Source organism: Anabrus simplex, chromosome 1, assembly GCF_040414725.1.
Source record: "Anabrus simplex isolate iqAnaSimp1 chromosome 1, ASM4041472v1, whole genome shotgun sequence".
Classification (NCBI taxonomy): domain Eukaryota; kingdom Metazoa; phylum Arthropoda; class Insecta; order Orthoptera; family Tettigoniidae; genus Anabrus; species Anabrus simplex.
The window spans coordinates 1,571,947,604-1,572,180,496 of NC_090265.1; the positions used below are offsets into that span (position 1 = coordinate 1,571,947,604).

Sequence of the window (232,893 nt, forward strand, 5' to 3'; positions counted from 1 at the left end):
GATTCATTAATAATGCTTCAGGTCATAATGACGATATTAAGTTTCAGTATAATCCTTAATGAGGACTAATTGAAATGGTAAAGCATGGAATTAAATCAATAATAATCGATAAGTTAACCTTGCAACGGTAAGAAGGTTACAATTTGCTTCACAAATGGTTACAATAACCAAACAATTTTAGCAGACAAATGAATGTGGACCATATATTATAAATTATTAGATGAAGCCCATGAAATCTATCGTATATAGCTAGAAAGATGTGCGGGACAAATTTAACTAGAATCACGTTTCATGATAGCATTGGCAATCAAGGAAATGCTTTCACATCGTCGTTAAGATCCACAGAGATATATAGTTACGAAACTTTTGAAAGATAAATGCGTTAGTTTCATAATGAAATCCACATCGCAGCCATATTTCTAGTAATTGAAGATGAAACTTACTTAGTAGAGGTACACCAACCGGAACATGTGTGAGCTACCTTATAGGATCGTCATACGACGTTATTAGTTAAAAACCAGAAGACTTCCTCAAATAAAATGTAAAAGAATGTTAATAATTGAAAGGCAGATCCCTTTTACCTAACCAGTTTCACAGTTTCTTTGGAAACCAATTCTTACATCTTCATTTCCCAAAAGGGAACAAGATCGAAAAAAAAGCGTCTGATGCATCCTAATTAAATTGAATGTCGAATGATTTTCGTTGTGTTCTAATACACAACACATGACCTAATTGATAGTAGTTCCACGAAGGACTTAGAATGTGCCACGGATCAGACTAGTATATGGCTCGCTACATAAGCACATGCGGCGAGGAACTTATGAGCCAGATCACAAGAGAATTGATTTAAACCCATACGACTGGCGGTAAATTAAGTTACTATATAAATATGTGATAGAAGTCACAAGATAACAACGTAAAGAAATACATTTTTCAGATACAAAATTTCCATGAATATTTCAAACTCGAAATATCACTACAGCAATATAGGCCTAGGGTACGCTAACCTGAACGCCACCCCTGGTGATAAAATTGCAAAATTTATCATTCAGGTTATCATAAAATTAGAGCAAGTGGATGTAGGAATCATTGGTTTCGCGTCAGATGGTGTCCTGTCGAATAAAACATTAAGGGAGTGCTCAGGATTGTTCGGATTGGTTAGATGATATTAAAGTGAAGTCGTCGCAGTTGGGATGCTGTGAATATCATGTGTTGTTATTGCTACCTAAACTTGTCTTTTTTCTACCGCCCAAGGGAGATACGAAGGGAGCTGGCCACTTCCAAGGCAGCTAAATCGCCTAGAAATACTCCAGTGTCCAGCTGCGAAAATCATCTTTAAACGTGAAATGAAAAATGAATTGATGCGCCATGATGAGGGTGTAATGATAAAGACGATAGCGGAACTAACCAATTGTGGTTAAAATTCCCGACTCTGCCTGGAATCGAACCCGGGACTCCTGTGACCAAAGGCCAGCACGCTAACCATTTAGCAATGAAGTCGGACAACTTTAAATGTGAATTGTATGGATCAGTTGATTACATAGGTAGAAGCATAAGTACTAACTGTAACTAAGTTCCGTGTCCTTGTTTATTGCAACGCTAAATTCATATAATCCGATAATTTTGTGCTGATTCCAGATTTCACTCTTCCGCTAAATTCGAATTTTTTCCTGCAAAAATATTAAGGGGTGTTATGAGTGTATCTGTCCGCCTCTGTGATTAGCTGCAAACCACGGAGGCCAGGGTTAGATTACCGGCTCTGCCACGAAATTTGAAAAGTCGTACGAGGGCTTGAACGGGGTCCACTCAGCCTCGGGATGTGGATTCGATTCCCACCTCAGCCATTCTGGAAGTGGTTTTCCGTGGTTTCCCACTTCTCCTTCAGGCAAATGCCAGGATGGTACCTAACTTAAGGCAACGGCCTTCCAATGTTCCCATACCCCCGCAAGGCCCCTACTCAGCATAACAGGTGAGGCCGCCTGGGCGAGGTTCTGGTCATCCTCCCGCGTTGTATCCCCGACCCAGAGTCTGAAGCTCCAGGACAGTGCCCTTGAGGCGGTAGAGGTGGGATCTCTCGCTGAGTCCGAGGGAAAACCGACCCTGGAGGGTAAACAGGTAAAGAAGAAGAAGATGACTGCATCTTGAAACTTCTTCAGTATTGAAGGTGTTCAGATACTTCAGTCCCGTATCGGTACATTTACTAGCACGTACAAGAAATGCCTGCACCTCATTGTTTCCGATAACCATACACGTAGTTAGTGGGACGTTGACCCAATAAAATTATTATTATTATTATTATTATTATTATTATTATTATTATTATTATTATTATTATTATTATTATTATTATTATTATTAAAACTATTTGAAGTACCTCAAATTTGACACCTCGGACATAAAAGAATAACCTTTCTATAAAATTACAATTTCGTACTCTACCAGTAAAATAAAGCCCGACTTTACCATTTACTTTAAGATTGCATGAGTTATGTCTCAGGCCTGTTTCAGGTAAATTATAGTTAGGCTTGGTACAGGAGGAAGGGTCCTATCTACAAGAAACGTGAAATGTGTTTCAAGAATAAAGTTTATTCAAACAAATGCATGTTGAATTGCATATCACCTTAATGCAGATATTTGTCGTCTTCAACATCACCTATCAGGTAACCGGAACTTCCAGGTCACTATGCTGAACTGGACTGGTACTCGTTCAGCAGGCCCCTCTCGTTGCGATGAAATGGAGCTGGAACACTCAGGTCGGTCTGACATGGGATCGAACTTGGAGGGATGAATAATTTAGCTTCCGATGCTAACCTTCTTTAATCCCTTAGGGGTGGAATGTTTAAAAATACTTCGTATTTTAGATCTAAGATTTTAAAATATATACCGCCATTTGGAATTTCATCTTCGTACTTAAGCGGTTTCGGTATTTTTGTTCTTGGGTGTTAACCCTCAATTTGACACGCTTAGGGATTAATAATAATAATAATAATAATAATAATAATAATAATATTGGCTTTACGTCGCATTGATTACTTTTACGGTTTTCGGAGACGCCGTTGTGCCGGAATTTAGTAATCTACCGACGCGAGGCTGATGTACATGAGCACCTTTAAATACCACCGGACTGAGCCAGGATCGAACCTGCCAAATGGGTGTCAGAAGGCCAGCACCTCAACCGTCTGAACCACTCAGCTCGGCTAATCCTTTTTTCACACCAGTCAATACCCTGACTGTACTTTACTTAAGGCCACGGTTGTTTCCTTCCCGATTCTAGCCCCTTTTTTAAATAGTTTTCATTCCCCACCCTCAAGGGGTGCCACCTAGAGGGTTACGTCCTCTCTCTGACCAAGAGATGCAGGTGGGTCAAGAAGTTGTGATGGAGAAGTAAGGTGGGTAAACGAAGTGAGAAATGTTAGGAGATGTGTGCAAAGCGGGAATGTTAGTTGAGGGTTCCGGGGCAGAGATGTAAGGTTAGGAATTAGAGGGTGGCGGTGATATTACAAAGGGAAGTGGTGAAGAGTCGAAAGAGAGCTGGCGTCGGTAAGATTTGTGGGGAAAATTAGTTGGGGGGAGGGGTGGACAGATGGGTTGACGAGGTTGAAAGGCAGGAGGAGCTGGCCGGGGGCGACAGTAGGCAGTGTTGGAAGGATATCGAACAGGTCGGGGTGGGGAACGAGAAGGCTCCACTCGGTAATGATGGCGGTAAATATGAGCGCCGTTGTCGATCAGGTATTGGACGTCTGCTGCCGCTGGAAGGTGAAAGCGAACCATGGAGGTAGGGCCGGAGCTGTTCTGTATCCGGGACACACGTCGGGCGGGGATTCCCATTCGAAGTTCACGAAGTATGTCCTGGTCAGTAATGCTGGGGTCTACTCCAGGGAGAACGCACCTAGGCACACCGTGGAGAGATGTAGATTTCGGCGGTGATATTGACGATGTGGCGGCGGCTGCTTCGGTGTTGTCTGGTGGCGATTGTAGAGTCGATGGCGGTGGTGCTGTGGTCGACTCCAGTGGGGCGGCGGGGAGTTGTTAGAGACAAGGTTGTGCGGGAGTCGAGGAAAGAGGGAGGGACGGTGACATTATAGGTGGCAAGGCGTGATCGTAGTGACGGGAATATAGGAAGGGATATGGGCGGACGTCGTAGTGGTAGTGGTGGTGGTGGTGTCGGTTGTAGTGGTAAGGGAAATGGAAACGGAAGGCGATGAAGGTTGTGACGGTGTATGAAGTTGAGTAGAGGTTACGACGGGCAGAGCAGTCAGTGGCGAATCCTGAAATCTCTACCGAGGCATGCAACTAGTAACCATGCAGTAACACAATGCATTAAGTAAATTTCAATTCTATTCGCCCTAATTACATGTAAGTGAACTCGACCCTGCGATTATTTTTGCCGAATTCCTTGATGACGTATCTGCAGAAGTCCTCGCGTGTTTTCATCTCAACAAGAAGATCCTTCTCTATAGATATCATTCCTTATGCAGAGAGACGACTTTGACTTTAAGAACTGCGGACGATATATTTCATTCCCTTTAGGGCCGAGAAAGATCGTTCTACAGATGATTATGCAGCGGGAACAATTGTAATCATTATGCACAACATGAAGCTCGAGAAGAATGCTGTAGAGAGCACTGGCCAATAGGAATTTCTGGATTTGAGCCACAGTCTTATCTTTGAAGTGTTCAGAAGTGAACATTGCCCTCAATTCGGATTGAATTCGTACTGTATCAAAATACTTTCCATAAACTTCAATCAATTTGCTTTACGTCGTACCGACACAGGTAGGTCTCATGGCAACGATGGGGCAGGAAATGCCTAGGAGTGGGGAGGAAGCGGCCGTGACCTTAATTTAGGTACAGCCCAAGCATTTGCCTGGTGTGAAAATGGGAAACCACGGAAAACGTTCTTCAGGGCTGCCGACAGTGGGGTTCGAACCCACTATCTTCCGGATGCAAGCTCACAGCTGCACGACCCTAACCGCAAGGCCAATTCGCCTGGTAATTTACTGAATTGCTCTTGAGGAACACCGCCAGAAAAAATGAAAATTTCTTACAATCAGGCATTTCATTGAAAGACAGATCCCCTAATGAACAGAAGAGATATTTTAACTGTGCTAGAATACTATCATGTGTTTCCAGGTAAACACTCCTATACTCATCTTTACCGAAAATGAAGTTTCTTCCATACTTCTTTTCCTTGGTGGATCAAATTTCTCTTCTGTTCTATCCCAGATGTTATCAAATCCACTGTTTCGCATTATAGATACTTTAGTTTCTATAGAATTCACTTATCTGATGCAATATGCATTGTCTAGTGTATTAGATCGAAGGAACATCAGTCAATGAAAATACTTCATTAAAACGTTCAGAAGAAAATTGAACTGAAATTCTATTAACTTCGCGAGAAAGCCTCTTGCCTCATCAATTGTATTGTTATCCTAGTTCCCAGGTTCCTCCAAAATACTTTCGTAAAGCTCTTGGAGAAGAGCACGATATTCCGTGGTGGTCTGTACTAAACGGCTAGAATAGTTCCACGTTTTTGGAGCAAGTTTAGGAAACCTTGTGTTGAGGATACTGTCCAGCAGGTTAGTTCTCTTAGAAGAATTGCAAAAAAATGTCGCGCCGGGCTGAGTGCCTCAGACGGTTAAGGCGCAGGCCTTCTGACCCCAACTTGGCAGGTTCGATCCTGGCTCAGTCCGGTGGTATTTGGAGGTGCTCAAATACGTCAGCCTCGTGTCGGTAGATTTACTGGCACGTAAAAGAACTCCTGCGGGACTAAATTCCGGCACCTTGGCGTCTCCGAAAACCGTAAAAGAGTAGTTAGTAGGACGTAAAACAAATAACATTATTATTATTAAAAATGTCGCAAAGCCACTCATCGTTGCGAAGAATATACGACATTCTTTTGTGCATGACATGGCTTGAGAGAGGACTAAATTAAGCTTGTGGGCGTAGCAATGGGTGAATACAGCCTTAGGGACAACTACTTTAAATTTAACTTGCATACCATTCAGCTGACCTGCAAACACCGCCACTCCATCGAAAGTCTGCGCAACCAATTTTTCGCGGCAGTCAAAGTTATCCAGACACGCAATCGCAAGTCTCACCAATACATTCGCTGTCCTATCCGAACTCACATTATAAAAACCAACACATCTTTCAACATAACCATTATGAACGTATCTGGGGACAATAGACAACTGTAGAAAGTTCGAAACATCAGAAGTCTCATCGATCATAATTTCTACGAATTTAGCTTCTCCAACCTGAATATTTCAGCGGTCATTACGGTGCAGATGCTTTGAATTAAATCGTTCTGAATGAGTGAAAAGAGTCCTGTAAATACACTCGCTGTTGTGAAGTGTCTGTCTAATTTTTCATCAAACTTGGGTAAGAATTTCATTAGTTCTATGCAATTCCCTCTGTTGTTGTATCGACTAGCTTCATTGTGCCCACGGAATAGTAACTCTTGCTTCCCCAAAAAGCATGTCACCACAACCAGCCGTTTCCGAATTTCCCTGTTTTTCTTAACGGCTTCGTTGTGCCTTAGAACATTTTCCTGCTTCTGCTTAACCAACTGCGAATCTATCCTAGTTTTACCAAAGGGACATAAGGGTATCCATGCGTGGATATGACAATCGTTTCTTGCTGTTTGAAGGGGAATTTACAACAACAAACAATAAGCAAGGCCAACAGAATAATTTGTTTAGTAACTAGATCCGCAGAGCCAAACAGTTTTACAATACAACCAATACTGATCTGCATTTAGGGCAGTCGCCCAGGTGGCAGATTCCCTATCTGTTGCATTCCTAGCCTTTTCCGAAATGATTTCAAAGAAATTGGAAATTTATTGAACATCTCCCTTGGTAAGTTATTCCAATCCCTAACTCCCCTTCCTATAAATGAATATTTGCCCCAGTTTGTCCTCTTGAATTCCAACTTTATCTTCATATTGTGATCTTTCCTACTTTTATAGACGCCATTCAAACCTATTTGTCTACTAATGTCATTCCACGCCATCTCTCCGCTGACAGCTCGGAACATACCACTTAGTCGAGCAGCTCGTCTTCTTTCTCTCAATTCTTCCCAACCCAAACATTGCAACATTTTTGTAACGCTACTCTTTTGTCGGAAATCACCCAGAACAAATCGAGCTGCTTTTCTTTGGATTTTTTCCAGTTCTTGAATCAGGTAATCCTGGTGAGGGTCCCATACACTGGAACCATACTCTAGTTGGGGTCTTACCAGAGACGTATATGCACTCTCCTTTACATCCTTACTACAACCCCTAAACACCCTCATAACCATGTGCAGAGATCGGTACCCTTTATTTACAATCCCATTTATGTGATTACCCCAGTGAAGATCTTTCCTTATATTAACACCTAGATACTTACAATGATCCCCAAAAGGAACTTTCACCCCATCAACGCAGTAATTAAAACTGAGAGGACTTTTCCTATTTGTGAAACTCACAACCTGGCTTTTAGCCCCGTTTATCAACATACCATTGCCTGGTGTCCATCTCACAATATTTTCGAGGTCGCGTTTCAGTTGCTCACAATCTTGTAACTTATTTATCACTCTATAGAGAATAACATCATCCGCAAAAAGCCTTACCTCCGATTCCACTCCTTTACTCATATCATTTATATATATAAGAAAACATAAAGGTCCGATAACACTGCCCTGAGGAACTCCCCTCTCAACTATTACAGGGTCAGACAATGCTTCACTTACTCTAAAGCTCTCTGGGATCTATTTTCTAGAAATATAGCAACCCATTCAGTCACTCTTTTGTCTAGTCCAATTGCACTCATTTTTGCCAGTAGTCTCCCATGATCCACCCTATCAAATGCTTTAGACATGTCAATCGCGATACAGTCCATTTGACCTCCAGAATCCAAGATATCTGCTATATCTTGCTGGAATCCTACAAGTTGAGCTTCAGTGGAATAACCTTTCCTAAAACCGAATTGCCTTCTATCGAACCAGTTATTAATTTCACAAAGATGTCTAATATAATCAGAAAGAATGCCTTCCCAAAGCTTACATACAATGTATGTCAAACTTACTGGCCTGTAATTTTCAGCTTTATGTCTATCACCCTTTCCTTTATACACAGGGCTACTATAGCAACTCTCCATTCATCTGGTATAGCTCCTTCGGCCAAACAATAATCAAATAAGTACTTCAGATATGGTACTATATCCCAACCCATTGTCTTTAGTATATCCCCAGAAATCTGATCAATTCCAGCCGCTTTTCTAGTTTTCAACTTTTGTATCCTATTGTAAATGTCATTGTTATCATATGTAAATTTTATTACTTCTTTGGCCTTAGTCTCTTCCTCTATCTCAACATTATCCTTGTAACCAACAATCTTTACATACTGCTGACTGAATACTTCTGCCTTTTGAAGATCCTGACATACACACTCCCCTTGTTCATTAATTATTCCTGGAATGTCCTTCTTGGAACCTGTTTCTGCCTTAAAATACCTATACATACCCTTCCATTTTTCACTAAAATTTGTATGACTGCCAATTATGCTTGCCATCATGTTATCCTTAGCTGCCTTCTTTGCTAGATTCAATTTTCTAGTAAGTTCCTTCAATTTCTCCTTACTTCCACAGCCATTTCTAACTCTATTTCTTTCCAGTCTGCACCTCCTTCTTAGTCTCTTTATTTCTCTATTATGATAAGGTGGGTCATTACCATTCCTTACCACCCTTAAAGGTACAAACCTGTTTTCGCATTCCTCAACAATTTCTTTAAACCCATCCCAGAGTCTGTTTACATTTTTATTTACCGTTTTCCACCGATCATAGTTACTTTTTAGAAACTGCCTCATACCTGCTTTATCAGCCATATGGTACTGCCTAACAGTCCTACTTTTAAGACCTTCCTGTCTATCACATTTATTTTTAACTACCACAAAAACAGCTTCATGATCACTAATACCATCTATTACTTCAGTTTCCCTATAGAGCTCATCTGGTTTTATCAGCACCACATCCAAAATATTTTTCCCTCTGGTTGGTTCCATCACTTTCTGAATCAGCTGTCCTTCCCATATTAACTTATTTGCCATTTTTTGGTCATGCTTCCTGTCGTTCGCATTTCCTTCCCAATTGACATCTGGCAAATTCAGATCTCCTGCTACAATCACATTTCTTTCCATGTCGTTTCCCACATAGCTGACTATCCTATCAAAAAATTCCGAATCCGCATCAGTGCTACCCTTTCCCGATCTGTACACTCCAAATATATCAAGTTGCCTATTATCTTTAGAAATGAGCCTTACACCTAGAATTTCATGTGTCTCATCTTTAACTTTTTCGTAGCTTACAAATTCTTCTTTCATCAGAATGAAAACTCCCCCTCCCACCTTTCCTATCCTATCTCTACGATGCACACTCCAGTGCCGTGAGAAAATTTCTGCATCCATTATATCATTTCTCAGCCATGATTCAACTCCTATTACAATATCTGGTAAATATATATCTATTAAATTACTTAATTCTATTCCTTTCTTTACAATACTTCTACAGTTCAACACTAACAATTTTATGTCATCCCTACTTGATTTCCAGTTCCCTGTTCCCTTATCACCGCTCCCTAGGCCATCCCGTTTCCCTGAATGTACCTCCCTATTACCCTTCCAAACAAATTTCCTAACTTATACGTACCACTGCGGTTTAAATGAAGGCCATCCGAGCGCAGATCCCTATCTCCTACCCACCCATTAGGATCTAGAAATTTCACTCCCAGTTTCCCACATACCCACTCCATAGTCTCATTTAAATCCCCAATCGCCCTCCAGTCAGTATCCCTCCTACACAGTATTCCACTAATAACAATCTCCGCTTTCTTAAACTTCACCCGTGCTGCATTTTCCAGATCCCACACATCTCCAACTATGTTGGTACTTATATCAGCTTGCCTTACGTTGTTGGTACCAACGTGAAACACTACCACCTTCTCCTTCCCCTCCTCCCTCTCTTCTACTTTCCTCAACATCTGCCTCAACCTAATTCCTGGATAACATTCTATCCTGGTTCCCTTTCCTCCACACACTTTCCCCACGTGTCTAACGATGGAATCCCCCATGACCAGAGCCTCAACCCTACCCACCTCATTTGATCCCCTCCCCTCCTGGTCAGCCCTATCTTTCCTGATAGCTGCAGAAGCTACTTCCTCCTCCCTTTTCTCCTTCCCATGACCCTGTTCCACCTGTCTTTTCCTATCCTCTACTCTACCTTTCCCTTTCCTACCTTTTCCCTTCCTCCTACTTCCATGCATCTCAGCAACAGTTCCCTGTCCCTCATCTTCCCTCTGTTGTTCTACCTGGAGTGACTCGTACCGATTTTGCACAGACACCTGTCCTGAATTCTGATCCTGAATAGAGCCCTTGGCCTGCAATCTCCTTCCCCTCCCTCTTGTACACCTACTGTAACCTGTACATTGTTTGAGGGAGTCCTGTAAGTTTCTGGACTGAACGTGCGAACACAATCCCTGTTTTCTGTTTTTAAATTTGCGAGGGAAGGGGGAGGTTTCCCGCTTTAACTATTTGAATCTTTTCATCAAACGAACGGCCAGTGTGTGGCTTTTCAAACAGATGTACAATTATATCCGTTTTAAACTCATCCATCGTTAATACCACATTTGCACAAAATATAATAAAACACCGAAAACGACGAATAGCACATGAACAATCATTCTCAGAAGAACCGGGTTCATACTAGAAATAGACACAGTCTGCACATAGAACCACACAAAACTAAGCTCTATGAATCAAGTTTGATTTATGCAGGAGTACATTTATTTAATAAAATGCCAGACTTCATTAAGCATATAAAACCAGTTTCAAAATTATCAAAGAATTATTCAGATTTGTTTCTAACCATTGTTTTTATTCTATTGAATAATACCTAACTCTTGAAATTTAAATTATATATCGCCTTTTTTTATCTGTGCTTCTTTACTACATTGTATATTTCTTTTTATTTCTCATGGCATGTATATTACTGTTTTATCCTTTGTTACTGTAGATATGATTCTTGACGTGTCGCATATCACTGTATGATCAGCTGGATGAAATACAATACAATACAATACAATACAATACAATATAATACAGAATGAACTCACTAATCAGCAAAACATACAGTGAATGATCTCACTAGTCAGCCAAAACTCAAGCACTGGAAGTAAGTCACCCCAGTGGCATTGGTCAGTTTCGTTACGTTGGGTTTTCGGTGCTGCTGCTGGTGGTGGTTTTTTGTGGGGGGGGGGGATCCGGGGGTCCCGTTCGCAGTAAACTTTAACATGCCGAATTTCTCCAAGTTTCTAACAGAGGGTAGCACGTGTATGGGGTAACAAAGTCTGACCAAGTTTTAATTGCAGCGACATCATTCGGAGCGTTTTAGAATTATATCTGCCACCGAATGCAATTTTAAGATTGAATGCCTTACATCCTTAACTCCTCCAATACCTGTGCCTTTCTTTCTAGAGTGGAATAGATGGCGAGACTACACCGGCACCACACGTAGCCAAGCAACGGAATTAGTACAGTTGCGCGGTTCTTTTGAACTTCTGAGAGATGAAATCGTTAATATTTTACTTGAAACACCCAAAATCGTACTTCAGACAGTTCTTTGCTTTATCATAACGCATGCAATGTGTTGGTAGTGTGGTTCTCATAAAAATAAAATGTCATGTGTATATAGTTTTAAGGAATACAACATTGAGGTTATGTGTCGGTAACTTAAATAATTGAGTGGAGTGGTTTATCTTCGGTTGTTTTATTCTTTGAACATTTGAATTGCTTGATGTGTGTGAAAGTCTGTTGTAGCGTTGCCTACGTGATTAGTAATAAGGCCTCCGCATGGCAGCTTACACAGCGCGAAATACGTCCTAGTTCCACACTCGCCGCTAGACTTCGTGTTAGCCCTCCACTTTTTAACACTGACGTATATGCGAAGCAAAAAGTTAAGTTAGTGAGTTTTTAGGTGAGCTAGATCTTAAAAATAATTATACACGGCGTTGATTCAGCTTGTAAGTTAGTGAGTATAAAATAGTTTCTATTCAAACGTAAGTTTAAGATCATTTTTGGTGCATAGTTATAAATATACGAGGTTCTGTATTTAGCGCCGAGAGAGTATTTATTTTTAACATTCTATTCACGTGATGTTTATTGCGCGGGAAAACAATTGCTTTTTGCTGTCTACCATTCTGCAAAAATAAACTTCAGAAAGGTAGCGGAATTTCTTTCCACGAGTTCCCAGCAGAATTACGAGAAAAATGGGTCAAAATTATATCACGTCGGTGTGTCGAGAAAAATAGTATGTGGCAATCTTCCTCAAAATCTGTAGTATGTAGCGAACATTTTGAAAACACGTGCTTTAGCATTTCTGCTAATACCAGACGCGCCGAGCTGAGTGGATTAGATGGTTGAGGCGCTGACCTTCTGACCCCAACTTGGCAGGTTCGATCCTGGCTCAGTCCGATGGTATTTGAAGGTGCTCAAATACGTCAGCCTCATGTCGGTAGATTTACTGGCATGTACAAGAACTCCTGCAGGACTAAATTCCGGCGCCTCGTCGTCTCCGGAAACTGTAAAGAGTAATTAATGGGATGTAAAGACATTAACATTATTATTAAAACCAGACGCTTTCTTCCAAATTCAGTTTCAACGCTTTTTTCAGGGTATCCATCGTATTTGCGTGACAGGAGCAGGCTTAATAAATTGCGTACGCTACCCAAGAAACGAAAGTATGAAAATGTATTCTCGCAGGCAAATACAAATGTTTCAGACGACCTACAAGTAGAGCGAAGGCGGCGGCGGCGGTGGTGGTGGTAGTGGTGGTGGTGGTGGTGATTGTTTTAAGGGGAAGTACAACTAGGCAAGCATCCTCTAAACTATATAACACTAATCAGGGAGAAAAATGGAACGGATGCGCCACTTCGAAAAATGAAGGTATCAGTCAAAGAAAATCAAGGACCACGAGGGGCTTGAAAATGAAAGACGCCCTAGCCCTCGAATACTGTAATATTGGCGAGGTCAGAAAAGAACAAGTGTTGACTAAGGGAGGTCAGTTAGGATAGATGAAAGTGAGGAGCCTGGAACAAGTAAGTGGAAGCAATGCCATTACTCAGCTGAGGTCCTCGTGGTCGCCAACCCACTCTCAATTTCAGAGCCCATGGGACTCTTTTAGTCTTCTCTTAGGCCAAGCAGGGGCTGCCGAGGCTGTTATCCTACCGCCCTCACCCACAGGGGATACTACAGGAGGCAGAGAGGTTGACTAGACAATAAGAGGAATGACATTTAAGAAGGTGAGAATAGAAAAGTATATACAGACATGAAGAAAAAGAGCAGTCATCTGTCAGGGTCACCTTGTTAGTCTGGCCCTACTTTCCGGTCGTAATCATACGATCTGACTCGTATTGAGCTCTTCTTGCATTACAGTGTGATAACATTTATTTTTGTCTTTATTAAACATCGTAGAAATATCGCTTTTCTGGTCAAAACACAATGATTTATATTTGTAATGTGCTTTTGTATGCAAGTTATTCTCGTAATCCCATTTGGAATTGTGCTAAGGAATGGAGGGATAGCATGACATCTAGCGGCGCTGTTTGAACTGCTGCTGCTCTGCCAATTTAGTACTTGAAAAGACCGCGCATGCAGAGGCCTTTATATACTTATCTCGTATGCAACGATTGTAGTCAACAGCTCGTAATAAATTGATGTGTATCATTAAGCTGGTGTTTCTATGGTATAATTTGCTTACCTAAACCGGTGTAACGAGTAGGAATGAAGATATATCAACACAATGAATGCCTTGCATTGGAGGAGAATACGCCCCTTGGAGTAGTTGGATCTGCAGCGAGTTTGGCCAAGATGGGCGGAGGAGTAGGCTCCACGAAGTTAGCTGAACGGAGTGCACGACAAACGTCGTCTTCTGAGGTGGTAGGTTCAATATCGGGAATGATGCAGGTGAGTATGGTTGGTGTCTGGCCGATATGCTTTGTTGTGGCCGGCTGTGTGCGTACCATAGGTGAGGCGTCACCCGGCCAGGCATAAAAATAAGATTGAAGTGTTGACGGTGTTGTTGTCCTCGCTGGGATCGAGAAGCGATGTGTGGATCGTGTGTGTGTTCTAGCCCTTTCCTATCCCATCGTCCCCAGTAAGTGTTATCTGTGTTGATGCGACGTAAAGCAAATTGTAAAAAAATGAAAATCTTCTTTTATTTAATACGTATAATATCCTTTTAAATAGTGTGCTCTTTTGTGGTATTGTTTGATTAACTTTTGGGTATGAAATTCACGGCATTAAATCCAACATAAATGAAAATATCCCTCGATGATTTACGTTATAGCAATTCGCAGCGCTAGACTGTGCGGTAGCTCAGGGAAGTCCGCTAGAGCGCTCTGATCCTTATTCATTAGGATGTGTGGGAATTTTATACTTGTGGAAAAATCCGATAGGCGAAGGAAATTGTATCAATTTGATGGGAATTTCATTTAGAAGCATCTGGCAACATTGCTAAGTGCGCAGCCTACTGTTTTCAGCCTGAACTGAAACGCGCGCGTAATCTGCAATAAAGTTATGAATTCGAGCCAAGGGACGTGTTCGGGTGATGTTGGAATTGGATGTCAGTTGGAACTTGAATTAATTTGTATCGGCTTTTAACGTGGTTGCATTGGTAGACATTGAAGTGGTTGTTAAATTGCTTTTAGCTGTTTTTATTATACTAGTTGCCAAAATGGCAGTAAACGTGCCCGTGCTGAGTGAAGAACTGTCACGTTTGTTATCTAGTTTAGGCAGTGGTGATGAATTTACTTTAAATCATATTATGAACCAATCAGAAGATGTCAGAGGACCATTTATGAACTACATACATTCCATTGTGTCTCCTGATAAGTTCAGCTCAGAACCAACAATCACCACCACCACCACATCAGAAGGTTTGGTTGCTATGTTATTGATTAACGCAGAGCACACACTTACTTTAAGATATAGGCATAGTATGTATGTAATACACAAAAATGTGACTATTTATGAGGGATCTTCAAGTTTTGATATCTTTTCCTTCTTTTTTAGCTGCATCAAACTCCATGCCAAGGCTAGGGTGCTGCCGCATTCAGGGATTAAAGTTTCGAATTTTGCCGCTGTCGAGTATGTTGTTTCTCTCTTCTTCTACTATCTTGTTTACTTTGACACTATGTCTATATAATCAAAATGCTTGCGAGCAGTACCTGAGTAGTCTTACGTGAGGACATACGGTTATTATTATTATTATTATTATTATTATTATTATTATTATTATTATTATTGAGTGCTATCCAGGAATTAGGTGAAGGCATATCTTGAGGAAAGAAGAAGGGAAGGAGGGTAAGGAGAAAATGGTAATTTACCTCGTTGGTACAAACAAGGTACTCTAAGTAAAGCAGGAATAAGTACCCACTTTGTTGGGGATGTGTGGGATCTAGTTATGACAGCATGGAAGAAGTTAAAGAGGGCAGGGATGTTTGTCAGTGGGATACTGACTGGAGAGAGATCGGGGTTTTAAATATGGAGTATATGTGGGAATTTGGGAGTGAGATATGTAGATCCTAAAGGGTGGGAAGGAGATAAGGATCTATGCTCAGATGGCCTTCAATTGAACTTCAGTGGTACATATGAGCTATGAGAATTTGTTTTTTTTGAAGGGTAATAGAGAGGTACATTCAGGGAACAGGCTGGACTGGGAAATGGTGATGAGAGTAAGGCAAGTAAGGATGACATAAAATTGTTACTGTTAAATTGTAGTTGTCAAAGAAAAAGAAATAGCATTACTTTCTTAATCCATTTACCGACCAGGGTTGGTTTTTCTCTCCGACTTGGTGAGGGATCCCACCTCTACCGCCTCAAGGGCAGTGTCCTGGAGCGCAAGACTTTGGGTCGGGGAATACAACTGGGATGGAGGACCAGTTCCTTGTCCAGGTTGACTCGTATGGGGATGGGAAGATTGGAAGGGATAGCCAAGGAAGAGGAAGGAAGGAGCCGTGGCCTTAAGTTAGGTACCGTCCCGGCATTTGCCTGGAGAACTGGGAAATTGTGGAAAATCACTTTGAAGAGAGCTGAGGTGAGAGTCGAACTCCCTGTACTCAGTTGACCTCCTGAGGTTGAGTGGACCCGTTCCATCCTCGTACCACTTTTAAAATTTCGTGGCAGTGCCGGGAATTGAACCCAGGTCTCCGGGGGGGGGGGGGTGGCAGCTAATCACACTAACCACTACACCACAGAGGCAGACTAGGAATAGAATTTAAGTAATTTAACCCTAGAATACTAACATTTTATTTGCTAGTTGCCCAATACTAACATATGAAAAAATTTACATCCTTGTGCATATCTATACTAAAACAATACGTGAAGTCCACGTTGTAGCCAGAAGTAATATATTATTTAGGAATTAAGGATGTTTATATGTCATATAACAATTGATGTGTCTACGGTTTCTTACTTTTCTACCATAATAAAAAAAATGATTGATATCATAGTCAAACGTTCTTTGCACAACATTAAATTTATAACTCAAACCCACTACTGTACAAACATTTCCTGGGATGGAGCATATGATTTAACACTTCACTAAATTCATCAGAGAATGATGTCTTCAGAAACGTTACAGTTAACACTGTGGATGCATTTTTTTTCTGGTGTTCCCCCAGACTGGCTTACCACATTTGTATCAGTAGGTCATAGTCGTGCATGTCTTCTTGTAACTGCAGAGGGAGTAGTATTTCCTCTTCCCTGTCTGTTGTTCAACTGTTGCATTGTCTTGTTCCTAACCAAGGGCAATGTTTATAATATTCCTAAGATGCTGAAACAATCCTACACCAGATCCGGAAGTTCTATGTTCTCATGGTGTCACAAGCATCCTTGTGTAGATCGATCAGAAACTGAAGTGTGCTCATGAGATTTACCTTCCCCCCACCCAGGATTGTGTTTGTAAAACCTGCGTGATTCGCTGTCATTTGTTTCTTGCCAACTTCTCATTATGGTCGTGATTGTGTGGTACATAGGGCTGACAACTCCTCACCTTCAGAACTAGTCTTATATTTTTAGCTGCGGCAAAAGGGATCTAGGGTGTAAGCCCCCAGGTTAGGGCCGCGAAGCAGCTGTTAGGCCTCTAGCATTCCGTATGCGCAGTCAGCGCATTCAAAAAGCTGAAGTGATTCATCATGCTGGCTAGTGACAAATCTATTGTTCTGGATTGGTTAGGTCCAGCTAGGGACAAACAGTCGCCTGGATTGGTTATGTCCAGCTAGTGATAAAACCATTGGTCTGGATAGGTTAGGTCTGGTTAGTGACAAGATCATTGGTCAGGATTGGTTATGTTAGGTTAGGTTATTGACTAAACCATTGAACTGGGATCAAGCAAGTAGGGTCTGGGGGTATAAGCCCCCAGGTTAGGGCCACGAGGTAACTGTTAGGCCTCTAGTATTCTGTACGGTGAGAGCAGTGCATTCAAAAAGCTGAAGTAATTTATCATGCCTGCTAGTGGCAAAGCTATTGGTCTGTATTGTACATTGTTTCGTTACAGATTGAATTGTGTTTTTATTGTGCACGGGTTGGTAACGGAATTCATTTCACTTGATTACTGTGATTACATATCCGATTTTATCTCAGCCAATGGAAAAGCTACAGTACGCTTGAGCAATAAATAATGGTGTGTGGTAAATTATATAGGCTCTACATACATTATCATTATAGACCGTTTGCCTTTCAGCATTCAGTCTGCAAGCCTTTGTGAAATTACTAAATGTAGCCAACATCCTTTAATTGCAACTAGTGCTTTGGTCTCATTTAGTTCTATACCTCATATCTTTAAATCATTAGAAACTGAGTCTAACCATCGTCGCCTTGGTCTCCCTCTGCTCCTCTTACCCTCCATAACAGTGTCCATTATTCTCCTAGTTAACCTATCCTCCTCCATTCGCCTCACATGACCCCACCACCGAAGCCAGTTTATGTGCATAGCTTCATCCATCGAGTTCATTCCTAACAGCCTTTATTTCCTCATTCTGAGTACCCTCCTGCCATTGTTTGCACCTGTTTGTACCAGCTATCATTCTCGCTACTTTCATGTCTGTTACTTCTAACCTACGAATAAGATATCCTGATTCCACCCAGCTTTCGCTCCTGTAAAGCGAAGTTGGTCTGAAAATAGGCCGCTGTAAAGATAGTTTCGTCCGAGAGCTGACTTCCTTCTTACAGAACGCTGTTGATAACAACTGCAAGCTCACCGCATTGGCTTTACTACACATTGATTCAATCTCACTTACTATATTACCATCCTGGGTGAATACACAACCTAAATACTTAAAATTATCTACCTGTTTCAGCTTTGTATCACCAATCTGACATTAAATTCTGTTGGATTTCGTACCTACTGACATCAATTTAGTCTTCGAGAGGCTTTTTCATACCATATTCATTGCTAATAGTACTAGTAATAGCTAATAGTATTAGTACTGAATAGGTGGAAACCTTACTGTGTTACTATTCATATGTTATTCTCAGTTCAGTACGGACCAACAACATGAAATTCATAACCCTTGATATTCATTGCATCGGTTTTCAAGTTCCAAGATATCAGACTGCAGGCTTTCGGCACAATCTGCCATTAAGACCAAGTCGTCAACATAGGCCAGACTGCTTACTACATTTCCATCTAACTGAATACCTCCTTTCGTCTTTATACCTTTCAGCAGATGATCCATGTAAACTATGAACAGCAAAGGTGAAATATTACAGCATTGTCTAACCCCTGTAAGTACCCAGAACCAAGAACTCATTCTACCATCAATTCTCACTGCAGCCCAATTGTTGACATAAATGCCTTTGATTGATTTTAATAATCTACCCTTAATTCCATTGTCCCCCAGTATGGCGAACATCTTTTCCAACACCAGTATAAATGGTCCGTTATTGGACATTATAAATTTTCCAGCTAACCCACTCCTGGTTGCCAGCGTTTCGCCCCCGTGTGCTAGGCTGGGCTCATCAGTTGGTACCTAGCACACCCACCAAGACGCATGGCTAGTGCATACCGTGGAGGCCACTGCATCGACTGTTTGGAGCTACCGGCAGTGCCAATGCACTATGAGAGACTTTGTCTCATTACCAAAAATTGATGCCTCCCTTGCTTATAGATAGATGCATTCCTGTTCCCTTGCTTATAGATAGGTGCAGTTATTGCTTTCGTCCAATCTGAAGGTACCTAACCAACAATCCATGCTAATCTTACTACCCTATGAAGCCACTTCATTCCTGCCTTCCCACTATACTTCATAATTTCAGGTGTAATTTCATCTATTCCTGCTCCTTTATGTAAATGGAGTTTATTTTCCCACCCTTTCCACTTCCTCAAGCGTAATTTCATCAACATCATTTTCTTCCTCTCCGTGAGCTGGGTAGTTCGTGACACCACCAGGAAGATTTCCTTTTATGTTGAGATTTTCAAAATATTCCCTCCACCTGTCCAGTGATTCCCTAGCATCTGTTATGAGTTCACCTGGATTACCCTAAACACTGTTCATTTCCTTTAACCCTCCCTTCCTAAGATTCTTTATTACAGCCCAGAAAGGTTTCCCTGCTGCTTGACCTAGCCTTTCCAGGAGATTTCCAAAATCTTCCCACGACTTCTTTCTGGATTCAACAACTGTTTGTTTTACTCTGTTTCTTTCAACTATGTAAAATTCCCTGTGTGCATCAACCCTTGTTTGGAGCCATTTCTGACAAGCCCTCTTTTTATGTTTACAAGCTGTTCTCACTTCATCATTCCAGCAAGATGATCACTTTTTCCCATCTTTACACACAGTTGTTCCTAGGCATTCCCTTGCTGTTTCTACTACAGCATCCCTGTATGCCACCCATTCTCTTTCTATATCCTGAACCTGCTTATTGTCCACTGTTCAAAACTTCTCACTAATCATATCCATGTACTTCTGTCTAATTTCCTCGTCCTGGAGATTTTCAACCCTTATTCGTTTGCAGACAGATTTCACTTTCTTTATCCTAGGCCTAGAGATACTTAGTTCACTACAGTTCAGATAGTGATCTGTATCATCAAAAAATCCCTGAAAAACCTGTACATTCCCAATGGACTTCCTGAATTCAGAGTCGTTTAAGATATAGTCTATTATGGACCTGGTACCCTTAGCCTCCCATGTGTAGTGAATATCCTTATGCTTGAAGAATGTAGTCGTAACTGCTAAACCCATACTAGCACAGAAGTCCAGCAAACGCTTCCCATTCCCATTAGCTTCTGTGTGTTTAATCAATCACTCACTACTGATCTGCATTTAGGGCAGTTGCCCAGGTGGCAGATTCCCTATCTGTTGTTTTTCTAGCCTTTGCTTAAATGATCGCAAAGAAATTGGAAATTTATTGAACATCTCCCTTGGTAAGTTATTCCAATCCCTAATTCCCCTTCCTATAAACGAATGTTTGCCCCAATTTGTCCTCTTGAATTCTGACTTTATCTTCATATTGTGATCTTTCCTACTTTTAAAGACACCACTAAAATTTATTCGTCTACTGATGTCCTCCCACGCCATCTCTCCACTGACAGCTCGGAACATACCACTTAGTTGAGCAGCTCGTCTCCTTTCTCCCAAGTCTTCCCAGACCAAACTTTGTATCATTTTTGTATCGCTTCTCTTTTGTTGGAAATAACCCAGAAAAAAATCGAGCTGCTTTTTTTTTTTTTTTTTTTTTTACTTCTTGAATCAAGTATCGGTAATCGTGGTGAGGGTCCCATACGCTGGAACCATACTGTAATTGGGATCCCAAAAGGATCTTTGACCCGATCAATGCAGTAATTAAAACTGAGAGGACTTTTCCAAATTGTGAAACTCTCAACCTGACTTTTAACCCCGTTTATCATCATACCATTGCCTGCTGTCCATCTTACAACATTATCGAGGTCATTTTGCAGTTGCTCACAATCTTGTAACTTATTTATTACTCTGTATAGAATAGCATCATCTGCGAACAGCCTTATCTCTGATTCCACTTCTTTACACCTATCATTGATATATATAAGAAAACATAAAGGTCCAACAATACTGCCTTGAGGAATTCCCCTCAATTATTACAGGGACAGATAAAGCTTTGCCTACTCTAATTCTCTGAGTTCTGTTTTCTAGAAACATAGCTGCCCATTCAGTCATTCTTTTATCTAGTCCAATTGCACTCATTTTTGCCAGTAGTCTCCCATGATCTACCCTAGGAAGTGCCTTGGATAGGTCAGTCGTGATACAGTCCATTTGACCTCCTGAATCCAGGATATCTGCTATATATCTTGCAGGAATCCTACTAGTTGAGCTTCAATGGAATAACCTTTCCTAAACCCAAACTGCCTTCTATCAAACCAGTTATTAATTTCTCAAACATGTCTAATATAATCAGAAAGAATTCTTTCCCAAAGCTTATGTGCAATGCATGTCAAACTGGCTGGCCTGTAATTTTCAGCTTTATGTCTATCACCCTTTCCTATATACACAGAGGCTACAATAGCAACTCTCCATTCATTTTGTATAGCTCCTTCATGCAAACAATCATGTAAATCTTCCCCATATTTGCCAATCACCCTTTCATATCCTTCAGTTCTATTTCCAACTCTCTCATTGAAATCGCCCATAAGCACTATCCTATCTTTGCTGTTGACCCTGACTATGATGTCACTCAATGCTTCATAAAACTTGTCAACTTCGTCCTCTTCTGCACCCTCATGGGGTGAACACTGAGACAGTTCTTGTCGTAACTCCTCCAAATGCCAATTCTACCCACATCATTCGCTCATTTACATGCCTAACAGAAACTGTGTTGCATGCAGTAGTATTCCTGATAAACAGACCTATGTCATTCTCTGCCCACTGGGCGAGTTGGCCGTGCGGTCGGGGGCACGCGGCTGTGAGCTTGCGTCCGGGAAATAGTGGGTTTGAATCCCACTGTTGGCAGCCCTGAAGATGGTTTTCCGTGGTTTCCCATTTTCACACCAGGCAAATGCTGGGGCTGTACCTTAATTAAGGCCATGGCCGCTTCCTTCCAACTCCTCGGCCTTTCCTATGCCATCATTGTCATAAGACCTATCTGTGTCGGTGAGACGTAAAGCAACTAGCATACTCTGCCCTTCCCTTCTTAACATCCGTCAAGTACACTTTATAATCTCTTATCTCTTTGTCGTTATCTCCCCTTACCCGAATATCGCTTGCTCCTAGTACATCCATATGCATCCTCTTTGCTGACTCAGCCAGTTCTACGTTCTTTTTTCCATAAACCTCATTAATATTGATAGCTCCGTATCAAATTCCATTTCGTTCAACAAGTTGTTTCCAACGAGTCCCTCACTTGTCAAATGAGAGCGGGATTCTATTACTCCTGTAGGTCTGAGGCTCACTTAAAATGTGAGCTTGATAAATTCATGAAGCAGGGTGCTAACGTACTTACACATGGTTCAAGTGAGGATCTCTCCTCTAATGATTTAGGGACCACCGGTGGATTGTATAGTCATAGACGCCTGAGCACAAAGAGGGCCATGACTTAGAATATGACCTAGATGCCCACTCCCATTCCATAGCAACTGGTATCCCGACTCTCAGGACCACTTTCTTGGCCACTCAGCCGTTGTCCATGGTTCGCGAACTAGGATCTGACTACAGTAAGGCCATACACTAAAAGGTAAATATCACCACCCGATTCTCTCTTTTTTTTTTTTTTTTAAAGGCTCATCACTGCTACCAACATGACTATTTACATATTAAAATCACCAGATATAACCATAACAAACTAACCTCAATGTAAGCATTGATAATGAATGTTCTCCTACCCCAGTAAATTACAAAAGTTACGATGATATAAATCAAGATATTCATAATTTATCGTTCTGCGTTGCGATTTTATTTGACTTAAATAAATATCACACGAGAACACGTTCACTTCCTTATATAAATTACTTTATTTACACTGTACGTCACAACACACACAACACACAGTTTTACACAGTACCAATGACACTATATACAACACTCAGTAGCGGAGTACCCTGAAGTCGATTCTGACAAGTACAGATATCAACAACACTGACGCGCGCACTATAACATACTCTCTCTTGAATCTGCCACCTGACTCATTGAGTCCAGTACTCAGACTCCACCTCGGAGCCCAACAGTCACTCCCAGTCCATCAATTGCCCGAGTCTCAAGAACCAAGATCTGCGAACATAGAATCGAGAACTCCTCCACTGACTGACAGCTTGATATTTATACCATGTAGAATGATAGACTTCTGGAAGGGTTCTTACAACACTGTAATGAAACACACTCGAAACATCGATCGACCAGCTAGTCGAACGGGTACTCGAACGTTCTTTCCCTATTTAATAACACACATGGAAATATCCACAACATTCGTAATGTCTCTACATGTATCTGGATACTAAAACCTTACTGTAAGTTTCCAGAACCCTTCAGATATACCAAATATAGTACAATAAGTCTAACATACAAACATTATGGAATTTTCTACAGCTTTCGACCATATAGGTTTTTAGGTTATACAATAAGTACCGTATTTGAGGTAATACAAAGTTATACTACATATTTACAGAGGAACCATATACTAGTCATGTTTAACACTTAATAAAAGATAATTTAGCATTAAATAAACTTTAATTAAAATATATTAACCATACTAATTGAAGGTTTCACCCAATTACGATGTCGCACCTACGACAAATTAAGCTGGTTTCCACGCTCAATGAGGAATTATGGAAATAAACACTATTTCTCACTTAAAATTAATGTTATATATTTCTGCCTTTATTATTATATATGCATTACTATAAACATATTCTTGAAAAGAGGGGTGTCTTAAATGATGCAGTTTATTTAATCTGTCTTTGTAGTGTGATTTTCAAAAGTTTCAGAAATTACGTAGTGCCTTTCCTTTCTTTTGCACGAACATTTCTTTCTCTCTTCAGTAACCAGTAAAGGAGAGAGATTATTGGGCATATTTTCAGTTTGCAGGCTGGTTATTTCTTCATGCTTATCCAGGAAACATATAGGAGAGCTAATGTGCTAAGCTATGTGAACGGAAATTAGGTCAGCTTTCAAGCTCACAGCGGAATTGAAAATAATAATGTTATTAGTTCTACTAACTACTTCTATAGTTTTCATAAATGCCGAGGTGCCAAAATTTTGTCTTTCAAGAGTTCCTTTACTCACCAGTAAGTCTACAGACTTGAGAATGGCGTATTTAAGCACCTTCAAGTACCGCCAGATTCAAACCCACCAGCCTGAGCTCTACCATCTGAGCTGGTCATACATTCTCTCCTTCACTTGCGTAAATTAAATTTAAACATTTCCTGCCTTTGTTTTGATGTACGCATTAGTATAATCATACTCTTAAAGGGAAGGGGACCGAGCTCGATAGCTGCAGTCGCTTAAGTGTGGCCAGTATACAGTAATCGGGAGATAGTGGATGCGAGCCCCACTGTCGGCAGCCCTGAAGATGGTTTCCCGTGGTTTCCCCATTTTCACACCAGGCAAATGCCGGGGTTGTACCTTAATTAAGGCCACGGACACTTCCTTCCCCTTCCTAGGCCTTTCCTATCCTATCGTCGCCATAAGACATATCTGTTTAAAGATAAAAATTTCATTGTTCCGTATTGAAAGTATTAACGTTAAAAATTAAATAATTGAAAAAGAGGTTCAACCTATTCAATACATAAAAGAAAGAAATGTAGCGATTACATTCTTATTTAATAGTAACTATAAACGGGACCGGTTTCGACCCTAGTCCAGGTCATCGTCAGCCGTAAAAACATGTAAAACAATGCATATGAAAAAGAAAAAGATTAAGTGAACTCTGGATCGGTATAAGATGAAACATAAATTGTAATCGGGAGATAGTGGGTTCGAGCCCCACTGTCGGCAGCCCTGAAGATGGTTTTCCGTGGTTTCCCCATTTTCACACCAGGCAAATGCCGGGGTTGTACCTTAATTAAGGCCACGGACACTTCCTTCCCCTAAATTGTTTGTTTCATCTTATACCGATCCAGAGTTCACTTAATCTTTTTCATATGCATTGTTTTACATGTTTTTACGGCTGACGATGACCTGGACTAGGGTCGAAACCGGTCCCGTTTATAGTTACTATTAAATAAGAATGTAATCACTACATTTCTTTCTTTTATGTATTGAATAGGTTGAACCTCTTTTTCAATTATTTAATTTTTAACGTTAGACATATCTGTGTCGGTGCGACGTAAAACAAATGGGGAAAAAAAAGGGAAGGGGATGGGAGAGAGAGAGAGATCTAGATTGTATATTTTATTGCAATTTCCATGAGTTCAAGGACTTACCAGGTAGGACCTATCTGTCCTTTGTTTTGCTTGGATGCTGTTTTATTCTTCTTTCTTCAGTAAGCAGTAGGGGATGGGAGGCCATTTGAAACATATTTTTAGCTTGCAATTTGGTATATCTCAAGCTTACCACGTTAGTGAAACCCAGGAAATGTACAGGGGCATTAATAAGTCAAACAACATTACCAGATTTTTATATATATTGGTTTAAATCACAATGATTGAAGACAGGTTATAAGGTAAGAATGGGACAGGAAAGAGGGCTAGGACTGAAATGAAAGGAAGCGATCATTGCCTTAATAAAGGTACAACCACAGCATTAGCCTGAAGTGAAAATGAGGGAACCACAAAAAGAAAAAGATCTGCCGACTGTGGGGTTCGAATCCACTATCTCCTGAAAGCAAGCTCTCAGCAGTGTGATTGAACTGCACAGCCAATTCACTCAGTTTCTTGTGATGCGCAATACCACATGGGCTTACTCTCTCCCAAATTACACAGTTTGGATTTCTACCATAGGGTGACCCACTTACCTGTATATGGTTCTTCATTTCTTCAATTATATATGTATGTAAGAACATTATGTACCTTAATACTTCCTAAGTCTGTAGGCTGATTGGTGCAGGTATAACAAATCTGATGATGATGATGATGTTTGTTGTGTAAAGGGGCCTAACATCTAGGTCATCAGCCTCTAATGGTACGAAATGAGACGAAATGTAATGACAATTGAAAAGTTCAAAGTCATCCACTGACAAGAATAAAAAACGTGATGAAGAATGAATGGATGGATATGAATTTAAAACAATCAGTGGATCCAACCCAGAATGTATCATAAACAATAGTATTACTGACCAAGGGAATGCTTTTAAAGCACAATCCTGTATTGAGGAGCTTGTTGTCTAAAGGGGTCCAAATTCCAGGTCAACGGTCCCTCATAATGGTACTTATCACTAGTAAAGTGGAACCATGGTATTTGTAATGTTGCGGTACTAATCAAAAGTAGTGTAGACTCACGGTTTTCCACACGTTATGGTACTACTCACAAGTATTGTACTTTGTTCCACGAGCAATTCTTATGAGTTTCTCAGCTAAGTTTGCTTCTCGTCGTACTTGAAACATTCCAGTAGAACAGATACCCACTCGACTCCCTTGATGAAATGAGCTGTCACGAACAAGTAGGAATTGTTGTTCAAAGAAGTCCAATCATCAGTAGTTAATGTCACATAGACTGCAGACACAGTTTACCAAATAGTCAATAGATAGTATTGCAAAATGGTTCTTCTCAAAGAATATCTTTCTTGGAAACATGACAAATTGTGAGAAACATATAGGCCTACACAGGAAGAGACAGGGTATCAATATCTATTAACCAGATGTGCCAGTCTTAGTATACCTGCCTCTGCCATAAAGACATTATAAACAAATGAACCCATAAACCATTCATTAATAAATAAATTCTCATAACTCCAGTGTACATTGAGAAAATGTGTCCTTTCTCTTACGCAGAATGTGATCACTCCATAACGTGCCAAATTCTGTGTGCTTCTTTAACCCAACGAGTGCTACGCCCGCCTATAGACGGGCTGACGCGGCCAGTCCAGCAGTGCTATGCCCGCCTATATGAGAACTTTAATTTCTTTGAGTTTCCCAGTTCATACTTGAGCGCCGATTCAATCTCCGGCATGTTCTGCCGTCTGTTGGGCATTATGTAGAACTAATTGATCATGACTTATAGCTTCGGGAAGTAAGTTGCAGAGCTTTTTGTAGACGTCTGCAGAATTCATCTATTACAACTTTCATTATAATTTGGATCCACCTTATTCAATATGTATGTATTATGTATTGAATTAGGTGGATCCAAATTATAATAAAAGTTGTAATCTTGGTTGAATACGGACAAACAATGAAATTTATTAATTTAACTGAATTCATCTATGACGTAAACAAACATGGCGGAACAACAAGCTAGTTGCTCTTGCAGCGATGTTATATCGGATCAAAGAATCTTTCAGTTATTAACCACAGCAGAAAGTGATGATGAAGATGATTTTAATGTATTGTTAAGCGATTTTTAAAGTGAGAGTGATGCAGAGAATGCTGAAAATATTTAAAGTGAGAAAGAAATAGAGCCTCCTTCTAAACAAAAGAAGAAAAACATGGTAAGTTCTAAAGCTATTTCATCACTATTTTCGTGTCGGATGGATGATTATTCTCCACCAGTCTTTCAAGTAACTGTGACAGACTCCGGGAGCCAAGTAGTGTTTTACGACAACCACGAAATCATTGATTTTTCTAAAACTTCTGTGCCAGTGGAGTTGGTGCAGCTGGTTGAACAAATCGGTATCACAAACAATTGGTGGGAAACATGATTCTTACCACATTCTAGGTATAGGAAGTATTTTAAAATAGCCGGGCTGAGTGGCTCAGACGGTTAAGGCGCTGGCCTTCTAACCCCAACTTGGCAGGTTCGATCCTGGCTCAGTCCGGTGGTATTTTAAGGTGCTCAAATACGACAGCCCCGTGTCGGTAGATTTACTGGCACGTAAAAGAACTCCTGCGGGACTAAATTCCGGCACCTCGGCGTCTCCGAAGACCTTAAAAAGTAGTTAGTGGGACGTAAAACAAATAACATTATTATTATTATTTTAAAATATCAACTTATGTATTTGTACGGCGTTACATGTATTAGTTGCCTACGGATTTAAGGAAATCATTTTATTTTGGGCTCTTTACTGTATAAATCTGATGTACTCATGGGCACAAAAAGTGTAATTTTGTTTTCTCTCAAAATGATATTGAATGTAAGGGTAGGATTTTCCATTTGTATTTAGATTTATAAAGAACCAACATTTATAAACATTTTAAGCTAATCACCCCACTGATAAGTTAAAAATTGAGGCTTCTACAAAATATTTTACATAGGAAGGAAAAAACTCAGCAATGAGGTACCAAACAGTCAACAGGTAACTCAGCACTTAAAAGGTTAATTATTTTGTACTAAAACAAATGCGTCAGATTTCGAGTAGACATCATCGTCTACTTTTATCTTTGTTTTTGTTCATTGGCACCAACGATCCATTGTAAATTGGAGTTTGTCGAATATCAATCTGTGGTCAGATTTGTCTCTAGTAATAATAATAATGACGTGTGGCCTCTGGAGAAGCCTGGTGTGGGTCTTTTGATTTGACGCCCGTAGGCGTCGTGATGAGGATGAAATTATGGTATGGACAGCACATACACCCAGTCCCCGTGCCAGGGGAATTAACCAGTTATGGTTAAAATTCCCGACCCTGTCAGGAATTGCACCCAGGACCCCTGTGACCAAAGGCCAGTACGCTAACCATTTAGCCATGGAGCCGGACTTGTCTCTAGTGCTCAGTGGGAATATCTTATAATGGCTTTAATGCAAACAACGTTTGTACTAAGGGGTGTAGGTGGTGTAGGGCACAAGTTGGTGAGGTAGGTTACAGCTTACCAACAGAGATTGTTTCTTGTTATTTTTAAAATATTTAACAGGAAAAAATATGATTCTTATCAGAATTGTATTATTCTAATATTCTATTCAAAGGCATACATCAGAATGAATTTATTAATAGTATAGATTTTCAACCATTTCCTTCTTGGATGGATGTATATTCTCACAGTGTTGTTGGCAGCAATGGCACAGGCACGCACATCTGTAAATGAGAGATGGATGAGCGATACACTGCTTGGAACGCGTGAATGTGGTGGGGTGGGAGTGGGAGCCGTGCGATGCTTGGACCTATGAACGACTCCCAGGAACTGACTCCATCTGGAGAATGGAACGAAAGAGCACGCTCCTTTCTTTGAATGATTCTGACCCAACTCTACATAGTAATAATTCTGTGAGTTCCTTTTATTGTTTGTACCAACTGCTCGACGTCGTAGGAAGCCACGGCTTCTCCCGTTGGAGTACTACCTTTCCCTAGCTGGGGTATGGCATCTATCGTGTAATGAGTCCCACTTTCACACATCAGTATGATTTTTATTCCATATTTATTAGGTTTATTAGGAATGTAAGCCTTGAATGGGCACTTTCCATGGAAGCCTACAGGCTGTTCGTCTATTGTGCAGTACGAACCTGGTTTTCCATACGTGCTTATCCTTACCATAAAGTTTATCCACTTCACAGTCAATAAAAGGCTGTTCGAGAGTCTGCAGCTAAGTTGTTAGAAGTAGTCACTTCTCTTATTCTCTTCCTAGTTCCTTTTGAGATGTTTCTTTTGGTAGCCGCTCAGTTTGCTGAATTCCATCAGAAGCTCGTAAATCTGGATCATGGTTGAGATTATCTTCGGAACCGTCGACATTGGGTGAATAGTTCGGATGATCATATGAGTCTTCGTGCTTAGATTCAGTTTTAAACGGTTGTCTTCCCCACTCTCATCTTCAACTTGCCAAGAATATGGCAAATGAACTCCTTGTTTCTCTCTTCATTTATCCATTGTGTCCTGTAAAGCCACATGTATAACAACATTAAAGCAACCATCAGGAATGAGCAACCTACCTGCACATGACAATATCAAATCACCTTTTACATGCTAATAATATGTAACATTTATGTACCAACAATAATGCATTAATACTATCAAACGTTTAAAAAAAAAAAAAACCACAGTGACTTACTGAAAATGAACTCTCCCGGCATTTGCTTCTCACTCATGCATCTAAATGCTGTACAGTAGTGATATTACCCACGCTGATCAGTGGAAGAACTGCAGGAAGGTGGTCTGGTGGGGGTAACATACAAAGGAGCAGTGCAGGAAACAATGCTTTTGGTGTGTACAGACCTAGAAAGAGTGATGCAGAATTATTTGATAACATAATCAGCTGTAAGATAGGTAACTTAAAGGGTCCACCTTTTCAATACAAACAACACAAAAAGGAGAGTGATTGTAGCGGGTGATCTCAATGTATCAAATATCAGTTGGGAAGGCAATGAGAATGACAGGAAACATGACCAATATGTGGCGGATAAGTTAATCTGGGAAGGACAGTTGAATCAGAAAGTGATGGAACCAACTAGACTGAAGAATATTCTGGATGTGGTGCTGGTAAACCCAGGTAAGCTGTATAGAGAAGCTGAAGTGATAGATGGTATAAGTGCAATATGGTTGATCACTGAGGTATGGGGTTGTTTTTATGATCAGTGGAAAATGGTAAGTGAAAATATATAAAGGTGGTAACGAATGAAATAGATCCACTATAACAGAGAAATGGAGATTAAGGAGGAGGTGCAGGTTGGAAAGAAATAGAGATCAGAATGGTTGTGTAACTAAGGAGAGGTGGCAGGAACTTCTAGGAAACTGAATTTAGCAAAAAAAAAAAAGTCAGCTAATGATGGCAGTCAGATAAATTTTAGGGGGAAAATATGGAAGGATATATATATTACTTTAAGGCGGAAACAGTTTGCATGAAGAACATTCCAGGGGACCATCAATGAACAAGGGGGGTGTAAGTGAGGATTTACAGAATGTAGAAGTATTCAGTCAATGGTATCTAAAGATAGCTGGATATAATGATAATGTACTGGTAGAAGGGGTGACATACTGACAAAGTATTGAAGTTTGCCTATGATAAAGATATTCAAGGGTTTCTATGAAGAACAAAAGCAGAACAGTGGTTGGATGACGGAAAGATGGCAGGCTGTCAAGGAAAGAATCCAGCAATTCTACGCTGAAAAAAAAAGACTTCCAAAAAATGTATAACAGTTATTTAACATGGTCTTCAATGGTCCTAAGCAAAAATAAAAAAGGATATTGACAAAACAATACAAAACTTGAAGGGTAGAAAAGCAGCTGGGATTGATAACATTTCTAGGAATGTACTAAAGGCAATGAGTTGGGATATACAGTAGTGCCGTATCTGAAATATTTGATTACTGTTTTAATGAAGGAGCTGTACCAAATGAATAGGGAGTTGCTATAGTAGCTCCATTGCACAAAGAAAAGGATTATAAACATAAAGCGGATAATTCTGGCCAGTCAGCTTGATTTGTTGCTTGTAAGCTGTGGGAAAGCATTCTTTCTGATTACATTTGGTGTGTTCGCAAAATTACTAACTGGTTTGACAGAGGGCAGTTAGGGTTTCAGAAAGGTTATTTCAGTGAGCCTCAACTTGTAGGATACCAGCTAGGTATATCATATATTTTGGATTCAGGGGCTCAAATTGACTGTATCACTATTGACCTATATAAGGCTTTTGATTGAATAGATTGAATAGATATATGGCTTTATAGGCCATTTAGGTCTATTTGAAAAATAATCAGTACCAAATTGGAGTAAAGGAGTAATAGTACATTTTCTTTTTTGTAAGCTGCTTTATGTCGCACCCACACAGATAGGTTTTATGTCGACAATGGGATAAGAAAGGGCTAGGAGTGGGAAGGAAGCATCCATGGCCTTAATTAAGGTACAGCCCCACCATTTGCTTGGTGTGAAAATGGACAACCACGGAAAACCACCTTCAGGGCTGCCGACAGTGGGGCTCGAACCCCTTATCTTCCGAACACTGGATACTGGCCGCACTTAAGCGGCTGCAGCTATCGAGCTCGGTAATAGTACATTTAAGAAAGGGGACAAGAAGATAGGTAATGATTACAATTAGGAAGTTTATGACCTAAAGAAGTACAAAATATGCTCTGCAAAAAACTAGCTAAATATGACCTAAAAAATTGATAAAGTATGACGTGAATTTTTGGGATAGGTAGCAAGTATTAGAGTATTACTAACATTAAATGTCCTAAGTACTAAAATGTGATTAGCGATAATACACCAAACACATTTAATCATACAAACTGACAGAGAGCTACATTTCATTAAAGCTTTCAACATTCATTCAGTATCATAGCCTTGAGGTGCAGCTCTCACACAGTTTTCCTAAAAGAAAACCAAAAAACAAGGTATTAATTATGCTTTATGGTATCTATTGACATAGGTTAGAAGACACTGCCTAACAGGAAGTTTATCGAGTTCATTATCGTACACATCTCTCAATTTTCTCTGCCAGCATTGCACATCATGACCATGTACATTCTCAGGCTGTCAAGGAGAAATCTCCTTCGAAGGTCGCTCGGTATTTTTTTTATTTGGTACTTGGAGAAGCTCCTTTCTATGCCACATGACATCATAGGGGCATATATTTAAACATAGTTTACTGCTGCTTAGCTGCGGGTTGTCTGCGCCACTAAAATGGCCCTAATTCAGCACATTGTTGCATTTCCCTCATTTGCACCCAATACATTACTAAGTTTGTTCTTCACTGCAACTGACACTCTCTCTTGCTTGTGCTATTTTTGATACCATATCCTTTACTATTCCCAAACTCTCACATAATTCTAAATCAGCAGTTTCTAGGCAATAGATAGTTTTCGAAGATCTGTATAATTTGAAGTGATATATATATTCATTTTCCTGACAAATCACTGGAAAACAGTTCCTGTGCAATTTTTATTGACAATGCCTCATACTATCAAAAGCAGAAACAATTTCTTGCACAGTTTCATAGTGTTCACAGTAGTACTTTACTGCGTTAAGCCACATTCTCCATCGGGTGAGCACTGGCCGAGGAGGAAGAGTGGAGCCTTCACAAATATTTTCTTAAAGTTTGATTCTAATTAGTCAACATAAAGGAAATTCTGCTGTATTTCTTCATGAACTCTGTGCAACCCGTGAGCAAGATACTTTAAATGGACCATTTTTTGGTAAAGTACCTGAAGTTCCCTTGTTGCTTTCACCATGTATGGTGTGTGCAGCCTTACTAACATTATTCGTTCTCACTTAACTGTACCATCCCTCAAAAGCTTAATGGAATTGTCAAAAAGTACTGCAATTGTGGAATGGATAACTGCATCTAGAACCTCTGAATGAAGTAAATATACATCGTCCGGATGATCCACGAGAAGCATTCTAATTGACATTCGCAACATACCTCATACAAACATCCGTAGTTTTACCAACGGATACCCAAATGCTATTGTTGCATACACTAATTCTAATTTTTCAAAGTGCGTCTTCATAACAGGAGGGCAAATAACTTTTTTGCAAAGTTGCCTCGTCCTGGATCGACTGTGTTGTGTATTTAGTTAAGAATTTTCGGAAGTGCTCGTTGTTCACTTTGTTAAGCGGAATATTGGGATCAACTGCATTGTGTATTTAGTTAAGAATTTTTGGCAGTGCTCATTTTTTCAGTACTTTGTTAAGCGGAATATTGGTAAATACCAACATTGCGTATGATATAAATCATTATTACATGTTATATAAATCATTAATAATTATAAATAATTTAACCACTTTCTAGTTAAATATTATTATGTATCAACTTCCTTAAATCATAAGTTCACAATCAACTGTTGTACTATTCATCTCATTCATAGTTACAAGCCTTGTAAAGCTTCAGTTTAAATAAAAAAAATTATTGCCGTATGTTAATTTTTATACAGAACCTTTTAAGATTCTTTTTAATACAGTCTTATTGTAACATTAGTTCATAAGTCAATCAGGTGCCTGATTTTATTTTAAGGTCAAATCATGGCTGATGATGCCTACATAATTAAGGTGAAACATGAACCATATTTTTAAATAATATGTCAACGAACAATTTAGTAAGGACAAGGTCCTAATTGTATGTGTTTAATATATTGATTAGGTGGATAAAATAATAAAATAACTTATTGTTATTATATAAAGTCAGATACTGTACCAACATTTCGCACAGGTCTTTTTTTGCTAGTAGTTTTACAACATGTATTTGCACTTGGGACTAGTTTCGACGCTGTGTTGGCGTCATCATCAGCCAAAAAATGGGAAAATAGGCCAGTGTGTAGGCATTCATATTACACAAGGTGTTACATTAAACAATACAAATCTTGCAAGGAGATAAAAACATGGATGAATATAGAAACAAATGAATCGTTGGAAAGCAAAAGTTATACATGTTAAAAAATAACCTTAATCACACATCTTGCAATGCGAAAATATTCTTCTTGAATGATTCCTGAGTGTAAAACACACGCGCACACATTTCTGAAGAGCCAGCAGGCAGGACAAAGTAAAGTGAAACCTTAAGGGATCTTCTGAGAAGAGTTCATCATTTTTCTATGTTCCGATTAAATAATGAAGTCTCCCTTGAGTTCCTGATAAACATACACAACAGGAAATTCTCCTTCACTCTCAACAATAGCTATAAAGACCAACGGTAAATTTCATTTTTCAAAGACGTGAAAGCATGATCTTGAACGTGATGTAACTCCTTTCATTTAACCCATTTTTACACAAGGTGTTACATTAAATAATATATTTCACGAGGAGATGAAAACAGGGACGAATGTAGAAACACATGCACCGTTGAGAGAGCAAAAGTTGTACATATTAAAATAAGCTTAAGCACATAACTTGCAGTGCGAAAATATTTGCATTTGAAAGATTCTTGAATAAAAGACGCACGCGCACACACTTCTAAAGAGCCAGCAGGCAGGAAAAAGTAAGGTGAAACCTTAAGAGTTCTTCTGAGAAGAGTTCATCATACTTTCAATGTTCCGACTAACTAATGAGTCTCGTTTTGAGTTCCTGATAAACATACACAACAGGAAATTAAACAATATACATCTTACAAGGGGATAAAAACAGGGAAAGTTATACATATTAAAAATAGTCTTAACCACAAATCTTGCAGTGTGAAAATATTCGTCTTGAATGATTCCTGAATACAAAACACACGCGCATACAATTCCGAAGAGCCAGCAGGCAGGAAAAAGTAAAGTGAAACCTTAAGAGTTCTTCTGAGAAGAGTTCATCATACTTTCAATGTTCCGACTAGCTAATGAAGTCTCCCTTGAGTTCCTGATAAACATATACAACAGGAAATTCTCCTTCACTTTCAACAATAGCTATAAAGACCAACGGTAAATTTCATTTTAAATATTGTGCAGAGACGTGAAAGCATGATTATGAACATGATATAACTCCTTCATTTAACCCAATTTTTACACAAGGTGTTACATTAAACAATACACATCTTACGAGGAGATGAAAACAGGGCCGAATGTAGAAACAAATGCATCGTTATGCATATTAAAAATGAGCTTAACCACACAACTTGCAGTGCGAAAATATTTGCCTTGAATGATACATGAATACAAAAACGCACGCGCACACATTTCTGAAGAGCCAGCAGGCAGGAAAGAATAAGGTGAAACCTTAAGAATTCTTCTGAGAAGAGTTGTATTTTAAATACTGTGTAGAGATGTGAAAGGATGATCTTGAACATGATATAACTTCTTTAACCACCTATGAAAGTCTCTCTCTATATTACATAGCTTCAATAACAACCATTCTGTAGATGCACAAAATAATCTTGTAATCTTCACAGGTCCGGTATTCAGCTCAACAAGAATATAAAATTGGTATTCAGGAATACGTTTTTGAGAGTTTGGAGGTTGACTGTGCCAGTATTTGTGGTGTATTGTTGCAGCATTACGTGTAGGGGGGGGGGGGGCAGGTTTCTGTGATGTTTATTGCGGGACATGAGGCGGAAAAGCTATGTCACGAGATGAAGAAGAAACAGAGCGTGTTGTATAGTTTAGGTCTGGGGAGCGGCCATTGTTGGATTAGGAGGGGGGAGGGGAGGAGTGGTAGGGGAGGAGGAGTGGAAGGAAGGGAAGTATGGAGGGTGATGTGGTGAAAGTGTGTGGCGTGACAAAGTATTATGCATAATCTGAAAGACCGATCTGTTTTTCGGGATATTCATGTTTTTGAAAAATTCAATGAGAAAGTCGAATAGGATCTTTGGTTTCTCTGAGATATCATTTAAGTTTAGGTTGGGATTGAAATATTGGTCTAAATGAATATAGAGGTTTTCAGTGACGTCTAGGAGAGAACCTTTGTTTAGAATATCTAGTACCTCAAGATCTTGATTTATTTCAGTAAAATTGTGCTTAAATTCTTTTATATGTAGGCCGACCGCGGAAAAACGGTTGTGTTTTATGGCATTGACATGTTCTGCATATCTGATTTTAAAGCTGCGTCCTGTTTGCCCTAGGTAAGAACTTTTGCAGTCTTGGCAAGAAAACCTATATACACCTGATTTAGAAAAAGGACTACTTTTATTTATTGATGAAGAGTTGTGTAGAATCTCTGTGCTTCTATTGTTAGTACGAAAGGCTATTTTAACGTTGTGTTTTTTAAGGACGTTAGTGATGTTGTAAATTTCTTTATTGAAGGTAAATGTGGAAAACGTGGCAGTGCTAGTATTGTCTTTTATTAGGGTGGTTTTTGGGCGGTGTCTGAATTTATTGATTATTCTTTCAATAAAGGATTCATTATATCCATTGAATTTTGCTATAGAGCGGATGGTGTTCAATTCTTTATTTAAGTTTTTTCTTGACATCGGAATTTTGAATGCTCGGTCTACTAAGCTATTATATGTAGCCGCTTTGTGTGTTTGGGGGTGTAGTGAGTCATTTCTTATAGTAGTGGCCGTTTGAGTGGGCTTTCTATAGATACTATATGTGAACGAAGAGGGGTGCCTATTGATTGTTAGGTCTAGGAAGTTGATGGAGTTGTTTGTCTCTGATTCTAAGGTAAATTTAATGTCATGATCAATGTTATTGAGGTTTTTGAGGGTGGATGGTGCGTCTACGGAGCGTTCATCTAGGATTATAAATGTGTCATCTACGTACCTCGCCCAGAATTGGATATTAGCAAATTTGATGTTATTGTCGATGGCGGTGTGCTCTAGGAAATCAAGGTAGATCTCTGCTAAAATTCCTGAGGCTGGTGAACCCATAGCCAAACCATCTTGTTTGTAAATGATCTTATCGAATGTGAAGTAGTTATTGTTAATTAGTAATCTTAGTATGGTCATAAAGTCTTGAACTTCTAGTTTACTTAGTTGATTGTTGGCAAGTAAGTTCTTTTCGATGATCGGGAATAATGAGTTGGTTTTTATACTGGGATACATGTTGACTATATCAAAGGAGTGCATTGAATGATATGGTTGAAGCTTGAAACTGTTTAGTTTGTTCACTAATTCTATAGTGTTCCTGATAGATTTATTTGATGAGAATTTATAATGTTTATTAAGAAATTGTTGGATGAACTGAGATAATTTATATAAGGGGCTTGGTCTGTAGTTTATTATGGGTCGAATAGGGACACCGGTTTTGTGGATTTTGGGTAGTGCTTTAGCTGTTGGTAGGCCTGGGTTCATGGTAATTAACTTTTGTTTTTCTTGCTCAGTGAGGAGAAAAGATGTGCTTTTTAGAATTTGTTTCAGTTGCCTTTGAATTGATTGTGTTGGGTCCTTCTTAACTATCGAAAAGGAGTCATTATCTAAGAAAGTTTTGGTTTTTTGAATGTAATCTGTTTTATCCATAATGACTGTTGTGTTGCCTTTGTCGGCCTTTGTAATGATGAGGTGGTTGTCTTTGACTTTCTTTTTAAGATTGAGAATTTGTTTTCTTTCCCTTACTGAAAGAAAACAAATTCTCAATCTTAAAAAGAAAGTCAAAGACAACCACCTCATCATTACAAAGGCCGACAAAGGCAACACAACAGTCATTATGGATAAAACAGATTACATTCAAAAAACCAAAACTTTCTTAGATAATGACTCCTTTTCGATAGTTAAGAAGGACCCAACACAATCAATTCAAAGGCAACTGAAACAAATTCTAAAAAGCACATCTTTTCTCCTCACTGAGCAAGAAAAACAAAAGTTAATTACCATGAACCCAGGCCTACCAACAGCTAAAGCACTACCCAAAATCCACAAAACCGGTGTCCCTATTCGACCCATAATAAACTACAGACCAAGCCCCTTATATAAATTATCTCAGTTCATCCAACAATTTCTTAATAAACATTATAAATTCTCATCAAATAAATCTATCAGGAACACTATAGAATTAGTGAACAAACTAAACAGTTTCAAGCTTCAACCATATCATTCAATGCACTCCTTTGATATAGTCAACATGTATCCCAGTATAAAAACCAACTCATTATTCCCGATCATCGAAAAGAACTTACTTGCCAACAATCAACTAAGTAAACTAGAAGTTCAAGACTTTATGACCATACTAAGATTACTAATTAACAATAACTACTTCACATTCGATAAGATCATTTACAAACAAGATGGTTTGGCTATGGGTTCACCAGCCTCAGGAATTTTAGCAGAGATCTACCTTGATTTCCTAGAGCACACCGCCATCGACAATAACATCAAATTTGCTAATATCCAATTCTGGGCGAGGTACGTAGATGACACATTTATAATCCTAGATGAACGCTCCGTAGACGCACCATCCACCCTCAAAAACCTCAATAACATTGATCATGACATTAAATTTACCTTAGAATCAGAGACAAACAACTCCATCAACTTCCTAGACCTAACAATCAATAGGCACCCCTCTTCGTTCACATATAGTATCTATAGAAAGCCCACTCAAACGGCCACTACTATAAGAAATGACTCACTACACCCCCAAACACACAAAGCGGCTACATATAATAGCTTAGTAGACCGAGCATTCAAAATTCCGATGTCAAGAAAAAACTTAAATAAAGAATTGAACACCATCCGCTCTATAGCAAAATTCAATGGATATAATGAATCCTTTATTGAAAGAATAATCAATAAATTCAGACACCGCCCAAAAACCACCCTAATAAAAGACAATACTAGCACTGCCACGTTTTCCACATTTACCTTCAATAAAGAAATTTACAACATCACTAACGTCCTTAAAAAACACAACGTTAAAATAGCCTTTCGTACTAACAATAGAAGCACAGAGATTCTACACAACTCTTCATCAATAAATAAAAGTAGTCCTTTTTCTAAATCAGGTGTATATAGGTTTTCTTGCCAAGACTGCAAAAGTTCTTACCTAGGGCAAACAGGACGCAGCTTTAAAATCAGATATGCAGAACATGTCAATGCCATAAAACACAACCGTTTTTCCGCGGTCGGCCTACATATAAAAGAATTTAAGCACAATTTTACTGAAATAAATCAAGATCTTGAGGTACTAGATATTCTAAACAAAGGTTCTCTCCTAGACGTCACTGAAAACCTCTATATTCATTTAGACCAATATTTCAATCCCAACCTAAACTTAAATGATATCTCAGAGAAACCAAAGATCCTATTCGACTTTCTCATTGAATTTTTCAAAAACATGAATATCCCGAAAAACAGATCGGTCTTTCAGATTATGCATAATACTTTGTCACGCCACACACTTTCACCACATCACCCTCCATACTTCCCTTCCTTCCACTCCTCCTCCCCTACCACTCCTCCCCTCCCCCCTCCTAATCCAACAATGGCCGCTCCCCAGACCTAAACTATACAACACGCTCTGTTTCTTCTTCATCTCGTGACATAGCTTTTCCGCCTCATGTCCCGCAATAAACATCACAGAAACCTGCCCCCCCCCCCCCTACACGTAATGCTGCAACAATACACCACAAATACTGGCACAGTCAACCTCCAAACTCTCAAAAACGTATTCCTGAATACCAATTTTATATTCTTGTTGAGCTGAATACCGGACCTGTGAAGATTACAAGATTATTTTGTGCATCTACAGAATGGTTGTTATTGAAGCTATGTAATATAGAGAGAGACTTTCATAGGTGGTTAAAGAAGTTATATCATGTTCAAGATCATCCTTTCACATCTCTACACAGTATTTAAAATACAACTCTTCTCAGAAGAATTCTTAAGGTTTCACCTTATTCTTTCCTGCCTGCTGGCTCTTCAGAAATGTGTGCGCGTGCGTTTTTGTATTCATGTATCATTCAAGGCAAATATTTTCGCACTGCAAGTTGTGTGGTTAAGCTCATTTTTAATATGCATAACGATGCATTTGTTTCTACATTCGGCCCTGTTTTCATCTCCTCGTAAGATGTGTATTGTTTAATGTAACACCTTGTGTAAAAATTGGGTTAAATGAAGGAGTTATATCATGTTCATAATCATGCTTTCACGTCTCTGCACAATATTTAAAATGAAATTTACCGTTGGTCTTTATAGCTATTGTTGAAAGTGAAGGAGAATTTCCTGTTGTATATGTTTATCAGGAACTCAAGGGAGACTTCATTAGCTAGTCGGAACATTGAAAGTATGATGAACTCTTCTCAGAAGAACTCTTAAGGTTTCACTTTACTTTTTCCTGCCTGCTGGCTCTTCGGAATTGTATGCGCGTGTGTTTTGTATTCAGGAATCATTCAAGACGAATATTTTCACACTGCAAGATTTGTGGTTAAGACTATTTTTAATATGTATAACTTTCCCTGTTTTTATCCCCTTGTAAGATGTATATTGTTTAATTTCCTGTTGTGTATGTTTATCAGGAACTCAAAACGAGACTCATTAGTTAGTCGGAACATTGAAAGTATGATGAACTCTTCTCAGAAGAACTCTTAAGGTTTCACCTTACTTTTTCCTGCCTGCTGGCTCTTTAGAAGTGTGTGCGCGTGCGTCTTTTATTCAAGAATCTTTCAAATGCAAATATTTTCGCACTGCAAGTTATGTGCTTAAGCTTATTTTAATATGTACAACTTTTGCTCTCTCAACGGTGCATGTGTTTCTACATTCGTCCCTGTTTTCATCTCCTCGTGAAATATATTATTTAATGTAACACCTTGTGTAAAAATGGGTTAAATGAAAGGAGTTACATCACGTTCAAGATCATGCTTTCACGTCTTTGAAAAATGAAATTTACCGTTGGTCTTTATAGCTATTGTTGAGAGTGAAGGAGAATTTCCTGTTGTGTATGTTTATCAGGAACTCAAGGGAGACTTCATTATTTAATCGGAACATAGAAAAATGATGAACTCTTCTCAGAAGATCCCTTAAGGTTTCACTTTACTTTGTCCTGCCTGCTGGCTCTTCAGAAATGTGTGCGCGTGTGTTTTACACTCAGGAATCATTCAAGAAGAATATTTTCGCATTGCAAGATGTGTGATTAAGGTTATTTTTTAACATGTATAACTTTTGCTTTCCAACGATTCATTTGTTTCTATATTCATCCATGTTTTTATCTCCTTGCAAGATTTGTATTGTTTAATGTAACACCTTGTGTAATATGAATGCCTACACACTGGCCTATTTTCCCATTTTTTGGCTGATGATGACGCCAACACAGCGTCGAAACTAGTCCCAAGTGCAAATACATGTTATAAATAAACCTATAACATTTTTGTATTGAAAAGGTGGAACCTTTCTAGTTTTTCCTATCTTCCATTCTCAGTTCAATACGGACCAAAAATGAAACTCTTATGTTTAAATGAGTAGTTTTACGTCGCACCAACACAGATAGTTCTTATAGCGACGATAGGATAGGAAAGGCCTAGGAGTTGGAAGGAAGCAGCCGTGGCCTTAATTAAGGTACAGCCTGGTGTGAAAATGGGAAACCACGGAAAACAATCTTCAGGGCTGCCGACAGTGGGATTCGAACCCACTGTCTCCCGGATGCAAACTAACAGCCGCGCGCCTCTAACCGCACGGCCAACTTGCCCGGTGCACAGGTCTTTTAAGAAATCTGAAAGCTTGTTAGACATAGATTTTGCTGTATCAAACAAAATGGCCTGCCTGCTCTGTTCAGAAGACTTTCGATTCATGCAATTTTTATGCTTAGCCGTAGCGCAGTGCTGTTGCACATTAAATTACTTTACCGCTGCTACCTTAACTTTCAGTCATAAGCAATAAATTTTATAGTGATCCGTATTGAAATACAAGTACAAATAAAAAGCTAAAAGTGTTTTCACCTATTCAATACTTTATTAGTAATGTAATAGATAAATCATTTTGGGTCTAGTTTCGACCTCATGTGTTCATCTTTATAAAAATTGACAAGTCATTACATGAAAACATACAATGGATGAGTGTTAAAAATGAAGTTCTGTTATACAACAAAAATATTAAATTCACAGTCTTGCTTGCTAAACATTGTCAAATTAAAATTATATCACAGTTCTGCTGAAATGTTGTATAAAATTTTACCATGTTAGGCTTGTGGTTTACAATATTTGGTACAAAATCACACGAATGAAAATTTGCATCGTATTACATAGCTTGTGGCATTTGACTGGCAGAGGCTTCATTACACGATACACAGAATGTGTCAGTGCTATCAAAGACAACAGATTCTCTGCCATAGGATAACATATGGAGGAATTTAATCACAAGTTTATATCCATCAGGTAGGATATGAGGATTCTCAAAGTGGCTTACAAAGGCTCTGTGCTTAATATAATGGAAAATTGCTGCATCCATTTAGAGCAATATTCTAATCCCAACTTCAATCTCAACGAGATATCTGAAAAACCTAATATCTTTTTTGTTATCATAATTCTGATCATTGATAAAAGTTAAGAAACCTAAACCCCCCCTCTCTCGTAATACCTTCAGATCACCCCTCCATCAACTTTCTATCATTCTGCACCCCACAGCTCCGCCTTAAATTAACCATGCCTCACTTTCTGCTTTTCCCCTCCCCTCCTTCCCTTCACTCTCGTCTGCACAACATATCATTGTGGTTTCTGTCACGGCATCAGTAATATACATTTGGCTTCACAATAAAGAGGTAAGTCTCATATCAACATGGCCATTTTTCCCATCTTTTTTCAACCACATGGCTAATTTTATTATTTGATTGTCTTTTTCAGACAATTTTTTAATTTGATCTGAATTGGAAAATAGTTCTTAGCCTACTCTTTTTTTGTACTTCCATCAAAGATACCAAGACATCCCTAATGCAATTTTACATGGTTTCACTTTGCTCTAAATGAATAACAGTGAAATACCACAAGCTATGTAATTCGATGCAAACTTTCATTCATGTGATTCTGTACCAACCGAGTGAACTGGTCATGCGGTTAGGGGTACACAGATGTGAGCTTGCATTTGGGAGATGGTGGGTTCGAATCCCTCTGTCGGGAGCCCTGAAGATGGTTTTCACACCAGGCAAATGCTGGGGATGTAGCCTACCTTAATTAAGACCACAGCCGCTTCCTTCCTACTCCTAGCTCTTTCCTATCCCGTCGTCGCCATAAGACCTATATATGTCGGTGTGATGTAAGGCAAGTTGTAAAGCAAATGTTGTAAACAACAAGCCTAAGATGGTGAAATTTTATCCAACGTTTTAACAGAAATGTGATGTAATTTTAATTTGATGATATTTAGCAAGCAAGACTGTGAATTTTATCTTTTTGTTGTATTATTATTCGTGTCAGAAGTACTTACAATGATTGAAGTTAATGTGGTAATAATAATGCATAGCAACATCAATTGCATTTGGTGTAGCACTAATCAGGTCCTCCAGAGCACACATTGTCGGACACTGACTACACTGGAGCAGGTGGGAGGATGTCTGTACCTCACCACACTCACATAGCGGCAACTCTGTACGGAAACCCCACTTCACCAAGTCATTCACCTTCATTTAGTAACATCTGAACGTAATCCATTGAGCGATCTCCATGTGGCTGATTTCTCTGTTTATCCAGCGGGAAGTTTTTCACAGGGTGTGAGCCATCCCTCAGGGCTGTTAAACCTTGCATGCCAAAGATCAGTTTGGGAATGCTGTGGTGTCCCAATAAGAGCCTCTTGATCTGAGGAAGCTGTTTCTTGATTTTAGTCCTGGGGTTTCTGGTTGATATCCATGTAAAGGATGTGCTTGAGAAGTTTGCACCTTGTACATCTCACGTTTTGCCGCTACCTCTCTACGGATGTCATTAGGTGCAATACCAGCAAGGCAATAAAGCTTGTCAAGCGGAGTGGGCTTTAAGCACCCGGTGATGATCCGACAAGTATCGTTAAGAGCAACGTACTAATTTGGCATGACTAGTTCGAGACCACACTGGACTTGGGTATTCCCCGGCAGAGTAACAGAGTGCAAGGGAAGATGTTCTTACAGTGGTAGGGTTAGCTCTCCATGTTGTGGTTGTTAATTTTATTCTGGCTGCCACTTCTTGTTTTTTGATGTATAACAGAACTTCATTTTATCACTCGTACATTGTATGTTTTCATGTCATGACTTGTCAATTTTTATAAAATTTTTGTCTTAGACGACCACATACTATTATATCACTAATAAAGTATTGACTAAGTGGAACCATTTTTAGCGTTTTAGCTTTCCATTTCTACCTTAACTTCACATGCTCTACAAAATAGAATTGTTCTATCAGTACTTAAGATTTCTTCAGCAAACTCGTTCACATAATATCTTAATTTTACACCTTCACTGCACTTCACTTTTGGCATGATGGGATTCACTGCAGTACTACAAGTGTGACCATATGTTGACATTTGTTGTTAGTGAAAGGGGAAGGGAGCTGTAACTGGACCTGTCAAGGAAGAAATGGGCAGGAGATAACATGAAATGTCCTTGTTTGCTAATTGTTTCTGAGCTAAATATATCTACTGGAGCGACAGCCTATTGAAAGGCAGAAACACACTGTCGTCACATTCTGTGAGCTTGTGCATATAGTGTTGCAATCTAACTTGTCAAGAAAGATGTGCAAAAAGACATCTGTACAGCAGCTCCTTCTTGGAATCAGGTCTTCTAAACCCGCTACCTGCCTGTTCTGGGAAAAGAAAAAAAAAAATCTACTACATATTTGGAAATCCTGTGTTTGAAATTCAATGCATATAACGTGTGCCTTGTTAACGACACCTTCGTTCAAACAAAGATGCTGAAATTATAACCAAATATGACCTTATATCACTAAAATGAGCAAAATATGATCAAAACAATAACAATGGCTGAAATATGCATTTATATGCAACATCAAATTGCTTTAAACACGGTCAGGGACCTGTCATTCAAACTTATTTGTCAGATTTTGGGTAAAATGAGCTCAGGAGAAAAATATGAGTTTCCCTGAACTTCCCAAACTTCGCAGCATTTTTGTAACACTACTCTTTTGTCGGAAATCACCCAGAACAAATCAAGCTGCTTTTCTTTGGATTTTTTCCAGTTCTTGAATCCAGTAATCCTGGTGAGGGTTCCATACACTTGAACCATACTCTGTTTAGGGTCTTACCAGAGACTTATATGCCCTCTCCTTTAAATCATTACTACAATTACTACAACCCCTCAACATCCTCATAACCATGTGCAGAGATCTCTACCCTTTATTTACAATCCCATTTATGTAATTACCTTAATGAAGATCTTTCCTTATATTGACACCTAGGTACTTACAATGATTCCCATAAGGAACTTTCACCCCATCAACACAGTTGTTAGTTATGTGTCTTTAATCAGAATCCTTGGAAAACTCTCTGTGAATAAAGAATATTTATTTACTATCACAAAATTATTGTTAGAGAAAATATATCTGGGCCACCACCAACACTTAACATGAACTTTAGCAAAATGAAATAGCTCTCGCGAACCAAATGCACAACCCCTGTGGGTGGGTGGGGAATGCAGACGAAGAATACACCCAAGGTATCCCCTGCCTGTCGTAAGAGGCGACTGAAAGGAGCGACGAAGGGATGATTGAATTAAAACCATGAGACTACTTGTAAATAGTACCATCACGCGGAGAGCACCATGGGTCACCTTTACTTGCGAGTAGTACCACTATGTTACGTACACAATAGGTTTGTGATTAGTAACAACAGAGGATGAATCAGTATGGGTTTTACAGTACACGTGATTAGTGCCACTACATGGGCTTATATTGCCTGTGGTTAGGAAGTATCATTGTGAGAAACACCACAGGTCTGGGCATTGCCTGTGATTAATACCCCTATGTGAGCGACACGTTGAGTCTGCATGGCCTGTGATCAGTACCCAATATGTGAGGAACACCACGGGATAGTACGAGTCTCTGTGATTAGTACACCTATGTGAGGAACACCATGGGTTTGCGTTGCCTATGAGTGGCGCCGTAATGTGAGAGTCGCCATAGGTCTGAGTTACCTGTAAGTAGTACCACAATGTGTGGAACACTGTAAGCCTACATTACTTATGATTAGTACTACTACATGAGAAGTGCCATGGTTCTTACTTTCCTAGCGATAAGTACCATTATGAGGGGGTGTTGACCTATCCCTTTAGATTACAAGTGATAAGCTTTAACAGCTTCATTTCAAGTAATACTAATCCCGTATTGACTATAATCAATCAATGAATATTCAAGATAAACTTAAATATTATAATTAAGCTGTCCGCTTATTCAATACAATATATAATTTATTAATATCTAGGACATGTTTCGTCCCCTAAGTGACATCATCAGCTAATAATAAATTAATATTAATATATCAGAAATAAATATTAAAATTGGAAAGACACATTAAAATTTTTGACAATTTAAAATAAGATCTTCAAATTTTGTTAAAATTGTAAGTCATAAGACAGGTAAAACTGTTAAATTGTCCATATTTCTCTTGTTGATGTTCTTGGAAAATACCAGTTTTGCTTATAAAATCTTAAAATATCATTTGTTGTAAATAGCACACTTGATTTGTATTCCTTGGTGAAAGATTTGTTGAAACTTAATAAGCATTCCTTAGATGGTACACTAAAATTTAAATGCTTCAGAATTTAAAGTCAGATCGGGGCCGTGATGGTAAAGTTCTGTGTGGTAATGGATATAATTTTATCTGAAATAAAATGAAAAAAATAAAAAATAATATAAGTAACGTGAAATGGAAGATGAAATAAATATAATGTAATGTAATAAAATCGTATTACTTACTCCTTATTATTGGCCCCGATGTGCGGAGGAGGACTCACTTCTACTGAGGTAAGTGTGCATTTGCTTTAAAACAAGTACTGGTAGTTGCTACGCTGAGCGGGGAGTGTGGAGGGGAAGTAGGAGAGTGTGTCCTAAGTTGAACAACCTGAGTGTCACCGAGCGTGTGACGTGTTAGAGTCTGTCGTTTCTTCCTAACTTTCGCTTTTAATAGTTCTTCATATAAAATGTTATACTTCTCAGAAAGCTCATTGATATTATTTGTTGGATTGTTTCTCTGGTCCAGATAAATGTAGATTTCCTCATATATGTTTAATAAATGGCCTTTCTTTACAGTTTTCAGTATTTTGAGGTCATTATCTATGTTTGTAAACATGTGATTGGAGTCGGTCATGTGTTCGCTCATGGCCGAGTATCTGTTGTATTTCTTGGCTCTGGTGTGTTCCTGATATCTTATAATGAAGTTCCTACCTGTTTGTCCTATGTAACTTTTTAAACAACTAGCATATTTCAGTTTATAAACACCTGAATTTTGGAATTTATTATTATTATTATTATTATTATTATTATTATTATTAACGATATGAGTGTTATAAAACAATTTCGAGTTTGTGTTGTTAGCCCCAAAAGCGATTCTTAAATTACGTTTCTTGAATAGATTCGTAATACTATATATTTTACTGCTATTATATGTAAATACGGCAAATTTCTTATTATCTTTTTCTTTTTGTTCTTGTATTAACGTTGTCTTAGGCTTACTTTATTTATAATCCTGTTTACAAACTCTTTTTTTATAGCCATTCTTGTGTGCTAAATGGTATAGTATTAATTTCTTTTTTTAAATCCTGGGTTGAAAGCGGAATATTAAAAGCTCTGTAAATCATGCTAAAGAAGCTGACACTCTGCGTTGGTTTTCTGAAGATGTTAAAGGAAAGGTTTTGACTATTTCTAGTAATTTTCAAGTCTAAATAATTTAAAGTGTTATTTACTTCAGAGTCAAGTGTGAATTTGATATATGGATCAAGGGAGTTAAGTTGGTTTAAAAAAGTCTGGCCATTAGTAATTCTTTCATCTAGTATTACAAAGGTGTCATCTACAAATCTAGACCCATCTAGACCCCTCTAGAAACAAGCATCATCGATTCAGGATTGTGCTTTGTAAGCAGTCCTTTGGTCACTATACACTATTGTTTTAAGATAGTTTCTGGGAAGCTTGGGCATTGCAGGTCAAATCCACTGATTGTTTAAAGTTCATAATCATTGTTCGTCTCTTTTTCTTTGGATTCTAGTCAGTGGATTAATATAGAATTATTTTTAACTTTCAGTATTGTGAGCTAGATCCACTGATTATTTTAAATTCATATTCATCTATTCATTCTTCATCACCTTTTGAATTCTGGTCAGTGGATGAGTTTTGGACTTTTAAATTGTCATTACATTTCGTCTCATTTTGTACCATATAGGGCCGATGACCGAGATGTTAGGCCCCTTTAAACAACAGGCATGACCATCAGTCACTGATATTTTGGTTCCCTGTCTTCATAAACAAGTCCTTGAGACCTGTAGTAACTGCACATATTTCACCATTGGTTTTTACGGGTCACTGAATAAAGTTTCTCAGTTAGGCCAAATGGATCTCTTAGATTGCCGTTACAAAGGAGGTAACTTATGCACTTCTTATTTATATTCTTTGTTTCTTGGTCACTCTACCTCCTCAGATTTGTTAAATGGTTTTTTTGCGAGCACTGAAAGGACTCAATCTAAAAAAAACCTCTTAACAATAATTTCAGTGGATGATCTAGATGTTAATCAAAAGTTCCTTCAGGATATGAATAATTTATTAAGTGATGATCCAGATGCTCCTATTTTGGCAAATATTGGATCTTGTGGCTTGCTTACTGTGCACAATTCATGTAAAGTGGCAATAAAATAAACCCAGTGGGATACTGCACTGTTTCTTCGTGCTTTACACTTCTTGTTTTGCTATGTTCCTGCAAAACGACTGATTATGTACATTACTCAGGTTCAAAACTATTTGCTTTGAAATATTGTACTAAAAGATGGCTTGAAAATTCAAAAGTCATTGGGAACGTGCTGTAGATGTTCTTCCTAATGTTGACAAAAATATATAGGAGAGAAAAACTACAAACAAACAAGAAAATGTCCATCTTTAACAGTTTCAAAATAATATCAACTTCAATTAAAGATAAGCTTCTTAAGGCCAAGTTGTCATTTTTATTATCTCTTGTTGGAGATTTGGAACCATTCCCAAAACAGTTTGACATATCTTCCATTTGCAGCACTCCTGTATGAATCTCTCACAGGAAATGAAAATCCACAGCCTGTTTCCAGTCATTTGGGGCCAAGAATGGACTAAATGAAGTCCCCATCTAGTGGCGAGGTTAAGAATTGTGCCGGCTGCCGAAGCCTGTGGCACTCCTCTGGGGCAATGATTAATGACTGACAGATGAAATGAAATGATATTGGAGATTGTCGCTGGAATGAAAGATGACATGGAAAACCGGAGCACCCGAAGAAAAACCTATCCTGCCTCCGCTCACATGGAATGACCGAGATTTGAACCACGGAACCCAGCAGTGAGAGGCAGTGTGCTGTCACCTGAGACACGGACGCTTCACGAATCTCTCATAGCAACAGTGAAAAATGTAATGATAAGATTTAAGCCTGAGTCATTGCAGTCTTCAGGAAACGTCCTTAAAAATTAATCTAGATAGCAAAGAAAATATTAAGAGGAATGGTAGTTTTGTGCAAGAAGTTATTGTAGCAGTCACCTCTGACATACAGTACAAGCTGACTCAAGGAATTTCTTATTCGATCCAAGTGTAGCCAAGTATCCACTACCCCTAAGCAGCAAATGGCTAATCAAAGCTTTAAATGCCTTTGTTGAAAACAAATGTAGGCATCTCAGTTAATGAAGCCGATCATAAAAAGGGAGTTCACTTCTATCTGTGAGAGTGATACCTTCAAAGAAGTAGTGAATTCTTTGTCTTCAAAGGATGAGAGGTTAGATCACTTTTGGCTCTGCACTGTTTTGCCAATAGTAAATTTGAAAACAGAAAAGTTGGCGTTATTTCTGAAAATGATACAGATATTGTTCCACGAAATGCTTCACTTCAATGCGATTTTTTTTCTGTAAATAAAGAAAGTATTGTAGAGAACATGTTACAAGAATCCCTTGTAGACCAAAGAAGAATATATGATGCTGTTTCAAATCTTGGTGAAGTTGGAAAGGTCTTGATTAATAAGAACATGCTCCATGCTGAAAGGAATGCTTACCTGTATGCATTGGATGTTCAAAATCTAAAGAAGAATCTTGAAGCATCGGAAGATGAAGGTGCATTGCAAAAAAAGAGAAAGGCTGCTTTGTTGCTGAAAGAATTAGAAGAAAAGAAGAGTGATGTCAGAAGCTCAACAGTCTTTGGTGGCTACAAATGAAGAAATCTCACTGAAGTAGTAATGATATTCAATTTTTTTAAATCTTAAAATGAATTTATTATGCACATTTATGTTTTCAAAATATATATAAAATTATTGTCATAGCTGAAAAATTTTCTTATTTTTTTAGTCATTATGCATCAGGGGGAAAAGGGATTTTGTGTCTGGAAAACAAGGAAATTTCAGGAAATGTGAAAATCTGAATTTGGTGGACACCCAGGAATAGTACAGTAAGATTGGGAATGGGAAAAGGAGGACCCATCTCCCTTCATAGGTACAACACTGTGAGGTATCATTACGCTGCCAATAGCAATGAGCTCCATACCTATTATGGAAAATAGTCAGCTATGAGAAACAGGAACTACTGTTACCTCTGCACTCCTGCCTGAGCTAACATTTATCTTTATTAATGAAATATTCAAAATGTAATGAATTGAACATGAAAACTTCAAATCATAGGCTGACAATTCTTTCACCTGTATACCTGTGAATCCCTTCAAAATCATAGCAAGGTTTTAAACATAACTTCTTATGGTACATACAATATATAACTCACATTAATAAATTATTTAATATCTGAAAACAATCGATCCGCTCATATTCTACTACACATGCCTTGTATTTTTTCTTTGTCTTCTGAAAAATATTTACAAGTTCTTCTTTTGTAAGAAGAAATAGTTAACACGTTTTTATTTAACCTTGAAGGTCCACTGACTGATTATTCTCACGTACTGTTAATATCTCTGACTTTGAATACCCGCAGACGATCCGCTACACACTCAATGATACAATTGCCTTGTAGTTTTATTTAATCTTGAAGAACCACTGGCTGATTATTCTCATGTGCCGTTATGTAAATGTCTTCAACCTTGAACTCCCGCAGATGGTCCACTGCACCCTGAATGATACAACTGCCTTTAATATCCAGACAACATTGGTAAAACATTTATTTACTTCTTTAATGTTATCCTCTGCCATAACAAGTCCTGCTTGCACTCTTCGTTACTAAAAATTATTTTTCTTGAGAATATTCTTTCATCACAAACACTTTCTTTCAGATAAGCTACACTCCCCAGTTGACTCTATTTGTAATATGTACTATCCTCTTCCATTACAAATAAATACATCAGAACAATCTTAAATAAGTATTCTAATGCCTCTTACTTTTTCTTCGTAACAAATAATACATGCAGAACATCAATATTTTACATAACTTTTCATTCTTCAAATTGAATGCAAGGCACATCACCATATATCCTTTTTTTTAAGACAACATACAATTCTTTTAACAATCCCTTCACACAATTACAATCTTTTACAGTTGTAAAACATTAGAGATTATGATTCAGTTAATAGTCTTGCCTTTTAACTCCTTCCTTTCTACAACATCTGCCCACCTTCTCAAAACGACAGTGACACTTCTTTCTGTATTATTGTCGCTGAAAAACTGAACTGTGTCAAAAGTATGAGGACAGATTATATCGTCCATGGTTATACAAATACCATATAGTCACAGTAGAACATGAGCATATTTACATAACATAGAAACAAAAAAGAAAAGCATATACAATTGAAAACTTCTTTAAAAAAATAATTAGGGGCTCAGCTTCTGTACTGTTCCACTACAATATACAGGAGCTGTAGGTAGACGGAAAGGAAAACCTGGTAGAACAATGGACCTTTATGTTTTCTTGTATATATCAATTATATGTGTAAAGAAGTGGCATCAGAGATAAGGCTTTTTGCAGATGATGTTATTCTGTACAGAGTAATAAATAATGTACAAGATTGTGAGCAACTGCAAAATGACTTTGATAATGTTGTAAGATGGACAGTAGGCAATGCTATGATGATAAATGGGGTTAAAGTCAGGTTGTGAGTTTCGCAAATAGGAAAAGTCCTCTCAGTTTTAATTACTGCGTTGATGGGGTGAAAGTTCCCTTGAGGGATCATTGTAAGTACCTATGTCTTAATATAAGGAAAGATCTTCATTGGGGTAATCACATAAATATAATTGTAAATAAAGGTTACATATCTCTGCACATGGTTATGAGGGTATTTAGGGGTTGTAGTAAGGGTGTAAAGGAGAGGGCATATAAGTCTCTGGTAAGACCCCAACTAGAGTATGGTTCCAGTGTATGGGACCCTCACCAGGATTACTTGATTCAAGAATTGTAAAAAATCCAAAGAAAAGCAGCTCAGTTTGTTCTGGGCGATTTCCGACAAAAGAGTAGCATTACATAGGCTGAGAAGACTTGGGAGAAAGGAGACGAGCTGCTCGAGTAAGTGGCATGTTGCAAGTGATAAATATCATTATGGATCTGTATTGAAGATCCTACATAAGTCGTATGTTCTGAACTGTCAGTGGAGAGATGGTGTGGAATGACATCAGTAGACGAATTTGAGTGGTGTCTTTAAAAGTAGGAAAGATCACAGTATGAAGGTAAAGTTGGAATTCAAGAGGACAAATTGGGGAAAATATTCGTTTATAGGAAGGAGAGTCAGGGATTGGAGTAACTTATTAAGGGAGATGTTCAATAAATTTCCAATTTCTTTGCAATCATTTAAGAAAAGGCTAGGAAAACAACAGATAGGGAATCTGCCACCTGGGCAATTGCCCTAAATGCAGATCAGTAGTGATTGATTGATTGATTGATTGATTGATTGATTGATTGATTTGAAGTATGTGACCAAACTGAGCCCGAAAAGGTGGAAAGTACTAAGAATAATTGAAGAGAAGAAGAGGAGATAAGAAGATGTGTATGACGAAGAAAAGTTACTTCAATGAACTGTATGAAGCTGTTTGGCAAAAGCACGTCTGGTCGTACTACTGTAAATGAGGCAGCTGCACTCAGAAGCTCGTCTGTGCTTTTCTAGGTATAGAAGGTAGATGTGGAAAAGAATATAAGCTATAAGTAACAGGATCTACAGTATACAGAAAGAGGGACTATGCTATACAGGACCTCTAGGAAAGTCTGGTAAAAGAACTATTGCGTTGTGACCGAGCAATAAAAATATAAAACATAAAAAGTAGCATTGTGACTGAAATGACTTGAAAAGGTTGAAAATATTAAGAATAAAAGATATAAGATTGATATAAAAGAAAAGATGTGTATGACGAATGAAAGTTAGTTCAATGAATAGTATAAGGCTCTCTGATAGAATGCAGAAGTACGTCTGAATGTATAGCTGTAAATGAAACAGAAGCATGTCTGATCGAACTACTGTATATGAGACAACTGACAGTGAGCACTGTAAAATTCTCTCACAGAATAAATTCTCCTTTCTGAACGTCTTATGTAATCTGTTCAAGTGGAAGCTGTAATGCTTCGAGTCACCTCATTCATTAGTCTGTCAACATCTGCTCTCTAACACTTTGACCTAGAGCGGTGACAGTGTGTTGTCAACATCTCTGAAATAGTTGGTGGCAGTATAGTGCCAATATTTCAAGAACTGTTGGTTTTGGGGCCTTAAAACATGGCTTATGGTGTCCCAAAGGGACCTATGGAGATTTGTTCCTCATGTAGTAAGACTTAAAATGAACTTTGTCTTGTTGTTGTACAACAAATTTGATTCTTGCCCATTTTCGCATATGCTATTGTGGTAAAGGGAAGTTGAATTTTGAAAAATCTTTTCTTAATGCACCTCTAGGGCCAAAGATGAACCTATGTTCCTATTTCAGCTTTCTAGGTCTTTTGGATCTGGATCTGTGATCAGTGAGTGGTAGTTGTGTTTTATATACCTATAATAGATTTTTGATTGCTTCATCTTTGTTACCTTTTGCTGTTTGGCCTTTGAGCTCCTGAGCAAAGAAGCTAAAAATCTCATTTCCAAGATCGGGAAGCTATAGCAGGTTGTAACGGTGACAGCAAAACTGTGACAGAGGGTTAGAATTGCCTTTCAGCACTGTAATATAGGTAATATTTTGGGGACATTGCCAGATTCCATGTCTCTGGATAATGTATTTTTTCATTAATTGGAACAATTTCCGATGTTTCCTTGAACTTAAAAAAAATTAACGTTATATGCATTAATGACTTAATTTTATTAGTAAAAGTATGTATAGATGAGTGTGCTCACATACATGCTATGCATTTGCATTACATTGGAAACTTCCTTTATGAGTTAGTGAACTGTCAGTTTATTGCCATATACAAAATACAAATTATTTGAATTACAATATTAAGGCATATGTACCGAGCTCGATAGCTGCAGTCGTTTAAGTGCGGCCGGTATCCAGTATTTGAAAGATAGTAGGTTCTAACCCCACTGTCGGCAGCCCTGAAGATGTTTTTCCGTGGTTTCTCATTTTCACACCAGGAAAATGCTGGGGCTGTACCGTAATTAAGGCCACGGCTGCTTCCTTCCCCCTCCTAGCCCTCTCCTATCCCATCGTTGCCATAAGACCTAACTTTGTCGGAGCGACATAAAGCAAATTGTAAAAAAAGAAATAAGCTCTTCTCCATTATTGAAAATAACTTAAACATAGTTCTCTCAGCAAACTTGAAATACAAGATTTAATTTCTCTTCTGAAACTAGTCATTTATAATACCGTAATTTCTTTATGAAATATGAAATTGCTATACAGAGTAGTGAAAAACAAGCGAAGGGATCAAGAGACCATAAAAGCAATAGAACGTGATGATGGAACTCTGGCACAAGAAGAGGGAGAAATTAAACAAGAGCTCAAGATCTATTTCGAAAAGCTGCTGAATGGAGATACAGAAAACATAACAACGGATAGAGGAGAGCCAAGTCGAGGAACCACAACTGAACCACCAATTACATGGCTTGATGTTGAAAATGCGCTCAAGAGCATGAAGAAAGGAAAGGCAGTGAGCATAGATGAACTAAGTGCAGATATGCTGAAAGCAGCGGGAATTCCAGGAATCCAATGGCTCTACAGACTGCTCAACAAGATATGGGAGATATTCCTGAGGACTGGAAGATGGGCATCATTGTACCTCTGTTCAAGAAAGGAAGCCGACGAAAATGTACTAATTACCGTGGTATCACACTACTGTCTCATGTCCTGAAAATATTGGAAAAAATAATAGAGACCAGAATCAGAGATATTGTTGAACCAATTTTGGAAGAAGAGCAGTATGGTTTCAGACCAGGAAGGTCAACTACAGACCTTATATTTGCAATTAGGATGCTAATGGAAAAATACTGGGAGAAGAACAAGCCTTTATTTCTAATATTTTTGGACATTGAGAAAGCATACAATAGTGTACCAAGGGAAAGAATTTGGCAATGCATGAAAGAACTTCAAGTGCGAGACAGCCTCATAGACAAAGTGAAAATGTTGTACAGTGGGAACAGAAGCTGTATTCAAGTAGGATGTGGTTTGTCAGACTGGTTTGAAACAAAGAGAGGAGTGCAGCAGGGCAGCTCATTGTCACCACTTCTATTTATTATTGTAATGGATGTAGTAATGAAATCTATTAAAAGGAAAGAACATGGAGATATCAAAGCCTTCACATTTGCAGATGATGTTGCGATCTGGAGTGACCCAGAAGAGGAATTGGGAGAGAGAATACAAAGCTGGAATGAGGAGTTTAAGAAATATGGTTTAAACATCAGCAAGACCAAGACGGTGGTGATGAAAGTGTATGGAGCAGAACCAATAGTCATGTTAAATGAAGCCCAACTGGACAGCGTTCCAGTTTTCAAATACTTGGGTAACGTTATATCAAATGACAACCTAGCAAAACATGAGGTGAACAATCGAATCAATAAGGCAACACAATTTTACCACCAGGTAAGACACCTGCTGTGGGATGAGCAAATACCCATGAAAACAAAAATGACATTGTACAAGTCCTATTATACACCAATTCTTACATACAGTCTCGAAACCACAACACTGACCAATAGAGATAATTCCAAACTTCAGGCAGCTGAAATGAAATTCCTACGCACTATGATCCAGAAAACCAGGAAAGACAAGATCAGGAATGAGAAAATTAGAGAAGAAGTACGAATAGATGATTCTCTCCTCAGTAAGATTCAGATATCAAGACTGAAGTGGTTTGGTCACATGGAGAGGATGCCAGTATACAGAACTGCAAGGAAGGAATTGGACAGAAAGGTAGAAGGAAGACGACCTGTGGGAAGGCCACGAAGGAAATGGATAGATTTAGTTAAGAGCGATGTACTGCTGAGAGGTCATGATTGGGACAAGTTGGTGGAGGAAGAATGGTACAAGGACAGGATGAGATGGAGGAGGCTCATATACCACACCCGGGAAACTGGAGATGGTTTAGGATGATGATGATGATGATGATGATGATGAATTTCTTTAAGTTTGATAAAACCATCTATCAACAAAATGGACTGGCTATGGGACCACTCACTTCAGGAATTTTAGCAGACATTTACTTAGATGTTTTGGAATATACAAAAATAAATAACATCTTTCCAAGTATTCTTATATGGGCTAGATATGTCGATGATACATTTGTCATTATGAATGAAAAAATCAAGAATGCAACTAAACAACATCGACCCGCACATTAAATTTACGCTTGAGTCCAAAAATAATACTACATTTAGATTTAACTATTCTTAGAAACCCTTTTGCTCTGTCGTATAAAATTTTCAGGAAACATACACAAACTGCCAATACCATTCGTCAAGACTCCATACATCCAGTGTTGCCAACTTACATTTTCAAGATCCACTAAATACTATTAAAAATCCGCCAATAAATCCGATCTCAAATAATGGGCAATAATAATAATAATAATAATAATAATAATAATAATAATAATAATAGTAGTAGTAGTAAATGTCTGTACTCACCTGATCTGCGAGTTCCAATGGGATTAACCCTGGAACCGGCAGTCGTCATGATCGCGACTCATTTCCCTGTTACTCAACCGGCAGGGTCGCTATCGAGATGCATTACATCAGCGCTGACTAATTTTGAGATAGCGCCTTGACATTCAATATATTTATGACATATCTTGCATCATGTTGAAGAGGAAACTCTACTCTATAATACAGCACAATTCTGAAGTAGTCGAGGGTGACAGACTGTGTGGTATACACGTAGAAAAACGAGAACGCTTTGCAGACGGTCATTCTGTTGTGCTTGCTGTGGTTGTCTGATGTGCATTAACTTTCGTGGCGCAAAATGAGTGAATTGTCAGGAAGTAGTGATATTCGTAATTGTTTGTTTGATCTGGACGGCGAAGGTGAAGGACGTATTTTTAGAAGGAATTGACGATGAAATTGACAATAATTCGTCAGGTAGTGGCGAGTTACATGAGCCTAGGCTAAGTGATATCGACACTGATATTGACGATGATCTGGAACACAATGAACCAGCCACTGATGATAATAATGATAATGACGGTAATGCAGTTGACCAAACAGAACCGAAGTGGATAAGAGTTTATCCTCCAGAGCCAGAAATAAAAGTGGAAGAGAAGTTCAAGGTTCGAAACGTAGGTGTATGAAAATGCCCTCCGAGAAACAGTCCTCCTCTAACATATTCCTGTTTGTTTTTCCCCAATCCTATCTGGAATCTTTTAGTGACTGAAACTAATAAATACGCACAGGAAATTATTCGAAATAAAACGAATTCCGGAAATATGGGTCCATATTCTCGTCTGCAAAGATGGGTTGATGTTAGAGTATCAGAATTGAAAAAAATTGCATTTCTCTAGTTGTAAGTATGGGTCTGAACCCTAATAACATTAAAAAATAGTGGTGCACTTCAAAATCGCAAATATTTCCATATTTTTTCTAAAGTCATGTCACTAAAACGTTTCGACTGGAAAGAAATATTATATAATCCGTAAGAAACTGCGATTGTGCTCTGTCTGTTCTACTGCAGAAAAAAAGGCACGCACCCACTTCTGGTGCCCATGATGTAATTGTGGTGTCCACAAGCAGTACTACCATAAATTAGATAATTTTTGGAGGAATATGAAAGCAGGAAGAAAGAGGAGCCACCCCGAAGGGAGCGAGGATGAATCTGACTAAGTAGACTCACGTGTTGGTGCGGTGTACGTCTATTATTTTAGTTCTATTTTACTTTACAATACTTCAGTAGTGAAACCTTTTTACATATTTTGAATCAGCATAAAATTGTGTAAATTTTGTATGTAGCAAAATCGTGATACAATATTAATTTTTACGTACACGTTGCCCAGAACTTTCGGATTATTTTGGAATACTTAGCGTGTGTTGGATACTTTGCCCATACTGCTTCAGGATACTAAATGTGTAAGTTTAATTTCCTACTATAGTATTCTTTGTCCTTTTATGAATAAAATGACATGTTATACATAAAAATAAATTGAATTTGCTTACAAAACTCACCTAAATGTTTGCCGCTTGAAGGTAAACCGCTTGCCGGTTCCAGGGTTAACCCCCTGCCTGCAAGCCGGCGAGCTAAAACTTTTTACTGCCGGGTGCAAACTAGGTGAATCCCCTACCTCAAGGGCCACACACAGAACAGGCCAGTTCATTAAACGATCTTCCTTCATATCATAAATATAAATGCTTCTATCTCACAGTTTCATTATCTGTAGTCATTCGTCAACTAAGAGATAAGTACCCTTTCCCCACTCATTACAAATTTATGATACCATGATCTCATAATATCAATCCAAATAACATGTTTTCCTCGTGTGACTGCTAGCTCCTGACAAGAAATACGGAATAGCTCAGAGACAGACTGGAGTACAAATTTTTTTAAAAAGTAAAATGGATAAAACTCTAAATTCCGCTATAATAAATTTAGAATTCCGCCAAAAAATCCGCTGTCCGCTAAATGGTATATTTCTCCGCCGACAGCGGAAAATCCGCTAAGTTGGTAAAAGTGCATACATCCTCAAACACATAAATGTGCAGTGTATAATAGCATGGTTTACTGTGCCTTCACAATACCTATGACAAAGAAGGATCTCAACAATGAACTCAACATTATAAGGGCAATCACCAAATTTAATGGTTATAATAGATCATTTATTGAACAGATAATCAGTAAATTCAGGCACTGGCTTAAGACCACTCTCACAAAAGAAAAACCTAAAGCTACCATTTCATCTACTTTTACTTTCAGTAGCAATGTCCATAAAATTACCAATCTCTTTCGAAAACATAACATACAAATTTTCTTTAGAACTAATAACAGGATTTTAGAAATTTTACACAATTCATCATCTGTCAGTACCTCCAACAGATTTTCTAAATTCAGAATCTATAGATTCAAGTGTAATGACTGCGGCTCTTCATACATGGGTCAAACAGGACGCATCTTCACGACCAGATATTCGGAGCACATCAACGCAGTAAGGTATAACAAGTTTTCTGCTATAGGCTAACATATTCACGACTCTAATCATAATTTCACTGACACTGAACATGATATAGAGATCCTTCAAATAACAAACAAAGGACCATTCATGAACATTATTGAAAATTGTTTTATTAATTTCAATCAGTATTTCAATCCTAATTATAATTTGAATTAAATTTCCGAGAGACCCAATATTCTTTTTGATCTCTTAATTAATTGGCTAAAAAATATTAGACTCCCAAAAAACAACTCGATCTTTCAAACCATACACAATATACGTCCCCGTCAGTTACCTCCACTATCTCATCCTTCCGCTCCACCCTAGCTTCCCGACAGTTGCTCCTCCTCTCCTCCCCTCCCCTCTCCGCCCCTTCACGTTCCTTAACCTTGTGATCGCATCCATCAGTCTAGCTCCGTCTGCCAGTCAAACAGGCTGCTCAAGGTGAGTTTGTTTCTAGTCATTTCTAGTCATTTCTTTTCATTCTTTCCTTCCTACCTTTTGCCTAATTCGACTTTTAATTTCTTCTTCAGGTTCCAAACCACATATTGAAGTGGGAATCAATTTTTGAGTTAAACTAAGACCATCGCATGACAGATTAAACAAGTGTCAACCTCACATGACATTATAAAATTCTGCAGCTTATATTCAACAAGACTAAAGACATATACAAGCTGGACTATACACTATATGTATAAAACAACGGAGTCATCATCATTTTTAAAAGGATTTTATATTAGAGTGCAACATCATCTTGTACCATAATTTTATTTAATATTCATCTATGCAGGTGTTATAATGTTTTAAGACTGTTTGTGGTTGCCTAATCTGACTCTATAGCTGATGATGGCATGATATAAGTGCCAAAACTAGTAGCTTATGTAAACAACATGTGATTCATTAACACCAATAAATGTCATTGTATTGAATAACTGGACTCTTAATAATTTCAATTTATTGTAATCCCATATCAGAGTTGCTGTATTATGGATGTCGAACCACTGTCAGACGTTCTGCATCCAGGATAATTTTCTCCGCCCATGCCCACATTTCCCTTCTATCATGTTGTCTCTGATCAGTTGTATCAGGCTGTATTTGTAATTTCTGAAGATGTGACCATGACAGACTGCTTTCCTGTATTTTACGAGGTTTAATTCTTCAGTTTCCTGGCTCGACGGAGTGCCTCATCTTAGGTGATGTGGTGTACCATACCCTTCTGATCTTGGAACATTCTGCAATACATTCACATTTCATAGGCCTTGTAGTACATTGACAAACTCTTTTGTGTCCATCCTTTGACATGATAAAGCAGCATCGGGGATGTATAACACTGCATGACACACTACAAGTTTTGAATTACAGGTCACTGTTGCACTCAAGATGTTTTAATATCAGAAACATGTTTCTTGCAGTGCAGATTCTGGTTTTGATTTCTACATCTGGATCCCATTCCTATGTTAGCCAGCATCTTAGGTACTTGCAATGTGACACCCTTTCAGTGTTGTTTCTGTCCACGAGATGACTGTGTTGGTGATTTTCTATTTGCTGAATGCCATGAAATTTGTTTTCTGAATGTTTATTTCTTACTTGCTTACTTGATTAATGCTGTTTGAATAGAATTAATGGTCTTTGAAATTGTCAGCAAGGATCACAGTGTCATCTGCCTAGCAGATAATGTTTATTTGCTTCCCTTTGAACTTTATTCCTTTCCATTCTAGCACAGAATGCCTTTTTAAAATTCTTTATCCACTTTTGTGACTTATTAGATTATACATTTTAAACGCTTTTTATGCTTTTTAGTAATGAGCTTTGAGTTTTAAAATTTGATTGGTTTGAGTTTTCTATTTTGATTATTTTTAGTTGGTTATTGGTTGCTAATGAATGTGGAGTCCCAAAACACTTAACGTCTTTATTGAAAGGTCTTTATAATAGTCATAATGCAACCATAAGGGTGGATGGTGAATGCTCAGAATTTTTCAGTGTGACAAATGGAGTCAGACAAGGTTGCATACTGTCACTCCAACTCTACAATATCTATGCAGAGTATGTAATGAGAAGAGCACTGGATGGCTGGGATAGTGGAATTTCAATCGATGGTAGGAAAATCAACAATTAACGCTTCACTGATGATACTACACTCATTGCAGGAAGTGGACAAGAACTTGATGAATTGCTCTCTAGAGTGACAGTCATTAGTTCGGATTTTGGTCTAGAAATTAACATGAAAAAGACCAAACTAATGATTATCAACCGACAAAGTCAAATCCCAATCCAAATAACAGGATGCCTGAAAGATCTGGAGTTGGTGAATGATTGTGTATATCTGGGCTCCATAATCAGTAACACAGGAAACTGTGATAAAGAAATGAAACCACGGATTGTCCTACCACAATTGAATTAGAATCTAGCAGGTTCCACATTTTCAATACAAAATACAATGTTGTTGGATGGTATTTACAACATTATTTTATTACAGGACATGTTTCGGTGTTTCATTTTGACACCATCATCAGCTGTATAGTAAGTGAAAAAAAACTTGGCGATGTAAACAATGAACAACAACATATTGCTGAACTTGACTCCTTAAAAACTAACTGATGCTAGGTTTGAAAACTCGAATTTACAGTAAGAAAAATCTTGTGATGTCGTAAATATAAAAAAATCTCATCTGGGTGATGAGTTGTCTTCAAATTCCGTAATGGCTATAATTCTGTACACTCGTACTGTCGGATTCAAATACAATCCTAAAATGAGGAGTTAAAGTTGAATACATTCCTTTAATGTTAAAATGTTCCTTTGCACCCGGGAGATAGTAGGTTCAAATCCCACTATCGGCAGCCCTGAAGATGGTTTTCCGTGGTTTCCCATTTTCACACCAGGCAAATGCTGGGGCTTTACCTTAATTAAAGCCACGGCCGCTTCCTTCCAACTCCTAGGCCTTTCCTATCCCATCGTCGCCATAAGACCTATCTGTGTCGGTGCGACGTAAAGCCCCTAGCAAAAAAAAAAAAATGTTCCTTTCCTATATACATTGTTAGTCATTTGTAGATAAAAACTTGTTGTGTACAATAAAATTGTTAAACTGCGCCATCTTCTTAGCTTTGTTAATGTGTAGAAACATAGTTTTTGTGCTGTATATATAATGGTTGGAACTGTGATTTAATTTGCCTTAAAGTTGTTAGGCGGGCATAGCCTCTCAGTTCAATGCAACCCTCTACGGCTGTGTACTTCGCGTGATGACTGTAGCACTACGAGTGTACACAACTAATTTTTTATCATTTAGCCTACTGCTTGTTTTTTGATTGCTTCATTTTTAACATAGTTATGCAAATGATCAGTGTCCAAAGTCCATTACACACCAGATGCCGGAAATTACTTAGGTTTAAGTGAAGGCATAATATTTCTTTGCCACGAACCTGCTACGCAGGCGTAGCAGGGGGAGAGGTGATACTCCCACGTGGCGCGTCCCAGGTGGCGGATAGGGGGGTCCTAACCGGCTTGCCGGCGGACTTGAGGGAAATAAAATACCTCTCGCGGACCAAACACACTACCCCCTGCGGGTGGGGGACGCACATGTAGAATACACCCGCGGTATCCCCTGCCTGTCGTAAGAGGCGACTAAAAGGGGCGACCTAGGGCTGACTGAATTAGAACCATGAAACTAATTTTGAATTGTACCATCACGCGGGGGAACACCATGGGTTGCCTGTACTTGCGAGTAGTACCACTATATTAGGTATGAAATAAGTTTGTGATTAGTAGCAGCTGGAGGGGGTTCTCCTGTGGGTTTCCAGTACCCGTGCGTCGTACTCATGTGAGCAACACCGCGGGTCTGGGCGTTGCCTGTGAGTTGTACCACTATATGAGCGACACCGTGGGTCTGCGTTGCCTGTGATTGGTACCCACTCTGTGAGGAACACCACGGGATGTGTGGTTAGTACACCTAGGTGAGGAACCTTATCGGTCTGCGTTGGCTATGAGTGGCGCCATTGTGTGAGAAACACCATAGGTCTGCGTTCCCTGTACGAAGTGCAAACCTTGTGAGTAGTACCTTCTTGTGTGGAACACCGTGAGTCTTCGCTACTTTTGATTAGTACCCCGACATGACGAATACCATGGTTCTACTTTACTCGCGACATGTACCATTCTGTGGGGCCGTAGACGTGGATTTTGCACCCCTTTAGACATCAAGCATCCTTGTGCTTTATAAGTGGTCCCTTGGTCAGTCATACTATTATTTTCCATCTTTCTTTAGTCTGATCCACTGTTTTCTGTTTGTTTGTTTGTTTGTTTGTTTGGTTGCTTTTTGTTGGGTTCATGTCCATCAAATCATTCTTCATGACAATTTTTATTTTACTTTGGTCAGTGGATGTATTTCACCTTGTTATTTCATTTCGTACCATTAGGGGCCGATGACCTCGATGTTAGGCCCCTTTAAACAACAAACATCATCATCAACATCATCAATATTTCTTTGTTTATTTTTGGTTTTTTATATTTGCAATATCTCATTTTGTTTTTTATCCACAATCTCAATTGCATATTTTGTGGATATAGAACAAAATAAGATTGGCATTCTGTGCTAGAGTGGAGAGAGTTGGTTTATAAATTTTATTCAAAATTAGTTTTGTCAGTCTGAAGAACCTAATAGTTATAAATTAACTGAGTTGAAACTGAAAAGAATTGACTTCATTTATCACAAGAACATATTCCTTTATTCATCTTCGTGGGCAGTTCAAAAAAATGCTTCAGAGTGTAAGATGAAAATGATTAGAGAGAGAATACAACGTTCTCACATGTTTCTCTCATTAATTGATTAAAATTAGATTTATTCATAATGCTGTTTCTACTGTATTTCCCAAGGTTAAATTTAAATATTTTGTCTAGCATTTACTTGTATTCTGTAACTCATATTATTATCATTCTAGCTGTTATGGCGTTTTTGGCTAAACTTGGATTCTGTGACCTCAGTACTGGACTGGAAGTTTTAAAGGTCAGTTAATTTTACTGTTGCTTACTGCTGAGATTGTTTATATACCAGTACCTAAACAAAATAATCATATGATGATATATTTCTTAATTTGTTTGTTCATGGTGTTCTGAGTTTTCTATTTTGTTCTTTTCACACAGAAGTCTGAAGTGGATTATGACCTGCTTACTTTTTGGATTGGTTTGTTGAATAACTTGAAGAGTGTACAGTTAAGCATGAGGCTGTCTCCATCCGAAGCAACTGGTGATGCTGATGGTATTGATCATCTAAAAGTATGATTATTTTAATCTATTTTGTCTTATAGGCCTACAAGGGAAGATTGAAAATTAACTCACATATTGTTATTTGTTTTTAATTTGAAGAAGTTTTAGTAGCTAGGAAGAATAAGGGACACAATTATAAACAAAGCAGCACATATTTTAGTCTGTCACATTTGAACAAATTCTCTGGAGACATTTCTCCCATCTTGGAACCAGTTTTAGTATTCTTTGTTCATAAAAGTTTGTTCCCTGAATAAGCCATCTAATTGTTCATTCATCTTCTTGTAGGTTTATGGGGACTCTGTGTTCAGTTATTTTATTCAAACACAAGGTGTTTTTTTATGTGAAATTTTAAATTACTCATCCAATTCTCGGAGATCATTATGCTGGTCATTCTGAATTGCCTCTTCAGTGTCTTGGATAGTATTTAGCAATCAGCTGGAAAGTGGCTGTTCAGCAAGGATTACATGACTTTCTTCAAGCATTTGTTGCAGTTCTATCTGTTTTACGTACAGAAGATGGACTGATCATTATTTGCAAACACACCAACTTTGCTTTGTTGTTAACCCTTTAAGAGTCAAGTTTTCAAAGCACTGACATACCCCAAAATTCAGGATTTTCCACACACATAAATAAATCCCATGATACAGTAAATTACTGTACAGGCACATGGTTCATTATATTGTAAAAAATGGCCAAGCTATACATGAACAAAAATCACAAAATGTTTTTTTGTGTGTATGGCTGATTCCAGAACTGAAGTCAATTTTCCCCTATCACATCAGGTTTTTGTGCAAATTCAAAATGAAAATTTGATAAATATGCAGCATGCGCACATGCAAGATTACTATTATCACATGTAAAGAACGCTTCTTTCTTATTTATTATTTTCACCCATCTGAACACTCCTATCTTACACTGATATACTTATGAACATAACATAAAGATATGTACTGTATTGTGTTAACAGATCTGTAGAAAAACACAACCAAATGTACCAAAATTTACCATGCATTAAGCCTCATAACGTACTGAGAATGGTAAGTCTATGGTTTCAATTTTGTAATGTCCTGCCTTGGTATAAGAAACGCCTTCACCTTGCTTTTCGTGTGTGAAGAGTAGTTGGACCTTTTCTCTTTAGTAACCAGCAGTAATCTGCTAGTATGTTTTTGTTCCATTTCCCTTGATATCTGCATTCCATTTCCTGTAGATCCTGATGGAATCTTTCTCCACCAGGCGAGTTGGCCGTGCGCGTAGAGGCGCGCGACTGTGAGCTTGCATCTGGGAGATAGTAGGTTCGAATCCCACTATCGGCAGCCTTGAAAATGGTTTTCCGTGGTTTCCCATTTTCACACCAGGCAAATGCTTGGGCTGTACCTTAATTAAGGCTACGGCCGCTTCCTTCCAACTCCTAGGCTTTTCCTATCCCATCGTCGCCATAAGACCTATCTGTGTCAGCGCGACGTAAAGCCCCTAGCAAAAAAAAAAAGAATCTTTCTCCTTGCTCTTCGCTCAGCATTCCTAGGTTCTCAGGGAAATAGTCCAGATGTGAATGTAACGTGCACTTTCAAGCTCATTTTGCAGCCTAAATCTTGAAAAGAAACAATCAATCTATCCACCATTTGTTTGCAGTCTGAATCCTGTGCGTTTCCAAGAAAGTTTTTGACCACATTCCGGAATGCTGTCCATGCTGATCACTCTGCAGCGCACATAATGTCTTCAAAATTAGCATCAGAAAGAAGTGAAAATACCCTCCTTGATTTTGGAATTACTGTTGCCTGAGAATCTATGACACAAGTATTGAAAGCATTCACCTCATTGTTTAGGGCCTTAACGAATTGCTTCATAAGCCCTAGTTTGATATAAAGTGAAGGTAACAGTATTTTGCTCTTGTGAACAAGATTATTATTATTTAGCGTATGGCTTATACAGACATAATTAGTAATATATACACATATTTACAGCTGAGAAACAAAGTAATTTGTGCTTCACAATTGAATATCAAGTTTTTCAATCCAACGTACAGCATCTGGAGATACCAGCAGGAAGTCATCTTCATCACCGTGATAGGCTCGAATCTTACATTCCCTGACGATATGATGAATAGTCTAGTGTGGAGCTCCGCAGTCACAGTCTGGATTAGGTAGCTTTTTCCACTTATGGAGAGCGGCTCTGCACCGGCCATGTCCTGTTCTAATTCTATTCAGGGCAGTCCAGGTCGTGCGTGGTAGGTGGGATCCACTTGGAAGTCTGGGACCTGAGAAGAAGGCATGAAGCCGCACATCTGTTGCTGCTTCCCATCTACTTTTCCACTCGTCAAGAGATTTAAAATCCTTAGCATCCATGTTAGCAGCATCACGCAGAGTTGGATGGCGTGATTTTAGTCTATTAAGATTCAGAAGTGGCAAGTCACTATTCATGGGTAGACTAGGATTTCTTGAGATCTTGTGGAATTCCTTCATAAAGGCATTAGATCGGCGACCAGTTAGCAGCGGAAGCCAATGAACTGGAGTAGATGTGATTGCGCCAGATATGATGTGCATTGTGGTATTAAGCTGGGTGTCAACAAGCCTTGTATAATGACTGTTCATCCAAACAGGTGCACAATACTCAGCACTTGAATACACCAAACCCAGGGCTGAAGATCGCAAAGTGGTTGCTGAAGATCCCCAGGTAGTTCCACACAGTTTATGAAGGATGTTATTTCGAGACTTCAACTTTTGTGCTAAGTTCAGGAGGTGTTGTTTGAAGGATAGCGTACGGTCCGAGATGACACCAAGGTATTTTGGGTTCCAGTTATGACGAAGAATTCTCCCTCTGAAACTAACATTCAGTTTCATGTTTGCCAAACGATTATTTAATTGAAAGCAAGACACTTCTGTTTTACTCACACTGGGTTGAAGTCTCCAGATTTTGAAGTAATCTTCCGGTAAAGACAGGTCTTTGGTCAGAATCTCTTCAGTCGTCTCCATTACCTGATCTTGTGCAGCTAGAGCCAAGTCGTCGGCATAGCAGAATTTTCTGGATGAAGTGTCAGGAAGGTCAGAGAGATATAAGTTGAACAATAATGGTGGAGAACTGATCCTTGGGGCAATCCGTTGTTTAGCTTCCTCTCCTTGCTATCTTGCTTCCAGTGATTACTTGGAACTTCCGATCACTTAACATGTTGTTAATCAGTTGAGCCATCTTTCTGCATGGTATGATACGATGTGAACAAGAGTTTCTTGTTTTATGTTTTTCGACCCTACAATCCTTTGTCTACGTGGCCATTCTTTTTGAGTCCAGTAATGTAACCTTGCTCGAGTGTCCCACTCACACAGAAAGCAGGGGTGCTTTGTGTAACCTCCTGGTAAACCTAACAGAATACCTATCACTTTGAAATCACCACACACTTGCCACTTGTGTTCCTGGTACTTCAGTTTACACAACAGCATTTTGAGATTTCCATATGTTTCTCGCATAATAACTGAATGAGCAACAAGAATGGATGCAAGTTTGTTTTCATAGTGAAGAAGGACTCACTTCAAACAACGCTTGGAGGTGTCGATGAAAAGTCTCCAGTCAATAGGGTCATACTCTGGTGCTCCTAGTTTTAAGATAACCTCCGGAATGTTGTTGCAGTAAACCAAGGCTCCCTCTTCAGAAAAGAAGGGTGTAAATTCTTGTTCGCAATGTCTGTACCAATAGTACGTCGTCCCTAGTGCCAGCATTTTCCTTTCATGAAGTCTAGACCCGAGTAACTCGGCAAATTCCTTTGTAAGACCAAGATCTTGAACAAAGTCATTTAATGCACTTTGCTCGAACAGTCTCTGTTGTTTTTCAACACATTCAGGGAAGAAATCACACCCAGAGTTAGTGCCTGCCATTTCTGCATCAGATTCAGAAGAGGGACAATCCTGTAAATGTTCTGGATGCTGTGGTACTGGGGTATCAGGGCCATGAGGAACGGGTAAAATTGCAGATCGAATATTACTTGGATACATAATGTTACCTTTGTTGCTGCTGTTAAATCCCTTCACATTCACAGAACAGAAGTAGCAGTGAGTACTGTGGTCAGGGGATTCTCGCCACACCATTGGAATACCGAATGGCAATGTAGTTCGCTTACCGATCACCTATTGCCGTAACTGCTCTATACAGGTCCTACAGGCCTTACGTGGTGCCCACGGCTTGTCTTGGTCTCCATGTTTCAAGCCAAAGTAGGCATACTAGACCTTTTTCATGAACTCGGTTATATTGCACCGCTGTCTCATCGGCACGAAACTTCCACTTACATAGCAGAATGTACCTGGATTGTTCTTGCAGCCATGTCGTGGCATGTTGATAGATATAAGTTCAATAAGAATGTTAACACAGTACGTCACTCACATATGAAGACAAAAATCTCTTTTCACTAGCAAGCGAAACACAACTCAGATTGTCGTGAATGAAGCACAACGAGAGAGTGACGCCACTCAGCCAAAACCGTGCATTGCCAGTTATGTTGTACATAGTTGCCAGCTCTACACTCTGAGCATGATAATACAGGACTACGAGATGGCTGGAGGACATCGAATTAATAAAATAATAAAATAAATTAATATAAGAATATGGAAATCTAAATTAAAGCAACACTCTTCCTAAAAATGTAAGAAGTGCATTAATACATGTGATGAAATAAATGTAATATAGGATTTTTGAGAAAATGTGATGTGATGGGGAAAAATTAACATTGGATCCTGATTCAGGATGCAGAAGTCATCCTGAAAAGCAATACAGGATGTTGGCAATAAAACCATCACAGGACAGTGTAATCAGTACACATAAGTTATCTTAAGATGAATGTTTCGGTGTGAATAGCAAAATATGTTAAACTATTCATACCACATACAACAGCCTCTTGTCAGAAGATTTACTGGCACATAAAAGAATTCATGCGGGACAGAATTTTGTCACCTTAACATCCTTGGAAGCCGTAATAATAAATGGGTTGCCGTCAAAAATTTCAGATATTACTGTCATAGGATATAAACTTCTTGGTTCTGATCCATATTGAATTGTAATCACAATAATAATTATTAAATTAATGTTGTAATGGTCCACCTTTCAATACTATACTATGCAGTATTTTGAATTACATTAACTAGGGACTAGTTTCAGCCTGGGCTGGCCAATGTCACATGTTACGTACACATGTTACGTAAGCCTCTTAGACTGATTCTGATGGTTCGGTCAGCTTCCGCTTCGAACGATAGCAGTGCCACATCCTGGGAGCCATCTGGTGGCTAATGAACGTACCATTTCCATTTCTATTATAACATCTAAATTTAAAGGGTCATTGTTTAGGAAGCCTTTCTCATGGACAGTAGAGATTTCTTCTGATGACGCAGAGCACAGTTCTCTGCAAAACAAAAAATTTCACCTTATTTTCCTGACACGGCATAAGCCCAAAAGCCTTATACAGTACCACTCAAGTAGATTTGGTGACTACTACAGGATCAACATTTACCAGTTCCCATTTAAAAATTGAAATGGTAATGATTAGCAATGATGGAACTAACAGTTCTGTGAATACTAGTACTTGAAAGAGTCTCGATGATCATACGCAAGATGCTAAGAATTTAGAGCCTAATTTATTTTCAAATTTACTCATAATTTCATCCCAGTTTTTAATGTCAATTGTATATTTGTTCATTTGTTTTATATCAATTGTGTATATGTACATTTGTTTAATCATTTTAAATATTGTGGTTAAGTGTAAGAGAGGGCCTTGAGCCCTAACTTCGCCACGAATAAAGACGAATTACTTACTTACTTACTTACTTACAAATATTACGTTCATGTTCCTTTATACGGCTACCAATAGACCGCCATGTTTGGCCGATGTATACCTTACCACAAGTACAGGGAATTTCATATACTCAGGATGTAAAAATGGGGACAATTTGTCCTTGGTTTTACTCAGACTGTGTGCAATTTTAGTTTCAGAGCCAAACACAGTTTTTATATTGTGTTTGCGGTGGACCTTGGCAATACGATCTGTGGTGTTGTGAATGTAAGGCAAGTAGGCAGTTCCCTTCACTTCTTCCTTCTGTGAGTTTGCTTAGTTGATCTCTGGGATGAAGGGCTCTATGAATCTGTAAATTGCTGTAACCATTACCCTTGAACGCGACTTTGAGCGTGTCCATCTCCACCTGGATATTTGATGGCTCACAAATTCTTATTGCCCTCATGGCGAGTGTCAGGATGGCACATGAAGATGTGGTTAAAACAGATACATTGTGTCTGGTATAAAATTTGCAATTCATTGCAGTGTCCATGAAGTTAACCTGATTAAAATTAGATAAAATTAAATTGATGAATTGAAGGAGAGAGCGTGTTAGTTAGATGGCATAGATTATATGATACTTACCTCTCATTGCGGCATGTGGTGTGTGGCCTATTGTTGTATGTGCCTCATACTAATGGTTGTGAGATTCAAAGGTAAAGGAAAGGGTGGGCAAGGCGAGAGGGGTGGGCCAATGTGAGAGGTCGTGAGGGAGGGGAAGAGGGGAGGAAATTAAGGCAGGGCTGAAGGATGTGGGAAAAGGGATAGCTGTTCAGGAAAGGTGGTGTGAATATTATGAAAAACTGAATTATGACATGTTGGTCTGACATTTCTAAAAATGGGCATTAGGAGGTCAAAAAGGACATTTGGCTTTTCTGAAATTTCATTATGATTCGGGTTGAAATATTGATCTATATGTATGAAGCAGCTTTCAGTAATGTAAAGGAGGGGTCCTTTGTTGATGATTTTGAGAATTTCCATATCTTGTTTTATGTCTGTGAATTTGTGATCATAGTCATGCATCTGCCGTACAGCTGAAAATTTATTGTACTTCAGGGCATTGACGGGTTCCGAGACAGATGTTTGTTGGATGCGCTAGTGAGTGGTTGACTGTTCCAAGAGCTCTGTTTTATCTCAGTGATAAAGTAGTTAATAATCGTAGAAATTTACCAAATTTTGTGTGTGTGTGATACATTTAGCTCCACAAATAATTGTTTATTTGTAGTAATCTGCGATTAGTGGCATTTATTTACGGTTTTCACGCTGAGTAGTTCCGTAGGCATTCGCTAGATTACAACCGGTAATTTAGGTCTGCGTGAAAGAAGAAATATATCTTTCCTTTTAATAGTATTATTAAAATATCAATAGGTTTGTTGATAAAATACGGTACTTACAAAGATGGGATATTAAAAAGAGTCGTAACTTCGGCAGTGGTTATATCTATTAGTGCAGGCATTTGACAGGGTATTTCAAATAGCAGTTCAACGGTCCCACCTATCACGAAGGTAATAACTTCTTTTAATAACACGATACTGTTGTAAATTTTGTTTAAAGAAAGGTTTTCACTGGCAAAATAGTTAACAGTTGTAATTGTTATTGATTATTGTCGCTCTTCTTATTCAAATATTGGCATTGTTGGCTACAGTCTGTGAACAAAGGGTGTAGTGTATCAAGAAAATATAAATAAAAATCAGCTGATTCTTGCATTCCGATCATTTGTAGTTCTGAGTAGGCAGTTAAAGTATCCGTAATTTATACACTGACTGACAGAGCAAATGCAACACCAAGAAGGAGTGGTCAGAACTTTATGCCAATTGCAGGGTAGACTGACGTCACTGAGGTATGCTCATGATGTGAAATGCGCCGCTGTGCTGCGCACGTAGCGAACGATAAATGGGACACGGCATTGGCGAATGGCCCACTTCGTACCGTGATTTCTCAGCCGACAGTCATTGTAGAACGTGTTGTCGTGTGCCACAGGACACGTGTATAGCTAAGAATGCCAGGCCGCCGTCAACGGAGGCATTTCCAGCAGACAGACGACTTTACGAGGGGTATGTTGATCGGGCTGAGAAGGGCAGGTTGGTCGCTTCGTCAAATCGCAGCCGATACCCATAGGGATGTGTCCACGGTGCAGCGCCTGTGGCGAAGATGGTTGGCGCAGGGACATGTGGCACGTGCGAGGGGTCCAGGCGCAGTCCGAGTGACGTCAGCACGCGAGGATCGGCGCATCCGCCGCCAAGCGGTGGCAGCCCCGCACGCCACGTCAACCGCCATTCTTCAGCATGTGCAAGACACCCTGGCTGTTCCAATATCGACCAGAACAATTTCCCGTCGATTGGTTGAAGGAGGCCTGCACTCTCGGCGTCCGCTCAGAAGACTAGCATAGACGTGCACGCCTGGCATGGTACCGGGCTAGAGCGACTTGGATGAGGGAATGGCGGAACGTCGTGTTCTCCGATGAGTCACGTTTCTGTTCTGTCAGTGATAGTCACCGCAGACGAGTGTGGCGTCGGCGTGGAGAAAGGTCAAATCCGGCAGTAACTGTGGAGCACCCTACCGCTAGACAACGCGGCATCATGGTTTGGGGCGCTATTGCGTATGATTCCACGTCACCTCTAGTGCGTATTGAAGGCACGTTAAATGCCCACCGCTACGTGCAGCATGTGCTGCGGCCGGTGGCACTCCCGTACCTTCAGGGGCTGCCCAATGCTCTGTTTCAGCAGGATAATGCCCGCCCACACACTGCTCGCATCTCCCAACAGGCTCTACGAGGTGTACAGATGCTTCCGTGGCCAGCGTACTCTCCGGATCTCTCACCAATCGAACACGTGTGGGATCTCATTGGACGCCATTTGCAAACTCTGCCACAGCCTCGTACGGACGACCAACTGTGGCAAATGGTTGACAGAGAATGGAGAACCATCCCTCAGGACACCATCCGCACTCGTATTGACTCTGTACCTCGACGTGTTTCTGCGTGCATCGCCGCTCGCGGTGGTCCTACATCCTACTGATTCGATGCCGTGCGCATTGTGTAACCTGCATATCGGTTTGAAATAAACATCAATTATTCGTCCGTGCCGTTTCTGTTTTTTCCCCAACTTTCATCCCTTTCGAACCACTCCTCCTTGGTGTTGCATTTGCTCTGTCAGTCAGTGTATTTCACACCCTCGACATTTCAGTATTTATGAGCGGTGAGCTAATAATCAAGTTCCTATATTACAATAATTGCAGTTCACGTCCCTGGTGTAGTTAAGACAGAAATACTTTTGAGAAATTATTGTAAACAACCTCATATTTTTCAGATTTAAGGACACTTTTATTCTCCGTCCCGCGGAGTAGGGAAAATAATATTAATCCACCATCTGTAAAGATCACATAACCGCATTTCAGTTGAGAATTGTAGTGTAGATACGATATATTCTACATTAGATAGTATTTTGCCTGTTATATTCGTGTGTATTTTTGTGAAAACAGCAGGTTTTATTTCTATTACAGCATAGTAGGACAAAGTAGTACTAATATTAATCTGTATATGTATTTAACTTTGTTGGTTATTTTTGAGTCCATACTGGTAGTTGTTGCGAATATCTAAATTTAGGCCTAATTGGAATTTTCATTTCTATTTGTGCTTAGTAAGAAGCTAGGATACGTTTGAACGTAGTTTTAACATTATTGTAGTGTAGTATAGTAACTTATTAGAAATTAGAGTGCCTATTCTATAATTTGAGTAGTTTTGTGAATTTTGAACTTTAATGATAATTTTCTTTTCTGTTTTTGCTTGGTAATAACATGTTGTAATTAGAGTACGTCTGAACGAAGTTTAAAATTATTGTTGTGTATTATAGCATCTTATTAGAAAGTAGTGTGTTTATTCTATTACTGTGAAATATTTGTATAGTATAGTACCGTTTCTATGGTATCTGTAGTAACTCTCTTTCTAAAAATTCTGTTGTTGTAGGTCTGATTAGGGTAGACTTAACTGCAGTTAAGAATTGTGCAATTCTTGTGTATTATTCTCTGTTTCCAGTAATTAACATCAATTTTCATCATGTTAGCATGTTGTAGGAATAAACATAGTACAATTAAGTAGTATTGTCGTGTAGTAGTAGCCTATATTAAATAACTTACTGTCGTGTGATCTTTGTGAACTAACCTAGACAATATTTCTTTCCTTTCATTTTTATTTTGCACAGAATAAGTTATTTATCCTTTCCTTTTCATTATTTAGTAAAAAATGGCTAAGCAGTGCGAGTGTAGGAACTGTGGGTGTGGCCAGGCATTAAGGAGTATGGGGAGGAGTTGGAGAGCTAGAGGGAGATAATTAGGATTCTCTCAGAGGACAGGAAGGAAAGTAGGCCTCCAAACAATGTACAGGATACAGTAGGTGTAATAGAAGGATTGGAAGGAAAGGGGGGCATTGTGGAAGACAGGTGGTCTATTGTTTTAAGGGGAAGGTGATTGCAGGCTAAGGGCCCCATTCAGGATCACAATTCAGGACAGGTGTCGGTGAGAAATCGATACGAGTCACTGCAGGTAGAACAACCGTGGGAAGATGAGGAACAGGGAACTGTTGCCGAGAAGTTTGGAAGTAGGAGAAAGAGAAGAGGTAGGAAAGGGAAATGTGGAGTAGTGGATAGAAAAAGACAGGTGGAACAGGGTCATAGAATGGAGAAAAGGGAGGAGGAAGTAGCTTCTGCAGCTGTCAGAAAAGATAGGACTCACCAGGAGGGGAGGGGATGAAATGAGGTGGGTAGGGTTGAGGCTCTGGTCATGGGGGATTCTATCGTTAGACATGTCGGGAAAGTGTGTGGAGGAAAGGATACCAGAGTAGAGTGTTATCCAGGAATTAGGTTAAGGCAGATGTTGATGAAAGTAAAAGAGGAGGAGGAGGGAAAGGAGAAGGTGGTAGTGTTTCATGTTGGTACTAACAACATAAGACAATCAGGTATAAGTACCAACATAGTTGGAGATGTGTGGGATCTGGTAAATGCAGCACGGGTGGAGTTTAAGGAAGCGGAAATTATCAGTGGAATACTGTGTAGGAGGGATATTGACTGGAAGGTGATTGGGGATTTAAATGAGACTATGGAGTGGGTATGTGGGGAAATTGGGAGTGAGATTTCTAGATCCTAATAGGTAGGTAAGAGATAGGGATCTGCGCTCAGATGGCCTTCACTTAAACCGCAGTGGTACATATGTTAGGAAATTTGTTTAGAAGGGTTATAGGGAGGTACATTCAGGGAAACAGGGTGGCCTAGGAAGCAGTGTTAAGGGAACAGGGAACTGGAAATCAAGTAGGGATGACATAAAACTGTTAGTGCTCAACTGTGGAATTATTGTAAAGAAAGGAATAGAATTAAGTAATTGAATAGATATATACTTACCAGATATTGTAATAGGAGTTGAATCATGGCTGAGAAATGATGTAATGGATGCAGAAATTTTCTCACGGAACTGGTGGGTGTATCGTGGAGATAGGATAGGAATGGTAGGAGGGGGAGTATTTATTCTCGTGAAAGAAGAATTTTTAAGGTACGAAAAAGATGACAAGCACGAAATTCTAGGGGTAAGGCTCATTTCTAAAGATAATAGGCAACTTGATGTCTTTGGAGTATACAGACCAGGAAAGGGTAGCGCAGGTGCTGATTCAGAATTGATAAGATAATCAGCTATGTGGGAAACGATAAGGAAAGGAACGTGACAGTAGCGGGTGATCTCAATTTACCAAATGTCAATTGGAAAGGTAATGCGAATGACAAGAAGCATGACCAACAAATGGCAAATAAGTTAATATGGGAAGGGCACCTGATTCAGAAAGTGATGGAAGCAAATAGAGGGAAGAATATTCTGGATGTGGTGCTGGTAAAACGAGATGAGCTCTATAGAGAAACCGAAGTAATAGATGGTATTAGTGATCACGAAGCTGTTTTTGTGGTAATTAAAAATAAATGTGAAAGAAAGGAAGAGATTAAAATTAGGACTGTTAGGCAGTACCATAAGGCTGATAAAACAGGCATGAGGGAGTTTTTAATAAGTAACTATGATCGGTGGAAAACGGTAAATAAAAATGTAAACAGAATCTGGGATGGGTTTGAAGCAATTGTTGAGGAATGTGAAAATAGGTTTGTACCTTTAAAGGTGGTAAGGAATGGTAAAGATCCACTATATTATAACAGAGAAGTAAAGAGACTAAGGAGGGGGTGCAGGTTGGAAAGAAATAGAGTTAGAAATGGCCGTGTAAGTAAGGAGAAATTGAAGGAACTTATTAGGAAATTGAATCTAGCAAAGGATAACATGATGGGAAGCATAATTGGTGGCCACACTAATTTTAGTGAAAAATGGAAGAGTATGTATAGGTACTTTAAGGCAGAAACAGGTTCCAAGAAGGACATTCCAGGAATCATTAATGAACAAGGGGAGTGTATATGCGAGGATCTTCAAAAGGCAAAGTATTCAGTCAGCAGTAGGTAAAGATTTTTGGTTACAAGGGTAATGTCCAGATAGAGGAGGTGACTAATGCTAAAGAAGTATCAAAATTTACCTATGACAGCAATGACAATTTACAGTAAGATACAAAAGTTGAAAACTAGAAAAGCAGCTGAAATTGATAAGGTTTCGGGGGATATAAAAGACAATGGGTTGGGATATAGTACCATATCTGAAGTACTTATTTCATTATTGTTTGGTCGGAGGAGCTATACCAGATGAATGGAGAGTTGCTATAGTTGCCCCTGTTTATAAAGGAAAGGGTGTTAGACATAAAGCTGAAAATTACAGGCCAGTAAGTTTGACATGCATTGTATGTAAGCTTTGGGAAGGCATTCTTTCTGATTATATTAGACATGTTTGTGAAATTAATAACTGGTTCGATAGAAGCCAATTCGGTTTTAGGAAAGGTTATTCCATTGAAGCTCAACTTGTAGGATTCCAGCAAGATATAGCAGATATCCTGGATTCAGGAGGTCAATTGGACTGTATTGCGATTGACCTATCTAAGGCATTTGATAGGGTAGATTATGGGAGACTACTGGCAAAAATGAGTGCAATTGGACTTGACAAAAGAGTGACTGAATGGGTGGCTCTGTTTCTAGAAAATAGAACTCAGAGAATTAGAGTAGGTGAAGCTTTATCTGTCCCTGTAAAAATTAAGAGGGGAATTCCTCAAGGCAGTATTATTGGACCTTTGTTTTCTTATATATATCAATGATATATGTAAAGAAGTGGAATCAGAGATAAGGCATTTCACAGATGATGTTATTCTGTACAGAGTAACAAATAAGTTACAAGATTGTGAGCAACTGCAAAATGACCTCGATAATGTTGTGAGATGGACAGCAGGCAATGGTATGATGATAAACGGGGATAAAAGTCAGGTTATGAGTTTCACAAACAGGAAAAGTCCTCTCAGATTTAATTACTGCATTGATGGGGTGAAAGTTCCCGTTGGAGATCATTGTAAATACCTAGGTATTAATATAAGGAAAGATCTTCATTGGGGTAATCACTTAAATATGATTGTAAATAAAGGGTACAGATCTCTGCACATGGTTATGAGAGTATTTAGGGGTTGCAGTAAGGATGTAAAAGAGAGAGCATATTTGTCTCTGGTGAGACCCTAGCTAGAGTATGGTTCCAGTGTATGGGATCTTTATCAGGATTACTTGATTCAGGAACTGGAAAAAATCCAAAGAAGAGCAGCTCGATTTGTTCTGGGCGATTTCCGACAAAAGTGTAGCGTTACAAAAATGTTGCAAAGTTTGGGCTGGGAAGACTTAGGAGAAAGGAGACAAGCTGCTCTTCTAAGTGGTATGTTACATGTTATAATTCTTTACGTCAACCAATTTCTACATTAATAAAGAGACTTCATATTTAACACAGCTACTTACCATCAAGCACTCTTCTTCACTCGTGCTTCTCAAAGGCTGCAGTTTCATCTCTTTACATGAGAGTTTCAACAGTCTTAACAGTTTTTATCCTGACGTTTGAACTGTTTAATACCCGATAAATTTTCTCCAACACCCTCAACCATCAAAAGGCCCCGCTTTACTTGTTCCAACGTAACAATTTATTTCAAACCTCACTTGAAGTGAGCAATGGAAACGTCTCTTTACAAAATTTACGTTCTTAAAAAACTACCAGTATACAATTTGTTACCAATTTTTAAACAAGGATATTCATAAATTTATGACTATTTGTATAGTAGACTTTATTAAGGTTTCATTTTAAGAATATCAAAACTATTGTCAACCATTTCGCTCACCATTTGAAACATATTTCCAACATCATCTTCATATTCATATATAATTTAATTACAATCAGGTACCTGATTAATTAACTTTCAGATTGATATTAGGCTGAAGATGCCCTTAATTAAAGGGAGAAACATGTCCCTATAGTTTTATTTACAGATTTAATTCTTTATTAACATCTCTTTTTATGTATTGAATAGGTGGAATAATTAAACTTTATTATTTATTTGACTTAAGTGGTATGTTCCGAGCTGTCAGTGGAGAGCAGCGTACAACAGCATGGTATACCGAGCCTTCTGTGTTCCAATGTCTAAAAGAGACCTCAAAAATGCGTTGAACGCTACTCGTAATATAGCTAAACCCAAAGGATACAACAGTTTCTGTATTGAAAACATAATCAATAAATATAAATATCACCCCTCTACCACTTTGAAAAAAGATAAACAAAACAACTCTTCCCTTTTTATCTTTACCTTCAACGAACAAATCTACAAAGTCACCAACATCTTTAAACAGCACGATGTAAAAGTAGGTTTCAAAACCAACAATAGGAATGCACAAGTCTTACTTAATGCCACATCCATAAACAAGTTCAATAGTTATTCAAAATCAGGAGTATACAGGATTATTTGCAACAGTTGTAATGCTTCTTATGTCGGACAGACCGGAAGGAATTTTAACATAAGGTACTCGGAACACGTCATTGCCCTGAAGTACAATAAATTTTCAGCTGTAGGGGAGATGCATGACTATGATCACAAATTCACAGACATAAAACAAGATATGGAAATTCTCAAAATCATCAACAAAAGACCCCTCCTTAACATTACTGAAAGCTGCTTCATACATATAGATCAACTAGCTGATGTACCCGTGCTTCGCTACGGAATTCTACATTGTATACAGAATTCTAGGTTAGGTAGTGTACACATTGTGAACAAGATTGTCTTAAATTGTATAGCTCTTAAAGTTACCCTAGAAATGCAACGGGAAGTCACCAAACATCTTTTCTCATACAGTATGAAGACTGACGGAATTTTCACTGTAATGGTAGACCCAATTTCATACCATCAGTCACAATCAGGTTGGGATGTTTTCATTATAATGCCTTTTTACGTCCTCAGAAAGACTGTCTTAGTGGTTTTCCCAACTGAAATGAACATACAATGACGTCAATAGGAATAGTGCGATTAAAAGCAATGCTTTCATATTACGAAATACTCGTTCAAATGAAACTCCACACATTTTCTCACTTTTAACGAACAGGACTACACTTCCTATCTAACAGTCCAAAGTTCCAGACCTGGAATGACCAAACCGCAGACAGCCATGATCCGTGAACACACTTCGGTAGGGAGAGGGTCGAATAGTGGAGACTCCCAGGGCAAAAACTATGCCCAATTACTATTCTGTTTCCTAGGAATACCCGATGAGTCGGAAAATATCAATTCACTACACTGGCGGCAGAAAAATCTATCTGACTTGAAGGCAAACTCTTTCTCCAAGCCAGAAGAGAAAACCCCTCTTCAAAAGAGAAAGAAGCTTTTCTTAAGAAACGGCTCTTTTCAGAGTTGAATTTTGAGTTATTTAGTGAATATTGTGGTGCCATAATTTGGAAAAGGCCTAAATTGTTCTTCTAGACCAGGCCATACTACTACTACTACTACTACTACTACTACTACTACTACTACTACTACTACTAAGTGAGGCTCTGCCTTAAGTATGCACATTGCTTATTCAAAACAACGCGTCAGAGTAGGGATCGAATAGCCGAAATACTATGATGAACCAGCTTGTTACGTACCAACTGTATAAGAAAATGTATGAACCAGAGGAATGGCATGGTAAAGAAGAAAGTTTTCTAACTCCCCAGCTATTTCTTGCCAATATTCAGTCAAGCTGTTATACTCGTTACGCAGCAGTAATCCCATCTATCGGAGTTGAGAGGCAGCATAAGAGACAAAGAACATCACAATAAACAATGGTCAATGTAATGTCATTGTTCGATATTATAGGCCTTCCCATTTGGTTTTCTTCCGACTCTGAAATACCACTCTTATCATAGTCGGTACGGTAAAACCGAATAAGAGATAAATGATCGGAAATTGTATTCTCTATAACTTTTTATATAGTACTTTTCGATAGGACCAATAACATTGGTATTTAAAAATTACATTTTAGGCACCTTCCCCTAAACTACAATTTTATCCGGGATGAATAAAGTTCTTTATAGCTAAGACTGTAGCTTCTTTTTCCCCGACTCTATATACCGATTTTCATTAAATTCTGTTAACCCATTTTCTCGTGGCTCTGCGTTGATATGGACTTACCAACAAAAATACAAATTCATGAAAAACTGTGTTACCCTAGCCGGTACGGTAAAATGTATAAGACATAAATGGTCGGAAATTTCATTCTCTATAACTTTGGTTATGTAGTATTTATCGATACGACAACTAATAATATAAATATTTGAGAATTACATTTAGGCCTTCCCCTAAACTACTATTTAACTCTGTGTGAATGAAATTATTTATAGGCTAGATTGTAGCGACTTATTCCTCGACTTTGCATACCAATTTTTATGAACATAGGACTACTAAAAACATAAATATTTGAAAATTAAATTTTAGGCCTTCCCCTAAACTACCATTTCCATCAGCCTGAATAAAAGTATTTATATACTTTGTATACCGATTTTCATTAAATTCTCTTTGGCCGTTTTCTAGTGATGCGTGTACATACAGACAGACAGACAGAAATTACGGAAAAGAAAAAAAGTGTATTTCCTGGTTACTGTGGACATGACTGATGCAGAAATAGCATTATTTTCAAATTCTGAGCAATGTAAGACAAAACTCTTATTTTATAAATATATAGATATTTCAACCTGAATCATAATGAAAATTCAAAAAAAGCCAAATGTCCTTTTTGACCTCCTAATTCCCATTTTTAGAAATGTCAGACCAACATGACATAATTCAGTTTTTCATAATATTCACAGCACCTTTCCTCAACAGCCATCCTTTTTCCCACATCCTTTAGCCCCGCCTTAATTTCCTCCCACCCTTCACCTCCCCCCTCCTTCACGACCTCTCACCTTGCCCCACCCCTCTCCCCTTATCCTGCCTCTCACTCCTTGCTCGCCCCTTTCTTTCCCTTTGAATCTCACAACTGTTAGTATGAGGCACACACAACAATAGGCCACATGCCGCAATGAGAGGAAAGTCTCATATAACCTATGCCATCTAACTAACACGCTCTCTCCTTCAATTCATTAATTTAATTTTATCTAATTTTATTCAGGTTAACTTCATGGACACTGCAATGAATTACGAATTTTATACCAGACACAATGTATCTGTTTTAAACACATCTTCATGTGCAGCCCTGACAGTGTCCAACAACATTTCAGCATCATTTTAAGATGCACTACGAGAACATTTCATTTTATTACATTGATTGATGTTGAAACACCATCTAGCAGTTCTGCGTCAGCTGGTGGTTATTTACAGCGGTGTCCAGCGACTTGCATATGGCTGACACCACTCAAGTAGATTTGGTGATTGACTACAGGATCAACATTTACCAGTTCCCGTTTTACAATTGAAATTGTAATGATTAGCAATGATGGAATGAACAGTTCTATGAATATCAGTACTTGAAAGAGTCTCGATAGTGAACATACTTGAGATGCTAAGAATTTAGAGCCTAATTTATTTTCAAATTTATTCATAATTTCATCCCAGTTTTTAATGTCAATTTTATATTAGTTCATTTTTTTTGTCAATTGTATGTATGTACATTTGTTTAGTTATTAGATGTTTTACATTAAGCCTAATTAATGTAATTCAAAATATTGCATATTATAGAATTGAATGGTGGACCATTACGACATTCATTTAATAATTATTGTTGTGATTCAGATATTACTGTTCAGAAAAATCATCTGCTCAATCCTTTTTCCTCTGAGACGATTCTTGTTCTCGGTCACTATCTGTCCTGCCTTTGAAAATATCCTTTCGCAAGGAACCGACGTCGCGACAATTGAAAGACGAGCTTTCGCCAGCTTGTAGAGGGAAGAAGAAACCTGTTTCCTTTCTGACCACCAAGAGAGTGCAGTGTTAGCCCTAGGAACTTTCTAACGGGTGCACCGCCCAGCCGTTTTCATTGACCGCCTGGCTATCATAACCTAGACATCTGCTGGTTAGATAATATTTCCAGTTGCTTTACCTTGCACCTACACAGATAGGTCTTATGGCATGGTGGGATGGGAAAGTGCTAGGAGTGGGAAGAAACCGGCCGTGGCCTTAATTAAGGTACAGCTCCAGCATTTACCTGGTGTGAAAATGGGAAACAACGGAAAACCATCTTCAGTGCTGTCGACAGTGGAGTTTGAACCCAGTATTTCCTGAATGCAAGCTCATGGCTGCGCGCTCCTAATTCGCTCAGTTTTACATAATATTAATACATATTTCAGTCATTGAAACCTGCAACCGTTTTCCAGGGAATGACCGGGTCAGGGATGGAGTGAATGAAGTCCCATCTTGCAGCGAGGATAGGAATTGTGCAGGCAGCCGAAGCCTGTCTTACTCCTCTGGGGCAATGTATAATGACCGACAGATGAAATGAAATGATAGCGGAGAGTGATCCTGGAGGAAAAAAGATGGTGGGGAAAACCGGAGTACCCAGAGAGAAATCTGTCCTGCCTCCACTTTGTCCAGCACAAATCTCACATGGAGTGACCGTGATTTGAACCACGGAACCCAGCGGTGAGAGGCCGGCGCGCTACACATATCTCAGCCATTGACTTACTTTTTGACTTATTTCCTGTTGTTCCTCCTGGAGCATAGGACTTCCGTGAAACACTTCCACAGGTTCCTATTGTTGGCTAACCTCTTCACTTCATTCCAAGTTTTTCCCACTGTTAGACATTCCTCTTTGATCGTCCTTTTCCAGGTCTTCTTCGGACGTCCACGCTTTCTAGCGCCTTGGGGGTTCCAGTCGAGCGCTGTCTTTTCAATGACTCCAGCGGGCTTCCTTAAAGTATGTCCTATCCAACGCCATTTTCTCTCCCTTCTCTGCATTTCAATTGGCTGCTGGTTAGTTTCTTCCCATAGATCTTCATTTGAAATAACATCCGGCCATCTTCTGTTGATGATACGTCTTAGACAGCGATTCATGAAGACTTACAGCTGTTTAATCATCTTCTGGGTAACTTTCCACGTTTCACAGCTGTAAAGCAGAACGGACTTAACATTTGTGTTAAAAAGTCGTAGCTTAGTTTTTCTAGAAATGTTCTTGTTTTTCCATATAGGATACAATTGAACAAAAGAACCATTTGTTTTCCTGATACGACTCTTAATGTCGTCTTCTGCTCCTCCAGTCGTAGTAACCATACTCCCAAGGTATATGAAGGAGTCTACTTGTTCTACCTCTTTATCATCTATAGACAATTTAACATCAATCTTGGAATTGACCCTCATCTCTTTGGTCTTATTAATATTTATTTTAAGTCCAGCATCCTCTGCCTCCTCCTTCAACCGCTTAACCTTCTCTTCCATATCTCTGAACCGTTGAGCCAGTAGGCAGATGTCATCTGCAAAAAACAAGGTCTTCTAACCTATCGTGTAAGCCCCACTGGATCCCCCTTTTCCGACCTCGATACTCTCTCCTGAGCACACTATCCAACACAAGTAGGAAAAGCGTCGGAGAAAGAATACAGCCCTGTCGAACTCCCGAGGTCACATCTGTTGGTTCAGTAAGATCTTCCATATGCAGAACCTGACATTTATAACCCTAGTACATATCCTTTATAATATTCAGAATCTTTTGTGGTATACCACATTCTTCAAGTATTTGCCACATAACTCTGCTATTTACAGAGTCGAAGGCCTTCTCAAAATCAATGAAAGTCAAGTAGAGGGTGTTCTGCCATTCTGTACTTTGTTCCAAGATGATTCTCAAAGTGTTTGAGATCGACACAGCTACGGTGTTTACGAAAACCAGCCTGTTCCCTTCTAAGGCGCAATTCCACAACATCCTTCACCCGCTCTAAAATGATCCTTGAAAGCACCTTACTTGGCATCGACAACAATGTAATTCCTTTCCAGTTATCACACTTAGTAATATCCCCTTTCTTTGGTATCTTAGCAATCAGGCCTTTCTTCCATTCAGCTGGTAGCTTTTCTTCATTCCAGATCCTTTCCAACAGGGGGTGCAATAATTTTGCCGAGGTCTCAATATCTGCTTTAAGTATTTCTGGCTCGATATTATCTATACCGGGTGCTTTTCCAGTTTTTATCTGTTTCAAGGCCTTCTCTGTTTCTGAACAGGTTGGAGGATGTAAATTTATTCTTGGGTCACTATCTACTGGTTCCATTTGTTGGTTATCATTCTGTTCTGTATCTCTATTGAACAACTCTGAGAAATGTTCCTTCCATCTTTGTAGCTGTTCTTCCCCCGGTGGTCAGTAGTTCACCTCTCTTGTTTTTAATGGGTTTATTCCTGATAAATCCTCTCCTTGACAGTTTCTTTGTGATACTATACAATTCCTTAGCATCTCCCCTTGCTGATGCTTCTTCTGCCATTCGTGCTTGTTCATCTACCCACTGTATATGATCTTTTCTTACACTTTTCTTCACACTCTTATCAGCTTCCACATATTCCTTTTGTGCTGCGGCTTTCTGTTGTCTTGTTTTACACATGTTAATATTTGCCTTAACTAGCTTTCTAGCCTCTATTTTTTTCCAAGTATCATCAGACATCCATTCCTTCATGAGATAATTGTGAAATCCAAGCACCTTCTCACTAACGTCTAAATATGTGTCCTTGACTTTCTTCCATGATAATTCAACATCCATCATAAGTTCTGGTTCAACAGCAAGAGCTTCAAAGTGGTTTCTTAATTCTATCTGGAATTCTTTCCTTTTACTTTCATCTTGCAATTTACCTGAATCAAATTTCTTGTTTCGCCTTTCAAATTTCCTTCCACTTGCCACAATTTTCATTTTAAACTCTGCAACTACCAGGTGATGATCACTTCCAATATCTGCCCCTCTTTTATTTCTAACATCAGTCAAGGATCTTCTAAACTTTCTACTTATGGCGACATGGTCTATCTGGTTTTCTGTAACCTGATCTGGCGACACCCATGTAATCTTATGGCATCTGGCGACACCCATGTAATCTTATGGCATCTATTTCAGCCATTATGTGTTCCAAATTAAAATGCAAACACTGTATAACTTTTTATTTAAATGAAAAATCTTCATTATTGTAAGCTTAATTCACAAATATGAAGTTTAGAAGCTTCCACCTAATCAATACATATATTTACACACCATTGTTCTACAGTACCGGTTTCGACCTTGTGAAGGTCATTTTCAGCTGATAATCACAATATGCAATTGAAACATCACAATAAGAATGTCATATGATATAGGCGAAAACATAGTCATTGCAATTGTTCTGGTTTAAATAATTGTCTACAATAACTGATATGATAATTAAAATAATTAAAACTTAACATTGCTATATGTATATGAATGTATGTTAAAATACATTTTCTTAAATTATAAAGGTGTCATATAGTGTGGATAAAAAATGTTATCAATTTGCAAATGTTTTTAGTCTTATCTTCGTCTACGTTAATCGATATGAGAATTAAAACTTTGCAATACTATTATGTGCACAGGTGATATATGTTAAATGTACAATATTCTTGAATTATAAAGTGTCTACTGTTCCACATTAAAACTTATGGTAAGATGAATAAAACATTTTGAAGTACGGATTAATTCTTGTGGCGTGTTGTATATACGACTATGTTATATGACCAGCCTTGTTCGTCTACTGATGGTATAATAGTTGAGTTTTTTGAAGTAATATGAACACTTACGTTGAAATCAGGTAGTTGTCCAGTGTTTAGTGTGGGACTTCGTCGATATATACACAAAGCTTGTAGTTTATGCTAAGACTGAATTGACCATAAAATGCGGTATATAAATGTAGATAAGAAGTTGATTTGGCGACGTGCTTCCCTTTGTTTTAATGTTATTTGATTTTGTCAAATGTCAATATGTATTATAATACTTGATTTCAACATATCTTGTGTTTTTTGTTAGCGTGAAAGCTTCTTTCTTCACTTTGTGTTGTAGGACGTATTTTATATCTGTACGTAGAAATAAAGTGTAAGAAATGTTGCGTCTGCCAGGTTTGTTTTGAAGTTGGAATGGGTGTGCGTGTACTTACTGTAGATGTTGACACTTGATGTGTGTTATTCGGCAGCACGTCGAGCACTGTTCCGTGTTTGTTTGAAGTTGCTGCTTGTGGCCGCGGAGGGGAAGTTCGGAGGGGCAGGAGGAGCAGCTGTTGGGGAAGTAGGATTGGAGTGGGGGGTGTCTTCTGGCGGTTCTTTTATGTGTATCGGGTCTTGCTTTTTGATTCTTTTTAGGTAATTGTTTTTTAGGAAGGGGATGACTGCATCGAAAAGAATGTTAACTTTGTCCGTAATTTCATTTAAATTGAAGCTTGGGTTGGCGTATTGATCTAGGTTGATATAAAATTTTTCCATTGATATTGATTAGGTGGAAGCTTCTAAACTTCATATTTGTGAATATAATCAATACGGAGATGAAACTTATAGATTATGAACCATTCCTTAGTCTGGTCTCTCAACAGATACCCATTTGATATGGTTGCACCTGCGGCTCGGCTATCTGCGTCATTGGGACACGCAAGCCTCCCCACCACGGCAATGTCACATGGTTCGTAGGGGAGGACATTTGCGTAACGCTACTATTTTTCTTTTGGGAAATCACCCAAATCAAATCCAGCTGCTTTTTCCAGTTCTCGAATCAAGTAATTCTAGTGAGAGTCCCATGCACTTGAACTATTTTGTGGTCTTACCACAGACATATGCCCTCTTCTTTACATCCTTACTATAAACCTTAATACTCTCATAACCATATGAAGAGATCTTTAACCCTTAATTACAAGCCCATTTATGTGATTACTGCAACAAAGGTCGTTCCTTATATTAACACCTAGGTACTTTACAGTGATCTATGAGGATTTCAACCTATCAATGCAGTAATTAAAACGAAGAGTCCTTTTCTTCTTGATGAAACTCACAACCTGACTTTTAACCCCGTTTATCATCATACCATTATTCGCTGTCCATCTCACAACATTGCTGATGTTGTTTTGCAGTCACTCACAATCTTGTAACTTATTTACTACACTGCCTCCCATAAGTCCAACCCCTCGTCCACGTCATGGGAGGTGGGCAACGGCATGAAATAGGGGATTGCCTGTAGGGGTGATGTACAGCGGGGACTGTGTGTGCCCCAGGACCGTTATGGTAGCTGTGAAGGCCCCTGCAGGAACCCTGAAAAGTGACGGCTAACCGGGCTGTGGTGAAGTCCTCAATGGCAGATGCGGCGGAGAAGGAGACCTTTGGAACGGCAAATCTGGCAGACGAGGCAACCCTTTTCCCTTGGGGTTGAAGAAATGGGGGAAGCCACTGCCTGGTGGTGAAGAGGGATCTTCAAAGGCTAAGGGAGACAACCCCTACAGAAAACGGCAGGCTTGGAGGCTCAGGTGGCAGCCCCACCACCAAACTCAGGTGCTGTGGGCTAATAATTCGCAATCTTAAATCCACTCATTAATGAAACTGAAGTGAAATGAAACCGGATGGATACCTCAATGACGAACTTTGGCCCAAAACGGAAAATGAGAATTAGTTGTTGGAATGTTAGAACTTTGACAGAAGAAGGTAAACTAAAGCAGGTTGAGTAAGAGATGCAAAATTATGGCTTGGAAAAATGCACAGCATTGGAATGAAATCCTCAAGGGGCACGGAGGAGAGGTCGTCCTAGGAAGACCTGGAAGAGGACTGTAGAGGAGGAGGCTCTTGAAGCAGGGAAGACTTGGAAGGAAGTTAAAGCATTGGCAAGTCGACGTCCACAATGGAGACGTTTCACGGATGCCCTGTGTTCCAGTGGGAATGAGAGGAATTAAGTCAAGTCAAGTAAGTCATTTACTACACTACACAGTATAAAATCATCTGCAAAAAGCCTCGTCATTAATTCCAGTTCTTTACATGTAATGTATACATGTAAAACATAAAGGTCCAATAACACTGCCTTCAGGAATTCCCCTCTTAGTGATTACAGAATCAGATAATTTTTCCCTTACTCTAATTATCTGAGCTCTGTTTTCGAGACATATACCCATGCAATTAGTCACTCTTTTGTCTATTCCAATTGCAGTCATTTTAGTCAGTAGTAGCCAGGGTGAATAAGATCAAGGGTTAAAGTGATGGTATAGGGTATTCTCATTGATTTACTGAAAGATCTCTTCAAAAATGTAGCATGAGAGCTATTTCTATTTTCATTAGCAGATCAAAATCAGTAGACTTAGTACTGGTTTAAATGGGCTAGTTTGTGATGGGGAACCCAAAATAAGGGAGGAGTGATATCAGAGATTTTTTGTACAGCTGGCTTTATGATGGGTTAGGAAGGGGCTAGGAGTGGAAAGGAAGTGGCTTTAATTAAGGTTCAGCCGTAGCATTTGCCTAGTGTGAAAATGGGAAACTATGGAAAACCATATTCAGGTCTGCCGACAGATGGGTTCAAACCCCACTATCTCCCGAATGCAAGCTCACAGCTGCACGCCCCTAACCATTCGGCTAACTCGCTTGGTATACAAATAACTAAAGGGAAGTTCCTACCCAGGGCCAAAAGTACACTTCAGATTTTGCAGTTGACACAAAATACGCAACCGTTTTTGTCATTTCCACCAACATAAACCATACAAGCCTTAGGAATATTTTCTCTATACAAATACATCTTACGCAAATAATACCGTAAAGTATACTAAGGTGAGTCAGGAGTGAAAGATTGGCTATTTCCGTCCAAAATAAGCCTATCAGTACTTCAATTTTGCACTTTAAAAATCTCAGTTTTTCCTGTGTAAAAAAAATATAATTACTTTCACCCTACCACCGTTTTTAAAGCTTCAGGCACAAATTTTAAAATGAAATGGTCATGTGTGTAGCAAGTGCACTCATTGAATTGCTGTAATAATAATAATAATAATAATAATAATAATAATAATAATAATAATAATAATAATAATGTTAACCTCTGTAGTGTAGTGGTTAGCTGGCTCCCCGGAGGCCCAGGTTCAATTCTCGTCTCTGCCACGACATTTGAAAAGTGGTACGAGGGCTGGAACGCGGTCTACTCAGCCCCGGAAGGTGAACTGAGTAGAATTGGGTTCAGTTCCCACCTCAGCTATCCTCGAAGTGGTTTTCTGTGGTTTCCCCACTTCTCCTCTAAGCAAATGCCGGGATGGTACCTATCTTAAGGCCATGGCCGCTTCCTTCCCTCCCTCTTGTCTATCCCTTCTAATCTTCCCATCCCCCACCTCCACAAGACCCCTGTTCAGCATATCAGGTGAGGCCGCATGGGCGGGCACCTGTCCCCCTCCCCAGTTGGATCCACTGACCAAAAATCTCACAGTCTAGGACACTGCACATTGAGGCGGTAGAGGTGCGATTCCTCGCTGAGTCCGAGGCAAAAATCAACCCTGGAGGGTAAACAGATAAATAAATAAATAAATAAATAAATAATAGTAATAATAAACAGTACACCTCAGCTACCATGTGCAGGCATTTCGATTTTATGTTCTGCTTTATTTTACCAGGTGGGTGGTCTATGACCGAGTTAAGGTAAACACCCTATGTGTCACCAGAGATCTTTTACATGCCAATATTGCATGATAGTTTTGAACAGATTTCTTTCCACCCTTCAAAAATCCGAGTACTTCTGCCAGGTTGGTCGGAAGCAGACTACTGGTCCACAGAGGGAGTTTTTCATTCTCATTAACCTGTGTATGTATTTCTCGTCACTTTGTCATATACAGAATGTTCCTTGCATCACATTTTCTATCATATTCCTTCAAAATTACCATACATTTTTATGATCATGTGAATAGAGCAAAGAACTACCATATGCTTTTCGATGGTGTGGTGAAGACAATTTAATTTTGTATCTCCTATATTTCTTCCCTGACAACGTAACTATTAATTACGTTTGGGTTAAGAACCAGCTGACCGCATTTAAACTTCAAATTAAAAAAAAAAAAAGTGTCGCAAGGAGCATTTTCCATATTGCATGGTAAAATGCAATAAAATGTTTATAGGACAAACATTGATTGACCAATATTCTAATAAATATGTGTAATGATGTCTAATGAGACTATATGTTTGTGGTTAAAATTAGGTGGTGATGGACAGAAAACTAAAGAAGTTCATAATTTCAGTCATAACTCCCCGTAATATGTTGTAATATTAATGGAAAAATCTTTCTCGATGAGGGAATTAGATTTTTCGCACCAATAGGGCATATAAAAAGTTATTGAGCTTCTGATAATTTCACGTGCATACACCCTATAGTCGGTGGATAGAGCCTGACACATCCCACTCTGACGAGTGTAATGTCAGGCCTAAGGCAAAACTCTGGTTTTATACAGCGCCTGAAAAGATTTACATCTAACATTGTAATATTAGTTAGCTATTCAGGAACATTTTTATTAACAGGACATTTTCACAGGGTTCGTCTTCCCAGCTCTTTAACAGATAAAAAACACAATTATGTTCTTAGAGCCATGTTTTCTCACGGATAAAGTCGTAAATAGCTTCTTCCCCCTCAAACAGCTGATTCATATGCCCCTTAAAACGGCCGAGCTTTAAACAACGTAGGAGGTGGGGTGGGGTCGAAGGCTGTGTGGTTTGCCATTCAGTTAAAGGAAGACGAAGACGTACGCAAGTACCATCTGGTGTAAAATTTACGTAATAGCTGGCGCGCTGTACGGAAATAGGCCTATCAGTACTTCAATTTTGCACTTTAAAAAACCTCAGTTTTTCCTGTGTAAAAATAATATATTACTTTCACCCTACCACCGTTTTTAAAGCTCCAAGCACAAATTTTAAAATGAAGTGGTCATGTGTGTACCAAGTGCACTCATTGAATTGCTGTAATAATAATAATAATAATAATAATAATAATAATAATAATAATAATAATAATAATAATAATAATAATAATAATAATGTTGCGGAAAAAGGCATATATGATTGACTTAACTTCCTAACATGCCTATGGCATAGTGATGAACGGTTACAATACGAAGCACTACTTTACACAAAAATAAAACAAAACTGACACATTTTTGGTATGAATGAAAACCTGTAACCTGTTTTCCAGTCTGTTACAGGGTCAGGGATGGAATGAATGAAGCCCCCATCTTGCGGCGAGGATAGGAATTGTGCCGGCTGCCGAGGCCTGTTGCACTCCTCTGGGGCTATGATTATTGACTGAGAGAGAAAATGATATTGGAGAGTGTTGCTGGAATGAAAGATGACAGGGCTGTTTCGATGACATCTACTCATGAACTACCTCGTATTGAACGACTAAAGTTGATGAACGGTATCGAATGAACTAGTTTAAACAAATGAACTGACTGGACTCATCTCTAACTGCAACAGAATGACTTTGGCCGCCATTTTGAATCAAACTAAACTTCGACCAAGCCAGATCGATTCGAATGATCAGACTGTAAGGTGCGAGTATTTTGTCTTCATTAGTAAGGAATTTCACGACTTTTTCCGTATCCATAATTAGGCTATCATACCACACCACACTACACCTCACCACACCACGCTAGCCAACTTCACACGATTATGTTCTAGATGTAGGCTATCACGCGACAAATATTCGTTCCTCGTCACTGTACAGCTATACACGAAATACATTTCTAACTTCTGAATGGAATGCGAAATACCAGCACAAACAGGCTCATTGCGTTATTCTGCAGTTTCGCTGCTAACCGGCAAGCAAAACTGAGCATTTCTGAGGCTAATGGCTTGCTCCCCGAAGGTGCAATTTATCCTGTGAAGTTCAAGAATTCAAGGCGTTCTCCATTTATCACGCAACTGCGGCGAGGACTCTTGCCTGAGTTGGAAATCATGTTCCTTCCACAAGGGGAGACAAATAACATTTTCAGGGCTAGAAAAAATGTGATCGGACTGAGCGGTAATAGCAGCGGTGAGAGGCTGATGCGCTGCTGCCTGAGCCACAGAGGCCTACATTCTTGGTATATTAACTGAAAAAGTAAAGTTAAACGTAACTCATAAACACGCATACATCATGGGGTGCGCCAGGAGTTTTAGACCGGGTCCGTCAAGCATGCACTTAGGCTGAAACTGAGGAGCATGAGGAGTGAATTGTTTACGCACACTGATAGTGGATGGGTCCAATGTAAGGTATTGAGGAGATGGAAGCTGGCGGCCCGCTACATTAAGGACTATAAACATTTATCTCTGAACCCGGTCGAAAAGACCATGATGCTTCCTCTCTAGGGTTAACGACGTGCTAAGCGGGAAAACGTGTTAATGAGGAACGCACTAACGTGGTTTCACTGTATTGGGTTAGTGATTCATTCAGCGATACAAAAGCTGATCAAGTCACGTGGATCTATAATATGACTTGTTAATTAGTTGTTTGCCAACTTTATTGACAGGTCTCTAAAAGTAATTAAATCAAGAAATTGCTGTGCTTTATTTTTCAATCTTCCTTCATATTTATTGTAAGTGTGTATCTGTCTCAATGGTAATTTTGTGTGTAATAATTTCTGCACCATATTTCTAGGAAAAGCAAAGATGTGAACAGAATACTTCTTTATTTCGTAATTTAAGCCTAGTTACCAAATACGACCAACGGTTTATTCACCGAACTTTACATTCGCAACATCCATCATTTTGGAGTTGTACTGAAATGAAATTTGTAAGCTAAAATTGGTATTAATGCCAGAAATTTGTTCCAACTCTACTTTGAACTGTTTGAATAATTGGAATTAATTAATTGAATTTTTTTCTATTGGCTTTACGTCACACTGACACAGATAGGTCTTATGGCGACGATGGGACAGGAAAGGGCTAGGACTGGGAAGGAAGTGGCTGTGGCCTTAATTAAGCTACATCCCCAGCATTTGCCTGGTGTGAAAATGGGAAACCATGGAAAACCATTTTCAGGGCTGCCGACGGTGGGCTTCGAACCCACTATTTCCCGAATTAATTGAATTAAGATTGAAGAATTAAGATTAAGATTGAATTAGTTGAATTAATTACCTTATTGTCATGTGATCATTGTGGATTACCTTAGACAATATTTCTTTCCTTTCATTTTTATTTTGCATAGAATAAGTATTTTTTCCCGTTTTCTTTTCATTATGCTGAAATGAAATGGCTAAGGAGTGCAAGTGTAGGATGGGAAGGAAGGGGGAATTGTAGAAGAGAGGTGGTCTAATGTTGAAGGGGAAGGAGATTGCAGGCTAAGGGCTCCATTCAGGATCAGAATTCAGGACAGATGTCTGTGAGAAATTGGTATGAGTCACTGCAGGTAGAACAACTGAGGGAAGATGAGGAACAGGGAACTGTTGCTGAGATGTGTGAAAGTAGGAAGAAGGGAAAAGGTAGGAAAGGGAAATGTAGAATAGTGTATAGGAAAAGACAGGTGGAACTGGGTCATGGTATGGAGAAAAGAGAGGAGGAAGTAGCTTCTGAAGATGTCAGGAAAGATAGGACTGACCAGGAGGGGAGGGGATCAAATGAAATGGGTAGGGTTGAGGCTCTGGTCATGGGGGATTCTATTGTTAGACTTATGGGGAAAGTGTGTGGAGGAAAGGCAACCAGGGTAGAGTGTTATCCAGGTTAAGGCAGATGTTGAGGAAAGTAGAAGAGGAGGAGGAGGGAAAGGAGGTGTAAGGACCACCTAGGACAATTGCTCCATTTCCTGTCTTAATCTTCTGACTGAGCTCAAGTGGATAGAGAAGTGGGTTAGGCTGCCAAGGGTAAAATAGAAGTCGAAAATATAAACATACTACTAAGTATAATGACAGGAATAATGGAGGTTTGTTGAATGAGAAATACAGTTAGGGTTAAGATGGATTTATTACCGAAAAATAACCGATGCATACTAAGCAAATATAAACAAAACATATTATGTCAGCCTCAAAACGGCTCCAAAAATATGATCCGCACATCACAAATAAAATGAAATAAAATGGAAGAAAGTTTAACACAATTAAATGCACACTTGGGTATCAACCCCAAAACAAAATAAAAAGAAATAAAATGGAAGAAAGTTTAACACAATTAAATGCACACTTGGGTATCAACCCCAAAACAAATTATTACATAAAGTCAAAATTTATATACATGGAGACATGACTCTAAGTTTGTGAATGAGTTATTTTAGTTCAGTTGCCTCGGTTAAGTACGATGTCAAGTGGCCTAACGACCTTGTTTACAAATGTTCAGAACATGAATTCAAGATATACGAAAATGCTAGTGAATCACTAATTAGCCTATATTTACATCCGTTAATACGGTCATAAAATCTCATAATACACATTGGTACAAGGTTGGCAATAATACCTTCCAAAAGGCATGGATTCTACATGCGAGTCCTGACTCACGGCAAGGATCCATACAGAAATGGAAAACCAATATCAAACAGCGTACGGGCTGTATCTCCAATTTAAACAAAAAGGCAAGGTAAATATCAACACACAGCATAAATAAAACACTCCTGAAAATAACACAATGGCTTAGTATCACAACATAAATGAAGTAGGCAACGGGAAACATTCTTGTATTATTCAGCTGCATATGAGCGTATCACAATGCCCACAGTCATCTCATACTCACGTCACGTGCTTGCCTAACTGCTGTAAACAACAAATACAGATCAATACACTAAACTTAGTTTGCTGTCTGGGGGCCAGTCTAACAATGGAAACAACTTTCAGTTCACACAGGGCTAACAGTATCTTAGCTGATTACTCGGCTTGCTAGAGAACTCATCATTCACTGGTCTCTTATGGGCTTCCTTTAAACACAGCGGGGAAACTAATATCTTTCTCAAATACACATTATTCTCACTGGCCTAGCATCTCATTCACCGGTTAGGCTTCTTTCGCATTCCAATAAATATCAATACCCTTTAAATACATGGCACTCTCTGGCCTGTCATATATAAATCCACATTATTAATGGTGCAAACCGCACGAGCCTTTCGATTCACATACAAATCAACATTATCAACCATGCACAACCACACGAGCTCCTTTAATTCACATATCATCAAACGTGCAAAGGTGTGACCCCTTCAGTTCAAATATCAGTGGTTCGAATCCCTGCTCGACTTTTCCCCAAACAAGCCTCCAATCTCTATCAGTGATCGTGCATTAAACCAACGGCATGCATGCCACAGTTTACATCCCGTAAACACTGAAAATACCCATGCAGAGAAAAACATCCTAACTGAATCTATTTAATTTTGAAATGAAATTTATATCAACGTGGTTAGCGTATTGCTTGTAAGTCATTTGATGTTTGCAGCTAGTTAAACCTTACACTCCTAGCACAAAGAAGTAGAATACACTACACAACACAAACACACAAAATAAAACGCAAAATAAACCTACTGTTCCCTAATTTTACAGGGTAAACAAAAAATGCCGCACTTGGAGGTCGGCAAATTTCTATAAAATAATTTTCCGCCTTGTCAATACTTTATACACTTTATTCTATTTAATTACCGTACATGTACATGTTTTGAGAGCCTCTGCTCTCTTCCTCAGCGGTGCCAAATACTAGTTATCTTAGGACTATGGTTCATTGGTATCATATTTCAATTATATATTAAAATATATGAATTTTAAATTAGTTACAATATTACTCTAAGTTTTTCTTTTGCCCATTTACATTGTCATTTGTGACATATTTTACCAGAATTTTACCAATCATCAATGATAAAATCTAATTAAATTAATCTCTCTGTGTTAATTTATGTCCTTATTAATATCTGAAAATAGTAACTCGTTTCTTCATCTTCTATAAAATCTATCTCTATCCTGAATTATAAAATAACAAATAATAAATAGCCACTTTGTAAATTAAATTAATAAACTACATTTATGAAGGTTGTCCTTTTTTAAAAAAATATTTCTTCTCTCTTCTTTCTTAACGTCTGCTTTAATTTTCTAGATTTCTTATGAATCAGAAATTTTCTCCTCTTACTCTCTTCCAATTCTTCATTCCTTTAAGTTATCCGCAAATTGAAATGATGTGATGTTTGTCTGAACCCAAACAATATGTCCTCCTTCCCTCCTTGTTGCTACTTGCGCAACCAATAGCACACGAGGGCGAAACGCAGGCAACCAAGAATGAGTTAGCTGGAAAATTTATAATGTCCAATAACGGACCATTATATTGGTATTATAAATTTACTCACTCAAGACAAATATTTTAGGTTCCCTATGGGAATCAACATCTACATCATACAAACTAGTAATCTTCGTCCACAAGTAGTGGACAGAGGTCGTCCAAGGACTAGATGTACTCCACAAACAGAGGACGACATTCTTGAAGTCGTTCACCAATCCCCTCGGCGAAGTACCCGTGATATTGCAAGGCGGTTCCAGGTATCTCAAACACTGGTTGTTGACATGTTGTACCTCGAAACACTGTATCCATATCATTATACGTTAACTCAACACCAGCGGCCAGAAGACCGCATTCAACGAGTACAGTTTTGTGAATGGTTTTTGCAACAAATTGAAGATAACAAACTTTTTATAAAGAATGTGATATGGAATGACGAATGTAGGTTCACTCGGGAAGGTATTTTCAACCATCACAACAGCCATTATTGGTCTGACCACAACCCACGTCACCCGTGAACGTGGCTTTCAGGCATGCTTTGGCATAAACCTGTGGGCTGGAATCGTGGGAAGATTGCTTTTAGGCCATTACCTATTGTCGGACAAGTTGAATGCGCTCCGCTATCGTACGTTTCTGGGCAATACTTTGCCTGACACTTTAGAAAACGTTCCACATGGTGTTCAACGACAGCTATGGTATCAGCATGATGGTGCACCGCCACACTTTGGAATGACTATGCGCAGCTGGTTAAATGAAGCGTTTCCAGGGAAATGGATCGGTCGTGGAGGTCCAATTTTCTGGCTTCCGTGTTCCCCAGACGTAATCCACTAGATTTTTATTTGTGGGGACACTTAAAGGAACATGTTTATAGTACTACACCCATGGATGTACAAGACCTAATAGCTCGTGCGCATGCTGCATCGACAATGGTGGATGCAGATGTGTTGCGTAGGGTCATGCAAGGTGGTCGCTTTGAACATCCGCTGTGAAGTGAATGTTGCTTGTAAGTGTACATACCGGCTCTGTGAAGATAAAGACTGGATGTCACACATACACTATGGAATTATTGTGTGTAGCATAATGGGCAATCCAGTGTAGCCTACCTACTGTAGTGTATTGTGGTTCCTTGTACCGCATTGGATAGAGACAATGTTACTGTATCATTATGTTCTATGTATTGGCTTTATTTGTGCCATGGACGAAAGGAAGTGGTTGTTTACGTCTGTAAGAAGTTCATGTTATGTTTGAATGTTTAAATAAAGGTAACTGTAATGGTGAGACAAAACATAGTGTATTGCGTAGTGGAAGTGTACATTGGATACAAAATGATACATTAACTGAAGAAAAAAATTGGCACGAACGCGACTCGAATATCAGAGTGTCCGCACAACCGGCATTTATGCCATTACCTTGTCTCACTGAGTTAATGAGACAGCTCCGGGAGAGCGCTGAGTTCATGCGACCTGTGCTTGGCCACGCTGCACACCGTTACAGCATTGCCAGAGCCTTGTTTCTTAACTCGCATTTCTATTAAACCTATTGGTGGGACTAGGTTTTGCAAGATAAACTTTTCGTAATCTATAATCTTCATATCCGTATTGACGAACTACACAATTATAAATAGGAAAGGAATTCCACCTTATCAATACTTGTTTATTGCCAGTATAGCATAATAATTATAATAAAAAAGTATCCTTTCCTATTTATAATTGAGTTAAACTTTTGTCATGAATTTCGATGAGAAACCGCATGCTGAACTCCACGTACAGCATTTTTTGTTCTCCCTGTATATATTATACAGAAACACAAAGCATGCAGTCCAACCCTGTCCATATTTACATTTAATTAAAATTCAAAGTAAGCAAATGCCAATCTGGCTGATATTTACGTAATAACAAATTAACCTATTCCTCACTAGCTTTTCCCGTTTATCATGAATCGTGCATAAAAAGACATCATTGTACTTAACTTTCAGCAGCTCACCATTCATCAGCCAGCGGTTCACGTCTCCGCTGCGTCATGCCTCCTCACACCATCATCATCATCACAGGTTGCACACGCAGATAAGTCCTTGCTTCAGCTTCTGGTGTTGCCATCTTCTTCTGGGTCCTGTTCCTGTTGAAACCTGGAAGATATATAGAATGTGAGTTCTCTCTTCACTGCTTAGTGTGCTAGAGTGCACAGCATCGAACCAACACAGGCTATATTTCACTTAGCCATTGTACGAAATATATATATGAACACATCATACGATTTAAGATACAGAGCATCTTATGTTTCGACACTCGTCCTTGGTAGCGGCATGAATTCATACAGAATGCACTCGTACAGTTTATCTCACTCCTACCAACCGATAATAATAATAATAATAATAATAATAATAATAATAATAATAATAATAATAATCAGCGTCCATCGTGCCTGTTGCAAATGTTTAGCTTCTAGTTTACACAGTTCATGCGCATAAATAATGCCATCCCGTACTTGGCAAAGGAATGCAGTTAATTTTAGGCAAAAATCATGGTTTCAGTTGTACAGTATTACACTTTTACTAACACACATGTCCACACAAAGAAAAGTCTGTCTACGTGGCGACCGTATTGCGACACGTACAACTCACACCACGATCAGCGGAAGAACGGGGAAGCTTTCACCTCGTGGTGAGCTTAAATATCCAACACCAGGTTCGTTGACTTAGGGGAATCTCCAAAGTGTTTGAAATGGAGCCAATCAGTGGCCTAACCTTGATCAGTGGCTCTGTATTTAAACTATTTAATAAGCAAAAGCACTCAAGTACTCGGTCTACCTATCCACTTCTATATCATAATTCTGTCTCAGACTTCTATCTCGCTCAGATCTGTGGAATAGCATCTAATAATGGATTTAATGGGTTAAATATTGACGATCACAGCACTGCAAATCAAAGTTGGTCATTCAGAAATCTTTGTTATGGGCTTCCCTATGTTCAAATCCAGCATGCCCATAGCTTGTCATTGGCTAGATTCAACTAGTGGTATGATACTTCCTTACACATGTCTAACGGCAATGGCTTGGTTTAAAAATTGTAGCATCTTGCTGCTAGTGGAAAATCACCAGCGAGTCTCACTCCCTCTCATCATTCCAACTGACTTCCGGTCTCACCTTGAGCTCTCTGCATTAGAAATATCAGACTGCTGTCCACGTTGAAAATATGATTAAATATGCAATGAGGCATCTAGGTATTATGGCTCAGTAGTGTTTCACATTGGTACTAACAACATAAGACAAGCAGGTATAAGTACCAACATACAGTAGTTGGGGATATGTGGGATCTGGTAATGCAGCACGGGTGAAGTTTCAGGAAGCAGAGATTATCAGTGGAATACTGTATAGGAGGGATATTGACTGGAAGGTGATTGGGGATTTAAATGAGACTATGGAGTGGGTATGTGGAAAACTGGGAGTGAGATTTGTAGATCCTAACAGGAGATAGGGATCTGCGCTCAGATGGCCTTCACTTAAACCACAGTGGACCGAGCTCGATAGCTGCAGTTGCTTAAGTGCGGCCAATATCCAGTAATCGGGAAATAGTGGGTTCGAGCCCCACTGTCGGCAGTCCTGAAGATGGTTTTCCGTGGTTTCCCATTTTCACACCAGGCAAATGCCGGGGCTGTACCTTAATTAAGGCCACGGCCGCTTCCTTCCAATTCCTAGGCCTTTCCTATCCCATCGTCGCCATAAGACCTATCTGTGTCGCTGCAACGTAAAGCAAATGGCAAAAAAAAAAAAACACATAGTGGTACATGTAAGTTAGGAAATTTGTATAGAAGGGTTATATGGAGGTACATTCAGGGAAACGGGGTGGCTTAGGGAGCAGTGATAATGGAACAGGGAACTGGAAATCAAGTAGGGATGACATAAAAATGTTAATGCTGAACTGTAGACATCTAAAAGCTGACGTAAATCATTGTTCCCCTGTTGATAATATGTAACTTGGTAGTGGCCAGTATAATCGGTTTTCATAAGGCAAATATTAAATTATAAGATAGTTAAGCAAGTGGATTGTGTTTACAGCATTGACATAAGTATTGTAGTTAAACCAGAAAGTTCTCGATCCCATGCGGGATCTGAAGTGTATTTAGTATTAAAAACTTCATTTTTTGTCCGTATTTGGAGTGCAGTCGAACGAAGGCAGGTGATGTAGGAAATATTAGATTAGGAAACGAAGTCTTAAAGGAAGTAGATGAATATTGTTACTTGGGTAGTAAAATAACCAACGATGGCAGAAGTAAGGAGGACATAAAATGCAGACTAGCACAAGCAAGGAAGAGCTTTCTTATGAAAAGAAATTTGCTCACTTCAAACATTGATATCGGAATTAGAAAGATGTTTTTGAAGACTTTTGTGTGGAGCGTGGCATTGTATGGAAGTGAAACATGGACGATAACTAGCTCAGAAAGAAAGAGAATAGAAGCTTTTGAAATGTGGTGTTACAGAAGAATGCTGAAGGTGAGATGGATAGATCGAATCACGAATGAAGAGATACTGAATCGAATTGGTGAGAGGAGATCGATTTGGCTAAATTTGAAGAGAAGAAGAGATAGAATGATAGGACACATCTTAAGACACTCAGGACTTGTTCAGTTGGTTTTTGAAGGAAGTGTAGGTGGCAAGAACGGTAGGGGTAGACCAAGGTATGAATATGACAAACAGATTAGAGCAGATGTAGGATGCAATAGTTACGTAGAAATGAAAAGTTTAGCACAGGATAGGGTGGCATGGAGAGCTGCATCAAACCAGTCTACGGACTGATGACTCAAACAACAACATTGACTCAAGATTTTTTTTTTTTACAATGCTTAGTAAAGCTAAAGGTTCCACCTATTCAATACGTTATCGTAATGGTCTATTTAGAACATCACATATTTATTTAACTTATCATAAAATACATCTTTGGGACCGGTTTCGGCAATCCACTATGCCATCATCAGCCATTAAGTTTTTTTATAGCAAGGAACATTCAAAAATTTAAAAATATGCAATAGCAAGTCCTATTCTTACATGAAAAACATTAAAAATATAGCTAAATAGCATAGGCCCATTAGTACTATACAAATAACATGTCTTTTTTTTTTTAAAAAATACAATATTATTTAGTGCATCTAAATTTATTTTTTATATATAATTGGAAAAGTCTATGATTTGGTGTAGCTTACGTACAATAGAATCATGTAAAATTGATAAAAGAATCTATTTTTGCCATTTAAACCACAGTTTTAAAAACAACAAGTCCTATTTTACGTGGAAAATATAAAAAATTGGCTAGTTAGTATTAACCTTTTTTTATGTTATACAAGTAACATGTCTTTTTTAAAAAAATATAATATTATTTGGTGTGTCTAGAATTGTTTTTAGGTGCTTTTCTATAAAATTGATGAATGATTCTATAAAAACCTCTGTCATTTTTTAAACACAGTTTTTTAGTTCCTCATAATATGCGACTTGTACTGTTTTAGATAATAAATACAGGTTCTTCTTCCTTAAAACTTACTGAAACAACAGTCTGTTTGACTATGTAAGGAGTAGCAGATTCTGATGTGTTTTTTCTTGTTTGAGTATTTGAACCTTGCTTCTAGTATTTTCCAATGTAAATAACTGAGTGGCTGAGGCCGAAACTATGGTTAAGATCTTGAATATTATTTTATGTGCCAGATGGAAATGGGCTGTAAATAGTGTTAATCTCGAACCAGTACGGACCTAAAAAAGGAAATAGTGAAATGAGTATGAGTTATTGAGAACGATACGCGGTACTATAGAAAAGAATTGAAGATTGAAGAATTGAACTCAATGGCTGATGATGGCATAGTGGATTGCTGAAACCGGTCCCAAAGATGTATTTTATGAAAAGTTAAATAAATATGTGATGTTCTAAATAGACCATTACGATAACGTATTGAATAGGTGGAACCTTTAGCTTTACTAAGCATTGTAAAATCTTGAGTCAATATGGACAAAAAATGAAGTTTTTAATACTAAATAAGTCTGCCTACCAAGCAAAACGAAAAGCCTATCTTTATAAGAGCTTACGTATTAAAATAGGGAAATTGAGCAAGGATATTAACTTTATTAAAAAGTGTATTGCAAATAAATTAACTCCAAAATTTCTAAAGAACAGGAAGTATGTTTCAACACATCAAAGAAAGGTACAGGAAAAAACCAACAAACTTTGGCTTCAAAATGAATTGAAATTTCTACACAAGAAGAAATCCTTTTTAAATAACCAATTATATGAAACTCATCTCGAAGTAACTAAATTATTACCAGCTGCACAGTGGAATATTTTCCAAAATACAGTACAAAATGCATTAAATAAAATACTTTCCCAAAAAGAAAACACGCTAGATAGAAAGTTCCAGACTCTTCTCAATGAAACCAACTCGAACAAAGCACCATCTAGAAACACATCCTTATATAATACACAAACTCAAAGTCTACCTCAAAATCTAGCCCAATTTCATCAGCCATTTGTGAACCTATCAAAAGTTAACTTCGACCAAGAAGAAATAATAATGCTCTCCAAAGGACCTAAACATAATTGGCCTAATTACAACATCGCCAATAAGGCTAAACAACTAATTATCGAAACAGAAGCAGCCATCAGTAAAATGCCTACAGACATTCAAAACGAAGTTAGGTATGAAGCTAAAAAACAAATTAAAAACATCTTTAGCACACCAGCTATAGATTTTAACACAACGCAGCTTGAAAATAGAAAAAAGATCTGTCAACTTAAAAACAAAATAAAAAATTCAAATGTTGTCATCACAAAAGCAGATAAAGGTAACGCCACTGTTGTTTTAGACCAAACAGATTACATTAAAAAAACACAGAATTTCTTTACAGACAAAACCTTCACAATCATAGATAAAGATCCAACGCAATCTATTCAAAGACAACTTAAACAAATTCTTAAAAATACAACATGCCTCTTTACTGACAGTGAAAAGAACAAATTAATTAATATGAACCCCAGTCCACCAACAGTAAAAGCACAACCTAAAATACACAAAAATGGTGTTCCTATACGCCCCATAATAAACTTCAGACCTAGCCCTCTGTACAAAACAGCGCAGTTTATACAACAATTTTTAAGCAAGCCTTATACATTTCAAGCTAAGAAATCAATAAGAAATACTTCAGAACTAATTAAGCAACTAGAAAATTTCAAATTACAGGCACATCATACCATGCATTCATTCGATATCACCAATATGTACGCCAACATCAAACCTGAAAAAGTTATACCAATCGTTCTAAAAAATTTGCGCACTCACAGCAAACTTAGTCAACTTGAAATAGATGATTTCATACTAATCTTGAAGTTCCTAACTAACAATAATTATTTCATTTTCAACAAAGTAATTTATAAACAGGACGGACTAGCAATGGGTTCGCCGGCATCAGGTATCTTAGCTAACATTTATATAGATTTTCTGGAACACACTAAAATCATAAATAATAAGACATTCAATAATATAGCCTTCTGGGCCAGATTTATAGATTATACATTTATAATAATGGATCAACGCACTACCGACGCCTCTTCCTCCGTAATACATCTCAACAACATTGATAATGATATAAAATTCACAATAGAATCTGAAAGCAATAAAACCCTAAATTTTTTAGATCTAACCATTACCAGGCGCCCATCCTCTTTTAAATACAAAATCTACAGAAAACCGACACATACAGCCACGGCCATCAAACACGATTCTGAACATCCTCCTAGTCATAAAAGAGCTACATACAATAATTTAATACAGAGAGCATTTAATGTACCCATGTCCAATATAGAACGTAAAAAAGAACTCAACACTATACGCAAAATCACATCTTATAATGCCTACAACAAATGTTTTATAGAACGCATAATAAATAAATTTAAACATCAACCCAATACTAAATTACAAAAAGAAACACCCAAAACAAAAACATATGCTACTTTTACTTTTAACTCTGACATTTTCCGTTTAACCAATATTTTTAAAAAAAGAAATGTCAATATTGTCTTCAAAACCAATAATAGAAATTTAGATATTTTTTACAATTCCAAATCGGTTAATATACAAAACCCATTCGATAGATCAGGTGTATATAGGTTTCATTGCAACGACTGTACCAGTGTTTACCTTGGACAGACTGGGAGATCATTTAATATCAGATACAATGAACATGTCAATGCCATAAAATATAGAAAATTTTCGGCAATAGGTCAGCACATACAGGAATACAAACACAATTTTTACGGTATCAACAAGGACTTGGACATCATCGAAACAATAAATAAAGGCCCACTCCTAGACCTAACAGAGCAATGTTACATTACTTTAGATCAATATTATAATCCCAACTATAATCTAAATGATATTTCGGAAAAACCTACAATTTTATTTGACATGCTTATTTCATTGATAACAGTTTAAAAATTCCTAAAAATCAATCAGTACATAAAATATTACGTAGCGCGCTAGCCTACTATCCCCGGCAAAGCCCACGCCCCCCTGACACACAGGCACACGCGAACGCAACCTCTCCTGCGTCCCCTTCCCCTACATAATACGCCCCTGAGGTGAGTTTCATATCTTCAATTCTTTTCTATAGTACCGCGTATCGTTCTCAATAACTCATACTCATTTCACTATTTCCTTTTTTAGGTCCGTACTGGTTCGAGATTAACACTATTTACGGCCCATTTCCATCTGGCACATAAAATAATATTCAAGATCTTAACCATAGTTTCGGCCTCAGCCACTCAGTTATTTACATTGGAAAATACTAGAAGCAAGGTTCAAATACTCAAACAAGAAAAAACACATCAGAATCTGCTACTCCTTACATAGTCAAACAGACTGTTGTTTCAATAAGTTTTAAGGAAGAAGAACCTGTATTTATTATCTAAAACAGTACAAGTCGCATATTATGAGGAACTAAAAAACTGTGTTTAAAAAATGACAGGTTTTTATAGAATCATTCATCAATTTTATAGAAAATTTCCTGTGTATCAACTATGTCAAACCATAGTCTTTTTAAGCACCTAAAAACAATTCTAGACGCACCAAATAATATTATATTTTTTAAAAAAGACATGTTACTTGTATAACATAAAAAAAGGTTAATACTAACTAGCCAATTTTTTATATTTTCCACGTAAAATAGGACTTGTTGTTTTTAAAACTGTGGTTTAAATGGCAAAAATAGATTCTTTTTATCAATTTTACATGATTCTATTGTACATAAGCTACACCAAATCATAGACTTTTCCAATTATATATAAAAAATAAATTTAGATGCACTAAATAATATTGTATTTTTCAAAAAAAGACATGTTATTTGTATAGTACTAATGGGCCTATGCTATTTAGCTATATTTTTAATGTTTTTCATGTAAGAATAGGACTTGCTATTGCATATTTTTAAATTTTTGAATGTTCCTTGCTATAAAAAAACTCAATGGCTGATGATGGCATAGTGGATTGCCGAAACCGGTCCCAAAGATGTATTTTATGATAAGTTAAATAAATATGTGATGTTCTAAATAGACCATTACGATAACGTATTGAATAGGTGGAACCTTTAGCTTTACTAAGCATTGTAAAATCTGAAGTGTAAGAAAGAAAATTTTTTGAATTAAAATAAGTTGATGGAAAAGAGGGCATTGTGTTAAAAGAATTTTAAGGTACGGGACTCATCTTGATCGGCTTGTTTGTACGGAGAACGGAGAGGAACTGGAGGCTGGAGCTTACAGGGATCATAGCACAGTGTTAAGGAAGGGAGAGGGGTGGATCAATAGGGAGGGGGAGAGGGGCGATGGAAGGGGCTGAGTCAGGCAGACGTGGTAGCCCCTGATTTTTCACCATACAGGTTTGAGTTTGAGGCTGATGATGCCCTTAATATGGGCAAAACATGTCCTTTAACATTTTATAATAATATTTAATTCTTAAAAATGATCTCTCTCTATTGAATAGGTGGATATTTAAAAAAAAACCACTTGTAACATACTTCGTATTTACGTACATTTCAATACGGACCTAACATGAGAATTATAACGTGTAACATACCACTTAGTCGAGCAGCTTGTCCCCTTTCTCCCAAGTCTTCTCAGCCCAAACTTTGCAACATTTTTGTAACACTACTCTTTTGTCGGAAATCACCCAGAACAAATCAAGCTGCTTTTCTTTGGATTTTTTGCAGTTCCTGAATCAAATAATCCTCAGGGTCCCATACACTGGAACCATACTCTAGTCGGAGTCTCACCAGAGACAAATATGTTCTCTCCTTTACATCCTTACTACCCCTAAATACCCTCATAACCATGTGCAGAGATCTGTACCCTTTATTTACAATGATGTTTATGTGATTACCCCAAAAGATCTTTCCTTATATTAATACCTAGGTACTTACAATGATTCCCAAAGGGAAATTTCACCCCATAAATGCAGTAATTAAAACTGAGAGGACTTTTCCACTTGGGAAACTCACAACCTGACTTTTATCCCCATTTATCATCATACCATTGCCTGCTGTCCATCTCACAACATTATCAAGGTCATTTTTCAGTTGCTCACAATCTTGTAACTTATTTATTACTCTGTACAGAATAACATCATCTGCAAAAAGCCTTATCTCTGATTTCACTTCTTTACACATATCATTGACATATATAAGAAAACATAAAGGTCCAATAATACTGCCTTGAGGAATTCCCCTCTTAATTATTACAGGGACAGATAAAGCTTCACCTACTCTAATTCTGAGTTCTATTTTCTAGAAACAGAGCCACCCATTCAGTCACTCTTTTGTCAAGTCCAATTGCACTCAATTTTGCCAGTAGTCTCCCATGATCTACCCTATCAAATGCCTTAGATAGGTCAATCGCAATACAGTCCAATTGACCTCCTGAATCCAGGATATCTGCTATATCTTGCTGGAATCCTACAAGTTGGGCTTCAGTGGAATAACCTTTCCTAAACCCAAACTGCCTTCTATCAAACCAGTTATTAATTTCGCAAACATGTCTTATATAATCAGAACGAATGCTTTCCCAAAGCTTACATAGAATGCATGTCAAACTGACTGGCCTGTAATTTTCAGCTTTATGTCTATCACCCTTTCCTTTATATACAGGGACTACTATAGCAAATCTCCATTCATTTGGTAAAGTTCCTTCATACAAACTGTACCGGTTGGTACACATACGCCGCACATTTGAATTTTCCACCTTAAAGTACTCCTCTACTGGAGAAACTTTGAACTTTAAAAACTGAATCAACTCAACTGTTTCTCAGAAGATGTCACTGTGTGTATTTCGATTTGTTTTGTTTTTCATTGATCAAGAAGTCTGGACATTCTCTCACAGATGTCTCTACCACAAACTATGATCATGCACCCTGGTGCGAAGTGAAGGAACTTTTCTTGAAATTTTGTATTCAGAAGTTTTGGTCTTTACTAAATTTTGTTCTTTCATCTATGAGTTGGCAATATTAATTTTTCTTTCCGCCAGTTTTGAACTTGGACTATCTCGAATTTCTTTAATTAATTTTGGACCAATAATGTCCTTTTTCTCCAATTTTAATGTGTAAATTTAGGGCAACCAATAAACGCCTGTGGGTGTGTCTTAATTATTCATGAAAGGTCTCGTATCTTCCTTGAGGGTTTAAAAACTGCTGATTTTTATGGCTCGTCGCTACTTCAACAACATCTAGCTTAGGGTATGGAAGTATAGCAGGGGGCAGGTTGCGCCTCTTCCTTTGAGCAGCAGCAGCAACATCTTTATTTCTTTTTTGCTCAGCAGTTTAAACCCCGGGGAAGGTTCGAAACCTTTTCAAAGTATCCTACCTGTTTAAAAATGTAACTTAGTGCCGGCTTATGTAAACATTTTCTTATTACTTTAACTGTAAATCGGGGATAGAGAGTGCTTTACCCTCTCGAGCTCCCCTTCAGTTTGGATTTGAGGTGACTATGTTTTCATAACCGATTTTCTTCTCTTCATTAAAGTGTTAAAATTTTTCTTATACGAGTCACCTCTATAGTATGGGAATAGCCCCTGTGTATCGGCTTAACGCCACTTAGGTTTTAACAAGCTTTCATGTAGGAATGCAAGTACTCGCCTCCCTTCATCTTGATTTTTTTTGTGGGGCCATTTAATTAATCTGTTCCTTTCCACGAAGGCCCAGTAGATTAGGTACTAGATACCCCTGTTTCTTGATAGGTGTGCCTTGAGGGCAGTTGATAGTAATGTTGGTTGTTGCCTTTGATAGGCTTGAAAGATTGAGAGCGGTCAGCTCTTTCTGGTATTTGGAAAGGTGCATCTAGGAGGCTTGATATTACTAGGCGGGAGCAAGTGCTCCATGTAATTAGGGGTTTTCTGACCTTTGGTATTTTGTGGTTGTGAGCTGAGAGCTCAGAGATTGTAAAAGGTGGGGCTTGAAGCCCAGATCATTAATTTGTCTCTAAATCCTTGCTTTTCTGGTCTTATACCTGATTATTGGATAGCTGTTGACTTGTTAAGTTTTCAATTTCTATGTAAAAATTTGTTAAATTTTGTTGCCTATTGAAAATATAACCTTTATTTAAATTTTAAATTCATCTTTCGGACTTGATAGTTAGACCCATTCCAGCCCGCACCTTCTTTCACCTCTGCTGATCCACCAAAACACGGTAACACAAACAATAACCAACCGAGCTCGATAGATGCAGTCGCTTAAGTGCGGCCAGTATCTAGTATTCGGGAGATAGTGGGTTCGAACCCCATTGTCGGGAGCCCTGAAGATGGTTGTACATTGTTTGATTATCACGAGAGGCATTACTGTGATTCATATACTTGACACTATTTACAAAATATTCGTTCAGTACATCAGGTTCTGTTGGCACTGACACTTTATCCTCTGTCCTACCAATTTCATAATTTATAACTGAATCTGTCCTACCAATTTCATAATTTATAACTGAATCAAGCTGCTTTACATTTATTTTTTGAGTTGTTAATAAATTAATCGTTAGCTTGCATTTTCACTGCCTTAATTTCTTTACGGTAACACATTTTAATAAAGACTTAATTTTTTTACCATCTGAAGAACCCCCCATTTTTGCTTTGTAATAAATCATCATTAGATTCCTAATAGTTGCAACGTGAAGAGCGTACCATTTCCCTTTCTGTTTGCCTTTATATTTACTTGATGTGTCAATTATCTTTGTTTTTCTAGGGCAACATACTCTTGTACAGGACCATAACTTTTGCAAAAAAAAAAAAAAAAAATCCAGTTGCTTCTGAAACATTACTGGAGTTTGCTACCATGTTTTCAGAATTGATGTACAGTAATTCATTTCTCAGCTTCAAAATATTATTTCCTAACATCCTAAAGTGTTTAAGTTGTCTGTGGTTAGCATGTTTTTCCAAGATACTTCTGAATTTTAACCAGAGACCGCAGTGATCAGACAAAAGAAGTTCTGTGACATTACAAGTAAAATCACTTTTATGAACATTAGTAATGGTATTGTCTAAACAGGAATTTTTTCTAGTCGGTTAGTCATTGGCAAGATAGAAGTTATAAGACCTTACAAGATCACAAAAATGGATTTTGGCAGATGAACTAAAGTGTTAATATTAATGTCTCCAGTGTAATAGATTTTATAGTTTCTATTAGGTTTGAGAAGGGATGGGAAAGGGCTAGGAGTGGGAAGGAAGCGGCTCTGGTCTTAATTAAGGTACATCCGCAGCATTTGCCTGGTGTGAAAATGGGAAACCATGGAAAACCATCTTCAGGGCTGCCAACAGTGGGGTTTGAACCCACTATCTCCCGAATACTGGATACTGGTTGCACTTACGCGACTGCAACTATTGAAGAAGTAAGTATAAATAACCACCTAATCGATACTTTATTAATGCCTCAGGCAAAATTGAATAAAATTAAAACTTACAGGACATGTTTCGACCACTTAGTGGTCCTCTTCAGCTGTATAAATAAAGAACTGAAAAGAAAAACATTGACAATAAGCTGAAGAGGACCACTAAGTGGTCGAAACATGTCCTGTAAGTTTTAATTTTATTCAATTTTGCCTGAGGCATTAATAAAGTATCGATTAGGTGGTTATTTATACTTACTTCTTGATTAAACATCGATACGGTCATGAAATGGACAACTTGTAATGCAACTATTGAGCTCAGTCTATGCCTCTGTATTTGCAAGATGGAGAGGGGCTGGTCCCCCCACTGTCAGCTGTCCTGAGAATGGTTTTCCATACTCCTGCATTAAGGCGAATGGCAGGACAGTTCCTAGCATAGGCCATGCATACAAACACGAGGTTGGATGTTTGGTGTGGGTGCAGGACAGTGTGCTTGCTTCAGGAATTTTTTTTTTTTTTTTTTCTTTCTCAGGAATTGTGATTTTGGACTTGTCAGTGATTTATAAGTCAGTGGGGTCAGATTTGAATTATAGAATGTTGTTCTTTTCTTAATTTAAAGTGTAGATCCTTAGCAAAGTTTTAAAACTTTTGTATGAATTATATGTTTTGGGATATTTTGTGTGTGTGTTTTCCCCCCTCCATATTGGTTGTTAACGGTATGCTGCTTAAGATTCTGATGTGCAGAGTCATCAATTTTCGCAATACTCTGACAGAATTCAAATCACATGCAGTGAATACTTTTGAAAAATCTGCTTTTTAAAAAAATCAGAAAATACAGTACTTTCAACAGGTTCACCAGTGTTTGAATTATCTGCCACAGATGCTGCTGAATGACAGAATCGACTTCCAGTGTCTTCTGTCAAATCGTGTTCCTAAGGAGGTTGATTTGGATGGAAAACAAAAGAAAGAAAACTATGATTCCTCTGAAAGCTTGGTAAAGTTTGGCTTTTATTTTACTTTATTGACTAAAGTGTTTTAGATTCATAGTAGGTTACTTGTATGTCCATAATTTTGTATCTTTATATCTGTTAGCACGTATACGACTTTATTTTCTTTTTAACTTACCTTTATTAGTAAACTGATGTTTACCTGTGACTTTGCATGCATGGAATTCTTTCCAGTTTGATTTGTATTTCAACCAACCAATAATACCCCCTTCCTTCTTTCCTACATGGCAGTGATTCAGTGCTCTCTGGGAACGGTATGTGAAGCTTGACAGTATGAGATGTTGGAAGCGACATGTATGACAGTCTCTCTTTCAGACTCAAGGAAATTCAAGGAAATACAGACCTTGCAGTAACAGGTTAACTTTCCTTATTTCTTACGGGATGGAAGAATCACCCCTCCTACGTGTGTGGTGAAGTATGGTGTTTTGGTGCATGTCACCGTAAAGCATTTTGTCCTGGAAAACTGTTAGAGAGAAAATGCATGATATGCATTATTTATATTATAAACATTTTTCTAGGAAATTAAATTCTAAGTACACTTGGAAGTCTCCATTTTTTAATAGGAACAGAAGGTATATGAAGACACGAGGAGATGGCGAGCATTTGTACACCACACTTGGAAAACTGGATTTGGAAAAAAATGATGATGATGATGATGATGATGATGATGGTGACTAACCCTTTAGGCAGCGTATTCACTTTTAAGGGTCCCAAGAATATATTTTCCTCATGACTTGCTTCACATTTTCTTTTCCTCTGCATGGATCCCTTGAGAAATAACATGATAGTAAGTAGCCTCTATGTCAACTGATGGTGCTAGCTTACTTACTTTACTTTCCATATCCAGCAGGCACACTATGTTTTTCCATTCCAGAACTCAGCAGCGCTTATCGCTTTGTCCGTGGCTAGCTCAAGATCTTCCTGAGTGTAGGGGTCATTCATCTGTTGGCATGTGAGTAGGTGCCCAGGGAACTGGATTGCTCTGCAATTGCATCTTGCATCTACGACATGGCTCCACTTCACAAGATTGCTTCGGCACTTCAACACCCCTGTCTTCATTTGGTTTAACCTTTTCACTGCTGTGATCGATTATACTCAAGCTGCCTGAAATGGGCTGCCAGTGCTGTGATCAAGTGTACTCAAGCCGGACTTTGCGCCGCCAATGCTGCAGTCGAATATATTCGATCTGCCTTGTAACTGTGTTAAATGCCTCTGCCTCTATTAGTCACACACTAAACTAAGTAATTTATATTTTTTCCATGAGTAGTTCTGCAGGAAGACTTTTCTTTTGTTACAGTTGTAAACATCGTGTTTGAACGATGGCTGCCGCGTACGAATATAAGATGTGTCCTGAGGAAATCTTACACTTTTAGAGGACATTGAGTCTGATGTGGATTTCGATAGTGACAGTAGTGATATTGAGGATATTACTGAAGTGATAGGGGGTGATAATAATGTTGATAGAAGTGATGATTTGCTGCCTACCAGGTGAGTTGGCCGTGCGGTTAGGGCCGCACAGCTGTGAGCTTGCATCCGGGAGATAGTGGGTTCGAACCTCACTGTTGGCAGCCTTGAAGGTGGCTTTCCTTGGTTTCCCATTTTCACACCAGGCAAATGCTGGGGCTTTACCTTAATTAATACCATGGCTGCTACCTTCCTACTCCTAGGCCTTTCCTATCCCGTCGTCACCTTAAGACCTATCTGTGTCGGTGCGACGTAAAGCAGATTGTAAAAAATAAAAAAAGATATGCTGCCAGAGAGGGGAAGAAATGATACTGACCTAGGCCTGCCCACATGGTCGGATGACGAGTTTACGGCGAAGGCGCATGCATTTAAAGTGCTAAGCCTAGCTATCTCAAATAATAATTTGAATACCCTGAAATGGATTATTTCAAGGTATTTGTGAATGAAGAAATGTCGGTGAGGGTAGCGGACGAAGTAAACAGATTTTATAAACAGACAATTGATGCTAAGTTCATGGCAAGTTCTGCTCTAGTTTGATCAGTATTGTGTGTTTAATTTAATCTTTCTGTTTTTAATCATGTGTATGGTTTGGTATTGTGCGTAAATCTAGTACGCATAGCCCATAATGACATGAATATTTGTAAGCATCTTCCTAATGGACAAACTTTTTGCCACCTCGTGTGGAATCGAACCCTGGATCTCAAATATAAACTTTCTCCAACACTGTAGGAACAAACTGGTGAGTTAAAATATCATCTCAAAATATTATTCTGTAGTTGGTGCATGTATTTTATGTTCACATTGGCAATAATATTCAATGAGGTTGTTGGCTGAAATAATCCAGCACTGGGGGTCACACCAGCCTGTCCAAGAATTCAGCAGTGAAAAGGTTAATGTCCTCCAAATGGCATACGGTAACTTGTGTCCATTACTTAGTTCTAAGGAAGCCTTCTTGAATTCGTGCTGTTTGCACCTCATAACTATCCCTAGAATAAATCAGTGATTCATACATCATCGACGTTAACACATTCATAGGGAATAATTCGAGGCGTGGATTTTCGATTAGGAAAGGCGCAAACATGGCCCTGAGCTGGAAATGCCCCTCATAGTTGGTGAACAAGGAATAAGACTATAGCTACTAGCAACAAAAGAAAAATTACTTAAAACTAGGGTTTATTAGTAAAATTCAGAACAAACATTAAGCCAAGGAACCCGTAAGTGAAATCAATAGGGCAAAAATAATGGAAATAAATATGGACGTATCTTGCATAAATAAGCCTCCCACAAGGCCAACCCCTCGTCCACGTCGTGGGAGGTGGGCAACGGCATGAAGTAGGGGATTGCCTGGAGGGGTGATGTACAGTGGAGACTGTGTGTGCCCTATGACCGCTACGGTAGCTGTGAAGGCCCTACAGGAACCCTGAAAAGTGACTACTAACGGGGCTGTGGTGAAGACCTCAACGGCAGCAACGGCGGAGAAGGGGTCCTTTGGAACGGCGAAGCTGGCGGATGAGGCAACCCTTCTTCTTGGGGATAAATAAAGAAGAAACCACTGCCTTGTGGAAAAGAGGGATCTTTAAAGGCTAAGGGAGATAACCCCTACAGAAAAATCCAGCGGTCTAACGCAGACAGGAGGCAGCCCCTCCACTGGACTTAGGGTGCTGTGGGCTAATAACTCGCACACCTGAATTAAACTTATTACAGAAACCAGACGAAATTTATACCGGCCAGATTTTATGGAGACGACTTTTGCAATGAAATACAGAACACGAATCGGATTCTGGAATGTTAAAACTATGTATGAAACTGGCAGACTGAGAGAAGTAATGGCAGAAATGAAAAGGTATAAACTGGAGATAGTTGGGTTGAGTGAAACAAGATGGACAGGCTACAGAGAGGTGAGGACAGAAGAGGGGGGTGCCTTCATTTACTCTGGAAGAGAAGAAAATGATCAACATTCAAGTGGAGTGGGTGTCTTACTCACAAAGAAAGCAAAAAATAGTGTAATGGAATGGACCCCTGTATCACACGGGATAATTACTGTATGAATAAGAACCAAAGTTAGACCTGTGACCATAGTACAGTGCTATGCTCCAACAGAGGTAGCAGAAGAGGAAGAGAAGGAGGAGTTTTATGATAGGCTGATATCAACACTGGCAGGGATAAAGAAGAAGGACATTGTGGTGTTGTTGGGAGATCTAAATGCAAAAATCGGTAATGAAAATGAAGGAAGAGAAATCATCATGGGTAGACACGGAATAGGAAAAGAAAATAATAATGGCCAGAGATTCATAGATCTATGCAGTAATTTTGGATTGGTTATAGGTGGACCATTGTTTCCACATAAGAACTCCCACAAGATCTCATGGGTGTCACCTGATCTCCGCACAGAAAACCAAATTGATCACTTGGCGATAAGTAAAAGATGGAGACATTCACTCTTAGATGTGAGGAATAAACGTGGAACAGATGTAGGCAGCGACCATCACCTTATGATTGCTGAGGTTAGATTGAAGGTGGCAGCACCAGTAAAACAGGCAGCAGTACGAATGAAACGTTTCAACTCCGGGAAATTTGGGAAACTTGAAGTGCAATATGAATTTAAGGTACATTTGAAGAACAGGTTTGAAGCCCTTGCCGAACAACCAGATGAAGATGTAAATACCAAATGGAACACAGTCAAGGAACTCTTTCATGACACATGTGAAGAGATAGTGGGCTACAGAGAGCCAGGGAGGAAAGAATGGATATCGGATGACACTTGGGAATCAATCCAAAAGCGAAGAGAGTGCAAGGCACTTGTCAACTTCAGTAGAACAAGAAACCAGAAAGCAGTAGCAATGGAAAAATACAGTGAGGCCAACAAGGAGGTTAAAAAGAAAGTGAGGAGAGATAAACAAGTGTTTACAGACCAACTGGCAACACAAGCAGAAGAAGCAGCAAGAGTCGGCAACAGCAAAGAAGTATATGCCATTATGAGAAAGCTTTCGAGGAGGAACTTTTCAGGGCAGAAACCAGTCAGAGATGCAAACAGAGTAGCCTTGACATCTGAGACACAACAATTGGAAAGATGGAGAAATCACTTCATGGAAGTACTCAATAATCTTGGTGAGGAATCGAGAACTGAGGAAGTTGAAACCATTTTAGAGGATCCAGACATCTCGGTAGAACCACCAACATGACAAGAGATTGCACAAGCAGTGAAACAAAGAGTGGCAAAGCACCCGGTGTAGATAACATTATCCCAGAAGCCCTAAAGGTAGATGCAGATTTAACAGCGAAAATCATGGAGCCACTTCTAACACTAATATGGAACGAAGAACACCTCCCTGAGGAGTGGAAGAAGGGTGTCCTCATCAAGATACCGAAGAAGGGTGACTTCTCATATTGCAATAACTGGAGGGGAATAACGTTGCTCTCATATGGGGGAAAAGTGATGTCAAGAGTCATACTGAACAGAATAAGCATAGCCGTTGACAGGAGACTACGTCAAGAACAGGCAGGTTTCAGAGAAGGTCGATCTACTGTGGATCAGGTTAACACACTAAGGCTAATCATTGAACAATTTGCTGAGTATCAGACATCTCTGTATATACTTTTCATTGATTTTGAAAAGGCCTTTGACTCTATCAACCGGAGGAAAATGTGGAAGGCTATGGAAAAGTTTGGAATTCCACAAAAGATAGTCTGTCTTACACAGGCAATGTATGATGGATATACTTGTCAAGTAGAACATAAAGGGAAGCTGCCTGAACCTTTTGCTGTAAAATCTGGGGTAAGACATGGATGTCTACTGTCACCAATCTTGTTTATCATGACACTGGATTGTATGCTGAGAAGAGGCAATGAATAGAAAGCGTGGCATTCAGTGAGGTTTAAATAACCGATTGGAAGAACTGGATTATGCGGATGATCTCGTGTCTTCTTGCAGAATGTTTTCGGGACATGGAAATCAAACTGAATGACTTAAAAATAGAAGTTAAAGAAGTAGGCTTAAAGATTAATAACAAAAAGACTAAAGAAATGCGCATAAACCATCGTAACAATTGCAGCTTGACTCTAGATGGAATGGATATAGAAAGGGTCGAGGAATTTTGCTACTTAGGAAGCGTGGTAAGCCAGGATGGAGGTGCTTTTAGAGATGTGGTGAGTCGTATAAATAAAGCCAAAGGAGCTTGTGCACAGTTACGACCAATATGGAGATCCCCTCACATTCATATAAAAACGAAGCTAAGGATATTCGACTCAAATATTAAATCTGTGTTACTGTATGGAAGTGAGACCTGGAAAGTGACGAAAGACATTACCACAAGGTTGCAGACTTTTATAAATCGGTGTTTGAGGTACATTATGAGAATATGGTGGCCAAAAACTATCTCAAACAAAGACCTTTGGGAGGCCACAAGTCAAAGTCCCATACAGGAACAGATAATGAGAAGAAAATGGAGATGGATTGGGCACACCCTGAGAAGACCACAAGAGAGTATCACAAGGCAGGCATTGAGTTGGTATCCACAAGGCAGTCGCAGGCAAGGCAGACCGAGGATTACCTGGGAGAGAACCATAGATAAGGAGATTGCTGGAGTTAACAAGACATGGAGGGCGGTGAAAGCATTGGCGGCAGATAGAACAAGCTGGAGAAATTTCGTCGAGGCCCTATGTTCCACATGGAATTAAGGGAAATAAATAAATAATAATAAAAATCGCATAAATAAACATCTGTGTCGTGGCGTGAGCCCAAGACTAACACTCATATGAATACATTATCACTCATTATAAAATGCTCAGCGCCTCTTAATTTCCATTTTCTATATATCGTTGTAGTGTAGTGACTGTATTCACATCACAATCAGGTCGCTCGTTTTGTGATAAACCCATTCATTCACGACACGGCTTTTCATACACCATTATGTAATCAACAATGTATAGCTCTCTCAACAATCCGCCCATCACGGAGAACAAAGCAGATAAGAAGAATGGAGATATCGGCATGAGGCTAAGACCAGTCTCCATGGACCAAAAACAAAGAATGATAGAGCAAAGAATACTACAGGTACGCCACATGCATTAATACACAGCGAACATGGCGGCTACCGGACTGAGCGTCAGCCACGGATTAATTAAATGTACAGACCTGTACCGAGAACAAAATAAGGTACAGATACAAACAGGACAATAAAACAGGTCGACCGACATATCTCCTTTTCTCTCCCTCACACATAAACACACATACATCCAGCATTCACACTCACACATGAGGGTATAGGGAAATAAAAATGCGAACGGCCGTTCGGACAACATAGTCAAATACAAACCATAAATTATGACCCCACGGTCATCAGCAACAGGTCTCACATATTCAAGGCATTTGCATGCATCGTGCAATTATATATTTTAAGGCCAGGATGAACCATCACTTTATTCAAATCTACGAACATGAAGCGCCTCGTGTGACCTGAATGCAGCTCTACGGTCGAGACGAGAGGCATGTTATAGGGATTACGAAGTATGAAAGCATGCAGTGCACCAAAATATAGCCACACAGAGACCCCTTTTTACCGTCATCACAAGATCACAGTCACACCCACATAAAACATATAATACAACGGAGCGAAAAAGTTGCATGTCAATCAACTGTGACAGTTGGAAATGAATCATCACAAAAAATAAATATTGGAAAAAGGTACCAACATACCTGCAGTTATCAATAGTTAAAATAAGAAAAGATAAGCGTAAATAATCCAGTCTTGAAGACGTTAAGTGAATATTTATGACACAAGAACGCTATTTCAAACATTGTGGCTTCCATTGTTGTTATCTGCCACGTATACACAGAGAAGATGAGCTCTAAAGAGAAAAAATCGCCGCTCTCGCAAAATGAACGACCTTTCAGTTTAAACGCAGTGGGTGCTGCGCTCTGCTGTACAATACTTGACATACATAGGTAAATATGGGAAGATGAGGCTGATAGAAACCATTTGCATAAAGAAGTGTCAAATAAATGAACATGCAACAAGCATGGTTCAGCTTCCAGAGCAACAGATGCCAGATCTCCGGTTTGGTCTGCATGGGCACTGTGCTATGGATAAATCTCCTGGATGTAAGCTGGAGTGCAGTTGAACATCAGGTGCCTGGTGTCCTTCCCAAGCTATTGCCTCTCTATCTACCTTATTACAACACAGCAAATGGTTGGAGGGACGATACCGGTGAAAGCGTAGATCTTCTGCACGGGTGTTGGTCTCGGGCAACCAATGACCATGTGGGTGGACTTGTTCGGGGCCATGTCCACTAGCTTGGCATTAGCAGATGCTTCCCACACTGGTGCCCCATTCTTTCCTGCTGTGAAGCAGAGTCCCAAGGCTGATGAACATAGGATCTGAGGGTTCACTATAAGCTTACCAAATTTGAGTTTGGTCAGTCAGCTTAAAATCTGGGCTAAACCTGGAATTTATAAAGTACACTATATTGATATTTTAGGATTGAGTGAGACAAAATGGAAAGGGAAAGGTGTAAAATAATTGAGGAAAGGTTATAAGGCCGTAATGGTGTAGTGTTTGTCATCAGTAAGAACATTGACATAGTTTTGGATGTAGAACATGTCAATGTTAGATTAATTAAGCTAAGATGGAAAATAGGGAAAGAGGTCCTAACCATAATCCAAGTATATGCCCCTCAATGTGGGTGTACTCAAAAGGAGAAAGACACATTGCTGGATGAACTAGAAGAGAATATTGAAGAGAGTAATATAATCATGATGGGAGATTTGAATGCCCAAGTTGATGTTGATAGAACAAGGTATAAAAATGTTATTAGTCCAAATGGATTTGGAAACAGGAACCAAGAAGGTGATGAAAATGTTATTAGTCCAAATGGCTTTGGAAACAGGAACCAAGAAGGTGAAGATCTGCAGGATTTCTGTTTAAGAAATAACTTCATAATTAAGAACACTTTTTTTCCAGAAAAGACCCAGCCATAAAGTAACAAGATACAGTTGGGATGGATAGAAGAAATCTTTAGTCGATTATATTATCTCTGATAAGGAAGCCGGTTTGTTTATCACCGATGTGAAAGTATTGTTAGGAGAAAGTTGGGAAGTGACCATAGATTTACTGATGGCAACCTTTAGAAACATCCAAGTGAAAAATGTGAAGACCAGGCGAAAACCCAAAATAAGGGTGTGGAAATTGGATGAAACTGAAAAAGGAAGAATATCAAAAGAAGGATCTGTAACCAGCTCCCTACAGATCAGATAGAAATGGGAGAAAAAGAATGGACCCGATTCAAGAAAATACTTGTGAGCCCAGCAGTTGATATTGTAGGAAAAATGAGTTGTACACTAAAAGAAAAGGAAACTTCTTGGTGGAATGATTCTGTTCAACAAGCCATAAAAGATAGGAATAAGCAAGATGAGAAAGAGATAAAGAGAACCTAAAAGGTGCAGATAAGGATTACGTAAAACTGAGAACTAGAACAGAAGTATAGAGACCTAAAACTCAGAGCAAAGGGAGTAGTTAAATCTGAGAAAGAGAAAAACTGGCTTGAATTTACTGACAAATAAGTAGAAGACAGTAAGGGAAATAAGAAACTCCTGTACAGAATTGTGAAAAACAAAAGAACTATTCATGTACCAATTCAAGCATTGGAAAGATGATGGAATTATAACGTGGGGAGAGGAAGACATTTGGGAAGGGATGAGAAGGTATTTTTCCTCCTTGCATAATGGAACAGACCCAGCAGAAATCATTCAAGAAGATTTGGAATTGGATATTGGGAACAAACTGGAAAAAGTGAATCTCCATTAACTTGGTTTGAGACTGAAAATGCTCTGAACAGTATGAGCAAAGGCCTGGCCTTGATGAGATGAGCTCAGACATGATTAAAGCTGCTGGAACTCATGGACTTCAGTGGCTGTTTAGAGTGATGAATGCTGTGTGGAATGAAGAAAAATTCCCGACTGACTGGACTAAGGGTTGTATAGTCCCCCTCTTCAAGAAAGGAAATAGACAGATATGTGGCAATTATAGAGGAATCACACTCCTGTCTCATGGACTTAAGTTGATGGAGAAAGTGATAGAGAAAAGATTACGAAAGATCATTGAACCACAGCTTGAGAAAGAACAATGCAGGTTTTGAAGTAACAGATCAACAACAAATCTCATTTTTGCTGTTACGATGATAATGGAAAAAAATTGGGAAAAGGAACAAAATGTCATCTTTTTCTTTCTGGATCTAGAAGAAGCCTATGACAGCATACTGAGGTATAAACTTTTAGATTGCATGAGAAGGAGAAACTTCCAGAATCTCTCATCAGTAAAATAAAAATTTTGTACAAACACTGTCAGAGCTGTGTAAGGATAGGAAATGGCAATTCCAACTGGTTTTTAACAAGTAAAGTAGTGCAACAAGGCAGCACTTTGTCACCTCTACTATTTATTACAGTGATGGATGAGATAATGAAAAGAGTGAAACAGCACAGCAAGAACAGTGCATTCAAGGCATTTGCATTTGCAGATGATGTGGTAATTTGAGGAGGTAATGAGGAAGAAGTTCAAGGAAAGATTAATGCTTGGAATTGTCATTTTAAGGAGTTTGGACTTAAAATCAGCCTTCAGAAAACAGTTGTTATGACAGTCAACAGACAAAAGTCAGGAGCAAATATCACAGTAGATGAACAGATACCTCGGTAGTGTCCTGACTGAAGATAACTGATCAAATGCTGAAATAACAAACAGAGTTCAAAGAGGAGCTATCTTTTACCATCAGGTTAGAAGCCTTCTCTGGGACAGTCAGATTCCAATACTTGCCAGATGAACATGTTGTCAAGATTACTTCTTGCCCGTATTAACCTATGGCCTTGAAATTTGTATCATCACAGGCAGAGATAAAAGTAGACTCCAAGCTGCAGAAATAAAATACTTCCGGACAATGCTACCAAAAACCAGGAGAGATAACGTCCACAATGAGAGAATTCACCAAGAGATTCAAGTAAGAGAATCGTTATATAATACCATAATCAGATCAAGATTGAAATGGTATGGCCATGTAATGAGAATGGATTGTTGCCCAGTAGCTAAGGAATGGTTGGAGGAAACCTTAGAGATGCCAAAAGACCTAGAGGCAGACCTCGAAGGAGATGGATCGAACAAGTCAAACAAGATCTAGAACGTTGAGGAGTGGATCGGAACCAAGTGCAGGAAGAAGAATGGTTCCTGAATCGACTGAAGTGGCGAGCGCTCATACACCGCACTTGGGAAACTGGAGACGGTTAACTTATGATGATGATGATGATGATGATGATGATGATGATGATGATGATGATGACTGATGCTTTCAGGTTCAGAATAATAGACATGTGAGTCATTTGAATTTCTGCTGTGTAAAACAAGACAGTCTGCTAGAAAACTTGTTGTTTTCTTGCTCCCCTTCCTCTGAAGTATAATCATGACTGTTGACTTCTGAGGAAAGAGAGCAAGGTCTTATGAAATGTGAAGTTTTCCTGCAGTTTGTATTATTTCTCACAACATAAACCCAAAGACTTTCATGCCTTATTACATTAACATTTGTTATTATTAGTGCATGAACATACACGACAAATTAAAAAAGGCTCACCGGGCGAGTTGGCCGTGCGCGTAGAGGCGCGCAGCTGTGAGCTTGCATCCGGGAGATAGTAGGTTCGAATCCCACTATCGGCAGCCCTGAAAATGGTTTTCCGTGGTTTCCCATTTTCACACCAGGCAAAATGCTGGGGCTGTACCTTAATTAAGGCCACGGCCGCTTCCTTCCAACTCCTAGGCCTTTCCTATCCCATCGTCGCCATAAGACCTATCTGTGTCGGCGCGACGTAAAGCCCCTAGCAAAAAAAAAAAAAAAGGCTCATCATCATCATTATCATCTGCAGTTTCCAGCTGTTTGGTGGGTCTGCTTGGAACGTAAGCCTCTCCATCTCCTCTTGTCTTCCCACCACTTCTCCCTAGTCCCTCTTGCCCCGTCCGCTCCTCTTCTCTGTACACACTCTTCCACTCCTTTTATCCACCTGTCTCTTGGTCTTCCTCTTGGCCGTTTCCCCGTTATCTCCATTTCACGAATCCTCCTCGGTATCCTTTCCTCTGTCATTCTCTATATGTGTCCATACCATCTAAGTACAGATGCCTCTGTCCTATTCTGTAGTGGCTCTTCTTTTACTATATCTCGAACCTTCTCATTTCTCATCTTATCCAATCTTGTCACTCCTATCCTGCTTCTCAGAAATTTAATTTCACTTGTCTGTATTCTATTCACGACTCTCTGCCTCATTACCCAAGTCTCAGCTGCGTACGTCAGAATAGGTATACAGTACATCCTGTATATCAACCTTTTGCTTCTCTGAGGGACATCCTTGCTCCAAACCAGGCTTCTGACACTTTTCAGGAATGCTCCTGCTTGTCTTCCATGCTCAATTATTTCCTTATCATTTCTTCCACTTTCCTCTATGATACTTCTCAAGTACTTGAAACTCTCTACCTTCCTGAGCTGTTCCCCTCCAAGCAATATCCCTCTCGTAGGCCTCTCCTTTCTAGTTGTGATCACTATCTCGCTCTTTTGGGGATTAAATTTCATTCCATATTGTTCCACCTCATCTACCTAAGCATTTATCTGTTCCTGGATATCCTCTTCCTTTTCTCCCCAGACTAACAGGTCATCTGCAAACGTCATCGCTTTCATTTTTTCTCCAATTTTCCGTGCCACTTTTGCCATTATCTCGTCCAATGTTACTACGAAGCGCAAAGGTGACAGATCACTTCCTTGTTTTAATCCACCTTTTTGCTCAAACCAGCCTGTTCTTTCTCCTATTTTCACACAACTGACACTGTCATTGTACATCTCCTTCACTCTATCTACGGTCTGTTCCTTGACACCTTTTCTCTGTAAGGCTTCCCATACCTTGTTTTTGCACACACGGTCATAAGCTTTCTCAAAGTCCATGAAGGCTATCACAAGATCCTTACTCCATTTGTAATGACGCTCTTGTAGCTACCTGTCTTACTGCGAATATAAGGTCTACTGTAGACCTTCCTGATATAAAGCCATACTGCTCTTCTCTTAACTTTTCTTCCACCCTCTTTCTGATTCTATTCTCCAGAATCTTCTCAAACACCTTTGCACAGTGGCATATCACTGTGACTCCCCTATAGTTCTTAAACTCTTTTCTATTCTCCTTCTTGAAAATGGGTATGATTACCCCCTTCTTCCAATCTTCAGGGGTCCTCCTTTCCTTCCATACTACTTTCAACACACGATAAAGCCACTGTTTCCCTACCTCTCCTGCCTTCACCATCTCAATACTCACTCCATCTAACCCTGGTGCTTTCGCTCCTTTCATCTTGTCCAGTGCTAGCTCCACTTCTGCCCATGTTAAGTTTTTTTTCTTTTTCCATATTTCTTACTTCCTCCCTGCTTCTGCTTTCCTCCTCAGTGCATCCTTCTGGGTTTAGTAAATCTTCAAAATACTCCTTCCACATTCCTTTGAGTTTTTCCATTTCCTGCACTTCATTTCATTCTTTGTCTATCATTATAACATCTTCCCTCATGCCTTTTCTCTTACTCTTGACCATTCCATACAGTAGTTTTTTTTATTTCCTTTGCTATCCTCTTCCATTATGTTTGTCCACTTTTCCATCCATTTTTTCTTCTCCTCTGTTACAACCTTTTTGGCTTCTTCCTTTTTAGTCTTATAATCTTGTCTTGTCTCCATTGTCCTCTGTTGAAACCACACTCTGAAAGCTTTATTCTTCTCACTAACTGCCGCTCTGACTCTGTCGTTCCACCATGGGGTCTCCTTGCATCTTTTTCTGGCACTAGTTCTCCCACACACTTCCTCTGCAGTTTTTACTAGTGTCTTCTTAAACCTTTTCCATTCTTCCTCTCCTGTTTTTGTATCATCTGTTGGTAAGTTCAATCTTATTTTTTCCTGGTATTCTTCCTTGGTTTCTTTTTCCTTCAGTTTCCATACAGTAGAAGTCTGCTATAGCGAGTACGGCATTTAACGAGAACCCCGTTATAACGGCAGTTTTTGCTGCCCCTTCAAAATTCGTATATTAAACTGTGTATTATCCTTCGGGTACAGCGGGAGCCCTATCACTGACGCATCCGTTATTACGAGTGATTAAGCAAGCATAATTTTTTCCGTTACCTGTGTTTATGCACCCCAGCGATTCGATTGCATGCAGTCTATTACCTTCGGTATCGTTTCCTCGCTATTTCCACTACCGAGTTCTCTGGTCGACATCTGAAGGCGATGTCGGAGTGGATTAGTAATACCCGTCGACTGCTGTTCCAAAACGAAAATTTGAAATGAAAGAGGACATATTTCGGAATGAAATCGTAAATAACATGTCCGATAACTGTTTTTAACTCATTAAAAATAAAGGCTGACTAAAATATCGCTTAATTTTAATGCAAAATACTGCAGTTAAGTAAGAATGGGATACACCTCGAAATATGGCAGAGTGCGTAATTGATTTCAGAGGTTAGTTTATATTTTCTCGCGCCTGGTTGAATTACGGAAAAGCTATTATCGTGTAAATTTATAGCGAGAAGGTTATCATTTCTCTACTGGCGCTTGAAGCGTGTTTTCATTGTACGTATAGTACGGTTAAGTTAGAATAGGTGACGCTGTTTGAATAAGAAAACGGAAACGTTTGCCACAAATTGCGATTGATCATCTTCGATACGGTATAGTTTTCTCACTGTGTGCATTTGCGAGCTCTCTCGCAGACATTCGAAGGTGATGTTGAAATCGATTAGTAATACCCGTCGACTGCTGTTCTCTAAAGAAAATTCGAAATGAAAGAGGATAATACGTTTTTGTAATAAATGTGTAAATAACGTGGCCGATAGTAGTTGTTAACTCATTAAAAATAAAAGCTGAAGTGAACTATCGCTTAATTTTAATGTTATATACTGAAATTAAATAAAAATGTGATACACCTTAAGATATGGCAGAGTACCGGTACATCACTGATTACAGAGGATAGTTCATATTTTCTCCCGTCTAGTTAAATTTCGGAAAGGCTATTCACATACCGTATAAATTTTTAGCGAGGAAGTTATCATTTCTCTACATGTGTTTCAAATATGTTTTCATGATACATATACGGTTAGGTTAGGTGACGCCGTTTGAAGAAGAAAACTGAAATGTTTGCCACAGAAGCCTCTGGAGTGATATCGTATTTCTCCGAATCCAAGACAACTTTTTTTTCTCAGAATCTCATGCGATAAATCAAGGGTTTTCGTGCATTCACAGCTTAACAGTAATGAATAGCACTAGCAACTACCGCAATAACCACGCTGCTTCTTTTCACCCCCGCACACGCATGCACACACAAAACTCGTTGACAATCAACGACCGCCTCTTTTAGCCGCGACAACTGGTTGTACAGTGCCTGTGTGTAACGTCAATGGATCTCGGGAAATAGTGAAGAGAGAATGACGTTCTATTAGCCTTTAATGCGAGCCTTCGAATTCTTAGAAAGGCCACGGCTACTCAGTGGCAGAGTTATAACGCGTCTACTGTACCTGACGTTTAGTAAAATTAAGTTTTATAGACAGCAGGAATATTTTCATGATGGTTAGTCCTATTAGAAAGATATGTGGAACAGGTATTGCCGGCAAATTATCAACGGTTCTTGTCGATATTATGATGCCAATTTTAAGTTAAAGGTTATTAAACACTTGGAAATGTAGAATAATTGTGCAGTCGCAAGAAAATACGGCATAGGCCTAACTAAAGCTAAAATATTTGACATTAGCATGAAGACAAAGATAGCTAGAAAATGCGTACTGTACAAAAAATGCATTCAGTGGTCCGCAACAAGGATGCCTTAAAGAAGTCGAAGATGAAATTGTGAGGTATGTGCACGAAAAGCTCAAGGGCAGAATGGCTATACCAGAGCACAATAAACTCATTCGTTGTCCTTCAGCCGCTGAAATTGGCCGAATCCGGCAAGCGAGACATGCGTGTAGTGGTAGCCGGTTATATCTGACGCTGAGTAAAAGTAACAGTTTTATAGACAGCAAGAATATTTTCCTGATGGATCGTCGTATTGTAGAGACGCATGGAATAGGTATTGCTGGGAAATTTTCAACGGGTTCTCTTTGGTATTATGATGCCAATTTTAAATCAGTGGTCATTAAACCCGCGGAAATAAAGAATAATTGTGCAGCCGCAAAAAAAATACGACATAACGAAAGCCAATATTCGGCGTCTAAAAATGCGTACTGTACAACAAAGGCATTCATATGATTTTACAAAGCACTTTTTGAGCCCGATTTAAATGTTTTGAAGGAAAAAGTGGGGTTCGTCTTGGGTTCGGAGAAATACGGTACTATAATTTTTTGAGAATTAAATTAAACACACACTGCCACGAAAAATAACAAACAAGTAAGCCGTAGTGTGGATATCATCTGTGGAAACGCAAGTTTTAAACAAACCGATTGCCATTTCATACCGGTTTTAATGTGTATGGGTTTTTTTCTGACTTCCATACACAAATCGGGTATAGCGACAATCCGCTATAGCGAGTAAATTTTTCGCAGTTGTGAATTCTCATTATAACGGACTTCTACTATATTTTGATACGTCTTTCCTGCTTCTCTGTTCGTCATTGTTCTCAGTTTCATTACCAGTAGTCTGTGGTCACTATCTAGGGCTTCTGATGGTATTACCCTTACATCTATAACATTCCTCTTCATTTTCCAGTCTTAGATCATGTAATCTACAATAGATTTCCTAGACCAGTCACTGCTATACCACGTTATCTTATGGCTTTCTCTCTTTTTGAACCATGAGTTCCCGACCATCATCAAATTTCTTTTGCACAAATCCAGTAGTCTTTCTCCTTCCTTATTCCTATTTCCCCATCCAAGCACGCTCTCATAACCCTTCCTTTCCATGCCTACATGGGCATTCAAGTCCCCCATAACCACGTTATTTTGTCCATTCAGTTGTCTCTCTAATTATTCCTCAGTCATCTTTCTCTTGTTGCGTGCAACCTGCTTGTGGAGCATACACTTGTTCAATTTCCCAGGTTTTTCCTTTGACTGTTATTTTGACTTTTATCAACCTGTCACTTATCCCTTTTACTTCCTCTTCCAATCCATTTCTTACTACCACTCCTACTCCATTTCGCTTTCCTTCATAATTTCCTATCCAGTACAACCAAAAACCATTCTGGAGCTCTTTCTTACCCTCACCCTCCACTTAGTCTCTGCCAGCCCTAGTACATCCAATTTTCTTCTTTCCATCATGTCTACGACCTCGTCTACTTTTACGGTCAATGTTTGTATATTCAGTGTGCCAATTTGTAATTCTGTTCCTCGCCAGGGTGGTCGTCTGTTACATCCGTCCGGCATATCATTCCTTGTTTCCTTGAAAGCGAGTTAATATCCATCACCGGCTTGCTAGGCCTGTCATGACTTCAACAGAGCCCCGTTAGCCGCCATCTTTTTCAGGATTCCTGTAGGGCCTTCACAGCTACCGTAGCGGTCTCGGGGCACCCACAGTCTCCACCGTACTTCACCCCCACAGGCTATTCTCTACTTGATGATGTTGCCCATCTCCCATGATGGGGACGAGTAAATGAACAAGATATCAATGCATGCAAATTTATGCAAGTTTTCAGCATTAGTACTAGGCTACTATCAGAAATATTTATTGTGAAATCTGCTAGCCGTGTGATCACTTCTGGAGTTGCTGCATGTAGATCTCTAGAGTACCAGAAAATGCATATAGTTGGGATTCATGCATAATATATGTGGTGGTGATTTCAGCACTACAGTCACAACAAGGGGAGTCTTTCCAACCTCACTGATGTGGAACTGAGGCAGTCCTATCAGTGTCACACTTGACAGTTCAGCTTGGACCAGACAGTTCAGGGCAGTAACAAAAACAGATAAAAACAAGAGATAATATAATTGTCTCATCATTTTTTTTGGACTTCTCACTGTGGAAAGCAGCAGTTGAACGTAATAAAATATCCTCCACAGAAATGTATTTTCCTCTTCTCTCCAGTGACTTTGGTAATGCTGGCAACTTGGTATTTCCTGGTGTTATACGTTGTAAGTCAGGAAACACAAACTCCCTCTCCCTGTTCTTGTATGAGAGCATGAAATGCACATTTACATTTTCTTCTGAAGCATGTTTTGTCCTTTGTTGGGGACATCTTTAGCTTACAGAAGATACACAAAGGTATATCAAAATACATTGCAAATAGTTGCTAGGCTAATTACAACAATTATAACCTCATAACATCAAGAACAAATGAATTAATTTATAAGGAGAGATTTTAAGATGTACAATATTATAGGTTAGGATCCACCTTTCAATACTCCGTAATAAGATGGTAAAAAGTAGTTACAACCTGTTTAATGGGACCGGTTTCAACACATTTTAAGTGTCATCATCAGCCAATTTGCGAAGATCTTAAAACAACTAGCACATTGAATACAGGCAAAAAATTAACATTGTATCATAACGTAGCAATTCAGTAAATGTTCAAAACACAATAATCACAGTCAAGAGAGTAAACAGAACATCACTATCTTGCGCCGAAAACAAATATAGCTGAAGTTCATAAGCAGGTCAAATATTCGCTTATGTAAAGTCGTTGCTAGGCAGGTCTTGTAGGCATTTGTTTCTCCGGCCGAAGAGCAAAAGGTGACGTGAATGAAGTCCTAGGAAAACAGTGTAGGATTTAATTTCGTCAAATTTCAAAGTGGATATATAGGTTTTATAAAATAATTTAAAACGTTAAAAAAGAATAAAGCCAAATAAAAAATATATTTAAAAAATAGGAAGAAATAATGAAAGAAATACGAGGTTCAACTCGAAACAACTTGCCGTAGTAATTGATAAAGAAATGATAAATAGAGAAAGGGGGGGACGTTAATTAGAGGGTGGTGATGGTGGTGGTGGTGGTGGTGGTGGTGGTTATTGTTATTAGAGGAAATACAATTGGGCAACAATCCTTAATATAATACTAATTCGAAGAAAAAAGAAAAAGAACCGACACTTCGAAAAATGAAGATATCGGTTAAAGGAAGACAAGGGCCACGAAGGGCGTGAAAATGAAAGACTCCCTAGCCCTCGCAAACCTAATAGCATCGGGGTCGGAAAAGAACAAGAATTGACCAAGGGAGGTCGGACAGGATAGATGAAAGTGAGGAGCCTGGCACAAGTAAGTGGAAGCAATGCCAGGACTCAGCTAAGGGCCCCGTGGTCGCCAACCCACGCTCTGAAGTTCAGAGCCCCTGGGGGATGGAGGATGGGAAGGAAAGAAAAAATGGAAGGGATCCGATACTTCGAAAAATGAAGATATCAGCCAAAGGAAGACAAGGGCCACGAAGGGCGTGAAAATGAAAGACTCCCTAGCCCTCGGAAAACTAATAGCGTCGGGGTCGGAAAGGAACAAGAGTTGACCAAGGGAGGTCGGACAGGATAGATGAAAGTGAGGAGCCTGGCACAAGTAAGTGGAAGCAATGCCAGGACTCAGCTAAGGGCCCCCGTGGTCGTCAACCTACGTTCCGAAGTTCAGAGCCCCTGGGGGATGGAGGGTGGGAAGGAAAGAAAAAATGGAAGGGATCCGATACTTCGAAAAATGAAGATATCAGCCAAAAGAAGACAAGGGCCAACGAAGGGCGTGAAAATGAAAGACTCCCTAGCCCTTCGGAAACCTAAAAGCGTCGGGGTCGGAAAGGAACAAGAGTTGACCAAGGGAGGTCGGACAGGATAGATGAAAGTGAGGAGCCTGGCACAAGTAAGTGGAAGCAATGCCAGGACTCAGCTAAGGACCCCCGTGGTCGCCAACCCACGTTCCGAAGTTCAGAACCTCTGGGGGATGGAGGGTGGGAAGGAAAGAAAAATGGAAGGGATCCGATACTTCGAAAAAATGAAGATATCAGCCAAAAGAAGACAAGGGCCACGAAGGGCGTGAAAATGAAAAACTCCCTAGCCCTCGGAAACCTAAAAGCGTCGGGGTCGGAAAGGAACAAGAGTTGACCAAGGGAGGTCGGACAGGATAGATGAAAGTGAGGAGCCTGGCACAAGTAAGTGGAAGCAATGCCAGGACTCGGCTAAGGGCCCCGTGGTCGCCAACCCACGCTCCGAAGTTCAGAGCCCCTTGGGTGAGAAGGGGGAGAACTGAGGAGGATCAAGGGGGGTGTTGCGGAAGGGGGAAGTGGCATGAGAGGGTATTGCTGAGTCCTGGCATTGCTTCCACTTACTTGTGCCAGGCTCCTCACTTTCATCTATCCTGTCCGACCTCCTTTGGTCAATTCTTGTTCTTTTCCGACCCCGATGCTATTAGGTTTGCGAGGGCTAGGGAGTCTTTCATTTTCACGCCCTTCGTGGCCCTTGTCTTCCTTTAACCGATATCTTCATTTTTCGAAGTGTCGGTTCTTTTTCTTTTTTCTTCGAATTAGTATTATATTAAGGATTGTTGCCCAATTGTATTTCCTCTAATAACAATAACCACCACCACCACCACCACCATCACCACCCTCTAATTAACGTCCCCCCCTTTCTCTATTTATCATTTCTTTATCAATTACTACGGCAAGTTGTTTCGAGTTGAACCTCGTATTTCTTTCATTATTTCTTCCTATTTTTTAAATATATTTTTTATTTGGCTTTATTCTTTTTTAACGTTTTAAATTATTTTATAAAACCTATATATCCACTTTGAAATTTGACGAAATTAAATCCTACACTGTTTTCCTAGGACTTCATTCACGTCACCTTTTGCTCTTCGGCCGGAGAAACAAATGCTTACAAGACCTGCCTAGCAACGACTTTACATAAGCGAATATTTGACCTGCTTATGAACTTCAGCTATATTTGTTTTCGGCGCAAGATAGTGATGTTCTGTTTACTCTCTTGACTGTGATTATTGTGTTTTGAACATTTACTGAATTGCTACGTTATGATACAATGTTAATTTTTTGCCTGTATTCAATGTGCTAGTTGTTTTAAGATCTTCGCAAATTGGCTGATGATGACACTTAAAATGTGTTGAAACCGGTCCCATTAAACAGGTTGTAACTACTTTTTACCATCTTATTACGGAGTATTGAAAGGTGGATCCTAACCTATAATATTGTACATCTTATTTCTCTATTCAATACGGAACAATAATGAAGTTTTTAACTTTAAATGAGGGATTTTAACTCGTATAATTTTATATGTCAGCATAATATCTTTTTCAACCTGGAATATCATCACCACAAGGTGTAATATACAAGAACTGTACATTAAAAAAGAAAATGTAATGTTCCAAACACTTTAAACTTTTTTATAGAGTGTTTACTTGTTACCTATTTGCCTTGTATGTTGCTATACCTTTGTATCTTGTATAAGCTGAAGATTTCCCCAACAAGGGATGAAACATGTTCTTTTAAGTTAGAATAGTTAATAGTGTATTTCCTTTTAATAAGATAATACAGTATTCTAATATTGAAAACGGTGGTTTCTTCTCTATTTGATTTGAGTATTATGTCAATACGGGTGTTAATAAATGAAGTCCATTACATGTGATAAGGATTCTACCTGAGATGCAGTGTGGTTTTCGAACCTTCAGAGGCACAACAGATATGATCTACTGTGTAAGGCAAATCCAGGAAAAATGCAGAGAGCAGTGAACTCCTTTATACCCTGTGTTCTCAGACCTAGAAAGGGCTCTCCGCTCACTCCCAAGACCAGCTATGTGGACAGTACTGAAACACTTTGGCTGTCTTCAATATTTCGTAGATCTGTTCGAGGCTCCTTATGATAACAAATTTGGGAAAATCATTCATCAAATTATTAACTCTGATCCATTTCCTATCACCCATGGATTGAATCAAGGATATGTGCTTACTCCAACACTCTTCGCTCTTTACCTGGCTGTCGTGCTATACGGAATGTCTAGAGACAACCAAGGTGTAAAGGTCAGATATTACTTCAATAAGGGAATGTTCAATCTTGTAGGCTTTGCTCCCAAAAGCTCACTAAAACTGCCTCCATTACGTAATTGCAATTTGCAGATGATGGTGCAGCGCCTACTCTCACATCTGAGGAGCTGCAACAGTCAGTCAATTGTTTCAAGAGTGCTTGCAATCATTTTGGTCTCTCCATTAATGTTCAGTGCACTGGGTCAAACCTCCCAGCTTTTAATATCTTCGTTGCAGATACTGCACTGGAGCAGGTCAACCACTTTTTATATCTAGAAAGTATCCTCTCAACAAATACTAACTGCTCACAAGATGTGTATAGGAGAATTGTGCTTCCCACTCAGCATTTGGATGTTTATCCTGTCATGTCTTCATGAATAAGGACCTTACAGTGCATACCAAGATCATGGTTTACCGAGCTATTGTCATATCGACACTGCTTTATGGTTGCAAAACTTGCACCTTCTGCTGTCAAAATATCAAAAAGCTAGAGTGCTTCCATCTCCAAAAACTTAATCCACCTTGAACATAAAATGGGAGTCACCAACCTTGTGGTTCTTGAGAAGCATTGAGCATTGAGGTGACCATCATTGGCCATTGTCTCAGATGGATAGGGCACGTCTGTCGCATGAGTGATACCAGGTTTCCAGTTCAACTCCTGTTTGGTGAACTCTGCTCCAACAAAAGACTTCATGGAGCCCCTTTGAGGCGTTTCGAGAATCAGCTAAAGCATACTATGAAGACAGCTGGAATCAACACTCAAACCTGGGATAAACTTGCTGAGAATCGTACTTTGGCGCCATATTGTTCTACATCAGTTACTGTGTTTGAAGAAGAGCGATGTAGACATGAGAAACCTAAACAACAAGCACGGAAGCTCTGCCAAGCTCAGCCCTGCCCTCTTGCAGCCATTCCGTATGATTTGTGTGGACATATGTTTCATGCCAAGATTGGGCTACTAAGTCGTATGAAACATATGCACAATGCATTGCAAGTGTGAAAATGTAAACTACTGAAGAATATATAATCAGGGTAAGAGTTGCAGACACCGCCAATGAACCTTGACTGTCAAATTGTGGGATAACGAAAAATACATGCCAGATCAATACAGATCTATCCTTGTTTAGGAAATGAAGTGCACATTTATTCGAAGTTAAACCCATGTCCATATTATGCCCATTTTACAGTAGTTTATGTCATCAGTAATGTGTTTTAATATGTTGCCGAAATTCTCGTGATTTTTTACTATTGAAAGTTTGCATGTCTAGGAAGGGAATGAACTAGTGTATGAGTATAGATCAAAGACAAGTGTCAGAAGGACATACAGGAAAACATGTCTCTCTTTTCCGTTGCTTCATTTGCTCACATTGTCATTGTGTTTATTCTTTATCTATATTTGTCCTCATCTTTCCTTTTTTACGTCTTGTCTTTGATCCTTATTAAAATTATTAGCCAGTCTTGTCAGGTTATAAGTGAGAAGTTTTAGAAAGCTAGGGTATATATGAGGGTTAGGGCATAAGTCATGGCAACTATTCTTCTTTTGTGTGAATGCAGGATCTACCAGACAAATAGAAATCTACAGATGGGAGTGGGTAGCGTAGGATGCTGTGGAATATATGAACAATGCCAAGTAGAATTACCAGGTGTAGGATATAAAGCGAGCAAACTGGCAGTCATGAAATTCTTGTGCTACATGTTGTTTATTTTCTGAGAGTATAGTAATCTTGTTTGTCCACAATATGCTGCCGATGATGCAAGAGACATTGGTTACCAGTTGCTTCACCATGTGTGAATTTTGCAGTCTCATGTTTCACAGTGTTAGTAAAGTCCTCTCGTGTCCCAAACTGCCTTTCATGCAATGGTTCTTTCACTTTGGGGATGAGTTCGAAATTGCATAGGGACAGGTCTGGTGAGTATGGTGGATGTTCCAGCATTTCCCACCTCCAGTGCTGAAGTTGCCACACCAGCCTCTGCTGTATGTGGTTTGGTGTTGTCATGGAGAAGGATGATTTATAACTCAAATATTGTCCATTTTCTGTCCGCGTCCATGAACTGGTTAATTACTGCACATGACACATCAGTCTGGACATTAACAGATTTTTCGGACCGATGCACGTTGCTGCTTGTTTCACGTCCCTGCTGCAGTCCTGCTGCCTACCTCGCAATGGAAGGGTATTTATGCTCACAGCTTTCACAAGTTCTCTATGACATTCTTCAGCATTGCGACCTGGTGAACGGCCAGCTTGATGTACACATGCTATTCTCACCTCATCACACCCATTCTGCCTGACTCAACACTGCAGTTCCATCACTCTATGTCTGGTACCTTCCAAGTGCACCACCATCTCATGCTGTGTCCATGTACTATGATTGCCATGCTGTCCAGGATGTTTTACCACTGTATGGTACCTTGGTGCAAATGTGTGGAAAGGAATAGTTGCCATTATTTATGCTCCAACCCTTGTATCTATTTTTTCAATTTTAAAGGCTGTTGATGTGGCCAGTCAGTGTATTGGAGCCTGCCCTCTTGATGATTTGTCATTTTTTACTATCCATTATTTAAATGTTATTGCATTATTTCTGTTATTGCTTTTTCTAGTATTCGTTCCATTATTCCAGGAACAATGGGTGTAATTTTGCTATTAGATTTCTCTTTAGTTATTAGTATTACGCAGTCTCATTTCTGAAGTATAGGTTTAAAATTTCCTTTTGCCAAACTTCTAACAGTGGAACATCGGCAATGGTTAAGTCGCCAATCGCAATGAAACTTGCTAAACACATTGAGGTACACGTAAAAAAAAAGATGTCAGCATCAATTTTGGGTGCCGACATTCATTAGGGTGTTAACTAAGGAGCCTAAAATTTGCGACATTTCAAGTTCCGCGCGATCAGCAATGAATACCTTCTAGCCAACGCTAAGCTGCACACTGCTTGCCTGGAGACACACCTCTGCACCTCCTCCCCTACCCTCTCCAACTGGTTCGCCAACGCACGTTCCCCTTCTCCCCACGCGTGTCTTCTGCTTAGCTGTTGAAAGGGACAGGCACTGTACTTCGCTTCTTTTCGTACTATAATTATGAAAATCCTTTAAATAACGTTCCTTTTCACACATAATGATAATAAATAACCTAAACTAATAAACCCATATTTTAATTCAAATTTTATATTTTCATTCCTGTAGATTCCGGTGAGTTGTCACATTCGTGGATATAACCCCGATTTAAGCACCATTGGGCGTGGTCAAACATGGGATGGGGTACCGCGTCCGACCTATGCTTAAATTATTATTTACTTCGAAAACGCCTTAAAGCTGTCGGTAGTGTCCTTTTGAGTGGCCATACATATGAAATTAATTAAATTAAATCACCCACCATTAAATAAATCACCCACCTTTAAACATACATACATACATCATCATTATAGACTGTTATGCCTTTCAGCGTTCAGTCTGCAAGCCTCTGAGAATTTACTAAACGTCGCCACAATCCTCGATTTGCAACTAGTGTTCTGGCCTCATTTAGTTCTATACCTCTTATCTTAAATCGTTAGAAACCGAGTCTAACCATCGTCGTCTTGGTCTCCCTCTACTTCTCTTACCCTCCATAACAGAGTCCATTATACTCCTAGGTAACGTATCCTCCTCCATTCGAGTCACATGACCCCACCACCGAAGCCGGTTTATGCGTACAGCTTCATCCATCGAGTTCATTTCCAAATTAGCCTTTATCTCCTCATTCCGAGTACCCTCCTGCCATTGTTCCCACCTGTTTGTACCAGCAATCATTCTTGCTACTTTCATGTCTGTTACTTCTAACTTATGAATAAGATATCCTGAGTCCACCCAGCTTTCGCTCCCGTAAAGCAAAGTTGGTCTGAAAACAGACCGATGTAAAGATAGTTTCGTCCGGGAGCTGACTTCCTTCTTACAGAATACTGCTGATCGCAACTGCGAGCTCACTGCATTAGCTTTACTACACCTTGATTCAATCTCACTTACTATATTACCATCCTGGGAGAACACACAACCTAAATACTTCAAATTATCGACCTGTTCTAGCTTTGTATCACCAATCTGACATTCGATTCTGTTGACTTTCTTACCTACTGACATCAATTTAGTCTTCGAGAGGCTAATTTTCATACCATACTCATTACACCTATTTTCAAGTTCCAAGATATTAGACTGCAGGCTTTCGGCACAGTCTGCCATTAAGACCAAGTCGTCAGCATAGGCCAAACTGCTTACTACATTTCCACCTAACTGAATCCCTCCCTGCCATTTTATACCTTTCAGCAGATGATCCATGTAAGCTACGAACAGCAAAGGTGAAAGATTACAGCCTTGTCTAACTCCTGTAACTATCCTGAACCAAGAACTCATTCTACCATCAATTCTCACTGAAGCCCAATTGTCAACATAAATGCCTTTGATTGATTTTAATAATCTACCTTTAATTCCATAGTCCCCCAGTATGGCGAACATCTTTTCCCTCGGTACCCTGTCATATGCTTTCTCTACATCTACGAAACATAAACACAACTGCCTATTCCTCTCGTAGCATTTTTCAATTACCTGGCGCATACTGAAAATCTGATCCTGACAGCCTCTCTGTGGTCTGAAACCATACTGGTTTTCATCCAACTTCCTCTCAACGACTGATCGCACCCTCACTTCCAGGATGCCAGTGAATACTTTGCTTGGTATACTAATCAATGAGATACCTCGATAGTTGTTGCAATCCTTCCTGTTCCTTTGCTTATAGATAGGTGCAATTACTGCTTTTGTCCAATCTGAAGGTATCTTACCAACACTCCACGCTAATTTTACTACTCTATGAAGCCATTTCATCCCTGCCTTCCCACTGTACTTCACCATTTCAGGTCTAATTTCATCTATTCCTGCTGCCTTATGACAATGGAGTTTATTTACAATCCTTTCCACTTCCTCAAGCATAATTTCACCAACATCCTTTTCCTCCTCCCCATGAGCTTGGCTGTTTGCAACACCACCGCGATGATTTCCTTTTACATTGAGAGATGTTCAAAATATTCCCTCCACCTCTCCAGTGATTCCCTGGGATCTATTATGAGTTCACCTGAATTACTCAAAACACTGTTCATTTCCTTTTTCCCTCCCTTCCTAAGATTCTTTATTACTGTCCAGAAAGGTTTCCCTGCTACTTGACCTAGCCTTTCCAGGTTATTACCAACATTTTCCCATGACTTCTTTTTGGATTCGACAACTATTTGTTTCGCTCTGTTTCTTTCATCTACGTACCAATCCCTGTCTGCCTTGGCCATTGTTTGGAGCCATTTCTGATAAGCCTTCTTTTTACGTTTACAGGCTGCTCTCACTTCATCATTCCACCAATATGTTCACCTTTTCCCATCTTTACACACAGTTGTTCCTAGGCATTCCCTTGCTGTTTCTATTACAGCATCCCTGTATGCCACCCATTCACTTTCTAAATCCTGAACCTGCTTACTGTCTACTGTTCGAAACTTCTCACTAATCATATCCATGTACTTCTGTCTAATTTCCTCGTCCTGGAGAATTTCTACCCTTATTCGTTTGCAGACAGATTTCACTTTCTCTACCCTAGGCCTAGAGGTACTTAGTTCACTACAGATCAGATAGTGGTCTGTATCATCGAAAAATCCGCGAAAAACTCGTACATTCCTAACAGATTTCCTGAATTCAAAGTCTGTTAAGATATAGTCTATTATGGATCTGGTACCCCTAGCCTCCCATGTGTAGCGGTGAATAGCCTTATGCTTGAAGAATGTATTCGTAACAGCTAAACCCACACTAGCACAGAAGTCCAGCAAACGCTTCCCATTCCCATTACCTTCCATATGTTCCCCACATTTACCAATCACCCTTTCGTATCCTTCAGTTCTATTCCCAACTCTCGCATTGAAATCGCCCATTAGCTCTATTCTATCCTTGCTGTTGACCCTGACCACAATGTCACTCAATGCTTCATAAAACTTGTCAACTTCATCCTCATCTGCACCCTCACATGGTGAATACATGGACACAATTCTTGTCCTAATTCCTCACACTGACAAATCTACCCACATCATTCGCTCATTTACGTGCCTAACAGAAACTATGTTGCGTGCACTGGTATTCCTGATAAAGAGCTCTACCCCAGACTCTGCCCTTCCCTTTCTAACACCCGTCAGGTACACTTTATAATCTCCTATCTCTTCCTCATTATCTCCCCTTACCCGAATATCACTTACTCCTAGCACATCCAGATGCATCCTCTTTGCTGACTCAGCCAGTTCTACCTTCTTTCTTCCATAAGCCCCATTAATATTGATAGCTCCCCATCGAATTCCATTTCGTTCGCCAAGTTGTTTCCAAGGAGTCCCTCGTCTGTCAGATGGGAGTGGGACTCCATTACTCCCATAGGTCCGAGGCTTGCTTAAAGTGTTCTGAGCTCGGTAAATTCATGATACAGGATGCTGCCCTACTTGCACATAGTCCAAGTGAGGATCTCTCCTCTAACGGGTTATGGACCACCGGTGAATTGTATAGTCCTAGCCGCCTGAGCACAAGGAGGGCCACGACTCAGAATATGTCCGAGATGCCCACTCCCATTCCATAGCAACTGGTAGACCGACTCTCAGGACCACTTACTAGGCCACTCAGCCGTTGCCCATGGTTCACGAACTAGGACGTGACTACAGTAACCCACAAACAAAACCTGGTGACAGGTCCAGACCTTCTTTTTAGGTCCCTCCTACCCATTTTGTGTACGCTATCAGTTGTGTCATAGACCAGGCGAGTTGGCCATGTGGTTAGGGGCGTGCAGCTGAGAGCTTGCATCCAGGAGATAGTGGGTTCAAACCCCACTGTCGGCAGCCCTGAAGATGGTTTTCCGTGGTTTCCCATTTTCACACCAGGCAACTGCTGGGACTGTGCCTTAATTAAGGCCACGGCCGCTTCCTTCCCATTCCTAGGCCATTCCTATCGCATCGTCGCCATAAGACCTATCGGTGTATGTGCGACATAAAACAAATAGCAAAAAAATGTTGTCATAACGAAACGAAATTGCGGACAACAAAAATTGTAAACTCCAAGTTTGAAAATACTTGTATTTTCCATATTGCGTACTCTGGTATAAGGAATAAAGGTAGAATGTTTTTATTTGTGCTTTTAATGAACGATTTATTTGTTTTTCAGTAACAGACATAACACATTTCATTTGCAGCAATGGTTATCGAATATAAATCAATTTAATGCATAGACAACTTTGATATGAGTATGACATGGAATGTAGTGAAATTTGACTTAGTAAGAAAAGCCTTGAAAAATAAAAAATATGTGCATTTATATATGTTAAGTGTAGCCCCGGTTCTGTTCGACAGCTAAGTAGACGGGCAGGAGCGGGGAGAAGGGAAACGTGCGGTGGCGAACCAGAAGGATGGGTGGAGGGGAGGAGGTGGAGAGGTGTGGCACAAGCAGACAGTGTGCCGGCTAAGCATTGGCCAGCAGGTATTCATCGCTGTTCGCGTGGATCTTGAAATGTCGCAAATGTGTTTTCTAAGTTTCATCGCGATCGGCGACTTAACCATTGCCGATGTTCCCTTTTGAGACCTCTTCCTCTTACTGTACTCTTATGAGCTATCTATAAGTTCACTTTAATCTCAAAGGCCCAGCTTTGCTTTTTTCACGTTCGTAGTTTCAAGTTCCATAGCACACACATACTCCACCCCACCCTTAAGTTACTTCTCTTTATCACTACTGAGTCTTGAGCAGTGAAAATGTAGGAGTTGGCAAGTGCGTCTTTATTGTCAAGGACATCTACTTGTGTTTGTATTGTAGTTTCTATTTCTTTAACTTCTGCTTGAAGGTCCTTTTTTTATCTCTGCTACTTTACAGAAATTTGTGACGTGTATATGGGTAGTTTCAAGCTGAGTCGTGAAGCGTTTGTCAAATTTTCCTTGTTTACTTTTGTTATTAATCCTGCTGATATCATTTTTGAATGAGTCTGTTAAAGTTTCCTGGACTGAGGCTATCCTAGTGTGAGCCATTGAAAGATTGCCATGGGATTCCTTGAATTCTGTGTTTGGATCATTTAATTCCTTGGATATTTTGTTTGAAGCTGGTAAAATAGCTTGATGGTATTCACCACCTGCAATCTAATGTCTTCTTTGACTGCCTCAAGGTTACTGATGAATTGGGTATTAATTTCCGTCAACCTCCATTCCATTTCGGCATTGGAGTCACTGAATCTTTTCCCTATGCATGCACTAACCTGCGTAAGCCACTGCTCAAGGATAGCGTTTGAATCGGAAAGTCGTTTATCTGCCTTGGCAAATTTGGATTCAATTTTTGTATTTGCTTCGGCAAATTTAGATTTGAGGGCTTTATTCGTATTATCAGTTACCCTTGCAACATCAGAACTTACCCCAGCAATTTTGGTATTCACCTCGGCAACATCAGAAGTTACTCCGGCAATTCTGGTATTCACCTTGGCAAGTTGTTGATTCATGTTAAGCCTAAGGGCTTCGATAGCAGCAAATATATTTTCCATATTGCTTACTATGGAGATTGTAAACTTGAGTGACTGCAAAAAGATTTTAAAATCATTGTTGCCTGGTAGGAGTGGTACAGTACTTGGTTACTTGGGAATTAGTAACTTTATTCAAGCCTGTCACTATTTTAGTGCTACGTCTCTGACCAGACTCTGCTATCTTTGTATTGAACTTTAATACTGAGGCTACTACTCAATTTGTAGTGGCGTATTAGCTCTTCTTTCATGGCCTAACATGTTGGGATCGCCACTCATTATTTCCTCTCTCTGTACCAGTAACAGACATGCACTTAATCACTCATGTGATCCAGCATGAGAAGTACGCAGGGCATGTGCGGTCTTAGAGCAGGAGAGTGTACAGAGAGGGAATTGCAGTTGAATAAATATTACATAGTAGGCCACACTAACTTTAATTACTATTGGCAAATGTAAATAAATTCCCTGTGATGTCATGAAATCCTTGTCAAATGGAACTTGCATACCATCAAAATTTGAAATTTGAAAGCAAATAAAGTTTATTCTTGACATTTGAATTCTGCTAGTGATTGACACTTGGTTATAATAAAATGGTCAAAGGTCATTCTTGAAGTTTCAAGCAAATGCTCAATTCAAAACTATAAAAAAATAAATCAAGTTCCTTCTTGGAATAATTAATCAGTTTGACTTATTATGAAAATAAATAAAGTTCTCTCTCGCGAAGTTCTAAACTGAATGTCTAATTCAAAAATTATCATAAATTAATTAGTAAAATTGATATTACTCAAGTTCTGATTCACTGGAAAAATGTCTAACGAAATGGCTAAGTCTTGATTGCATTCTATAAATATCCTTCAAAGTTCTTTCCACTCGATAGCAAGTTTGTTTGAGCTTTTGAGTAGCTTTGGTAAGACTGAATATTACACTGGCTTTACATGTAAAATTGAAAGTTATTTGTAAAATTGATAGTTACTTGAGAAATTGATAGTTACTTGAGAAATTGAAAGTAACTTATGAACTTGAAAGTTAAATTGGAAGTCACTTGAGAAATTGATAGTTACTTGAAAAATTGAAAGTGACTTTTGAACTTGGAAGTTAAATTAGAAGTCACAGTTCATAAAGTTCGAACTCACTGTTCTTTAAACAACACAGATGTATATCGCCTTTAAGTTGTTCTGGATCTTGAAGTTGCTGGCTTTGTCTAACTGCGTCCTCACAGGCTCATAGTACCACGTATCCACCGGCGACCAGGAATACCTTTACCATATGTCCCCTGATGATCGGGAACACTATCACCATGTATCCCCCAAAGCTACCACGTCCCACATTGGAAGTTCACACGATAACATGGGTGATTAAGTCTATGCATGTGGCATCAAATTGCTCACCCCACTTGGTGTGTTATAGCACTGTCGGTTCATGATTAACAAGCGTAACAGTATAGGGAAATTTCACTTGTGATATTTGAACAATGTGATTGAACCATCACTGTCCAACTGCACGAGTTTAATACACTGAATGCACTGTGTTCCCGATTGTAAGTTTGAATGCAGTTCGTGAATTCTAAACGGATCTGTACGCGATATCTCGCACACGATAATGTCGTAATGTTCAATTACACAAGAAATAATGGGCACGCAATATTCAAGAAACGGTCTGTACTGCCTATCTCGCACACCATAAAGTATTAATGCTCAGTTTCACAGTCTGTGTTCCATTACGTGAAATAATGGGCACGTAATTTTAAGAAACAGAGTCCTAAATAGCTAATCGCTTGCAAAAGTTCAAATACATAAACCTGTCTCATCAAATTGTAAGTTATGTTGTTTACTGACAGTTCTGTAGCACATGGCACAAAAATAATATGTCCCATTGAACAAAGTACAACACTTGTGTTTTAAAGCACGCTCGAAGTTGCAGACGTTTGGAACTTGGCACTCCACACACTAAGTAAAATTATACTCTCCGGTACTACGTCATGTGGCAGACCGCCACCGGTCTCTGCTGTAGGTTGCTGTGTGCCATTGAGTCTCCAGGCTGGCATTTTATACAAAAACTTGACCCTGAACGTGAACATCAAGGATATCACCTGATATTTTAACATCTTAACATCTCCATAAATAATGTAGCTATCGACTTGAAATTTGAGGACGAGCCATTTGTTATTGCCAGCTATAAGGGACCAGCTACACGATCCCTTTGTCCATTTGTTGTTACCTCATCAGGAAGCAGAGATAGAAAAAAGCAGGCCACATGTTCGGTGACGTCGCGGTCGTGCCTTAGCAAGCTGCAGCTAGCAGCATGTGTTGCGTCACAGACTACAACGTGCACAATTTAAACTTATGAAACAGGCCATGCAGTGTCCAGTTCGATTACGGGTCATTGCAGGCATAACTGGATGGTTCCTGTTTCATTCATTGTGATGTTTGTATATATTTGCATAACACCCACATAAATTTTCTTCTCTTCTCTGATTGACGAGTGTGTGTATATATAAATATATTGCTATTCCTATAACACAAGTAAGATGTGGGGACATACAAGTCTCTTTACAATGTTTTGAAATCGTAACAAGTGGTTATTGCTAACTGAGACTTCACTGCAAACTGAAAAATGCTTTCGGTCCAAAAACATGGCTGCTCATTTCACTTACCCCTATTACATCTTGTCTTGTTCCATTTAAGAAATGTATACAAGATACGTACAGTGTTTTATGTCCAGCAATATGGCTGATGATTCACCAAGGATAAATTGTGTGTTTGATGTTCTCCAGTTACATATAATGCTGCACGTCCAACAACACAGCCGCTAATTTAGCGTAGGGATAACTTGTTTATGATTTTGTATACCTTTCAGTGTTTTTTTGTATAATGGCTTAATGTCGCACCGACACAGATAGGTATTATGGTGACGATGGGATAGGAAAGGGCTAGGAGTTGGAAGGAATTGGCCGTGGCCTTCCTTAACGTACAGCCCCTGCATTTAACTGGTGTGAAAATGGGAAACCATGGAAAACCATCTTCAGGGCTGCCAGCAGTGGGGCTTGAACCCAATATCTCCCGGATGCAAGCTCACAGCTGCGTGCCCCTAACTGCACGGCCAACTCGCCCGGTACTTTTCAGTGTTTGATAGTAGATATACATCATGAAGATTTTTGAGTTAATTATTTCTTTCATAACCTTATATAGAGCACAGTCAACTGATTTAAGTTATGAGATTTAACTATGGCTGCAGACTGAGGGACCACCAGTATGTCATCCCCCTCCACCAGGAACCAACAACCTCTTTGAGGGTGGATGAGCATCTGGAGGCTTAGGGCACTGTCATGTCAATGGGTTGAGAAATCAGCCGTAAAGATTGAAGAACATCACAGAGGTCAACAGTATAGTATATAGAAAGCAATGAAAAACCACCACGCTCAGGACCCTTCTGACATCCCTAGATTCAGCAGCATAGTAATGGTATTACTTCTCTAGTGAAATCTTCCAGAGATAAAATAGTCTCCCAATCAGAGCTCTGTGCAGGGACTATTTTAGAAGCTAGAAACAAGACCATTGAAGGATACAGGTTTAGTACGTGGAATGTGAGAAAACGTTTGCAGACACAAAAGGTAGAAAACTTAGAACAACGAATGAGGATGATGAGAAGAGACGTACTAGGGGTAAGTGAAATGAGATGGCGTGTTCAAGGAGTTCTATGAAGTTGAGGTTATTGAGTCATTCACTCAGGGGCGATGAGAGGGAGAGCAGGAGTGGGTATTGTAATGAAGGAAGAAATTGGTGAGTAAAAGGCTTTGCAGTATAAAATGAAAAAAATCATTATGGTGAAAGTGGAAACGAAGTTGCAGACATTCGGAAGTTGGCACTCCACGCACTATGTAAAATCATACTCTCCGGTACTACGTCATGTGGCAAACCTCCACCGGTCTCTGCTGTAGGTCACTGTGTGCCATTGAGTCTCCAGGCTGGCATTTTATAACAAAAACTTGAATCTGAGAGTGAATATCAAGGATCATCATCATCATCATCATCATCCAGTTTCCCGGGTGTGGTGTACAAGCGCTTCCCATCTCCTTCTGTTTTCATACATCTTCTGTTCCAGTGCATCCTCCCATTTGTGTCCTCTCTCCTCCATATCTAATCTTACAGTCTCTACCCATAGTTTTCTTGGTCTTTCCTGTGGTCTTCTTCCTACGAGATCAAGGTCAAAATATTTTTTGGCAGGTCTTTCCCTGTTCATTCTCATTATGTGCCCATACCACTGAAGTCAAGGATATCACCTGATATTTTAACATCTTAATATCTCCGTAAATAATTTAGCTATCGACTTGAAATTTGAGTATGAGCCATTTGTTATTGCCAGCTACACGATCCCTTTGTCCATTTGTTGTTACCTCATCAAGAAGCAGAGGTAGAAAAAAGCTTCTAGACCATTCCATTTGGCGTGCAGGCCACGTGTTTGGTGACGTCGTGGTTGTGCCTTAGCAAGCTGCAGCCGAGCTTGCTAGCAGCATGTGTTGCGTCACAGACTACAACGTGCACAATTTATACTTATGAAACAGGCCGTGCTCTCTCCATTTCGATTACGGGCAATTGCAGGCATAACCAGATGGTTCCTAATTCAGTATATTCATTGGTATAATCCAACTAAATGGTATAGATGGAGTAGAACAAATATATGAAGGAATTGAGGAGCTGGCCATGTGGTTAGGGCCGTGCAGCTGTGAGCTTGCATCTGGGCGATAGTGTGTTTGAACCCCAGTATTGAGGACATAGTAGGTTCGAACCGTACTGTCGGCAGCCCTGAGGATGGTTTTCCATGGTTTCCCATTTTCACACCAGGCACCGGCCTGTACCTTAATTAAGGCCAAGGCCGCGTCCTTCCCACTCTTAGCCCTTTCCTACCCCATCGTCGCCATAAGACCTATCTGTGTCGGTACGACGTAAAGCAAATTGTAAAAAAAAAAAAAAAAGTATTGAGGAGCTAATATATGTTGAAGAAGATGAAAATTTGATCCTGTTTGGTGACGGAATAATGCACAGAGTGAAGATAATGAAAACAAATTTATAAGATTAAGAAGTGAAGTCAACAGAAAGGCAAAAAAGGATAAAAATACTACATGAATGAAAGATATCATGGATTAAAATGTAATATTAAACTGGTAAAATTTTAAGCATCATACAGAACTGTAAAAACTTACTTCAGTGAAGAAAGGAACTGTAAAAACCTACCTCAGTGAAGAAAGGAAGTCTAAATGTTGTGGCATGAAAGTGAGCAACCATGAATTTCTTATTGGATATTGTGTGTCTCAAATATTATTACAATATTATAAGTCCACCTGTTCAATACAATACAATATGATCCATTATTTCATATGGTCAAAATTTTATACATAATACATAAAAGTCAATGGTACATGTTTCACCCTCCTTACGGGCATCATTAGCCTATATCAATCTTAAAAATGATGATGCCCGTAAGGAGGGTGAAACATGTACCATTGACTTTTATGTATTATGTATAAAATTTTGACCATATGAAATAATGGATCATATTGTATTGTATTGAACAAGTGGACTTATAATATTGTAATAATATTTGAGACATACGTCAACTTCAATACGGAACCAAAATGAGAATAGTTACTTGTGACCTGGATATTGCCGACAAGTAGAAGGAATATATAGAAGACCTGTACAATGGAGATGATGTGGAATGCATTAACCCTTAAGAAGATGAACAATAACCCAGACCAACTATATTGAGATCAGAGTTTCAAAATTTATAGCTGAATTAAATAAAAATAAGGTACCTGGATTGGATAGCATTCCAGCTGAGCTAATCATCAGTGCAGGCGACCACACAATAGAATTACTTTACAAGTTGGTTAATGTAAAAGTGTATCTACACTTCACAGTGATACGAAGAATATCAAAAGACTTCTTCTCTACTACAACAACATTAATGGATATGTGCCCAGTTCCATACCTCATCAAGACTGTGAATTTCAACATATATGTACGTTCTTGAATACTACGAAGAATACTAAAAGATTTCTTCTTCTTCTCATATATTCCCACAGCTAAGTGAACAAAAGTGTTTTAAGGAAATTCTAAAAACATCTTTTTCATGGTGTCAAACTTCAATGTTTTAAGACCATCTTTAAAACAACTGTGTTTTAAATGCATTGTTCTACACGCGATATGGCTGAAGATTACCTTTAAATAGGTCCACCGAGCTCGATAGCTGCAGTCGCTTAAGTGCGGCCTGTATCCAGTATTCAGGAGATAGTAGGTTCGAACCCTACTGTCGGCAGCCCTGAAGATGGTTTTCCGTGGTTTCCCATTTTCAAACCAGGTAAATGCTGGGGCTGTACCTTAATTAAGGCCACGGCCGCTTCCCTCCCAGTCCTAGCCCTTTCTTGTCCTATCGTCACCATAAGACATATATGTGTCGGTGCCACGTAAAACCAGTAGAAAAGAAAAAAACAGTCGAAACTAGTCCCATTAAATGTTTATTTAATAAACACTATTTAATTTGTATTGAAAAGGTGGATTTAACTCACTTATTTTAATTTGGTTTAATGAAATATACCAGTAACAGGAATTATCCTTGATGACTTTAAAAGGAACATAATTATTGTTCCAGTTACAAAGAAGATGGAGGGGTAGCTTTAGAACACTCAGTCTTGTTTCCCATGTTTCCAGGATACTCACCCGAATTCTGTTCAGGAGAATAGAAGAACAATTAAAAACTTTCCTAGCAGAAGGTTAGTTTGGTTTCAGGAAGCAAACAGGAACAAGAGAAGCTATTTTAGACTGGAGGGCTTAGTATAGAATATAGATTCAGAAAAGATAAGCACATGCATGTAGCCTTTATGGATTTGAAAACGGCATTTGACAAGTGTTCACTGGGGTAAAATGTTCTGTATCCTGAAAAAGATTGGAATTGGTACCAAAGAAAGAGTTTTCTTATGTGAATTATATAAAGACCAGCTGGCCATTATTAAAAGAGGCAATGAAAGAAGTGAGGTAAAGATCAGGAAAGGTGTTAGAGAGGGTTGTTTGTTGTCTCCAGTAATATTCAATGTATATATGCAAGCTTCATTGAATGAGCTTCGAGAGAAAGTGAGTGTAGGAGTTAATAACCAAGGTTAAATACTGGATATGCTGAGGTATGCTGATGACATAGCAATAACAACAGAAAGTGCAGGTGATCTCAAGTTGGGTCTGTTGAATATGGAAGTCATATGGCCGGTTTCACCAAGCTCCGTTTATGAATTTGACGACTGTTTAACTTTGAGACGATTAGTTTATCATCCATTTTTTCGTTTCTTCAATGTCTGTTTACTTTGACGATTGTCAAACGCACCGTCAATTTTGACGCACCAATTTTCGACCTTCAAACATGATGATTTGTTTAAAAGGGTGTGTCTTGTGTTGTAAACACAGCAGTGTTCAGTAGTAGTTGGAAATTACAGATCTCTTTTAAAGTGTTTTAAGCGTTTTGGCATTTTACAGGAAGTGTTAAAGCATTTCACAGAACGTTATTTAGAAGATCATGAATGTGGGAGACAACTTTGATGCTGAATTACTGTATATAGAATTATTGGAAAATCTGGGACCTGAATGTGCAATTCCTGACCGTAATGATTATTTCTTCTCAGTGGATGACTTCAATTTTGTAACTAGGTACAGACTTTCCAAGAGAGTAGTACTGAAACTTTTAGAGCAAATTGAAAATAGACTGGAACATCCTACTAATAGAAACGGTCCGTTAACACCGATACAACTACTACTTTTAACTCTACGTTTTTATGCTACTGGTTCTTGTCAATTGGTACTAGCAGATGTGAATAGTATATCTAAATCAACAATTTGTCGCTATATTAGGAAAGTTTCCGAAGCAATTGGTTCCTTCAGACCCCTGTATGTGAATTTTCCTGAAGGCGACGAAGCTCGTTCAGTTATTCGCGATTTTTATATGATAAGCAACTTCCCTGGAGTAATAGGTGCCATCGACTGCACACATATACCTATACTGTCTCCTGGTGGACATAATGCAGAAGTTTTCCGCAACAGAAAGTCCTATTTCTCAATTAATGTACAGACTATTTGTGATGCTTGTGATTTGAGATGGGAAGAATCCAAGACGAACATCTCCTAGGGGATAATGGATATCGACTTACACATTTTCTTCTTACGCCATTCTTAAATCCACAAAATTAAGGCGAGGAAAACTACAACAGAGACCATATTAAGACAAGAAATGCTGTTGAACGACAATATGGAGTATGAAAAAGGAGATTTCAGGCCTTATCACTGGGTTTAAAAACAACAGTAGCAACATCTTTGTCTGTCATAGTGGCTACCGCTGTGCTACATAATATTGCTATGCAAACAAAGGAAGATGAAGTACTCCATCACTACCTAGAAGAAAAAAGACGACTTAACAGGAATTATTTAGTCTTTGAGGAAATTAATGTAGGCCTACCTGGCTTATCTGATCAAGATGGTCCTCCAGTTGTTAATCGGAACAAAATCGTTGAAAACCATTTCCGTTAAGACACTGCTTTAAAAGTGGAATAAATTTAAAACACACGAGTTCTGTATCACTAATATTATATAAACAAGCACACACTTTATTGTTTTCTATAGCTCACAATAGGCAATATTTAATGTGACTGTATGTTTGTTACTAATTGGTCATTGGTTAATGTTACTTAAGTTTATAGGTTAATAAATTCATAGATCATTATTACATTATTATTATTATTATTATTATTATTATTATTATTATTATTATTATTATTATTATTATTATTATTATTATTATTATTATTATTATTATTAAATTTAGTCTATTGTTTCTTCAAATAAAAGGAAAGTTTTGCCTCTAGCACTGCACTTCTCAGTTTTTCATTTTCTTGCTTAATTTTTTCAGGTTTTTTTTTTTTTTCATGTGTAATAAGGCTAGTTCTTCATTATGCCTTAATTGCAGCATGTCTAATTCTTGCTTGCAAAGATCCCTTCTTGCTTCTGACAATTCAATAACTTTTTCACGAGCTTTCAGTGCTTCTGATTTCTTTGTCTTCTTAAAAGACGGCCAGTTTCTTGATGCCCACGATATCTTGCTACCGCTAGTTGATGGTGGAAGGTCATGGATTGTATTCGGGACCATTTCTTCACTGGTAGGGATAAGGATCTCTGTACTTGGTTCTTCTTCAAACATCACCAGTACATTGCATGGTTCAATAGTGTTGCTACTGGATGCGGTTAGGCCTATGTATGCAGAATCCCTATCCAAGTTGTTGGGAAGAGGCTCTACTTGGTCCCTGATTATTTCTAGCAGTTGTGATGATGCTTGGTCTAATGAAGGGGTTACAGCAACTCCACCTCCAGTTTTAAACATAATCACCTTATCCTTGCATCTTTTTTGCTTAGCCCTTCTTTTGAAGTTGTCATAAAACATTTTCAATTGTTTCACTGACCTCTTACAAACAAATTCATGAGAATTAAAACAATTTGCAAGTTCTATCCACGCTTTCTCTTTATCACGCAATGTTATGCCATCTGTTTTCTTGTTTTCAATTGTCTCTTTCCTTTCGGCAACAAGACTCACGGACAAACTCTTCTCGTCTTCAGAGAATTTGGATCCTCTCTTCTTTGACGAAATATTATTATTATTATTATTATTATTATTATTATTATTATTATTATTATTATTATTATTATTATTATTATTATTATTATTATTATCTTCCATTTTTGAGACCACTCTTACAACAGAAAAGTAAATTGCAAAACAAGTCTATTTTCAACCACGGCTCAGTACTTCAATTAAATTAATCGAGAAATGGCAATCAGAACGTACGATAAAACTCTATATTTAAAGTTAAAAATTTCATTGTTCCGTATTGAAGAATATTACAATTAAAATTGAAATAATTGATAAAGAGATTCAACCTTTTCAATACAAGTGAGATACTGGCAATAAGTTTAACTCGTTGGAGTACATAGCCGCCTGCCAGGTGGTTGCATGCGCAGAGACCATTTATACATAGACGCATAGTAGGCGGCGTACTACAAGGTAGCTTTCTGCAAGTAGTTCAAACCTTGTGTTCTTTTGTATTGAATGGGTTGAATCTCTTTATCAATTATTTCAATTTTAACTGTAAAACTCGATATATCGCGATATAACGTCGTTTCGAAATGTGAGATCGCGTCAAAATATACAGAGCGTCTATTCCAGCTCACTAGTGATGATGAAATATGAAAGGTTTTGACGAAGTGTCAAAAAGAAACGGGTCGTCATTTTTGACAGGCGCCAAGCATATTAGGACGAAGCTTGGTGAAACCGGCCAATATTCTCCAGTTGCTTGATGAATGCCAGTAAAACTAAGGCTTTTTGGCAGAAGTGAGATACTGGCAATAAGTTCAACTCGTTGGAGTACATAGCCGCCTGCCAGGCGGTTGCATGCGCAGAGCCCATTTATACATAGACGCATAGTAGGCGGTGTACTACAAGGTAGCTTTCTGCAAGTAGTTCAAGCCTTGTGTTCATACATTGCATGACATGCAGTATACCATTATTGAAAACTGAGAATCTGATCTTTTTCTCAGTATTGGAATGAACATTGTAGATTGTATCATGTAGCAGGAATTTCTTCTTAATCAAGAGGGGTGATTTCCCATATGGTAATTAGCTGAAAAGGTCGACCCTAGAAAACCCCGTATTACAAGGAATGAAATTGACTGTGTCCTTTTTATTGTAAGGCCTTGGGAGGAACAAGTTAGCCTAGCTCCAGCCGCGAGTGACATCGTAGAGTCACTGTAGCTACCAATCAGGATCGAGCCAAGTGAGCAAGGCCAACTCCTCTGCCACCGCTCCATTATCTCATTGCAGATCTCCCTGATGGCATGGGAAAGAACTACAAGGCAAACCCAGAGCTTTTGATTTTCCCTTAGACTTTCTTCTCTTGCAAAGTATTTGGATGGACCAGCCTATATAAGAAAGGCTGGACGAGTTTCAGTAGTTCATTCTGCCAGTGATCGAGATGGTTCAGTTGAATGAGTGCAGATGTGGAGCACTGGATCAGTTGGTGGACAGTGAAGACTGAGCGCTGTTGGTGCTGTGTGTGTGAAAAGACAATGAGGAAAAGCGAACGAAGACTGCCACGAGTGTACAGTGTACCACGCACAGCAAGTAAGGCTGTGTTATGCATGCGCGCGCGCGCGCGCGCGCACACACACAAAAACTGTGAACTTTGTGATCGTGATAGTGTAGAGTGACTGTAATTCTGAACTGCCCTAGGGTCTAAGGGACAGTTTGGGAAGAGTGCATAGTGTGATATGTTTCAGTTTGTAATCAATAGAGTGAATAACTGGAGTGACTGAGAAAGAGAACGTTAACTGGTGTAATTGGTAATTGTTTAGTTGTGTAAGCAATTATTAGTTAGTCAGTAAATTCTAGAATAAACTTTACCAGTTGTGTGTTTATTGACCTATCCACTATCACTTTACAGTATATTACAGAATAGAGTGAATTGGGCAGTGACATAGTTTCAGAAAGTGACACAGTTTTATTTACAGCAACGAAAGTGATGGCTGCGTGACAAAAAATTCACATACGAGTGAGGAGGGCATGTTCGTATGTGATAGTGATGATTAGTCATCATCATTTTCATTTCCTCTGTCCAGCTCCTGCCAGGTCGGGGTGTTGATGGCACTTCTCCACCATTGCCTCTGCTTCCACCACTCCTCTTCAATAATTTTATTCCAATCCAGTCTTCTTTTTCTTATACTGTTCTTAACAGAGTCCTTCCATCTTACTCTGTGCCTCCCTTTTGCCCTTTTTCCCTTCTATCTTAGCCTCCAACACTTGTTTTAGTATTTCTTCCCTCCTCCATCCTCATAACATGTCCAAACCATCTCGGTTTATTCTCTATCACAGGGTCAGCCAACTGCGTGTACGTGTGATATCGGATAACACGTCACACACTCTGCTCGGGCAGCTGAACAAGTTACTTAGTACTGTAACTGAGAAGTGAAGGCTAGAGGGGCGAGGGGAATCGCAATGTCATTCCTAGGGGAAGGCCCAAGGGTTGCAGGTAGTACAATGCGGTTATGTGTAGTACATATTTCTCTCCACATAATTTATTGTAACGTAACTTTGTTATGAATTAATATAAAAGTTATAAAGCAACTTTATTTCTACATACACAAACTAAACTAGCTTTTTCCGGTGAATCTTCAGAACTGATATTGAACACAAAATTGCTGTGTTTTACAGTATCACCCACTGTAAAAAATAGTGCTAATAGTGACAAACAGCACAGTTTTACAACAAAAATAGTACAGAGAGTAATCTGTAAACTCAAAACATACGTTTTATCTCATGATATCGATACTCGGTTGCCACTCATGGGTTTCCTTGATTTTTGTAGTCTTGTTTTGTTTACTAGTTTTGCAATATTTGGAGTTAATGTTTGAGGAAACACTAAGTTTAAGAGCACACTTCAAATCGTGATCTGACAACTGGCTTCATTGTTTTGGTTTTGTTGATTTAAAATAGAAAAGATTCGTTCACAGGCATACGTGGAACCGAGAATACTCAACATTCTTGCTGCAAACCTATGCAATCGGGGAAACCTTTTTTAAAATATTATGAGCCCAACTACTCCAGAATTGCGCCCTAACATAGAAGGTGCACCATTTGTTGCTATTGAAAATAGTTTGTTCCAAAAATGTCGATAATATGTTATTTATTTATTCATTTACTGATTCATTTATATATTTATAATACATATATCTCGTAAATACATTTGATTGCATGTTCCGCGGGGCTGTATCTCAATTATGGCCACGGCGGTTTCCTTCCCACGCCTGAGCCTATCCCATTGTCGCCGCAAGAACTATCTGTATCGGTGCGACGTAAAACAAATTGTAAAAAAGTATTATTAGATATAAAAATCAAAAGTACTAATATTGCGAATGGACTTCACTTTCTTCATTAGCTTCATTATCTTTCATGTTGTAGTTCGCACGCTCAACAATTAAACTAATTTCTCCCTCATCACATTTACATGAGGAAATCTATAAATAAATAAAAAAACAGCTATCCTTGTTTGTAAGGTCACATTCATGATTTCATCAAAACATACTGCATACACGTGCGGGTTATCCAAATTAGCTTTCAATTGCTCCGAAACTTCTTCACTCATTTTTATTATTCTATCCTTGACAGCAGTTCAGTTCCTTTAATTCTGTTAATTATTAGTTGGTTGTTAGGGAAGTTTTCAAATAATGTGTCGGACGTCAATAAGAAACTTTCTTTCAACAACTCACCATCAGAAATCGGTTTCCCATGCATGTTGTACTGTGCAGTGAGGCAGATAGAAACAACCGCACTGATACTATTCATTGGCCGGAAAGATGATACAAAAGAACTAGTTTGTTTTGTGCAATGTTCGATATTTTGTTAAACGAACTCTCTTCTTTCTTCATTTGAAATGGAACAAATATTCGAATGATCAGTCTCGAAGTTGCTCTTTACATTAAATGTGGGGGATACAATTGTTTTCGAACACAGGCAACACATCTTTTTATCAGTCCGAATTCCCTTGGTCAGAGTTCTTGAAAAATACGGTCACCACGTTTGTTAAGTTTATGTTCTTTTCGGCACCGAAAACATGTTTGCGATGTCCGTATACAAAACCACCAGAAAACGACACTGTTATCTCACTTGACTTTCAGACATATCAGTGTAGCAGTGTTGTCGTATTGCTCGTCCGAATGGAACTAGTATTTACATTTTCGGTATTTATTTCTTACTCGTAAAACACTATAAGATATGCATTGTAGTACAACACGTATATATAAAAAATTATTATGTTCATGTGGCGTGCCACCAAAATCGTGTTCGTGTGTCATCTAGTGACACGCGTGGCATAGGTTCGCCATCCCTGATATAGATCTTCCCATAAAGATAAAAAGATCGGAGGCATAGATAGCTTCTCGCACTGTGATGTGCCCGGTTCGTCCATACTTATGTACTGTACCACTAACACCATACGGCTGAGGATATTGATAGGTTTGTCAAAATCATAAAAATCGTTTTTTCGGAATTTGATCCTAGATTTAACAATTTGGAGTGTCTGGAAACTTATATTCAACTTGTAACCACGCCATTTTCAGTTGTTGCACATAATGTTGATCTAGACTTACAGTTAGAGTTATTAGACTTACGGTGTGATAGAGAACTAAGAGATAAATTTTTAAATAAGAAGGATTTGTGTGGCTTTTTGTGAAAAGTGTCCATAAAAGCCATAGCCATCAGCATGTATGGCACTTCACGTGTTTACTACAAAGCGAGGCTGTCTCTTCGTCTCCAGTCTACGACAGTGGCTCCCCACTTTCTGCGCTCTTACGTCACATGGTCTCTCTGACGTCACACGGTCTCTCTTACATCACACGCCAGCCAGTTGGCTAACCCTGCTCTATCGTATAACTCAGTTTTTCTATTCCTATCTCTTTTCTGATCTTAACATTTCTTACGCTCTCTCTCTCCTTGTCTTCCCTACCATATTCCTCAGGAACTTCTCACTGGTCTGAATTTTACTCTCATTTCTTGCTGTCAGAGTCCAAGTCTCTGATGCATATGTTAATATAGTGGTATAGTATATCTTGTACATTATCTCTTTACATTTCGTAGGAACTTCTCTGTTCCCTGCCAGGTTCCTTACGTTCTAGTAGAACGTACTTCTTACTTGTACCCTTCTGCTGATCTCCTTATCCAATCTTGCATCTTACATTATTTCACTTCCCAAATATTTGAAGTATTCAACAACCTCAAGGTTTAATCGTCTGATACTAACGATTCCTTTTCCTTCTCTTTCTTCTCTTGTCATTACCGCTACTGTATTTTGCTCTTCATCACTCGGATTTTCATACCATATTTCTCAATATTGTCATTTAAAGCCTTTAGTTGGATTTGCACTTCCGTATTGTTGACTCCCCAGATCACTATGTCATCTGCAAACAACAATATTGATTAACAACAGTGATCAATATCATATAATAATCTTGAAAGGAAATAATTCCTGTTTTACCTTACAAGAATTATTTGTGAATATGAGATTTATCAACTGCTGTAATGATTAAGCCCAGCCTGTTTCCAAAAAGACAAAGGAAGAAAGCTGGGAACGGAGTAACATAGGTGGTAGACCATCCAAATATGGTTTTTACAGGAAATTCTGGAATAAATCCCATCTTAAACGGGAACTTACTGCCAGATCCCTTTCTTCTAGGCATTTTTCAACACATGATTCACAACTCTTAAGAGAATGACATGGCTACCAAAAGAAACATTTTTGCCAATCAGTTATTTGCAAAAATTCACAGCTCACCTTGTATGAACTTGCTAGCCTTCCCCAGCACCCAGAAGTAAGGGTGGAAGGAAGAAGTCTAGAGACTTGTCAGTGTGAGCGCCTTTGAACAAGGGAGCAATGAGGGAAACAGTGTGACAGTTCTGTCTCTATCTCGTGCATCTGCCCACAGTGGTTAATACTTGCATCTTAAACATGTAATACTATAAGTATAGTGTCATAAGATGAAAATGAACATTATATTTGATTCACATTAGTAATTAATGGCTAATATCAAACAGCTTTGTACAGAGGTGAGAATTGGGTAGTGAAAAAATATGAGAAGTGCAGGCTTGAAGCTTTTGAGATCTGGTGCTACAGGTGAATGCTGAAAAGTAGCTGAACAGAAACAATGACAAATGAGCATATCCTGATGAAAATACAAGAATAATGAAGTCTGTGGAAAAACATTGTGATGTGGTTTAGTAGGACATCCAGTCAGTCCCCTATATATCACCACTCGATATACCATCACCCTCAGTTATTGCCCACAGTGACCAATGAACTGATAACGTGATGAATGTAGCGTAGAAACTACCTCAGTATAATGCCACCTATCGCCATCTGCCATTGGTAGCACAAGTACAGAAGTGTCGTACAGTGTTAAAAGTGTACTTGATATATTGCCAACTGTTGATTTAAAATTATCGGTAGGAAACTGAAAACTTTATCTTTAAATGAGAATATGGCTCTTTCCTAATCCTTTAGGACTAAAGAGGCTGGATGCTGACGATGCTTATTAGTAGCTCGTTATCTCGAGTGGTGTAGCGCAAGGGATTTACTGTACCTGCTCTGGTAGAAAGATCATGACATAAAGTGGGAATTTCCTTATGGCTTATCTTTATTGACTGATTCTGAGAATAGCTTTGGAACCATGGGCAAAGCAATTAGAGGGTAAGTTTTGCAGTAGCCCACCTTAACCTGTTACAAACTTCAGTGCTGTCTGCATTTTCTGTCCTGCGTGTGCATGTGATTAATAAACGAAGAACATTAAATGTAAGAGAGAAGTATGTGCTTATAAAGAACAGTATCCTCCTGCTAGTCAGTTGAACATTGCAAAACATTTTTCATTGTTGTGGGAGAAAACCATAAGCAGATGAAGTGTTTGAGACATTCTAAGTGAAACATATTTGATATAGATGCTGAAATAATTGTCCCGAATGAGTAAATTTATACATACATACATTATCATTATAGACTGTTATGCCTTTCAGCATTCAGTCTGCAAGCCTCTGCGAATTTACGAAACGTCACCACAATCCTCGATTTGCAACTAGTGTTGTGGTCTCATTTACTTCTAAACCTCTTATCTTTAAATCGTTAGAAACTGAGTCTAACCATCGCCGTCTTTGTCTACCACTACTTCTCTTACCCTCCATAACAGGGTCCATTATTCTCCTAGGTAACCTATCCTCCTCCATTCGCCTCATATGACCCCACCACCGAAGCCGGTTTGTGCGTACAGCTTCATCTATTGAGATCATTCCTAAATTAGCCTTTATCTCCTCATTCTGAATACCCTCCTGCCATTGTTCCCACCTGTTTGTACCAACAATCATTCTTGCTACTTTCATGTCTGTTACTTCTAACTTATGATTAAGATATCCTGAGTCCACCCAGCTTTCGCTCCCGTAAAGCAAAGTTGGTCTAAAAACAGACCAATGTGAAGATAGTTTCGTCTGGGAGCTGACTTCCTTCTTACAGAATACTGCTGATCGCAACTGCGAGCTCACTGCATTAGCTTTATGACACCTTGATTCAATCTCACTTAGTATATTACCATTCTGTGAGAACACACAACCTAAATACTTGAAATTATCGACCTGTTCTAGCTTTGTATCACCAATTTGACATTCAGTTCTGTTGAATTTCTTACCTACTGACATCAATTTAGTCTTCGAGAGGCTAATTTTCATACCATACTCATTACACCTATTTTCAAGTTCCAAGATATTAGACTGCAGGCTTTCGGCACAATCTGCCATGAAGACCAAGTCGTCAGCATAGGCCAGACTGCTTACTAGATTTCCACCTAACTGAATCCCTCCCTGCCATTTTATACCTTTCAGCAGATGATCTAAGTAAACTACGAACAGCAAAGGTGAAAGATTACAGTCTTGTCTAACCCCTGTAAGTACCCTGAACCAAGAACTCATTCTACCATCAGTTCTCACTGAAGCCCAATTGTCAACATAAATGCCTTTGATTGCTTTTAATAATCTACTTTTAATTCCATAGTCCCCCAGTATGGCTAACATCTTTTCCCTCGGTACCCTGTCATGTGCTTTCTCTAGATCTACGAAACATAAACACAACTGCTTATTCCTCTCGTAGCATTTTTCAATTACCTGGCGCATACTGAAAATCTGATCCTGACAGCCTCTCTGTGGTCTGAAACCACACTGGTTTTCATCCAACTTCCTCTCAACGAATGATCGCACCCTCCCTTCCAGGATGCCAGTGAATACTTTGCGTGGTATACTAATCAATGAGGTACCTCAATAGTTGTTGCAATCCTTCCTGTTCCCTTGCTTATACATATGTGCAATTACTGCTTTTGTCCAATCTGAAGGTACCTTACCAACACTCCATGCTAATTTTACTATGCTATGAAGCCATTTCATCCCTGCCTTCCCACTATACTTCACCATTTCAGGTCTAATTTCATCTATTCCTGCTGCCTTATGACAATGGAGTTTATTTACCATCCTTTCCACTTCCTCAAGCATAATTTCACCAACATCATTTTCCTCTTACCCAAGAGCTTGGCTGTTCGCAACACCACCAGGATGATTTCCTTTAACATTTAGAAGATGTTCAAAATATTCCCTCCACCTCTCCAGTGTTACCCTGGGATCTATTATGAGTTCATCTGAATTACTCAAAACACTGTTCATTTCCTTTTTCCCTCCCTTCCTAAGATTCTTTATTACAGCCCAGAATGGTTTCCCTGCTGCTTGACCTAGCCTTTCCACGTTATTACCAAAAACCGTCCCACGGCTTCTTTTTGGATTCAATAATTACACTGACTGACAGAGCAAATGCAACACCAAGAAGGAGTGGTCAGAACTTTATGCCAATTGCAGGGTAGACTGACGTCACTGAGGTATGCTCATGATGTGAAATGCGCCGCTGTGCTGCGCACGTAGCGAACGATAAATGGGACACGGCGTTGGCGAATGGCCCACTTCGTACCGTGAGTTCTCAGCCGACAGTCATTGTAGAACGTGTTGTCGTGTGCCACAGGACACGTGTATAGCTAAGAATGCCAGGCCGCCGTCAACGGAGGCATTTCCAGCAGACAGACGACTTTACGAGGGGTATGGTGATCGGGCTGAGAAGGGCAGGTTGGTCGCTTCGTCAAATCGCAGCCGATACCCATAGGGATGTGTCCACGGTGCAGCGCCTGTGGCGAAGATGGTTGGCGCAGGGACATGTGGCATGTGCGAGGGGTCCAGGCGCAGCCCGAGTGACGTCAGCACGCGAGGATCGGCGCATCCGCCGCCAAGCGGTGGCAGCCCCGCACGCCACGTCAACCGCCATTCTTCAGCATGTGCAAGACACCCTGGCTGTTCCAATATCGACCAGAACAATTTCCCGTCGATTGGTTGAAGGAGGCCTGCACTCTCGGCGTCCGCTCAGAAGACTACCATTGACTCCACAGCATAGACGTGCACGCCTGGCATGGTGCCGGGCTAGAGCGACTTGGATGAGGGAATGGCGGAACGTCGTGTTCTCCGATGAGTCACGTTTCTGTTCTGTCAGTGATCGTCACCGCAGACGAGTGTGGCGTCGGCGTGGAGAAAGGTCAAATCCGGCAGTAACTGTGGAGCGCCCTACCGCTGGACAACGCGGCATCATGGTTTGGGGCGCTATTGCGTATGATTCCACGTCACCTCTAGTGCGTATTCAAGGCACGTTAAATGCCCACCGCTACGTGCAGCATGTGCTGCGGCCGGTGGCACTCCCGTACTTTCAGGGGCTGCCCAATGCTCTGTTTCAGCAGGATAATGCCCGCCCACACACTGCTCGCATCTCCCAACAGGCTCTACGAGGTGTACAGATGCTTCCGTGGCCAGCGTACTCTGCGGATCTCTCACCAATAGAACACGTGTGGGATCTCATTGGACATTACATGTTATAAACCTCATTTTAGGTCCGTATTGAAAATTTAACAGTTCAACAATGATAAAGGTGTTTTAATTTATTCCACCTATTCAATACTTATATTATCACGTATAGTTGTTACATAATTAAATTCTTAGTTACATGGGACATGTTTCGCCCTCAATTAAGGGCATCTTCAGCCTAAATACAATAATCAAAAATACAACTAAATTAAAAGTGGACGTTAAATACAATCATCAAAAATACAACTAAAATAAAAAGTGGAAGTTAAAAGTTTAGTCTGTTCTTAAATTCAGAACAATAAAATTGTGAAAAATGATAAAATAAAAAGATGCTAATGGAAAACTGTCTTATGATTAAACTATAATCTTGTCAGAGACTAAAACTTCTATTAAAATTCGAATTAAAACAGTTCATATAAAATATTGGAAAATCAAAGTGGTAGTAATAAAAAGCCAACGACATGAGGGCGTGTACACAAGCATAAACTTGATTGTCATGAATACAATCTTTCAAGGCCGTTGATGAAATTCGTAGTAAGGCAGAAGCATCTATTGAAAAATTGTAAGAGGCCGTTAGCACCGGTAGGTAATAAAATGGCTGAATCCTTGCTAGAAAATGTCAACAGATGCAGAAATAAGTTTTCTGTAAGAAAAGGAAAAGAAGAAATAAGAAATTGAACGTAAGGAGAGAATTCAGTCTTACATAATTTTGAAACAGATGAGGACTTACATGTAAGTGGAAGTTGTTATTTCTTAACTACTGTTGAGTTGGTTGCTGCCCGTCTGTTGGCTCTAAGTCTGGTGTTATAACTGTGCTGCAGAGGCGGTAGCGAACTCGGAGGGGAAGGAATAGGGGAGTGCGGAAGGGAGGAGAGGATGGGTGGAGTCAAATGTGACGAGGCTGACAAAGGGGCGGAGTCAACTGCATTGCTGGAAGTAGGCCTAATATCTGTAGGTATGGGAGGAGTATTAGGGTTTGAAGAATTAAATATATTAGGTATCCTAAATTTATTCGAACTAACTGACTTTAATAATTTCGGCATTAATTCATGTAACATACTTTTATTGTCCGTGGTTTCATTGAGATTCTTTTGCTTATTGTACGTCTGATCTAAATAGATGTATAAACTTTCTAATTCATTCAGCATTCTTCCTTTTTGTATGTTTCTAATTATCGTTAAGTCTTTCTCTATGGATTCAAATCTGTGGCCAGTCTCCCTCATATGCAAACTCATCGCTGAGTATTTCCTATGGATTAGCAATGGGTGACCCAATATCGGGCATCCTTGCCGACATATTTATGGATTCAATCGAACACAATGAAATAATAACAAAAATTAAAGGAATAGATTTATGGTTGAGATATGTAGATGATACATTTGTAATCATAAACAAAGATGTCACTAATAGTCAAGAAATCTTAAATAAATTAAATGAAATCGAACCTAATTTGAAATTCACGAAAGAGGACGAAGTCGATAACTCATTGAATTTTCTAGATATAACAGTTACGCGTAAGGTTAACACTTTTGATTTCCAAATATTTAGAAAACCGACACAATCATCTACAACTATAAACAATTCCTCTTTACACCCGAGTTCACATAAACAAGCATCTTTTCACAGTCTAATTTATAGAGCATTTAGAATCCCTCTATCTCCCATGAATTTGAAGAAAGAATTGAATTATATTAGATACCTCGCTAAACAAAATGGTTTCAAAATAGAAATGATCAACAAATTAATCAATAAAATTAAGAACAAATTATCTACGAATCTGATACCAGAAAAGACCAAAAAAACTGAGTATGCTACATTCACTTTTAATAATCCAGCTATACACCAGATTACTAGCGTATTCAAGAAACATAATTTTAATATAGCTTTTAAAACTACTAATACTAACCAGTCCATATTCTTTAATCATAAAAAAGTTAATTATGATAAGAATCGTTATTTAGGATCGGGAGTATACAGACTTAAATGTACTCAGTGTAATTTTTCATATGTTGGACAGACTGGGAGAAATTTTATGACAAGATACATGGAACATGTTAACGCGGAAAAACATAGGAAATACTCAGCGATGAGTTTGCATATGAGGGAGACTGGCCACAGATTTGAATCCATAGAGAAAGACTTAACGATAATTAGAAACATACAAAAAGGAAGAATGCTGAATGAATTAGAAAGTTTATACATCTATTTAGATCAGACGTACAATAAGCAAAAGAATCTCAATGAAACCACGGACAATAAAAGTATGTTACATGAATTAATGCCGAAATTATTAAAGTCAGTTAGTTCGAATAAATTTAGGATACCTAATATATTTAATTCTTCAAACCCTAATACTCCTCCCATACCTACAGATATTAGGCCTACTTCCAGCAATGCAGTTGACTCCGCCCCTTTGTCAGCCTCGTCACATTTGACTCCACCCATCCTCTCCTCCCTTCCGCACTCCCCTATTCCTTCCCCTCCGAGTTCGCTACCGCCTCTGCAGCACAGTTATAACACCAGACTTAGAGCCAACAGACGGGCAGCAACCAACTCAACAGTAGTTAAGAAATAACAACTTCCACTTACATGTAAGTCCTCATCTGTTTCAAAATTATGTAAGACTGAATTCTCTCCTTACGTTCAATTTCTTATTTCTTCTTTTCCTTTTCTTACAGAAAACTTATTTCTGCATCTGTTGACATTTTCTAGCAAGGATTCAGCCATTTTATTACCTACCGGTGCTAACGGCCTCTTACAATTTTTCAATAGATGCTTCTGCCTTACTACGAATTTCATCAACGGCCTTGAAAGATTGTATTCATGACAATCAAGTTTATGCTTGTGTACACGCCCTCATGTCGTTGGCTTTTTATTACTACCACTTTGATTTTCCAATATTTTATATGAACTGTTTTAATTCGAATTTTAATAGAAGTTTTAGTCTCTGACAAGATTATAGTTTAATCATAAGACAGTTTTCCATTAGCATCTTTTTATTTTATCATTTTTCACAATTTTATTGTTCTGAATTTAAGAACAGACTAAACTTTTAACTTCCACTTTTTATTTTAGTTGTATTTTTGATGATTGTATTTAACGTCCACTTTTAATTTAGTTGTATTTTTGATTATTGTATTTAGGCTGAAGATGCCCTTAATTGAGGGCGAAACATGTCCCATGTAACTAAGAATTTAATTATGTAACAACTATACGTGATAATATAAGTATTGAATAGGTGGAATAAATTAAAACACCTTTATCATTGTTGAAATCTCATTGGACGCCGTTTGCAAACTCTGCCCCAGCCTCGTACGGACGACAAACTGTGGCAAATGGTTGACAGAGAATGGAGAACCATCCCTCAGGACACCATCCGCACTCTTATTGACTCTGTACCTCGACGTGTTTCTGCGTGCATCGCCGCTCGCTGTGGTCCTACATCCTACTGAGTCGATGCCGTGCGCATTGTGTAACCTGCATATCGGTTTGAAATAAACATCAATTATTCGTCCGTGCCGTCTCTGTTTTTTCCCCAACTTTTATCCCTTTCGAACCACTCCTTCTTGGTGTTGCATTTGCTCTGTCAGTCAGTGTATTTGTTTCGCTCTGTTTCTTTCATCTACGTACAAATCCCTGTCTGCCTCGGCCATTGTTTGGAGCCATTTCTGATAAGCCTTCTTTTTACGTTTACAAGCTGCTCTCACTTCATCATTCCACCAAGATGTTCGCCTTTTCCCATCTTTACACACAGTTGTTCCTAGGCATTCCCTTGCTGTTTCTACTACAGCATCCCTGTATGCCACCCATTCACTTTCTGTATCCTGAACCTGCTTATTATCTGCTGTTCGAAACTTCTCACTAATCATATCCATGTACTTCTGTCTAATTTCCTCGTCCTGGGGATTTTCTACCCTTATTTGTTTGTAGACAGATTTCACTTTCTCTACCGTAGGCCTGGAGATACTTAGTTCACTACAGATCAGATAGTGGTCTGTATCATCGAAAAATCACCGGAAAACTCGTACATTCCTAACAGATTTCCTGAATTGGAAGTCTGTTAAGATATAGTCTATTATGGATCTGGTACCCCTAGCCTCCCATATGTAGCGGTGAATAACCTTATTCTTGAAGAATGTATTCACAACCGCTAAACCCATACTAGCACAGAAGTCCAGCAAACGCTTTCCATTCCCATTAGCTTCCATATCTTCCCCACATTTACCAATCACCCTTCATATCCTTCAGTTCTATTCCCAACTCTCGCATTGAAATCGTCCATTAGCACTATTCTATCCTTGCTGTTGACCCTGACCACGATGTCACTCAATGCTTCATAAAACTTGTCAATTTCATCTTCATCTGCACCCTCACATGGTGAATACATGGAGACAGTTCTAGTCCTGATTCCTCCAACTGACAAATCTACCCACATCATTCGCTCATTTGCGTGCCTAACAAACTATGTTGCGTGCAATGGTATTCCTGATAAAGAGCCCTACCCCAGACTCTGCCCTTCCCTTTCTAACACCCGTCAAGTACACTTTATAATGTCCTGTCTCTTCCTTGTTATCTCCCCTTACCCAAATATCACTTACTCCTAGCAGATCCAGATGCATCCTTTTTGCTGACTCTGCCCGTTCTACTTTTTTTCTTCCATAAGCCTCATTAATATTGATAGCTCTCCATCGAATTCCAATTTGTTTGCCATGTTTATAATAAATTTATATTACCAATTTATAATAAAGTTATAATACCAATTTATTTATACATACATACATACATACATTATCATTATAGACTGTTATGCCTTTCAGCGTTCAGTCTGCAAGCCTCTGAGAATTTACTAAACGTCGCCACAATCCTCGATTTGCAACTAGTGTTGTGGCCTCATGTAGTTCTATACCTCTTAAATCGTTAGAAACAGAGTCTAAGCACTGTCGTCTTGGTCTCCCTCTACTTCTCTTACCCTCCATAACAGAGTCCATTATTCTCCTAGGTAACCTATCCTCCTCCATTCGCCTCACATGACCCCACCACCGAAGCCGGTTTATGCGTACAGCTTCATCCATAGAGTTCATTCCTAAATTAGCCTTTATCTCCTCTTTCCGAGTACCCTCCTGCCATTGTTCCCACCGGTTTGTACCAGCAATCATTCTCGCTACATTCATGTCTGTTACTTCTAACTTATGAATAAGATATCCTGAGTCCACCCAGCTTTCGCTCCCGTAGAGCAAAGTTGGTCTGAAAACAGACCGATGTAAAGATAGTTTCGTCTGGGAGCTGACTTCCTTCTTACAGAATACTGTTGATCGCAACTGCGAGCTCACTGCATTAGCTTTACTACACCTTGATTCAATCTCACTTACTATATTACCATCCTGGGAGAACACACAACCTAAATACTTGAAATTATCGACCTGTTCTAGCTTTGTATCACCAATCTGACATTCAATTCTGTTGAATTTCTTACCTACTGACATCAATTTAGTCTTCGAGAGGCTAATTTTCATACCATACTCATTGCACCTATTTTCAAGTTCCAAGATATTAGACTGCAGGCTTTCGGCACAGTCTGCCATTAAGACCAAGTCGTCAGCATAGGCCAAACTGCTTACTACATTTCCACCTAATTGAATCCCTCCCTGCCATTTTATACCTTTCACCATATGATCCATGTAAACTACAAACAGCAAAGGTGAAAGATTACAGCCTTGTCTAACTCCTGTAAGTACCCTGAACCAAGAACTCATTCTACCATCAATTCTCACTGAAGCCCAATTGTCAACATAAATGCCTTTGATTGCTTTTAATAATCTACTTTTAATTCCATAGTCCCCCAGTATGGCTAACATCTTTTCCCTCGGTACCCTGTCATATGCTCTCTCTAGATCTACGAAACATAAACACAACTGCCTATTCCTCTCGTAGCATTTTTCAATTACCTGGCGCATACTGAAAATCTGATCCTGACAGCCTCTCTGTGGTCTGAAACCACACTGGTTTTCATCCAACTTCCTCTCAACGAATGATCGCACCCTCCCTTCCAGGATGCCAGTGAATACTTTGCCTGATATACTAATCAATGAGATACCTCGATAGTTATTGCAATCCTTCCTGTTCCCTTGCTTATAGATATGTGCAATTACTGCTTTTGTCCAATCTGAAGGTACCTTACCAACACTCCACGCTATTTTTACTACTCTATGAAGCCATTTCATCCCTGCCTTTCCACTGTACTTCACCATTTCAGGTCTAATTTCATCTATTCCTGCTGCCTTATGACAATGGAATTTATTTACTATCCTTTCCACTTCCTCAAGCATAATTTCACCACATCCTTTTCCTCCTCCCCATGAGCTTGGCTGTTTGCAACACCACCACAATGATTTCCTTTTACATTGAGAAGATGTTCAAAATATTCCCTCCACAACACCACCATGATGATTTCCTTTTACATTGAGAAGATGTTCAAAATATTCCCTCCACCTCTCCAGTGATTCCCTGGGATCTATTATGAGTTCACCTGAATTACTCAAAACACTGTTCATTTCCTTTTTCCCTCCCTTCCTAGGATTCTTTATTACTGTCCAGAAAAGTTTCCCTGCTGCTTGACCTAGCCTTTCCAGGTTATTACCAAAATCTTCCCATGACTTCCTTTTGGATTCAACAACTATTTGTTTCGCTTGGTTTCTTTCATCTACGTACCAATCCCTGTCTGCCTTGGCCCTTGTTTGGAGCCATTTCTGATAAGCCTTCTTTTTACGTTTACAGGCTTCTCTCACTTCATCATTCCACCAAGATGTTCGCCTTTTCCCATCTTTACACACAGTTGTTCCTAGGCATTCCCTTGCTTTTTTTATTACAGCATCCCTGTATGCCACCCATTCACTTTCTATATCCTGAACCTGCCTACTGTCTACTGTTCGAAACTTCTCATTAATCATATCCATGTACTTCTGTCTAATTTCCTCGTCCTGGAGACTTTCTACCCTTATTCGTTTGCAGACAGATTTCACTTTCTCTACCCTAGGCCTAGAGGTACTTAGTTCACTACAGATCAGATAGTGGTCTGTATCATTGAAAAATCCCCGGAAAACTCGTACATTCCTAATAGATTTCCTGAATTCAAAGTCTGTTAAGATATAGTCTATAATGGATCTGGTACCCCTAGCCTCCCATGTGTAGCGGTGAATAGCCTTATGCTTGAAGAATGTATTCGTAACAGCTAAACCCATACTAGCACAGAAGTCCAGCAAACGCTTCCCATTCCCATTAGCTTCCATATGTTCCCCACATTTACCAATCACCCTTTCGTATCCTTCAGTTCTATTCCCAACTCTCGCATTGAAATCGCCCATTAGCACTATTCTATCCTTGCTGTTGACCCTGACCACGATGTCACTCAATGCTTTATAAAACTTGTCAACTTCATCCTCATCTGCACCCTCACATGGTGAATACATGGACACAATTCTTGTCTTAATTCCTCCCACTGACAAATTTACCCACATCATTCGCTCATTTACGTGCCTAACAGAAACTATGTTGCGTGCAATGGTATTCCTGATAAAGAGCCCTACCCCAGACTCTGCCCTTTCCTTTCTAACACCCGTCAAGTACACTTTATAATCTCCTATCTCTTCCTCATTATCTCCCCTTACCCGAATATCACTTACTCCTAGCACATCCAGATGCATCCTCTTTGCTGACTCAGCCAGTTCTACCTTCTTTCTTCCATAAGCCCCATTAATATTGATAGCTCCCCATCGAATTCCATTTCGTTCGCCAAGTTGTTTCCAAGGCGTCCCTCGCCTGTCAAATGGGAGTGGGACTCCATTACTCCCATAGGTCCGAGGCTTGCTTAAAGTGTTCTGAGCTCGGTAACTTCATGAAGCAGAATGCTGCCCTACTTGCACATAGTCCAAGTGAGGATCTCTCCTCTAACGGGTTATGGACCACCGGTGAATTGTATAGTCCTAGCCGCCTGAGCACAAGGAGGGCCACGACTCAGAATATGTCCGAGATGCCCACTCCCATTCCATAGCAACTGGTATCCCGACTCTCAGGACCACTTACTAGGCCACTCAGCCGTTGTCCATGGTTCACGAACTAGGACGTGACTACAGGAACCCACAAACATGAACCATTTATTTATAATACCATTATAAATGGTCTATCATTGGACATTATAAATTTTCCTTCTAACTCACTACTGGTTGCCAGCATTTCACCCCAGTGTGCTAAGTTGAGCTCATTAGTTGGTAAATAGCACACCCAGCAAGACGCATGGCTAGTGCATGCCGTGGAGGCCACTGCATAGGCTATTTGGAGCCACCGGCAGTGCCAATGCTCTATGAGAGACTTTTTCTCATTACCAGAAATTTACTCATTTGGGACAAATAATTCAGGTTCCCTATGGGAATCAACATCTATAACATCTGATGGCCAGGCAGGCATCAATTTGTGTTTTGGCACTGCCGGTGGCTCCAAGTAGCCTACGCAGTGGCCTCCATGGTATGCACTAGCCATGCATCTTGGTGTGTGTGCTATTTACCAACTGATGAGCCCAACTTAGCACACTGGGGTGAAACGCTGGCAACCGGGAATGAGTTAGCTGGAAAATGTATAATGTCCAATAACGGACCATTTATACTGGTATTGAAACATGTTTGCCGGCCAACAAACAGAAAAGTGCTAATGACCTGGGAGTTCTACAAGAGGGCTGCAAAAATCTTTCAGCAATCAATAAAAATTATGATGCAAGTGATGTGTACAATGTGGATGAAACACTTTGGCAAATGGTACACTAAAATACATTATTGTCAAGCACTAAATTTTAAATTAACAGGAGACGAAGAAAATTTTCCTAGAATACAATATTATACAATTTACGCTAATATTTTTTTCTATTAAACACACACAACATCCTTAATAAATTTATATTGTTTACAAAATTCTACTTATAATATCTTACAAACATAGTCAACTCATATACGGTACGGTATGTGATATTACTTCTAATAATACTATACAACTGGTATAAGATTAAAATTAACATTGAATTTATTTACATATTTATATTTTACCCATTTTGGAACCTAAGTAGCATAACGACCTGCTGCGTCTTAACCAGAGCCCCTTTTGCCACCACTTTTCAGAGTTCCTGAAGGGCCTTCACAGCTACCGTAGCGGTCCCAGGGCCCTCGAAGTCCCCACTGTACTTCACCCCTACAGGCAGTCCCCTACTTGGGCTGTCCAAACTCCTTAGACCAGGGGATGGAATTAATTTATTCACACACATTTATTATTTACAATATCCTGCACTGGTCAAATGCCATCTAACATTTAATTTATTATCTCTGTTGTTGTTTATTCTCTTCTTGAATATCTGTACAGATTTTGGAAAAGGATCAAACACTACCCCTGGTAAACTGTTCCACTCCTTCACGCCCTTCCCAATGAAAGAAAATTTACCCCAATCGCTTCTGCTAAAATTCCTTCTAATTTTGTACTTGTGGTCAGTTCTACCAATATAATTATTTTCCAACCGAAGCCTCTCACGGATATCTCCCCATGCTTCTTCTCCTGTATAGGCTCTATATAATCCTATAAGTCTAGTTTTCTCCCTTCTCTTACTTAAAGTTTCCCGCCCAAGTTCCTTTAACATTTCTGATACACTACTCTTTCTCCTGAAATCCCCTGTTACAAACCTTGCTGCTTTCCTCTGCACATCATCTAGTTCTTTTATTAGGTATTCTTGGTGAGGATCCCAAACACTGTTTGCATATTCCAATAATGGACGAATCATACTTAAGTAACTTTTTTCTTTTCATTCTTTGTTGCATCCTTTAAATAGCCTCATTATGACATGTAACGATCTTTATGCTTTCCCAACAATGTCATCAACATGACCCTTCCAGTGCAAATTACTTTCAAATCTCACACCTAAGTATTTGCACTTGCCATCTTTTGGGATAACTACCTCATCCAAAGTATATTGAAATTCAGTTTTAAAGCTCCTGTTTGTAAATGTTGTAACAGTTGATTTGCCTCCATTAATCTTCATATTATTTTCTTCAACCCATTGTTGGATACTGTCATGCTCCCTTTGTAATTCTGAACAATCCTCAATGTTATTTATTTCCCTATAAACAATTATGTCATCTGCATACAATCTTATTTTCGATGTTATATTGTTCCCTAAATCATTTGCGTATATTAAGAAAAGTAACGGACCGATTATACTACCCTGTGCAATTCCCTTCCAGACTTTCTCTTCCTGTGATATATTATTTCCTACTTTGACTTTCTGAACCCTTGAATTTAGAAATGTTCTTATCCAATGTATAACCCTTACGTCCAATCCTATTCCCTCCAATTTCTTTAATAATATTCCATGTTCCACTCTATCAAAGGCTTTGGAAAGATCTATGGCTATGCAATCTAACTGGCCTCCTAAATCTAACTGATCTGATATGTCCTGCTGAAATCCCACCAGTTGTGCCTCGCAAGAAAATTTCTTTCTAAATCCATACTGGCTCCTCATGAACCAATTTTTATCATCACATATCCCTCTGATGTACTTTGCTATTAAACTCTCCAGTATTTTACAAACTATACTGGTCAGGCTGATTGGTCTGTAGTTCTCTGGTTTCCTTTTATCACCCTTTCCTTTATAAATTGGTATTATTATAGATTCCTTCCATTCCTGTGGTATCACACTATTATTTATGACAGAGTCAAAGAGAAATTTTAAATAAGGCACTATATACCACCCCATTGTCTTTAATACCTCCCCAGTAATTTGATCACTTCCTGCTGCTTTTCCTTGCTGAAGCAGTTGGATTTCTCTGAAAATATCTTCATTTGTGAATGAGAAGCTTCTTGTTTCCCTCTGTGTCTCTCCCTCTCTATCTTCTGTTACGGTTTCCAAGTCCTGACAATCTTCTACTGAATCTCGGAATTCCCTACTAAAGAGGTTTGCTTTCTCAGTGTCTGTTAAATAGTGTTCACCCCCTTCTCCTACCATTGTAGGAATTTGGATTCCTTTTCCTTTTTGATTCCTAACATATGAATACAGCTTTTTCCATTTCCCTTTGTGGTCATTACCCTCTTGAAGAATGCCATTCATGTAATTCTCTTTTGCTTCCTTTTTCACTCTATTCAGTTCCCTCAATAGCTGTTTTCTAGTTTCTCTATTCTCCCTACCTTCTTTAATTTTCCTGTTTACTATTCTACATTTTCTTTTTAATTTTCTTATTTCCCTTGTGTAATAAACAGGGTCTGAGGTCATTTTACCCTTCTTAACAGGTACAAATCTCTTCTCTCCTTCCCAAATGATTGCTTTAAATTTAGCCCAAAGTGTATCCACATTATTCCCTTCACTTATCCAACAACTGAATTGTGATTTAAGGTAAGTCCCAAATTCATCAACTTTAGTTTTTCTGTATAATTTCTTGTCTTTTGTGACCCTCTTATTAAGCATTTTTGGTACGAGTCCTACATCCATTATTACAGCCTTATGGTCACCTATTCCTTCAATTACCTCAGTTTTATCAACAATTTCCCATGGTTTAACCAAGAATACATCTAGCAAGTTATTGAGACGAGTTGGTTCTTGTACTACTTGTGTAAATCCTCCCTCCCAAATTAACTTATTTGCCAGTTTCTGTTCATGGGCTTCACTTGCAGCTCCATTCCATTCAACTTCAGGCAAGTTTAGATCTCCCCCAATTATTACCGTATCATTATTGTTTTTATGAGTATAATCTATTATTTTCTCAAATATTTCCATGTCTCTTTCCTCTCTTCCAGGCCTATATGTTCCTATAATTCCCACCTCCTTCATATTATCACAAACTAATTTTATTACATGTAATAAATATCATTTTTGGTCCGTATTGATGATGTAGATTGAAATAATAACATTAAGTTATTTATTAGACCACCTAATCAATACAAAATCGTCTTGGATGATTTACATAAATTTGTTAGCTAATAGTGGGACATGTTTCGCCTTCTCTGAAGGCATCATCAGCCATAGTCTTAACCTTAAATTAAAAATAAGCGTCTAAATAACATGTAGTGATGAAATGAATTTTAAAATCTTGAAGAGATTTGAAGTAAAATAACATTAAAAATAACAATGATGGTTTGAAAATACAATGTGATGAGATACAATAGTGGAAGTATTAACAAAATTAACCTTAGAAGGCTGCTAAAATAAGTACAATGGAATAAAACAACAGATTGTTATACAACAAGTAGTAAGATTGCATAAAAGTAAAGTTGATAGTAATGGCGGTTATAATTAGACGATGGCGAAAAATCTTATGTAATCAAAGTAAAGAGGAGAGAGTAAAAGTCAAAGTTAGTCGAGAGATCCGAAGTTTATTATGATCTTGAAGATAAAGGATGAAAGTCAGATGCATATGGTGAAGTTGTAGAACACGTTGAGGATATGAAGTTGGTGAATAGAAGTTGAAGAACAGTTTCAAATAGGATCACTATGGACCATCTCAAAATTTGAAGGGATGTTCAAATGTTGTAAATTGTGAGTTTGTAGATATTCTAGTTGAAAAAGCATATACAAGTGGAATCTGTAAATGGAAGCAAGAAACGTAGAGTTAATTGTGTGAAAAGATATTTGAAAAATCTTGAAGTAGAATCGTATGCACTTACCACTTGACGGTGACAAAGATAGCTTGTAATATTATGAGTAAGAAGTATTTGCAACAGTAGACTTCTTGCTACGTGTGTTATAACTGAAGTTTTGTGTTGGAGGGGGATCTGTTTGCGTTGACGTAACTATTAGAGGGGGGCTGCTATTGGTGGGAGGGAAGGAAGAGAGTGTATTACTGCGCGTGTTGTAACGGTGTAAGGCTATTGGAGGGAGCGATGTTCCGGTGGGTGTGGCTATGGGTTTATTGGTTGTATTTGAATTAGAGGTACTAGCGGTGGGGGGAAGGGAGGGAATACTAGCCGACATATACTTAGATAATCTCGAACATAGTAAGATTATTAATAACATCAACGGACTCTGTCTTTGGCATCGCTATGTTGATGATACCATAGCTATCATTGATAAACAAATCAACAACAGCAATAACATACTATCATTCCTCAACAACTTAGATAATAATATTAAATTCACTAAAGAAGATGAGTTCAATAACTCTCTGAACTTCTTAGATATCAAAATCACACGAGCATTTAACAAATTCGACTTCCAAATATACAGAAAACCCACCTTTTCTCCAACAACCATAAAAAATGATTCTTTACATCCCAACTCACATAAAAAAGCCACTTATCACAGTTTAATATATAGAGCATTAAAGATCCCTATGTCCTCTACTAATTTAAAGAAAGAATTACTATTCATCAAGGAAATAGCTAAATTCAATGGATTTAACACGAATATGATTGATAAAATCATCAATAAAACCAAACTAAAACTAGCTACCAATTTAACTCCATTAAAACCCGTCAAACCAAAATACGCTAAATTCACGTTCACTAACCATAGCATTTACCCGATAACCAATTCATTAATGAAGCACGAAATAAAAATAGCCTACACAACAAAAAACACTAATCGCAATTTATTCTTCAATCACAACTCTATCAACATCACAGACAATAGTTACTCTGGATCAGGAATATACAGATTGAAATGCTCTACATGTAATTTTTCTTATGTTGGCCAAACTGGCCGCAGCTTCTCTACCAGATACGCCGAGCATTACAATGCCCAAAAACACAACAAATTCTCCGCAATGGCCAACCATATGAGAGACACCGGGCATAAATTCACCACAATAGAACAAGACCTCCATATCCTAAAAAGAGTTGATAAAAGCAAACTCATGACAGAATATGAAAACTTATTTATTTTCCTCGACCAACATTTTAATAAAGATAAAAATCTAAATGACACTATTGATAAAAAAAGCCCCTTGTATGAACAGATTCTTATTTTATTACGAGAATCAACTTCCCTCACCAACAAATTCTTAAAAATCTTCAACCTCACATCAATTAGAGTTCCCACCTCCCCTACAGCTAATATACCCCCCTCCCTTCCCCCCACCGCTAGTACCTCTAATTCAAATACAACCAATAAACCCATAGCCACACCCACCGGAACATCGCTCCCTCCAATAGCCTTACACCGTTACAACACGCGCAGTAATACACTCTCTTCCTTCCCTCCCACCAATAGCAGCCCCCCTCTAATAGTTACGTCAACGCAAACAGATCCCCCTCCAACACAAAACTTCAGTTATAACACACGTAGCAAGAAGTCTACTGTTGCAAATACTTCTTACTCATAATATTACAAGCTATCTTTGTCACCGTCAAGTGGTAAGTGCATACGATTCTACTTCAAGATTTTTCAAATATCTTTTCACACAATTAACTCTACGTTTCTTGCTTCCATTTACAGATTCCACTTGTATATGCTTTTTCAACTAGAATATCTACAAACTCACAATTTACAACATTTGAACATCACTTCAAATTTTGAGATGGTCCATAGTGATCCTATTTGAAACTGTTCTTCAACTTCTATTCACCAACTTCATATCCTCAACGTGTTCTACAACTTCACCATATGCATCTGACTTTCATCCTTTATCTTCAAGATCATAATAAACTTCGGATCTCTCGACTAACTTTGACTTTTACTCTCTCCTCTTTACTTTGATTACATAAGATTTTTCGCCATCGTCTAATTATAACCGCCATTACTATCAACTTTACTTTTATGCAATCTTACTACTTGTTGTATAACAATCTGTTGTTTTATTCCATTGTACTTATTTTAGCAGCCTTCTAAGGTTAATTTTGTTAATACTTCCACTATTGTATCTCATCACATTGTATTTTCAAACCATCATTGTTATTTTTAATGTTATTTTACTTCAAATCTCTTCAAGATTTTAAAATTCATTTCATCACTACATGTTATTTAGACGCTTATTTTTAATTTAAGGTTAAGACTATGGCTGATGATGCCTTCAGAGAAGGCGAAACATGTCCCACTATTAGCTAACAAATTTATGTAAATCATCCAAGACGATTTTGTATTGATTAGGTGGTCTAATAAATAACTTAATGTTATTATTTCAATCTACATCATCAATACGGACCAAAAATGATATTTATTACATGTAATGTCAATGCCAACCAGGCAATAGTAAAACCTAACAAGTACTTAAACCTAAAAATTAAAATAGGCAAGATTTCTAGAGATATCAAGTTTCTTAAAGATTGCTTGAAATTAGAGTTGGTACCTAAATTTCTCAAATCTTTACAAAGAAAAAGTCATCCCTATTCAAAATCTAATGCCACTCAAAAGAAAGTAAACAACATATGGTTGAAAAATGAAATTAAACTATTATACAAGAAGAAATCTTTACTAAATTTACAATTATATAGGACTCATTTGACCATCTCTCAGAAATTACCCCCACTTGAATGGAGCTCATTTTTAAGGTACACTGACCTCAAACTATCTTACGTATTAGACAAGAAACAGAAAACCCTAAACCATAAATTACTTAGTCTTCAAGAAAACAAATGTAAAACTCCTGACCAAAATACAAACAACAAAGTGTCCCCTTCCCATTTGACTAACATTCCCACTACAATCAACCTATCTAATGCAACCTTCTCTAACCAAGAATTAAATCTATTAGATAAAGGCATCAAACATAATTGGCCTAATCACAAAAAGGCAGAAGACATCATCACTACCATCGCTGAAACCGAAACTAATATCGATAAACAAATCCCAATTGATAAACAGAATGACGTACGATATGAAGTAAAAAAGAAACTCCCAACTTTGATTAATGAGATAACATCTAATAATAACCACAATGTCTCGAAACAAATTCTAAACCTGAAATCCAAAATCCATAGCAACAACGTAGTAATTACAAAAGCAGATAAGGGCAACACCATAGTAATAATGAACAAACAAGATTACATCAATAAAACTGAAACCTTTTTTTCAGACAATACCTATACCTTAATTAACAAAGATCCTACAAACAAAATACAGCGTAACTTAAAGAACCTTCTGAAAAATTCGAACTTCATTTTAAATGATCAAGATTATCAGAAATTAACTGTAATGAACCCAAAATTACCTACAGTCAGATCACTGCCCAAAATTCATAAAAAAGATGTCCCCATTCGACCTATAATTAATAGTATCAATAGTCCTACCTATAAAACCTCTCAATTCCTACACAAATTCCTAAAAAAACACTTCAAATTTCACAACTCCAACCCCATAAAGAACTCGATCGAACTCTGTAATTCCCTAAATAAGTTCAGTCTACAACCAAACCACGTTTTATGTTCTTTTGACATCACCAACATGTATACTAATATCCCTATCAACAATACTATTAACATCATAAAAAACAATCTGTTGAAACATAGCACATTGAGTAAAATCGAAATTGATGAATGGTTAAAATTACTTAATTTCGTTTTAGACAACAACTATTTTACCTTCAATAAGAAAATTTACAAACAAGAAGGTCTAGCGATGGGAGACCCGTTATCTGGAATACTAGCCGACATATACTTAGATAATCTCGAACATAGTAAGATTATTAATAACATCAACGGACTCTGTCTTTGGCATCGCTATGTTGATGATACCATAGCTATCATTGATAAACAAATCAACAACAGCAATAACATACTATCATTCCTCAACAACTTAGATAATAATATTAAATTCACTAAAGAAGATGAGTTCAATAACTCTCTGAACTTCTTAGATATCAAAATCACACGAGCATTTAACAAATTCGACTTCCAAATATACAGAAAACCCACCTTTTCTCCAACAACCATAAAAAATGATTCTTTACATCCCAACTCACATAAAAAAGCCACTTATCACAGTTTAATATATAGAGCATTAAAGATCCCTATGTCCTCTACTAATTTAAAGAAAGAATTACTATTCATCAAGGAAATAGCTAAATTCAATGGATTTAACACGAATATGATTGATAAAATCATCAATAAAACCAAACTAAAACTAGCTACCAATTTAACTCCATTAAAACCCGTCAAACCAAAATACGCTAAATTCACGTTCACTAACCATAGCATTTACCCGATAACCAATTCATTAATGAAGCACGAAATAAAAATAGCCTACACAACAAAAAACACTAATCGCAATTTATTCTTCAATCACAACTCTATCAACATCACAGACAATAGTTACTCTGGATCAGGAATATACAGATTGAAATGCTCTACATGTAATTTTTCTTATGTTGGCCAAACTGGCCGCAGCTTCTCTACCAGATACGCCGAGCATTACAATGCCCAAAAACACAACAAATTCTCCGCAATGGCCAACCATATGAGAGACACCGGGCATAAATTCACCACAATAAAACAAGACCTCCATATCCTAAAAAGAGTTGATAAAAGCAAACTCATGACAGAATATGAAAACTTATTTATTTTCCTCGACCAACATTTTAATAAAGATAAAAATCTAAATGACACTATTGATAAAAAAAGCCCCTTGTATGAACAGATTCTTATTTTATTACGAGAATCAACTTCCCTCACCAACAAATTCTTAAAAATCTTCAACCTCACATCAATTAGAGTTCCCACCTCCCCTACAGCTAATATACCCCCCTCCCTTCCTCCCACCGCTAGTACCTCTAATTCAAATACAACCAATAAACCCATAGCCACACCCACCGGAACATCGCTCCCTCCAATAGCCTTACACCGTTACAACACGCGCAGTAATACACTCTCTTCCTTCCCTCCCACCAATAGCAGCCCCCCTCTAATAGTTACGTCAACGCAAACAGATCCCCCTCCAACACAAAACTTCAGTTATAACACACGTAGCAAGAAGTCTACTGTTGCAAATACTTCTTACTCATAATATTACAAGCTATCTTTGTCACCGTCAAGTGGTAAGTGCATACGATTCTACTTCAAGATTTTTCAAATATCTTTTCACACAATTAACTCTACGTTTCTTGCTTCCATTTACAGATTCCACTTGTATATGCTTTTTCAACTAGAATATCTACAAACTCACAATTTACAACATTTGAACATCACTTCAAATTTTGAGATGGTCCATAGTGATCCTATTTGAAACTGTTCTTCAACTTCTATTCACCAACTTCATATCCTCAACGTGTTCTACAACTTCACCATATGCATCTGACTTTCATCCTTTATCTTCAAGATCATAATAAACTTCGGATCTCTCGACTAACTTTGACTTTTACTCTCTCCTCTTTACTTTGATTACATAAGATTTTTCGCCATCGTCTAATTATAACCGCCATTACTATCAACTTTACTTTTATGCAATCTTACTACTTGTTGTATAACAATCTGTTGTTTTATTCCATTGTACTTATTTTAGCAGCCTTCTAAGGTTAATTTTGTTAATACTTCCACTATTGTATCTCATCACATTGTATTTTCAAACCATCATTGTTATTTTTAATGTTATTTTACTTCAAATCTCTTCAAGATTTTAAAATTCATTTCATCACTACATGTTATTTAGACGCTTATTTTTAATTTAAGGTTAAGACTATGGCTGATGATGCCTTCAGAGAAGGCGAAACATGTCCCACTATTAGCTAACAAATTTATGTAAATCATCCAAGACGATTTTGTATTGATTAGGTGGTCTAATAAATAACTTAATGTTATTATTTCAATTTCAACTAATTTTATCCCTAATATTTCATCTCTTTCATCAGTAAACCATTCATGCGAACAATAAGTTTCCTTCACCAGAATAAATACCCCTCCTCCCTTTTTATCTCGTCGGTCTCTACGATAGACTGTATACCCTTCTGGAAATACTTCTGTATTACCCACCCCTTCTCTCAACCACGATTCCACTCCTATCACCACATCCGTCTCATAAGATTCCATCAATGTACCGAATTTTAATTGTTTATTTACTACACTCTGACAGTTTACCAAGAGCAATCTCAGACCTCCTTCCTCCCTAAAACTTGACTGTTGCAATTGGGTAACGTTTGACTCATGAGTTGAGAACTTCCCTGGAACCCAGATCCTTGTACATAGATCTTGATTTAGGGGTCTGGGTTTTCTGGCAAGTTTCCCAGCTGATGGGTAAATCTGCTAAACGTTGGTGTTTCAAAAATGTTAACCCATCTCTGTACATTGAGTATAGGAACAGTTGAAAGGCATGGATGACTGCTGTCAAATTTAACAAATGGATCAAAGATTTCAACAATGACATGAAAATAAAAATCGCAGTGTGTTACTCATTCTTGATAATGTGCCATGTCTCAAAATTCTAGCTAATATAAGCAACATTAGGGTGAAATTTCTTCCTCCTCAATGCACTTAATATCTTCAGCCTGTGAATGCAGGAATAATTAAAAGTTTTAAAGTACATTATAGGCAGTATCAAGTGGGAAAAAGAATAAAATAAAAATCATTCAACAATCAATAATGGAGATGTTGTTATCGGTTTATCATGAAAGGATGCTCTGTTTTACATCAGTGTTGCATAGGGAAGAGTTTCAGCTACAACAATAAGGAACTGTTGGTCCCACTCAGGAATCACTACTGAAGCTAAATCACCTGACGAAGACCAATCAGTCCAAGCATTAGAGAAAACTCTTGAATGTCTTCCCAGTGGAGCGACTCTCACAGCAGAAGAATTCGTAGCAATGGACTAAGAAGAGCCAGTGTTTCAGGAAATTTCCACTGACATTGTTGACTTAAGTGAAACCATACGAAAGTTCAAGGGGTAGTGAAAATGAAATACCTGTGCTGGTGCAACAGAAGATCACTACTAGAGAAGCTGAAGAGCATGTAGACTGTTTGCATGGTTATTTTGAACAGAATTCTTGTTCAGTGGGAATATACAGTTTGATCACCCCGTTGCCATTCATTCAGCTATTTCAACTTACTGTGAAATCCGTAATGTTCAGTCCAAACTTCACTCATTTTTCACAAGGTTTTAATGTGTGCTGCTGTGTGTGTATCATATTATGTACTGTATACTCCATTGAAATCATTTTTCAGACCTAAATAAATGTACTTTACAGTGTTTTTGATAACTGAATAACCGGGCGAGTTGGCCTTGAAGTTAAGGGCGTGCGGCTGTGAGCTTGCATCCGGGAGATAGTGGGTTAGAATCCCACTGTCGGCAGCCCTGAAGATGGTTTTCCGTGGTTTCCCATTTTTACACCAGGCAAATGCTGGGGCTGTACCTAATTAAGGTCACGGCCGCTTCCTTCCAACTCCTAGGCCTTTCCTATCCCATCGAAACTGTAAGACCTATCTGTGTCGGTGCGACATAAAGCCACTAGCGAAAAAGGATAACTGCATAAAATATGCATTCAGCACGGTGTTGCCAACCTCTGAGATGGTCAGGATTGTATAATAACCCCCCAAAAATCATATTTTTTCAAGAGAGGATAGTACGATTTAAAATAATCATTAAGATATTTGCTGTAAGTCTCTTTACAGATGCAATAGCTCACATACGCAGCAGCTTGCTTCTCAGGAAGTTGACTGATACAATTCTTCGTTAATAATATGAGATTTCCAAAAGTCGAGTACCTCTGGTTTGGGCCGCATGTAACACTCCACGTTCTGCAGGTTACGTATAGGCACCGTGCAGATAGATCGAAATGCTAATACTAGCGCTACATAGTGGCCCGTTCTGAAACAAGAGGTGAGGCGTAGTGCAAGAGTCTCAGTACAACATGTGTGACATTCGAAGAAGTTGCGGGTTTAAAGCAATTCAGTTCGGGGATCTAAGTGAATCATCATGCAATAAGGGAAGAAACCTTGTTGTCATTGGCCACGTGAACGGCGTTGAAGAGTTAATTTTGAATGGTTTCGGATACATCACAGGAAAAGTCACCCGACAAACGTCTGTCACTTTGCCGCCTTATATCGTGAAACTTGAGGTAGGCAAGGTGTAGTTAGGTAACGGTTTATAAAGTTTATTTAGTAAGGATTGCTTAATGCATGTTTGCTAAGTTTTACGCATTTTTATTTTGTGTTCAGGTTGAACAGAATCGTAATGTCTCTACCAGCGAATGTTCCTGTCCTGCCGGCGCCAGAGGAACTTGCAAACACCTAGCTGCGGTAGTGTATTATATAAATAATGAATCCTCCAAAACAGTCTGTCCGCAACAATGGGAAAAACTGAGCCCAAAAATAATGTCAACAGAAAATGTAGAAAAGGCAAATCCGTAGAACTGTTCGGTAAAAAGACTTTGGAGACATCTCTTCCCCCCTTCAAATTAACTGAGGATATTTTAAAACACATCCCTTGCAGTCTTCGTACAATGCTTCGAGCAGAAGCAAGTACTGAAATCGAACAGTCGTGCAGGGCCGTAGTCACCTCATTGATAGATAGGATAGAGAATGATGTGGAGAGAGAAGACTGTGAGGAAATTGTGACACAGCTATTACTCGTACATTTGCAAGTCTCTAACGACGTGCGCTTGCCAGACATATACACCTTTTGCACTGTGAGTGACGAAATGTATTTTTACCAGCAAAATGCAGGTTGGTACAGATTATAAAATTAAAATTTCCTTGGACACACTATCTGAATCGGGAAGCCTTTGATGGTTTCCAGAAAGAAAGATAAGAATATCTGTTAGCACGAAAGCGTATCGGATCAAAACTAGGCGACATAACTTTGGTACCTCTCGCATTTGTAACTGAATCTCCAATTGGGGGAGCTGCTTTGAACAATCTTTCTTTCAGAAATGAAATGGAAAGTGAAGCAATAAAATGCTATGGTAGTTCATTTGGTGTTCGTGTTACTCGATGTGGGTTAATAATCCACAAGTGGGCCGATGACCTTCGATGTTAGGCCTCTTTAAACAACAAGCATCATCATCAATAATCCACAAGAAACAATCTTGGATTTGTGGATCTCCAGATGGCATAGTTCTCAAAGGAAATATAGCTGACAGAGTGTTAGAAGTTAAATGTCCATCTTCCTGTAAAGATAAACCAATAGTAGATGAGTCAGGAAATGTGCGAATACGTTATCTTTACTTAGACGAGCAAAATAACATACAGTTAAGGACAAGTCATATGTATTAAATACAAATACTGATGTACGTAACTGGCACAACAGTTGACAATACCTATTTATCAGGACAATAAGTATGTCGAGGAATGTCTCACCAAAATGACTAAGTTCTGTTTCATTAATTACTTGCCAAAAATTAGCGGTATTCCTAATAATAATGATTATTATTATTTATTTATTTATTTGTCAATTCTTGCTTGTTGAACGTTGAACAGATCAAAATGTAAACAAAGAATATATAAAACAAAGTGATGGTAGAACAATTCTGAAACAATTTTTTAATTATTGCAGGTTGCAAATTCGTAACACGCAACACATATGCACGATGTCATCCATGTGTGGAAAAAGTTCTGTTGGCAATTTCTTTAATATATTGTATATTTTGATTCTTTGAATACACCTTTCTACGTGAATTCTAACACTCGCAATATTGTCCTACTCTTAACTTCCTCAGCTGTTAACTCTTGTCATGTAAGAACGGTGGTGTCACGATTATGACACCGCGGCCAGATAAGTTAGAAATCCTTCATCAGCCATGACCTCGTCGCCAGGTGGAACGAAAGTTAATAAACCACTGTTGGTTGTTATGAATGGGTCGCTAGCTCTTCCACCGTAACATTTAGGTTTAAAGGCGATCACACCTCTAGGCGTGATTGCAATTAAAACTTCTGCAGAGTGGCAACCCTTGTATTGAGAATGAGAATAGAAATACACTCTCTGATCTACTTGGGGGGCTGTTCAACCTTAATTCCGTGCAGTCAGTAACGATTCGACAGTTACCGTAATTTCTCTTAAATACTGGAGGCATTGTTTCTTGAACACTTTCCTTTATAGGCCAGAACATTAAATGTTTCGTACGCAGTGCCAGTTGCATAAGCACGGTCGTAAAAATATGTGAAATTGTTGTCCAGTGAACTCCGAATAGCACTCTCAAAGCAGAATAGGACAGTACGGTTTTCATTTTCAGTAGGAAAATCGATAATCTGGTTTCTTTACATAATTTCGAAATGTTACAGTTTGTTAATAATGCAAGCAGCAAGGCAAAGACATTGAAGTTCACACCTTTTCAATCACGCATTTGTGTATTGTTCCTTATGGACCTGTTGCCTTGGAAACCTGGACCCTTGATGTCTGCATAATTGTCTTCCGTTCCACACATTTTATCATGTTTCGTAATGTCCCCTTCCAGACCGAAATTAAGTGGAATATATGCTTGTGTATTTACGTCATTTTCATTTATTGAACAAGAAAACATGAAGTCTGAACAATGAAAATCAGATGCATCTGTTCCCATGGATGCATCCTTGGTTATGTTACTTGGGCAAACGGTACTTGAAAATTCTCCGTCTGATTCTTCCTTTTTTTAATCGCTTGAGTTGTCTGCGAAAGCGCTGTAAGCTGGGTCCCGGCGGCACATTCCTTGTATTCATCTGGAAATATTGTCGGAACATTGGCTGGACTTAGTGGTTGTCCAGATCTTCTGTTTCCTATGAAATGTGCACTACATATTCTTGAGTAAGTCGTAGGTTGCCAAAGTGATCCATCAGTACTAAAAATTAAAACCGAAATTAAATTAAACCGGATCAATTGAACTTATTGCAAACATGTGCAGTACGTATGTGTAGACCTACTTACTTCGCTCGGTTAACTGCTTGTATCCATCGCCTCCTTCTGTCCACTTCTATCGCTCGTTTTGGAAAACAATAAAATTGTACTTCACTTCCCGTATTTGCGTAAGTATTGGAACATCCGAGAACACAACAATTGCGTATACTTGATCTCCTTTTCTCTGCCATTATCATCGCAGTAGCTTCATGCTCAGTCATAAAGGATCAGCTACTGCGAGTCTGGAGTCTGTCTCACGTGTTGTTCTCCGCCCGGCCGCTAGAGCGACACGCACGGTGCCTATAACACACAATAGCTGGGTGTCCCACTGCCACAACTCCACATTTAAACAGGATAGGATGGAAAATAAACATACATCATTGTGTTAATATGTAAGATTCAGTATCAAGGATACAAAAATAAATTTTATTTAGATTACTCAAGAATAGGATACTTTGTAAAGTAGTTCAGCATGACATATAAAAAATAATTTCATAGCTGGAAATCATCATCTTCTTCTATGGAACCTCTAGGTACATTCACAGCAGAAGGTTCTGAAGTACCAGTACTTGAGCTTGCTGGGTGATTATACCACTGTGTTTTAGACATCCTTCTGAGCACGTTGTCCAACGGTTTGAAATCTTTACTTGTACGTTTGACTGGAACACACTGACTGGCCAGCAAGCATCCGTTCACTGTAGATGTAATGTAATTCCCCTATTCCTGTTTTTGACTTCAATGAGATAAATTGTGCTGAATATTCTTTTACAATTAACATTCAAGTGAGGGGGTGACAAAACAAGAGAGTGAAAATTCTGGAAGTGTGGGAAACTCACATTCACCAATCATGCTTTTTACCTCCTGTAAGTTAGCCTAAAATTAATATACTTTAGAGCAGGCTTTAATATCATCATTGATGTTGACAAAGGATAATTTCCTCCAGTCATCATCAATCTGCTGAAGGCGAATGCTATGATCTAGAGGCGCAAGGCTGTGAAGTAATTCAGAGAGGAAAGAGCCCACTCCCGGTATATTCCCTTTGGGAATCTCATTATTCGAAAAGCCTCTCCCTCTCTTTCCAACTTGGGGCCGATGACCTTCGATGTTAGGCCCCTTAAAACAACAAGCATCATCATCATCATCATATCTTTCCAACTTGTCATCTATGACAGAACATAACTAGCACAAATACAGTAGAAGAAGGAAGAAAAATCTACAAATTTTAAATAGAAAACAAGAAAAAATTTACGATATGTCAAAGGATCGTACAATAAGTGTACGATTCGTGGGTTGGATCATACGATTGTGCACAGCATGGAATTATTATACATGTACGATCCGGATCGTACAGTTGGGAACGCTGGTTCACCATCTGTCATGGTATTGTACAAATACAAAATACCTACATAAATTAAATGCTGAATTAATACTATTGTAGAAACTCCCTTTACAGTACATAACTACGTAGCATAAGTCATTTAAATTAATGTTTTAAAATGTGACCTCTATTTGACACACCCTCTTTATTGCACCAATTACTCTCTAAACAAACAATGGTGTATAACGAGGGATGACTGTATACTGATAGTTGATCATACAGTTCTAGAGAGAAGACACAAAAGAGGAAATAATAAAGGAAGATCAAGATCATTGTATATCCAACAAATACATGAGGTATCAAAACATGAAGTGACTTGCTCAAAATGGAAGATGGAATATGGCTACCTTTACTTCTGCTGCTGCAAACCAACTTTGGGTTTGTTAACTGAATGATGATGAGTAGGATTTCCAATATTGATCCTGTATTTAACAAAGTTATACAATTACAACAGAAACAACCTTTCTTCAAAATTTCCCTTCCTAAAAATTAAGGTGCGGGGATTATTCGCATATATACAACACTTATAATAATAATTATTTGTACTAATTGTATTTTAACAGTGATTTGATTAATTTTTTATTGCCTGTAAATCTTCCTGTACCTTGCAGCTGTAAGAAGAAATAACTTTAGTAATCATGAATCTTGAATTTTATTCTTTTGATATATCACATATACAAGATATGCAAATATACAATATGCTATTTTCAGTTCATGAAGACATGGAACACTCTAGTGTATTACTGTGATCATTTACATCTTTTCTCTTTTTTTAAAGAAAAATAATTATTTTATTAGATATACGGCAACTAGGATTTATTTACCACTTCCTTGATTCTAGGTTGCCTATCAGACAACGTACTTAGCAAATTTGTAAATTAAATCTTTCTGTCTTGATTTTTATTGGACTAGGAACCATGTCAGACTAAACTATAACTAATATTTAGTTAATTAATTAATTAACAAAATTACACTAGAGTGTTCCATGTGGAACTTGGGTACACGTTATTTTAAACCTGGATAGTTTATTATTGGAGCATACTTGATTTGTGATCAATTTAAGCCTTATGCCAGCCCCTCAAGTCTCTTATTTAATAGGCAGTGAAGAAGTCTTCTGCTCATAATTTGGAGAAACTGAAGAACATTTCTGAGGAGCTGAGTGCCATCTTAACCAAGCTCTCAAATAAGGTGTGTGTTGAGGATGGCTTTCAAGAACCATTCCAGGGCTGTGAACAACTCTGTGAATATTGTAGTGCGTTACAGGTACATGTGAATTTTTATTTATGTATTTATTTACATTTTATGGCCTTTATTGGACCACTTTAGTCAATTTTATTTAAAAAAGGTTTTTTTTATTTTTAGTTTCTTGTCAGCCCAGTACTACTTCATTCTCTTGGATTATAACTTACTTTCGTTGTCTAAAATCATCCATCCTATTGTCCATCTATTGATGTCTGGTTTGTTTGTGAATTCCTTGATTTTGTCTGTTTCGTTTTTAAATTGTAATTTGCAGTTTCCTCATATCTTCCCTGATTTCTGTAATCCATCTAATTTTGCTCTTACTGTTCCATCATTTTTCTATAATTCTCCTGATGATCCTGTTTTCGGTGTCCTGAGTAGATGTCCAAAGAATGAGGGATGTTTATTTCCTGATTGTGCATATTATCGGTTCCATTTCCTTGTAGACTGTTTCATTAGAAGCTAGTCTCCAGTGTCCATTTTCTTGGTAGTATTTGTTCTGATTCTTTCAGTCTAACTATTCTGTCTATTTCTGCAGTGTTAGTTTTTTGTTGAAAATGATTCCACTTGTGTATGTTATTTCTGTTTGTGTAACTGTTTTATAGTGAGTTATTTTAGTGGCTATTGAGAGGTCTTTTTATTATATGTGTTCTGGTCAGTTTATTTATTCTATTAATTGTACCTGCCAACTCTCCCGATTTAGGCAAGAGACTCCCAATTTTACACCATTTCTCATGCCCTCCCACTTAACGTATTAATTCTCCTGATTTTACGAAAATCCCATGCATAATTTCAGACTAACAATGTGATTCAAGTTTTAAAACTTCATATTAAATCCGTATTGAACCGAGAATCTAAGGGGAACAAAAAAAGTGGGGTCCACCTATTCAATACAATACAACGTTATAAAATGAATTATAACATTTTATTATTCATGGGACCGGTTTCGATGCTGGTGTGCATCATCTTCAGCCACAAAATTAGAAAAACATACAATGACAACTTAAGGTTGCAAAAACAATGCATAAAAGTGTACACAAATCTTATAAATGATACGAGGAATGACTTGACCGTGACCAATGTACACAGTGTACACAGGTACATTGGTCACGGTGTCTTTCGACTCTCGGTGTCTTCTCTAACATCTGATTACACACATCATACATGCCGCCAGAGGTGAGTTTCACATTCACGTTAAATCTTAGGACAGGACCTTATCTTTTTTCAAGAGTTTTTCTTAAACCCCCCTTTTTTTCCTTTATCTGCTTCAGGTCCCGTTTTGAACCGAGAACATGGTTTAGCACCCTGGGGAAAACACAACGTTCGCCTCATTTTCATGTAAAAACTTGCTCTAGAATACTTAGTAGACCGACTCCAGCCACAATTTCTTAAGTTAGAGAAGACAAGCATTTTACCATGTAAAAACAGAGTTTGAAGTTCCTTCATGTTCTCTTTAGATTTATAATTTGTCACGTCTTAAGACTGGTTAAGCTATTTTAACGACCGATCTTTTTTCAATCAGTGGTAAAATAAAATGTTTTTGATTGAGTTTCTTAACATTTGCACCATTTACTTTAAGACTCGGTGAATGTTCATCAAGAAGACTTTCATACAAATATTCTCATGAAAAGAGATAGTGATATATATGTTATTGTCCTCGGCTCATTGTTAATCTAGTCACATATCATTCTAAGTTTTTAAGATACAGTGAACTCTTGTTAAGAGGATGTTTACACATAACTTTAAGATAATTGGTGCTATATTTTTAGAAGAGAGTACTTTTAGGTTAATGTTCACGGTTCATGTTTTAAATCAAGTCATTCATCCTATCGTTTATAAGATTTGTGTACACTTTTATGCATTGTTTTTGCAACCTTAAGTTGTCATTGTATGTTTTTCTAATTTTATGGCTGAAGATGATGCACACCAGCATCAAAACTGGTCCCATGAATAATAAAATGATATACCGGTAATTCATTTTATAAGAATGTATTGTATTGAATAGGTGGACCCCACTTTTTCGTTCCCATTAACAATGTGATTAGACAAACTCCAGTCGTCTATCAAACAGTTCGATTAGAAATTGATTTTATGTATTCTGAAGTGTGTTTAGATACCATAGTCACACATTTTATCGATAATAATTTATCGGTAATTCTCCATAACTGTGTATCTTCTGTCTCCCGCATCCCGCTTAGTTGGCGTCCAACATTTTTGAAATCGTCGATGGTTAATCTTGTGTTTTTTGTGATATATTTTTTTATTTATTTTAATCTGGTGTGGAAATTTAGTTTTGCTTGGTCTATATATGTGGGTTAGGATATTCTTATCTGCAGAAAATTCTCTGAATTTATGCAGCATCTTGGCTATTCCAGGCATTTTAGTAGGTTATCATTTATCAATAATGTCTTACAAGATATACTCTTATAATTCAGTTCATACTTTGCTCAGTCAAATCATTAACATAAATTTAATCCCAGATACACAATAATAATAATAATAATAATAATAATAATAATAATAATAATATGAATATAGTTTCATGAAAGGTGTTCATGCAAACGAAAATGTGATAAAACAGAAAATTAAAGGAAAACTAACTAGCCCATTAAAAGCTCATTAGAAAGCCCCTAAATACAAGGGTTGTTTTTTTAAAATTAAAATAACCATTTTATTTTCAAACCATTTGTTTGTAGGTTTGACATACATTTCTTTATTGTTTTACATAGTTGCTTTTTTTATATAGGCACTTTAACATCCTGATTTCCAAAAAGGTGAATTGCAACTGGACCACATTTGCATGGGTAAATTTCAACACCGTGAAATGTAAAATGTTGAAGTCCTAAGGGGGAGAAGACTCAGGGTCAGATCAGTATGTTATTAAGATCAAAATAAAATTTACTCCAAGGGCTAAGAAAAGACCTACTAATAAAAATAGAAAAAATCAACCCTACCATCAAATAATGGGTAATACTATAGGAAAACAGGAGAAGGATCTGTCAACACTAATACATTAGAAGAACTGACCACCAAGCTTGATAGCTGCAGTCGCTTAAGTGCGGCCAGTATCCAGTAATCGGGAGATAGTGGGTTCAAGCCCCACTGTTGGCAGCCCTGAAGATGGTTTTCCATGGTTTTCAATTTTCACACCAGGCAAATGCTGGGGCTGTACCTAATTAAGGCCACGGCCGCTTCCTTCCGCTTCCTAGGCCTCTCCTATCTGTGTCGGTGCGACGTAAAGCAAAAAAAAAAAAGAACTGACCACCAAACTAAAATCGATAGCAGAAGAGTTAGCTCCAACAAATCATAGGAAAAAACATGAATGGTGGAATGAAGAATCCAGACAATTGAGATGAAAAACCACAACTGGGAGAATACCAAAGAGGATTTTGCCCATACAGAAGTTGCCCAGACCAAATTCTCAGTCTGAAACTAATAATGAAATACTACAAATACAGAAATAAACAGCTGTTTATTTCATTCATAGATTTCCAAAAGGCTTATGATGGTATACACAGACCCACTCTTTTAAAAATCCTCAGATCATATGGCCTTCATTCTAAATTAACAAAAATTATTGAACTAACTTTAACCAACACAGTTTCAAAGGTAAAGTTCAGGAGAGAAATGTAAAATGCTTTTACAATAAATACAGGCCTTAGACAAGGTGACAGATTATCTCCACTGCTTTTCAATGTGGTTCTAGATTACATCATGAAAATTTGGAAAAAAGAAAACCCACCTAAAATCAAAATTTGAGCAAAACCCTCAATAAGGACAAACTGCCTAGGGTTTGCAGATGATTTAGCTCTCTTAGCCCTTGACATGGAAGAAGTCCGTGCTCAGATCACCAGCCTCCAGAAAATTGCATTAAAAATAGGATTAACTGAGTTCATGCCAATGAAACCCCTTGACGTAAACGAAGTCATCATAAGTGGTCAAAAAATTAATATAGTCCTACAATTTAAATACCTTGGAGAAATCATTATGCACAACTTAAGCAAGAAAGCAACATGGATAAATAGAACCAACAAAATGAAAAAAAGCACATTTTCTAACCTGGTCAACTTATAACAAAAAATGCTTGTCAGTAGACACTAAGATCCAACATTGCAAAACTGTAACTTTGCCCAAAGCCAGTTACACTTGTGAAACCTTGTTCCAAATTAAAAATGAAAGAAAAACTGATCAACTTCTCAAAACTGAAAGAAGAATTAGCAGAACTTGCATAAATAAAAAGTACCAGGTTGAAGGACTCTGGAGAATCCTCCCCATTGAAACTGTGTATTGAGAGATTGACCCAGTTAACAACATGATGAAGAAGAAAGGAATCTCTTATTTCTTTCACATCTTACGATTAGGGTAGGTTCCTCCAAGAGTACGCACTTAATGTTAGGACCACCATAACATGAGAAAGAAATCATAAAATAACAAATAGTTTGCACAAAAGTATTTACTGATATCCTGGGCACTTCAGACATATTAGCAAAACACAACTTAAATTGTAAAACACTAGAAATAATATAAAATGTAAAATATGAGAAATGCACGCTCATGGAGGCATATGCTTGTAAGAGTGCGCAGTATGTCCTCTATGAGTGCGCACTTAACAGGAGTCACATTTGAACATGCCAGTGCCTTCATAGCTAGAACAGGCATCATGCCACCACTGTTTACAGTCTTTACATTGAATCCAATCTTCAGTTAAAGGTTCTTCATAATTTTCATCACATCCTGGGCAGAAGATACTGTTTTCAACTGGTGTGCATCTTGTGGATGCTGTAGCATCAAAAAGCATTTTCTTTTTTGTAGACTTGCGGGATATATGTCCTCCTTTCTCACTCGCTTTTGACGTGGAAGCCATTAACGCATTTTAAAATGGAGATCCCGTCATTACTTCAGCCTTTTTACCTTTCCTCTTTTGCTTCTTTTTGAGAGTTGCTTTTGGAAGAGAGAGGAGAGTTGAAGGTGACACTATTTTCTTATCTTCTGCATTAGGCATATCAGTATTGACGCTGTTTTCTTCAGGTTCTTCTGAGGGAGGAGGGCAGCTTGTAATGGCCGCAGGTTCGAAATCTTCATCTGAGAAAACATCCGGGTTGTATGGATAAATCCCTGTAGCCTTGAAAGAATTATTTGCTTTTTTTTTGAGTGTTGCCACTCTTTCATAGGCAGAATGGAAAAAAGAGGAAAGATTCTTCAGAGTGATTGCTTGTTCAGGGTGATTGAAAATCCGCTTGTCACATTCAGTTGAAAAAGCTGATTTTAAGGGTCCGAAAAACACTTTGTCAAGGGGTTGCAGCATGTGACTAGCATGTTGAGGAAGTGTTAGTAATGTAATGAACTTGTCCCTACAGAAAATAACTGCATCGAAACTACAGTGCGAGATATGGTTGTCCATAATAAGTAGAATGGGAGCTTCTTCACTTGGTTTATCAAATTGTTCCAAGTATTTCAATCGAGAAAGAGTTCTGTATTCATGTAGCCGGAGTCTGACATAAGTCGCAGGGTCCCTTCTGGGGCATCTTGGTACAGTTGAACATTCATTTTCTTTTGGGGGAAGATGATGGCAGGAGGAATGAAATTACCAGTGGGGAAAAAAGCAACACACAACTGTCACCGTTTGACCCCTTTCAGCTGACACAACCTTTGCAAACATGCCGCTTTCCTTTTGGCGAAATAACTTTGGAATGTGGTTAGGAACAGTGAAAATGGCACTCTCATCCAAGTTGAATGTCCTGTTGGGAGGGAAATGTTTCTCTTCTGTTACTGTCTTCAAATTAGTGAAAAATCTCCAGCATTGGACTTTATTGAACCCTATGGCTCTACCTAGACCGCACTTCTCGGGAGCGCAAAGTGTGAGGTGGTTTCGCTTGCAAAACCTATAGACCCAATTCTTTCCAGCCATTTTTCTCTTTTTGTTGAAATTGTTGGCGATGTTGTTGCTCTCTGCAAATTGAAACACAAGATGCATTAGCTGCCTCCGTGTTATGCCATAAAACCTAGCATCCAAGTCCTTCACATGCTCTACTAACAACTTCTCCTGATCGGGGCTGAATATTGGCTTCATTCTTCTGAGAGATGTTGGAACTGTGCCCTGAAAATACATCGGATTGGTGAAATTCGTACAAAATGTGGACATTTATGAGATAAAATAAAGCAGATACAAATTTTAATAAACTCTTTTTAACCACAAGTTTCTCTAGTCTTTCCCAGCAATCATTCAAAGCAGCTTCGATGAAAATAACCTTTCAGTTTGACTTTCTCTTATAATAAGACATTTTAACCCTGAAAAATACAATGTTAAAGCATAAGACGAAGCTTAAACAAGTTGTCCCTTAAGAGCGCGCACTGACGTCCTACAAGAGCACGCGCGCACCCTGTTGCAGGACAATCCACTGCACGCTCTTAAGTACAGACCTAGATAGCAGCAGCATGCAGGACAGAGGGTTGGACTGTGTCAGTAACAAAGGTAATGAACTCTTCTCTCTTATAACACAAAAGATAAACGTATCAAAATCTTTCAGGGGTGTGCAAATACTAACATACAGGTTCAGAATATTATACGAAAATGAGTGAAAACAGATTCTTACCTGTAACTAGAACAATAGAAATCACAAGGCTTCAGCGATACAGTACATGGACAAACGGCTACATACAGTCAACTGAATACTGCATGTTACATGTGATAAAATTCATTTCTGGGTCCGTATTGAAAATATTTGTATTAAATAACACTTGTATGTTTTATTATTCATCCACCTATTCAATACAATACAATTTTTAAAAATTAGGACATTGTCCTTATTAAAATTGTTAACATGAAATTAACATATTAGATGGTACATGTTTCGCCTATCAATAGTAGGCATCATCAGCCATACTTTTCACCTTAGTATGGATCAGGTACCTGATTGGAAATTATTTATGAGTGCTGTTAAAAACTATGTCGTTTAAAATGTATTGGAGATCGTTAAACAACTATTACAATATAAAATGTAGTATGCTGTTACTTGACAATATTTGTGATAATATTGGAGTCTAAAACATGATAATTATTTGAGGATTATGACATATTAAAAGATATTACAATAAAGATAAAAATCAGAAAACACATTCCATTTAGTTGTCAGATGGCATATTATTAAAAAATTCTGGAAAGTTGAGAAATGGTAATGGTTGTTGGTTCTTGAAGTTAATCAATATTCATTTTAATTTATTTGCTTATAAATTTTGAAGAATTTTCATATGGTCTGGTTCCTTTTGAGATAATAGTAGTTGGAAATGTTGGTGCCATAGGCTATATTGAAGTCTATGTAGGCGTCATTAGACCATCTTCTTTGATGTGGTAAGAGTTTATATTGGGTATGGCTCTTTGTTGTTGGGCGTGTAGAGAGTAGAGAAAGTAGAAAACAGGTAATGAGGGAACTGAATAGAGTGAAAAAGGAAGCAAAAGAGAATTATATGAATGGCATTCTTCAAGAGCATAATGACCACAAAGGGAAATGGAAAAAGCTGTATTCATATATCAGGAATCAAAAAGGAAAAGGAATCCAAATTCCTACAATGGTGGGAGAAGGGGGTGAACACTATTTAACAGATACTGAGAAAGCAAACCTCTTTGGTAGGGAATTTAGAGATTCAGTAGATGATTATCAGGAGTTGGAAACCGAAACAGAAGTTACAGAGGGAAACAAGAAGCTTCTCGTTCACAAATGAAGATATTTTCAGAGAAATCCAACTGCTTCAGCAAGGAAAAACAGCAGGAAGTGATCAAATTACTGGGGAGGTGATAAAGACAATGGGGTGGTACATAGTGCCTTATTTAAGATTTCTATTTGACTATGTCATAAATTATAGTGTAATACCAAAGGAATGGAAGGAATCTATAATAATACCAATTTATAAACGAAAGGGTGATAAAAGGAAACCAGAGAACTACAGACCAATCAGCCTGACCAGTATAGTTTGTAAAATACTGCAGAGTTTAATATCAAAGTACATCAGAGGGATATGTGATGATAAAAATTGGTTCATGAGGAGCCAGTATGGATTTAGAAAGAAATTTTCTTGTGAGGTTAGATTCAGGAGGCCAGTTAGATTGCATAGCCATAGATCTTTCCAAAGCCTTTGATAGAGTGGAACATGGAATATTATTAAAGAAATTGGAGGGAATAGGATTGGACGTAAGGGTTACACGTTGGGTAAAAACATTTCTAAATTCAAGGGTTCAGAAAGTCAAAGTAGGAATTAACGTATCGCAGGAAGAGAAAGTTTGGAAGGGAATTGCACAGGGTAGTATAATCGGTCCGTTACTTTTCTTAATATACGTAAATGATTTAGGGAACAATATAACATCAAAAATAAGATTGTATGCAGATGACATAATTGTTTATAGGGAAATAAACAACATTGAGGATTGTTCAGAATTACAAAGGGACCATGACAGTATCCAACAATGGGTTGAAGAAAATAATATGAAGATTAATGGAGGCAAATCAACTGTTACAACATTTACAAACAGGAGCTTTAAAACTGAATTTCAATATACTTTGGATGAGGTAGTTATCCCAAAAGATGGCAAGTGCAAATGCTTAGGTGTGAGATTTGAAAGTAATTTGCACTGGAAGGGTCATGTTGATGACATTGTTGGGAAAGCATAAAGATCGTTACATGTCATAATGAGGCTATTTAAAGGATGCAACAAAGAATGAAAAGAAAAAAGTTACTTAAGTATGGTTCGTCCATTATTGGAATATGCAAACAGTGTTTGGGATCCTCACCAAGAATACCTAATAAAAGAAATAGATAGTGTGCAGAGGAAAGCAGCAAGATTTGTAACAGGGGATTTCAGGAGAAAGAGTAGTGTGTCAGAAATGTTAAAGAAACTAGGGTGGGAAACTTTAAGTAAGAGAAGGGAGAAAACTAGACTTATAGGTTTATATAGAGCCTATACAGGAGAAGCAGCATGGGGAGATATCCGTAAGAGGCTTCAGTTGGAAAATAATTATATCGGCAGGACTGACCACAAATATAAAATTAGAAGGAATTTTAGCAGAAGCGATTTTCATTCATTGGGAAGGGTGTGAAGGAGTGGAACAGTTTACCAGGGGTAGTGTTTGATCCTTTCCCAAAATCTGTACAGATATTAAAGAAGAGAATAAACAGCAACAGAGAAAATAAATGAAATGTTAGAGGGCATTCGACCAGTGCAGGTTAATGTAAATAAAAAATGTGTGTGAATAAATTAATTCCATCCCCTGGTCTAAGGAGTTTGGACAGCCAAAGTAGGGGACTGCCTGTAGGGGTGAAGTACAGTGGGGACTTCGAGGGCCCTGGGACCGCTACGGTAGCTGTGAAGGCCCTTCAGGAACTCTGAAAAGTGGTGGTAAAAGGGGCTCTGGTTAAGACGCAGCAGGTCGTTATGCTACTTAGGTTCCAGAATGGGTAAAGAAAAGAAAAAGTAAATAAATGCAATGTAAATGTTAATCTTATACCAGTTGTACAGTATCATTTGAAGTAATTCCACATACTGTATATCAGATGACTATATTTGTAAGTAGTACAGGAGATATAAGTAGAATTTTGTAAACAATGTAAATTTATTAAGGATGAGCTGTGTGTTTAATAGAAAAAATTGTTAGCGTAAATTATATAATATTGTATTATAGGAAAATTTTATTCTCTTGTTAATTTAATATTTAGTGCTTGACAATAATGTATTTTAGTGTACCATTTGCCACCGAGGTAAACCCCTCATTTGCAAATAAAGAGATTTTGATTAGTTGGAAGGGAACGTTGTTGTCATTCGGTGATTAGCCAAAGATATAATGAGTTCCCTTCGACCGCTGAGATGGATCAATCAATCAATCAATCAATGCCGATCTGCATTTGAGGCAGTCGCCCAGGTGGCAGATTCCCTATCTGTTGCTTTCCTAGCCTTTTCCGAAATGATTTCAAAGAAATTGGAAATTTATTGAACATCTCCCTTGGTAAGTTATTCCAATCCCTAACTCCCCTTCCTATAAATGAATATTTGCCCCAGTTTGTCCTCTTGAATTCCAACTTTATCTTCATATTGTGATCTTTCCTACTTTTATAAACGCCATTCAAACTTATTCGTCTATTAATGTCATTCCACGCCATCTCTCCGCTGATAGCTCGGAACATACCACTTATTACAAGTGATGAAAATCATTTTTCGTCCGTATTGAAAGTTTCATAAACTGTATATAGGATAATATTTTTTGTTTATTTGCACCTATTCAATACATTACAAGATGTTGGCATTTACTTTAAAACATTATTCAGATGAGACATGTTTCGCCTCCTACTGTGAGGCATCCTCAGTCATTATCAAAAACCTTATTATTTTACCAGGCATCTGGTTAAAGATATTCAAAAATGTGTTTGATGATTATAAGAGAGGTAAGATTTACGTTTGTTATAAACATGTTCATGAAGTAACTAAAAATCTAATATATTGATAAAAACATATGTAGTTCTTTGTTGAATAGGACTTGTTTGATTGTACTATAGTAAAAGAAGGTGGCTTGAAGCCGTAGTCATTAATAGATGTCTAATACATAGTGGAAGGCATAAAATATCAGTTCTATGAGAATATACATTACATTCAATTGATACTAAAAACTAGTGGATTCATAGGTAGTACATATAAAATGTTCAATGAAATAACTAAAGATCTAATAAAATGATAAACACATATGTAGTTCTTTGTTGATCAACAATCAACAAAGAACTACATATGTGTAGCAACAGATAGGGAATCTGCCACCTGGGCGACTGCCTCAAATGCAGATCGGCATTGATTGATTGATTGATCCATCTCAGCGGTCGAAGGGAACTCATTATATCTTTGGCTAATCAAACAAGTCCTATTCAACAAAGAACTACATATGTTTTTATCAATATATTAGATTTTTAGTTACTTCATGAACATGTTTATAACAAACGTAAATCTTACCTCTCTTATAATCATCAAACACATTTTTGAATATCTTTAACCAGATGCCTGGTAAAATAATACGGTTTTTGATAATGACTGAGGATGCCTCACAGTAGGAGGCGAAACATGTCTCATCTGAATAATGTTTTAAAGTAAATGCCAACATCTTGTAATGTATTGAATAGGTGGAAATAACAAAAAATATCCTATATACAGTTTACATACCACTTAGTCGAGCAGCTCTTCTTCTTTCTCTCAATTCTTCCCAACCCAAACATTGCAACATTTTTGTAACGCTACTCTTTTGTCGGAAATCACCCAGAACAAATCGAGCTGCTTTTCTTTGGATTTTTTTCCAATTCTTGAATCAGGTAATCCTGGTGAGGGTCCCATACACTGGAACCATACTCTAGTTGGGGTCTTACCAGAGACTTATATGCCCTCTCCTTTACATCCTTACTACAACCCCTAAACACCCTCATAACCATGTGCAGAGATCTGTACCCTTTATTTACAATCCCATTTATGTGATTACCGCAATGAAGATCTTTCCTTATATTAACACGTAGATACTTACAGTGATCCCCAAAAGGAACTTTCACCCCATCAACGCAGTAATTAAAACTGAGAGGACTTTTCCTATTTGTGAAACTCACAACCTGACTTTTAACCCCATTTATCAACATACCATTGACTGCTGTCCATCTCACAACATTTTCGAGGTCACGTTGCAGTTGCTCACAATCTTGTAACTTATTTATCACTCTATAGAGAATAACATCATCCGCAAAAAGCCTTACCTCCGATTCCACTCCTTTACTCATATCATTTATATATATAAGAAAACATAAAGGTCCAAAAATACTGCCTTGAGGAATTCCCCTCTTAATTATTACAGGGTCAGATAAAGCTTCACCTACTCTAATTCTCTGAGATCTATTTTCTAGAAATATAGCAACCCATTCAGTCACTCTTTTGTCTAGTCCAATTGCACTCATTTTTGCCAGTAGTCTCCCATGATCCATCCTATCAAATACTTTAGACAGGTCAATCGCGATACAGTCCATTTGACCTCCAGAATCCAAGATATCTGCTATATCTTGCTGGAATCCTACAAGTTGAGCTTCAGTGTTAACCGAATTGCCTTCTATCGAACCAGTTATTAATTTCACAAACATGTCTAATATAATCAGAAAGAATGCCTTCCCAAAGCTTCCATACAATGCATGTCAAACTTACTGGCCTGTAATTTTCAGCTTTATGTCTATCACCCTTTCCTTTATACACAGGGGCTACTATAGCAACTCTCCATTCATCTGGTATAACTCCTCCAACCAAACAATAATCAAATAAGTACTTCAGATATGGTACTATATCCCAACCCATTGTCTTTAGTATATCCCCAGAACCTGATCTATCCTAAGGTGAAAAATATGGCTGATAGGCAAAACATATACCCATCTAATATGTTAATTTCATGTTAACAATTTTGATAAGGACAATGTCCTCATTTTTAAAAATTGTATTGTATTGAATAGGTGGATGAATAATAAAACATACAAGTGTTATTTAATATGAATACTGCATGACCGATGTCTTACAATGCTGTCAATTTGGGAATTTCGAACTGCTCACTCTTGTGAGACCGCGCGCTCTTAAAGGAACTTACCCTACCAGAAAACAGGATTTTATGACAACTAGTGATGAGAAATCTGGGAAAGAAGACAGGAGGGCATTGAATCAAAGAAATTCAAGAGGATCTCAGAACAGTTGGACTCGAAATTACAGATGCAGAGAACGAGAATAAAATTACCACCCTTCTTAAGAATTACAAATTTTCAACAGAAATGATGCACAGAAGGCCTGTAGAGATTTCATATGAATTAAGAACACTGCGATCAGAACGCATGAAGAAGTACTGGGCAGATAAGAAGAATCAAACAGTACATCCTTCAAAGAAAATGTGTACCTGGAAGGCTCAAGTGGTCCAATATGGCCAATAAAATAATACAGTAATAATATAGGCACTTGTCGTACCTTAGAACTAAGTTTTGAAATCCCTCTTCAAAGAAGTCTGCCGCCTGCTCTGACAGCCAAGAGTTCGCGGCCGTTTTCACTTCTTCATCGTCGTTGAAGTCCTGCCCACCAAGATGATGTTTCAGCTGCCAAAAAATGTGGAAATCTCTCGGGGCAAGGTCAGGGCTATACGGGGGTGATCCAAAACTTCCCACCTGAAAGAGTCAATCAGCTCCCGAGTCTGGACAGCAGTGTGAAGTCTTATGTTATCGTGAAGGAGCCAACTTTGCTTTGTCAACATGCCACGTCTTTTGTTTTGAACCATGCATCAGAGTTTGGTCAAGGTTGCGCCGTAGGCTTCTGCGTTGATCGCCGTTCCTCGTGGCATAAAATCCAGCAGTAAAACACCACACCTGTTCCAGAACACACTTGCCATGATCTTGTGTTGTGACAGCATTTGCTTGGGTTTGACCTTGACGGAAGAGGTTGAGTGTCACCATTCCACTGACTGTTGCTTGGATTCAGGGGTGAAATGGGATACCCATGTTTCATTTCCTGTGACGATTTGATTCAACATATCATCTCCTTCTTGGGCATAATGAGTCAAAAGGTGAGGGAACGGGCTAATCTTTTTCGTTTGTGCTCTTCTGTGAGGAGTTTGGGCACCCATCGACAGCACAATTTCCTGAAGTTTAGTTTTTCTGACATAATTTTGTACAGTACAGACCTAGACACTTGAGGAAAATCCATGGAGAAAGTGGTTTTCGTGAATCTTCTCTCCTCATGAATTTTCGTGTCAATTGCAGTCACCATATCTTCTGTGATCACAGATGCTCAGTCTGAGCGTTTTTAGTCATGAACATTTTCACGGCCACTTTTGAACTCTCTTACCCATTTTCGCACTTTACCTTTGCTCATTGCATTATCACAATGCACCTCACAATGAATTTCTGCAGGCGACATGTTTCTTGCACTCAAGAAACATATTACAGACCATATCTCACATGTGGCAGGTGATTCAATAATCTTGAACATCTTAAGGCTAGTACACACCTAGCGACAAAGTCGCGGGACATTGTATGGGGACAGTTGCGAGACACTGTTGTGATACAATGTCCCGCGCCCACATCTATAGAGCCAGTTGCACCACATGAATCGGCGCGAAATGACGCAAGAAATTGCTTTATGTGCTTTTAATGTTGTGAATCTTTTTCTCCACATCGTGAATGGACATAGTGAATGTTTTAGCCAGAGACTCCATTGCTTGCCTCCTTTTGTCTCTGTTTTTATACTCGGTAGACATAACATCCCAAAGACAAGGGAGGGTGTTTAAATCCTCAATGATTTTTAGAGTAGTTTCCATCGCAAAACAACAGAACACGAAACACAACACCAACACGTGGCGGCTATCTGCACACTGGCATTGGTGTGTCCCGGGACTTTGTCTCGTGACACGTCCAGACTACATCATGTTGCGCAACATTTGTATCGTGTATCCCATTTCGAATGGGAGGCCTGCGACATGCAACTTTTGTATCGCGACAGTCCCAAACACGGAAAAAATGTCGCAGGACATCCCTGGAACTTGTCGCGATACACGTGTTCCGCAACTTTGTCGCTTGGTGTGTACTAGCCTTTAGAGATGCACAGTTCAGCATATAGCTTAGCTACACAGCTGCAACTGATGCCTGCTTGTTTGCTAAAGTAGTAGTAATAATAATAATAATAATAATAATAATAATAGTAATGTTGATTTGTTGTTGTTGTTTTAGTCATCACTCCATAGACAAGTTTGATGCAGCTCTGAATGTCACCCTATCATGTGCTAACCTTATCATTTCTACATAATTGCTGCATTCTACATCTCCTCTAATCTGCTTGTTATATTCATACCTTGGTCTACCCCTACCGTTCTTACCCCCTACACTTCCCTCAAAAACAAACTGCACAAGTCCTGGGTGTCTTAAGATGTGTCCTGTCATTCTATCTTTTCTTCTCGTCAAATTTAGCCACAACAATCTCTTCTCACCAATCTGATTCATTATCTCTTCATTCGTGATTAGATCTATCCATCTTACCTTCAGCATTCTTCTGTAACACCACATATCAAAAGCTTCTATTCTCTTTTTTTTCTGAGCAAGTTATCGTCCGTGTTTCACTTCCATACAATGCCACGCTCCAAATGAAATTCTTCAAAAAACCCTTTTCTAATAGGGAACATGCATGATCTGGGGTTTTAATTTAAAATGTGCAAATCTGATCCAAAAATTTCATGCAGAATTCAAAAATGTGATCAGAATGTAGAAATAATAACTCCAAATACGATAAAAATCCAAATTAAAATATGAAAATGTCACATGGTGCAAGTACGCGATCTCATTGGTCTGACGTCATCGTACACGTTGACCGTATTAGCAGATGAAATAACACAGTGTGCTGTGAGAAACTGGATACACTACGTATTTCTACTTTGTTAGTGTCTGGTATAGTTAAATTCGATGCCTTGTAACCGTACAACAGGGTTACAGATTCCATTCAGTATTTATTATTATTATTATTATTATTATTATTATTATTATTATTATTATTATTATTAACCCGATTCATTAGATTTTATATTCTGTTTCTCATCATTTAGACTGTAATAGTTAGGCATCACGCATATTATTGTATTTAATCATAGGTTAAGTGAAATTTGTTTGTAATTATTCTGTATTGCTGTAAGTGAGATTTGTTGGTTTCATATAGTCATGCTATGGCTTGTAACTCTGGCTAGATGAGCTGGCATAGTATTTTGCAATCGAGGCTATGTTTAACTGAGAATGTTGTGTGCAAGTAGAATTCCCGGTGACGCATGAAACTTAGTCATCTGCAATCCGCTTGGGCACGCTTAGACAACACTTGACTGATGACATCAGTGCGTGGGCACGTGATTGCGACCAAGTGTCAGTATTCGCCAGCTACTGTATGTTGAAGTGGAAGGGATGAACAGAGAGTAGGGAGATGAATCGTCATCGCGAGGTTATAAAAGTCGATGCAACGGTGGTGAGAGGTATTCAGATCATATGTAACAGTCAGATGTATCAAATGGAATAAGTGGTCTTAGAGTGATGGTCAGAGCTAAGAGTTGTGTTTTCAAGAGGTCTTGTAATAATCGAGGAGGTCTACAAGTGGTGGTTTTATCCGAGCAGAGACTGGTACTATGCTGATAAAGAAATATCATCTTCTTGTGAGGATGGACTTCACAAGATGTTTCAATAATATTTTCCAATTATAATATATTGAGTGGACGTAATTACATTGGAGCTCTCTACACGCGTACATGGTATGTAGGCCAACTCCTTGTTATATAAGAAGATAACAGCAGACGGCTCCCGACTTCAGCTCATAGGTTTTCCCAAGAATTTCAAGTTCAACAGCGGTGTATGCAGACATCAGGTAATTAAAGCATCAGACATGTTATGCATTCATAACATGAAGAAGAATGTAATCAGCGGCGATATCACATCTCACTTCAAGTTCATGCCAATATATTTTTTTGTTAAATTAAAAGACGTTAATGCTTGTTCATTGTGACGTAAATTATAGTCATAAACTCAGTTTTATTTTAATTATAATAAGTGATTCCAGCTCCATGTACAATCCTCAATTGTGGAAATGCAACAGTAATTTAATATTGTCCTGATCCATATCCCTGTATATTGCCAGATATGTGAGTTTATCACCTCACGCCTTGAGATAATTGATATAAGAGGTATGCTCTACCGAATTTTGTTGTTTTTCTTAGAAAAGCAACTGGCGCTCAAACAAATGTTATTTATATTGTGTGGAAGATATGAAGGTATAAGAGTAGTGGTTGGAGTAGCCACAGCCTATGCATTGTATAGTATATATAGTGTAGTAATCTGAGTGTTATAATTTGGACTTCAAACAAATCCTACGCAGACAGGGAAGCAGAAAAGTTATAAATGGTGTATAGTTCTGATGTGCACTAATACATCGCATACTACTGTGAAAATATATATTAATGTAGCAAAGGGCCGTAAAACACAAATGGATTTTGGCGAGCCGGAGAAATGCCGGTGATATATATATTGGAAAAGTATACAGTTTATTGCTGTGAGATCATTTTAATGTAAGGTGAATTTGTTTGAACTTTTAATCACTTTTCCATGAGTGCTATTCCAATGGTAAAACTTTAAAGTTAAATCTATGATGCTTTAATTAAATCCATCAATTAAATCTTAGAAGCTGAAAGCAATAAACAGTGCATAAGTTAATGCTGATTATTAAAGCATTCCCCAAACCTAACCCAAGTTTTGGGTGATCCATGTCAAAGTAATAAATCAAAGGGTTTATGAAGAAAATTTACAGCTCTAACTATACACATTTATCTTGGCATGCGACAGTTATTATTTTATTTCTTTATTGAAGGGCTTACATTTGTGAACAAACTTATCCTACAGCTAAATACTCCATAACATAACAAAAAGTAGGTGTGTACATCATGAAAGAAAACATGAATTTTACAAATGTATATCTCTACAAAACCAGTTCTTGTCGGCTGGGGTGGTCTAAGTCTTATAAGATAACTAAGCTCAGTTATAATAATTATCATAATATTAATTAAATAACATAATTACACACTTCATTGAAAATACATTACTGTTACTGCAAATAATAGTGATGTTCGTGTTTAAACTGTTGTCCAAACTGAGCCTAAGTTTAAGGTTATACATGCCATATCAATAAACCAAAGGGTAAAAATCACAGCACCCAAAGGCATTCCTATACTGAGTGATTAAAATGTCACCAAGACACTGTTCTTGCTTGATATGCTCAGCTTGTGGAAAACTAAATGTAATTAATGTTATTGGCTTTACATCCCATTAACTACTTTTATGCTTTTCGGAGATGCCGAGGTGATAGAATGTAGTCCCGCAGGACTATTGACAGGAGGCTGATGTATTTGAAAACCTTCAAATACCACTGGACTGAGCCAAGATTGAATTTGCCCAGTTGGGGTCAGAAGGCCAGCGCCTCAACCGTCTGAGCCACTCAGCCCGGCTTGTGAAAAAATGGATGAAGTCATATTTAACATTTTTCTCCAAAGGTTCTACTCATTAGCAAGAGAGTTTAAAAGATTTTAGGTCTAGATGTAGTGTCTGCTAAGTTTATTTACTCACCAGAAGATGCAGCTCAGTCATGACATTCTACATTGTGTGCAGCACTGTTCCTCATCCAGCATTAGTGAGATTGTTTTTATCTGACCTTGTGCTTCAGGACATATTTTGCATTTTACTATGCATTTCCCACTTCATCGCTTCACCTGAACATAACCTAAAGCACTGTCATCATCAATTTTATCTGCCAGCACTCTAACATGAATATAGGCTAATGTATTGTTTAATATTTATATGTGTAGAAAAATGAACTAGACATTTAATGTTCCTTTTTCATGTGTCTCGGAAGTGAGAGGCCAGTTGCCCCAACCATAAATCTATATTTTTCAGGAATGATAGATTATAGAACTATGATATTGTAATGCTAGTTATATTTTTATTAGTGCTGAAGTCCTATTTGTTACTTTAGTAACGGTGAAATCCCAAAAATGTAATGTTATTCTCTAATATGGGAATCAATCTAGAAGCAAATGGCAAAGGTGACTTATGTGATTTCTATCCATGTTCATTGTAATCCTAATACTATGAGTTACAGTACGTTTCACATACGTATATAAAAGATGCCACTTATCAATTTCCTTTTGATCCACATATTTCTGCAGCCACAAAACAGTCACTATTTTCAAGAATGATGGAATCTACACATGGTAGATTGTCTGACTGTGCTTTTTTGAACCCTTCTCATATCATTTCGAAGTTATTTGCGATCACGAATAATAAACATTCTGATTTTAGTAACAGCTGATGCACAATGGCTAGTAGAGCTAGATGTGGTACTGGATCGTGACGTCACAGCCAGCCGCTTACATCAGAGGACTTTTTACTCTCCTTGCGGAAGGAGACTTTTAATATTTTTTTACTGGTAGAAAACAAGGCAACTTATCACTATGTAATATGTTTACATACTGTTTCATTGGTGTACTTTTCAAAAACAAATATTTTGAAAATTATGCATGTTCCCTATTCCTATATCAATGTTCGAAGTGAGCAAATAACTTTTCTTAAGAAAGGTGCCATGAAGAAAGAGATAAGATTATTGCATGCCTAAAAAGTGGTGTTTTTTCAATTGCAACAGACAATAGTAACCAAAGTGATACAAAAGTGTACCCAATCGTGGTTACTTTTTGCAACTCCAACACATTCAGAATTGTTTTTTAGGATTTTCTGTTTTAGAAGAAAGTGCAACAGGCATTAACATTGACAATCTTTTACTCACTAACTTGAAAGAATACAGCATCCCCTAAAAAAACTGCATTGCTCTTGGTACAAATAGTGATGGTAGGGTTAAAGATGGGTGTGGCAGGGCTGTTGGGAAGGGAAATCGATTCTTTTAAAATTGTAGAATGCACTTGTCATTTAATAAATTTAGCTGCATGTCTGCCTGTTAGAGTAGATGAATATTTAATAGATATTTTCTATTATTTGAAAAGTAGTCCAAAAAAGAAATAAGGCATTAATTATGCTTGTTTCTCTCCAGTTTTCTGCCAATGTTTGACAGCCCAAAAAAATTGCTTCAGTCACGTATGCCTTACATCCATGTATTGAGGTCATTTCTTCTTGAAAAGTTACATAATGTGATGTCTCAATTAGTTTCAGGAATAGCACAATATAGAGATGAGAAAATTTCTCAAACACGTCCGTATACATTGTCTATCAATGGAAAAATGTTTGTCGAAGCTTTTACAGCAGTGGCAATCTCATTAGTTTCTTTAGGAGTGAAATTACATGGAAGGACTCCAATTAGGAGTTTCAAGTGCTCCAAAAAAATTCTAGCCTTTGACAGGACCAGCAGGTTTTCACAAGAGGAAAGACTGTTCATGTTCCTATCATCAGAATTTAATAAGGCATTAATTATGCTTGTTTCTCTCCAGTTTTCTGCCAATGTTTGACAGCCCAAAATAATTGCTTCAGTCACGTATGCCTTACATCCATGTATTGAGGTCATTTCTTCTTGAAAAGTTACATAATGTGATGTCTCGATTTGTGAAGCTGAAAGTAATGAGATCTGCACATTTACTCTTAGATGTAGATTAGACATTCAGCTAGTGTTATTGACAATCTAATGCAAGAGGGTAAGTGCTCTTTTACTTTTGTGAGGAAATGTTTTATTACTTTATGCAATTATATGACCCACAAATTCCCTACCAACAGTGATCTTTTATTGAATGCTGAAGTGGTAAACATTTACAATATTAGTGAAGTGTCATTTTCCAAAATTTTCTTTTGTAGGTAAATTTCCTAGCAATCTAATCAACACACAAGACAATTTTAATGAGGAAATGGATGCTCTACAATCCTAATTCTGTTACTTTCAACTTGAGGATATGACATCTATTCAGACAGAAGAGAAAATTGATGTGCAGTGGGCACTGATAGACCAAATGAAATTAGTGGTTAGGTACTCAAATAATATTTGAGTCATTGTCATATTATAACAAATTATTGAAAGTGATGCTTTCCATTCTGACCATTCTGCATAGTAATCCAGAGTGTGAGAAGATGTTCACTGTAGTCAGAAAAACAAGAATGCATTTTAGGTCATCTCTGATAAGACCTTGGATAAACTTATAACTCTGAAATTGATTCAAAAAGACAAGTGTTTTGAGCAGGAATACAGCAAGACTGTTTTGAGCAGGGCAAAATCAGCCACAGTCACCTGCAGCAATGACCGATAATGTAATCTTCTATATGCTACTAGTTGTATGCTTGAATATGATTTATTAATTTAAGGAAAAAAGTATGATTAGTTGATAGTTAGAATTTAAATCGGCATCTCCAAAGACCTTAAAAAGTAGTTAGTGGGACGTAAAACAAATAACATTATTATTATTAGAATTTAAATTTCCTCAGTGTTACTTAATGCTTTGTAAACTGTCATGTCATAGCATGTTAGTCATGTACAATTGAATTGTACATAATTTGTAATAACTTGTTGGCCTGTCTATGTATTATGTTGCTAAGAAAATCCAGATGTTTTTTACGTAACCGTAACTCAACCGCCCCTTTGTCAAATCTCCCAATTTTTCAGTTTGTGAGGTTGGAAGGTATGTATTTTGCCATGTTGGCTTTTCATTGAGGTTATAAACTTTTTCTCCTAAATAAATTTGTAAATAGTTTTGATTTCCTGTTCTATTGTGATTTTATTTGTGAGTGGTGGGTCAGTTAACATGATTTCTTTTTTTTTCTTTTTGGAAGGATATTCTAAAACTGTTAGATTCTTCAGTCTACCGAAACTAATTTTGAGTAATAAATTTATAAGCTACCTCATCATCATCATCATCATTATCATTTCCCAACTCCAGTTTCCCGGGTGTGGTATACAAGCGCTCACCATCTCCTTCTGTCTTCATAGATCTTCTGTTCCAGCACATCCTCCCATTTGTGTCCTCTCTCCTCCACATCTGATCTTACAGTCTCTATCCAGTGTTTTCCTGGTCTTCCCTGTGGTCGTCTTCCTATGAGATTAAGGTCAAAATATTTTCTGGCAGGTCTTTCCCTGTTCATTGCCCATACCATTGAAGTCTGCAGACACTGGTAATAGGAACCTTGATACCAGCTACTTTCCTATTCACTTCATTTCTGATCTTGTCCTTTTATGGTTCCAATGAATCTCATTTCAGTTGCTTGGATTCTACTAAGGTCTTTGTTTAGTAGGGTACGTGATTGTTTTTGCTTTTTGTGGTATTTTGCAGTCCCAGTGAAGATTTCTGACTTGACTGTAGAAGTTTGATGCTTTCTGTGTCCTGCTGAGTATTTCCTGCCTGACAGTGTTGTCTTTCAAGATTGTGCTTCCGAGGTACTTGAAGTGGGAAGCTGATTTGATTTTTGCTCTTTCTAGAAATATATTTGAGCGTGTTCCTTCTCTGTTGATGGTCATTTCTACTGTCTTTGTTTTGCTTATCTTCAGTCCAAAATTTTTGAATATATTGGTCCATTCATTACTGATGTCTTCACTCGGTCATTCCACCATTCTCTTTTGGTGTGGCACTTGTTTTTCTGCAAATTTCCATGGCTTCTTTTACAAGGGTTTCTTTGAATAAGGACCCTTCTTCTTCTACTTCCCCTTTCTCAGTTTTGGGTAATTTGGCTGCTACCCTCGCTTCACAGTTTCCTTTCTTCTCCATGTCCTTCAACAGCCATGCCTTAATCTTTGGCATTTTCTTTTGTTTAATTTTGGGCATATGGATGTCTTTTAGGTCAGCGATTAATAGCCGATAGATTCACAATTAAGTATTTATTATTCTCCACCTAGTCGATACAATGATTGGTTAAGGCAATTTAATGGTTAAAAGTGGTACATGTTTCGTATATTATCAACATCTTCAGCCACATAACACAGTTTAGATGAAAAATATATAAATGGACAAAGTAATGCTTAAGAGGAAGTGTCCTTAAAATTAACATGTTATGTGGCTGAAGATGTTGATAATATACGAAACATGTACCACTTTTAACCATTAAATTCCCTTAAGCAATCATTGTATCAACTAGGTGGAAAATAATAAATACTTAATTGTGAATTTATTGAAATGCGATACGGACCATGAAGCTGATTTTATGTAATAATAGCCGATGGTCGCTATCTAAGCACTCGCTGGGTATGACTTTAACATCTTAACATACTGACCCGCTTTTCTGTCAGTGATGATGCAATCATAGTCTTGAGCTTTCCATCCCAGCTGTATCTCGTTATTTTATGGCTGTTCCTTTTCTGATACCATGTGTTCTGTATGATTAAGTTGTTTCGCACACAGAAATCAATCAGGTTCTCTCCTTCAGAGTTTCTGTTACCATAGCCATCGGGGCCAACAATGTTTTCACAGCCTAGTCTTTCTTTAGCAACTGGGGCATTCAGATCACCCATAATGATTGTGTTCTCCTTAGTTATTTGTTCCTGAAGTTCGATAAGGAATTGCTCTTTCTCTTCTGTGGTACATCCTGTCTGCGGTGCATATATTTTCAGAAGAGTATGGTGTGCATTACCAACACTTAGTCTCATCTGGATGATCCTATCACTCACAAATTTGACATCTGTCTGTGTGTCTATTTCTTCTCCATTCTTGGATTCAATATTGTTCCCACTCCAGTACAGCACATATCCATTTCTCACGGACTTCTTCCCATATCCTTTCCATTTTGTCTCACTCAACCCCAATATCTTGAGCTTACGCCTCTCCATAAGATCCACAAGTTCTTCATATTTGTTGGTGAGAGTGAGGATATTGAGTGTACCAATTTTTAGTCGCTCCTTCTTGGGAGGGTTTTGTGTCTTCTCGTATCTCCGATGAGCATCAGACTTTTGGCCATCATTAATTCGGGCGGTACTAGAAGAACTGCCATGTCTGGTATTTAATTTATTCTTCCATCTGAGGCTTGTTTTAGGTTTGAAAGCAGTATATTCATACTCATACTGTTGACTTGCTAGGCCTAACACAGGTGAGGATTTTTTGTTGGAGTTTACTCCCTTAGCCTTTGAGGATCCCTCTTCTCCACAAGGCAGTGGTGTCCTCTTCTATTTATCCCCAGGGAGGATGGGTTGCCTCATCCGCCATCTCTGCCATTCTGAAGGTCTCCTTCTCTGCCAAAGATGCCGTTAAGGTCTTCGCCCGTAACCCTGGGCGTGGGTTCCACATTATACCCCGTGGGGCTGGGTCCATGTCTGAACTTAGCCATCCTGGAGTATGCCCACTCCTGCAGCGTGGATGCGCCAGGCAAGAATTACTCAAGTGGAGAACAGGGAAGGTGACCCTCTCTCCCTTGAGCGGGGTTAATGGTTGCGTATGATGCCACAACCAAAGGCTTATAAGCTTCCTGAAAAAGAAAAATGTTTGGTAACAAAGAAACAACTTAATTAAAATTAAAATGACATGTTTTGTTCTTGAAAGAACATCACCAGATTCTGTCAAATCACACTCAAGTGTTTAGGAATGTATAAACATTTGTGCATGCTTGGGTTGAGACAAAAGAGGACTGTATTAAGATAAGTTCCAGATTTCTTGTTCATAAGTATTTAAACAGAAATAAACCTAAATGTTTATACATTCCTAATATTTGAGTGTGATTTGATAGAATCTGATCATACTCTTTCAAGAACGAAACATGTCATTCTAATTTTAATTAAGTTTTTTCTTCTTCAAGTATAATACTATTACTATATGCTTTTTTTCAGGTGGTTTATAAATTTATTATTCAAAATTTGTTTTAGCAGACTGAAGAACATAACAGTTAAAAAGTAACTGAGTCAAAACTGAAAAGCAATAGGTTCAGAATTACCCAAAAAATAAAGTATATTCTGAGCAAGGAATTATTATTATTATTATTATTATTATTATTATTATTATTATTATTATTATTATTATTATTATTATTATTATTATTAGATGCGAAAAAGACCAGAAAACTGATCACGCAAAGCTCACTTAGAAGTTGTGCATTTCCTTCTTTGCCAGGCAGCCTTCAATTTTTCTCTCATCGTGGTTCTTCGTTCTTCTGTCCACTTAGCTCCTGTCTTCTTGTGGTTTCTCTCTGACTCTCTGTTGATTTTCGTTCTGTAGCAGGTTCGGTCAGCGATGTCGGCCACTTTGATTCCTGATTTTTCTAGGTCTCGGCGGATTTCCGTTGTCCACCTATTTGTTTTGATGTTTTCTGTTGCCTCAAGTGAGGTTCTTGTCAGTCTGTTTTCTGGAAGTCGTTTGATGTGTCCGTAAAATTTCAGACGTCTTTTTCTGATGCCGGCTGCAAGGTTTGAGAGCTCCTCGGTTTTTGTACGAGATTGCAGTCTATATCGTTCGTCAATGAGTTTTGGGCCGAGAATTTTTCTGATGATTTTACGTTCCTCTTTCAGGATGTCTTTGAGTACTGTTTTCCTTGGAGATCCAGTGTTTCACTCGCGTATAGTATTTCAGGTTTGATCACAGTATTGTAATGTCGAATTTTGGTGAAGATTGAAAGGCATTTTTTGTTGTAAATGTTTTGCATTCGGCTGAGGGCTGTCTTCATTTTCTGGATGCAGACCTCGACGGCCTTCTGTTCTTTTCCTGTTGGTACTATAATTTCTCCGAGATATCGGAACTCGGTTACTTTTTCGATTGTGCCAAATTTTGTGTTCAAATTCTGGAGGCTGCAGTGGTTACACATGACCTTGGTTTTCTTGAAGGAGATTTGTAGGCCAAATTTTTCTGAGCATTTCTTGAGGGTTTCGATTGGGCTGATTGCCTGTTGTTCGTTTGTTGCGAGGATCGTGAGATCTTCTGCGAAAGCGAGACAGGAGATTTTTACATGTTTTCTTGTCATACTAAATGGTTGCCAATTTTGAGCTTTTAGAGGTTGTTCCCATTCTCTCATGATTTTGTCCAGGGCTATGTTAAAGAGTAGTGGGGAAAGTCCATCTCTTTGTCGGACACCAGTTTTTATCTGAAATTTTTCAGATATATTTCCCATGAATTTTACTTGGGAGGTTGTGTTGGTGAGAGTTAGTCTGATGATTTTTTGAGTCTTGTTGTCCAGTCCATATTCACTCAGTGTTTGGAAGAGGGATTGCCGGTCAATGGAGTTGTATGCTTTCTGGAAGTCCACGAAAGTGCAGATTGTGGGTTGTCTTCTTGTGTGTCGTAGTTTCAAGATGGTTTTCAGGTTGAGTATCTGTTCTGCACAAGATCTGTGGGGCCTGAAGCCCGCTTGGTATTCGCCTATGAGTGGTTCTAGTTGTTCCTGTGTTTTTTGGAGGAGGACTGCGGAGAGGATTTTGTATGCGACTTGCACCAGGGAAATTCCCCTGTAATTGTTCACATCTGTTTGGTCACCTTTTTTGTGAAGTGGAACGAGGAGGGCGTTTGTCCAATTTTCTGGTAGTTTTTCCGTTGTCCAAATTTCTTGTATGATTTATGTGAGTTCTTGGAGAGAATTCTTTCCTAGATGTTTAAGAAGTTCTGCTATGATGCCGTCGTCTCCGGATGCCTTGTTGTTTTTCAGTCGTTGTATGTGTCGGTGTATTTCCTCTTGTGTAGGTGGGGATGAGTCTGGGTTTGAGTTTGGGTGGGGTTTTAAGTGGAAACCTTTCCGTTGGTTCTGGGCAGTTAAGTAGTGACTCGAAGTATCTCGTGAGTTCCTTGGTGTTTTCATCATCTGTGAGTGCCAGTTTTCCGTTTTGTTTTCTGAAGCAGAGGTTCTTGGGTGTGTACCCATTTAATCTGTTGCGGAAGATGCTGTAAAAATCTCTGGTGTTGTAGTTGCGGAAGTCCTGTTCGGCCGACTTTAGTTGGTCCTCCAGGTATTTCCTCTTGGTTTGTCTGATGAGTTTAGAGGTCTGTCTGCGGACTTCGTGGAATTTTTCTTCGTTTTCAGGTGTACGGTTGCTGATGAATTTCTGGTATGCATTTTTTCTATTCAATATGGCTTGGTCACATTCGGTGTTCCAAAACGGGTGTCTGCTCTTTTTCTGTAGTGGGATTTGCTCTGATGCACTTTTCATGATTTTGTCGTGGAATTCATTCCAAGTTTTGGCTGGGATTTTTTCCCACTTTTCCCTGAGATTTGATGTTTTTATTTGTGCTGTGTCCAATTTTTTGTTTGCCTTGGATTTCTGGTAGAAGCGTTTTGGGGTAAATTTCACTTTGATTCTCGTTAGATGATGGTCCGAGTCAATGTTGGCTCCTCTGCTGACTTGAACGTTATGTACTCCTTTTTATGCTGGGAAGGAGATGGCGACATGATCGATCTGGTGTTTGTAGCACTTTTCTTTACCAATTTTACCACTGAAATCGCCGAGGAGAATGATTGTATCTTTTTCAGGTATTTTGATGAGTGTGGTTTCAAGTTTGTTCCAGAAGTTTTCTGTTTGTTTCTGATTTTTGCAGTCGTTGGTGGGTGCGTGGGCATTTACAAAGGTGTAGTGGCGATTTGCACAGCGAAGTCGCAAGGTCATTAGTCTGTTGTTTATGGGTGTGATCTCTTCTACGGAGTTCGCGATCTTTTTATGTACGAAAAAGGCCATGCGTAACATTGGTGTGGCTTTTCCTACTGTTCGTGTAGTTTTGCTCTTGAAAATGCGGTAGTTACCATATTCTGATGTCTCCGACTCGGTGAGTCTGGTCTCTTGTACGGCGAGTAGCTGGATTTTTTGCTGATCTAATTCTGATGTTAATCTGAGAAGTTTGCCTACTTGTAGGAGTGTGTTTATGTTTAGCATGCCGATGTAGAAGGGCGTTTTAATGGGAAGTTTGCCAGAGAGCTCCGACTCTCTCTTTCGTGTCAGCCCGGTTCCTCCAGAATCCAAGTGGCCGGTTTCCGTCTTCGTTTTCAGCTGGCGGGTGGATTGGTTACCACCTGGAGTAATGTTGTTCTTACTTGCACGAATCATGGTGTGCTTGTTCTCAAGCGATTGGGTTGATCCCGAGGGATCGGAGTACAATCAGGTGGGTGAGTTCCTGAAGGTTTTTAGCCAACGATCGAGCATCCGACGATGGCGGAGGGGCATCCGAAGCTGGGGATCTGAATTTTCGGAGGTTGCGCCCACACAACTACCCGAAGGGACTGGAAGTGCCGCCGGACTACTGGGTCTTCCAGATTGCCACCACTCTGGACGGTCTTCTACTGGGGATACCAGCTGGCCGGGACCACCACGACACCACCACCACCTTGTGGCTCCTCTCAGCATGGGACAGTTTGGACCACGCACAACGCAAATACGCATTCAACAGAGCCAACCTGCTCTACATTGCACTTTCCTGTGGATGGCAAGCAGCTATACAACTCGACCAAGCCACAGGAGACGAAGTGATACTCCTACCACAGGGCTTCCAGTTCCAACCTCTTCCGAGGTTGCCGGTCAGTCGCGCCCCGACAACAAGGTGGAGGAGCCGCGGCGGACGGGGCGGAAGAGGACGAGGGACAGCAGCAGCGGCAGCACCCGTAGCACCTCAACAGTAGAGAAGGTGACCATTACTCCACCACCGGGCTGGATCCCCCGGGCCCGACGGAGTCCGATCCCATCACCGACTTCCAGCGATCGAGCTTCACCTCTTCACTGGTCTCCCAAACGCCAGCCTCGCCCAGCGCGGGGACGACCTCCGACTCGGCGCAGTCCCTGGAAGCTGACAGGACAACGCAAAGTGCCTTAAGTGAACCAGCATGTGTCAGTGCATTTATTGTCTTATTCATTATTGCTTTTACCTTATGGGTAATATTTATGTATAATCTTTGTCGTCTTTCTACTGTACCATTTTTGGCTCTGCCTCCTGTCCCAGCTTGCAACTGCTCCAGAGCCATTTCCCCCTCGCCTTATATAGCCGTTTGGCTTAGCGCGTGTAGGAGGAGACAGCACTGGCGCAGCCGCGCTGGGGCAAGAGGCTATAGAGCCATGGAACCCCTGAAGGTTGGTTCCACCAGTACTGCCTTTATTTAAATGGTACAGTAGAAAGACGACAAAGATTATACATAAATATTACCCATAAGGTAAAAGCAATAATGAATAAGACAATAAATGCACTGACACATGCTGCTTCACTTAAGGCACTTTGCGTTGTCCTGTCAGCTTCCGGGGACTGCGCCGAGTCGGAGGTCGTCCCCGCGCTGGGCGAGGCCGGCGTTTGGGAGGCCAGTGAAGAGGTGAAGCTCGATCGCTGGAAGTCGGTGATGGGATCGGACTCCGTCGGGCCCGGGGGATCCAGCCCGGTGGTGGAGTAATGGTCGCCTTGTGTACTGTTGAGGTGCTGCTGGTGCTGCCGCCGCTGCTGTCCCTCGTCCTCTTCCTCCCCGTCCCCTCCCCCTTGTTGTCGGGGCGCGACTGACCGGCAACCTCGGAAGAGGTTGGAACTGGAAGCCCTGTGGTAGGAGTGCCACTTCGTTTCCTGTGGCTTGGTCGAGTTGTATAGCTGCTTGCCATCCACGAGAAAGTGGAATGTAGAGCAGGTTGGCTCTGTTGAATGCGTATTTGCGTTGTGCATGGTCCAAACTGTCCCATGCTGAGAGGAGCCACAAGGTGGTGGTGGTGGTGGTGTCGTGGTGGTCCCGGCCAGCTGGTATCCCCGGTAGAAGACCTTCCAGAGCGGTGGCAGTCTGAAAGACCCTGTAGTCCAGCGGCACTTCCAGTCCCTTCGGGTAGTTGTGTGGGCGTAAGCTCCGAAAATTCAGGTCCCCAGCTTCGGACGCCCCTCCGCCATCGTCGGATGCTCGATTGTCGGCTAAAAAATGTTGGGTGAGCATATTCATGTTGACTGCTAGTTGGTTGACGATTGCAGAAAGCTGTTCCAGTGTCTGCGGGGGTTGTGGCTGGCCTTGCGGTTGGACCGGTGGAGGTTGTTCCGGCTGCTGTTGTGGTGGCTGTTGAGGTTGATTCGCCATAGTTGTTTGTCGCCTGATGAGGATTGGAGTTACTAGTAGTTGTGATGGCGATGCGGTGGAGGCTGGCTGTCTGGCTCTGTCTTTGGATAACTGTCGCTTTTTGATAACCTTGTAGGATAATGTAGTCTGTCGAGATGGACCGGCTGACATTCTCCGGGCTCACCTGATGGACCAAGCCATTGATGACGAGAACGTTTTTTGCTTTTGAATATAAGATTAAAGAAAAGTATAAAAACTGCAAAAGAAAGATATACTCTGCTTATGAACTATGCCAAAGGCATATAAATATGGCTTTTTTTTTTTGTAAATAAACTTTTATCATTTATCACTAATAACAAAAACCTGTTGTGTTTGGATAATAAACATTGAAGATCTGCATAAGATTTAAATATGAGAGAAAACTGTAAAGAATGGTAAGTGAAAGATTTTTTGTAAATATCTCAAAACTCTCTCAGATGGACAAGACAAGTTTTGCATCTCACTGCCTCAGTTGTTGTTTGGGGTCACCAGTCCATCGGTAGTTTTGATGCAACTCTCTACACCATTCTATATTTTGGTAATCTTTTCAACTGAGCTGCAGTAGTACTCTATTTTAAGAATGCTTATCTGATGAAACTTATCTCAAAATAATCCTATGTAATGATCGTAATGCCTGCTGGAGCTTTTATACATTATTTTTCTTTTTCCAGTTTCCAACTAACTTGAAGAAGGTGGTTGAATGTCCAACAGAAGAACCCCTTTCTATCAGCCATAATGTTCGGTGTGACACCATAGATAAAACTGCATCTGAAATAGCAGCATTTCCCCAAGACCTGAAGAATATGAGTAGTTTGAGATCTTTTTGAGGTTGTACTAGGATAATTTCAGAACACTAGGATAAATCTTGTAAACTGAAATACAGGCAGGACTTTTTGAAAAGAAGTCAGCTTTTGGAAAGTTTCATAATGTCTCCTGCAAACAGTTTATAAAGATGTGATAAGGAAAACTCCTGTATTACCCACTCATTGTATTACAAAAAATGCATCATGGAAACAGTTTTCCTCGTTTATTGCTGGAAGCATTGTTTAGGAGAATGTAAATGTATACCTTCAGAAATGAGATTTTCTTGAATTAAGAAGTTTATGTTCCATTTTATTTTATTTTATTTTATAAATTGAGCTTCATATTTTGCATGCTGGTCTTAGAGAAATATTCCATACACTAAATAATTTAATTCCCTTGTTTTATTTCAGTATCCTGGTTGACTTAATTGCCCCTTCTCCTATAATACAATTTTACTGGTCATTTTAGTAAACAATTAAGTAAGTTATGATAGGAGACCAAAGGTTAGGCATTATAAATCTTTCAAATTGGTAGACAAGCAGGCATTTAATACAATTGAAATATGCAAAAAAAAAAAAGACAGAAAAAACTTTTGGTTGTCTGGCCAGGGTTACCTGTTATGCGATGGAGTAGACTGTACAGCCAGTGACTCAACGCCGAGTGTTGGGCAGTGGTAAGTAGCCCAAATCTCTAGAGGGGCCAACGACTTTGGGCGGAGGTTTACCTATAGGGTACAAACATACTGAAGATGCATCGTGGTCGAGGTTTACGTCGCGGTTGATGGAGGGTGAACATACCGGGGTGATTTACCTTTCAGTGTTCTGAGATGTGTTTGCAGTGAGTGGACGTAATGTTTAGATCTCCGTGTTCAAGTTAAAGATAATTTACCTCTATTGCTGAGCTTTTACAAGTATAGAGTATGTATTCAAGTGACAGTGGAGATAGTGATTCATTGTGCATAAGCACACGATGGTGGCTACTTTCAAATCAGTCAACTCGCCAGTGGAATGCTCATTGTATAAATCAAAGGAGGCAGGAACTGGGGGAATATCACAACTTATTTGAAGAACTGAAACACCACCCGGACAGATTCAATTCATACATGAGAATGTCCCTTGAGACGTTCCAATACATATAAAACAATGTGGAATCAAAACTTGATACTGTGATCTGTGATGTACTATAACTACCACACAAGTCCAGTTCTAGCGGAAGAAAGATTGGTTGTGACGATAAGGCAAGATCTGTGCTTGAAATGTAAACAAGATATAATTGTGCAGTTTATAAATTTATTTTCTTAATTTGTTCTTTTGAGGTATAATAATAAGAAGTATCTTTTCATTGTTCCGTGATATCCATGTAACTTATAATCAACAACTATTGTTGATTTTTGAAGCAACACATTAATATATTGTAGCAATTGTAGGAAAAATAGTCTTCGGAAATGTGAATTGTGAATGATACACAACTCCTGTTGTGCGTTATAGGTCAAGTCTATTCAGAGCTGGTGTACCCGGTCCAATTATGCAGAGATTCGTGGCGATGAGATTGTCCAGGTTGACAATCATTGGAAATGGGTTTGAATGTATTGAAGGATATTTCTTGTTGAGCAGCTTGTTGCTGAGGAAATGCAAGTTCAAATAGGGTTTGTTGCACTTTCATCCTAAATATAAATTTGTCTCTAGGTGATAAGTTCTTCAAGTGAGGTAGAAGAGAGTTGAAAAATTCTACATCCTTGTCATTGGGGTCGTAAGATATTTTGTTTTTCTTCATTGCAAGCCTCTCTTTCTCCAAATGTAGGAGTTGTTTACCAATCTCGGCTCTAGGTGTTAATAGCCTTTTGTAGCCTGTTCTCGTAGGATATTCAGACGTTAAAGATGTAGCTGTATAGGAAGACGATGCCGGGGTTGTTTGCTGTGTTTGTTCTTGGCCTTGAATTGCATGGTGCAAATCAGGTGTAGAAGTTGTATCATCGTCACTTTGGCTGGATTTTTCTGAATCGTTGTCAGCGGTGTTCTCAACTGAAGAAGGTGATAACTCTTAATGTCTCGCTGTCAAATTACCAGACGTTCCACAAGGGGTGAACTGATCCAGAAGGAAGAGCAATTTTTTTGAAATAGGGCCACTGACTTTCATCGGACGCGGCATCTCCAGAGCGAATCTCGTGTTTTTTCAGTTGCTTTCCGAATTCTTGTCGAAGATTCTTCCAGCTGTTTCTCTGTCTCTGCAACAATAACATAGCTGAAATTAGTTACTAACGAAATAACTATTTCATGGCGAGAGTCAGCATATCTGTAAACTTGGTTTGGAATAACAATGATGTTGAATGTAATTATTTAAAGAATTCAATTCTGTATTTGACAAGAAAAATTATACATAATATTTTAACTTGTTTAGGTATCTGGCAACTGGATGCATTTTCAAGAACTTGGCCTTCTCGTTTTGGATGGGAGCTTCCACAGTTGAGAATGTTGTGAAGCAAGTAGGATGCTAAATGGTTTATTTTGTCACCTATTCAGTACATATAAATTTTACATTTAGGAATTTATTATTAATTCCGCTTGAGACATGTTTCGCCCTTCATTGAGGGCATCATCAGTCAAATTACCTATCAAGGCAAAAATCAGGTACCTGATTAGTATTTAACATGCACAAATTAATACACATTACAATGGGAAAATTAAGTACGAGAAACTCTTGTACAATGGTGATGGTTAAACAACATAAGTTTAAAGAATAAGAAGTCGGCACCAATGCTTAAAATTACTGGGTAATTATAGCAGAGTTCAGCTGTGGTACTCTGAAGAATAATTGATGCACTCATAGGAAAATATAAAGTTTATAAAATTATTTACAGTATAACAGTCGGGGGGAAGGGTATAGTACTCGGCGTCAATGTTTTTAACAAAAATTACTGCCAGTGGTTGGTAACTATACAGTAAATTTACATTATCCAATTGAACAGTTGAGAATTTACAGTTTATATACATATTTACAAGAGAGCAGCTTGGTGAGCAAGGATATAATAAAGTATATTACCAAGTGCGTCCCGTTGCTTTAATCGTTGGAAGATGATTGTAGCATTGACATATCAGATATATGCAGAGTGGTTTAATTTTAGTTAATAATCACAGGGGGCAGGGAAAATATTCCATAGCCAAATGAGGTTGTATAGGCATCAAACAGAAAGTTGTCTGGTTGAAGCACCGGGTTCGGTACAGTGAACTGGTCAGCGTGGACGGAGACTCAATGGGTGTCATTGAGTAAACAGTGCATTTGAATGGCAACAATGATGGCAGTTATTTGTAGGTAAATGTATTACTGGGAGTATGTTGCAGGTTGAATCCTTCGCTTTTTCTTAGTTGACTTCTTGTAGCTTGGGATGATGTGTGAAAACATTGGTGTGAGATGCCGGTGAGACTTAAAATGATATTATTTCGTGAATGAATGTATGAAGGACCTCGGACGAAGTTACAGTTTTTTGTTGCTGGTCTAGTGAAATAGAATGGAGTTGCTTATGCTATGAACTGCAGTGGAGAGATTAGAATGTATACGGTAACTATAGAGTCAGAGCGATGTAGCTGGGACGAGGCATCTCTTCATTTTGTCTGCGAAGAGGAGCCGTAGTGGCACGCCATATTCGTGCCGATATGCGCTGGAATTCTAGCGTGTTGTTGGAAGTTGTGTTGTATGAAGTGGAAGTTATCTGTAATCGAGATGTTAATAGTATTAGTTGGTGTGTAAGAAAAGATCATGGTAAGTAATGAAGAGTAAATGTTATGTTACATAGCTGATGTGTCGTTGAGAGGCAATTTGTTGATGGATGTTGGTTGATTATGAAGGAGGCACAGTCGGTAATACGCACATGTGGTTGGCAATGGCGGTGGAAGGGGGTGGGGAGCTTTGGGAGGTAGGAGCATGGGTGGAGTTCATGCACAGAGGTGAGTTGTCAGAATGGAGGAAGGTAGAGTGGAGGGGTGAGCTTGTTATGTGTTGGGAGTGCTGGTTGATAAAGTGTTGGTTTGTAAAAAAGAGGGAGGGGGGGGGGTGGATGTACGGACTCGAAAAATTACGTGGATAGTATTGATGTCTTTTTATTAATGCGGTTGAATGTTATTCGCTTGTGGGGTGTTGTAGTGTTTTTGTTGGTCGAGTGGCTTTTATTTCTCGTGTTGTATCGATGGGGTCGTAGTGGAGGGGGAAGTGCTTGGGTGGGAGGAGGTATGGGCTTGCTGTCATTGCGTGTGGGGGGATTGGTGGGAATGGGGGAGGTGGGGGGGAGGGGTGTAACTGTCGACGTGCTGGGTGAGTTAGTTAATGTGGTATTAAAGATTTTAGACAAGTTGTTGCCTTGAAAATTCATTTTTTGTAGTAACGTGGGAATTTGTTCATAAAGAGTTTTTTTTATATCTATTATCTCGTTGAGATTTTTGTCTTTATTGAATTGTTGGTCTAGAAAGATGTATAGGTTCTCAAACTCAGTCATTAGTTTACCTTTCTCAACTCTTTTTTAGGATTTTTAGGTCTTGTTCTATTGTGGTGAAGTGGTGGCCAGTGTCCCTCGTGGGTGCTCATTGCGGAAAATTTATTATGTTTTTGGGCATTGTAGTGTTCTAAATAATGGGTTTGGAAGCTTCGGCCAGTTTGTCTGATGTACGAGACATTGCATTGTGAACAGGTGAGTCTGTAAATACCTGAGCCGGCGTAGTGATTTTTTCTTGGGTTGACAGAGTTCTCGTTGCAAAATATGTTCTGGTTCGTGTTCTGCGTTTTGAAAGCAATGTTGACTTCGTGCTTTTTGAGTGGGTTGGCTATCTGGTGGATGACTGGATTAGTGTATGTGAAAGTTGCGTATTTGGGTTTATTGGGTTTTATTGGGGAAAAATGTGTTGTTAATTTTAGTTTTACTTCGTTGATGATCTTGTCGATCATGTTGGTGTTGAAGCCGTTGAACTTGGCAATTTCTTTTATGTAATCAAGTTCTTTTTTTAGTTTTTTAGGTGCAAGGGGAATTTTTAAAGCTCTATATATTAAACTGTAGTATGAGGCTTGTTTATGAGAGTTGGGGTGTAAAGAATTATTGTTTATTGTTAGCGGAGTGAAGGAGGGTTTTCTGTGTATCCGAAATTCAAAAGCATTGTCTATTCGTGTGATGTTGATGTCTAAGAAATTGATAGAGCCGTTGTTCTCATCCTTCTTTGTAAACTTTATATTGCTGTCTAAAGTGTTTGGAATGTGAGGATGTTGTCGCTGCTATTGCACTGTTTATCGATGACGACTAATGTGTCGTCGACATAGCGGAGCCAAAGATGAATACCATTGATGGAATTTATTATTTTACTGTGTTATAAGTTGTCCATGTAGATGTTCGCTAGAATTCCAGAAATAGGGTCCCATAGCTAAGCCCTTTTGGTGGTATATCTTGTTGTTGAACGTGAAGTAATTATTATTTAATACAAAGGTTAATACTTTAATAAACTCTTCAATTTCTATTTTGCTTAGTCCACTGTGTTTGGAGAGATTGTTTCTTATGATGCTGATGGTTTCGAGAACTGGGATGTTCGGATACATGTTAGTGATGTCAAAGGAACATAGAATGTGGTTTGGTAGCAGTGTAAATTTATTTAAGGTTTGACATAGGTCAATTGAGTTCTTAATGGGGTTTTTGTTGTTGAATTTGTAATGTTTTTTGAGAAAGTAGTGTAGAAATATTGAAGTTTTGTATTGTTTTTATCACTTGCAACGTAAAGCAAGTATGCAAGGTACTTCGGGAAACATTCCAACCTATTCATATGAAGAGCCCTACAACATCAGATTTCATAAGAATTGCTGAACAGTATGAAAACCTTTGGGATTTTCCAAATTGCATCGGAGCACTAGATGGTAAGCATGTTCGAATATAACGTCCCTCCCACTCAGGTTTCATCTTTTACAACTATAAAAAGTTCTTTTCAATAGTTCTTCAAGGGCTAGTTGATGATCACTATAGGTTCGATGTTGGAGGATACGGGAAGCAGAGTGATGGAGGTACGTTCCGAGCTTCAACGCTCTCTTAATTATTGGAAAGAAACAAGTTGGGAATTCCAGAAGAGAGAAGCCTACCAAACTCAAGTCAGAAGGTTCCTTATGTCTTTATTGGGGATGAAGCCTATCCTCTGAAACAAAATCTCATGAAACCTTATTCCGGAAAAGCATTGGACGAGGCACAGGATACGTTCAATGAGCGATTATCGCTGGCTAGAATAGACAGTGGAATGTGCCTTTGGTATACTGTTTGCTAATCCGAACATTAACCAAAGTGGTGATTGTGATAATTATTTGAATTTTTCAAAACTATTGTATTTACCCTATTATTGTACTCATTTTCCACGTTTATTAACTATTGTCAGTTGAATGTGCCATAATAATAGCAAATATAGACATTCTGTTAACTTCTGTACATGTAATATAGGCTTACTAAGTTAGCAGAACAGTGTTAATAATAAAATTTAACTGTTGATCAGAATTTTTGCTGCTATTTTCTTCCATTGCCTAGACAAACATGTCTGTTGTGGTGCAGTTTATTACATTTGTCCCATATTGCTGGACTATTAAATATCACATCTGTTAGCTCGTCTTTCATAATAATCAGCTGTAACGCAACAGTAGATAGCAAGACGATAATAACAGCTACGAATACACACGTGAGCTCTTCGAACACCTGAATCAAGGACACAGTAGAACGGGGGATTGATTTCAATCGGGAGCAAGCTACATCGATGCCTCCCATTCTACAGTGATGGAAACACAAACTTTCTTGTCATCGCGCTATACCTCCTGGTAAATCACGATGGTGAATGGAAGCCAGCATCTTTGACATGAACTGTGCCATTTAAAACTGTGTGTTTGTGTTACCAGGAAGTGACATCGAGGCATCGACCGCGATGTAAACCGCGACCGCGAGCTGCGATGCATCTTCGGTATGTTCGCACCCTTAGTTGAGTGCTGGTCCTCCAGTGGAGGAAATGCCATTGAAGCTCAGCAGGCAGCATTTGTTCTCCAGGTTACAGCTAGGTGCAAAGGGTGTCTGTTCTTTAGGTTACGGGTGGCCTTATTGAAACCTGGCAGTTAGTTATAAAATGTAGTTGGGCGTGACTAGCCCATCATAATAACAGCCTGTATGGAACATCAAATCTAAGAATCAAAGAAATGTTTTTAGCCACCTAATCGATACCTTTGTTTGCCCTTGGCAATTTTATAAAATCATTAATAGGTACGTTTCGACTGCTTCGCAGTCATCATCAGCTACATTCACGTAAGCTTAGGTGAAAATAAGGTAAACATATGCACAATATATGTTCTTGTATTAGCCTTGATAACTTCTCATGGGAAACTTAAACTTTTTGTCTATTGGGTAGGATGGGGGTTGGAGGTGTGGGGAAGAATGCTTAAAAAGTGATTAATAACTTGTCCTTAACTAAAATATTGCTAAAAAATTTTTCTTCCAATAAGAAGATAAAAACATCTTTTAAGTCTTTTTTTAACTGTTTGGAAGTATATTTGGAAAAACACTGAATAAAGTTTTACCAACTAACTACTTGAGGTGTTATTAAAGTATAACTAAAATTTATTCTTAACTAAAATACTACTAAAAACATATGTCAGCTTCTTTTTAAGTCCCATTCATGTTTGTGCTTCAAAGCATGTGGAGAAAGCTGGTTAACTTGCTTTTTAATTGACAAACGTAGATTCTTAGAATGCTCTTGCAGGTCAATGTTGGGATGTGCTTAGAAGGTATTTGTCCTTAAACCATATAATTGGGCAGTTTGTAACACGAATTGCAATCAGCAGAAAATGGGTAAAAATAATTAAAAATATTTTTTCTGGAAGTGTTGGCGTTTAGAATTATCTCTTAACCCAGTCACATAATTTGATGACCCTAGCTCGCAAAAGTTATTCGTGGCATATGAATCCAATTACGAGCTCAGCTCGCGGTGATGCACGGCTGTATATCAATACGTATAGTTCAGTTACTAACTCAAAGATACCAGTTGTATGCATTCTGAGCTGAAGTTTAGACATGTGGCTTTGGTTATTTCCCGCGCTCCAGGTTATCACACACTTCTGGAACAAGAGATAAAAGAATCTTTGTTCATATTATTTCACTCACATCAGTTGCAATCATGGCATCAAGCAGATGTGTTGGTGTTGATAAAGATGGAATACCAAAGCTAATAGATAGTGTTTTAGAGAGTGATTATAAAGACAGTGATGTTTGTGATGACGAAATAGACCCTGAAGGTTTTAGTTCGGGTTCAAGTGATGCGTGTAGTAGTGCTGATGACACGGATGACGGTGGGAAAGTCTACAGCGAGACCATGTGACCTTCCGTGAGGTCGTAGTTTTGTGTAGGCTGTGTATATGTCATTGAAAATCGTGTTCTTAACTCCTAAAGGGGTAAGACCCCTCAGTGTGTTTTTGTGGTGCCAACTTTACCATGGCCCACGTCCTCACAGTGTGTGCCGTAGTGCGGGATTTAAATGGGTTTTCTCAGTAAACTGCTACGGTATTTAAATAGGATGCGAATGGGTTAAGAAAAAAGGGGGGACGGTGTTTTGAAACGTCCTAACTTACCCCGGTCTGGATTTTCGTCTTACTTCCCGCTATCTTGGGTGTGGGTCTGTGCCAGTGTTCTCTGTCCTCGATCTGGTATAGTAGCAATGTGTTGTAGCCTGCTTGCTAGCATGGTTCGGCGGGGAGAGGGGAGACAAAGGCGTCATCATCTGTTGTTGTTTCTCGGGAGGAGGGAAGTGCTAACTGTGACTTAGAGGCGTCATAATTGTTCGTGTTATTTGCTAAGCTCATTTGCTTCCTTTCTATTAGTTCCATATATCTAAGTATATGTTTATATAGAGGGTTTCTTTGTTCGTTCGTATTGTTTAAATTCCGATCCTTATTCGTTAACTTATAAAGATGGGAGTGAATGATTTCTAAATTATTCATAAGTCTTCCCTTGTTTATCCAGTTAATAATTTCAAAGTCCTGTTTAATGTTGGCGAATTTATAGCCTGTTTCCTTCATGTGAGCCCTCATTGCAGAGAACCTTCTATATACTCCCCACCTCCTGAGAAACAACAACAGATGACAACACGCCCTTGTCTCCCCTCTCCCCGCCCTGAACCAGGCTAGCAAGTAGGCTACAACACACCGTTACTATACCAGATCGAGGACGGAGGACACTGGCACAGACCCACACCAAAGATAGCGGGAAGTAACATGGAAGTCCAGACCAGGGCAAATTAGTACTTTTGAAAACACCGTCCCCCTTTCTTCCTAAGAGGTAATTTTAAATGCCAACACTTTCTGAAAAAAACGTTTTAAATTATTTTTATCCATTTTCTGCCAGTTGCAGATCGTGTTACAAGCTGCCCAATTATATGGTTTAAGGACAAATAACTTCTGAGCACATCCCAACATTGACCTGCAAAAGCATTCTAAGAATCTACCTTTGTCAATAAAAAAGCAAGCTAACCAGCTTTTTCCACATGCTTTCAAGCACAACATGAATGGGACTTAAAAAATAAGATTTTTAATCCTCAACTGGAAGCTGACATATGTTTTTAGAAGTATTTTACTTAATAAGTTTGTTATGCCTTAATAACACCTCAAGTAGATAGTTGGTAAGAAGTTAATCATTTGTCAAATATGCTTCCAAACAGAAGCTATAAAGAGACTTAAAAGACGTTTTTATTTTCTTATTAGAAGAAAAACATTTAGCAATATTTTAGTAAGGACACGTTATTAATCACTTTTTAAGCATTCTTCCCCACCCCTCCAACCCTCACCCACAATACCACCATCCTCCCCCAATAGACAAAAATTTTAAGTTTCCCGTGAGAAGTTATCAAGGCTAATACAAGAACATATATTGTGCAGACTTTTACCCTATTTACACCTAAGGTTACGTGAACCTACCTATTTATGACAGCGAAGCAGTCAAAACATGTACTATTATTGATTTTATAAAATTGCCAAAGGCAAATAAAGGTATCGACTACTTGGCTAAAAGTATTTCTTTGATTCTTAGATTGTCGTATCGATACGGACATGAAGTGGATGGTTTGTAAAATGAAACATCAAAGTCTATCAGAACAAAGTTCTAAGGAGTACCTCGAAAGCAACGTGCATCTCTTGCGTCTCCAGGGAGATGCGAGAAAAACCAAGTAACTTGGCCATGTGGTTAGGGGCGCCTAGCTGTGAGCTTGCATTTGGGAGATAGTGATGTTAATGGAACAGCACTGGGAGAGAAGGTGTGCCAAACCTCCTGACCTCTGAACTACCCCTAGACATATTAGTAATCCACATAACATCGACATTAACACTTTCGTAGGGAATAATTCGAGATGCGGGATCTTCGATTAGGAAAGGCTGAAATACCGCCCCAAGCTGGAAACACCCCCTCGTAATTGGTGAACAAGGGGCAAGACTATGACTACTAGCAATAAAAGAAAAAAGGACTTAGAATTAGGGTTTATTAATAACATTCAAATGAAACAGGCAACAGAACTCATGAGTGAAATCTAAAGAAGTGTAAAGATAGTAAACATGGACGTACCTTACATTAATAAACATCTCTGAACGTTGGCGTGAGCTCAAGGCTAACACTCGTTTGAATACATTATCACACATTTTAAAATGCTCAGCGCCTGTCAAGCACACCTTCATTATATCATTTGCGGGTAATTACCGTATTCACATCATAATAAGGTCGCCCGTTTTACGATAAAATGCCATTTATTCACGACACTGCTTTACTACGCCATTATGTAAGCAAAAATACGAATAGCTCACACAACAATCCGCCCATCACGGAGAACAAAAGACAGATAAGAAGAATGGAGATATCGGCGCAAGGCTAAAACCAGCCTCCATGGACCAAAACCAAGAATGAAAAATCCAAAGAATACTACAGGCACGCCCAATGCATAAATACGCAGCCAACATGGCGGCTACTCAAGCGAGTATCAGCCACGGATAAAAATAAATTTACAGATCTGTGCCGAGAACAAAAAAGGAGCACGGATACAAACAAACAATAAAGGCAGGTCGACCGACATACCACCTTTTTCACTGCTCCACACACCAACACATACGCATCCAGCAATCGCACAAACACATGAGGGTATCGGGAAATAAAAGGCAAACGGCCGTTCAAATAACACAGTCAAATGCAAATCATAAATTTGTGACCTCACGGTCATTATCAACAGGTCTCCCCTATTCCAAGTTTTTGCGTGTACCGTGCAGTTATATTATTAGGTCGGGGTGAACCATCGCTTTATTTACATCCATCAACATGGCGCGTCTCGTGCGACCTGGATATAGCTCCTTGGTCGAGACGAGAGGCATATATATTTTGGGATTACGAAGTACGGGAGCACGCAGTGCACCAAAACGTAGCCACACACAGACTCTTTTGCCATCATCACAAGATCACAGCCACACCCACACGAAACATATCATACGACGGAGCGGAAAAGATGCATGTCAATCAACCGTGACAGTTGGGAATGAATCATCACCACAAACAAATATTAGAAAAAGTACCAACATACCTGCAGTTATCAATAGTTAAAATAAGAAAAGATGAGCGTAAATAATCCAATCTTGAAGGCGTTAAATGAATATTTATGACACAAAAACGCCACCTCAACCGGAGGTGCAGACTGGAAAGAAATAGTTAGAAATGGCTGTGGAAGTAAGGAGAAATTGAAGGAACTTACTAGAAAATTGAATCTAGCAAAGAAGGCAGCTAAGGATAATATGATGGCAAGCATAATTGGCAGTCATACAAATTTTAGTGAAAAATGGAAGGGTATGTATAGGTATTTTAAGGCAGAAACAGGTTCCAAGAAGGACATTCCAGGAATAATTAATGAACAAGGTGAGTGTGTATGTGAGGATCTTCAAAAGGCAGAAGTATTCAGTCAGCAGTATGTAAAGATTGTTGGTTACAAGGATAATGTTGAGATAGAGGAAGAGACTAAGGCCAAAGAAGTAATAAAATTTACATATGATAACAATGACATTTACAATAAGATACAAAAGTTGAAAACTAGAAAAGCGGCTGGAATTGATCAGATTTCTGGGGATATACTAAAGACAATGGGTTGGAATGTAGTACCATATCTGAAGTAGTTATTTGATTATTATTTGGTCGAAGGAGCTATACCAGATGAATGGAGAGTTGCTATAGTAGCCCCTGTGTATAAAGGAAAGGGTGATAGACATTAAGCTGAAAATTACAGGCCAGTAAGTTTGACATGCATTGTATGTAAGCTTTGGGAAGGCATTCTTTCTGATTATATTAGACATGTTTGTGAAATTAATAACTGGTTCGATAGAAGGCAATTCGGTTTTAGGAAAGGTTATTCCAGCAAGATATAGCAGATATCTTGGATTCTGGAGGTCAAATGGACTGTATCGCGATTGACATGTCTAAAGCATTTGATAGGGTGGATCATGGGAGACTACTGGCAAAAATGAGTGCAATTGGACTAGACAAAAGAGTGACTGAATGGGTTGCTATATTTCTAGAAAATAGATCTCAGAGAGTTAGAGTAGGTGAAGCTTTGTCTGACCCTGTAATAGTTGAGAGGGGAGTTCCTCAGGGCAGTGTTATCGGACCTTTATGTTTTCTTATATATATAAATGATATGAGTAAAGGAGTGGAATCGGAGGTAAGGCTTTTTGCGGATGATGTTATTCTCTATAGAGTGATAAATAAGTCACAAGATTGTGAGCAACTGCAACGTGACCTCGAAAATATTGTGAGATGGACAGCAGGCAATGGTATGTTGATAAACGGGGCTAAAAGTCAGGTTGTGAGTTTCACAAATAGGAAAAGTCCTCTCAGTTTTAATTACTGCGTTGATGGGGTGAAAGTTCCTTTTGGGGATCATTGTAAGTATCTAGGTGTTAATATAAGGAAAGATCTTCACTGGGGTAATCACATAAATGGGATTGTAAATAAAGGGTACCGATCTCTACACATGGTTATGAGGGTGTTTAGGGGTTGTAGTAAGGATGTAAAGGAGAGTGCATATAAGTCTCTGGTAAGACCCCAACTAGAGTATGGTTCCAGTGTATGGGACCCTCACCAGGATTACCTGATTCAAGAACTGGAAATAATCCAAAGAAAAGCAGCTCGATTTGTTCTGGGTGATTTCCGACAAAAGAGTAGCGTTACAAAAATGTTGCAATGTTTGGGTTGGGAAGAATTGAGAGAAAGAAGAAGAGCTGCTCGACTAAGTGGTATGTCAGATCAAAAATTAGATGTATGGCTTTTCAGGCGTTTGCTCTATTAACCAGCATTTCGACGAGTCTGGTGTCAGACCTAAGACGAAATGCTGGTTAATAGAGCAAACGCCTGAAAAGCCATACATCTAATTTTTTATCTGATTTTTGATATGCTCTATTGGTGGAAAAATATCTAATTCCCTCCATGGGAATTTAGAATTACTAAGTGGTATGTTCCGAGCTGTCAGCGGAGAGATGGCGTGGAATGACATTAGTAGACGAATAGGTTTGAATGGCGTTTATAAAAGTAGGAAAGATCACGATATGAAGATAAAGTTGGAATTCAAGAGGACAAACTGGGGCAAATATTCGTTTATAGGAAGGGGAGTTAGGGATTGGAATAACTTACCAAGCGAGATGTTCAATAAATTTCCAATTTCTTTGAAATCATTTCGGAAAAGGCTAGGAAAGCAACAGATAGGGAATCTGCCACCTGGGCTACTGCCCTAAATGCAGATCAGTATTGATTGATTATTGATTGATCGTAGCTTGCATTGTTGTTACCTGCCACGTACACACAGAGAAGATGAGCTTCAAAGAGAAAAAGGTCACCGCTCTCGTAAAACCACCGCCGTCTCAATCCTATATACTGCCTGCTCTATGCTATGCAGTTAACATGCGGCTCAGCGTGAGCTCTTAGTGTCACAAACCTCCGCTAGGGGCGCCAGGTAACGCACCCAGTTTATCTGCGTACCCACGTTGTTGTGTTCCCGTGCGTGTGCATCGAGTATTCGTATGTGTGTGTCTGGTTGTAAAGTGATGAATTGGTGTGTTCCTCTCTGTATATCATACCAAGAAATCCAAATTGTTCAGGTGTGAGGCTTGCTAAAATCCCCCAAGTAAAGAACTTTAGGGAAATTGGCTTAACGCTATATCAATGCAGGGATCAATAGTCAATGGATTCCATCCGATTATTCTCGTTGTGTGTAGCCAGAATTTT

General features: G+C 38.7%; 1 protein-coding gene across 3 annotated transcripts; it reads left to right on the forward strand.

Moving 5' to 3' along the window:
- Nucleotides 1-14,576: 14,576 nt before the first annotated feature.
- Nucleotides 14,577-219,006, forward strand: LOC136858539 (uncharacterized). Of its 3 annotated transcripts, XM_067138150.2 has the most exons (7): nucleotides 14,577-14,966; nucleotides 15,103-15,177; nucleotides 64,855-64,919; nucleotides 65,057-65,188; nucleotides 112,297-112,410; nucleotides 188,148-188,312; nucleotides 218,483-219,006. In XM_067138150.2, exons 1-7 carry the CDS (start codon nucleotides 14,765-14,767, stop codon nucleotides 218,636-218,638), a joined length of 909 nt encoding a protein of 302 aa, XP_066994251.2. In that variant the 5' UTR covers nucleotides 14,577-14,764; the 3' UTR covers nucleotides 218,639-219,006. The 3 variants fall into 3 exon arrangements, with proteins under 3 accessions (XP_066994251.2, XP_066994253.2, XP_066994252.2); XM_067138152.2 differs by lacking the exon at nucleotides 188,148-188,312; XM_067138151.2 differs by lacking the exon at nucleotides 15,103-15,177.
- Nucleotides 219,007-232,893: the final 13,887 nt, after the last annotated feature.

Bases quoted from the DNA above. Each gene is read 5' to 3' on its own strand.
- LOC136858539 (XM_067138150.2), top strand. From the start codon at position 14,765: ATGGCAGTAAACGTGCCCGTGCTGAGTGAAGAACTGTCACGTTTGTTA. The intron at 65,189-112,296 runs GTATGATTATTT...TATCTGCCACAG, and splicing joins ATGGTATTGATCATCTAAAA to ATGCTGCTGAATGACAGAAT. The intron at 188,313-218,482 runs GTACATGTGAAT...TTCTTTTTCCAG, and splicing joins AATATTGTAGTGCGTTACAG to TTTCCAACTAACTTGAAGAA.